We start from the raw sequence: 267,074 nt of genomic DNA on the forward strand, positions 1-267,074 counted from the left end.
AGGTCTGAAGTCCGACCTGAGATTTCCTTGGACGTGAGGTACTTGGCCCCCTCCTTATTATCCTGTAGCTATATGATGGTTGTTTGTTCTGCTCTGGGCCTGGAAGGGAGTTTAATTACATTATGGTTGCCAGTGTAATTCTCCCATAGCTCTGGGTTTTTTTATTCCTCTATTCATTTTTTCTAAAGCTGTGGGTGTGATACAATCCTTGACTGTTGTTGACTGTATCCTGCTTGGTGCAGACAAATCTTGTACTCGTAGGAAGAACACATCGGGGATTTTCTCCCCACTTATTTGTTCTCATGTTGATAATTACTTTTACGTGCTGCATCTGTTTTGCATTGATACCTATGGCTTTTCCCCTCCTTTTCCTTTGTTTTGATGTGATTACTGTAAAAACTTCAATAGAAATGCATCTATAAAAATAAACAGATCCTAGGGTGAACGGTGGTTAGCACTGCTGTCTTACAGCGCCAGAGACCCGGGTTCAATTTCGGCATTGGGGTAACTGTGTGGAGTTTGTACTTTCTCCCCAGGTTTCCTCCCATCGGCCAAAGAAGTGCAGATTATATATGCGGATTTTTATATTCCCGGCCAGCACGACTGGGATTGTGCCCTGCATTTTGTGATTCCTAAGTGCCCATTGGTGTATTCTTCCCAAGATCTCTGACCAATGTGAGACCAGAATCACCAGCCTCTTGATACACACCAGCAAATATTCCACTATGGTAAAGTGCTTCTTTTGCTCAAAGTAGGTTTTCATCACCGTACTAGTGGACACTGCTGCCGTCAGCCATGCACACAGATTTTGTCTTCCTGCACCTGTGCGTGACAAATTGTTGTAACTTTGAGATTGGCGGAAATTTTGCTGTGGCACACTGAGAATGAGTTAACCTCATTAATGAGGTCAATATCCTGTTGTATAGGTTGGTCAGTGGTGTTATATTTATGCTGTGTGCAATGTCCCTTTAAGAAGCAAGTCATGTGACATGCATGACTTCACAGGCTTTTAGGAAGTCTAGTGTCAAACCTTGTATGGGGAAGACCAATCAATAAGCCTCTATTAATCTTGCATCAAACAGACGTGCTTCTGCAATCCTATTTATTTTGTACTGTTGGTCTCAAGATACAATGGCTTATAAAATTAAAACGACGATGAGGTCTGGATCAGAAGAAAGAAGAATTTTTCAATACATTGTTGGAGTGGAGCAAATCAATCAATCAACTGATTAACAGATTAGAAATCACTGGCATTGGAACCAATAAGGTTTTGGGGCAAAAATTCAAAGGCAGCGCCCATACTGATGGGAGCTAGAAAAAGAAAATGTGTGGTCAGCAGTTTAGTGGGAATAGGATTCAGGAAGCAAGTAGGAGGTGGGTCTTTGGCAAAATGTGCTCAGAGGGCATGAAGGGAGCGAGGAAAGAAACTAGAGAAATATGCAAATTCATGGCTAATGACAAGGAGGAAACATTAGAGTAAATTTGGCTGTGATCTCAGGGAATGGAGGAAGGTGGTGGGGCAGCAGATTGGATGCTCTCAACCTTAGTCACAAATAAGTCAGTGAATTCCTTGCACATTATTGTGAGGGTGGAAGTGGAACAGAGGTTAGATAAGATGGATTTCAGTGGAGAAAATAAATTGGGATGATCTTGGAACAGAGAGCAGTTTTGGTAGATGAGAAGCAGGACCTGTTGTGCTTTTTGTGTTCCAGCCAGGTCTTGGAAAATAAACTAAAATAATTGTAAGGCAACGTTTCTCAGGTTTAATTGACTATCGCCCTTGCTTTGAAATTCTTCTTTGAGAAATAATCTGATCTAATAAAAATTAGAAAGTTTTTATTTCTCGATTTTAGAAGTGTATTCTTCAAATAATAGACAACAAATTAAACAAATGAAATAGAACATGATTAAGTTTGCTTCATTTCCAATGCTCAAATCAAACATTTAACAGTATGGTTTGTTACATGGAAGATTTACTGTTTCTAAGATTTGTACAAGCAATTGATCTTGGCTCATCCTAATTTGCAATGCTGCAATACAGGAGTATTTGTAATTCATCTGAATGCATGTTCATATTGGAAGAGCATTATATATAGGCTTCATAGACACTCGGGTACGATAATGGCTTATTCGTCTAAGTTACACAGTTATATATTTCTAGTTTTGAGTTTCCAAAATGGTTTTGGTGCAAAATGTGCATGAGATGCAGGAAATTTCAAGCAGCTGTTGTTCAGCTGCTATTTCTACAAGTGGGAAATCTACAAACGTACAGTGAATTTGCAAACTACAAGTGTCAGTACTTGGCAACCAAGTTTCAGACAAGAGAAATGACTGATGTACCTCATGAGCATTTTAAACTAATTTACTACAATATAGATACAGATTTTAATGGTCAATTCCTTACTATAGGTGAGGTCAATTACATAATTTGTCTTTCTTGTGCATAGCATTATTCCATTACGATGATATCCAGTTGTCAGCTGTGCCTGTTCTGTCAATTCTTTCTCTGCTTGCTGGTCTATCAAGAACAGGTTGTATGAAAACCACGGAGGCACTTTTTAAATAAATTCAGTCGCTGGATTAAATCCACTACAGGCTGGTAGATTTGGTTATATGTAAAGCCCTTTTTTCTGCATAATCACAAAGTCATTTCTTACCAAGGATTCTACCTAGTTTTAAAAAGACTTCAACAGAATTATTTGAAAATGTTAGTTCAAGTAATGAAATAAACTTCACGATCCCTTGAAATTCACTGTCAAGCTCACTAACTTGCACAGTAAGCTAAAGGGCCTTAGAGTGTACAATGGCCACAGGGAAGGTGGAACTTGAGTGTTAGACGAACATTATATGCACCTTTGAAACCATTGCTGCAATTTTGTTTTTTAACATAATCTTCTTACCAGCATGGAATCCAGCCTATTTGTAGACACAAGACATTTAAAAAAAACCTTTCCTCTCCGTTAGTACCAGTATACAGACACTATGATATTTTCTTTTGTCGTATTTCTAAACAATGTCACCAGGTAGTCTGACTCCGATCATATTTCTTTCAGGCTTTTAGTTGTAATTTTGACTTCTGGCAGGTCAAAAGTAGACTAATTCAGTGCAAGATGAAAACTCAACAGCTATTGTTGGGCTTTCAAGACTTCTTTGGTAATTTAAATTGGATATTCATGTACATATTACAGCTGGCTTATGGCTCTTGCATATTCATGTGTTTTCCTTCCTTTATCTGCTGCACTCCACTGTTTGGAACACATCTGTGCCACTAACATTGACAGGGTCGTAGACCTACAAACATTTGTAACTACAATATAATATTGGATTAAGAGAGCCTGATTCATGAATGTAATGCTGGGGGAGGAAACCATACTTCAATGCTTCCACTAATTCAGTTGCTGAATCATGGGGTTCCACATTGGAGCCTATATGACCAATACCTAGCCAGAAGTAAATGAGCAAGTGTGCTGCATGTAGCTTGCTCTCTGAGGCAAGAGAGAAATAACTAGTGATAGAAAAGTGCCTTTAGAAGATATTTCAAAGTGAGTATCCTTAACAGCTACACAGGCCTGTCCAAGTTCAGTTTTGTTAGAAAACAATGGGGAAAAAATGAATATTGACATTAATTCTGATCTGATCAAAACATGTTTTAAGAATTTAAGCAAATTGTTTTCCAGGTAATATGATTTCAAGGAAACAATAATGAAGACATTAACAAATAATACTGCTTCTGTTTTAAGTACATACAGACACACAATAGATTTATGAAATTACATACATTTTGTCTCAGCCATATTATTCCTGTCACAATTAGATGTTTCTGATGGATAAGGCAATACCATCAACAATAATCTTTGCTCTCTTAGAAATGCATACAAGAGCAAGGGATTAAAAAATTATCCCCAAACCAAATGAGGTCAGATACAGAGATTGCAGTGAAATGTTCTGGACCAGAATATTTGCAGTCTCATTGAGTCTTTGCAAGCATTAAAGTATTTCTGCTGTTTGTTTCCTTCTAATTTGACTTCAAGATTTTTTCATCTAAATGTTACATGGGCTGATAGTATGACTGGGTCACATTTAAAATCAAAGTGGTTACAGACCACACCATCACAGTTTCTGTTGAGATTGTCCTTTTTGCAACGCATAAGCATTCGCTATAGCATTTTACATGATTTCTACAGTGTGTAAACGTATCTGGTAACAATTACATCAAATTATTAAAAAGACATATGGCAGACCTGGTGGCCAGAATGTGTTATACTTTGGCCCCAGTCATTACTTATCACTATTTTGATAGTGGATGTTGTTGCATGGAGTGCGAAACACTCACAGTGCACCATTTCCCACATGCAACTGGCCTCGGTATTTTAAAAGGATCCATTACACTTGAACAGAGAAACCTAGGCGTTCAAGTCAAAGTATGTTCCCAACATGTTCTAAACCGTTCCAGAAGTGACAATACAATTGGGAACGTTAGTTACACAAACTACCACTGACCAAAGCAGCTTTCAAAATCCAGTAACTTACCAATGCTGAGGATCCCAGCATTGCTCCTCCCATCAGTGTACCAGCATGGATCACCAGTTTGTTTGGCAGTGACATTAAGGCTTTAAGTTCTTAGTTTGGACCACTAACGGGTTTGAAGGTTCAGACATGTCCATTCATTCTCCCAAATGATTACAATTACATTCCTCTATTTTGTCCATAATGTTGCGTTGTTAATAGCCCTATTGAACATGATCATTTTTTTTAAAAGGCAAAAAATTACAGTAAGGAAATTCCTGCACACACCAATGAAAATAAATGCAGTGGCCTTCCAGGCACCATCGTGTGCTAACAATCATTTTCCAGGTGCTACGTTCGGCTTCTTCTCTTGTCATTGAATAAATTTTTCAACATGTATACCTGCAGGCAGGACACTATGAGCATCACAGCCAGGTTCACTATCGACCAGAAATTTACCCGATCATAATTTCCTTCTTGCAGGTTCCGATCCCGTGCCTCGAAAGCTCGAAGCAGCCCCTGAATCTGGTTGCTTTTACTAAGTCTGCCTTTCACATTGTTTATAGATTCCTAAATAAAAACAAAAAAATGTCGCACATTTTAGAACGTAAGACATCGAGTTACAACAGAAAAGTTGCACAATTAATTATATAGGCGTAGCAGCCTGACGGAGCAATTTTGCTCCTATTGAGAAAAGCAATTTTTTTCTGAAAATATAATTCTAGGGTCAAAGCTAAATAATCTTTACATTTTCACAATGTCAAGGTTTAATTTAATTCCACTGAATCATAGCTCCTCACTCCCAAAAAAGCCAGGATGACCTAATTCTCCAGATGATGCTTCCACTTGGCTGATTATTGCCCTCAATATTGAAGACAGCCTCAGTTGTAACCATAGTGGTGTACTTGTTTTTTCCAATTGAACAATGTGAAATAAAACAAGAGACTCTGGATACGATCACAATTTCACCCCTATCTAAAAAGAAACATTAGAAATGTAAACAAGGTTCACACAAATTTGACCTTTTTCAGTTTTGTAAATACCGTTTTTAAAAATTAGTTTAAGTATAACAAATACTGATACACTATTTGCCCTTCAGTGCATTTTTTTTTAATAAACAATTTTTATTGAGGTAGTTTTTGGCTTTATAAACAGTTACAGACATCATCAGAAAGGAAGCAAAAAAGGCAAAAATGTGCAAACATCCACGTACTTTCAATACTTCCACCGTAACATATTGCACAAGCCCGCTCCCCTCCCACCGGTACTACCCGCCATATTTTCCCTCCTACTCTACTCTAACCCCCCCCCCCCCCCCCCCCCCCCCCTGCTGACGCTCACTCTCCCGCAAAGAAGTCAATAAATGGTTGCCACCTCCGGGTGAACCCCTGCACAGAACCCCTCAAGGCGAACTTGATTTTTTCCATCCCCAGGAAACTCGACATGTCCGCAAGCCACCACTCCGTCTTCGGGGGCTTTGAGTCCCTCCACGCCAATAATATTCGTCGCCGGGCTATCAGGGAAGCAAAACCAGCACATCGGCCTCTTTCTCCCCCTGGACGCCCGGGTCTTCCAAAACCCCAAAAATTGCCACCCCTGGGCTCATCACCACCCTTGTTTTTAGCACCTGGGACATGACCCCCGCAAATCCCTCCCAGTACCCCCTCAGCTCAGGGCATGCCCAAAACATGTGAACATGGTTCGCTGGTCCTCCCGCGCACCTAGCGCATTTGTCCTCTATCCCGAAAAATTTGCTCATCCGAGCCACCGTCATATGGGCCCGGTGAACGACCTTAAATTGGATCAGCCCGAGCCTAGCACATGTCGCGGTCGAGTTTACCCTACTCAGGGCCTCTGCCCACAGCCCATCCTCCATTTCCCCGCCTAGCTCCTCCTCCCATTTAAGTTTCAGTTCCTCTGTCTGGGACCCTTCCTCCCTCATGAGCACCTTATAAATACCCGAGACTCTACCCTCCCCTTCATCCCTCCCAGAGACTATTCTGTCTAGGATCCCCATTGGCGGGAGGCGCGGGAAAGATGGGACCTGTCTACGCAGTGCATTTTTAAAGTGTTTTTTCCCCCTCAGATTGCCTCCCACCACTGCAATGGGAAATAGAAGATTAATCTCCCATTACTATGTTAAAGATCTCAGTCACATAGCAACAGAGGGAATGTTGTTAACAAGCACATGACATGCATCCTTGAGTGGCTGACAGAACACTAAGGACAGGAGGTTGGGTGAATTTGCCGAGCTAAAATGACAGGGAATCTAAAAGAGGATCCATACTAGTTTCCACCCTGCCTTGGCTTAGCAGTTTTCTCCTTCCATACATTATTCCCAGACCAGAACTTGAAGGTGGGGCCATCAGGCAGGGTCTGTAGAGCTGAATCCCACATCAGTGTATTTACTAAAAGAGCAATTTCTTCAACAAGTAACGGGAAACGTATTCAAATACAGAAGTTTTGGAGATGTATACAGCTTGCACCTTACCGAGGCATAATGGATGCTACAGCCCATTACAATTATACAAGTTCAAATTGATTTTTTAAAAAACAATGTGCAGCTTTAGAATGCCCGAGGTTTAGGTTTATTTTGAGTCATTCTATTACTATATTGGAAGAATTAGTACTTAGAGATTTTGTACCGTAGATTATGTAGCACATCTCTTCATCAAATAGGTGTCAAAATAATCTATCTTTTTATATTAAGAAACTGTATTTTCCTGTTCATAACCTTGCTTTAAGGTTTATGACTTGTTATACATATTTATTGAGTTTGGCCACAGATATCCTGCATGGTTACAGATGTGCGATCAATATCACAGCAAAACTTCCATTACTTGCTATAAAAATTGTAGTTCTTTTGCTGAAAACACCTATTGCTTTACTATTTAACGTGACTGGAAAACTAGGAAAGGTTAGTTGCAAAACTGAAAAGACTGTGGTGGAGAAAGATTTATAAGAAAATTAAAGCTGCACAAACATCTCTGTACACCATGACTACTGGGGGCTGAAACCCACCAGAAAACATAATAGGTTTTGAAGAGCTCCTTTAATGGAAAGCAAAGACTTAACTTTTCACTTACAATTCTAGAAACACTTGCCTCCTTTATTAAATTCATATTATGCTGTTTCAAGTGGGGAAGAGGAAATGGCCAAACATGGACAACAGAGTAGCTTTACATAATTACACTCATTGAGTACTTTTTTAAATGATGACCATAAAAGATTTAGCTTCATTCATATTAAAGTGTTTGTTTTATTCTAAACTTTTATCCTTTCCCCAGTCATAATTCCTCTTAATTTATTTCAGTGCACACCCATATAGGATCTAAGGTGCGGTGGGAAAAACAATGGCAGAACACCTGCAAAACCTGGAGGAAGTCCTTCGGAGGTTTTCAGCAGCAGGCGTGCGCCTAAAGAGGGAGAAATGTGTTTTTCTGGCACCTCAAATAACTTATCTAGGGTACAAGGTTGACAAGTCAGGGCTACACCCTTTGGAGGGTTGGGTCAGGATGATTAAAGATGCCCTTGCCCCCACCACAATCCAGGAGTTAAGATCTTTTTTAGGACGTACTACGGAAAGTTCACACAGAACTTTCAGAACACAGGGGCAGCAGGGTAGCATGGTGGTTAGCATAAATGCTTCACAGCTCCAGGGTCCCAGGTTCGATTCCCGGCTGGGTCACTGTCTGTGTGAAGTCTGCACGTCCTCCCCCTGTGTGCGTGGGTTTCCTCCGGGTGCTCCGGTTTCCTCCCACAGTCCAAAGATGTGCGGGTTAGGTGGATTGGCCATGCTAAATTGCCCGTAGTGTCCTAATAAAAGTAAGGTTAAGGGGGGGGGGGGGGGGGGGGGGGGTGTTGTTGGGTTACGGGTATAGGGTGGATACGTGGGTTTGAGTAGGGTGATCATGGCTCGGCACAACATTGAGGGCTGAAGGGCCTGTTCTGTGCTGTACTGTTCTATGTTCTAGAACGGGCTTCTATCCTGGACCAATTACTAAAAAAGGGGCAAGCCTGGGACTGGTCTGCCCGCCAAGACAGGGTTTTCAAGAAGATCAAACAACAGTTCTCCTCAGAAAACGTCTTAGCACACTACGACCCTCACTTGCGACGCGTCTCCATATGATGTTGGTGCAGTTCTGGCACAGAGAGGGCAAAACGGACAGGAACGGCCTATAGCATTTGCTTCCAGCACATTAGCAGCAGCAGAATGAAAGTACGCACAAATTGAAAAGGAAGGACTGGCTGTGATCTTTGCGGTGAAGGAATTTTACCAGTCTTTGTTTGAACGGAAATTCACAATAATCACAGACCACAAGCCATTGCTGGGTTTGTTGAAAGACAACAAATCGGTGCCACCAATAGCTTTGGCCCATAGCCAACGCTGGGCCCTACTATGGCAGCATACCAATATCAACTGGAGCATCGACCGGGAACCCGGGTGGCAAGCGCCAATGCACTAAGCCGGCTGCCATTACCGGACACCCCACCATTGGTACCCAGAATAGAAGACCCGGTGATGACACTGCATTTCCTGGACACCCTTCCAGTGGCCACACAAAACATTCGTTTGTGGACACAAAGGGACCCGGTTTTAGCAAAAAATAAAACACATGGTGCTAACGGGGGAGATGGAAAGACTGGTCCAGGCGGAATTCCACCCCTACTGGAGCAGAAGAGAGCACATCACTGTGGAAGACAGGATACTACTATGGGGAGCTCGGGTAATAGTTCCAAGTCAAGGCCATCAAATCATTAAGGCTGAACTACATAATGGTCACCCTGGCGTCTCAAAATTGAAGATGCTGGCCAGAAGCTATGTCTGGTGGCCACACCTGGGCACAGACATAGCGGCATTGGTAGGTCAGTGCCAGGAATGCCAACAAGGGCAGAAGGTGCCACCGGCAGCCCGCTGCACCTATGGGAATGGCCAGGTAGATCATGGTCGCAACTTCATGTCAATTTTGCTGGCCCATTTATGGGTTCAATGTTTTTTGTGATGGTAGACGCCCGTTGTAAATGGCTGGATGTCTACAAAATGAACTTGACAAATAGAACAGCAACCATCGAAAAACTTTGCACCTCGTTTGTAACACATGGCATCCAGGAGGTGTTAGTTTCAGATAATGGATCGGTTTTCACCAGCTAGGACTTCACAATATTCATGAAGTCAAATGGCAGTCGGTGATGCGACCATCAATTCACACGAGACGGAGAGCTGAAGTGAACAATGGTTTTATCAGCTAGACCTGTGCCTGCCTGCGACTGCTCTGTACTGAGAGCCGCCTGCAGGCAGCAGATCTATATACCTCCCCGAGGGAGCGGAGCCCACAAGTGCACCAACATGATACAATGTAATACAATGGTCCATAGGTGGAGCCCACAATGGCATCAACGTAGTACAATGTAATGTAATACAGTGGTGAATGGTTGCCGTAATACATTCACCACATTCGGCACATAAGGACGGCACCATATCAACCGGCATCAAATGGGTTGGTGGAGAGAGCCGTCCAGGCCCTAAGAGTCGGGTTGAAAAAAACAGTACGCAGCATCATTAGACACTAAACTGCGCTGGACATTCGACGATAGGACAACCCCACACGCCACAACGGGAATAGCACCGGCATACACTCATGGGCAGACAACTCCGAACCAGGCTGAGTCTACTATTCCCAAATGTAGGCGGAAGAGTAGAACAACACGGCAGCACAGTAGCATGGTGGTTAGCATAAATGCTTCACAGCCCCAGGGTCCCAGGTTCGGTTCCCGGCTGGGTCACTGTCTGTGCGAAGTCGGCACGTCCTCCCCGTGTGTGCGTGGGTTTCCTCCAGGTGCTCCGGTTTCCTCCCACAGTCCAAAGATGTGCGGGTTAGGTGGATTGGCCATGCTGAATTGCCCGTAGTGTCCTAAAAAGTAAGGTTAAGGGGGGGGGTTGTTGGGTTACGGGTATAGGGTGGATACGTGGGTTTGAGTAGGGCGATCATTGCTCGGCACAACATCGAGGGCCGAAGGGCCTGTGCTGTACTGTTCTATGTTCTATCCTCAGGTTAAATCACCACCAGTCAGTTCTTATGGGCAGCACGGTAGCACAAGTGGATAGTACTGTGGCTTTACAGCGCCAGGGTCCCAGGTTCGAATCCCCGCAGGGTCACTGTCTGTGCGTTCTCCGCGTGTCTGCGTGAGGTTCCTTCAGGTGCTCCGTTTTCCACCCACAGTCCAAAGACGTGCAGGTTAGGTGGATTGGCCATGATAAATTGCCCTTCGTGACCAAAAAAGCTTAGGAGGGGTTATTGGGCTGCGGGGATAGGGTGGAAGTGAGGGCTTAAATGGGTCGGTGCAGACCCGATGGGCCGAATGGCCTCCTTCAGCACCTATGTTCTAAAGCCTGACGCCGCAGAACATGAAGGGCAGCAGGGCCAGGAGAACAACAATATCTACTATTTTTTTTCCATCATAAAGTACCATACAATTTTATCAAGCTTAACTAACTGATTATTATTTTCCAAATCCATGCTGGTGACAAAAAGGCACCACCCTACTAGTGAAAACTGAGAAAATGTATCTCCTATCTTTACATATTATTGCATTCGTCAGCTAACCCTGCGATTTGATATCGTGGGCTTCCATTATGGGAATCAAGCAATCTATCATACCACTTCTCTCATAGGGATACTTGTTAAATACACATTAACCTGTATCAGAGCAACAAAGAGGTGAGAGTAGCTAAAGGCAAAAAAGTCTGAAAGTTGATGGCTGAGGATAAAAAGATCTGAATTTTTTTGTGACAAGGAAATGCAAATGCTTCTTGACCAATATTAAACTTTAAGTGGGTTACTTTCCATTACTTTTCTTTTTGATTACTTTTATTACCATCAAGACGATAGACCAAACTATTTATATAAAATCACCAGTGACCGGAGCATTCAACGCAGTTCGTGCATATAATACAGAATGATGTTCACATAAACAACAGAACACATTATGTAAATGCAAAGCAAAGCAAAGGACTACAGCAGTGCCTCACAAACTATTTTCCAATCTGACTCCATTTTAATTCACCACCTCCTTCTCAGGGCAATAAATGCCGGCCTTGCCAGTGATGCCCACATTCCATGGATCAATATATTTTTTAAAAAATCTTAAAAATTAATATGATCCAGAAAACAAAACAGCAATAAAGCAGAGTAGTGACATATGGTATGTTATTAAAGTTTATTTTAATTTGGGACTTCCGGTGGCTGTGATGAAGTAGGAAGCCACACATTTGGGAGCTCCCGTTTTAAACGGTCTTTTCGGCTCTTTTTAGAGCACAAAACGGAAATTTTTCGACGTCTCCCGGTGGGGGAAGGTGTGCTGAACGACTTTCCCCGCAGTCCATGTCTCGAACTCGGAGTGGAAAGGGAGAAAAAGCAGCAGCAGCTCCCCAGAAAAAACGGGGGAAGGGTTCCAAGATGGCCGCCGGCAGAGCTCCAGAGGAGTGGAAGCAGTGGGCCCTGGAGCCAGGGCCGGCTCAAGGCACCGGCAACTCGGGCAGTCGCCCGGGGCGCCATGTGCTAGGGGGCGCCAGAGACTCGGGTCCGCGCATGCGCAGTTGGGCCGGTGCCAACCAGCGCATGCGCGGTGGCCGCCCTCCCCCAGGGCTGCCCCCCCGGTCCGCCCCCCCCCGCTCGGTCCGCTCCCCCCCCCCCCGCCCCCCTCGGTCCCCCCCGCCCCCCCCTCGGGTCCGCCCCCCCGCGGGTCCGCCCCCCCCCGCGGGTCCGCCCCCCCCCCAGGGCGCCGAAGTTCAGCTTGCCCGGGGCGCCAGCAACCCTAGGGCTGGCGCTGCCTGGAGCAACTAGCTGCTCTCCTGCGCTGCTTCACAGACTTCAAGGCTGAGGTACTGAGCTCTCTGCAGGAAACAAACAGAAGGCTATCGGAGATTCAGACCACCCAGGGTGCTGCCATCAAGGAGTTGCAGACGCAGGCCACTGAACGAGAGGAGGAGGCCGTGGTCCTCGTGAGTAAGGTGGAGGGGCACGAGGCACTCCACAAGAAGTGGCAGGAACGCTTCGAGGAGCTTGATCACCGCATGAGGCGGAAAAACCTGCGGATCTTGGGCCTTGCGGAAGGGCTGGAGGGGTCGGACCTGACAACCTATGTGGCTATAATGCTGAACTCGCTAGTGGGGGCCGGGTCTTTCCATCTGCCCTTGGAGCTGGAGGGAGCACACAGAGTACTGGCCAGGAGGCCCAAGGAGAATGAACCCCCGCGTGCGGTGCTGGTGAGGTTCCACCGGTTCAGTGATCGGGAGTGTGTGCTGCGCTGGGCCAAGAAGGTGAAGAGCAGCAAGTGGGAGAATGGGGTAGTACGGATCTACCAGGATTGGAGTGTGGAGGTGGCTAAGCGGTGATCCGGATTTAATCGGACGAAGGAGGTGCTTTACAGGCAAAAGATAAAGTTCGGAATGTTGCAGCCTGTGGGTAACTTATTCGGACCGGCATTATTATTTCGATTCCCCGGAGGAGGCGTGGGCCTTCGTGCGGACGGAGAAACTGGACTTGAACTAGGGGTTTGGGGTTGCGGGGTTGGTTGTAATATCTTAGCGCTGGATTCTGCTGTTGCTATGTTCTCTTTTTTTGTACTTTTGCAATTTTGATATGGTTATTTATGGGGGTGTTGTTCTGCTATGTTTTTTTTCTGCTGTGGGGCATTGGTTGAGTTGTGTATCTTGCGGGGAGGGTCGGGAGGGTTTGTTGTATTCTATGTCGGTTGGGGGTATGGAGTGGGGCTGTTATTTGGGAGCTGCGTCAGAAGGGTGTGGTGGGGCAGTGCGAAAGCGCGGGCTTTCCTCTGGTTTCCCGTGCTGCGGGGCTGGGGGACGGAGACGAGGGAGGCGGGGCCTTAACTGGTTCTTCCCCGCGCTGGAGCGGTGCCTGGAGGAGGGATAGATTGGGGGATGATCCCACTTTGGGAGGGGTCGGGTTATTGGCGGGAGTTTCCGGGGTCAGCAGAAGTTAACTGACCCACGGAAGTACAATGGAGGACGGTTCGCGGCTGGGAGGGTTCCTAGCCTGGGGGGGGAAGGGAGGGGGGGAAAGGGGAATACCGGGTTGCTGCTGGTAGGGTCAGGAAGGAGCTGGTGGGGGCTGGGGGGACAGAGGAGAGGTGTTGTCGCTGTTGGGACTGGGTCGGGCAGTCGACGGGCTATGGCTAGTCAACGGGGGAGGGGGGGCGGGACGCCCTCTGATCCGGTTGGTCACCTGGAATGCGAGAGGGTTGAATGGGCCGGTGAAGCGGTCGAGGGTACTGGCTCACCTGAAGGGGCTAAAGGCAGATGTGGCAATGCTTCAGGAGACCCACCTGAAGGTGGCGGACCAGGTACGCCTGAGGAAAGGATGGGTGGGGCAGGTTTTCCACTCTGGGTTGGATGTGAAGAACCGGGGAGTGGCGATTCTGGTGGGGAAAAATGTGTTGTTTGAGGCATCGGAGGTGTGGCGGATAAGGGGGGGTAGGTATGTTATGGTTAGGGGCAGGCTACAAGGAGAGAAGGTGGTACTGGCTAGTGTGTATGCCCATAATTGGGACGATGCGGGCTTTATGAGGTGTATGTTGGGACGGGTCCTGGATCTGGAGGCGGGAGGTCTGATCATGGGGGGGGGGACTTTAATACAGTGTTGGATCCTTCACTGGATCGGTCCAGCTCTAGGACGGGTAGGAGGCCGGCGGCGGCCAAGGTACTGAGAGGGTTTATGGATCAGATGGGTGGGGTGGATCCATGGAGGTTTGTGAGGCCGAGGGCACGCGAGTACTCTTTCTTCTCCCACGTACATAGGGTCTACTCTCGGATAGATTTCTTCGTGGTGAGTAGGGGACTGATACCGAGAGTGGAGGAGGCCGAGTATTCGGCCATTGCAATCTCCGACCACGCTCCGCATTGGATAGAGTTGGAGACGGGGGGGGGGGGGGGGGGGGGGGGGGTGCGGGACCAACGTCCGTTGTGGCGGTTGGATGTGGGGTTGTTGGCGGAGGAGGAGGTGTGTAGGAGGGTCCGGGCAAGTATTGAGGGGTACCTCGAGGTGAATGATACGGGGGAGGTTCAGGTGGGGATGGTCTGGGAAGCCCTGAAGGCAGTGATTTGTGGGGAGCTGATATCCATCCGGGCACACAGGGAGAGGAGCGAGAGGAGTGAGAGGGATAGACTGGTGGGAAAGATGCTTGAGGTGGACAGGAGGTATGCAGAGGCACCAGAGGAGGGACTGTTGGGGGAGGGGCGCAGCCTGCAGGCTGAATTTGATTTGCTGACCACTAAAAGGCGGAGGCACAGTGGAGGAAGGCACAAGGGGCAGTGTACGAACATGGTGAAAAGGCGAGTAGGATGTTGGCTCATCAGCACTGCAAGCGGGATGCGGCTAAGGAAATTGCTGGAGTGAGAGACAAGAGTGGGAATGTGGTGCGGAAGGGGGTAGAGGTGAATGAGGTCTTCAAGGACTTTTACGGGGAACTGTACCGGTCGGAGCCAACGGGGGAGAGGAGGGGAATGGAGAGGTTCCTTGACGGGCTTTCTTTCCCGAAGGTGCAGGAGGAGAAGGTGGAGGGGTTGGGTGCGCCGATTGAGATGGAGGAGCTAGTTAAGGGGATCGGGCAGATGCAGTCAGGGAAGGCACTGGGGTCGGATGGGTTCCCGGTGGAATTTTATAAAAAGTTTGTGGACCTAGTGGGCCCCTTGCTGGTGCGGACACTCAATGAAGCGTGGGAAGGGGGGACTTTGCCCCCGACGATGTCGCGGGCGCTGATCTCGTTAATTTTAAAGAGGGACAAGGACCCCCAGCAGTGTGGCATGCTCAGCACTGGAAGAATTCTGGAAGGGGGTGGCGGGGACGGTGTCGAGGGTGGTTGGATCCAGGGTCAAACCAGGGTGGGGACTCGCGATTTTTGGAGTTGCGGTAGAGTCGGGAGTGCAGGAGGCGAAAGAGGCCGGTGTCCTGGCCTTTGCGTCCCTAGTAGCCCGACGAAGGATTCTGCTACAGTGGAAGGATGCAAGGCCCCCAAGTGTGGAGACCTGGATCAGTGACATGGCGGGATTTATAAAATTGGAAAGGGTCAAATTTGCCCTGAGAGTTCCTTATTGTAGTGTTTATTCTGTAACTTTATATTGTGTTAATTTGCGTTGTTGTTAAAGTGCTGTGTTGTTCATGGAGGTGGGGCGAATGTTTATGATTGTTAATATTATTGTTATTTTTGGTATTTTACTATGGTGCGTTATTGTTGTATAAATTCAACATTTTTCAATAAAAATTATTTCAAAAAAAAAGTTTATTTTAATTTTTAAAAAAAAGTGTACCCAATTAATTTTATTTTCCCAATTAAGGGGCAATTTAGTGGGGTCAATCCACCTACCCTGCACATCTTTGCGTTGTGGGGGCAAAACCCACGCAAACACGGAATGTGCAAACTCCACAGGGACTTTGACCCAGGGCCGGGATCAAACCTGGGACCTCAGCGCCATGAGGCAGCAGTGCTAACTACTGCGCCACTGTGCTGCTGTTATTAAAGTTTATAGGAATACATTATATAAATATGAAAATCTGTTTTTTGAAAGTACTTTTATTATTTTATTTACTCATGTAGGTTTCAACCAAGGTCACCATATCCCATAGTGGCAGAAGACGGTGAAGCCCCTCTCCCCTACCCCAGCGCGTGCGCGCACACACACCCTATCCCAACCCATCTCTCCTCCTCACACTGACTCACTAAGCAGCCCCTCTTTCCAATCCCTCTCCTTAACACAGCTTGAAACCAAGGAGCACACCCTCATTAACAGGGCTTATAATTGAACAAGAAGATACAACTGCCCTGAGCCAGCGGCAGAGACTCTTGCAGTGGAGATGGCACTAGAAAAATGGCCCGGTGCAGGAAGGTGTCCTGGGGCTCCTGCATCACCCAATTACAGAGCACAATCAAAGAAAGCTCAGAATTTGAGAGACAGAGACTGAGTGGATGCTCCCCTGGGACAGGCAGAGGCCAAAAAAAGAATTATGAGGGCAGAATTCCAGGATCCAAACGTCAGAATTCCACCAAACAGTGGGAACTTTTCATCCCTGGAGTAAGACATAGATGGGGAACTTAATGTATATTGCGATCTCACCTAAGCTACATTTGTTTTTGCTCAATCCATTCATTACTTTTTTACATTTCAAACAAGAGTTCTAACATAATAAAATGACAGGGTAAACTGTCACCTACTAAAATATCTTCCAGTTTCATATCAAGCAATTCCCCTCCTTGTAGAACATCCTTCCAGCTGTTTGAGTCGCCCTCGGGTTCCATGTTGTCTAGAATAAGTTCAAAGAAGACTATCTTCTCTGAGATGGAACTAAATGAGTTGTCAAAGCAAAACATATAGTCTCCATTCTCAGTTTCAACGCTAAAAATGGAAGAGATGGTTTTATTTTAAGGATGAAAAAATATTCAAATATTTAAAGCTTGTACATCAAAATGTGAGTAATGCAAATGGCGAACGAGGTATAATTTTCTATCATATCCAATATCCCCAAAATACACTTTTTTCTGCAACTGTGCACTCGTACTCTATTTTATAAATTGAGTAATACAGGGAGAAGCCCTCTGTTGAAATGCAGTGAAATTTGCAGCAGAAATCGACAATTAAAGCCTGCACAATTCTTATTAATTAAGTTTAATAGTAAATACAGGCTACAGATTTCATTATTTTTGTAAGACGTTTCTAAGTGACTGAAAATAATTTGCACTTAAACCTTTGAACCTTCAATGAGCACAGCGTCACCAACCTGTGGTGTGCCATTAAACATTAAAAGTATTGCAATACATCGGGGGTTGACTAGCTTTGTGATCAAACGTTAGGTTCCGCTTATGTTGCCTGAAGTTTCTAATTCTCTAGCAGACTTTGTGTTGAAAGTTGACTGGATTTGTTTTGTAGATCTCATCTTTATTTCCCATGGCTCCACTCAAGCCTACTTCTGCAATTTTTGCCAGCCCTGTTTCTCAGCTCAAATCTAAGGCCTTCCATTTCCTTCCACCCCACCTACCCCATCATCAGTAGCAGAGTCCTCAGCCACCTCAGCTACAAAGACGCAGGATTAATTCATTCATCTTCCTGATTCGTCAAAAGACTTAAATAAACATAGAAAATGTTGGAAATACTTAGCAGTTCAGGCAGACCTGAAATGTTAATTCTTTGTTTTTCTCTCCACAGATGCCACCAGGCTGGCAGAGCTATTTCCAGAATTTTCTATTTTTATTTCAGACTTCCAGCATCTGCAGTCTTTTGCATTTAAATATTGATTTGCACTTCTTCAGAACTGTATGAAACCTTTACTTCCCCTCCAAACATGCAATATTTTCCTTCAAAAAGGTTTGAATTCAAATGTTTAAGTTACATTTAACAGTTTGCATGCAAATAAACTGACAAACAGAACCAATCCACTGTGATCATTTGGTGACAGTGCAGTCATATATCAATAGACCTGAAGGCATTTAGACAGTGCAGAACAAACACTTGAAGATCGCTCTCCCTGCTGCCAAAGTATTAGCGGAAGACGGCATTATAGGAGTGACACGTGGTTTTACATCCAACAATTCACACAGATAAATTCACACAGGCATGAATAGAGTGGATAGCCAGAGACTTTTCCCCAGGGTGGAAATGGCTGTCATGAGGGGACATCATTTTGAGGTGATTGGAGAAAGGTATAAGGGAGATATCAGAGGTAGGTTCTTTACACAGAGAGTGGTGGGTGTATGGAATGCACTGCCAGCTGAGGTGGTGGAGTCAGAGTCATTAGGGACATTTAAGCGACTCTTAGACAGGCACATAGACAGCAGTAAGTTGAAGGGGTGTAGGTTAGGTTGATCTTAGATTAGGATAAATGGTCGGCACAACATCGTGGGCTGAAGGGCCTGTACTGTGCTGTACTGTTCTATGTTCTAACGAAGAGACAGAGGACCGATCCACAGTGACCATCTGGTGTCAGTGTCAGTTGTATATTAATAGGTTTCAATGTGCTTTAGACAATGGAAAGGAACACTTGAAGGTCCTTCCTGCTGCCAAAGCTTTAGCTAAAGACTGTTAAGGGGGGGGGGGGGGGGGGGGGGGGGAAAGAAGAGGAGGTGGAGGAGGAAATATATGCAACTCACACTGCAGATTATGTGAACTGCTCTTGATTTACTGCATTGGAGTCTCAATTGTGTAATTGTCATCAGTGACATATAGTCCACCACACAATTTATTTCATCTAAATGACCTTGGCTCACTTGGCAATACCTCACCACTGGCCTAAAGTCGGCAGTGCATATCAAGATTTATTATCAATAAATGTTTATAGATACACTAACAATTCCCAAATAGAAAATACAAACATAAAAAGAACACAGGTCTGTATTATGATCCTGTTAATACTTCATATTTAAACATTAACACCTGACTGTACACATCTATTATGCCATAGAGGACAAAGGTTCTGTGACATGTAACAGGTAAAGTTAATGAGCTGATCAGTTTAATGTTTAACTTGAAGTGACCGACAAAACACATCTTAAGCTAGACACATTTGACAAAAAATAACTCCAAGCAGAACCCCTGTTGCTATCACTTACCTGTGTACCCCATCAGACTTCCGCTGATCGAAATACAGAATGTTTCCATTTGGTGATGAAATATAGAAATCCACATCTAATCCTGCCCCATCAATCACCTAAAAGGATAGATGAGACAAGTCAATGGATGCTACTATGTATACCTCTGATTTATATATATATTATCAAGAAATATTTAATTGTTTAAAGATGTTTTTATTTGTTCAACCTTTTCAAAGAAGGCAATTACAAAATTCAATTTCGGTCTATTGATCACACTAAAAGCAAGGAGCGTGGCTTACAGTTAGGGGTTGTTGCCCAATGTACCATTTCCTTCATGTAAATCAGCAGACAAATTGATATAATCATATGGATCAAAAGCAATAGTTTAAAGTAAAATCAGTTGCAAATTTGACAGATTACTTGAGCAATGGAATACAATTTGTAGGATTTGACATTTTCTGTTATACCTGTTAAAAGTGGTCAGATATGCTGTGCATTACAGTTGGCGATTTAGTTTTAAATCGTATTTTCCACAGCAGTTTTGGCACACATGTATATAAAGGCAAGTTGTTCTACGATACCCATGTTGTCTCTTCAATGGCAATTTGAAAGTTAAACTAAAGAAGAAAGATGTTCTGTGCAAAGTTCTTCCAGTGCTCAATTTATTTCTTTTGCACACATTAACAGTTAACTTAATTTTTAGTTGAAATGTTGCTCACTAATGATAGTAATAATCTTTGTCACAAGTAGGCTTACATGAACACTGCAATTAAGTTACTGTGAAAAGTCCCTAGTTGCCAGATTCTGGCACCTGTTCAGGTACACAGCACGTCTTTCAGGACTTGTAGGAGGAAACCGGAGCACCTGGAGGAAACCCATGCAGACACAGGGGGAATGTGCAGACTTTGCTCAGTGACCCAAGCCGGGAATTGAACCTGGGACCCTGGCGCTGCGAGCAAAAGTGCTAAGCACTGTGCTACCGTGCCGCCCATGGTATTTTACACCACACTACCAAGGTTTAGATCAGACACTTCACTGTACTAAACCTCCATTCAATCACATCAGCACCTTCCTTGATTCTAGATCATAGAACATTACAGCGCAGTACAGGTCCTTCGGCCCTCGATGTTGCGCCGACCTGTGAAACCCCTCTAAAGCCCATCTACACTATTCCCTTATCGTTCATATGCCTATCCAATGACCATTTGAATGCGTTTAGTGTCCACTATTGTTGTGGATCCTTATTCAGAACAACCTGCCTTTCAATAGGCTTGCCTCCATGGGGCAGGATTTGTCTCATTTTTTTTGTAAAAGCACTCACAGATTGTCCTATTTAAGTGACTACAAATGTAAAGTGCAAAATGGTGCACTGTCTGAACCACATTATGAAAAAGGATTATCCCATTATGGTTTTGAGATGTTTGAGTTACACTGGCAAAGAAAGATCCTAGTCAGTTATTTACTATGCTTTGGATAAAATTATTGGAGTTTTTAATGTACTTGTGTGGATTTTTCAACTTAACGGAAGTACCAAATCTTTTATTATTGTCACAAGTAGATTAACGCTGCAATGAAATTACTGTGAAAAGCCCCTAGTCGCCACATTCCGGCACCTCTTCGGGTACATAGAGGGAAAATTCAGAATGTCCAATTTACCTAACAGCACGTCTTTCAGGACTTGGGGGAAGAAACTGGAGCACCAGGAAGAAACCCACGCAGACTCCACACAGACAGTGACCCAAGCGGGTATCGAACCCAGGACCCTGGCGCTGTGAAGCAACAGTACTAATCACTGTGCTACCGTATTGCGGCATATTGCAGACAATTTCATTAATAGCTATGTCATCAAAGGCAATTGAATATTTAAAATATTTTTCTTTATATATATTTAAAACAAAGTCTTAAAGAGTGCAGTGAAACAAGTAGGCAGGACTTTGTACAAACAGATACAACTCATAATGCCTTGAGATTGTCAATGGATGAGAGATGATGTTAAATTACTGCCACATGGTCAATGTGCCCAATCAATGCAGCAATAATCAGTTAAAAAACTCTTCCAACCCCTCACCCAAAGTCTAGTCGTCAAATCATAACCTAAAAATAGGGATTATAAAAGAAATAGATGGAAACGCCAAGTTTTGGAAGGATAGCACAGTGACCGGCTTTGGATGTAAAATAGCAAGAACCAAGATGATTTTATTGTTTCAAATTCTGGCAGGAGAAACGATAACTACCATTCTCAAAAGGTTAACTTCAAATTTTGATAAATTTGACCACTGGCAACGACCATTTCGTCAATAAGGCAAGTTAAATTTGCAAAGTAAATGGGCAGGTAAAATTTGCAGTCAAATTATACAGAACATAAACTGGATTGATGGGTTATTTCACAATTCATCCAGGTTTGAAGCTCCTTACATTCTAAATTTACATTCTAAAATAATGCTAAATGGTTGCAGAGCATCAGGAATAGAAAGCCCCTTTCCCTGGGGAAATGATGGGAAGGAAAGAGAGAAGCAGCTGACTAGTAATAGCTTTGTTAAATAGTCTCAACTGAATTTTAGAGAATGAATAGGAATATAATTTAGAACTTCAGTTCAAATTCATGAAGCTACATTTAATAAACTAATCTTTGAAAAGCTCCAGGGCATTGTATGTAATATATCTAAATTAAACTTTGATGCATGTGTCACGGGGCATTTTGAAAATCTACCTGCCACATAGGCAGGTTTGTGGTCTGTGAGTCATTAGAAACTAAATCACAAAGTTCAGTGCTGGAAAACCTTTGAGCTGTTGGGCCACCCCAGTTAACTTTGTATCCGTGGTGCTAGGTCACACTGAACCAGTAAACTCTGAACACGACATCCTGAAGGAAAGGCATATTGCCAACAGACCAGTTTGGACGTGGCCCAGAGGGGTGGTCGTACTGATGGCTTTGTTTGCATTCGGATGACCCTGTACACTTGAGGCCTTTGCAAACTGATGGGTACCACAGGGACTGGAGTACACAACTGACACTAGCGATGACATTTGTTAAGTTTTGTTTCTTCTGTATGATTTGGGTGTTTTTTTAGCTGCACCTTTCTAAAAAGAGAGCATTTTTTGTTGGATTTTTCTTAGTTAGGACATTGGGACAAAGGAGTGCACGGGTTTACCAAGAATGGTAATACTGTCAATGATAGTCACAAGAATACACTTTACTCCCATAATTAAGGGTTCAGTTTTCCTGTAATGCTAATTTTGTAAACTTTCTGCAGAAGTACAATTTTTCCTTACATAAATGTATTCTCCAGACTCTAGGGTTCCTAGATTCATTGTACATGTGCAACGAACCTAGGAACCCTAGAGTCTGGAAAATACATCTGTAGTTTTGCAATACCACATGTCAAGCAAGACTTTTCTTTCGATGTTTTAATTACAGTACCCCACCAGGGGCTGTCACCCTTTAAATGTTAATTTTAATTTGTTCTTAAAGAGCATGTAAAGAGGCACTTACTGGCGCTGTGGTGTGGTTGAGTTGAGAGGTATATATTTGTAATGTTTCACTCTGTGAGTAAATCTAAACTGAGTCAAGGTTAACTCCAGTTTTGTCCTTCAACTGGCAATCAGGAGTATAAAGGTCTGTCAGGAGGAGCGGCCTCCCTTTTAAAAAAAATATTTTTATTCTCCTTTTTCACATTTTCTCCCAAATTTTCACCCACTAACAATAAACAATAAGCAGTAACGAATGTAATGTCAATCCCCATATCAACAACAATCCCATCCTCCCACCAACCCCCAAACAACTGCCCGCATGTTAACATAAACAAATAACAAAAAGGAATCAGGAATCACCCATAGTCACTATTAACACATAACCCTCTAATGTTTGATGTTATCCAATTCTTGAAAGTGCATAATGAATAACGCCCATGAATTGTAGAACCCCTCCATCCTTCCCCTCAGTTCAAACTTAACCTTCTCATGAGTCAAGAATTCCAACAGGTCCTCCTGCCATGCCAGGGTGGATTGGTTGCTCTCCATCCCAACAGGAAGGAGCGGCCTCACTTAAATATCAAAATACCTTCTTAAAGATGAGCTAAACATTGATCTTTGGACAAGCTCATTATGAAAACAGCGCAATGGTGCCTGAGGATTTGTTCTGCTGATGTAAGCTTCATAAAGATGGCAGATAGGTTACCCGGGGGTGCAGGTTGCCCGCGAGTGGGGGGGGGGGGGGGGGGGGGGGGGTGCTCCGCAGGTACAACATTTCTAGTTTGGTGGGGGGAGTGAAAGCTGATCTGGCGAGGTGGGATGGTCTCCCTCTGTCACTGGCGGGTCAGGTACAGGCGGTTAAAATGAATATGTTGCCGAGATTTCTGTTTATTTTCCAATGCCTGCTGATTTTCCTGCCAAAGGCATTTTTCAGAGAGATTGAAGGAATGATTACTTTGTTCATATGGGGAGGGAAGGTGGCCACAGTTAGAAAGGTGCTGCTACAGAGGGGAAGGCAGGCATGGGGTTTGGGTCTTCCGAACCTAATGTATTATTACTGGGCGGCGAACATGGAGAATGTGCGGAGCTGGGTCAGAGGGGTTGATTCCCAGCGGGTCAGAATGGAGGGGAGTTTGTGCAGGGGGTCGGGATTGAAAGCACTAGCAATAGCGCCGCTCCCGATGGCCCGGGGAAAATACTCAGGGAATCCGGTAATAATAGCTTCATTGAGAATTTGGAGGCAGTTTCGCCAACACTTTGGGTTGGGGGCAGGGTCAAGGGAAATGCCGCTTCGGGGGAACCACAGATTTGACCCAGGGAAGTGGGTTGGAAATTTTCAGAAATGGGAGAAGAAGGGGATTAAGACTCTAAAAGATTTGTTTCTTAGTGGTCAGTCTGCAGGATTGAAGGAGCTGGAAGCGAAGTATGGGCTGGAGCAGGGGGAAATGTTTAGATGCATGCAGGTTCGAGATTTTGCCAGAAAGGAGATACAGAGCTTCCCGGTGGAGCCGGCCTCCACATTGCTGGAGGAGGTGCTGACGACAGGGGGACTGGAGAAGGGGGTCGTGTCGGCGGTATACGAAGCTATTTTGGAAGAGGAGAAGGCAGCACTGAAAGGGATCAAAGCAAAGTGGGAGGAAGAGTTTGGAGAGGATATGGAGGAGGGATTCTGGTGTGAGGTGCTCCGGAGAGAAATACCTTCACCTCGTGCGCAAGGTTACAGCTGATACAGCTGAAGGTGGTGTACGGAGCACACCTCACGAGAGCGAGGATGAGCCGATTCTTTGAAGGAGTAGAAGATGTGCATGAACCCCGCTAAAAACGTTCAGATGTTTTGGTCCTGTCCAAAGCTGGAGGATTACTGGAAGGAGGTTTTTTGGGTAATCTCGAAAGTGGTGCATGTGAAACTGGACCCGGGCCCTCGGGAGGCCATATTCGGGGTGTCGGACCAGCCGGGGTTGGAAATGGGTGCAGAGGCAGATGTTGTAGCCTTCGCCTCGTTGATCGCCCGAAGGCGGATCCTGATGGGTTGGAGAGCAACCTCTCCACCCTGTGCCCTGGCGTGGCTGGGGAACCTGTTGGAATTCTTGACTCTTGATAAGGTTAAGTTTGAACTGAGGGGAAGGATGGAGGGGGTCTACAGTTCATGGGCATTATTAATTCTGCACTTTCAAGAACATCGAACATTAGTTGGGGGGGTGGTTGGTAGGGATGGTGGGAGGGGGACTGTGTGGGTTAATGGTGACTATGGGTAGTTCCTGATTCCTTTTTGTCATTTGTTTGTGTGAACATGTGGGCTAACGTTTGGGGGTTTGGTGGCAGATAGGTTCTTGATGGGCTTTTTTTGCATATTCCTTTGCCCATTTCAACATTTTCCTTTGTTATTTAATAATCCTTCGTTCAGGCATGTGTTTTATTCCCCCTCCCATCATCCGTACTTGACCTTCTTTCAGTTTGTTTGATGTTATATCTTGCACTGAGGTCCACAAAACGACGGACTCCTGCTTTTCAGCCAACTGATCAGCTAAGGCGTAACGAGTGACAAGTTTATCGTATAGCCAAGTCACTTTTTGACAACAACTTGTATCTACACAGAACCTTTATTGCAAGAAAGATTCTAAGGCACTTCACAGATAAGTGCAAAGAAATGGGTGGAAGGAGCATTTGGATGAGTTGAGCTAAAGCTTGATCAGAGATTGTTTTTAATGAAGAAAAGGTGGAGCACTTGCTGCTGGTGAATAGGGCCGAAGGTGAACAGAAGATCACAAATAATTGTTTGAAATGAAATGAAATGAAAATCGCTTATTGTCACAAGTAGGCTTCAAATGAAGTTACTGTGAAAAGCCCCTAGTCGCCACATTCCGGCGCCTGTTCGGGGAGGCTGGTATGGGAATTGAATCCACGCTGCTGGCCTTGCTCTGCTTTACAAGCCAGCTGTTTAGCCTACTGTGCTGTACTGTGTTTGAGGGTGAATATGGGACTGCAGGAGATTGCAGTAATATATGGCAGCATAAGGCCTGGCAGGGCTTATAGATATGGATACGGATTTTAAATGGCATGTGTTGGTGAGATTGGGGCAAGTGATGATGGGGCAAGTGAAGATAAGGAATGAAGAAGATAGTTGGAGCAATTTTGAAGAGTGGAGCCTGACAGGCCAGCACGACAATCATTTGAGTTTGAGGATGATTAAAATATTAAACCTCAAATCAAAAACTGCACCTATTCAGTGGTCAATGTGATCACAACAAATAACGTAACTGGCATTATAAAGATGAAATCAACTTTTCTATATATTAATCGACTAACCAAATCATTACGTTAATAAAAGCTTATGATTGAGACTACTTCACTTTAAAGTTTTGTTTTTCTTGTGACCTCTCGCAACATGCATCATTAATCAGATGTGAATGTGACAGCATCTTCGCGAGTTCCACTCTCCAAGCAGCTGCTGGGAACTATGTAAAAGTAATTCTCATTGATTTGAACTGTTATCTGCATTCAAGAAGTCCAAGCAAATATCACAAACTCACTGGGATATATTTTTACCAGAGAGAAATCCTCTCTGCTGCATTTGGCCCCTGACTTTGCAATCAGAGTCTGTACACCTTGTGGATCTTCATTCCTATCAGTGTGTCCTCCGATACTCTACCCTCAAGCAGCTCCTGGACTTCACTTATTTCACATGTCTCCAAGCTCAGGCAAGAGCTGGTTGATGCTGTATGCTGGTTCCACCTTTGCTATGTCGTTACTATTCTACCACAGGACCTTGGACTTTAATTCTGGACTCCTTTCTGTTCATCAGCATCTATTTTCCAATTGCTTGTTTACAATCATGTTTTTATGTATTCTAATTTCTATTAACTAGGCCTAAGTCACTTGCACTCTTCTTGCATCCACTGGCATTTTGGCTGTTGCACCAGACTCACGTCCATCACTCTATTTCCACCGTTGCTCTCTTTTAACTTCTTTTCTCTTCACCTGTCCTGGACTCTCTCCTATTATCATGCCTCCATTCACTTTTTAAAAAAATATAGAGCATCCAATTATTTTTTTCCAATTAAGGGGCAATTTAGCACAGCCAATTCACCTACCCTGCATATCTTTGGGTTGTGGGGAGAATGTGCAAATTCCACACAGACCGTGACCCCGGGCCGGGATAGAACCTGGATCCTCGGCGCCATGAGACTACAGTCCTAACCACTGTGCCACCCCTACCTCCTTTCACGTCTCACTCAGGTACTCTGCCTTCCCAATTCCTTAATACAAACCTTCAGCACTCCTCAACCTTCTTGCTCCCTTGCCACTGTGCCAGGCTTCGCTCTGTGTTAGATAAACCAACAGTGTCTGCCGGTCTTTCTTGACATCCTCTGACAGGTTCAGAGAGGCACTCTGCGCTGGCTCATTACGAGTAACCTCAATTGCCCCAGTCCACTTTTCTCATTGACCTTCCCGCCCACTGGGCACTAAGCTATCCACCTCACCCTTCCCACTGCTGACCTTGTGGACTCTGCTACAGGAGCACCTCTTACCACCTCTCTATAAATTCCCCTCCAGAATGCCCATTCACTTGTGAACAAGGTCCTTGCCATCCAGAAACCTATTGTTGACAATTGCATTAACATCATGCCCCAGGCGGCACAGTCGTTAACACTGCTGCCTCATAGTGCCAGGGACCCACGTCCAATTCCGGCCTTGGGTTACTGTTGGAGTTTGAACGCTCTCCCCGTGTCTGTGTGGATTTCCTCCCAACTCAACGGTGAGTTGCTTTGAGGGGAACTTCCAGGTGGTGGTGCTCCCATGTATCTGCTGCTTTGATCTTCTACATGGTAGTGGTCTTGATTTTGGACAGTGTTGTCTCAGGATCCTTGGCAAGTTTCTGCTGAGTCTGCGTTGGAAGCAGTGCAGAGAGGGTTTACCAGGCTAATATTTGGAATGGGTGGATTGTCTCATGTGTAAAGATTGGACAGTCTTGGCTTGTAGCCACTGGAGTTTAGAAGAGTAAGAGGCGAATTGATTGAAACGTACAAGATCCTGAGGGGTCTTGACAGGGTGAATGTGGAGAGGATGTTTCCTCTTGTGGGAGAATCTAGGACTGGTCACTGTTTAAAATAAGGGATCCACTTTAAAAACAAAGATGACGCAATTTTTTTTTCTAGGAGGGTCGTAGGTCTTTGGAACTCTCTTCCTGACCTGAAAAGGCAGGGGAAGCAGCGTCTTTGGATATTTTTAAGGCGTAGGTGGATAGATTCTTGGTAAGCAAGGTGGTGAAAGGTTATTGGGGTAGGTGGGATGCAGATTTGAAGTTACGATTAGATCAGCCATGATCTTATTAAATGGTGGGGCAAGCTCAAAGGGCTGAATAACCTACTCCTGCTCCTTGTTCGTACGATGCACACGGCTGCCACTGTGGGTGGTGGAGGGAGTGGATGCTGAAGGTGGTGTATGGAGTTCCGATCAAGCGGGCTGCTCCTGGTCTGGACAGTTTCAAGCTTGAGTGTTGTTGGAGCTGCACTCATCCAGGCAAGTGGAGAGTGTTCCATTACACTCCTGACGTGTGACTTGTAGATAGTGGATAGGCTTTGGGGTGTCAGGTGGTGAGTTACTCCCTGCAAAATTCCTAGCCTCTGACCTGCCCTTGCAGCCACAGTACTTATATGGCTAGTTCAGTGAGTTTTTGGTCAATGATATCCTCAGGATGTTGATTGTGCAGGTTTCAGTGATGGTTATGCCAGTGTCAAGGGGCGATGGTCAGATTATCTCTTGTTGGAGATGGTCATTGCTTGGCACATATGTGGCATGAATATTATTTTCCACTTGTCAGCCTAAGGCAGACTATTGTTCAGGGTCTTGCTGCATTTGGACAGGAACTGCTTACGTATCTGAGGAGTTGCAAATGGTGCTGAGCATCATGCAGTCATCGGTGAACATCTCCACTTCTGACCTTATGATGGAAGGAAGGTCTTAAATGAATCAACTAGTAATAATTGTTACTATTGTCACAAGTAGGCTTACATTAACACCGCAATGAAGTTACTCTGAAAATCCCCTAGTCGCCACACTTTGGCGCCTGTCGGGTACAGAGAGGGATAATTCAGAACGTCCAATTCACCTAACAACACATCTTTTGGGACTTGTGGGAGGAAACCGGAGCACCTGGAGGAAACCCACGCAGACACTGTGAGAATGTGCACACTCCACATAGACAGCGACCCAAACGGGAATCGAACCCGGGACCCTGGCGCTGTGAAGCAACAGTGCAAAACACTGTGCTACCATGACGCCTAAAGCTGTAAAGGACCCAACATCTGCCAGAAGCAAGATTCAAACCAGGAAACTGTACGGCTGCTAAGCCGAAGCATTAACCAGTACTCCAGGCCGGAGCTCAAAACAATTATGCATACGCTCCCCATCAGGGAATTGAACCCCAGCCTCCTGCGTGACAGGCGGGGATACAAACCATTTACTACCGAGGAAGTGAACTAAACATGTTTGGGCCTAGGACATTACCAATGCAAACAACTGCTGCAGTAATTTCCTGGAACTGAGATGATTGACCTCCAACAACCACAACTATCTTCTTTTGTGCTAGGTATGATTCCAACCAACCAGCAGAGGGTTTTCCCCCTCAATTCCCCTCGACTCCACATGGTTAGATGCTGTCTTGATGTCAAAGGCAGTCATTCTCACCTCTGGAGTTCAGCTCTTTTGTCCATGTTTGAACCAAGGCCATAATGAAGTCAGGAGCTGTGTGTTACCTAACACCGAGTATTATCTAACAATTAATTGACAGAATTGGTTGATCCAACAGCATATCCGACAGATACATTTTCTGATTGACTAATCAACAGGGAATAATAAAAAGGAAGCAGCACCCTAGCACATGCAGTGCAATCCCAGCTACCTTAGATGTTATTGCATGATCAATAAAATAAAAAGGAGAGACAGCTCCTGGTGGGGTACTGTAACTAAAATAAAACATCAAAGAAAACATAACTACCCAAACTAAAATATCATGACTGGGGGTGATGATGCACCATAGCCCCCGAAGCACCCATGAGTCGCAGACCTAAGTGTGCTGGTGGACATAGTGTGTTCCTTCTGCAGGGCCACCTGGCTGCGAATGTAGCCATTGTAGAGGGGCAGGCAGTGGGCTCGGACAACTCTCTCGACTGCCAGCTGCCTGGACCTTGGCCTGACCCAGAAGCTGGCTCACGAGGAGGTCCTCCCTCTCCCCATCACTTTCTCACCCCCCCCAAATCTCCCCTAAATGGCAATTCTAAATTCCCTGCAATTGCGATCTCGATATTTGCAATTCAACCAAGTTCTGTGATTGGAACATCAGACACCCCACCCTACCTTGCAATTTCAGGTATCTTATTTTACAATGCCAAGTACAGGAGCCAAATGTGCAACCCTATATATCTTGCAATTGCAATCTCAGGTACTGACATTTTCACTTACAATTGTGCCACAAATGCAATCATGTATATGCCACATTGTGCTAAAACATGACTTTTTTGTTATTCTTCCATGGAACATGGATGGATGTCACTGGCAAGGCCAGCATTTGTTTCCCATCCCTAACTATCCTTGAGAAGGTGGTGGTGAGCCCAAGGTGACTAACCATCCTGTATTTTATACGATCCTGCTGTAATTTTATGTTTTGGCCTGCCCCCATCATTCATTCTGTATTTCCTGGGGGTCTCATCTTTGGTTTCCGTGTTTACACGCTGTGTTACGCACAGGGGCTGCAGCCTGAGCCAGCCACAACTCAGGGACAGTTCTGGATTTGCTCTGAAAGCTAAGTTACCAAAGCTTACAGGGCTTGGCACGGGAGGGGGGAAAAGGGAAGATGGAGGAAAAGGGAAGATGGGGGGGGGGGGGGATTCCCGCAGGGAGCACTCATGCCAGGTGAGTTGCAATGAATCCTTTGGGGGAGGGGGGCAGCAGGGGAGAGAGGTGTTGAGGGGAGATGGGTTGATGAGGAGTGGGTGGAGACAAAGATTTGAAGGGGCAGGATCTAGAGTTGGAAAGAGGGGTGACTGAGATGGAGAGGAGTTTGGGAAGAGGGTCTGCTGAAGGAGTCTGTAGAGTGAGGGATGTTGTTTGGGGAGTGGTGTGCATGTGTGATAGGGAGCAACATGGAGCATCTGAGGAACAATGCGCAGTCAGTCGAAGAGGGCAGACTGTAAAGTATATGTGGAATGATGGGAGGGGCCTAGTTTTATAGCTGGGCAATTTCGCAAGACAGGGACTTCATACTCTTATTGAATTGATGATTATCAGGTTTGTTGCTCCTCACCCCCCTAAAAGAAAAATTCCACCCGCATCCCTAAATGTTCGTCACCCTGGAGTGTGCCACCTTCTCCAACCACTGAAGTCCACCTGGTCTAGGTAGACCCACGGCGCTAGGAAGGAGGGAATTCATTACGGAACAAATCAAAACCCCGGCGGATTCCTTTCCGAATATTTAAACAAAACTCAAGAGGAAGCTTGCCCGTGGCCGACCTGATACTCAATTTCCAAGCTGGCATCTTTCTTCATGGTTTGGTAGAAGCATTCCTTGCGCCCGGCTGGCAAAGTGAAAGTGAAATCGCTGTCAAAGGACTGGGGGAAACTGAGTGAAACTTGCGCCAAGTCAGCGAAGAGGCTGAGCAGCAGCGGGAACAGGAGGACGCAGGAGAGCAGGCCCATGGCTGAGCCCTTGCTGAGGGAGGCAGTGTGAGGGACGGGGTCAAAGGCGAACACCGGCCCCACGAAAACCTTTGACCCCCCTCCCGCGGGCGCGTGCGCGGCAGAAGCACGTGCACACCACCAGAAGCACGGCCAATCACACCACCAAATCCAGTCGCGTCAGACACCAACCGCCAGCCGGCCTTGCCATTCACAAAAAAAACCCTGCCTCTCTGAGTGACTGGAAACTGCGTTTCATTGATTGTCACTCAATTAAATACTGATACCATGTACATATAATAAAATTTAAAGTAGTTTTTTTTAAGCCCGTCGGTGTTGGCCTCCCACCAACCGGGCGAAGGGTTTATTGGTACTTGTAGTCCTGATCAGCTCCTCAGATTCTGGGTTTGGGCTCGCAAGGCAGAAAACTACAACTCTCAGAGTGCATTGCGACAGCCTCGGGAGAGGGGTGTGTGATGAAGTGACGTAACAACGGTTGAGTGGGCGTTTGTTGCGTCACGTCACGAGGAGGAGGAGGGCAGGGAGTTTTGCACCTCCCCATGCTTCGCTCCCTTTGTCCGTCACGTGGGGGGCTTGTGGGGCGTGGCTTCATGAGGTTCCAACTCGACAGCGCGAGCGGCCGGGATTCTCATGTGTGGAGGCGGCCTGGTGCGAGTGAGGGAGTGAGGGGGATGGGGAAAGGCTTCGGACTCTCCATGGGGCGCTCACTGCGCGGCTGGCAGCGCGTGTAAACCAACCTACCCGGCAGCCGGTTGGTGGGAAGAACCACGACGATGTCAATCACTGTGAAAAGATGAACCAGCGGCACGTTATATTTGTATGTTTGATTCTCTCGGTGTTGTATTGGTGAGTGTCCGTCCCGCTGCTCTTTTTTTTTACCGTCTCCTTATTACTTCCCACCCAGCCGCGAAGGCTCCGTCTTTGAGTTCCAGCAGAGGTAGGCCCGGCCGCATTTCTCTTTTTTTTGTAGTTGCTGGTTTGCATCTTTGAAATTTAGGTTTTTTTTTGTGGGTGGCCGTTTGAAGTTTCAGAACACGGAAGGTAACGTGGTTCAGGGGCAATGTCGCCTTTTTTAAAAAGCCGAAATATTGTCTTTTTGTCCTCTGCGCGGAAGTCGGCTCAAATTCTTGTATTTGGGTCACAGTTACATGCCTGTCGATTTCCTGAACCTACTATTTCGCTCAGTCGATATTTCTGTCCGTTGAATGGTGTTGAAGGTTTAATGCTCCGTGTATCCCCAGATATCGTCGCTTCTTTTCTATTTCGAATGTGCCATTATTGTTTTTTTACCATAGTTGAAAACTTGCTTTTATTGTGCGTTATTGGGATAATTTGTGATCTCCTGTCCCTTATGATTTAATTTCTAACCTACTGCTAAGTGTGGTTATATCAGTTGGCCAGGAAAAGGCAGTGAGTGAACTGGTCACCTGCCATGCAGGGCTTCCCAAAGTACACTTTCATTCACTTGAAGTTGCTTTCAAGTAGCCTGCATTTGTGTTTCATGCAAGAGATAACCAGAGAAGGTATGTTTCTGAGAAATGACAATAGAGGTGAATTGCCTATACCTGCTACTGTTCCATGTACTTGCAGGCACTGATAATGACCGAGGTGAGCTTAAGCATTAAAGTACTTGGAGACCTGGTAGGAATTGCTGTCGTGAGCTCAATGTTACCAATCAGGGTTAAGACAACTTTTTTGCCTCTAATTCCTTCCAGGCTGCCATAAGAGATCATCTGTAGTGTCGGCCAATTTGTTGCCCAAATCAAACCAGTGATAATTTCTGTGCAAGGCAGGGCTTTTGGATCTTTTTCTTGCTGAATAATTACTTAAATTCATTGTTCTGTCAAATTTCCCAAAGTACAGTGCCATTCGTCTTCAGGTCTATAACAGAAATGGTGTATATAGAGATTGCTAAGTGGCTAAAAGAGACACTTCCAAATTGAATTTTTGTGGTTGTCTGCCCTGTGTGAGCATAAGAGAAACAAATGAGGTGGTATTGGCCTTAATTTGATTTCTCCTTTCCTCCAGTGTGGTTATAGAGTAAGCATTTTCAAGATGGCATCAAAAGTTGGGGGTTTATTATTTCTTGGTTTTCTCCTTTGGTTTGTATCCATTCAGACATCTTTACTTTGTGATTCTTTTAATTAATCACCCATCATAATGTTCCAATCTTAATAGCAGCTTCAGTCAAGTGTGCACTAACCTCCCTGACAAAACACTACAGATCAAAAATGATTTTTCTCTTCATGCAAATGGAGCTCATTAAATTGGAAATTCTTGTCAGCTTTCATAATTTTGTCAAGTAAAGGCTAACAATATGGAATGACTACTGTACTCATGTTCAGGAATGCAAAATATTACATTAAAATGTGAGTGTAAAGTAATTTCTTCCCGTCTACTTCTGCTTTTTGCTAAAAGGGATTAATTGAATCGGGTAATATTGGAGCATCATTATTCCTCCCAAATCGATTGGCCCAGATTTTGTTGTCGAAGTAATAGTGAGGCTAAGGCAGGTGCACAATTAAACGGGGATAACCAACAGTGGTTCCTTTTAAATGCTTGGAATAGTTGAAAATACTGTATTTAATAGATATGATCTAAACACACCTCAAAGTTGCTACATAAGTGCTCTTTTAATGGCGTGGTTCAGTGTTACTTATGCGAAACAACCTCTGTGGTTTGAATATGAACTATTACAAGTCATAGAATCTCTACCGTGCAGAAGGAGGCCATTTGGCCCTTCAAGTCTGCACCAACCCTCGAAAGAGCATCGTATCTAGGATCATCCCCCTGCCCTATCCCCGTAATCTCTTTAACCCCAATTTTGACAAGGGTCTGATAATCTAAATCCCAGAATATTTAAGGAAGTGGCTCCAGAAATAGTGGGTGCATTGTTGGTCATCTTCCAGGTTTATATAGACTCTGGAACAGTTATTGCAGATAAGAGGGTAGCTAATGTAACTCCACTATTTTTTAAAAGGGTAGAGAGAAAACAGGGAATTATAGACCAATAAGCCTGTCGTTGGTTGTGGGCAAAATTCTAGAATCCTTTTTATAGCAGAACACTGAGAAAACAGTGGCAGTGGGCAGCACGGTAGCATTGTGGCTAGCGCAACTACTTCACAGCTCCAGGGTCCCTGGTTCGATTCCGACTTGGGTTACTGTCTGTGCAGAGTCTGCACATCCTCCCCGTGTGTGCGTGGGTTTCCTCCGGGTGCTCCGGTTTCCTCCCACAGTCCAAAGATGTGCAGGTTAGGTGGATTGGCTATGATAAATTGCCCTTAGTGTCCAAAAATTGCCCTTAGTGTTGGGTGGGGTTACTGGGTTATAGGGATAGGGTGGAGGTGTTGACCTTGGGTAGGCTGCTCGTTCCAAGAGCCGGTGCAGACTCGATGGGCCGAATGGCCTCCTGCACTGTAAATTCTATGATCGGACAGAGTGAAGGGAAAATTCTGCTTGATAAGTCTACTGGAATTCTTTGAGGATAACCGGTAGATTTGATGAGGGGGAGCCAGTGAATGCGGTATATTTGGACTTGGGGAAGGCTTTTGATTGAAGTCCCGCATAAGAGATTAGCATGTAAAATTAAAGCGTATGAGATTAGGGGTAATGTATTGAGATGGATAGAAAACTGGTTGGCAGACAGGAAACAAACAGTAGGTATTAACATGTTTCATTTAAATTGGCAGGTAGTGACTAGTGGGAACCGCAGGGATTGTTGCTAGGACCCAGCTATTCACAATATACGTTAATTAGATGAGGGAACAAAATGTAATATCTCCAGATTTGTAAATGACACCAAGTTGGGGTGGAGGGTGTTGTGAGGAGGATGCAGAGAATCCTTTAAGTGTGATTTGGACAAGTTGAGTGAGTGGGGGAAATGAGTGGCAGATGCAGTGTAATTTGGATAAATGCAAGGTTATCGACTTTGGTAGCAAAAATGGGAAGACAGACTATTATCTGACTGGCCATAAATTAGGAGAGAGGAATGTGCAAGGAGACCTGGGTGTCCTTGTACACCAGTAACTGAAGGTAAGCATGCTGGTACAGCAGGCAGTAAAGAAGGAAATGGTATGTTGGCCTTCATAGCAAGAGGATTCAAGCACAGGAGCAGGGATGACTTGCTGCAATTATACACGGCCTTGGTGAGGCCACACCTGGAATATTGTGTACAGTTTTGGTCTCCTTAACTGAGGAAGGATGTTCTTGCTCTTGAGAGAGTGCAGCGAAAGTTTACCAGACTGATTCCTGGGATAGCAGCACTGACGTATAAGGAGAGATTGAATTGGCTAGGGTTGCATTTGCTGGAATTTAGAAGAATGAATATCAAAAAAAATGGGGTGAAAGCAGAATTAGGCTATTGTATGATAAGCTATGATCATAGTGAATGACGGAGCAGGCTTGAAGGGCTGAATGGCCTGCTCCTATTTTCAATGCTTCTATGTAATGTGCAAACGCCACACAGACTGTTGCCCGAGGCCGGAATTGAACCTGGGTCCCTGGTGCTGTGAGGCAGCAGTGCTAACCAATGTGCCACTGTGCAGCACAATTTTTTAAAATAAAGTTTGTTTATAAAATAACCAAGCCCTGTTTCTTTTTCATATTATCACTCTTCAAACAAATAGATCTTTCCGCACAGTCTTATGGCTCTGTCCCAGTCTCTTGGCTCAGAGTTGACCGGGCATCCGTAACAGCTGTTTATGCTGTTTGGGCAAGTGTAGAGTCCTATTCCACAGGTTTTAATTTTTCGAGATTTTTAATATGGAATGTAACATTTTTGTTGCCTCGCTCCAATCTTCCCTTCCTACTTCTCAATATGCACCTGATTGATATTGAATTCACCCCCTCATAGTGTGTACGCTTTAATTTTACAATCCTTCAATTTGGTTAATTACTTGCCCGATTCACTTAAATCCCTGATACCCTGTGTACCTTAAGCTGTCATCTCTCACTATCAACAATTGCCAAACAAAACAATTAACCTAATTAAAGAAGTCCACTATATGATGTCCTTCTGTAGCAAATCATGGCCCAATATCTGGTTGTTAACTCATTGCTGTTTGTGGAACCTTGCTGTGGCTGCCATGTTTCCTGAAGTACAATAGTACCTATGTCATTGGCTGCAGGATGCTTTGGAATTGCCTGAGCTGGCTAGAGGCACAATATAGGTTTTTCTTTCTCTGGCAAGTGCTAAACATTGAGGGCACGAGGGAAGGTTCTTGTGTGTGTGTGTGTGTGTGTGTGTGTGTGTGTGTGTGTGTGTGTGTGTGAATACTGGAAGTATTCAGGAATATTCTGACTGCAGACTGTTGTAGCACTTGGCACTGCAATGCAGTCGATGTAACTGAAAGATGATAATTGGTGATTATTGAATATTCCAGATGGACCGAGTAAATAAGAAAGTGGGAGATGTATTTTTATACGGTGGGCATTGGGTTGGAAGTAGGAAGGGAAAAGTATCCAGTAAAATAATCAAGTAGGGGATTTTTAACACATGGAATGAAACATATCTGCAGACCACCAGCTTGGTTAAGGGGAGGAAAGTTTGTCCATGTACACGGGTCATAAAAAGTTAGTGCAGGTAATTACCAAGGCGTATGGAATTTTTGCCTTTATCTCCAGGGAACAGAGGGGGAAATTGTTTAATTTGTTGGTCCGACCCCATCTGCTTTGGGATCCTAATCTTTGGAAATTAATTACTTACATATTTATATATTACTTTTCATAATGCCAGGACTTCCCAAAGTGCTTTACAGCCAATAAAGTACTTCTGAAGTCTTGTCACGATTTTAAAATCAAGAAATGCACCAACCAGCTGGCATACACAAGGTTCCATACAGCAATTTGACAATGACCATTTAGTTTGTTTTTGTGAATAGTGGTTGAGGGATGCATATTGAGTAGGCCACTGGGGGAATCTCATCTTCTCTTCAGATAGTATTTTTTATCATTTGTGTACAGCTGAGATGGCAGATGGGGCTGGGTTTTGTCTGAAAGATCGCACCTCTGACAGGGCAGCATTTCCTCAGTACTGAAATTGAAGCCTGGTTTGTGTGCTCAAACCTCAGGACTGACTTCAATCTATGACTAACTCTGAGAATGCTACCACTGAACCAAGGCTTGTTGGGCCTGTGAGGAGTTGCAGAATGATGCCAGAACTTGGAGGGTTAAATAGCAAAGACAGGTTTCATAAACCCTGATTTGTATTCCCTGGAGGGAACAAAGAACATTACAGCTTACAGCACAGGAACCGGCCCTTCGGCCCACCAAATCCAGATTCCTTATTCAAACCTACCACTTGTTGCCCAAATGATCTGTATCCCTCCATTTCCCCACCCGTTCATGTGTATATCAAGATGCATCTTCAACATTGTTACCGTGCCTACCTCCACTACCTTCACTGGCAATATGTTCCAGACACCCACCATGCTCTGTGAACGATTTTCCCTGCACATCTCGCCATAACTTTCCCCCTCTCACCTTGAACCTGTGCCCCCTTGTGATTGAGGCTTCCACCCTGGGAAAAAGCCTCTGACTATTCACCCTGACTATACCTCTTGTAATTTTGTAGACCTCGATCAGGTCTCCCCTCAGTCTCCATCTTTCCAATGAAAGCAATCATAATTTATTCAACCTCTCCTCCTCGCTAACACCCTCCAGACCAGGCAACATCCTGGTAAACCTTCTTTGCACTCTCTCCAAAGCATTCATGTCCTTCTGGTAGTGTGGCGACCAGAACGTCACGCAATATTCCAAGTTTTATGCAACTGTAACATGACCTGACGTCTTGTACTCAATACCCTGCCCAATGAAGGTAGGCATGCCACCTGGCTTCTTGACCACTTTATCCACCTGCATTGCCACTTTCATGGGACTATGGACCTGAACACCCAGATCCCTCTATATGCCAATGCTCCTTGTGATTCTGCCATTTACTGTATAATTCACACCTGAATTTGATCTTCCAAAATGCATCACCTCTCCTTTGTCCGGATTCAACTCCATCTGCCATTTCTCTGCCAACTTTCCCATCTATCTATTCTGTTGTATTCTCTGACCATCCTCTTCACTATCTGCAATTCTTGAGTGTCGTCTGCAAATTTGCTAATCAGACCATCTACAGTTTCCTTCAGTGGATGACGAATGATTTGAAGAGATTCAGTCGGGTATTTACGTATCTATTTTTTCTGGTAGGGGACTCGAGAACAACAGATAAACTTAAAATTAGAATTAGACTATTTACTATTGATATTAGGAAGCACTGAAGTGGAATTCTCAAACTCTCTTCACACATTGGGGGCTGGGCGATTAGAACTTTTCATGATATTTTCAAATCGAGGTATATGGAGCTGAGGTTCAGAACTGCCATGATCTGACTGGATGAACTGGCTCGCAGGGATGAATGGCCTACTTGTATTCCTCTGAGTTTCTAAAATGGAATACTTCGCAAGAGGTGAAGCCAAATATTAAATTCAACATTAATTGGGATTCAAGACTGGAAAACATCATCCATCCAGATACATCGTTTTGAAAAATCAAACTGTAAAGGGACGTGCAAGGTGTTAACGCAGGTTAATTTTTGAGCCAATGCAAGGGAACATGAAATTAAGACGAAAATTGACAAGAAATATTGAGGGTAAAACTAGAGGGACAAAGAGTAACTAAGAAGAACTGCAGCTTTTCAACTTTTTCTGCTTTGTGGGTGTGGAATGTTAAACTGAAACAATGCTTTTTAGCTACTTTGGTTAATGCCAAGAGAATAGAACCTGGGAGGTTGTTAATGGGATAATCTGACTAGTCTGATAGATGGATATTTCTTGAAATAGTCTCAAGAAAACTGCGACCATGTCCCACTGACAGATAATCCGTGCAGACTTCAAGACTTCACTAGAGGCTCGAAATAGCTCAGAACAACAAATCATTGGGTAGTGACTCCTGGAGTGTAGCGAAGCTGGGAATGAAACTTGATGTACCATAGCCAGAAATTAGTGTTTCTGTGGAAGTGACATCTCAGATGGACAGTATGAAGTACGTTAATGTTTTGAAAACTCCTTCAATAAAGACTGCTGCTGAGGGCAAAGGACTGGAAAGTTAGGGCTACTCAGTTATTGAGGATGGTGATTGAAGGAACAAAAGGTAGTTTTAAAGGATTTGTATTGGTAAATATTACAAAGAAGGTACACTTTTAAGTGTGCTTGATTTAATGTTTCTGTGCTGGAAGGGTAAAATCTATAGTTGGATTCATGCTGGACGACCATTTTGGTGGGGGCTATGGGGTGAACAGTCACACGGCAGCTCCCGCCTGGGAGTGCTTTTTTGACCCTTTCTGCTGGTTAACGGGTGATTTCTGTAAGAAATTGGTGCAGCGTGATAGAGTAGGATCCTCTCTTGTGAGTGATGTGGATAAAACACAAGGCAGACATCGGGCAAGGGATCTTCGTCAGATTCAGAAGGTCCTTGAGCCTTCGAAAGGAAGAAAATGGCGGAGATCTCTGCAGCGCCGTTGTCCCCTCGGTGGATGACCAAGAAGTTGGTGGACATGGTAAATTTAAGAAGCAGCGCTAAGCGGTCGCTGAGGATTTGGACAAGGCAATTGAGGGGCTGTGGCACCTATTTGGCTGTCCTTGGACAAGATGGATAAGCATATAGAGGTACAGGGGGCCATGATCCGGAAGGTGCATGAGGTGCTCTCTGAGCATAGTGATCTGATTGTGCCTCTGAGGCAGAAATGGTGTTGCTGACAGAGTTGCAGGAGGCGTGAAGGGCAAGGTCGATGACCTGGAGAATCACTCCAAACATCGGAACTTAAGAATTGTTGGGCTGCCGGAGGGCCTGGAAAGTACACACGCTACTAATTACATCTCTAAGATGTTTAGAATGTTGGCGGATGGGTGAAATCTTGCCAACCCCTCTTGAGTTGGACCATGCCCATCGGTTGCTGAGTCAGAATCCCAGATAGGGGGAGCCTCCATAGACAATCCTGGTCAGGCTCTATAGGTACCTGGACAAGGAACGTGTTCTGAGATGGGCAAAGGACCACAGAGATTGTCGATGGGAGGGCCATGCCATCCGAATGTATCAGGATGTTGGGGCAGAGCAGGCAAGAACAGATTTAATAAGGCCATGGCTGAGCTGTACAAGAGCAATATGCGATTTGGCGTGGTGTACCCGGCCCATCTTTGCGATACTTTCAAGTCACAGACTCTTATTCCGATGTGCTGGAGGAAGCAAATGACTAAGAAACACCTGTGGTGGTATGGAGGAGTGGATGGGTGTGGCGGGGAGAGACTGAAATGCTTGTTGACTATGGATGTTGCTGTTTGTTCATTAAGTTCTTCTATGTTTGTATTTTTGTGGGGGAGGGTGCGGTGTTACAGGCCTTGTTGGTGGAGGTTGTATCTGCCGAAATTGGGGGTGTGTGTAAATTGTATTATTTTGTTGGAATGTTTTGGGGGGTCACCCTGCTAGCGTGGAAGCTAGTTAATGGGAATGGAGTGGGGAGATAGCTGCATAAGTTGTGGATTGCCTCATGAGGAGATATGGCTGCTCCTAGGAGGTTGGGGGGAGGGGATTGTCAGAGGCCCATGACCCAGTTGGTTACATGGAATGTTGCCGGGGTGAAAAGGTCCTGGGTGTTTGCCCACCTGAAAAGTTTGAAAGCTGATGTATCTTTTCCACAGGAGACCGATTTGAGAGTCCAAGACCAAACAAGGCTGCGGAAAGGATGGGTGGGCAAGTGTATCACTCGAGTCGGATTAACAAGAGATTGGCTTTTTCTGCAGTTAACATTATAGCAGACTCAGGAGGGTGGTACGCAATTCTTAGAGAGGTGTTAGCAAGCATGCTGGTGATTTTGGTCAACGTGTATCCACCAAATTGGGATGACACAGAATTCATTAAGCAGGTGCTGGCTTCTATTCCTGATCCCTACACATGTCAGTTAATTATGGGGGGTTGGGGGGAAGAACTTCAATTGTGTTCTGGATCCTAGGCTGGATAGTTTGAGTCCGAAGTCCTTGAGTACATCAGGGGTGGTAAAGGACGTATTGGTGTTCATGGAACAGGTGGGTGGGTGGGCAGACAGACCCGTGGAGATTTAGGTATCCGAGCAATAAGGAGTTTTCTTTTTTACTCCCAGATTGATTTCTTCATGGTGGGCAGGTCTCTACTCTCTGGGGTGAGGGGGGTGGGGTACTCAGTGATTGTCATATCTGTCTTGCCCATATTTTGTGGACCTGATGTTGGAGCCAGCCGTCCTCTGACTCCCGTGAAGATTGGACCCAGTGTTACTCGCTGATGGACTTTTCGAGCGTGTATCCTCCGCTGTTCGGGAGCATGTGGAATTTAACAAAACAAGGTTGTTTCGCCTTTCCCCCTCTGGGAATAACTGAAGGCAGTTAATGGGGGGGGGGGGGGGGGGGGGGGGGGGGGGGGGGGGGGGGGGGAAGAGAAATTCATAGAAAGTGTATAGAAATAAATCTGGCAAGATAGAGGGGCAGAGGCTGGTGGATTCCATCCTTGAGATGGACCACCAATACTCAATTGCCCTAACACCAGAGCTGTTGGCAGAGACAAAAACTGCAGATGAATTTTGAGTTGTCAACGGGTAAGGCGGTGACCCAGCTACATCACTGAGTGTGGCGAGAAGGCCAGCTGTCTGGCTCACCAGCTCAGGTGGCAGGCTACCTCCTGGGAGATTGTTCAGCTTAGGAACTTGGGTGACGCTTTGGTTTCAGCCCCAGTGACGGTCAGTGGGGTCTTTGAGGCCTTTTACCGTGGCTGCACAAGTCTGAGTCTCAGTTGGAGGATTCAATAATTTTGTAATTTTTGGATAGGTTGACCTTCCTGGAGATGGAACAGGAAAGAAGGCTGCTGCTGAGGCGCGGATTGGACAGGAGGAGATCATGAATTGTACTTGTTTAATGTAGATGGGCAAAGCACCGGGTCAGATGGATTCCCTAGCAAATTTTATAAACAGTTCGCTGGTTTGGTGGTTCCACTTCTGCTGGATATGTTCAATGATTCCCTGTCCCAGAGGGTGTTGCCTGCCACGTTGGTGCAGGGATCGATTTCCTTAATTCTGAAAAAGCGCATGGATCCCACCTGAGTGAGTGTTGTAATCACCTATTTGTTCATCGCTGACGCAACTCATTTGGAGCTGGGCCTGCAGGGGTGATTTTGGGGGAGCAGACAGGATTGGTTGTGGGCAGGCAGTTGTCAGCCAACATTAGGAGATTGTTCAATGGTGTCATCTTCCTCCATGACCGAACCAGGGGCGATTATTTTGATGGAAGCAGGAAAAAGCATTCAACGGGGTTCAGTGGGGGTACCTCTTGGGGATTCTGGGGTGGTTTGGTTTTGGGCAAAATTTTAATCTTGGGTTAGGGTTTTTAATACGTCTCCACGACTATCCATACAAATATACAAATGCCTTGAGCTCAGGGTACTTTCAACTGAACAGGTGTACAAGGCGATCATATTTGTTTGTCATGGTGATCGAGTCTCTAGCCATTTCTCAGGTTGTCTACCAGTTGCAGAGGGATAGACCGTGGAGGTATTGGAGGGGGTGGGGATCATACGGTGCCCTTCTATGCGGATGATTTGCTATTATGCATCACAGACCTCGGACCCACACTCCAATTTGGGGGAGATAATGGAGGTGCTCAGGAAGTTGGGCCCCTTTTCACGATATAAGCTAAGCCTTCTCCTTATAAACTCCAGCAATGATGAGCCCCAAACAGTTTATGCTTCTTTGTACGTCAACCCTTTCATCCCGGGAATCAATCTGGTGAACCTCCTCTGAGCTGCCTCCAATGCCACCACATTCTTCCTCAAATAAGGAGATCAAAACTGAATGCACTACTCCAGATGTGGTCTCACCAGCACCCTATACAATGGATGAATATTCTCCAAGTTCTCCAGTGTTCCAGTCTTTCAAAGGCTTTTTTTTGGTAGGGTCAATAAGTTAAGACTCATCTGGTTCGGAGGTCATTTCTGCAAAGGGATAGACAATCCCCGGGGTGGTGGTGGGGGGTGGGTGGGAGTGGAGAGAGTGATTGTGGGGGTGCCCATACAGACACTGGGAGAATGTGTGAACTCCACATGGACTGTGACCTGGGGCTGGGATTGAACCCGGTCCTCAGTGCCGTGAGGCAGCAGTCCTAACCACTACTCCATTGTGCCGCCTTGGATTTGGAATCAATTTAGGTAGCATTTTAAATTATGCTCTGTTGCTGTTGGCATCAATTTGCAGGAACCAGGGGTTTGTGCAGTTGGTTTAGATTCAAAGTTCAAGGCATGGGGGTGGGAGATGTTGGCGCGATGAGATGAGGGATATGTTTCTGGATGGTAGGTTTGTTTGTCTCGATGAGATTTTGGAGACGTTCCAGCTCCCGGGAGAGAATGTGTTGGGTATACTATTTAGGACATAAGCTTTCATTTCTCCCTGGTACCATTGCCTTCTCTTATGGATAGGGTCTTTTCCTTGGTTGAGCTAGGGGAGGGAAGGATCTCCGACAGTTATGGGCAAATGTTGACGATGGAGCAGGCATTGTTGGAAGAAATAAAGTGGGTGAGCTGGGTTTGGGGGGGGGGGGGGGGGGCTGCTGGCAAACCACGCATGTGGTTTGATCCTTCCTCAAGCTTGTTCATTTTTGAATCTCCATGTCGGGGTTTCTGGGTGTTAAGCTTGAGCTGTGCCCGTTGGTGGCCATTTTCGGAGTGTTGGACTCGCCGGTGCTGATGGCAGGGAGGAGGGCCGTCGCCTCTCAATAGCCCGGAGGAGAGTCTTGCTTGGATGGAGGCCTCCGGTGTTGCAGCCAGTTTAGGAGACCTGATGGAATTTCTGCACTTTGAGAAGATCAAATATGCCTTGAGGGGATGGGTGGTGGTAGGGATTTATTCAAATTGGCATCCGCTAGTTGCCTTTTTCAGCGAGCTGGTTATCATGCGCTGTGAGGGGGCAGTGTGGCATTCGTCAGTCTATTTGGGTCCTCTTTGTTTTGTGGGGGAGCGGTAGCTCATCCTTTGTATATGACTGAGGTAGGTTGTGTTGTATTGAGTTCTTTTTTGTAATGAGAAATTTTGTTCGAATAAAAATATATATATTTTTTAAATTCATGCTGGCCAAAGCATCTTTGAGGGTAGGTTCAGTTCGAACTGTGTATCTATTGTGCTTCTAAAAGGTTACGGCATGAAGAGTAAAAAGTAAGTCATTGCTTTGTAATTGGTCACTTTCCAGAGGGAAGGCTTTGTTAGTTTTTTTTTTTAACTGGAAGCCAGAGCATTCGAGACCGGACACTGGGAGTGAACAGCTCACCACTAATGATACAAGGGAGTTGCAGAGATGCAAGCTTCCGAAGGAACACAATACCATCCAGATAACCAGGGAATTAGGACAGAAAGAACCCACGACACTTGGAAGGTAAGAGGAAACCAAGGTATAGTTCAGAAAAGTTTCAAGAAAGAGTAAAGTGTTCCGAGTTACAGAGACAATGACAGTAATTAGATATAAAGTGGGACAGCAGACTTCAGAAGTCGATGAAACATTTAATGTAATTTTAATACAGTCTGGGAATTGAGCATTGAATCAATTGTGTGCAGCCGTCAAGACAAGGAAATCCTAAAAGGGACTGTGTAAAATTCTGAACTGGATTTGCTGTTAAAAATGGAGCAGAAGTTTGGAAAACTTGGGAGTTGATTTTAGAATGCAAATCGCTAAGGGAAAGCTTAAAACGAGTGAAAGATATGTTGAGGGCAGATAGGAAGAATAAAATATGTAAAAGCAGAATCAATACTCAAAATGGTCTGGCACTTAGGGCGGTCTTCAGATCGGCCATGATCTTATAGAATGGAAGAGCAGGCTCTAGGGGCCGAGTGGCCAAATCATTCATATGTAGATGCAAGCCCTTTAAATCATTTCACATTCCATTTGGTGAAATTGACTGGGATTTTGGGTGGTCATTGTCTCATGGATGAACAAAAATTTAGAGAATTTACTCCTCCACTTGCATGCTTATTTTAGTTTATGGTAGTCAACATCCTTACTTCGTAAATGTCTTTACTATCAGTACAAAGTTGGATCCTCTTTAATATGTGAATATCATCCAGTGAGTCCCTCATGATTAACTTAAATTTTCAATTTGTTAGGTGGCCGTAAACTGTTCGGAATTATTGGTCACAGTGCTGTTCAACTTTACTTTAAATTAGAATGCAACTTTCTTGGGTTTCTCCCTTTTAGTTGCCGTCTGCACTCCAAGATATGAATTTTTCCATCCTTAAGCCTGCCCCTAGGCACAAGTTGTCCTTTTTTTTGTTTTCTTTCTATAACTAAACCAACTGAAATGTAGATTAAATGCAGGCCATCCGGCCTGATGGATGCTTTGATGGAGAGAATGGATTAGTTGCTCCTTTTTGGTGAAACATTAACTTTCTGTGCAGATGCTGATTGACCTGTTTGAGTGTTCAGGCGTTTTGTTTCGTGTTCATTTTTCCAGAAGTTATTTCTGCTTCTAGTCTCTTTACCTTTTCTCAGTTCATCTATTTAGTCATATTTAGATGTATTTTTCACGATGGTGCGATAAATGCATGTTTATTCTATTTGAATATTGAAACTATCAAGGGAATTCAGTTTGTTTCATGTTTCTATCTAAATTTGGCACTGCTTTTAATATTGCAGAAATACTAATTAGGCCTTCACTGCCCCTCTGTGTTGAAGGTCCCATGAGGACGACACAGTATAGCTAATTTCTTCATGTTTTCTCGAACGGTCTTTAAACTTTGATTGAAAGTTCAAATACATGTAAATACAGAACAGTGAAGACATTTGGCCTTGATGATTTACTCCAGGCTTGCAGTTTTCAAACCACAGACATCCCTTTCTTGAGAATTCTCAAGCATCAAATAATTCCATAACCCATTAATGATTAATTGCAGTTAATTATCATGGTGTACAATATAGGTAACACTTCTGGATTAATAAAGTTGTGCTGCTATGCTTGTGCAATAAAGGTTTCAAAATGTTTATGTTGAGTGCTATTCCAGTCTTTAATTTGCTAGTGCATCTGGGAAGAAAACATTTGAAATATCTCAAAAAATGTAGGCGCAACTAAGATTATGGCATGCCAAAAGTCGGTCCTTGTTTGTAGTAGTATGTGTTCAGGGTTATTTAGTGTTCAAAGTTTTCTTCTAACAAGACTAAATTGAATTCTCGACAAATGGGGTCATTATTAAATGTTTAAACACGACTGCTGGAATGTTTAAGCACATCAGCAAACTGACTGCATTATAGCCTAAGGCATCTGTTTATAGCTTGAACTAGTTAGCTTGAATCTAGTTGTGTCTAGCGGGTGAATTTTTATTGTTTGTGTAAATATTAATGTAATGCTATCTTGCACTCAGACAACATTCAAAGCAACTGATTCTCTTGACTGTGATTGTTCAAAACCTTTTATTTCCCATCCTGCCATTTAGTTCTGTGGTTTTTCTTATTAATGGAAATGTAATCGTCCAAATATAAATCTGCCTGCTCGAAGAGATTATATTTACTAATATCTTAATGATTTGTAAGTTATTCTTGCTGAGTCTGCTTTCCAAAATGTGCACATTTGCTTAACGGACCAGATTTTACTGAGGTCACCCCCTGCAACCATCTGCTTACAAAATTGTGCTGCAAATTGCTGGAGTTAATAATGGGGTTCTGCGATCTTGTTTAAATTATGGTATCAACAGTCTGCTGTCTAGAATAGTGAGATTTAATGATTTGAGAAAGAAGTCGAGCTCATGCTGGAGGAAGATTGTGTCAAGTAAAGTCAAATTGGATAGATGAAGGGAAATAAATACTGGAATAAGAGGGGTGGGGGGGGAAGAGTGCAAAAGTAAATTAAAACATCTCTCCTAGCAATTTACCACCTGCTGGAGTGAGTCTCCAGAGTTTTAATTGTTCCCTTTTTGGGTCTCCAAGGATGGGTAGCATTGCTGGAATATAAATCTCCCCATTCAAGAGTACTTGTGCTGTGAAATACCAGCCCTAACTTTCTCAGCTGAGTTTAATTCCTATTTAAGGTGCATATCCAGCAATATCTTAAAACACACAGAAATGTATAACCGAATAGTGCAAATTCCTCTGCAATGTGGCCTTCTGTTGCAACATTTTGGGCTAGCGCACGGTCAGTTGCAGCCCCATGTGCCCTGGAGTTGTAACACAAGTGAATTAATCGCTAACTCTTATAAAAATACCTGAAGTCTTTGGCCCTTGGCTACCCAATAATCATAGTCACCAGGTTTGTAAATGTAAACGTGATTACTGTTTTTTGTAACCAAGAACTATCGTGAAATATACAGTAAGTACAACTGGTTAACAAGCTAATACCTATTACCACTAACTGACCACCATATATATATACACACACACACATAAGACAGACAAACATAGCAGGGAGGGGTTGAAAAGTAATAAGGATGAAAGTCAAAAGAGTCTTTGCTTCAGATAGTAGCTCTTTTAGCACACCACCTTCACAGCAGGTTTGCTTGCCGCTTAGTGACTTTGGTTTTCAGCCTGTAATAGTCGTCTTCATAGACTCAGGGTCCCAAAATGCAGTACTCGCAGATAGTAGGCCTTCTGGTCAGACACCTTATTGCTGTTCAACTTGTTTTCAGTTCAAAGCTTGCATTCTGGCCTCTATTATCCTGTAGAGAGAGTTGGTTGGTTCTGCTTTTGTCTTTCAGGAGAGGGAATGGTTGGTTCTGTACTCTGCTTGTGCATAGATTCATCCAAGCTCTCTGTCAATTCATAACACAATCTTTTGGGCTGAGAGGTTTTTGTCTCCTCCTTGCTGCCAGACTAAAAACTGAAACTCCTTGGGTCTTTGAAAGCCTTTCAGTGGAATAATATCCAATCACCACCTGTTACTGGGCAAAGCACAACCCTCTGCACCCATTCTTTGGCCACCAGCCAAATCAATAAATCAGAGTCCTTGCTGATGCCGGAGTCCTTGCTGATGCCGGAGTCCTTGCTGATGTCGGCCAATCGGCAACCGCCAGTTTAAACCAGCACAATGTTCAGGATTCTCTTTGCTTGAATTAAAGATGCAGTCTTCTTTACTTAGTGACATGTCCAATAATCATCCATGGATCCAAAATGCAGCAGCAAAGTAAAAGAAAGAGAATAAACAGGAAGGACCCATACAATACAAATTACATATCTATTCTTGCCGCAAATTGTGATGAACAAAGACTCACCGGATGACTCTAAGTGCTTTACAACCAATTAATTGCATTGTGGTTTTAAATAATCTCTCGCAATTTATAATCCTTTGCTTTCCTAGTGAATTCTGAGGTATCTTAAGTCCTCATGGGCAATGATGTAAGAATTAATACTAACTTTCAAGTGGCAATTTTTAGCTCTAATTTATGGTCCATGTGAGCCTCTCCCTTGCCTCATTGTACCGTGCCTTATTGCATCTAACATTATCAACAAATCCTTCTCTACCTCATGTATTTTCCTAACTTTACCTTTTAAAGATATCTGCTATTTGTCAATCTTGTATTTGCCTGTATATTTTTGGTTAGATTTTTTAGTTTGCAAATTTGTGGCTGTTTATCTTGATCTGCCTCCATTTCAAACTGCACAGACCCGAGCATTTTCTGAAGAGACTGGGAAATCAGATTAATATGATCTGTCACTGTGGAACACAACCTAAAGGGAACATGGTTGCATATTTATCAGTTAAGCCTGAACACTGTACAAACCCCCCCTCCTCATGTCCTTTTATATTTGATAAACATTGTACTGCCATGTATAGCAACCATCCTCCCAGGTTTCCGTGCACAAGCTCAACTCGGACACAAGACTGCGTAAAAGGGTAAGTGGTCTGATTACTCTGTGGATGACCTTTTCACTTGTGAATCATAATGGTCTTGAATAAACTTATTAAAAATATTTTTATTCCAAATTTTCTACATTTTACAACTGTAACAAACCCACCCAAAACATTAAAACCCCATACCTCCCCTACCCCATTTCTCTCAACAGTCAACGGTAATCAACTCTCCAACCCAGTGCACCACCTTCAGCTGTATCCGCCCAGCCTCGTATTTACCCTCTTGCAGCACCTCGCACCACAATCTCTGCTCCAGCGCTACCCCAAGCTCTTCCTCCCACTTAGCCGTAACCCCCTTCATTCACACTTTATCCTCCTCCAAAATCCTCCCTTAAATTGCCGAGATGAGCTGTCTCTCCAGCTCCCTGTGCCACCCCAAACTTCTCATTCAGCTCCTCCGAGCTTGCAAACCGCCCTCCCACAAACCGATCGTTCATCTGCCTAATCCCCTTCTCTCCCACTCTCAGAACCTCTCAACCATCCTCCCCAGTTCAAATCCATGATTTCCCCTAATCTGTACCCTCTTCCCAACCTAAAGTGCTGCCGAAACTGGCTCCAAATCTTCTCGACTCTCCGAATACATCTCTGGGGCCATCGGAGCAGTGCCATTGCCAGCCTGCAACCCTGATCCCCTACATGAGCCCGCTTCCATCCCTGAGCCCCTTATCGACTACAGCTCAGCCTTCAACACCATCATTCCTGCGAAACTCATCTCCAAACTCCGTGGCCTTTGGGCTCGGCTCCTCCCTCTGCGACTGGATCCTGAACTTTCTAACCCACATGTCACAATCAGTAAGGATAGGCAACAACACCTCCTCCACGATCATCCTCAACACCGGAGCCCCACAAGGCTGTGTCCTCGGCCCCCGACTATACTCGTTGTACACCTACGACTGTGTGGCCAAATTCCCCTCCAGCTCGATTTTCAAATTTGTTGATGACACTGCAGTAATGGGTTGGATTTCAAACAATGACGAGACAGAGTACAGGAATGAGATAGAGAATCTGGTGCACTGGTGCGACGACAATAATCTCTCCCTCTATGTCAACAAAATGAAGGAGATTGTCATAGACTGCAGGAAGTGTAGTGGAGAACATGACCCTGTCTACATCAATGGAAAAGAAGTAGAAAGGGTCGAGAGCTTCAAGTTTTTAGGTGTCCAGATCACCAACAACCTGTCCTGGTCCCCCTGTGCCGACACTATAGTTAAGAAGGCCCACCAACGACTACGTTCTCAGAAGACTAAGGAAATTTGGCATGTCACCTACGACTCTTTCCAACTTCTACAGATGCACCATAGAAAGAATTCTTTTTGGTTGTATCACAGCTTGGTATGGATCCTGCTCTGCCCAAGACCGCAGGAAATTACGAAATGTCGTGAATGTAGCCCAGTCCATCATGCAAACCAGCCTCCAATCATCGACTCTGTCTACAATTCCCGCTGCCTCAGAAAGACAGCCAGCATAATTAAGGACCCCACGCAGCCCGGACATACTCTCTTCCACCTTCTTCTGTCAGGAAAAAGATACCAAAGTTTGAGGTCACGTACCAACCGACTCAAAAACAGCTTCTTCCCTACTGCCATCAGACTTTTGAATGGACCTACCTCGTATTAAGTTGATCTTTCCTCTACACCTCGCTATAACTGTAACATTATATTCTGCAGTCTCTCCTTTGTACAGCATGCAAGAAACAATATTTTTCACTGTATACTAATATGTGACAATAATAAATCAAATAAAAAATGAAAGAACCTTCTCTGCATTCACCGCCCAGTACGAGTACATCTGTCTCGGGAGGGCCAAGTCCCCTGACTGCTGTACCCTCTGCAACGCCACCTTCCCGCCCATACAAATGAGTAGATAAGTCTGTCCATCCCCATGAAAAATGCCTTCAGCAAAAGGACCGGCAGGCACTGAAACAAAATTACGGTAAAATGTTCATCTGCAAATTGGGGGAGCCCTGTAGAAATTGGAGGGTGTTTTGTACGTAGATATAACACACTAGTTTGGTGGGGAGGGTGAAAGTGTATTGGCAAGATGGGATTGTCTTCCTCTATCGCTGGTAGGTCAGGTGCAGGCAATTAAGGTGAATGTATTGTTGCGGTTTTTGTTCATTTTTCAGTGCCTGCTGATCTTTTCATCAATGGCATTTTTTAAGGAAGTAGAAAGATGATTACCTTATTTATTTGGGGGCGGGGCAGTGGGGGAAGGTGGCCAGGATTAGGAAGGTGCGGTTGCAGAGAGGGCAGCAGTTGTGGGGGGGGGGGGGGGCTGGTGGGCTGGTGTTGGGGTCCCAAATGTACTGTATTATTACTGGCCGTTGAATGCTGGGGGGGGTGAGGGGTTGGGTTAGAAGGGAGGGGGGGTGAACTCCCAGTGGGTCAGAATGGAGGAGTGTCTATGCAGGGGTTCGGGGTTGAAGGCGTTGGTAATAGCGCTGCTCCCAATGGCCGCAGAGAAATACTTGGAGTCGTGGTAGTGGCAACGCTCAGGATCTGGAGGCAGTTGTGCCAGCACCCATAGATTTGAACCTTTTGAGGTGGGATGGGAATTTTTGGAGAGGGGAGTTAGGGTATTAAGGGATTTGTTTCTGGGAGGCCAGTTTGGGAAGTTTGAGGAGCTGAGGGAGAAATATGGGTTGGGGCAGAAGGAGATATTTAGATATATGCAGGTCCGAAATTTTGCCAGGAAGGTGGTATAGAGCTTTCTGATTACACCGACCCCCCAAATTCCCCACATTGTTGGAAGAGATATTGACAGCGGGGAGGATTGGAGGAAGTGGTGGCATCGGCCATTTATGGGGTTATTGTGGGACAAGATAAGGTATCACTGGATCGGTTTAAGGCAAAGTCGGAGGAAGAGTTGGGGAGAGGGCATGGAGGAGGGGTTGTGGTGTGAGGTGCTTCGGACGGTGAATGTCTCAACTTTGTGCGCGAGGTTGGGGCTGGTGCAGTTGAAGGTGGTGAACAGGGTGCACCTCGGGTGAGGATGAGCTGACTTTTTGAGGGGGTTGAGTATGTTTTGTGAACGGGGAGGGGGGGAAGAGAGGCGGGAGGCTCTGCAAATGATAATCATTTGTTTTGGTCCTGCCCAAAACTGGAGGGAGGTCTTTAGGATAATCTCAAGGGTGGTGCACGTGAGACTTGAATTAGGTCCCCAAGAAGCCATATTCAGGCTGTCTGATCGGCCGAGGTTGGAAGCGGGTGCGGAGGCAGATGTCTTGGCTTTCTTCTCGCTGAATGCCCAAAGGCGGATTCTGTTGCGGATTCGGTTGGTTCCTCCGCCCTGTGCCTCGGCGTGACGGGGGGGACCTGCTGGAGTTCCTAACGCTCGACAAAGTAAAGTTAGTTGAGGAGAGGGTGGAATGGTTCTACAACTCATGGGCCTTGTTCATCATGCTTTTCCCGAATTGGAGATATCGAACATTAAGTGGTGGGTGGGGGGGAAGGTGTTGGAAGACCTCCCCAGGCCACCTGCACACCCCAATACCTAAAGTGAGACTCTGCCAGATGGAATGGCAGCCTCCGTCCCTGGAGAGAAAACAATACTCCCCCAAATTCAGCTTGCACCCAGAGAACATCACAAATCTTTGAAGCAAACCCGTTATGTACCGCACCGAGGAACCTGGCTCCAAAATGTATAATAACAAGTCATCCGCATTCAAGGGCACCCTATCCACACCCATCCCCCCCCCCCCCCCCCCCCCCAAACAAACACTATATCCACACCTCGGGCTCAGTGCAATGGCCAAGGGCTCTATAGCCAATGCAAACAGAAGGGGGGGGGGGGGGGGGGGGGGGAGGATGGGACACCCCTGCCTCATTCCCCAGTGCAATGAAAAATACCCTGATTTCATATCATTCGTGCATACACTTGCCATCAGCTCATTACGCAACAACTGCAGCCATGCCACAGACTTCATCCCTATCCCAAATTTCTCCCAACACCGACATCAAATAACTCCACTCCACCTGATCAGACTGCTCTGCATCTAATGCCACCTCCTCCCCTCTGCTGGAGAAAACACCACATTTCAGCAGCCACCTCATTTGATGACAACTATCTGCCCTTAATGAACCCCATCTGATCCTGCCCAATCACCCTCTGAAGGCACACCTCCAACCTTAACACCAGCACTGTTCCCAATATCTTGGCATCCAGATTCAGCAGAGATATGGCCCTGTACGACCCACACTCCATTAGGTTCTTTTCCTCCTTAAGCAGCGGCGAGATGGAAACCTGCTCCATTGTTTTTGGCAAGACAACCCTGACCATCGTGGCCTCGACCCACTCATCCTCTGGCTCTGACTTGTACAAGTCCCAATAAAACTCCTCCAACACCTTGTTAATTCTCTCCAGAGCCCCCCCCCCCCCCCCCCCCCCCCCCCCCCCCCCCCCCGCGTCCTCACCCGAACTATCTCCCATGCCATGACCTGCCAATAGAAAACCTGCCGGATCTGGGGCCCCTGCATACCTCTCACACATCCACCTCCCAAATCTCTTCTATCAACTATTGGCATTCCACCCCCTCCTCCCTATCCACCTTGGCCTTAATTAAACTATATTTCCCCCCCTTCCACAGCCTTCAGGGTGTCACAAACCACTGATGGCAAGACCTCCACAGTGCAATTGAATCCCACATATTCCTCAATCACCTTCCCTATCTTAAAATACATTTAGTGTACTGAATTCTCTCTCTTTTTCCCATGAAGAGGCAATTTAGTGTGACCAATTCACCTACCCTGCACATATTTTTGGGTTGTGGGGACCTTCCCTGTCTTATCACAGTGTCACCCCCTTTGCCAGTACCACATCCATCATTGAGCATGATCCGAGATCATAATTGATTAATACTGTGCCCTCATAACTCCAGCTAACAGCATCTTCCCCACCATGAAAAAGTCAATCCTTGAACACCTTGTGTGCTGGGACAAAAAACTAATATCCGCGATCCCTCGGGTATGGGAAAAAAACAAAAATCTCCATGGGTCAACCCCCTACATCCCTACATGGGGTCAGCGAGTGAGGCTGGGACCTGTCCGCCCTCAGCTCCAGCACTATGGTCCAATCCTCCCCGCCCCCAAAAATCAACTCTTGTGTGTCCAAATCTGGGATTAAAGCCAACATTCTATTCTTGAATCCCGCATCATCCCAATTGGGGGCATGAACGCTTACCAGTGCCACCAATCTCCCCTCCAGCACAACAGTTACAATCCCGTACATGCCTCCTGTCCCTTCCCATACACTTCCTCTTGCAAACACCTCCCCCAGTATCGATCCCCTACGCCCACCATTTGCACCTCCCAAGTCCATCGAAACCTGATTGACCAGTCGCCAATGACCGTGGCCCCTTCCCCACTACACTACACTACACTAGCACAGTGGCCCCCCCTCTCCTACGCACCACATCCTCAGTAACCTGGCCTTTCATGCCCAAAAAACCTCCAACCCCCCCACGTTTCACCAATCACCACCTCCTAGAGTGGGGAGACCACATGCCCAAAACCAAAAAACCCATCCATAAAATAAGAACACATGTATACCCCCTCCCCGTTGAAAAATAAAAAAATCAGGAAAAAAACAATTCGGGGAAAAAAGCTCAAGAAAAAAACATTCACCGTCCACACCATTAAGTCCGGTTCACAACTCTGACCACTCCGAACCTCACTCTGCTGCTGTAACTTTGCAAACGTCTTGAATTAACATTTTTCTCGGTCATTATTCAGCATGTGTATATTTTAATTCCTTCATATAATTTTCCTGCAATGTATGCCACTCCCTGACTCAAGTCAGGAGGGACCCTTGCTCCCAGGTCTGTCTTTATGAATCATCTTGGATGTAAGCGAGCAAGGGCATCCACATGTTCCCCAAACATTATGACAGTGTCAGCTGTGGGTTCAGTTTGGAGCATTCACCTCCTCTTGAGTCACAGGAGCCTGGGTTCAAGTCCCACTCCAGTATAAAATCAAAGGCTGACACTCCAGTGTAGTACTGAGGGTGTGGGCTGACACTCCAGTGCAGTACTGAGGGTGTGTGCTGCACTATTTACGGAGCCACCCTTCAGAGGAAGCACTAAACACATCTGCCCCCTCTGGTAGATTTACAAGATCCTATGACACCCTTTTCAAAGTAGGGTAGGGGCAATATCTCCATTGTCGCTAACCGATATTTGTCCCTGAATCGATGTCACAGCTGATCATCTGGTCGTTATCACTGCTGTGCGTGAGAGCTTGCAGTGCTCAAATTGACTGTCGGTCTATGTTACAACAGTGACTACAATTCAAAAGTATTTAATTGGCAATAAAGCACCCTGGAATCTTGCATTGGTCCCAAACCCCCCTTGGAAGCTGGAATCCAATAGCTGCGCTGTCTTGGGGAAATGCCGTCTGTGCCCTTTTGCACTATGCGGAGAGATTTCTCGTGTGGGCGGCTGTTTCCTTAATTTCCTCCTGTCACCCGAAAAAAAACCGTGGCACACCTTGTTGCTGCCCAATGTGGACGTCCCTCTACAGAGGAGTTCTCCTCCTTAACATCAGGGACCTGGGGTGGAGAGTGTTGCACGCAGCAGTCAATTGCATTGGTTCATGGACTCCCAAGATGCCTGCCCTTTTTACGGGTGTCCCTGGAGAGGGGACACATGGAGTCCACCAATACTGTAAAGGCCTTCCATGCCAGATGGGCACCATGGGAACTGGGCTTATCAATCTCCTTAATCACATTTTGGTTTGGTATTTGAAGTTTCAATAATTTGTTTTTGTTTTAAGGTGGGATCCCTTTAATGGGCTGTCTCTGAGTTTGTTTGATGTAGTTTCCTTGGTTATTTGACTTGTACCAAATTCGTTGGGACATCTGGTTGTGAAAAGCTTTAAGCTATATAAATGCAGGTGATTTTGACTTTACTGGAATAGTCTTTGAAAATGGTTTGTTCTGTGAAAAGTTTGTTATTTTATTTTGGAGTTGCATATAAGCCTTTTCCATTTATGTTTTCTTGCACTGGCAGACCGACAGTCAATTTGAGCACTGGATCTTATGTCGTGTGATTAAGGATTTAGATGTGCACTTGCGATGCCAAGGCACACAAGGGTATGGGCCATGTGCTGGAAAATGGGATTAGAATAGTTGGGTTGTTTTTGCAGATGTGATGCGCCAAAGGACCTTTCCTGTGCTGTAGACCTCTGACTCTGGCTGTCTTCATAACATTCTTTTTTTAAAAATATTTTTATTGATGTTTTCCAGTTTCTATAGAGTAACAGCTCACAGGTTTGTGTCTTATTTCTAACAGTTTTTACATGAGGTTCTCTCCTCTTCTCGTTGGTAGTTTAGTTCCCCTCTTAGTGTTGCTGTCTGCCCTGGGTGCCCCGTATCGTGCTCTGCTTCTTTCTGATGGGGCTTTTAGTTATTTGGGGGAGGAACTGTGACCCCCTCCCCTTGCCTCCTGTGCTTTTTGTGCTTTGCTTGGGTTCCCCCCCACCATCTCTGGCCCTTTCTCCTGTGTGTGTATTCCCTTGTCATCCTCAGTTTTTTCTCTCTCTCCCTCCCCCTCTCTCTCTCTCTCTCTCTCTCTCTCTCCTTTCACCTCCTCCTGCCAACCCCCCCTGTTGGCCTCCAACAGGTCTTGCAAAACATTCTTCACCATGGGCATAGTATATTCATGGTTGCAATACCATGCAGCGTGCAAAGCTTTTGTTTCAAAAACAAACTTTGTCTAACAGCAGTGAGCAATACAAACTTCACTGCCTTTGGAGAAAGTTATCTTTATAAATTCTTATGACAGAAAACTGCAAGAAATTCAGCATCTAGTTCAATGAAAGCCTCATCTGGACTGAATATGTTGACTAGAAGGCTGCTCCGCCATTCAATCATGGCTGATATTTTTCTCATCCCCATTCTCCTGCCTTCTCCCCATAATCCCTGATCCCCTTATTGATCAAGAACCTATCTATCTCTTTTTTAAAAATATTTTATTGAGATATTTGTAGTTTTGCAACAATAACAGAAGAAACCGTGTACATACAAATATAAACATTGTGCAAAGGATCTATCTCTGTCTTAAAGACACTCAGTGATTTGGCCTCCACAGCCTTGTGCGGCAAAGAGTTCCACATATTCATCACCCTCTCTGGCTGAAGGAATTCCTCCTCATCTCTGTTTTAAAGGATCGTCCCTTTAGTCTGAGATGGTGTCCTCTGCTTCTAGTTTTTCCTACAAATGGAAACATCCTCTTCACGTCCGCTCTATCCAGGCCTCGTATTCTTTAAGTTTCAATAAGATCCCCCCTCTTATCCTTCTAAACTCCGAGTACAGACCCAGAGTCCTCAACCGTTCCTCGTACGACAAGCTCTTCATTCCAGGGATCATTCTTGTGAATCTCCTCTGGACGCCTTCCAAGGCCAGCACATCCTTCCTTAGATATGGGACCCCAAACTGCTCACAATACTCATGGCTAATGAGTTTGTTTCCTCCCCTCATGAATGTAGCACATTTGGTTGGGCAAGTCCCAGTTTATGGAACTTGCATTTTTTCCAGTAAATATCAAATCAACAATTGCTCATATGGGAGGAAAACGGCTGAGTACTCATGGACTATTTTGTCCATGTAAGCATGGCAGTTAAGCTTGGTGCTATCCTGATTACGTGTCTACCGATGTCTTCAGAGGTTACCATGTAAGAATTAGGAGTGGGACCTGGGTCCATCATCCCTCAATTTAACACAGCATTGGACCCAATAGTAATTTCCAGCTCTGATCAGTTAATTCTGTGCAACTATGGATCGAACCCTGGATCCTGTTGTGTTGTGTAGTTGCTAAATCCACAGCCGCTCTGTTGACCTTGGATCCCACTTCCGATGCAGCCCGTGCAGCATGTTCCATAATTTTATAGACCTTGGATCCTACGTCCGCTGCAGCATGTTCCATAATTTTATTATAATTATTTTTAACTTTGAAGAAATTGCAATTTAAATAGATACTATATAACCATTTAGTTTGGTCTCAACTTTTCTGATATTTTCACATTTACCAAAAAAGGGTATTGAATACAGACTTAGCATCAGGGCAGCAAATAACCAATAACTGGGTCCTAAATAAGCATTTTAAATGCTGTTATCTAGGCTGGGTTGTCTTGTTTTTGAATTTCTTCAATATTTCTTGTGGTAGCATACCTTTTAATTGTGAATTTCGCGTGGTAGATTTTGAATTCACCATCCAAACTTCTCGACAGCAATTCTAGTCACTTGGACTGAGTGGCTATTCAGCCTTGATGAATGAATAAAATCAACAGACACCATTCATAAAACTTGTATTAGCTAACTACCTTTTTGTTTTTATTTTGTCTTGTCTTGACCTGTTCCCTGGTAACAAAATCCATTTTTAAAAAAATTTCACCTCGGGCTTGGGTATTGAGCAGCAATGTCAGTAACGATTTGCTTGAGCGGTGATGAGTAATTTTAACACACTATCTCAGTCGCAGTGAACATAAATCCTGTTTAATTTTTACTTAGCTTTGAATTTTAGTGGCGACCCTGAGGGAAATTTTTTAAGTTTAGCTTTGTATTGGCAAAAATTGTCAACCAAAGCCATATGCTTTTTTCTATACGCTATTTCTCTGGTTTAACATGGAAATTGGTTTATATCAACAGATAGTTAAAGAATGAATTTGCAGAGCAGAATTTTTCTAAATTGCAGCTTTGTCTTGATGCATTCTAACTCAATGTGCCATCTAACAACCAGGAATCAAAATGATGAGTAACTGTGAACAGATGTACACTGTGCCAAAAACGGCAAGTATAATGTGAGTACATTTGGTGGAATTGCTCTGCACACAGTCTTTGACAACAAAAATGTTGGCTCCCTCAATTTGGTGGTGGTTTAAACTATGGAAGTATTGTGCAGCAATAAAGCCACAAGGGGCCAACTCTTCTGATGGTGCCACCCCCCACTTCCCCAAAATTCTTTTAGAACCTTTCAAATGATTATTTTAGTGACTTGAATTGCCTGTGGGAGATAATTTCTTCTTTGAACCCTAAAGATACTGGAGCTGCAAAGAACAGTGCAATGGTGTACATGAAATTAATTCATGGGAGTCTGGGTGTCAGCTTTATTTAGTTCTACCGTATGCTATTTAAGGGAGGGGTGGGGGGTGGGGTTAGATCCAGGAATTTGACCCAGTGACAGTGAAGGAGCGGTGATATAGTTCCAAGTCAGGATAGTGAGTGACTTGGAGAGAAACTTGTAGGTGGTGGTGTTGATATGTATCTGAAATGAAAATCGTTTATTGTCACAAGTAGGCTTCAAATGAAGTTACTGTGAAAAGCTCCTAGTCAGCACATTCTGGTGCCTGTTAGGGGAAGCTGGTATGGGAATTGAACCATGCTGCTGGCCTGCCATGGTCTGCTTTAAAAGCCAGCTATTTAGCAGAGTGTGCTAAATCAGCCCCTTCTGCAGCCCTTGTCCTTTTTAGACGATAGTGATTGTGGGTTAGGAAGATGCTGTGTAAGGAACCTTGATGAGTTCCCGCTGTGTATTTTGTGGATGATGCACACAACTGCCACTGTCAATGGGGGAATAGGGTGAAGGCATGGCTTAAGTAGGGTGCTCTTTCTAATGGCCGGTGCAGACTCGATGGGCTGAATGGCCTCCGACTGCACTGTAAATTCTATGATTGAATACTTGTGGAAGGAGTGCCAATCAAGTGGCTGGTTTGTCCTGGAAGGTGTCAAGCTGCTTGTGTTGTTTGAGTTGCACTCATCCAGGCAAGTGGAGAGTATTTTGTCACACTCCTGGCTTGTGGCTTATAGATGGTGAACAGGCTTTGGGGAGTCAGAAGATGATCTACTTGCCACAGGATTCCTAGTCTCTGACCTGCTCTTGTAGCATCATGGCTAGTCCAGTACAGTTTCTGGTCAATGGTAACCCCCAGGATTTTGATATCTGTGGAAACATATACTTTTATTACTACTTGGTAGATCTCCTGTGACAGTGCTTGCAATAAGTCAGACGTTTGATGTTTTATAATAACGAGCATTGTACTATGTAATTCACAAATATTCTGCCGCTTTGTTTATGATTTCCTCACGTTCATTGCTGTTTGTGAGGGGAAATATGCAGATTGGCATGTGCTTTTAAAATTGTCACTTCTGATCAGTAGAAAAGTAATGTTTTGCATGTGTGTTATTTTTATATAATACATTTGCAGCCAACCGCTTTTGTGCCTCTAGTGCTGGCTGCCAAAAGACGTGGCTTGGTAAGTTTGCTAGCTATAATAAAAACAGAAAATGTTGGTAATTCCCTCTGGCAATGGAAGAGAGAGAGATTAGTATTCAGAAGATTGTAGTGTCCATCCATGTTTTTAAACAGTTTGTAGCCGCGATACCATTTTATTTTGTCTTTCGACAGTTCAATGATACCATTTTCAAAGAACGATAATGCCTTTTTGAAGGGAAAGAACCTTTTAAAAACATCTCGCTGTTGGAAAAGATGCACAATTAATTAAGGAATATGAATCCAAAATGCAGTGCAGTCATGTGGTTTGAAATAGAAGAAACCTGTGTGTAGAACGTGCGACATCAGTGACTAGAACGCATGACATTTATGATGTGACCTTTTAAATACCTGATCAAACTTTTTTGCAATTTGGTGTTGCAATATTCTACGGGACAGTTTAACTGGACTGAACTAACCAAAAACTAATTTTAGTCCATATTGTCATTTGGTACTCTTGCATTACTTTGATCAGTGACCTCTTATTGACTCCAGTTTGTCCAGGCTATATGGCCTTCATTTGCCCCAAATTTTCCTAGCATGGAACATGCTAAGTTTTTTTTTGCAGGTTTCTTTATTGATAACTTTAACTTCAGCTGATGAGTTTCCTGTTATCACTGTGGTGGACTTTCTTTTATTTGACATTTTTGGCAGCATTTGTCATGGCCTAATGACTCCTACCAATTTTGTGTTATGACAGTTTGTCCATCCTATCAGCCAGAATGTACGTTATCCTAAATGCAATATTAAATGTATGGAATAAAGTCCTTACCAACAGCTGCTTTAAATCTGTGATGCAAAGGTCCATGGTAAGCCTCTGGTGAAACAGAAGGAATCTTTGTAGATGGATGAATATGTTTTATATTAACTTGTTCATAAGAAAGCTGAAAGAGCAGGTTAACTCATTCTTCCTGTTTTACAGGAGTCCCGTGTGTCTAATAGCGGCACACAATATTATCTTTGACACTTTCCCTTCGGGCTACTGTTAAAACTCCATTTGTGCTGCAGTGGTATTCTTCGACAGCATGTGAAAGCACTAATTAGAGACCAAAGGCATATTACCCACTTTTCTAGGTCCGCCTTCATTCTTTTGTGACTAAAGACATTACAATGGAATCCCTGCACACTCTAGTCCCATTGATTCATCCCCAGAGACCCTGTTGGAATCTAAATAATATATGGTTAACCAAATGTCAATTAGTTAGCTGTTGCAGCCTGTTAGTGCATGTGTGAAGTTTGCTTTATGTGGAGCTCCTGTGAATGCAGTCAACCTGTTCAGAGATTTCTTAGAACTGGCTATATTTCAAGTGTGGCGCCTGCCTTTTATAGAGAAAAGAAATGGCATTAAAATGCAGTTGGTACTAATATAGATGGCATTGACATTTTGTTTGCCAATTAAGAGTTCCCCAGAATACCTATGAGGTGCAGAGACTTGCCTAGCTTGTACTCATTTCAATATATCTGCTTAACATATTGCTGGAAGTAAAATACTTTGGATAATCTTAAAAACTCAAATTGTGTTCACATTGCAAATGATTTGAAATCACCATAAATGTACTTCAGTTTTTCATTTTGCAACATCTAACCTTGAAAAGCTAATGCATGCGAACAAGCTTTGTTAATGGAATAAGGTTTTGTTCACAACTAAACTGATGTAACAATTCGCATCATTTTCTCATTGTATTTGTTGCATCAGTTTTTTTTATTATAAATTTTAAAGTACCCAATTATTTTTTTCCACTTGAGGGGCAATTTAGCATGGCACCCTGCACAAAATCTTTGGGCTGTGGGGGTGATACCCTGCAAACATGGGGAGAATGTGCAAACTCCACATGGACAGTGACCCGGAACCGGGATCAAACCTGGGTCTTCGGTGCCGTGAGGCAGCAGTGTTAACCACTGCACCACTGTGCTACCCCTTGTTGCTTCAGTTCATATATGGGATGCTTGTCTTGCTTTGGAATTATCCAAATAAAAGTTTATTTTCAATATGGACAATTTTTTCCGAGGAAAGTTTACACTATTAATTTCTTTGTGGGTTTTCCTTCCTAATTGTAAGCAGAAACTGTATGCCACTTGTGTACATAGTTTTCTATTGAGTTTACTTCCAGGTTGCAACAGGGAATAGGGAGGTGCCTGTGGAAACTTATTCTAAAGTTAAGAAAATGCCTTGCAGCAACTTCTCGAGCTTTATATTTATTAAAATTAAATTTGATGCAATTTTTTAAAAAAAGTTTAAAGAAAGTTATGCCATATAAGCTGACTTGGGGTCACCTGGGCTAGTGCATGGTCAATTCCAACCCCATTTGTTCTGGAAGAAAAGCAGGTGAAGTAAGATTTTATTTAGTCATGTAATTGACCCAAGGGCATGTTACTCATTATGCGAACTTCAATCTTCAGATGGAGTGGTTTTCAAGCAAATGAATGACTGGATAAAGATGTGCAGATTATGTGGATTGGCCATGTTAAAATTGCCCCCGAGTGTCTAGGGATGGGGTCCAGCGATGTGCACATTAGTTGCGATTACCGGGATAGGGTCCAGGGATGTGCACGTTAGGTAAAGGAATGGGACTAGGAGGATGCTCTTTCAGAGGGTTGGTGCAGACTTGATTGATTGAATAGCCTTCTGCACAGTAGGGAGGCATCTGTTCTATTCTGTAAAAGCTGTTCCATGAAGACTGCTTTACTTGGTATTTCTTTGGACTACAGAGTTGGAAAGACGACAGAATTGGAAATTTGGGTAGCTTTGGTAGTGCAATTAAACTAGAAAGGCTACATAATGTTTTGTAGGAGGGCTTTCAAATGTTAAAGATGGCTGTTAATATGTTACTTTATGACAGCAAAGCTTATTGGTGTTTAGAACATTGGAGCAAGATGAGAATATCTGGCCCATTATCTTTTATGGCCTCTTCTCCCTTTCTAAGGAGTATCAAATTTATTTCCTGTACAAGCCTGAAAAAATGTTTACTTCTATTAAGCATTTTTTGGGGCTACAAGCTTGATGTTTTTATATTTTAAAATGCTAGACTGAGTATTTAATTGGAAATAATTGCAGTCGAGATTCATTTTTTGAATTCTCTTAGATAGGCATAACATTATTCCCTTTCATGTTCAGTGGCCCAGATTTTACAGTCAGTAGAGAATGAACAGTACTCGGCGTTCATTGCCCTTACAGCTGCCCACAGACTTTGTGATCCTTTCCATTGCAATGCACAATGTTATCAGGAGCCTGATAGTGCATGATGTACTCCTCAGGGTATCTGAAAACTGAACAAGGCAAACAACGGAGTCTAAACTAGGAAGTATAAGTTAGACTTTTTAATTCTTGTGTTGAATCATGCATAGAAAGCAAAATAAGAGGGGAATGAAAATGTGGTTCCAAGATAAGAGACAAAGGGGAAAAACTATTTAAGGTGGATTAGCCAAGATCAATGCGCGTGCGGGTTTATGGGGATGGGGAATGGTGGAGTGCTCTTTCGGAGTGTCGGTTTAGACTTGATGGGCCGAATGACCTTCTGCAATGAAGGGATTCTATGCAATTGCGGAAAAAATGAAGTCTCCAAAAATAATTAAACTCTGAAGGAATGGGAACTCCACTGGTTGCTGCTCTTAAATATATCCAGGAGTATTTGTAAAGCAAAATTATATATAAAAGATTATGTTCTAAAATGCTGCCCATTTGCACTGACGGGCTCAAGGCAGGTTTTACATTTGGTAATATGCAAATAAATTTGAGTGGAAAGTTGGCAACAGGGGAGGAATTCTCTAAACTAGGGGGGTGGTGTTGTAAGTGGTAATTCTGCCCTCTAATGTCAAAAGTGAAATAAGACTTGAGTTGTGCTGTCATCTGTCGTCGTTTGTGGAACAAAGTTGAATTCAGCAAATTACACTAATACCTTGCGATTACAGAAGCTGCTCGTCATGTTACAGTGCACTTTCAATTTGTTAGTTCATCACTTTGCATGTTGACTTGTGTTCTCGCAGCAATAATGCAGGAAATCACCAAATAATGGTGGGGAGAGGGAAGGTGTGGAGGGGGGGGAAGAGAGAGGGAGAGACTTGGAGGATTTCATGATAGAGCAGTCTTTCAAGGTGTTGTTGAATGAAACATGATTAATTGGTATGGTATGTGCTATAAATCATAACTGTAGCTACAGTGCACCTGGTGTTGGAGGGGGCTGGTATTGAGTCTTAATATCAGGGTCCCTTTATATAGTGTGAAACGTCTTGCATTGTCGCAGTTGTCCTTGCCCAAGAAAGCAGTATTTCATCACCTTCCTGATTTGCGAAATGTGGAACAGTTTCCAGAATTGAGCCGAGCTTTTCTTATTGTACCCAGCTTCCGTTCCAATCATTTAGCTGCTGGTGTAGTTGTTGTGGCTTGACTGGTTAAACTTCTGGTCATTGGTGTTGATAAAGATATTGATGCTGGGGGAGCCCTGTGATATTTGAAGAGCAGCGCTTGGTCATTTGCCCCGTGCCAATCTATACCCGGATGTTGTCTAGACACTGCTGTAGTTTGGGATAGACTGCTTTATCATTGCAGTTGTTAATGAACATCCAACACTTGGAATAATTAGCAAATACTTTCTGTTCATCAGGAACTTAAATAGCTGGCTGCTATTGTAATTGCTTTTGAAATTGCTGCAACAATGTCCTGAGGTTGTCATTGGCTGCTGGTTCTCACGACTTCAGCCACCTGAGGGTTTTCTACTTTTACTTAATTGACATGTTTCTCCAAGGCATTTGGTCAGTTGTTGCCTTAAAAGTCTTTTTGGATGACTGGTGCACCCATATATAATTTGAAATGGGTCCATTGTATTTATTCAAATAAAGGTCCTATATGTTTACATGGGATCACAATACTGTCAATGGAGAAATGTCTCCTTACTCCTGACAAATGTCTCTTGTGAAACCTGGGCAGGAAACAAGAGGCCCTGTAAGTTAAGTTTAAAACTTTGCCTTGAACTTTACCTTTTGGGACCAACAGGAGTATTCCTGATCCTTTGGGCTTCTGGGCCACTATCTTCTTCCTGTGGGAGGCTGAGAGGCAACAAAGAGCTATTTGATAATGTGAATGCGAGTCTAATTCACTTGTCTCTCAGTCCGGAAGAAACGATCTCGAACACGTCCGTACTTTAGAATATTCTTTATTGCGATCGGGGCCGCTCTCTAGGTATTCCAAAGAACCACCTTTCTGAGAGTGCCAAAGTCTTGCTCAAAGCACCTTTCTTTTATATGTTTTTTTAAGGGGTTGTCTCTTACATTCACTTGAGCTTGCCCCAATACAGATTACAGCTTGTTTTTACCAAATGTTTAGTACATGACATGATTAATTTGTTATTGTCATATTTTCAATACATAATCTTACAGACATTGAGGTAGACATTTTGCGGTTGTCTAGTGGCACAAAAGCGTATAGCATTTTTAGCAAAACACCAGGTGCCCAGCCATGATTTATCAATGGCTCTTACATTGGTTATTACAATAATTCCAATACATGATTTTACAAACCTTGAGGTTATCTATTGGCATATGATAATGTAGCAGCTTTAGCCTAATTAGTAGCTTAATTGGTAAATGGTAGTTATAATTGCAAGCGGCCTCCATATTTCATATCTCATCATCTGGCCATTCGCCTTGTTTCTCAAGGCTGTGTGGCTTATAGTCGCACTCCCTTACTTTGAACATCCTGCAATGGCTTCAATAACATATTCTTACATATTCGTTTAATTTGTGATGTTCCACCTGGCTCTTTCTGTTTCTGGCTATTAACCCTTGCTTCACATCCTCACTTCCCTGCTTCACATTCTCAATAATGTCTTTGTAATATCTGCACCTCTGAGACCTGCATAGTCAAATTATCTAGATTTCTGCCCTTTGCTGAAAGATTTGATAAAGCTCTTAAATTACCATGTTTATGTTAAAGAAAAATCTGATCAAAGAAATGATTTGCAAACAGGAAATGTGCACTGATATTGTAATAAAGTAAGAAGTCTTACAACACCAGGTGAGGAAGGAGCTGCGCTCCGAAAGCTCGTGTTTGAAACAAACCTGTGGACTTTAACCTGGTGTTGTAAGACTTCTTACTGTGCTCACCCCAGTCCAACGCCGGCATCTCCACATCATTGTAATAAAGGATATTGCGCAGCAAAGTCACAATGGAAACTATTCAAACTTATAACTTTCATAAGTATAGGACAGCACGGTGGCACAGTGGTTAGCGCTGCTGCTTCACGGCACTGAGGTCCCAGCTCTGGGTCACTCTCCGTGTGGAGTTTGCACATTTGCCCTGTATTTGCATGGGTTTCACCCTGACAACCCAAAGATGTGCAGGGTAGGTGGATTGGTCACACCAAATTGCCCCTTAATTGGAAAAAATGAATTGGGTACAATAAACATTTATATTTTTTTAAACTTTCATAGGTATAGATATTTTCTCCCAAAAAGTGAATGTCACTTTTAAATTCTATATTGGCATCTGTCTTACTATCACAGCAATAATTACATTTAGCAGCCTTGACCAGTCTTTCCAAAGCATCAAGTTTCAGTCAAATTTCCAAATCTTTTACAGTATTGGATAATTTTTGCCTGCTTCTCTAGGCTGCTACTAACAGAATCACGCAGCTGAAACAGAATACTGTACAGGGCATGTTCAGGATATCTAACATCTGGATATTCCAGGCTAATGATGTCCACAGTCTTCAAGGTGACTTCCACACAACTCTACTTCTGTCAGTGATAGAAACCTACTTTATTATAGGTAATGAAAGTTGAAGGGAAGAAATGGTTTCGTGACATTATACTATTAAAAATCATATATTAAGCCATGACAGCAGAGAATGCTGAGAGCATGGGAAAAGATCTGATCAGGAAGTCTGATCAGGAAGTCTGTATTCAAACTGACTATCCACATTGCAGAATAGACTCATTGTTTTCATTACTGGGCAAACATCCCAGTTCTGGAGAATATAGTGGGAAACACGTTCGTTCACACCATATTATAGATACATAGAGAAGTTTCCCCATAGCATATTAGCTCGTAAAACTTAATAGACAGACATTTTAGTCAATTAGATGAATAATAACTATTTTAACCCAATCACAGTCCGAAAGGGGACAGAACCTAAAAAAGATTGATTTCCTTATGAGACAGAGAGAGAACTTTTTTTGCGCTCTCCAAAATCATCTTTCTCTCTCTCTCTCTCTCTCGCTCTCTGAATTCATCTTTAACCTAATCTTTGAAACCTATTTCTACTTTGCTTTGCAAACAGCTATTTACTTTTGTTTCATTTTTGTATTGTGCATTTGTGAATAAATTATCCCGAACTAAATTGTATCTTGAATTCAACTCGACCATCTGTATTTGCGTTGGGAAAACCACTTTTAGATTCTGTATTCGTATAAAATTTGACTTGATGAATTGACTTTGAAACTGACATAAATAGAGCTTTACTTGACTTCACCCAAGAAACTCAGTCTCGAGTTCTGTAAAATTGATATATAATGTGGCGATACATAAATATATTAACAAAATATAGATCCATCAGTCAGTTTTTGGTCACCGTATAAGATCACCACTTTCTTGAAGCCTCTGATCAAAGATTGCTAATATTTTGACTGCATTGTACTAATAGCTATCACTCCTGCCACTCCTCCTACTTGGGCAATGGTTCCTTTATTCATTCATGAGTTACAAGCATCACTGACAATTATTGCCGACCCCTGGTTCCACTTGAAGATGGTGGTGGCCTTCCTGAATACAACAGAGTGGCTTGTTGAGCTGTTTTGGAGGGTTGTGGATCTGGCATTGCAGGTAGGCCAGACTTGATGAAGATGGCAGATTTTCTTCTCTAAAGAGTATCTGTGAATCATTTGGATGGATTTTTAAAACTGTCTAGTTTCATGGTCAGCCAGACCTGCTGAGTATATGCAGAGTTTTCTGTTTTTTCTCTTCCTTTTCTTCCATTCTTGAAGGTGATGATTTTGAATGATGTTTGAGCACACAACTAATGCTGTAAACCTTGTTTGTTTACACTGGTATTTGCAGCAATTCTAGTGTTTTTGCTGTGGAAAAGATCCATTTATACAAGGTACTTGAATTGATAAAATTATTTTATCATAATTTTGACAATCTTTACTGTACTCTGACTTTGTAATGGAAATACAAGAATTAGTTTTAAAAACTTTCTTCCTCCTTCCGTCTGTGTGTTGCAGTGGAACAGGAAATAGAAGTTTGTTTATTTTCTCAGAGGATATACAATAATCGTTATTAGTGTCACAAGTAGGCTTACGTTAACACTGCAATTAAGTTACTGTGAAAATCCCCTAGTTGCTACACTCGGTGCCTGTTCAGGTACACAGAGAGAGAATTCACAATGTCCAATTCACCTAACAAGCATGTCTTTCTGGACTTTTGGAAGGAAACTCCGCCGAGCATCCGGAGGAAAGCCACGTAGACATGGGAAGAACGTGCAAACTCCGCACCGACAGTGACCCAAGCTGGGAATCGGGCCTGGCGCTGTGAAGCAACAGTGCTAACCACTGTGCTACCATGCTGCCCAAGCTAATACTTGCTGCGGTTTTTAGCGTCAAAACATTTTGAGTTGGTAACTTTTAAATGAAACCTGTGCAATGACATTGAATTTGTTAGAAACCATATAACCGGGTACAGTTGAGTGGTGAACAATACCAAACCTACATACATATCAATGAAGTTGAGACATACTTTGATCTGGTTGAAAGGCAGGAAAGGCAGAACAGGCTAGAGGGACTGATCGGCCTACTTTTTCTTTGCAATGATGCCTCTATCTTGATTCTAGCATGCTACAGTACTGTTTGAAAAAAAAGTATGTTACGTTTGTTTATCAGATGATTAAAATTTAAAGCCTATTTATACAATTACATGGTGCTTTTCAAAAAAAAATGTAAGTACCCAATTATTTTCAATTGAGGGGCAATTCAATTTAGCGTGGCCAATCAACCTACCCTGCACATCTTTGGGTTGTGGGAGTGAAATCCACGCAGACATGAGAAGCATGTGCAAATTCCACACGGACAGTGGACCGGGGCCGGGATTGAACCCGGGTCCTTCACGCTGAGGCAGAAGTACTAACCACTGGGCCACCTTGTCGCCCCCTGTATGGTGCTTGAGTGTTGGCAGTACATTTTTGTTTCATTAAGAAAGTAAGATGTCAACTAAAAATAGGAGAGAACTTCTGTCCTACCCAGTCAGCTTTGTCTACTGACTATTTAGTGATAGTGTGTTGTTAAGAGTTTGTTAGAATTCTGATGACCTGTTCCTTCCCTCCAGCCCATGAAAATGAGAGTTACAGCTGTCTCAATGTTATCTAGATGGAAATATAGCATATACCATGCAACAGCCCAAGAACCTCTCTGTTCCTGTTTGGTTTAGTACAGTGTCAGAAGCCCTTGCTCATTAAACCAATGAATGACGGATCCATAACAGTGAGAGCCTTTTCCTCGGATGGTGATGGCTAGCACGAGGGGACATAGCTTTAAATGAGGGGTGATAGACATAGGGCAGATGTCAAAGGTAGGTTCTTTATTCAGAGTAGTAAGGGTGTGGAATGCCCTGCCTGCAACAGTAGTGGACTCGCCAACATTAAGGGCATTTAAATGGTCATTGGATAAACATATGGATGATAATGGAATAGTGTAGAACATAGAACATAGAACAGTACAGCACAGAACAGGCCCTTCGGCCCTCAATGTTGTGCCGAGCCATGATCACCCTACTCAAACCCACGTATCCACCCTATACCCGTAACCCAACAACCCCCCCTTAACCTTACTTTTATTAGGACACTACGGGCAATTTAGCATGGCCAATCCACCTAACCCGCACATCTTTGGACTGTGGGAGGAAACCGGAGCACCCGGAGGAAACCCACGCACACAGGGGGAGGACGTGCAGACTCCACACAGACAGTGACCCAGCCGGGAATCGAACCCATTGAGATGGCCTTTAGATTGGTTTCACAGGTCGGTGCGACATTGAGGGCCGAAGGGCCTGTACTGTGCTGTAATGTTCTATTCTATTCGTAAGTCTTCCTTCCATATTGGTGGAATCTTTTTTTCTTTAAGCAGGGAAGGAATTTGTTACCCTCGGCATGGTTGGCGGCATTCATACAACCTAAATCCTGAGTACGTTAATTAGAACCTGAAACCAGGAGCAGTGGGAAAACATAGAAAGTAATGGTTTTTAATCCATAGGATTTACAGGGAGCTTTATTAGAGTTTCTTGGGGGAGATGCATGTCCATTGGATTGGATTGAATTTGTTGATTGTCACGTGTACCGCGGTACCGTGAAAAGTATTTTTCTGCGAGCAGCTCAACAGATCATTAAGTGCATGGGAAGAAAAGGGAATGAAAGAAAATACATAATAGGCCAACACAACATATACAATGTAACTACATAAGCACTGGCATCAGGTGAAGCATACAGGGTGTAGTGTTAATGGGGTCAGTCCATAAGAGGGTAATTTAGGAGTCTGGTGACAGTGGGGAGGAAGCTGTTTTGAGTCTGTTCGTGAGTGTTCTCAGACTTCTGTATCTCCTGCCTGATGGAAGAAGTTGGAAGAGTGAGTAAGCCGGGTGGGAGGGATCTTTGATTATGCTGCCCGCATTCCCCAGGCAGCGGGAGGTGTAGATGGAGTCAATGGATGGGAGGCAGGTTCGTGTGATGGACTGGGCGGTGTTCACGACTCTCTGAAGTTTCTTGCGGTCCTGGGCTGAGCAGTTGCCATACTAGGCTGTGATGCAGCCCGATAGGATGCTTTCTATGGTGCATCTGTAGAAGTTGGTAAGGGTTAATGTGGACATGCCAAATTTCCTTAGTTTCCTGAGGAAGTATAGGCGCTGTTGTGCTTTCTTGGTGGTAGCGTAGATGTGGGTGGACCAGGACAGGTTTTTGGAGATGTGCACCCCTAGGAATTTGAAACTGCTAACCATCTCCACCTCGGCCCCGTTGATGCTGACAGGGGTGTGTACAGTACTTTGCTTCCTGAAGTCAATGACCAGCTCTTTAGTTTTGCTGGCATTGAGGGAGAGATTGTTGTTGCTACACCACTCCACTAGATTCTCTATCTCCCTCCTGTATTCCGACTCATCGTTATTCTAGATCCGACCCACTATGGTCGCATCGTCAGCAAACTTGTAGATGGAGTTGGAACCAAGTTTTGCCACGCAGTCGTGTGTGTACAGGGAGTAGAGTAGGGAGCTAAGTACGCAGCCTTGCGGAGCCCCGGTACTGAGGACTATTGTGGAGGAGGTGTTGTTGTTCATTCTTATTGTGGTCTGTTGGTCAGAAAAGCGAGGATCCAGTTGCAGAGTGGGAAGCCAAGTCCTAGGTTTTGGAGCTTTCATATGAGCTTGGCTGGGATTATGGTGTTGAAGGCGGAGCTGTAGTCAATAAATAGGAGTCTGATGTAGGAGTCCTTGTTTTGAGATGCTCTAGGGATGAATGTAGAGCCAGGGAAATGGCGTCTGATGTGGACCTGTTGCAACGGTATGCGAATTGCAGTGGATCAAGGCGTTCTGGGAGTATGGAGGTGATGCGCTTCATGATCAACCTCTCTAAGCACTTCATTACAACTGAAGTTAGAGCCACCGGATGGTAGTCATTGAGGCACGTTGCCTGGTTCTTCTTTGGTACCAGTATAATGGTGGTCTTCTTGAAGCAGGTGGGGACCTCGGAGTGGAGTAGGGACAGGTTAAAGATGTCCGCGAATACCTCTGCCAGCTGGTCCACGCAGGCTCTGAGTGCACGACCAGGGATCCCGTCTGGGCCCGCCGCTTCAGAGGGTTCACTTTCAGGAAGGCCGATCTGACTTCGGAAGCTGTGATGGTGGGTATGGGTGAATTATGGGCTGCTGGGGCACTCAACAGCGGATTGTTGGTTACCTGCTCGAACCGAGCATAGAATGCATTGAGTTCATCGGGGAGGGGTGCGCTGCTGTCAGAGATACTGTTTGGCTTCGCTTTGTAGCCCGTTACGTTGTTTAGTCCTTGCCACAACCGCCGAGAGTCTGTGACTCTAGCTTGGTTTGATATTCTCTCTTGGCATCTCGGATTTGTGAAATAAAGCTAAAACTATATTAAAGGTACCAGAGCTCCCTCACCGATTAACTTGCTTTCGTTTCTCTTCATTGTAGTGTAAACTTGCTTATGAAAGATTGTTTCAATGTGTATAAAGTAAAACATTTTATTAAAATGGGAATAAAGCATGTCATGCCTTTTTAAAAGTAAGCATTTAGCTTGCATTTGCCAAATGAAGGTGTTTGTATTAGTTTCTTTCTTTGATTTAGTATGCATTTGGCCTCCTGATCTCTTGTTGGCAGCAATGAGGGGAATGAGTAGTGTATATCTGGGAATGGTCCTTCTTCCAGGAGTTGGAATATATTTGCAGCAGGGTCTTTGTGCCGTAGCATCGCTGACTGCAAATGGTTTTAAATGGGAGATTGTGTTCTTTTTATTTTAATCTGTTAAGTTTACTGTATCTTTACCAAATTGTATATTAAAGCATTTTTATGACGGGCACTTGCTGCGTTGTGCTGTTCAAATATTTTATTTTCAGTGCTCCACTTTGTTGGGTTGTGCAGCTACTATATTGAATGAATGCAGAAACTGCTGTTCTGATGTGAAGCCCTGTTAAATATGTATTTGTGGTTGATACCACAACCGTTTAACTACAGTTCATTGAATTTTCAGCTTCAAAATTGTGTCTTTGTCAGGTGCTGTTAATAAAACCAAGTAACATAATCCTGAAGTTCATGTAGAATTATTTTTCTGTGATCTGGCTTCTATTATTAATGGAGAAGTATTAAAGAAAGTTAATATTGTCTCATCTATTAATGTACTAAAATGCTTAAAAGCTTGTGACTATGCCAATAACCTGAAATATATAATTGTATAATAAAAAGTGAAATCTCAGTACTTTATTAGTGGCTCAATCTTGGCATTTGTAGAAGACTTGATCTTATGTTTATGGGTTACAGGGGCAGCACGGCGGCGCAGTGGTTAGCATTGCTGCCTCATGGCACCGAGGTCCCAGGTTCGATCCTGGCTCTGGGTCACTGTCTGTGTGGAGTTTGCACATTCTCCCCGTGTTTGCGTGGGTTTTGCACCCACAACCCAAAAGATGTGCAGGTTAGGTGCATTAGAACATAGAACAGTACAGCACAGAACAGGCCCTTCGGCCCTCGATGTTGTGCCGAGCAATGATCACCCTACTCAAACCCACGTATCCACCCTATACCCGTAACCCAACAACCCCCCCTTAACCTTACATTTTAGGACACTACGGGCAATTTAGCATGGCCAATCCACCTAACCCGCACATCTTTGGACTGTGGGAGGAAACCGGAGCACCCGGAGGAAACCCACGCACACACGGGGAGGACGTGCAGACTCCGCACAGCCACGTGGCTTTAGCCACGCTAAATTGCCCCTTAATTGGAAAACATGAATTGGGTACTCTAAATTTATTTAAAAATAATAAGTTTATGGGTTACTTTAGATAATGTGACTGTCTTGCTTTTCGATCATAACTTTGTTAACAAGAGTAGTTCAGGTGATCAGATCAATTTGGTGTGAGTTTTCTTCTTTAAAAATGCTTTAGACTTCAAAAAGTTACTCACCAGTTGTGAATCTGTTTGCATTTTTTGAAGTAGAAAAATATTGGTTGCTTTCATTCCTTTATTCATGTTTATCAAAAATAATTGAAAATCATCTGTAAAGGGAGTTTAACGTTCTGAAATAATATCATGTAAAATTATCTCACGGTTTGCACTTTTTTTGTTCACCTTCTCGACCCAATTTTGCAGACCGTAGGTTAGTGTAGTGACTAGCACAATTAGGCTTGCTTCTTGCCATTCCAGCTAAGTGAAGGAACTCAATTAGAGAACAGATTCTGAAAATGTAAAAAGCATTTCAAGTAAATACAGTAATACTCTTGGAGATGCATGATAATGTAAATTGAAACTTAATTTTAAGACTGTCTTGGATTTCACAAGGGGATAGAAAACATAACCTGAAACAATTGAAGCTTGATTGAGTTTGTTGTTTTGAATCAGCTTCAAATCATGGAAGCAATTAAGTCTGGGAATTCTTCATCTAATTTTTACATAAAAATAGTATTCCATCTCCCAATTTTTTTCTCTGGGCAGTGGGGAAATGATAATTCCTTTATTTGCAAATATTAACACCGTTTCATGGGGAGGCGGTGGCATCATGGCATTTTCACTGGGCAAATAAACCAGAGACCCAGGCTAATCCTCTGGGGACCCAGGTTCAAATCCTGCCACTGCAGGTGGTGAAAATTTTGAACTAAAAGTCTAATGACCATGCAACCATTGTTGATTGTAAAAATCTATCTGGTTAACTAATGTCCTTTCGGGAAGGAAATCTGCCATCCTCGTCTGGCCTACATGTGACTCCAGATCCACAGCATTGTGGGTGATTTAGGGATGGACAATAAATGCTGGCCCAGCCTGCAATGCCCACGTCCCATGAACGAATAAGAAACAAAGAATTGATGAGGCCATTTGTGTAGTGTTAATCTATTTTTGTGTCATGTTTTTCTCCCTCTAGCATTCCAAATGCCATGCTTTCTGTATCTGTCATGTCTGCTGACTGCACTTGATCAAGATTTCCTAAAGATGCACATTGTCTGTGTTCTCTGCTTGGAAAGAAACCCATCTGTATTTGGATCTGCTGATTTAAACATCCTAAAATAAACTTTTGTAATATTTAGGAATTTAGAAAACATTCGCGTCAGCTTCAAAAGTGCCATGGGCTTTGTGTGTTAATCCTTATTTAACCCACCAGTCTCTGTTGACTGTCTGGAAACTTTCATCCCATTGTTACTGTATAATTAAAGCATTATTCAAAATAGCAGGATAGTTTATTCCCCAATTTGCTTTCCTGTAAAATCTACCATTGTCCATGTTTGTTAGCGTACGGCACAGATAATTCAAGATGGAATAGATTTCGCTATCCTAGATTGTAAAGAAATTGGCCTTTGGGCTCTGTGTGTGTCTCTCTCTCTCCTCTCTCCTCTCGCTCTCGCTCTCTCTCTCTCTCTCTCTCTCTCTCTCTCTCTCTCTCTCTCTCCTTTCTCTTTTCTCTTTCCTCTCTCTCCCTTTTCTTTCCCTCCCTTTTCTCTCTCTCTTTTCTCTCCTTTTCTCTCTTTCCCTCTCTCTTTCTCTCTCTCTCTCTCTCTCTCTCTCTCTCTCTCTCTCTCTCTCTCTCTCTCTCTCTCTCTCTCTCTCTTTCTCTCTTCCTCCTCCTCCTCCCACTTAATTGCATAGCTTCACGTGACATAATCTCAAACCTTTGTTATATTTAATGTTTTTTAAAAAATTTTTGCAGTGTGACTTCAGTCAACACTAAGTGCTGCTTGAGAAATGGGCATTTTTGTTTCCGAATCTTAATACTTCACCTTATGTAGGAAGAATAACAAAGCATAATAATGCCTAAATAGGAAGACATTTTAAAACTTTGTTCAGTGCAATTCCAGGATCCTAATACAAGGAACGAAGTTAGCTTATGGGTACAGCAAGCAACTGGGGACTGTGGTCTTTATTGAATGGGGACTGGAGTACTGTGCAGTTTTGGTCTCTTAATCTAAGGAAGGATGTACTTGGTACACTCCAGAGGGCTGGCTGTACTCCATGCTGGGATTTTTTGGGAGTGGGTGGGGGGGGGGGGGGGGGGAGAGAAGAAGAAAGAGAGACTGTCGACTTGGGTGAAATATGAATATCTTTAACCATATAAGGTCTAACCATATTAACTGAGAAGTTGACTTGTTCAGTGAATGTCTAAATTACTTTTTTTTTTGGTGTGCTTATCCATAAGCGTAAACATTTATTTTCCTATACAGGTGCCCTCATCGGCACGTAGGTTGTACTGTGCAGCAGGAAAGTTCCTCGACACTAACCAATTTTGCACAAGATGAGCACTTGGAAGAAAAGGTTAGAAATTGTATTTAAAATTACACTTTTAATAGGTTTGTAATTGCGTAGTGGCTTGTTATAACACTAGAATACTTTCATACTCGATGCTTCCTTGCTTTAAAGAAAAAATGCCCAAGATCTGCATTTTTGCTCTTTATAAACCCATCTCTGCTACATGTGCAGTTTCAAAAGTTATAGTAATTGGGTGGGATGAATTGTTGCAGACTTCTGACTTTTCACAGCAGTAAATTATGTAATTATGCAATCTACAATTTATTCGGGTTTCTCTAGCTGCACTCATTTGAGCCGCATTTATGTTTATTATATATGCTAATCTAGGCTCAGCAGGATGTGACCGGTGAATCAGGAGATGTGAAGACTTCCGACGCCAATGGTCATGGAGATTCATTGCCAGAATACAGCTTAAAAACAAGCCATCAGGTATGTTATAACCAGGTGAGGTGGAATTGGAGGTGATATCAAAGGTTTCCTCCTTGTTTAAGAGGTTATACTTACCAATTCAGTGTGTAATTAACTGGTTATATATGCTGTCGTCGGGCAGCACGGTGGCACAGTGGTTAGCATTGTTGCCTAAGGCGCGAGGACCCGGGTTCGAATCCCGGCTCTAGGTCACTGTCCGTGAGGAGTTTGCACATTCTCCCCGTGTCTGCATGGGTTTCACCCCCACAACCCAAAAGATGTGCAGAATAGGTGGATTGGCCACGCTAAATTGCCCCTTAATTGGAAAAAATAATTGGGTACTCTAAATTTATAAAAAAATATATATGTATATATGCTGTTGTAAAATGTTAGGGCGTTAGGGTATAAAACCCCCCTAATTAAAATTCCCTATGTTCGGAATTCTTAATTTCTCTCCATTTCTCATTATTCCAGAATCCCTTATTTAGCAATAGTCCAAATTCACATCTTCCATTGCCTTTAGGTGTAGGCCATCTGGTGTTGCTCTACCTTTGTAATTAGTCATGTACATTAAAGACAAATGTCCAACCCTTGACCTCTGGCCCCAGAATTTACATTTTATTGTGAACAAATGATAAACCTTCTTTAGGTACAGAGCAGTTACAAACTATCACATCTTCAAAATATTTTAACCAAAGCCCACATCCAAAGCTGAGATTTTATTGTGCACAAATGATAAACTTCCTTTAGATACAGAGCAGTTACAAACTATCACATCTTCAAAATATTTTAACCAAAGCCCACATCTAAAGCTATTAAGAACAAATGTTCATACTTCCTACTGTAACGTCAAAACAGAAAGAAATGTTTTCCTCTAATACAGACGTTAAACCTACAGATATGGTTATAAATCAATCCTTGGGTTTTGTTTCAAGATAGTGTCATCCTAAATTCAAGCTACCTTTTAGCTATTTCTGCAAAGCTGATTTTTAAAAAAGACTCTTAATTGCCCACAGTACAATTCATACTACATACAGCTGCTGAAACCAAGACTCTTGTCTAACTTAAATTCATAAATCCATTGTGTAATTTCTCACAAATGATTGCCGTCCTGTAAAGTATCCCAAATACCAGGAATTTAAACAGAACTAGTTAAAAAGTGATTGAAAGAAGATTCTTGGATGTTACTTCAGACCGACAATGAACCCTGAAAAGTAATAGTATCAAAATCTTACACTGTGATTGAAGAAGAACTAGTCAAAGATCTTTTCTTGAGTCTAACAAAGTTTTATTATTGTAAAAACCCACTTAAGTAAAATATAAAAATACGTCTGACTTCTGTAACACATACACAAGCTCATTCTCGTATTCTAAAATTACATGCACCAATACAGATTACAGAGTAGGGAAGAATAAATTTGGCTAAATTACAATTCATAAATAAGAAAAACAAATGTAAGTTTATAGCTTGTTGCCTTGTCTGGCTTACAGATGGGATCCAAGGGCTGAGGCAGTTTGAAATTATTGCTGGTATTTTCTTTTCTGGAGGCGCTGAGGGATTGAAGTCTGTCTTTAAAATCTTTGTCTACTGCAGCAATAAAGACTCAATTAAATTTGGGAGGAAAGGATCAGCCTTCTGATGGAAGGAAAAAAACCAGGAAGCACTCTTTCACTCCTCTGACGCCGATATTCTACCCCAAGCACGCGCTTCAAATGCACAAAAATTTTGGTCATGTGACTTCTTTCCGACTCCCGCATTTAAAAAATTCTAATTGCTCTCCAATAATCAAGTTATTTTAGAAACAAAATCAAAGTATTTTGCCAAGCAATTAACTTTTGAATGGTTCATTTTCTATTGTCAAACGTTGTGATTGTCTCCATATATAATATAATGTCATAAAAAGGGTTCTTTGCAAATTCCTGGGAAAGCCATCGTTTGTAATGTAATTTACAGATTTGTTATGTTTCTAGTGATGTGTAAATCTGACTGATATGTTTGGAAGAAAGGTTGTTTTGATTTGCCAGCAGCAGGAATGTATTTGAAGGTGAAGATCAGATAGATTTTAGAGCAACGATGTGTCAACTTATGAAACTTTAACTTAGAGATGTGAAAAATTTTTCTTTCCCACATCCTAACCTCTGCAAGTTCCATTCACCCATCATCCACTCTGTGTTCAATGACTTAAAGTGGCTCTTGGTTTGGCAAAACCTGAATTTTAAAATGATTGTCCTTATTTTCAGATCCCTCCAGGGCCTCGCCACTCCCTATTTCTAATATTGTCCAGCCCTATAATCCTCCAAGAACTGTGTTCTCCAATTCTGTTGTGCATTCCTGATTCCCTTTGGTGGCTGTGCCTTCAAATGTTGAGGCCTCAGACTCTGGAGTTACCTCTCTAAACCCCTCTCTGCCTTCTTTAAAACCTATTTCTTTGACCATGATTTTGATCACATGGCCTAATTTCCTAATAATGGAACACCTTTGAATGTTTATTACACAAGGGGTACTATATAAATGCATTGTTGTTGTTGTCCAGCTCTGACGTTCCTAACATTTGACTTCAATGAACAGATGGAAAACAGTTTGGAAAAATAGAAAATTAATTGCCAGGCTGCTATAAAACATACATATGTAAGGGTTCACAGTCTCAGGATATGGAAGGGTTCACAGTCTCAGGATATGGAAGGGTTCACAGTCTCAGGATATGGAAGGGTTCACAGTCTCAGGATATGGACAATTTAGGACTAAATTCGAGAAATTTCTTCACTTGGAGGATGGTGAACCTGTGAAATTCTCAATCACTGAAGACTGCAGGCCAAATTACTGAATATGTTTAAGAAATAAATGGATTTCTAGACACGAGGCTTCCAAGGGTATGGGGAGAGAGGGAGTATGGCGCTGAGATAGAGGATCAGCCACAATATTAAATGCTGGACAGGTTCAAGGGGCTGAATGGCCTGCTGCACCTATTTTCTATGTTTCTATATAAATGGATTCTTCCATCTTCCTGTAGATTTGAAATCACTTCCGTCTGTCTCAAAATCTTTTTTTTTTTTAAAAGTCCAACCAATATTTGGCAAAAGCACATCTTCTTATCAGGGAAGATTTTAGTCAAATGTGATTTGCTATCCTAACATTAATATCCTACAATTTTTAGCTTTTGTATGTTCATTGTGAATTATGCACTATTTTTAATTTTGCAATTCATTAGCTCTAAAGGCAAAGAATTGACTTCTTAGCCGGGCATTTGTAAGTTTTGAATCCCATCCTGCTATCATTTGAAAGCACCTGTTCCTAGCTTGTTTTTTGTGTGACAGGAGTAGATATGCCACCAGCCAAGTGAAATATCTCCACAAGCACCTGTTGCCTGAGGAATCTTGAGAAATAGGGGAGGGAATAAAAACATTTGATGACATTGATACAGTTCTAGAGTTAAACACCCTGTAAAAAGCAAATGCATTGTATTCTGAACACTCTGGCCAGATTTGGGAAGTAAATGATATCTGATTAAATTCCTGAAATATTTATAGGAGGAGCAGACAGATTGTTTTCATTAATGTTGTGAAAATATTTTGCCAGTGAAATATTAAATGGTGAGCACTACTGTTGCTACTTATAGATTGAAGAAAGTATGCTTAGTCACCACATTCCCTTGACAATGGATGACCTGGAATGAACTACCCGTCTCCTGGGATCAAACACTGAATCCAGCACACTGTCTGCTTGTGTTCCTTAGTTATAGTCCCTTGGGTTTAATAATTTGCTTTTTAATTTTATACCAATTGTTTTATGAAACTCTTTTGTGTTATGACATTTTATACTCCTCCTCCAGAAGGCACTCTTGTTTTGTATTCCATCGACATCTTGAATTATTCTCTTGTACCTTGTACAAAAGTCTATTATTCACACGAGCCTCGGCAGCTGATGGGAGGCGGTTTGGCTACTGTAGGAAATCTTGGTTGGCAGCAATCTGGTACTCATCCAGCAGGAGTTCTTCTATGAGAAGTTTGAGGATTCACTGTGCCATTGGGGAGCCAGTATAAGTAACTTAATAATTTTGATAAATGTTGTATGTACTAATTATGCAACTACAGATATTGTGACTGAACTGAAGGTTACTGAATGGCATGATAAATTTGAAATCTGTCCTTTAACCTGTGACACCAGTTGTAGCCAGCCACAGTCTTGTGTGGAATTAGATTGAGTATGGACTTCACAATCTCTATTTTGCTTCCCAGGAGAGGCAAGGTAAAAAAGATTGGCCATAACTTTGTGCGAGCACAACTGCAGTGGTGAGAATCAAATATTGCAAGTTTTTACTCTGCAATTGGCCATCCTATATACCGGAGCAAGGACTTAGATATTTTAGGGCTGCAAACAATTTAAATTAGTAAATGTTCACCCAAGACTAACACTTTGTTTTTAGAAAATGCCCCCAAGTGGTTACATGGTACAAAAGAAGAAAACAAAGACATAAAAATACTGGACACAGCAATAGGAGGAGGCAATTGGTGGGCAATCCAGCAGTTTTGTTTTGAGCTGGTTCTTAAAAGTGGAAAGGGAAGTAGAATGATGTAGGAGGAAACCCATAGCTTAATACTGCGATGGTAATGGGCTTTTCTATGAGTGGTGGAATGCAGGGTAGGAGGGAATGATATAGAGGCTGAAATATGAAGAGTAATGTTTTTTAAAGTGGTTTTAAAGCCTGAAAAGGTGAATACGGAGTCTTGCTGCAAAGAGGTGAGGACTGAGGTTAAATTTAAGTTTTGGAACATAGAGCCACTGTGGTCATTGAGAGATAATGATTTGATGCTTCTTCACATGGGACGTGGCATAAACAACTTGGTAAGCTTCCTTGTTTTCCTATTTCGATGATCTGAAACTTCTGCATAAAACCATCCACATTGCTTTCAAGTCATTGCTCCTGTTTGCTAATACTTGAGAAAGGTCATTCCATTTGAGAATCTGCTGCCCATATCCTAACTTTCACCAAGTCCCATTCACCCACTTTGTCCTGCATTGGCTCTCAATTGTAGCCTTTTTCTAGAATACCTATCCTTATTTTCCATTGCCTTAATTTTGATTTCATTATACTCCTGTGAAGCATGTTGAAATGCTTTACTATGTTAACATAGAATTGCTGTGGCAAAGTAGGCGTTTCAGTGCATTTTCAAAAATATAGATTTTTAAAAAAAGTAAAACCTAGAAGAATCAGATCAGATGAGAGCTGTGCAATGCTGTCATTTTGTTGATGGAAAAATAACATTTCAATATGTTTTGCTATTCCAAGAAGGGAGTATCTTTCAAAATGGAAAGCTTCAGATTTCATAGTTATAAATAATCCCCTGTCTGTACAAATGTTATCTTTAAGATATCAGGTGAACTGCCTTATTTTGCAAGCTTTGCAGTGTAATTGCCATTGTTGCTGAAATGCACATCCATGGAAGCAAATGTTTATTATAGCTTGAATTCTGCTGCTAGCCACAAAGGAGCACCATTCCCATTTTACCTGGTTTCTTCGACTTTTCATCTTTTCAAGCTTGACATCCTCTAAAGGGGAATGAAACAAGAAACCAATTGAGTCCGAACCAGGAAGCAGAGTGTGAAATATAAATTCCTATTTAAATGTACAGAAAGTGAAATACAGACAAAGAAATAAAGATTAAGTGAAGGGCGATAAGTGAGTGATGAAAAATGTAAATTTTCAACACTAAATTTCAGTTGAGGAATGCGATTCCACACTTAAAATTGATTTGTCAAAGCCTGGGAGATTGCTCCGTAATTGTCACCTTATTATGTACTTTAAAAAACAGTTTTTCCTGCCACTTTTGGTGCAGAACTAGGTGGGTGGGCACACACACCAATTCATACTGTTGAAGCTCTTTCAACGCTGCTTCTATCATTGAGGACTGCAAGCCTACCCTGTGGAGCAACAGTGTCGTTGACAGCTGCTTTGAGATTTCTGCATTTAACTGCTCCTATGAATAGAAATCAACCCCCCTCCCACTCCCAAACACCAATAGCAGTGAGGACTGCTGGTCTGACTGTTATTAATGCAAAAGCTGAGAGACAATTGTTGATCAGAATTTTAAGTAAAATGCTGGTACAACAAAGCAGCTATGTAGCAACAGCACTGAAGAAAGTGCCAGGTGTACACTTCATCCATATTGGACTCCTAATTAATTACTTACTTATTAAATAATACTTGACCTTTAACACAAACTTTTCTTTATATGCAGCATGTGAATACTGAACAGTCTGATTTTCCTGAACCTGGACCGGAGCCTTCTGTAGGACTGGAGGAACCTCCTAGTATAGCTGCTAGTACTGATAACATTTCCAGTTCGACTACCTCAGAGAACTCCTCATTCTTGCAGAATAGGCAAGTGTCCTACTCTAAATTACCATGTGTTCACTAAGAATGCAGGACTGGCTGCAGTGAGACTGTTAACAACTGCTAGACATGTAACATTAGATACTATAGTAGATATGACCTAGTCAGAACTGTTTAAATGTAACATAGATCGCAAATCAGCTCGCCATTTGGGAGTATAACCGGAGATTTGGATGTATAAATTTAAAAATAAAAAACATAAGCAGCTTTATGTAATTTATATTTCATATTTGTCAAATTTTAATCAATGACCTGGCTTGACTTCCATTTGATCACTTTTTCCTTTAAAAATTTGAATATCCAACTTAATGTGAAGTTTCCTCTAAATAGCCTAAATAATTGTCATGTGATCAGAGAGCTAACATTGTTGATGTTTCTTGGCAAAGTATGACTTGTGAAGTACGCCAGTATGATTTATGCTATGAGAAGCAATCAGAATGAAAGTGAAAATCTCTACCTCTTGTGATGCTATTTAAAAAAATATTTTGGTGTATTGGGTGTGTGATTAATCAAACTGGGGAGGTTAATAAAGGCAGCTTACCTGTGGGAACAAAGATAAAATGTAAAGGTGTTGAATTCATGCATTTGTAATGAGACGTTATGGTGAGCTTGGATTTAAAATTTGCATCATGAGATAAGTAAATGCATGGCTTTTCAGCTGTTAAATTTCCAATGTGCGTTTGAAAATGACCTGACCAGGAACTTTTACAACTTGCAATGGTTCCATAAGTAAACAAGGGGAAGGTATGTTGAATTTATTGACCCGCAAGTGGAGGCAATAGAAAAACATGGAAGATGCTCGTATTTGGAAAAGTTGAGTTCAGAGGGGTGTTTGAGGGCAATGGTATTTGAGATGAAAGGGGATAATGATATTTGAGGAAAAATGTTTGGTTGTGTTGAGGTCGGGATTGGGGGTGATGTGAATTTAACGCAGCCACCGAGTCAAGGTATTTGTTTTTAGAAAAGCAGCATGTTTCTGAACCTTTCTTTTGGATTTTCCCCATCACAAGTGGAAATGTTGGAGGAGTTATCTGGCATAACTTAAGTGACAGCAGTTCTTTGTCTTGGATGATATTACTAGATTTAATAGTGAAACATCTTTAAGGGAGTTGTGTGTTTTCACCAAGTGTTTTTTTTGGGGATTGCTCTGCAAGACTATTTGTGTAACTTTAATCTTATGTGCTTAACTTTTTTTGTTCTGTGAATAAATATTTTAATTTTTAAAATCCTAAAGGTGTTCCTGGAGGTTTCCTCCTTTTCCAAAGTATGAGGGTTAGAAAAGATTTATGATTAGATGCACGGATTTCCTTCTGGGATCTGACCTACTCGGGAAAACATCAGCTGTGGTTGTAGCAACCCCTCAATTTTTTAAAAACCGAGTTTGATTTACATAGCAATACTAGTTTCATTGTCTTTGGTATAGCTTTGTATTTGCATTATATATAGTTTGTTTTACGTTTCCAATTTAGAATAGTCGAGACAGGTTGGAGGAAAGCTCCTTTTGAGTGAAACAATATGTTAAACAGTATAATTATTTCTTTCTCCTAGTGCAATAGAAAATTCCAGTGATGATATTCCCATATTAAGCTATGAGCAGTCAAAAGCTGACTGTGATGCCGGAGGGGAAACTGAGGCTATTCCTCAAAGCAAGCCCCCCTCCTATGTTAGCATACCTGAAGGGTGAGTATCAAACGGACCTCTATTTTCTCTCCTGTGATGGATCTGCATTGCTTTCATGCTCTGATTCCTTCTCATTATTATTAGAAGCACAAGTTCACTGTTACAAAACAGAAAAATAATTTGGCTAAAATATTGTTTTGGCATGTAGTATGTTGCATTTAAAGAGCTTTCTTTTACTTTTAGTCCTCCAGAGAAACCTAGTGATGGTAGGAAAACCTCTTCGAATGGCCAAGGAAGCACACCTGAGCCTGAGATTTCTGAAATTCCAAAGACAATCGTGCCTGAAGCTGACGAACAGAAGCCAGCAATAGAGGAGAGAACTTTGAATGCATCACAGGACTTGCTGAACGAAGAACTGGCAGAGGCAAGTACTAGTGCAGTCTGACAAATTTGTGATTTTTTTTTGTTTTGTTTTATAACGCTTGCCCATTTCCCAGTCTTTGAGTCGACTTAAATGTTTCACCAAGTGTTCTTTGCTGTATTAATTGGAAAACATTGTTGTCTATTTTTACAATAGATGTGTTCGGTATCCTTGTTTTCTTTTTTATAAATATAATGTAGAGCAACTACAAAGTATTCAGGACTTTTAATGGCAACTTTCTTAGAAAACTGTACCCAGAGTTCAATGAATTTGCTTCAGGCAGCCTGTTATAGTTTGGTTGCACTGGAAAAGTGAGCAAAACAGTCAATGCTGGCAATTATGTCCTCACTTCAACAGTAAAGAAATTGCAAAAATAAATTAATGAAGCATGAGTAAAATTGGTTCTAAATTAAAATATTTGATTGAAGAAGAGAGTTGCTTGTGTTTTTTGACTTGGAGAGAGTCTGTGACATTGTCAACTTGGTTAATTAATCTGCGAGCAAACATTATCGAAAAATATGATTAGAGTTGTAAACTTTTAAGTGAGGATCGAGTTTCTGCTTTTGTAGTTCCAGTGTGAACACAGACAAACAATTTGACCTTTTTGAGAAGTGTTCACCTCTGGTCCATTCAACTTTTTTGCATGTCAGTGAATACACAATCTGCTGGGAGCCAGTACAATCAAGAATCATTTTAAAACCTCTTTCAAGAAACAGAATTGCTTTTTTAAAAAAAACCCTCGTTACTTGATAAAGTTTGGTTACACAGATGAAAATGGGTTTGTTGCACGTAGCATTTAAGTCAGTTTGACACCAGCAAGTAACTATTTTAAATGACTGAAAACGACATAAAGATCTACTAAACCTATTTTCTAGTCGGGTTGAGTGTAATAGTGAGTTTCTTGATAAATTTAAAATTATTTGAAACTTTCCTGTTTTGGAGGTTTTGCAAACAAGTGCAATGAGCAGAAACTCCCAGCAGTGATGATTCAACCCTGGTAGAGTGGCAAGTTTTGTTGATGGGACCTACTTCTGTCCAGTGTTATCGAAGCGAGCACATCATTTTGCAAAAACTTGAGTTGATCTAAGTAGAATTTGTGCTTGGCATTCCTTCCATGTTTGGCACTGGTTACACCAATGTCAATGGAATTATGCTGAATAGAAAAAATAATACAATCAGTCAGAATCTCCAGCTCCTGATGCTTTTGTTATATTTAGGACATAACATTCTGATTTTCAAGTCCAAATTCAATTCCACCCACACACACCAGTAAAAAGGAGTAAGTGACTGCAGGGAAACGATCCAATTCAAACTCGTGGAGTAATACTGTAAAACTAGCTGTTTGCCACTTCAACTTTTTTCCATAATTACTGTCTTTAATTATCACTACTTCATGCCATGTTCAAGTTAAGTAATTTTTTAATTGACAAGGGTGTAGTGATCCCTATGTGCATGTACGCAAGGGGTTAATGTGTAATCACTAGAGGGCTGGGCCAGCAGGGGTATAAAAGGCAACCACATTGAGTGTCTCTCTCTCCTTTTGGGTGCACTTTGACCAGGGCAATAGCAGACTAGTTCAGATGGCTAATGGAGTTGTGTATAGTTATTGTAGTTAGATCTTGTTAACCTTATCACTAGTATCAAAGTTAAAGTAAAGAACTCATGCAATTATATAGTTACTCAATAAACCTTTTGTTATTACTGGACGATTTTGAGTCGTCTTTGAAATTCAGAAGACCACACGGGGGAGGTCCGGGTGGGCATGGTCTGGGAGGCTAAGCAGTGATCCGGGGGGAGCTGATCTCCATCCGGGCCCACAGGGAAAGAAGGGAGAGGAAGGAGAGGGAGAGACTGGTGGGGGAGCTCCTGGATGTGGACAGGAGATACGCGGAGGCACCGGAGGAGGGGTTGCTGGGGGAACGGCGTAGTTTGCAGGCCAAATTTGACTTGTTGACCACCAGAAAGGCGGAGACACAGTGGAGGAGGGCGCAGGGCGTGGTATGGGGAGAAGGCGAGCAGGATGTTGGCGCATCAGCTCTGTAGGCGAGATACGGCTAGGGAAATTGGTGGAGTGACGGATAAGGGTGGGAATGTAGTGCAGAAGGGGACAGAAGTAAATGGGGTTTTTAGGGACTTCTACGAGGGACTGTACTAGTCGGAGGGGGGATGGAGAGCTTCATGAACAGGCTATGTTTCCCAAGGGTTCAAGAGGAGCTGGTAGAGGGGCTGGGGGCGCCGATAGAGCTGGAGGAGCTAGTCAGGGGGATTGGACAAATGCAGTCAGGTAAGGCACCGGGGCCGGATGGGTTCCCGGTGGAATTTTATAAAAAGTATGCGGATCTGGTGGGCCCCCTGTTGGTGCGAGCCTTCAATGAGGCATGGGAGGGGGGGGGCTTCGCCCCCGACGATGTCACGGGCACTTACCTCTCTGATCCTGAAGCGGGATAAGGACCTCTTGCAGTGTGGATCATACAGGCCTATCTCGCTCCTCAATGTAGACGCAAAGTTGCTGGCGAAGATCCTGGCCACCAGGATAGAGGACTGTGGCACGAAGATCAGACAGGATTTGTCAAGGGACGGCAGCTCAACACGAATGTGCGGAGACTGCTAAATGTTATCATGATGCTGGCAGTGGAGGGGGAGGCGGAGATAGTGGTGGCGCTGGATGCAGAGAAAGCGTTTGATAGAGTTGAGTGGGGGTACCTGTGGGAGGTGCTGGAGCGGTTCGGATTTGGGGAGGGATTCATCAAATGGGTGAGGCTGCTATACGTGGCTCCGATGGCGAGTGTAGTTACCAATGGAAGGAGATTGGAGTACTTTAGGCTCTACCGTGGTACCAGGCAGGGGTGCCCCCTGTCCCCCTTGCTCTTTGCACTGGCGATTGAACCTTTGGCTATGGTGTTGAGGGAGTCGGGGCGATGGAGGGGTCTGGTGCGGGGTGGGGAGGAACATCGGGTATCGCTGTATGCGGACGACCTGCTGTTGTATGTGGCGGACCCAGAGGGGGAATGCCGGGGGTGATGGAGCTATTAGCGGAATTTGGGGGCTTCTCGGGCTATAAGTTAAATTTAGGCAAGAGCGAGGTATTTGTAGTACACCCGGGTGATCAGGAGGAGGGAATTGCGAGGCTCCCGTTTAAGAGGGCAGTGAAGAGTTTCAGATACCTGGGGGTGCAGGTGGCCAGGAGTTGGGGGACTCTCCATAAGCTTAATTTTACCAGGCTGGTGGAGCAGATGGAGGAGGAATTTAAAAGGTGGGACATGGTGCCGCTATCGCTGGCGGGTAGAGTGCAGTCCGTCAAAATGACGGTTCTCCCGAGGTTCTTGTTCCTCTTCCAGTGTTTGCCCATCTTTATCCCTAGGGCCCTTTTTAAAAAGGGTGACCAGCAGCATCATGAGCTTTGTTTGGGCGCATGGGACCCCGAGGGTGAAGAGGGTCTTCTTGGAGCGGGGTAGAGATGGTGGGGGGCTGGCGTTACCCAATCTCTCTGGGTATTATTGGGCGGCCAATGTGTCGATGGTGCGCAAGTGGGTGATGGAGGGGGCAGCATGGAAACGGATGGAGAGGGCGTCCTGGGGAGATACAAGCCTGGGGGCCTTGGTAACGGCGCCGTGGCCGCTCCCTCCCACGAGGTATACCACGAGTCCGGTGGTGGCGGCTACCCTCAAGATTTGGGGGCAGTGGAGGCGACATAGGGGAGAAGTGGGGGGCTCGATGGAGGCTCAGTTAAGGGGGAAACCATAGGTTTGTCCCGGGGAACATTGATGGGGGATTTCAGGGTTGGCACAGAGCGGGCATCAGACAGCTGAGGGACCTGTTTATTGGTGGGAGGTTTGCGAGCCTGGGGGAGTTGGAGGAGAAATTTGGGCTCCCCCCGGGAAACATGTTCAGGTATCTGCAGGGAAAGGCATTTTCTCGACGGCAGGTGGAGGGATTCCCTTCGCTTCCCGCGAGGGGGGTGAGTGACAGGGTACTTTCGGGGGTTTGGGTCGGAGAGTGGAAGATATCTGATATCTACAAGGTAATGCAGGAGGTGGAGGAGGCGTCAGTAGAGGAGCTGAAAGCTAAGTGGGAGGGGGAACTGGGGGAACAGATCGAAGACGGGACATGGGCTGATGCCCTGGAGAGGGTTAATTCTTCCTCCACGTGTGCGCGGCTTAGCCTCATCCAATTCAAGGTGCTGCACCGGGCCCACATGACTGGGACAAGGATGAGTAGGTTCTTTGGGGGTGAAGACTGGTGTGTCAGGTGCTCGGGGAGTCTAGCGAACCATGCCCATATGTTCTGGGCATGCCCGGCACTGGAGGAGTTCTGGAAGGGGGTGGCGAGGATGGTGGGATCCAGGGTCAAGCCAGGATGGGGACTCGCGATTTTTGGGGTGGGGGCGGAGCCGGGAGTGCAGGAGGCGAAAGAGGCCGGTGTGCTGGCCTTTGTGTCCCTAGTAGCCCGGCAAAGGATCTTGCTACAATGGAAAGATGCGAGGCCCCCCAAGCGTGGAGACCTGGATCAATGACATGGAGGGTTTTATTAAGCTAGAGAAGGTCAAATTCGCCCTGAGGATCGATACAAGGGTTCTTTAGGCGGTGGCAACCTTTCCTTGACTTTCTGGCTCAACGATAGGGTACGGGGACCGTAGCAGCAGTAACCCAGGGGGGGGTAGGGGAAAGAGGGGGGTGAGGGGGAGGGGAGGGGGGGGAGGGAAAAGAGGAGGGGGGAGGGAAAAGAGGAGGGGGAGACGATGGCTGTTTGTTTATTTAATTTAAATTTATTTTTAACTTCTCTTGTTGTTTATTGGGGGTGGGGGGATGTGATACATGCGTTGATACGGTCTGGGGGGTGTTACAGTTATTTTGGGTTATTTTGTTGCATTTCATTGTTTGTCGTTATATTTTATATTTTCTGTAAAAAAAATTCCAATAAAAATTATTTAAAAAAAAAAAAAGAAATTCAATAGACCTCATCATTAACCAAGGATTGAGTAACACATGTTATCTACCACGCAGGTAACAAAGTAAAGGGGTATGGAGTTAAACTGCAATCTGATCACCCATGATCTTATTGAATGGTGCAGTAGACTCGAGGATTTCTAGCCCACTCCTAATTCTTGTGTTTTTTTGTTTGTTGGTGGGAGGCTGATCAATGTGTTGTAAATTGAGCGTATTTTGTTTTCACCAATTTAGGAATTTTTGACGCGACATTACCAAATGCTGCTTTGGCACATGAATTAAGATTTTGAGGCTGGAGTAAAGAATTGTAGGTAACCTTGTGAAAAAGTGGTGTTAAATGCCACTTAATCATCTTACATGGCCAACCGCGTTTAGCATTCTTGTCTTTGCAGTAGTAAATCATTTATCAATGCCAAGTGTTAACATTTTAAATTCAAGGCTGCATTAAGGTATCCAAGACCAGAGGCAGAGGTTCAAGGTGAGGAATAAGTGGTTTCGAGGGGATCTGAGGAAACATTTCTTTCACCCAGAGGGTGGTGGAAATACGGAACATGCTGCCTGAGGGTGGTGGAGGCAAATGCCCTCGCAACGTTTAAGAAGGATATGGACAAGCACTTGGCATAGTACGCTGTGGACCAAGTGCTGGTAGTCAAGATTGATATTTGATGCTCAGCTTAGACATGGTGGACCAGAAAGTCTGTTTCTGCTCTGTATGACTCTATGAATTAACTAAATAATTTTGTTTGGGTGATGTAGGATACTGAAGTTTCAAGAGCCGTAGATGCTGGCGACTCTTCTGTGATTCCTTCCAAGGATTCGGGCGATATTCCCTCATTCGACGAATGGAAAAAGAAAGTTATGGAAGAAGAGAAAGAGAAAAGTAAGCTTGGAAATGTGTTGGTCATTAAGAAAATTGTTTCTGAGATTACCTGAGGAAATAGAAACCTTATGCACAAGACAGTTTCTGAAGTTCCATCTGTCTAGTTCCATTGCTGAATCATTTGCCCAAATATCTACCTGATTGTTATTTTTCCCCCCCATATGTACAGTTGATCTCCCAATGCAATTGATTCTATGTTTCCACCACTCTTATGTAAAGTTTCTGTCCACCTCCTTATCCAACTCCCTTCTCCAGCTTGTTTAACATAGTTTCCCAAATGGTTTAAGTCTTGATTTGTTTGCAGATTTTAGAAAGCGTAAAGATAGGAAACCACTTTGAATTATTATTCTGTTCTCATCAATGGTATTTTAATGGTAGACTTAATTTGTTGAGTCACTGTCACTCCTTGTCAATTATGGAAATTAAAAGATCATTGAACTGGAACAAGCAAATAAAAAATTGAGAACTTGGGTTAGGACTAATCCACGCACAGTTTTTAGTAATGTAAATTACTTTCTTTCAGGCCAATCATTGCATACTTCTAGTGGTGCCCTCCATTCTACTAAAAAGCTCCAGAAAAACTTCAATAATTATGCCTCTGTCGAGTGTGGAGCCAAAATTCTGGCTGCAAATCCAGAAGCAAAGGTATTATATTTTCCTTCAAGAGTTGTTGCAGTTTTATTAAATGATGAACATGCTTGCTGTACATTTGTGTATTATATACTGCATTTGTTGTGTAAGATTAGTGTGTTTCTGATTCTGTGTCTAAGACTAAGTGTAGATCTCCATGCATGGCACTGCTCTGACAGGGGTAGTTCTTAACAGCTTAAATTTGTATAGTCATTTATAATTTGACAGACTCCTGAAGTATTTCCCATGTAAGAATAACTACATGTATTGAGTAATAAAAGAGACTTGAAAGGATAACCAGGGTGATGGTGGCACAGTAGTTAGCACTGTTGCTCTCAGTGCCAGGGATTCAGGTTCAATTCTGACTGTGGGTGACTGTAGTGTTTGCATATTCGCCCTATGTCTGCAAGGATTTCCTCTGGGTGCTCTGGTTTCCTTCCACAGTCCAAGGATGTAAAAGTTAGGTGGACTGGCCATGCTAAATTGCTCCTTCCAAAAGGTTAGGTGGGGTTACTGGTTTACAGATTAGGTTGGGTGCGTGGGCCTAGGTAGGGTGCTCTTAGTTGGTGCAAACTCGATGGACCGAATGGCCTCCTGCACTGTAGCGATTCTATGATGGGAAGGCAGAACTTGGCAAGCTTTTGGCTAGGTTAGAATTAACGGAGGAAGGGGGCAGGGTTTGGTTAGGTTGGAATTTACGGAGGAAGGGAGACTAGCAAGTAGATTTGCATTTATTGCCCCAGAACTCGCTATGAAGTGAGGCTAATGGCGCTGGTAGTTACTTCTGGGTAAATGGTGTGATAATTTTAGGCAAGGGGCAAATGCATGGGTTAAATGTGAATATCAGAAGAGTTGTTCCCTGGATTGCGCCATTAACCTGCTAAAACAGCAATTTGCCATCTTCCTTACCAATGACTTGCAATTGCACCTTGAACTTTGAAGGAGTAACATGCAATGTTGCAGTTCACTTTGGAGTAACATGCAACATTGCAGTTCACTTTTATTACCATAGGCGGATTGACAGAAATTAATGAATCACTAAATGGTATATAAGCCACTAATCACTCAGCCTGAAATATGTGTGGGGAATGTTGTTCACATCTGTTGCTTAAACAGAGCAACTTAGTGCCATGAACTGCAATGTTGCATGTTATTTCTTCAGGTTTTAAGTTTTTCAGATTTTTTTAATAATGTCAGAGTTTTAGAAATGTTATCTGCTTGTCCCCCACGCCTCCTTTCCAGCATCGCTGCCCTCTTCCATTCCCCACCTCAGGCAGCCCTTTCTCCAGTGGCCTGTAGCCACATCCCATAAACATAGAATTCAACCAGTTTAATTTGCCCTCTTGTGCAATCATTCCAACATTTATTCTTCAAATGTTGTTGGTGAAGGAGATCCTAGTGGATATCCAGTTTACAGTCTGTCTGGTACAAGCTGTTTTCGCATGATGGCCCACTCATTTGACTTGAATATAAGTATTCCATTTCCAAGTTAGTGAATTGAATTTTCCAATTTTTACACAGTAATATCCACGTCACGTTGATGGTATTCAGTAACATTATTCTAGAATTTACAGTGCAGAAGGAGGCCAATCGGCCCATCGAGTCTGCATCGGCCCTTGGAAAGCGCACCCCTCTTAAGCCCACACCTCCACCCTATCCCTGTAACCCCACCTAACCTTTGTAGACACCAAGAGCAATTTAGCATGACCAATCTACCTAACCTGCACATCTTTGGCCTGTGGGAGGAAACCGGAGCACCTGGAGGAAACCCATGCAGACGCAAGGAGAGCGTGCAGACTCTGCACAGACAGTGACCCAAACCGGGAATCGAACCTGGGACCCTGGAACTGTGAAGCAACAGTGCTAACCACTGTGCTGCCGTGCTGCCAGTAAATTATTGTCCTGTGTCCCGCGAGAGCACTATTATGAACTTTTCTGGGGGAAATTTTGGGTGAATGAGTAATAGGTGAAATGGGTTTGAATTAGCATTGACCCATTTTATCAGCAATGTTTGGTCTCCATACTTTCACTGAATAAGGCAATGAGGATAAAGGTGTAGGGAAATACAACTTCACATTTATGCAGGATAAGATTCCCTTTCAGGGTTGGCATTTTAAGTTGTAGATTGAGGCAATGTTATTTGCTCTACATTATGAGTACATTGGGATGTTTTACTACGTTAAACATTCAGGGGTGCTTGAGGTGCAAAACTTCAAACCTCTGCATTCTCTTGGTGCTTTTTATCATTTTTGTTATAAGAATATCACTTTATAAGAATATTACGTTAACAATAAGTTAATAACGAGCATTTGCACTTATAAAAATGTTAAGCGCTGATGGTGCTGTTAAATTTTGCGTGGCAGAGCAATTCGGCGATTCTAATGGAAAATATGGACCTGTACATGTTAAACCCATGCAGCGCCAAAATTTGGTAAGTTCCAATTCTTTACACAATAAAGGAAACAATGTAACTAATTTATGAAAATACTATGCACTTCCAAATTAAATAATGCTGGTTTTTACAAATGTATTGTTATAACTTTTGACACGGGTCATGCAGATGAACAAAAAAAACCCAAAGATTGGCTTAGTTTTATTTTCAAGTTTTTAATTGCACCTGAATATCACGTTCTCCTCCACAGGTTTGTAATAGAGTTGTGTGAACCAATCCAAGTCAGACAGCTTGACATTGCAAATTTTGAGTTATTTTCGTCTACACCAAAGGACTTTCTAGTTTCTATCAGTGACAGGTATGTTTTATTTTTAAGTTGGAAATAGTTGTGCACAAACTTTGAACTATGTAATGATCAGTGCAACACCGCTGTTGACCTCTAAGATAGCATATATCAGTTTAACTCCTGGATTCATACAATTTGACTTGTGTCCACTTGTTTACCAACTTATATGCAGCAGATCTGCGAATTATTATTTTACCTCCACAGAAATTACCGGTGCTATTTTCTTTTCAGCTATGGTTTAATACTTAATTTTAAATGTTTTTTTTGTACTTGCGACTATGTTTATGTGTAGGTATCCCACCAATAAATGGGTTAAACTAGGAACATTCCATGCTCTGGATGAGAGAACTGTGCAAAGCTTTCCTTTAGATGAGCAAATGTATGCCAAGTATGTCAAGGTAAGAACTGCATTTGTCAAAATGGAGGGGAAAATGTGAATTGCATTTCATTAGTGCTTGAAAGTCTACTCTGGCTTCAGTTGTTATAATGTTGTTTGGTCTTAAATATTTTGTTTCATGAATTTCTGGCAGTATTGTGACCTAGATATGTATCTGCCAGGTGTGCAAATGTGTCCATATTATTAAGTTTTGCTGTAATGTTCTCACTGTAGGATACTGTCTATAATCCTGAATGTTGCACATTATGGTTGTATTCGTAGCTATACCATGTGCAACCAGTTCCTGCACCCAAAAGGAACCCCAATAGAAGTATACCAGTGAATGGTTTTGACTAAGTCCAGGAATACTTGATTTAAAAAGAAGAATCTTAGCAGCTGGCCTTTGAGGAATCTGGCAAGTTTACGTTGCTGTTGAAACCTCTGTATTGGGAACTTGCAGTGCAAGCATTCCTCTGGAAAGGCAATGTAAAAAGCAGCTTGTATTTCATGTATTTCATTCTATTTTGCAGTACTGCTCAGTCTTTATTCTCTTCCTCAGTCATTTACATTAATGCCTAAAGGTTGATGTTTTCAAGTAATTTTAATGCAAAATTATCCAGAATTTACTGCTCGCTCTCCGTTCCTGACTCTGTTGGAGAGACTTGGGCGGCATGATAGCACAAGTGGATAGCACTGTGGCTTCACAGCGCCAGAGTCCCAGGTTCGATTCCCTGCTGGGTCACTGTCTGTGCGAGTTTGCACATTCTCCCTGTGTCTGCGTGGGTTTCCTCCGGTTTCCTCCCACAGTCCAAAGACGTGCAGGTGACGTGGATTGGGCATGCTAAATTGCCCTTGGTGTCCAAAAGGGTTAGGAGGGGTTATTGGGTTATGGGTATGGGGTGGAAGTGAGAGCTTAGTGGGTCGGTGTAGACTCGATGGGCCGAATGGCCTCCTTCTGCACTGTATGTTCTGTATCTCTTGGACACATCAGGCAAGTCACTGTTCTGAAAGTGGCCAGTGAAGATTGATTGCGATTATAGGTTACATCTAGCAAGCGCAATGCATGGAAATTTATAAATTGAACCTTTTCATTGGAGGCTGTTGAAACTCAAATTTCAAATGCTCAATGACCTATTTAAATGTCCATTTTGAGCTGCAATCCTACCACTAGAGGGAGCTCTGCAGCTACACATCACCGTAGGTTGTTCATTAAAAGTATTAGAATTCTCAGACAGCAATCGTATATCAATCAAAAAAACAGTAATTTTTCCCCAACATATTAAATTATTATTAGATTGTTTTTAAAGCTAACCAGAAAGTTTTAAATGGGGAAGTCAGGCTATAATTCATGGTTTGATTAAAGATTAGTATATCATGAAGGCTTCATCTGTTTTGTTGAAATATGGAATATCGTATATTTTTTAGAAGTCAAGCTCTGCTGTGATTGCATTTTTATAGCAGCAATCACAAATCAATTCATAATTTTTCATTGTTTTCTCTGAAGTGCACACTTCTCTGAGCATTTATGACGGTCTTTGCTTAACCAAAAGGCTTACCTTTGTAGGATTAGACTAGTATTTTACTTGCCCCCCCCCCCCCCCCCAACTCTGTGAATGAGGCACTCCAGTATCATACACTGGTTTCCTTGTCAACTCAGCAAGGCTCCTTTGGTGAAGGGACAGGAGCTTTGAGTGTTAGTTGATTTGGATTTGCGATCTGCTGGCTGGGAGTCTCTATTGCGGATGTATTGGCTAAAGAACTGTCTTCCAGCATAAAGACCTCTATTATAACTGAAAGCTAATACTTTCAGGGGCTATGCTGTTGCTTTGTAAATGACTGGAGATCTTTTGAAATTACTGAAACATGGTGCTGATTTAAGATCAATTGACAATTATTACAGTATATGCAAAGCTGGTGATATTTTGTGAAGCTTTAAAATTGAGGTTTTTTTCACAAATCTTTAAAATATTTTAAAGAACTGGTTCTAAATGTTTCAGTAATTTCACTGTGGATTAGGCTGTCTAGATTTCCAAGTATCGAGATGAGATTTTGCTGCATATTTTAACCTCTTTCGGGCCATTCTTTAGAGCACGATACTTGGAGGAAACATTGGGGGGGAAATTTGAGAATAATTGTACTGCGTGAGCTTGCAGCATGTAGTGATCTATCTAGACTGTTACTACTCTTACTGACATCTTTTTCTCCCTTTCTCTTGCTTCAGATGTTCATCAAATACATAAAGGTTAGCATTATTAGAAGTTAATCACCAGATTGGGAAATTCCTTTTTTGAGGCACTGCAAACATGCATGAAGTCCAGCATTGCATGTCTTTTATTAATAAGTAATGTGCATTGGCAAAACAAGCTTGCTCAAATAAATGTCTTTTTCAATATCAACTCAGCTGCAAGTGGGGGAGTTTAAATTTATGCGCTTGGTCACTGAATATTAATTTATTGTCTTAATACCCTCAGCACTTCATGAAGTTTGACGAAAATCTAATAAGTCTAATCTTTCAGTGAATTAGTTAACCTCCCAGTCAGATTGAAACCTGCAAGTTACCACTAATATTCCCCATGTGGTGACTGGAGCTGTAACACACAGCATTGTGTGCTTGGTGTGTGAAATACTGATTTGTGTTGAAACAGCTAATACGTTTCCAGCATTGCCAGATTGAAAATGAAATGAAATTAATGTGGAAGTTGATGCATTTTATTTCTAGGATTCCACTAAAACTTGTGTTGCCAATTCCAAAAACAAAAGATTTATGGCTTCACTTTAGTGTACAATTCAAGACTATGTTTTAAAAAAAAAACTGGTGGTCCCAGTTTCATCGTGTCAGGAGCTGCTGCCTGTCTCGATGACTGCCCCAACTTGCTGGCTTTGCAGTAAAAATGAATGATGAGTAGCTTCACCTCTACTTTGGAAATTTATCATCATGTGCATCAGTAAAAACCTGAATTGTCAGACAGCTGGTTCAATTTTAAGCCTTAAAAAAAAACAGTTTATTATTTTATTCATTGTTTCCACACCAAAACCAACCAATCTTATTAACTTGTGTTTAAAGTACCATGTGTAGCTGAATACTGGGGCATCATTTCAGCGCTTACTGGATTTTCATCAAACTTGAGTCTCTTGAGGTCATCAGCTTTTAAGTTCCTTTGAAAAATAAACATTCAGCGAGCCAGTTATATATCTGGTTACACTTTACTATTGTTCAAGAAAGTCATCTGCAACCATATAGCTTCAATTTTTCTATGCTCCTCTTGCTAAACTTTGCATCAGTAAGTTTCTTTTTAAAGGAACCATGTGAACAAATTGAATATGTTTAATTACATGAGCCCTTTGGTAAATGAACTCATCAGGCTGCATTCCCTTAAAGCAGTGTGGAATCTTACCATTTCTGAAATACCATGCAAAAGAAAAACTGAATTATGTGAAGCTTATGAATTGTTTCGAATTATGATCTGATTTCAAATATATACAAAACTTGCAGTGATTGTTAATTGGTTGAAAGTTATTTTACTGCTGTAAATCAATCCTATAGCTTTAATCTCACAATTGCATAATTTCTCATCATGGCTCATTAAATCCAAGTCTTACAGCTTCCAATGAATTGTTTTTGATTTATTTTGAATGTTTCTTGTGTTGAATTTACATGTAGCGGATGTTTGAGATCAGTAACTTGTGGCATAGACAGATATGAATTTCTAAACTTTTCTCCATTAATAAGCAGTTGTGGATTTCCTTGTTGCTTGCCTTCCTTGGTAAATATGCAAAGAAATATTACTGTCTTTTCTGAGTGAAAACCTTCAGCGTGATAAAATTACACTTGCCAGGGGATACTTTTTCATGATTAAATGAGAGAATCCCTTTACACATGCTTATATGATTGCAAGTTGTAAGACTGGTTCATTCCAAACGTTTACCTCCTGCAATTGTTTCCTACGTCTTGTTTTTCACAAGTTGCACTTGAAAGGCTACATGCTAACGTTTTCCTATTTTACAATATAATTCCATATATTTCTGTTCTTATTTCTTGTTTTTGTGAATAATTTTACCCACATTTTCCTCCTAACTCATAGTTGGTTTGTTGGCCTGTGTTAATTCAGTACTTGCCTTTTTGTAGGTGGAATTAGTATCGCACTTTGGGTCAGAACACTTTTGTCCCCTTAGCCTCATAAGGTAAGACTCTAGTTGAGATTCACTGACTGTATGTACCAGTGTTAAGGTTAAAAGAAAATGAGGGCAACAGGATGGTGCAGTGGGTAGCACTGCTTCCTCACGGCGGTGAGGATCGGGTTCGACCCCAGCCCCAGGTCACTGTCCTTGTGGAGTTTGCACATTCTCCCCGTGTCTGTGTGGGTCTCACTCTCACAACCCAAAAGATGTGCAGGGTAGCTTAATTGGCCACACTAAATTACCCCTTAATTGGAAAAATGTTCACTCTTCCACTTTTACTGTTGGTGGTTGCCAAATAGAAGGCAAGTTCTTTAAGAACTTTAAAACTTTATTAAAATGCAGTATTTTTGTTTGCGTGGGACTAGCTTGGTAATTTCTGTGTTTGAAAAAAAAATCTAGTTGCAATGCATAGTTTGTCTGCAGCAAAATCAAAGAAACAAAGCATGTTCCAGCCAAGAATGTTGAGAACTTTCCAAACAGTCTTGAAGGATGGCTCAAAGCCGCTTGATCAAATAATTGACAGTTAACTATGATTTCAAGAAAGCCAAGCTGACTTGAGTTGCAGTCGGGTGCCCTGCAGGTTATCTAAGGCATATTATTACCTCGGTCTCAAGATTACAATAGAATTGTTGGGGTATAAATTGCCCTTGAGAATCATAGAGGAGAAAAAAAAGTTATAAATGTAACAACCCACAGTTTAATTTTAAATTTTATTTGGGTTAATGTCTACTCACTTTATGGAAGTTGGGCTGACCCTGCTTTCTAGCAACTTGTTCTTGCTTCCTCCCCTTGAAAGTAAAGAGGAGAGAAAACAATATCTCCCAGCAGGCCAACTATTGAATCCCAATCCCACATGACTGATCAATGCACTTTAAAAGAAGGAAGGGTGGCTGATTATCGGATGTTCTGGAATCCTTTTTGCAATAGAAATAATGGCGGACAATTTTGTGCAGGGTGTTTGGCACCAGCATGGTGGAGGAATATGAAGAAATTGCTGAATCGCAGTACAATGCAGAGCGCCTAGAATTCCTTGATGAAGATTATGGTATGAGCTTTTTCATGGTTTTTATCTCCGTGGCGAATTTCTGTTGGTCACTTGAGTAAGGTGGTGTCAAGGGAAAGCTTTTCGCAGGCTGAAATTGCAATACATAGCTTTTTCCTCGTACTCTCCATAACCTGAAACAATCCCACTGTTGAGCTGCTTTACTTAAAGGTCTGGTTAAGGACCACTAAAACTTTTATCATTTCAATTTGCCTGCCATGTCTGCTAAGCACTGAGCTTGAGTAGACTGGCCAGTGGTAGTGTTGTACTGAGAATTTATAAGTTAGATGTGCATGAAATAGTTTGACCCTCTCTGTGAAATAAAACAGATGGCTATACTTGCCACTGTTTAATGTTGTATGTATTCTGAACTTGTAAATAGTTGAAGACACTCGATCAATTTCACATGGAGACATTTCATTCCGAAATTATTTATTTATTGTGGAAAATCTTCAGTTTGAGTAGGCGTGCAAGGATTACATAGAGATACATAGAACGCATACAGCACAGAAATGGTCTATATGGTCCAACTAATTTATGCTGGTGCACATACTCCACAAGTCTCTTCCCATTCTGTATCCCTGTTCACAGCTGTGTTTCTAATTTTAAAAGCATCTAAGCTATTTCTACCTTCTAAGGATTGGTGAATTCTCCACAGTTATGCATTGCTTTATATATGTCTCAGCAAAATGGTATTGAATTTTGAAGTCTTTTCTAACTGATGCATTCATTAAATGTTCTGTGTAAGTGAAACGATTTGGGTATTTGGTGGCTGATTTGAACACTTGCTGTTCCTATCAGGTCATGGGCTGCAATTCAAGTTTTGTAACTGTTAAAATCTTCAAATCCAGCAAAAGAAGTTGTCACCGTCTGAAGAAGTATGCTAAAATTATTGAAAATTTAACATTTTGGGGGGGAATTGGATGGGAACTGCAAGGAAAATGAACTTGATGAAAAATTGTTAGGCAGCAGCAGAGCAATACCCATTGTAATTAAAATAAGAATGTCTGATTTCCATTCCTAGCTTGCTATTTCCATTTAGATTTTCTTCATCCATTTCCCTCTGCCCCCTCCCCTCACCAAGATTTACCAACTTTTGGTTAGTGGGACACAGGAATAACTGAAGGCAGATATCTACTTGGAGAGGGTAAATTTGTGATTTGTTTTATTTTTGGTTCGACTTTGGCCACAGAGGTACAAATATCACATTATTTTCCTAAACTCTCAGCTCCATGTCAAGTGCATTAGGCAATTAAAGCAGGCAGCAAAATCTTGATGAGTATGCTAGAGTATCAGCATGCTGTTGGAATGAGTTAATGCAGTGCAGCTTGATCTAAAATCTGAGCGCTCAATTTCCGTGGTATAGGAAGTGCCAAGGGATACCTGCCTGCTTACTTATTATACCACCATCAAATAGGACACAACTGGAAGGAGGTTCATTTTTTTTTGCCTGTATTTTGTCGTTTGGTGAGTGCCAATTGACCGCGAGCCCATCATTCCTTGGTTGCATTTGATGTGTGCTGTGGAAGAAAATGAAGGGAAGTTTTCAGATTAATGAAAAATAGAAACAAAGAAAACATCTCATCCATTTAATTTGAAAATCCCACCTGATGCAAGATGCAGCTAAAATGTTTTGGTGGGGTTTTTACCCCACCGATGTTCCTTGCCATCAGATTGTATATAACTGTTGTTGGCTTTTTCCTCATCACTCCTTCAGCCATATAATAAAGAAGTTCAGTTGTCTATTTCATAGTCTCTATGTAGCCCCATTCCATCATAAATCTAAATTTGAATTAAATTAAAATAGAAAGTTTTGTGCCACTAATAGATATTAATAAGATGTTCGAGGTTTATTTATCTAGTAAATCTTATCAAACCTAAAACTTAATTCCCACCTTAAATGAACATTCACTCAATTCAAGCCTGACATAGTAGGACAATCCCACAATTCACGATTATAGACATTAAGCAGCTTGATTTCTATTGTATGATTTCAGCCAACAGTTGGGGAATGTTATATCATTTCAAGAAAGAATACATTTTTATTTACGTATGTTTTTATAACTTCAAGTCACTTCAAAGCACTTAACAGACAATTAAGTCACTGTTGAAATGTAGTGAAGCAACTGATTTGCACGGAACCAGGACCCGCAAATAGTAATGAGGTAATGGTTAGATTTTGGTTCACGGTTAAATATTGTCCAGAGCAGAGGGGTTTCGCATGATCTTCTGCATACATCTGAAAGCAACTGGAGTGTTGATTTACGGTCTTGTTTGAAAGACAACACCTGCAACAGTACAGTACTGATGAGTGCTGCATTGAAATGTCAGCCAAGACTTTCCCCATCTCTGGGGTGACTCCGAATTGAGAGTGCTACCAATGGCACAATTTAGTTGAGATGCTGACATGTGGCATTGAATTTTATTCTTCATTTACTGCCCTAAGAACCCATGTCGGTTTGACAGTCCCAAATAACCTTAAATTGTAATGTGTTGGTCACTTCATTGACAGAATTAAATAATTATTTGTTGATAGTAGCAAAGGAAAGAAATGTATGTTGTGTGCCAGACTGCAGTGATTTTCTGTAAGCACATGATGAGCTAAGTGGACAAATAGGTACAGAAAGTGAGCTTATTTGCTTTTAAGTTACAATTGAACTGTGAAGTCTCGCACCGTCTTTCAAATGAACTCGGGTGTATAAAGTTACAATGATACAAGCTTTCTTTTTTTAAAAAAACACTTAATCTGGACTGTTGATCTGCTTGAGTGCATTGTTTTAATTTTCAATAAAGCACCACACGCCCAATTTACTTTTTGTTTCGACTTTTGAAAATACATATTCCTAGAAATTTAACATTTTTTTCCCCTTGTGTCCATTCCTGTATCATTTCCTAAATAACACTCTCTGTATGGTAAGACACCATTGCCTAATAGTTGTCTTGCTCAGTAAAGGCACATTTTCAAACTTCTCTATTTAAACTACAAATCCAAGTATGCTGCAGGGAAAAGGGCCTTGCTCAGTGGAAATGTTCATGATTAATAAAGATGAAGTTAAATAGCTGGCTTTTAAAGCAGACCAAGGCAGGCCAGCAACATGGGTTCTGTCATAATATACATCTATGTATATAATGGAGTGCAGACTGGCAGTGATTGACAGACTGGGTGACCAGTAAGCACACAGCACAGAGCAGCCAATAACCAGACAGGACACTAACACTATAAAGCCTGAGGGCACTAGGTTTCCCGCTCTCTCTGGACCCAGCCACTGAGACAGTCTGAGTTTGTGAGCTAGCCAGTGTAAACTCCATGTGGTAGTCAGTAAGTCTGGTCAGGCTAGTGCTAGGTCTCCAGTCAAGTCCGTATAGTGTCAACCCACAGTTGAACATGTATAGTAGTTAAGACGTTAAATAAAATAGTGTTGCATCTTATCAAGTGTTGGACGTCTGTCTCTCGCTACATTGCATCAAGTGCAGTCCACGTCGACCCTGCCTGCCCAACACATCAGGTGCAATTCCCGTACCAGCCTCCCCGAACAGGCAGCGGAATGTGGCGACTAGGGGCTTTTCACAGTAACTTCATTTGAAGCCTACTAGCTCATATTGGCTCAATAAAGCAGTCTTTAATAGATCAAATGTGCGTGTGTAACATTTTCCTGCTGGTCATTATAGACATGTTTTGATGTTTAGCTCTATCGAAAAGAGAACCAAATATTTATTGATTCAAACTGTACTCGTATCTACTGTGCACTCGTATCTGTCAAATTGTTGACAAGGCTGTTCTTTGATTGTTGGCAAGGCTGTTCTTTATCCTTCCACACTGACTCCAAAGTGTAGGACAGTGGATTAAATCTTAAATTAGCATTGAGAAGGATGCAAACAATTGTTTTTTAATTGGATCCAGTCTATCATCTTTAAGTTTAGGGCTGGTTTAGCTCAGTTGGCTGGACAGCAGGTTTGTGATGCAGAGCGAGGCTAACAGCACGGGTTCAATTCCCATACCGGCTGAGGTTATTCATGAAGGCCCCGCCTTCTCATTCTTACCCCTTGCCTGAGGTGTGGTGATCTTCAGGTTAAATCGCCACCAGTCAGCTCTCCTTCTCAAAGGGAAAAGCAACCAATGGTTATCTAGGACTATGGCGACTTTCCTTTTACTTTTACAAAGGTTGTAGAGACGAGGCAATACCTTTACTACTCATTTAACTACAATAGGGATATATTAATTAAAACAAAACTAGAACTCAAATTAGTAATAGTCACATTTGCATTTGGTGACAGAGTTCTGATGACCTGGAATGTTAACCATTTCTCTCCGCAGGTGCTGAGTGTTTCCAACATTTTCTGCTTATTTCACATTTCCAGAACCTGCAGTATTTTGCTGCATGCAGTTGTGGCCGAGCAGTTAAGACGATGGACTAGAAATCCATTGGGGTTTCCCCGCGCAGGTTTGAATCCTGCTGACTACGTTTCTGGACTATGTTAGCCTGCACTGGCTTCACAGTGCCAGGGACCCAGGTTCGATTCCCCGCTGGGTCACTGTCTGTGTGGAGTCTGCACGTTCCCACCATGTCTGTGTGGGTTTCCTCCTGGGTGCTTCGGTTTCTTCCCACAGTCCAAAGACGTGCAGTTGGGTGGATTGGCCATGATAAATTGCCCTTAATGACCAAAAAGGTTAGGAGGGGTTATTGGGTTGCGGGGATAGGGTGGAAGTGAGGGCTTAATTGGGTCATTGCAGACTTGATGGGCCGAATGGCCTCCTTCTGCACTATGTTCTGTGATACACTGGGAAATTAGAGAAGGCAGTAGATTAAATAATGTGCTTTGCAAGTGGCCACTTACTGATGGGATTTTGGGACAGTAGGTAAATTAGTTTATTTGGACAGTAACTTGACCTTGATTCAAAAAGAACTGCATCTTTCATTTTGTTTCCTGTTTGTGCTTGGAGTTTGGCAGTGTGTGATTGCACTGTTTTTCAGAGGTCTGAATTGAGTCTAGGCTCGAGAAAAGCAAAACTACTTTAAGCGTTTGTTTCTGGAAGTGCAGAATGGCTTTATATGTGTACTGCATTGTTTCTATTGTATGGAGATCTTAATCAAAAATCCTGAAGCAGTTTTTGACAGCAGCTTTCCTCCACTTTAGCAGCTTATGCACTCAATGCTATCTGATGTTTGCATGTAGCTGTTGTGAAAATGTTTGTATTGTCATTGCTATCAAACAGATTTCCCACTGGATTATGGTACTCGAGAAGAAAAATCCTCAAAAAATCTTCTGGGTTCAGCCACAAGTGAGTTTTTGATACATTTTTAATTCCCCATTTTGACCTTTCAGACAGTAAAGGATGAATTTCAAAAATGTTAACTGCAAATCTATTGCCTTAAGTTCAGGCCTTGAAGATACTTTTTCTTTGCTCCTCCACCCAGCCTAAAATTACAAATTCCTTTCTCCATTTGTACTTGCTCTTTAGATGATCACTTTGCTCAGTCTTCCACCTTCATGTACGTTTACTGTGTTATATGATTGGAAACTGGGTGGTGAATGTAATGTCTGACCAGTGCAAAATTTGTTTTCGATTTCTCATTCCAGGACTTTGTAATTTTCTAGAGGAGTGTGTGGGAAAAATTGCATTTTTATAGAGAATAAAGGGGGAGAGAAGGGGCTGCTTCATCTGGGTTATCCATTACATCTAACTGGCCTTGCCATTTGGTTCAAAATTTGTGTGTGGCCAGTTTTGCATAATGGATCTAATTGAGAAATGCTTGAGTGCTCTCTGGAGTAATATTGGGCCATAAACTCTGGGGAAAAAAAAATGCTCTTTCTTGGGGCCAAGTAATTTTTGAGATCATCCTTGAGTAGGCATCATTATAAAGCGCAATGCTGCTCCTTATTCTAGGGTCAGGTATCAAATTATTAGCATCAAAACACAAGCCATGATTTTCAAATGCTTATTAATCTATTGCTCTTCTAGAAGGAAGGATTTATTTTAGGAAACCATTGCTATGTGTATATTTACCATATCAAACTTCACCACTAACCAGATATTGAATGACTTTAAATACTGTTAAATTGTCATAAACTAAATTCCTTATGAAAGTAAATGTTTGGAGCTATTTTAATTCTAATTGATGACACATTAAGTATTACATCAATATTGCAATATTGCCTTTTGGATTTTAATCAAACTTGACAAATAATCCTGTTGGGTTTAAATTTTGTTGCTGAGAGCATGTTTAAAGAATTTTTATTTGAACACTGAAAGGAAGGAGGGTGTATACATCAGTATTTTGTGTAGCAACCTCTACGAGCTTTGTTTTAATTAATTTATGAATCCAGAGCCAAAACAAACATTTTTTATGGTTCATGGATGTTACTACAATATTGGTCGAAGGCGCATCAAAAATCTATTCAATATCATGTTATTGTTTGTACTTCAAATAAGCGAAGCTGGAGTCCTGCTTTATATCTTTCATTTAAAAGTTTATATTTAAATTCACGTAACCATAGAATTGGCTTCTACTTGTTTTTGATCTTCAAAATTTCTACCAAAACTGTTAAGAAAAATATGATCCAACGTGGGTTGGTTTCATTAATGCCTGACAAACTGGCACTACCTAAAAGTGTTTGTGTTTTGTAACCTGTAAGAGTATTTATTTATTTTGTCCGAATTGAATTTCGTATATCACAGTTTGAAAATATCAATAAGATCACATCAATAATATCACCTTTGTTGAAAGTAATTTTTTTGGCTCAGCAAGTTTATCCATAAACAGCACACTGCAAAAATCAGTTTTAAGCTGGTTCTGCTGAGTTAGGTGATGCCAGTTGGGGCCATGGTGAGGATGTTGGAATTGCCCATAGCACCCCCTGATTTTAGAATTGGAAATTAACCATAGTTCTGACAGCTGATCACGACCACTATCATAAGTGTGGATCAGGTGAAAGTAGTATCTGACTTGCCTTTGACGTTCCCTGTGACCACAGCCCATTTGGTGTTTTTTGATTCTGAACCTGGGCGAGGTAGCAGCATGATCCATGCCTGTGGAACTGGATCCCAACAAACGTTCAACATCTGCGGTAGAGCAGAGGAGCAAATTAGTAAGAAAATGGGGGATGGGGTTGCAACGTTCTTCTAAACTAAACCATATAACTGATCCCTCGGGTAAAAAATATTTGCAGTACTATTACTTTGTTATCTGCTGCTTAACAGCATTGCTGGCATTACGGTTCAACTTGATAGTCTAATGTGAAGTATAAATGTCTCTGCTTCCATTTCCTTGAAGTCAGTAGGTTAGCTTTCTCCTGTCAAGGAAATCTCTTTTTGGTTTTTGCTATGTTGCATGGTTCACAGCTAAAACGGAGCATTTTGCTTGAGCAGTCATGAAAGATAATGAGTAATGACAGTAGCACTGACGTGACAGTGATGAGACCTGACAGAATTAATCAGTCAAAGTGCCTGCTTCATGTGGAATGCCCTGTGGAATGGTGGTCAGGGCATATGCAACACTAAATATGAAAATCCTCATTGTGTGACTAGTTCCGGAGAGAAATAAAGGCTTTTATTGTGTATTGAGCATGTGCATTTGGTAGACTGGTGCACATTTAACTATTTTCATAGTTTCTGTGAAATTAGGGTTTTTTAATGGTGAACCTTCCTATAGCATCAACACCCGCAAGCTTTAGCCAAATCAGAGTAACTGGGCTTTACTTCTGGATATCAAATTTATTTCTCAAGATGGCTGTCTATTTTCAGATCCTGCATGTAATTGCAAATTTGACCTTTTAAAATATTTTGCTGAAAACCAACGTCAAAAATGCCTTCATTACATGTGGGGAGAAAAACATAGTCTGAGAGAAGAATTATGTTAAAGCATGCTTGTATTTGCACAGAAGTTACACTTACAATTGCATCTGTTAAAGCTGTGGCACTTGCAAATTTTCTCCCTGCTCCAGGCATTTTGATGCTTCCCTCATTTTGCTATGAATGTATTTTATGGCAAGACCTTGTGCAGAAATGGATATATGGATAAAATAGCCTTGTTTCTCATTTAAAGCTGATAGATTGTGTGCTACAAGTTGTTTAACTGGGGGCTTTGGAACAACTTAGTTTAATTTTGTTAATGGGCTAGTTTTGTTTTTAAGTAATTTCTCAATTATGTTTTTAAGTCACTGATGTTAGATGTACTATTGGCAATGAGTGCACTTGTTGTAAACACAAGTGTGTATGTATTAACAGTTGCTTTTGGAGAAGATAGACCCAATGGTGAGTTTATTCCAGGAATCAATGCCCTTCATTCACTTTAGCTTTGTTTTATGATATTCATTGTAATCATTATCTCTTGATGTATTTGGTGTGTTTGATGCTATCTTTGGGGTACTCTAAAATAATTAAAAACTTCTTTGTGATTCATTTAAATTGTCTTTGCTTTAAAGGAAGTTGTGAAATACTACTTCTTACAACTAATTTCAAGGTTAAATCTAAATATAATGACTTTTTTTGGACGTTTCATTTCCAGTTCACTTTGCTTAGAAAATCCAACTAAAATCTTTAATTGTGCACCTCCGATATGTTTTATTAACCATAAACACATACCAAAGATATACGCTTTCAAATTACAAATATTGTAAAAAACCCATTCTTTCAATGCCCTCTGGTTATCCGGTTGTACATTCCATAGAAGCATTTCTTTCCCTGTTCTACTATATATGAAATCTGATCCTAAAGACTGAAATGTTAGCAAACCTCTGAGTGAACCTTTCTCAAACAGGCCTCCTTTCAATATAACTTTTCCTTTACAGATGCTATTCTGAATATGGTGAACATAGCTGCCAATATACTTGGGGCCAAGAATGAAGCTGAAGAAATGTCTCAAACGGAAGGTAACCTGGCTTTTCAATCTCACAAATATTTTCAAGAGAATTTTGTTTTAATTATGGTTGCTAATTGTAATATCCTGGTGTGGTTTGTACACTGCAAGAAATTAAATGTCAGCACTTCGTACTATACTTCAAACTTCATATTAGCCCATATTAGAGGCATTTATTTTCCCAAGATTTTTTAAAATTGGAAATTCAGAAAATACAATGGAGGTGAAAAGAATACCTTTTTAGGACAATCGCTTGGTGTTTTTAAGGTGTGAACAGGCTTCCCTTATAAGTAATCTATTGAAGGATACTTTGCTTGGAATCCTAATCAAATGAAACTTGCCTTTTATGGAGTAAAATTGGGCCTGTGTTAATTTGTAGTTGGCTCTTCTACTTTGTAAAATTGAAGTAATGGATCAAACTGCGAACAACTCGAACGTAAATCTAACGCACAAAAAACATTACAATCCATGCCCCTTTTCACTTCCTTTTCTAGCTAATGGTGCTAGATGGAAACTCCCGAGACCAATAGGATTTTATTTCTTCTATCTGCATGCTAACTGTTTCTCTAAAATTTTAGATTCAAAATAATTTAATTGCCAATTGCTAGATTTCAATCCTGATGTGAAATACCGTACCAGGTATCGAAGGAGTTTAAAGAAATTAGCAGCTTGTTAAAAGTGTTTTTATTTAGATTTTTCAAGTTTTATACATAAAGAATAAAATAATTAACAAACCGCTGTGTAACTGAAAATATCCCGAACTATCATTATTTGCACTGACACTGGCCGTAGGTGCCTTGTATAGCAACTGTACCCGCACTGCCAATTTGGGCTCTATCCCTTACCATTCCACCACCAAAAACAAATGACCCCCACCTTCTCGGCATCCAATGCAAGAATAACGTCATGCTCTCTACCCTCGGCCCGGAACAAAACTACGTCTAAAACCACCTCACATTCGATTACAACCGCCGGCCCTTCACAAGCCCCGTCTGATCGTCCCCTAAAATCTGAGGGAGACACTCCTCCAGTCTCCATGGTAAAATCTGGGCATCCGCATCGAGCGGTATGAATCACACTCCACCAGGTCCTTATCCTTCTTTAACAGAAGCGTGATGAACACCTGCAACGTTGTTTCTGAAGAGACCCCCACGCTAGTGAATCCTCAAACATTTCCACCAGTAATGGCACCAGCTGATCAGCAAGCGAGCCCATTCGGCCCCTGCGCCTTATCCATTTGCATGTGCCCAATCGCTGTCCAGATCCCCTCTGCCCCCAATGGCTCCTCCAACCCTTTCGCGGTACACTTTCTCTACCTTGGGACACTCCAGAAATTCCTGCATATCCAACCCGGTGGCACTGGCCTTTAGAGGTTCTTGTAAAACACTTCAAAAGCCCCATTGACATTTATCCGGCACCGACACAAGTCCCCTACGTGAAGTCTGAATCTGGACAATGTGCCTGCTGCCTCATCTGACTGGCTTGGAGGTAGCTGGCCGCCTTCCCATATTTATATTTTACCCTCCTTGAATGCTGCAACTCTTATCAGTTGAACAAATTGCATCTGCAACTTCTTTCTACTAGCCAAAAGTTTAGGAGTGATGTGTTAGGCAGGTTGGTTCGATGCGGACTGCACTCGATGCAGAGAAGTTAGAAACAGACATCTAACACTGAAGAAGATCCAACACGGTTTTATTCAGCGATAGAACTGATAAACGTATTCAGCTGTGGGTCGACACTACTGATCTGACTGGTGACCTTGTAGTAGCTTGACCAGACTTCCGAACTACCGCATGGTGTTTTCACTTGCTAGCTCGTGGACTCTGACTGTCTCAGTAGCTGGGTCCCGAGAGAGCGAAAAACCTAGTGCCCTCTGGCTTTATAGTGGTTGTGTCCTATCTGGTGATTGGCTGTACTGTGTATGTTTACTGGTCATCCTATTTGTCAATCACTGCCTGTCTGCATCTCATTTATATTATGACAGGGAGTACTTTCCGTTGACATCCAACATCTCTTCCACTAACCGTTGCCACTCTTCCCTTGCCTCCCTTTCTACCTGCGCCTTGTGCAAGATTATCTCCCCCCTCATTACTATCTTCAGGGCCTCCCACAGCACCGAGCACCTCCCAATTCTTGTTAAACTTCACATACTCATCAATCACTCTGGCCATCTTCATGCAAAATTCTAAATCTGCTGACCGCTTCACGCTGGCCGTTGGGCTGGCCCCACCACGACCATATCAACCAGGTGCAGTGCATGATCCAAACCTCCCAATCACTATTGCGAATATTCCGCTTTCCTCGGCAGCAGAGACGTCCCCATCACAAAGTTGATGCGTGAGTACACGGTGTGCACCGGAGAGTTAAAAAGAGAATTCCATGCCCCAAGGGTGCAAAAACTGTCACGGGTCTGCTTCACCCATCTCCTTCCTGATCGCTGCCAGTACCTTCGCTACCCCAAAACTTCAGCTTGGACCAATCCAATGTGGGGGTCAGAACGCAATCCAAATCGTGCCCCTCCCCCCCCCAAAAAAAATCAGCTGGTGTGTTTCCATGTATGGTATGGCTGCCAACATCCTCAAACTTTACAACGCCCCAGTTTGGAGCGTATGAGCTCGCCAAGACGGCCAACTTGCTTTCCTTCGTCCCTGTAACTATGGCATACCTGCCACTGTGGTACAGCTATTTCCACTGAGTGAATTTCCTCTCCATCCCTAAAACCAGAGCCCACCTAAGATAGCAGTCAGCCCCACCCTCCTGATTGGACAAAGAACAACTCCCAGTCACTACTTCCCCTCAACCCAACATCTCTCTCTCCCATTCTTCTTTCCCCCCCCCCCCCCCCCCCCCCCCCCTTGAGGCGAACTTTTAATTTTTTCCATACCCAGGAAACTCGACAAGTCCGCAAGCCACAACTCAGTCTTTGGGGGCTTTGAGTCCCTCCACGCCAATAGTATTCGTTGCCGGGCTATCAGGGAAGCAAAGGCTCTCCCCCTGGACTCCCGGGTCTTCCGAAACCCCAAAAATTGCCACCCCTGGACCCATCGCCACCCTTGTTTTTAGCACCCGGGACATGACGTCCGCAAATCCCTCCCAGTACCCCCTCAGCTTAGGGCATGCCCAAAACATGTGAACGTGGTTCGCTGGTCCTCCCGCGCACCTAGCGCATTTGTCCTCTATCCCAAAGAATTTGCTCATCCGAGCCACCGTCATGTGGGCCCGGTGAACGACCTTAAATTGAATCAGCCCGAGCCTGGCACATGTCGCGGTTGAATTTACCCTACTCAGGGCCTCTGCCCACAGCCCGTCCTCCATTTCCCCGCCTAGCTCCTCCTCCCATTTAAGTTTCAGTTCCTCCGTCTGGGGCCCTTCCTCCCTCATGAGCATCTTATAAATACCCGAGACTCTACCCTCCCCGTACCCACCATCCACTTCCTTATCATAGCGATGTTGGCCGCCCAGTAATAATTAATCAGACTCGGCAAAGCCAGCCCTCCCTCGCTGCGGTTCCTCTCCAACATCGCCTTCTTCACCCGCGGGGATTTTCCCGCCCAGACAAAGCTCATGATCATCCTGTTAACTCTTTTGAAGAAGGACTGTGGAACAAAGATCGGGATGCACTGAAAAACAAACAGAAATCTAGGGAGGATTGTCATCTTTACAGTCTGCACCCTCCCTGCCAGCGACAGCTGGAGTGCATCCCATCTCCGAAACTCTCCCTTCATTTGCTCCACCACCCTGGCCAAATTTCACACCACTCTTTAAAGAGCGCTGACTTTGCCTTATTAAAGGCTGCCTGCCTCCTTGCCAATTCTGCCACTACATTGTGGTATATTCGAATACTGCTGCTTCCCACCGAACCTCCCGATTCACCTTGGCCTTATTCAGAACCCTCTCCTTCATCTGATAGCAGTGAAAACATGCTATTGCTGCTCATGGTGGCTCTTTCGCCCTGAGTGACGGGTGGGCCTGATCAAGCTCGTGGGGAAACCTGATCCTTCTCCTCTCTTTCACCCCTCCTTTCTCTCCGACCCCCGTTCCCAAAATCAACTTCATAAATATTGCCTCAAAATCAGTCTGCCTCTGCGCCTCCACCCTCTCAAGCAACCCCACAATTTTGAGGTTCTGCCGTCTCTCCCTATTCTCCAGGTCCTTAACTGTCACTCTCAGGCCCTTGTTCCTGTCCTCCACCCACCGCAGCTTTGCATTCAGCGAGGCTAGCTGATCGCTACATCGTGACAGTGTCTCCTCCACCCCTTTTCCACCTTACAATGTTCCCGCACTGTCTTCTGAAGTCATCCCCAAAGCCTCCTTTATCAAATGCATCATCCACCAACTTTTTTTTTGTCTCCATCATTTTTCTTCCTTGCTTCTCCATGCTTGCCAAATTGTCTTCCAAATTCGGCACCTGTTACCTCTGTCAAAGTGTCCACTATAATAGGTGTGGCCCCACCCAATGTGCTTGTCTTCACCATCTTCAATCCAGCAGAATGCTGCCGCACCTTGCTCGGTTCCTCAGAAGGGCAACTGCTCACATCTTTCTATTTTTTTTGTTGCAACTTTTGACATCTTCACACAAAAGGTTTTCAAATGGGATGAATTTGTCCACCAATCACCCCAGGATGCAGGTGAAAAGAACCAAAAACCAAGCACTCTAGTAGGAATGACCTTGCGTGGGACCTCCTACATGTCGCCACCAGAAGTCCCGCCAGCTTACATTTATGAAGTGCTTTGTTTGTTAGCTTGATTTATATCAGTGAATTACTTTTGAAATGCAGCAGTGAGTGCTCACCCAAGTCCAAAAACCAATGAAGGAGGTAAATCACTAATCTGTTGTAGTGTTGCTGGAAAGAATCATCTTGGTTCAGACACTTTGTTTCCTCTTCAAAATCAGCTGAATGGGCAGACACGGTCACAGTTTAATCGCTCATCTAAAATATGGCACGGTGTATCCTGTAACTTTCCCACCATACTGCATTGAATCTTCAGCCTGTATTACATGTTCCAGTTCTGAAGTGGGATTTGAATTGCAATCTCTGCTGCCATTGAACCAAACTGATTTTTCTTGTCTGAATTTGTCCTTACACCAAACTTTGAAGGTTAAATGTATTGCCTAGGTTATAGTACTGAAAAATAATTCTCTGCATTTAAAAAAAAAAAGTTGGAATACTTATATTTTTCAGTCAATGGAAGTGCGAGACCGGAGAACGAAACTTCAAAATTGGACATTCCTGTGCTGGGTCCTAGTCCTACCTCCTCACTGCCAGAGTGAGTAGTTATGAGCATTTTGAACACTTAAAAGTTGCTCCAAATTAAAATTTTGCTGGTTTCGCACAGTGGGCTAAACAGCTGGCTTGTAATGCAGAACCAGGCCAGCAGCGCGGGTTCAATTCCCATACCGGCTTCCCCGAACAGGCGCTGGAATGTGGCGACTAGGGGTTTTTCACAGTAACTTCATTGAATCCTACTTGTGACAATAAGCTATTATTAAAATGTGGTGAAATTTAATTCTCATGTCAGTAGTTCTTTATTGCCTCAAGCATTTAGTTAACACTGCTATGTGATCCGGTAACTGGCAACAAATAGTTTTTAAGGTCTGAAATGGGTGTAAATTAAATACCAGTTTAAATTATAGCAATAATAATACTGGGTTTGACAACTTGAAGGGTGTCAAACCATCCAAACAGCCATGCTCATTAATCATAAGGGAAGTTAGTAGCTATTTTTTCAAATGAAAGTTTAATTTGCACAGCGTATCAAACACCTAGTAACAGTGAACAATAGGGGTTTTGAGAGCATGTGAAAAGAGTAATTTTGGAGAATTTTACTTGTGGCACAAATTCCAATGATGGAGAGAGGTGATTGTAAATGAGAAAGAAATAAAACCAAGATTGCTTGAAGGAAGATTGAATGTTCATGTGTACTGTATAAATATTTTGAATTAACCTAGATCAAATTGGCAGGAGCAGTGCAACCTTGTATGGATTAGGTCAAAATTGTCAAAAGAGAAAGAATGTGAAGAATTAAATTAGGACATGACAGCAGTATCCACATATTGCAGTACTGTTACAAACCTGATTAGAATAGAATGATACAGCATAGTAGGAGACCATTAGGCCATTGTGTCTATCCTGGCTCTTACTAGTCAATTAATCCCACACTCCTTCCCTATATCCCTGCACATTTTTGTTCATCCGTTTTGTTTCTACACTCCTTCTAGAAGTTAGTGAATCTGCTTCTGTTGCGGGAGCTTCACCGGTAGTTGTTCAACTACAGAGTTCTTCAGTCCCCAACTGACTAGACGGCACTTGGAGAGTTTCAGCTCATGAACCTCTTTATATTCAGGCTGTAGCAGGGACACTAAGCTATCAATGGGTGGCTTGCTAGCTGCCCGAGCACAGAAAATACAGGTCAATTATACTTGTCTCTTTTATCGCTAGTAATTAACATGCACTAATCAAAAGAATACATTAGAATTACGTAATGCATTAGAATTACGTAATTTATTAGATAGGAGTATAATCACCAATCATAATCAAGGCTGTCCCTAATATAATATCGCCAAGCACGTAGATATCTGTACTTGCCTATTAGATACTAGACATGCATAAGATTAGAATTATTAATTATCTGTGGGGTCCCTAGCTGCCATCCTATTGTCCTGTGATTGTACGGTGCATAGCTGCATGATCAATTGAATGTTGTGTGCAAGCTGTGTGACTATAATCCTTGCTGCAATTTTAAAAGGTCCTTGAGATTTATCTGTTGTGGCAACAGCCTTCTGATGCTTGCTTGTCCTGTCTGTGAGAATTCAAATTCGAATTAAGACCAGCAGAAGCCCATGTGAATGCTTAGGTTTTATTTTAAACCTGTATAGGTTTGTACATAAACTTGTATGATTTGATTTATTAATCCTTTCGGCTTCAACCACCCATTCAGGCTGTGCATTCCACATCAATGTAATCTGCTTTTTATTTCTCATGTTGATGCTGGTTCGTTTGCTATTTGACTTAAATCTGTGTTCTTTAATGACTGACCCTTCCACTGCAAACAGTTTCTCCTTCGTTACTCCCCTGCGAATGTGCAGAACGTACTTTAAAGCTATTGCTGAGGATGACGCAAGTAAAGTGAAACGTAAATCTTTTTTAAATAATTCATTTATGGGATGCAAGCTTCACCGGTTAGGCCAGCATTTATTGCCAATCCCTAATTGCTCTTGAGAAGCTGGTGGTGAGCTGTCTTTCTGAACTGCTGCCGTCTTGAGGTGTAGGTACACCACAGTGCTGTTCGGGAGAGAGTTTTGACCCAGCGATAGTAAAGGAACAGTAATATTTGAAGTCCGGATGGTGAGTGGCTTGGTGGGAAACTTCCTGGCAGTCATGTTCTCCTGTGTCCGCTGCTCTTATCCTTCTAGATGTGAGTCATTGTGGATTTGGAAGGTGCTGCTTAAGGAGCCTTGGTGAGTTCCTGCAGCCCATCTTGTAGATACACACTGCTACCACTGTTTGTCTGAATTTTTGTGTGGAAACGGTGCAACTCAAGTGGACTGCTTTGTCCTGGGTGATGTTGGGCTTCTTCAGTGTTGTTGGAGCTGCATTAATCCAGGCAAGTGGAGAGTATTCCATCACACCCTTGACTTGTGCTTTGTATAGGTAAGTAGAACTCTTTTAGAAGTAGGCATTATTAGAAGAGTGGATAGCACGGTAGGTTAGTGAATTGTTCTTTCATCTTAGACAGGTGAGACAAAAGTTACAGCTCTACTGACCACAATAATAATAATAATCACTTATTGTCACAAGTAGGCTTCAATGAAGTTACTGTGAAAAGCCCTAGTCGCCACATTCCGGCGCCTGTTCGGGGAGGCCGGTACAGGAATTGAACCCGCGCTGCTGGTCTTGTTCTGCATTACAAGCCAGCTGTTTTGCCCACTGTGCTAAACCAGCCCCTGCAAGGATTGCATAGATTGATTATCCTGAAGGGATGGACAGCCTGACATGTAGGTTTTGCACTACAGAGTGGGGCATCATATGGAGATTGGGGTTTAAGCCATTTTGTTGATACGATGTGGAGTTTTTACTTTGCACATGGACCACACAATACCTGAAGGTCCTTGATTGTTAAAATTATCAAATAATTGTTTGCTCGAACAATTAATGAATTGTGAAATTTAATTGATACTCTGCCTTCATCTTTAGGCCAGACTTGGTTGTTGAACGTTCCATAACTGGGGAAGGTGATGAACTGGAGCAAGACCCTTCTGATTCAAGCACTCACAAAGAGAACTTAATTGTGCAGCTCGTACAAGATGAAGATGAGGAATTAGTGAATCGGCAGTCCACTGTCACTCTTCTAAAACCTGGAGATGATGACGAAGATTATAATAGAGGCAGTTGGTTTGAAACTGAAACACAGATGTACTGCAGTGAGCTGCCCGCTATTTCTTGTATTTCTAATTTCCCGGAGTATATTTATAAACGCTGCTTCCTTATTGTGGCCCTCCTACGGCAGCGCAGCCTAACACTGCTAGGTAATGATAAAGTTCAACCAGTTCCTGACATCCACCAGCTTCTAAGTGGGCAGGAGGAAACTGTTTTGGTCAATGAGACTAAAGATGTGATCAAGAATGAATTGGACAGCCTGTCAGCTGAAATGGTGTCTAAAGTTATCAGTGAAAGTCAGTCCAGTACTGATTTGTCTGAGAATTTAACTAATCAGACAGACTCTATAGAGTTGGAACCCAGCCATCCTCCACCTGCTTCTCATTCTCCCGAAGTCAGTACATCTGATATAAAATATGACGTGAAATGTACTGCCATTCTTCAAAGTTCTGATGATGTTGTCACTGACACGTTGGCTGACCAGGTCCATCTTCAACCAGAGCTTACTGTACCCATTGTGGAACAAGGTACGGAAACTAAACTGGAGACCCCACAAAAGGAAACAACTGACGTTCCAGAGGAAACTTTGCTTATATTAGAAACTGAATCCGCTAATCAGACGAGTTTGGGTGTTTTACTAAATGGGTCTGTCAACGAAAACCAGGAAATTGCTCAAATACCAATAACGCCTACAGTGCCCATACAGACAGCTGATAGTATAGATGAGCAACCAGCAACTGAGATTCAGAATGAAACTACTGGCGGAAAAAGGACCTTGGTAGAAACGGAAGTAGCTTTACTGCCCTCGGGTTCAGATATGTCTGTCTCATCAGCAGTAGAGACAAAAGATGAAGATCAAACTGCAGAAGATATCCTCCTGTCTGTTCCATCCTCAAATGGGTTAAATAGAACAGTTACTGATTTCTATGCAGAATTGCACAATGTTACTGACTTGGGATATACTAATGGGAATCAAGTGCATGGATCCAACCAAAAGGAATCTGTATTTATGCGGCTCAACAATCGTATCAAGGCATTAGAAATGAACATGTCCCTGAGCAGCCGGTATCTAGAAGAACTAAGTCAACGGTGTGTACAATAACCTGGAGTACACCTTTTAAACATCTTTTCTTTTTGCTTGTGAAATGATGAGTCACGCAATTTATTTTAACCATTAATTTGTGCATATTTTAATGTTTTGTAGCGAAAAATCAAAATTACTTAACCGTGAAATCTGTACTTCATAATAGTGCTGGTTAGTCAGCAAAGTGCATCACAAGAGCTTTCAAAAGAGTTTCCTCAAGTGCAATTCTCCATATACTTAGCAGTGTGATGAAGCAGACTCTGTTGTAGTGGTTGGGATCTGCCAACCTCAAAATATGCCCTTACAGCTGTTACTGTGAAGATCATAATTGGATCCATTTCATATGTCTTTGCAACAATACCTTGATGAGATCCAATATTTTGGACAAACAGTTGAGAAAGGAGGAGGGCAACAACTTGGGAGGGGGTTGGGGGAGATGATAAAGCAAAGATTAGTAGGGCAACAGATGAAGAAAGAGGACAGGGCAGGAAGAGTGTGGTTGTGGGTGCAGCAAAACAAAATTGTTTGATTTCCTATGTCTTGATTTCTATCTGTTTCCACTCTTTGTTTTTGGTAATTCACAACTTTGGTGTCCATTTGGCTGGCACGGTTTTCATGTCTCACTCTTATCGTTGCAGTGGGAGAAGTTCTGGCCATGAAATCTTTTGGGGTGGGCAGTTTAAGCCATACCTGTTTTGAGGTGACTTGGGGAGGTTCAAAGAGAAATGGAGAGGTTACTGCATACTGGAGAAGAGAAGGTGTCTATAATAGTATATGTTCTTCTGTAGATGTCCTTGACATCCGTCCAGTGGGGCTTGGTCAGTCTGTCCAGAGATGGTTGTCCTTTTGGCTCAACTCTGTTGAGATGAAACATGTCTGCTGCATGGTGGTGGGGACTCTGATATTTCATTGCCTTTCAGGCATGCAACGCTGCTGCTTTTCTGGTGAGGTTGGAGAGAGTGGATCAGGCTTTCCGCTCGCTTGTGCAGGTGGGGAATGTGTGCAGAATGATGGTTTACTTCACGGGTCATGTTAGCTTGGTGACAAAGGAGGAATCATTGCCTGATCTTTCACTGAGACCAGGAAGGTATAGTCCAACTTCTGCATTGTTGGGGTTAGATTGTTTAAATATGTCCAATGTCGTTATAGTAAACAGAACTTAATTTCTGTTCTGGGTGGGAAAGATGGAATATTTGACTAACATCTGCTCTGAATGGGTGGTAGTTAGTAGTAATCAGACACCCCTGGTCAGTTGGTGAGGCTGATCCATTATTTGCATCTTATTTATGTTTTTGGTATTGCCCGATTTACCAAGAAATGCATAATTGGGCTGGAGGAGTATTGTGCCTCATCTCAAGGTCCGCATTTTTTAAATGAGTGGTGCTTGATTTGTGCTCAGTACATGGGTTAGATACTTTGCAGAGATTTTTCCTTCCACAAATTTGACCATTTTGCCATTGTTTTCAAATTGTTTTGTGTAATGACTGAATAGATTAGTGGCCACAGACATCTCAAGAAAGGAGTCTCTGGCCACTTGATGGGAATGCACTTTGTGAACCAGTAATAATCATTATAATAATAATAATAATCTATAATCTTTATTAGTGTCACAGTAGGCTTACATTAACACTGCAATAAGTTACGATGAAAAGCCCCTAGTTGCCATACTCCAGCGCCTGTTCGGGTATACAGAGGGAGAATTCGGAATGTCCAATTCACCTAACAAGCACTACTTTGGGGACTTGTGGGAGGAAACCGGAGCACCTGGAGGAAACTCACTTTTGTGACTAGTCTTTCAGCTGGATGTCACAGCATGTGTGCAAGGTGGAAGGTAAATTGCTATAGCTGTGTCCAGAATTGCATCTTTCTGATGTCTGCTATGTTGTGGATTTTTAGCCTGACATACAATTTCCCTTTTTGAACCTTGGGGACTGTCACAGCCATTTTCACAATGCAGTTGGGGGCCTGGTGTGTTTTACATTAATGCTCTTGTGTGTGAGACACTTTTTGATCAGTGGTTTATTATTAACAAAACTACGCAGAAGAGCATAATTGAAGCAGGAATAGACCATTTGGCCCTTCAGACTTGCAGTGCCATTTAATAAGATCATGGCTGATCTGATTGTGACCATAATCCACTTTCTTGCCAGCTGCCAGTTACTGCTCGACTTGCTTGCAGATCAAAAATCTGACTTGCGCTGGACGGACTAATTTACGTGCACTGAATAGGGAGAAGGGAGACCTTAATTTAGTGGTATCTGACAAAACATTTGGCTCTATTTTTAGTTACCTGTGTTTATTTGTGAGATTGAGAGCTTTTAAAGGTATTTAGAGTTCTGTTTCATAACCATTCAACTTCAGTTTCTATTTGTTGAGATTTATGAAGCTCTGTTTCGGTGCAATATTTATAGTTACTTTTACTTGCATTGAATACTGTTGTATTCAAGGAATGAATGATTTTGTATTAAGGGTTCAGTAGGGCACATTAGGTGTGGCACCATTGTATATATGCTTCAAAGTCCTTGTAATTCTTTCATGGGATGTGGGTGTTTCTGGCTAGGCCAGCATTTATTGTCTTTCTCAATTGCTCTTGAGAAGATGGATATGAGCTGACAGTCCATTAGGTGTAGGTATACCCACAGTGCTGTTGGGGAGGAAGTTCCAGAATTCTGACCCAGCGGCAGTGAAGGAGCAGTAGTATGTTTCTAGGCTTGGATGGGGAGTGGTTTGTAGAGGGGCCTCCAGATTGTGGTGTTCCCTTGTGTCTGTTGCCCTTGTCCGTCTAGATGGTAATGGTTATGGGTTTGTGAATTCCTCTGCCATGCATCTTTTTAGATGGCACACGTTACTATCACTGCACGTCAATGGTGGAGGGAGGTAATGAAGTGCACTGCTTTGTCCTGGATAGTGTTGAGCTTCTGGAGTGTTGTTGGAGAATACAACAGTACTCACTCCTGACTTGCACCTTGTAGATGATGGATAGGCTTTGGGGCATCAGGTGCGTTGCAAGCCACAGGATTCCTAGTCTCTGATCGGCTCTTGTAGCCACAGTACTTATATGGCTAGCGCAGTTCAGTTTCTGGTCAATGGTAACCCCCCTGGATGTCAGTAGGAGGGCAGCTCAGTGGCACAGTGGTTAGCACTGCTGCCTCAAAATGCTGAGGTCCCAGGTTCGATCCCGGCTCTGGGTCACTGAGCTTGTGAATTTTGCACATTCTCCCAGCGTTTGCATGGTTTTCGCCCCCACAACCTAAAGATGTGCAGAGTAGGTGGATTGGCCAAGCTAAAGTGCCCCTTAATTGGAAAAAATGAATTGGGTACTCTACATTTAAGGGAAAAAAAATGTAAAGAAGCGATGGTTAGATTTTCTCCTGTTGGAGAGTTCATTGCCTGGCATTTGTGTGGCATGCATGTTACTTAACTTGTCAAACCAACCTGAATATTGTCCAGGCTTCACTGTATTTGGACGTGGCCTGTTTCAGTACCTAAGGAATCGTGAATGGTACTGAACTTTGGGCACTCATCAGTGAACAATCTCCACTTCTGACCTTGTGATGGAGGTAAGGACATTGATGAAGCAACTGAAGATGGTTGGGCCTAAGAAATGACCCTGAGGAACTCTTGTAGTGATGTCGTGGAACTGAGATGATTGGCCTCCAATTACCAGACGATCTTCTGCTTGTGTCAGGTTGATTCCAACCAGCAGAGTTTCCCCCCTGATTCCCATTGACTCCAGTTTTACTAGACTTCCTTGATGTCACACTTGGTCAAGTGCTGCCTTGATGTCAAGGGCAGTGACTCTCCTGGCCTCTGGAGTGCAGTTTGAACCTAGGCTGCAATGAGATCTTAATGTAAGCAGGCATAGGCTGCTTCATTGTTGGAGCAATTGTAAATGAACCTGAAAGTCCCCCACTCCCTGACCTCCATTTAGGGAATGTAATTGATTAAGTAGATGAAAATGGTTGAGTTAGGGATGCTGCCTTGAATTCTTGCATGTGCCAGGCTGTGCTGATTTTCTTTGAAACTGTGACCATTTTCTTGCATTCCCTTGAGTTTGTTTTCAAGCTAAATTTAGACCATTAAATGAGGTGTTTAAACTAATAAAGGATTTCAATAGGGTCAATAGAAACTATTTCTCCTGGTGGGGGAAGCTAAAATAAGCAGACATAATCTTAAAACTAGAGCTCGCCCAATTTTGGTGTAATCAGGAAGTGTTTTTTCATAAAAGGTAGTAGAAATCTGGAGCAATCTCTCCCTGAAAGGTTGTCGATTCTGGGTACATTGAAGCTTTCAAGACCGAGGTTAATAGAGTTTTTGTTTGGGGTACCCAGGGATATGGCACAAACACCATTAAATGGAGTTGAGGTACAGATAGATTCCGAATAGTGCAACAGGTTCAAGCTGGCCTTGCGTTTGTTACTATGTTGGTATCAATTCAGCTTCTCAATGATTTTCCTCTTGCCCTCCATTAACTAGTTTTTCTAAGGCTCACTGTTGCTATATTCAGCCAAAGGTTGCCTCCACACGAGGCTGATCCTCTTCCTTCCTTGGCATTTGGTCCATGATTTCATGTTTGTCTTGGCCAAGGCTGTGGTCAGGCCTAGAGTGGAGTGATTCTACTGGAACCAGAAATAATCAATGGTGAGCAGGCTCTTGAAGTGTATAATCTATGTTTTTCTTTTTCCCCCAAAATCATTTAAGGGGTGTGGGTGTTATTGTCTAGACCAACATTCATTGCCCTTCCCTAATTGCCCTTGACAAATTGGGTGAGAGTTTCCTTCAGCTGCTGTTGTCCCTGTGGTTCGGGTACACCCACAGTGCTGTTGGAGAGGGAGTTGTGGGATTTTGATCTGCAACAATGAAGCAACTGTGACTATATATCTAAGTCAGGAGGATGGCGAGTGGCTTGAAGGGGAACTTCTGGGTGCTGATGTTCCCAGGTATCTGCTGCCTTTGTCTTTTTCGATGGTAGTGGTGGTTGGTTTGAAAGGCATTTCAGGAACCTTGGTGGGTTTCTGCAGCGCATCTTGACGGTGACACGCAGCTGCCACTGTTTTTCAGTGATAGTGCAATTGACCCCCTCTCTTTATCACTTGGCTGATTGGAGCATATCTGTTGAGCGTAGCAGTTGGCCAAGTTAGAGATGTGCTGTTACTTTGAGTGAGCCATAAACAAGGCAACGTCCACCTTGTCCACCTTGTGGGTGGCTGCCCCATAGCTGTGCTGATTGCTTGGCTGAATAGTGGCTAGTTCTGGTGTGCACTACAGCTATTTCCTCTGCCAATAGCCTTTTATATCCAGTGCAGTTGACCACTCTGTTATATGAAGTGAAACAAATTGGTTGGATGTTGGATTTTTTTGGTTTCAAACAATTGTGAACAGCATTGTATCTGAATTTGTGTGGGCTCATTTGTGGATAGACTGGAAAATATAGACAGTCCGGGCTTGTGTTTGCATATTCCAAAGTACCTGATAATCAATGAAGATTATTTTTGTATGTTGTCGCCATTGTAAAGAAGGGAAAGGCTTTGTGCAGCAAGGTCCCAGAAACACCAATTAAGTGAACCGGTCACCTGTCTGTGTTGGTTGATGGATGAATATGGATGAACTTGGAGAACTGATCTTCCTTGAATAGTGATATGCCATATTTTTGTATTCTGTCAGAGCAGATAGTATTTTAATTACTATCCAAAAGCTAGCATCTCAAGTGCAATATTCTCAGTACTGCACTGAAGAGCTGCCTTGGACTGTGCTTGAATCATTACAGTGAGCTTGAGCCCGCAGCCTGTGTCTTGGAACCAAGAAAGGTATCTGTTACTGAGCTGAGGTTGACGTAGGGCTGGATTCGTTAACTTTTCCTTCAAATTATTGCATGAGTGACCCACCGCCATTGTTTCTTTTTTAATTTTTTTATTAGGGTTTTTCAGATTTCATTGTCCACTTTACAGGGCCAGATACAGTCAAAACATTTATTTACAGTAGTTTATATACATTGCCGTTCAAGCAGTAATTTGGGATCAATCTTTCTCTTGAGGTCGTCTTTTCTTCCTATTCCGGTTTCTTATTGGGTGTATTCGTACCCCCTCCTCCTCATTCTGTGACTTGTTTTGTGCCTCTTCTCTCCTTCTCTTCCCCCCCCCCCCCTTTATTGGTTGCTGGCTACGAGCAGGTCTTGAAACAAGTTGGCAAACTTTATCTTCTCCAGCCGGAGAAATTCTGCCAGGTTGGACAGCCAGTCTGCAGCCTTGGGTGGTGCTGCCGATCGCCAGCCGAGCAGGATTCTCCAGCGGGCAATCGGGGAAGCAAAAGCTAGGGCGTCATCTCCCCTCCCAGTGTAGTGCTCTGGCTGCTCTGAAACCCCGAAGACCACCACTAGTGGGCAAGGCTCCACCCTCGCTCCCACAACCTTGGACGTGACCTCAAGGAAAGTCGTCCAGTACCAGAAGTCTGGGGTAAGTCCAGAACGTGTGGGTATGGTTGGCTGGGCCTCCCTGGCACTATCCACATTTGTTCTCCACCCGTCCGGGAAGAACCTGCTCATGCAAGTTCTAGTTAGGTGTGTCCTGTGCACCACCTTTAGTTGTGTTCGGCTCAGCCCTGCGCACATGGAGGTGAAGTTTGCCCTGTGCAGTACTTTGATCCAGAGTCGTTCTCTCCCTGCTGAGCTCTCCCTCCCACTTTTTCTTTGTCTCATCCAGGGGTGCGCATGCCTCTTCTAACAGTCGTCCGCACAGTTCCCCTCCCCTAGCTTGCCCATGTTCCATATTTTCTCCAGCAGTGAATGCCCTGAAATCTGGGGGTTCATTGTTGTTTCCTCGTGGAGGAAGTTTTTGACCTGTATGTACCTTCAGTTGCTCCCACTTGGGAGCCGGAACTTCTCCCTGTGTTCCCCAGGATCTCCCGTCTGTGTGCATGTCCATAACCGTCAGTGTCCCCCTCGTCCTGTCTCCACCTTCTGTAGAACATAGAACAGTATAGCACAGAACAGGCCCTTCGTCCCTAGATGTTGTGCCGAGCATTGTCCGAAACCAAGATCAAGCTATCCCACTCCGTCATTTTGGTGTGCTCCATGTGCCTATCCAATAGCAGCTTGAAAGTTCCGAAAGTGTCCGACTCCACTATCACAGCAGGCAGTCCATTCCACACCCTAACCGCTCTCTGAGTAAAGAACCTACCTCGGACATCCCTTCTATATCTCCCACCCTGAACCTTATAGTTATGCCCCTTTGCAACAGCTACATCCACCCGAGGAAATAGTCTCTGAACTAACATTGTCTGCTTGGAGAGGAATGTTGGTGTTACAGCTGCTGAGCAGCAACACACACATACCCAAACACAGTGATCCAAACACACTTCCTCTCTCCCTCTCTTACACGTACACACAGGCACACAAACAGTGGAGGCGTCCTTTGTTGCAGGGGTGAACCTGTGATTATTGCAGATGGGGGGCCATGATGACATTTCAGTTAGTCCGAAGTGCTTCTCATTTGATTGCATGTTCTGGCATGGCTGCTACCACTGGGCTTTCAGAATATGTGGCCGGAGGGGGTGGATAGGAGTGGGGTTGTGACTCGTGCTCGGAGTGATGTTCCTGAATAGGAACTTTCCTCCGTCCATACCCACTCCGCTTCTGGTTCTTTGACCCATCCCCGTATTCTTTCTGCGGTTGGCCTCCCAGTGGTAGAACTGGAAGTTTGGGAGGGCTAGGCCTCCCATATTCCTCCACTTTTGTAGGACCATCTTAATTTAATAATCTTTATTATTGTCACAAGTAGGCTTAGATTAACACTGCAGTGACGTTACTGAGAAAAGCTCCAAGTTGCCACACTCTACTGCCTGTTCGTGTACACAGAGGGAGAATTCAGAATGCCCAATTCACTAACAAGCACATCTTTCAGGACTTGTCGGAGGAAACCAGTGCCCCAGGAGGAAACCCATACAGACAAGAGGGAGAACGTGCAGACTCCGCACAGACAGTGACCCAAGCGGGAATCGAACCCGGGACCAAGGCGCTGTGAAGCAACACTGCTAACCACTGTGCTACAGTGCTGCCCCAGGCTCTCTCCAGATTCTCAGGTTTTCTCTCCTTTCGCATGCGCCCCCCCCCCAAAAAACAACAAATGCCATGATTAGCTTATCTACTGTGTTGAAAAAGGCCTTGGAGATGTAGATCAGGAGGAATCTGAAAACGATGAGGAATCTAGGCAGCATGTTCATTTTGATTGCACTCTTCCCCCGCCAAAGAGTGGGAGTGAGCCCCACCTCTGAAGGTCCTCAGTTAAACTTGGCAGGTTCCACTTGTGGCTCCATGTCCAGTTGTGAGCTGTTTGGATCCCTCAGGTAACGGAATTTGGTCTGGGCCAGTTGTTTCTCTTCCCCTGCCCCCCGTCGCTTTGTCCAGTTGTCCATTATTCGTGTGGAACTGGCAAAGCATTTACCTGAAGGATATCTTGCATCCAATTCAAATTGTAGAATCCATGGCCTAATCAAGTACCTGCATAATGGTGAGCAAATCTGTATGGTGGGCTGTTAAGCGCAGCCCCATTTTGACGTGCTTTGAGGTTAATTACAGCACCTATGGCACCACCATGGCTGAGGGTAGCTGATTTCAAATTTGGGATCAAACCTGGATCCATCCTGAATTATGCTGCTACTCGCTGGGTACTCTTGAGATCCATTGACTGAGCACTGTCAAAATTCTTTACAATTAGTGGGACTATTTTGAAGGGTGGGGGGTGTGAAATTTCTTCTGGCACTTGCTAGTGATTCCAATCACCAGTTAACCATTTCTTTAATTCAGTCCCATTTCATACACATGCGCTTCACTTTCTGCCTTTTCAATGTCTAATTCTCTGCTCCTCGTCCTTCTGCTGAACCTAAGAATGTTTTTTGGTGGCATCCGATGATTTTAGCATTCGATTCGGATCTTTTCTGAAAGGAAACTTCAGTATCTATTCCTCAGGTGCAGTCTTTCTTGCACTAAAGTGATACTGAAGCTATTAATAACTAATTATTAGTTATTGGTGAACTGTAATAAGAATTAACTATTCAAATTAGTCCCTTTTCATTCATTTACAATTTTATTTTGGTTATTTGCACGACTGACTTTGTGATTCTGTAAGCATTGTTAATTCAACAATCATACTGATCTACACATTACAAGTGAGTAAGTCAAGGTCATTGTGTCACTGAGGATGCATACAATAAAGCAACCTTTACACGTAGGAACAGGCATAGGCCATTCATCTATTCGAGCCTGTTCCACCATTCAATATTATAATAGCTGGCTGATCCTCTATCACAACACCATAAACCATGCTAGTCTAAAAATCTGATCCATAAATATATTCAGTGGCTTGACCTCCACAGCCTTCTGTGGTGGAGAATTCCACAGGTTCACCATCCCCTGAGTGAAGACGTTTTTCCTCATCTCAGTCCTAAATGGCCTATCCTGAGACTGTGATCCCTTGTTCTGGAACCGCCAGCCAGAGGAAACAACACCCCTGTATCCAGTCTGTCCAGGCCTGTCAGCATTTTATATTTCAATTGGATCCCATTTCATTCCCCTCCATTTTAGTGAATACAGACCCCAGTTGATGCCATCTCTCATCGTACGACAATCCTGCAAACCCATGGATGAGTCTAACGAAGCGGACAACTTCACATTTATCCACACTATACTGCATCTACCATGTATTTGCCTATCCACTCAACTTGTCTATATCACCTTGAAGCCTCTTAACATCCTTCTCACCACTCATTCCTACCACCTTTTGTGGTGTTAACAAATTTGGAAATCTCATTCTGCCATTGTATTCTTGAGAAATATAATGTTTTACTTTCCAGGTATCGCAAACAAATGGAAGAAATGCAGAAGGCATTTAACAAGACCATTATAAAACTACAGAATACTTCAAGAATAGCGGAGGAGAAGGTATTTTATAATACTTCTAAAGGAAGGTTCTGAAATCTCCTAATTTAGTATGTTAAGTACATTCAAATGTACTCCGCCTTATCATGAAGATTTAAGTTGACTGAGACCAGCAGTGTAACTGTTGGCCTTACTGTGTTAGTTCTTTCCCTCTTGTGTCATCTACTAATTTCTATTCACATGCCTCTTCACAGCTGTCCTTTCCCTCGTGTCCTCAAGTCTGTTTTTCTTGCTGTTACTTCTGCCGTTCTTTGTGCTACCCCAGCTCAACCTCCACCCCCCCCCCCCCCCCCCCCCCCCACACACACACACACACACACACACACACACACACACAACTGCATTTTGGTGTGGATGTGGCCATTGGCGAAGCAGTTGCACTTGCTGCTGACCTCCGAAATCCACCTGCAAAAATCCCATTTTCTGATAGAAGTTTAAATCTGGTGCCAAGTCAAAGGATTCACTTGACATGCAGCAGTAGTGATGCCATGCTCTGGTCAGCAACCAATCAGAGTGAGGTATTCTCACAGCATATCAGGAAGTTAAACGCTAAACACCTTCACTTTTAAATTTGCAGATAGCGAAATAAATGATCAATTGGATGTAGAACATAGAACAGTACAGCACAGAACAGGCCCTTCGGCCCTCGATGTTGTGCCGAGCAATGATCACCCTACTCAAACCCACGTATCCACCCTATACCCGTAACCCAACAACCCCCCCCCCTTAACCTTACTTTTTAGGACACTACGGGCAATTTAGCATGGCCAATCCACCTAACCCGCACATCTTTGGACTGTGGGAGGAAACCGGAGCACCCGGAGGAAACCCACGCACACATGGGGAGGACGTGCAGACTCCGCACAGACAGTGACCCAGCCGGGAATCGAACCTGGGACCCTGGAGCTGTGAAGCATTTATGCTAACCACCATGCTACCGTGCTGCCCACCATGTAGAAGCCAAAAATATGAATATAACCAACTTTGAAAAAAATATTTTAAGAATGTGAAATTCTCAATCATGCTAGAGAAATTTGACATTACACAAATATAAAATTAGCTTTCCAGTACGAGTGAGGGTGTTTAGCAATAATTATGAACTTTGTTCGCCATTTTGTATTAAAAAAAAACAATTGCACCCCAACCACCAACATGTAAGTTGGTTTTTCACAACAAGACTAACAGCATGAAAGGTGGACATTCTTCTCGATTTGTGAGCTTTTCCTCTTGATTACAGTATGGGAGAGTGTCTCAAAGCGTGTATCCTCTGGAGGGGCAGAGAATCACTTGCAGCAGTTTCTGAATTTTCAGGTTTTGTGTATGTGCTGCCTCCAGAAATTACTGTTAGTTTCACTTGCGTAATGATGGTGAATAATTGTTTCGCTGTCAATACCAGTGTGCACTTGCCCTCTGGTATAGGGTTGCCGTAAGCCATCCTAATTCCTTAGCAAATGCAGGCTTTTTTTAACCCATCCCCGGGTGTTTCCTGTTTTCCAGTGGTTTGGTGATTCAATGTAATGATCAAATGTTGCCTCTAGAAATTGCTGTTCGGTCGATTTCAGAGTAAAATGAAACCATTCCTACTGCCCAGTTGACTTGTACCCAGATGGATCCAATAACTTTTAATGGATGAAGTTGTATTATCAGTGTTTGAGAATCATCTGCACTTTTAAAATAAATTGTGGGTTTGAAGTAAGGGGTCTTGTCTTTCCTCATTCCCAGGGGAGAAACTGTTTAAAAACAATTACCCAGTTTAAAACCTACAAAGTTCAATTGTAGAATTCTATAGCTTTGAAAAGGACCAATTTTTTTATTATTAAAGGAAGAGTTACAGTTGGAGCTTTTATGTACCAGCGTTAATTTTATTGGCTTCCATTTCAGAAGTATTTTAATATTTTGGGCAACAGTTTGTTTGCTGATTGTTCAGACTTCTTTCAATACAGGATCAGCGGCAAACTGAAGCAATTGGTTTACTTCAGGGACAGCTTGCAAACATGACACAACTAGTGAGAAACCTATCTGAAACAATGAAAAAACTGGACCATGAGGTAAATAATTTGTAAACTATTTAGTAATTGCTATTGTGAAATTATATGGAAACTTTCACATCATGATTTGAATATGACTTTTGATAAAATTTCATTACTTAACTGGATTCCTCCCTTGCTTCACAATGTGGCTCGAACAATATTAGTGCATAATGCCCCTCATTCCTTTTACTAAATTATGAATCCTGCTTCGTATATGGTGTGCAGGGAGAAGCTGTCCCTTAAGATGTTAAATTACATTTATTTTGATATAACAAATTCAGGACAGCAAATGTTGCTGTTGCTTGAGCTAAATGAAGAAGCTTCTTTGTTTGGTAAATATTCATAGACCAATAGTAATTTCAGCTTTTAACACTTCAAATGTGTTTCCTCACAGGTTTCTGATCGTCAGAGCTACCTTGTGGTTTCCTTAGCTGTTTGTATCATTCTCGCTGTGCTGCTCTGTGTGCAACGTTGCTGGAACAACCCGATGTCACAAGATGGTCACTCGCCTACAGTTCCCAAAAGCAATCACTACCCAAGCCCAAAAAGGTAATTGGATGTTTTCCTTTCTGTATGCTTGTAGTTTCAGACTTGAGTTACACAAAATAACAGTTTTAAAAAGAGGTTGATCTTTTTACCTTCAGTACAAACCTACAACCACACTCGTACCTCAAATAAGATTTGTAGAAAATGCTCATACTTGGCCAAATATGACTAATTCATTTTAGGGTGCTGAACTATTAATTTTGCCAAGTACTCCTAATTAATTTTAGGGTGCTGACCCAATGATTTTAAGTGTTTCGTCTATGTGTTACATTTAGACATAGAATGCAAGATGAGCAGGGAATGCACCTTGCCACAACTTGGCTGATAGCTGCATATACAACAAATCTCACTTTTCTTTCAATTGCCAAAGATACTTGAAAACTGTTTTTACAGTCCTGTGTCTAACCCATGCTGAAGTCTGCCATGTGCAAACACATTGCACACCTGTGCAGTGTGTCAGCAAGAAACTGTTGTGCTAACATTGCTCATCAAGATAGTTATTTAAAGCAGGTTTTTGATTGTCACAAGTCCTAAAGCTATATCTTTTTAAAACAAAACATTTTGGTCTGAGAAGTTTGGAATAAAAAGGGATCAAGCCTGACTAACCTTTAGTAGTTCTATGCTGGTTTGCTTTAGTAAATCTTCCCCCCTCGTTCATGCAAACCAGGACTAGAATTTCTTTTGCGTGCAGTAATCACCAAGCCCGGCAAGAGGTTCTGCAGTGGCTAAATTGAGCTTTCTTTAATCTTTCAGAATCTTTATTGTCACAAGTAGGCTTACATTAACACTATAATGAAGTTACTGTGAAAAGCCCTTAGTTACCATATTCTGACACCTGTTTGGGTACACTGAAGGAGAGTTCAGAATGTCCAAATTACCTAACAGCACGTATTTCGGGACTTGAGAGGCACCCGGAGGAAGCCCACGCAGACACTGAGGATGTGCACACTCTGCACAGAAGTGACCCAAGCCAGGAACTGAACCTCGGACCCTGGCGCTGTGAAGCAACAGTGCTTTCTGAGGCCGCCATTGAATTATGTCAGGGGCCAGTCTTCAATGGTGGGAGTCATTGGGTGCACCACAGCTACACTTCGGGTTTCCCACTCAGCCCCACTTTTGCCAGTTTGCTGCATAATGGCTATGGCCAGTTCGGAAACGATTGAGTGCCCAATGTTGGTGTGGCAGATTGAAGGGGGTTGAAAAAGAAGTACGAGAATCGGAGCAAAGATCTAACTTAAACTCCAAAGCTAATTTTCCTGAGCCACACACCGGTTTTGACTGAGAGCAATTGCCCTGTCCCTATGCTTCTCAAATGCTACTGTGAATCAACCTTTTGGAAAGTAGGAGGGAGTGTCTTTTAGTTATTCTGGTTTTCCTTCTCCCTTCTTGGGAATGTCTGGCCTCTACTTGCCATATGTACAGCATGGGTTTGATTGTGAATTCAGCAGTGTGAAGGAAATGAAACCACTCTGTATAGTGCATTAATACTTCACCCAATCAAGAACTCAGCTCTTCATTAACCTCAAATTTGAGCAAGAGGAAGGAGTTGCAGGCGAGGTTCGAGCAGTTGTCCACAAGGAAAGTGGTGCGCCAGTTGAGAAGGGTGTGAGGGGGGCGGTCTGCGATCATGGGGAGAAGGCAAGATGTTTCCTGACCGGCCAGCTCTGGAGGGAGGCGGCGGCGAGGGAGATAGTTCGGTATGTAATAAGGTGGGGAAGCTGGTGGTGGCCTCAGAGCAGGTTAATAATCAAGTTTTATAGGGATCTATACAAGTTGGAGCCAGTGGGGGATAAGGGAGTTCCTGGACAGGTTGGAGTATCTGTGGCAGAGTGAGGAGAATAGAGCAGGGTTGGAGGGACCAGTAGGGGAGCTGGAGGTGAAGGAGGCGATTGGGAGGATGCAGGTGAGGAAGGTGGCGGCCCAATGGGTTCCCAGTTGAATTTTTATAAGAAATTAGGACAAGTTGGTGCGGTTGTTGGCAGCAATGTTTGAGGATATGATAGGTAGGGGTGTCTTAACGCAAACGATGGGGGCAAGCTTCGATTTTGTTGTGGCTAAAAAAGGATAAGGACCCGGTGGAGTGCAGGTCGTACAGGCCCATATCTCTATTGAATGTAGAAGCCAAGATATTGGCAAAGGTTTTGGTGTTAAGATTGGGGAGGATCAGATGGGTTCGTGAAGGGAAGGCAGTTGTTCTTGAACGTGAGGAGGTTGTTGAATATGGTCCTGTCTCTGGCGGAGGGAAAGGAGACACAGGTGGTGGTGGTGCTGGACGCAGAGAAGGTGTTCGATTTGCTAGAGTGGGATTACCGGTGGTATTGGAGAAAGCTGGAATGGGGCTGAGGATTGTGGCGTGGGTGCAGCTGTTGTATAAGGAGCTGATGGCTAGCGTTTGGGCTAACAGCATGAACATAGAACAGTACAGCACAGAACAGGCCCTTCGGCCCTCGATGTTGTGCCGAGCAATGATCACCCTACTTAAACCCACGTAACCCGTATACCCGTAACCCAACAATCCCCCCATTAACCTTACACTACGGGCAATTTAGCATGGCCAATCCACCTAACCCGCACATCTTTGGACTGTGGGAGGAAACCGGAGCACCCGGAGGAAACCCACGCGCACACACAGGGAGGAAGTGCAGACTCCACACAGACAGTGACCCAGCCGGGAATCGAACCTGGGACCCTGGAGCTGTGAAGCATTGATGCTAACCACCATGCTACCGTGAGGCCCCTAAACTCTGGGTATTTTGCACTGCACCGGGGTACGAGACGGGTGCCCTATGTCCCCCACCTCATGTTGTTTGCATTGGCTCTAGAGCCCTTGCGTTAAGGAGCTCGGAGCTGTGGGGGGGTGGAACATGGGGTATCTTTATACGCCGATGATCTGCTGTTGTATATCTCTGAACCGAGCACATCTGTGGGGAGTATAATGTAGCTGCTCCAGAGATTTGTGACATTAAGGGGTATAAATTGAATTTGGGCAAGAGCGAGTATTTTATGATCTCTCCGCCGTTTGGGGGGGGGGGGGCTTGAGTTACTGTCTGTGTGGGGACGCTGCACGTTGTCCCCGTGTCTGCATGGGGTTCCTCTGGGTGCTCTGGTTTCCTCCCACAGTCCAAAGATGTGCAGGTTAGGTGGATTGGCCATGCTAAATTGCCCGTAGTAACCAAAAGGGTTAGGTGGAGTTACGGGGATGGGGTGGAGGAGTGGGCTTAAGTGGGGTGCACTTGCCAAGAGCGGTGCAAACTCCATGGGCTGAATGGCCTCCTTCTGCACTGCAAATTCTGTGATTCTATGAAACAGCTGAAGGTAGTGGACAGGGCGCAGCGAACAAAATCTAGGATGAGCCGGCTGTTCGAGGGGGTGGAGCATGCCTGTGAACCATGTGGGAGGGACCCCATGAACCATGTCCACATGTTTTGGTCCTGCCTGAAGCTGGAAAGATTTTGGAGGACAGTATTTAGAACAATCTCGGGGTCTTGCATGTGCATGTGACGCCCGGTCCCCTGGAAGCCGCATTCGGAGTGTCAGACCGGCCCGAGTTGCAGGCGGGAGCGAGGGTACATGTTTTAGCCTTCGCCTCACTGATTGCTCGTAGGCTGGTCTTGTTGGGTTGGGGTGGAGGTCAGCTTCTGCACCTTGTGCCTCGGCATGGCGGGGCGACCTGCTGGAGCTTTTGCCCTTGAAGAAGGTGAGGTTGGAGCTGAGGGGGCGAAAGGGGGGGGTTCTACAAGTTTTGGTGTTTGCACTTGCAGGAGTTGGTTACTGTTGACTGTTTGGGCGGGTGGGGGAGGGAAAAGTGGTAGGGGGGGGAGAATTGCAGTGGGGAGGGAGAATTGGGGGGCCGGGAGGGGTTCCTGCGTTCGGGTGGGTTTTTTTTATGATGGGGCTGTTCGTTTTAGTATGTTGAATAAAAATTATTTTTTTAAAACCTTTAAGTTTGAGATCAGTGGCAGATCTTTATTCTACTTGGTATATTTTGTTTTGAGGCTTATGTGCTAATTTATTTTTGGATGTTCTTCAAAGGGATACCACATTAAAGGCTTTCTGTTCTGAATTTTGCACACCATCTCCTCAATTTGTACTGTTATAAAACTAAATATTTGGCTCTAGCTCGTTTAATCTAGCATGCTATTTAAAGTCAAACAGATTAACAGTAGCCACAGTTACAATTTGTAACTTTATGTTGAATGAAGGGTTAAATAGGACATTATCGGTATAAATTGCATTCCACATTTTTTTTCTTGAACCACATTTGTACCACTGGTTAGCACTACTGCATCACAGCTACTTAGTACATGTATAATTTGAATAGTATGTTTAAGATGTAAGAAAAAAAATTAGTGAAGGCAATCCTCATTTAACAGTTTTTCTATTGTATAGGTGTTTTTCTTCGTACGATGACATGAATATTCGCAGACGAACTTCATTCCCCTTCGTTCGTTCAAAGTCTTTTCAGTTACCTACAACAGAAGGTGGATATCTAAACCGTTACCATTTAAGATCATTTTAAAGTTGCTTATACAAGTCTACACTGAATTTGAAACCTGAGCAGTACCTATGAAATCTTCTGTTATAAAAATATTTGCACTGGCTTATTTCAATGTTTTTCTTCCCTCGTTATTTGTTAGCACTTGGTAATCAAAAAGAGAAGAGTTCATCACCAGAGGAAAGGTTCAGGGGCCAGCGCAATAAATCAGTCAGTGGAAGAGCTATATCATCGGAAGGCAGTGCAGTTCGAGGCAACTCAGTGCGAGCAGAATCTTTTCTTTAACTATGCTTGCTGAATAAAAGTTGTACTTCAGTGTTTTGACAACAGCAATATGTGAGAATTTTAGTACTAAGGACCATCATAAGCGTATGTGAGCTATTTTCCTGTTGCAGGTTTGAAGGCAATTTTTAAAATTCCTTTGCTTATAGTTAGTTGCACTTAGCTAAATTACCAAAATAATTTGGAATTCAGCATCCATTTTGGAATGAGTGAATATACAAGAGATCTCTGAATTACAAGCAAAACAGTCACAGGGTAGTACAATGATTGTTACGCGAACAGTAATCCAGAAGCCTAAACTAATCCAGAAAGTGACTGTTACGAGAACAGTAATCCAGAAAGTGATTCCAAATCCCATGACAGTTTTATTTCTGGCTATTTTTATTAAAAATAATAAAACCTAGTTGCTTCACTAAGTCCCTTGATGAAAAGAAACTTCCTACCCATACCTGATCACACCTGTATGTGACTCCAATTTGGTTGAATATTAATTTACCCACTGAAGTGACCTAGCAAACCACTCGGTTGCTTCAAACAACTGCAAAGAACATGGCCAATAGCAGTTCAATAATCAGCATGTCATCACCTCAGGAAAACGCCAGCCTTTTTAGTGACCCCGACATTGAGTGTAAATTATTTTTTTTACAGACTTGTTTATAATTAATTCTGTCTAACTCAAAGTATAATTCCCAAAGATTCTTGTGGTATTGGGTTACTCAGCAATTTAAAGTGCTCCGGTCTTAAATTTGTTTTACTTTTCGGCCATTTGGTTGTAAGCATTGGAACATCTTTGCTTCCCTTTCTGCTTCCAAGAGAGGTGCTCAATTTAAAGTCTGAATGCTTAAAATGATGAGGAAGGAGGAAAGTGTAGATGACTTTTTTTCTTTCCCCTGCATCATATCCCCAACCCTCCATTAATTCTATTGAAATAAAATACACTATTAATAGGCTTATTTAAATGTAACTGTACTCACCTAAAACAATGAGAAATTTCCTGGGGTTGTTCTGCCTTGTTGTGCATTTGGGTCCCATTTCTTTGAAGCAGGATGCAACTTTGTTTTACTCTAATATTTTCTATCCAGAAAGGTGGAGATGAAAACTGGTATTTGCGAAAGTAGGGATAAACAGAAGGGACTTGCTATAAGAGCAGCTGAATGCTTTTTCCCCTCGCTTTGTTTTGCAAGTCATTTGAATGAGTTTATTTTCCAGACAAGATCATATTTGTTGCATTATGTTCTCTTCAGGCAAGAGAAAACACAACTTTATTAGGCAGATTGCATATGTGCTATTTGCTCCCAAGTCTCTCCTTAGAAATGAGTTAGAAAATGTGAATCCTTGTTTTACCGTGTCACAGATTGCTAATATCACCAACTTCTATCTTTTTTTAGTGGGTCCAGATGACTTGTATATTGTAGAACCACTAAAGTTTTTACAAGACAATAAAAAGGTACAGTATTATTTACCTTAAAATATTTTTGTTGACTCAAATTTTAACTAGCCTAGTACTAACCAACCAATGCTTTAGCCAGACTAACAGAAGAAATAGTTACTAAGATGTTTTAATTTCTCTGAGCTTCCAAAATGTGTGATTTTTTTTTTAATAGAAAAAACGCTGCAGAACGAAAATCGAGAAGGTTCACGCTATAAAACCTATAGAGTCTGTAATCCCAATGGTTAATGGAGGGATAAAACCTTGCAAACCTCTTTCAAATCCAAGTGACTTTTCTAGCACGGGTGTTGTATACAGTTCTTCTCACAAAGGTCCTCCATCTGAAGGGGGTTCAGAGACCTCATCACAATCTGAAGAATCTTATTTTTGCGGCATTTCAGCATGCACAAGCCTCTGCAATGGACAACCGCAAAAGACTAAAACTGAAAAGCGATCTTTGAAAAGGAAGAAGTCGAAGGTTACAGATCAAGGGAAGTTCATTAGTAACTTGATACAGACTAAATCGGGATCAATGCCAAGTTTGCATGACATAATAAAAGGAAACAAGGATATTACTGTGGGAGCATTTGGTGTCACAACAGTTTCGGGCCACGTGTGACTGATTTGTCGATTTTGGATTAGAACTGCCTCTTCCTATTCTGCGTTTATGGTTCACAAGGTGCTTTCAGCCTTGCAACGCCTGAACTTCAAGCTACTAATCTACTGCTGCGAGGGTCTGTATTCAGGGTGGAGAGGGTTGCCCTTTTTTAGCTGTCCCTCATGGGAAGCAGAATTCTGCAAGTCAGTTTTGAAAGGGTACATCAGACAAATCTCCCAGATCTTTTGCACGGAAATACAGTGGAATTAACTGGATTAAGAATCCATATAATTAATTGGTTACAGATGGAACAGGGATTAATGCATAATTTCTGCATCGAGCTGTATTCCTCGTTCTTGCACCTTTCCATATTTGTGCCTTTGTATATTTATAACGTAGCTGAAAGATGGAGATATTCGATCTCCAACTTACCTTGTGTTCATCTTTCCTTTTTAATTATACAGAATTTGACAGTGTAACACTATAGTGCTGTAGAGATGGTCGGCACACAGTCAGATGGATATCAATTCCAAAAAGTTAAATGTTAATGGGAGAGGGTTTCAATGAAATAATTATTTTTCTGAAAATCAATTTCAAATTCGGTTCATTGTCGGTGAGCCGACTACTTCTAAATTGGCTACAGATTTATATGCATTTCACCTGGTACTTTCACATCCTGGTACAGTGTTTTTATTTCGGAGGCATATAGAAAGGTAATGTGTGAAAGTGAGGTTTTTTTTTGAATGTATATATTTGTGAACGAATGAGTTGAGTGTTCGAGGAGAGCATTCTTTAATGGCGAAGCATACATGATGTCAAATCGTTAACTTATAGTTCAATGTGCACTTTCACTTTTTTTTTTAATTCTAGTGTCTTTTGCTGACTTGAAGTTTGTCATATCCTGTAACGTAACTAATTTAATACTGGATTTCATGTGTTCCATGCCCTGCCCCACCTCTACCCCCATCAAGTTTGCCTCTGGTGGCAGTAATCTTACCTGGCTGATTTGTACATTAGCCACAACACTTGAGGACCGTTTGTTATGGGCCTTCACGAGCAGGTCTAAAGTTAAATAACGTTATTTATATATGGTTTTAAAACTTGTCGTTTTTGAGTGCTATGCACAACACTGTGGAACAGGAGCATAATGTGACTGCAGAGCTGTAGTACCATTAGAAAACTGTGAATTTCTAAATAAAACTGAACACTTTATTGTCTTTGCTCTGTTGAAATAAGTTGAATTTCCTTTTGCCCCTTTTTTTTATTAGATCCAGGAACTAATAAAGAGAATTAAACATTGGTATGCTTTTGTTATTATGCAATCAAACAAAAGGGTGGTTCATGTTTCACGGATGATGCGTTCATTCTTGTCGTTATTAATGTTGCAATTATAATCACTTGTGCTTTTGCCCAAGTGACTGGACTTGTTTCAATGTACTAGTGCAGGGTTTCTCCAATCTGGGTTCTGTAGAACCCTAAGGTTCCACGGGATGCTTTTGGGGCTTCCATGGCGGGCCAGGCTGATGTATAAAATTTGTAAAATACTGCGAAGCTGCTTACCAGCCAGAGACTGGCTTCTGCAGAATCCAGCCTCTGACTGTACAAGTTGGAAACAGCACAAGCAGGCATGGCAGGGTTGGGGTACAGGACAAACTGGAATCACCAGCAGGTGAGAGGGAGGGTTGGGGATTTGTGCGTGTGTCTGTGGCTTCCAGCAGCACTCCTCATTAAAAACGTATGCACATATGGAAACATTTTTAGGTTTTTGTACATTCCTCCTTGCTCTTTGTTTTGTTACTCTTCATTCCTTCCAATTCTCACCGATCTCTTTATCAAGTCTTCATGCCTGAGCACATGTTTATCTCTTTCTTTCCCTATTTTTTGAAGTCTTACACGGTCACCGTACTGTTCTCTTGCTTTCTCTCCCCACCTGATCTGCACCCGCTCCATTAGCGTGTCCCTGCACTTCCACCCTAACCGTCTACTTTCTGCTATTTTTGTCATTCCACCTGTTTTGTTTTTGTTACTGTTGGCCAACTTCAGTGTTGGCCAACAGTATAATGACCAGAAAGATTTTGAACTGAGTATTAGTTGCTATAGAAGCCTGGCAATGTTGCATTTGGTAAAACCACAAGAGAGACTCTTGTTTAAATAAATTCACTTTCAGTTGTGCTGATTTTCTAAAAAGAAAGACTACAGTGCGTGCGCAAGTGTTGGATTTTGACTAATTTCATCTGATTTTATGCCTCTGCTATTTGCACTCCTATTGCCCATCTCGGACATTGACCTTTAACAGCTGCTTGTAGGAAGAGCTCGATGCGTGGTGGTTTGAAGCTTTATCACATCTAAAGTACTTCTATTGATTCAAAGGGCTACCTGATTAATTCTCCAGCAGAGCTCTCTTGCACATTAATGTCTTTTAACCACATAGCTGTGGCATTTCATTCCAGAATGATACCAATTTTTTAAGTTGTTGAACCACACCATTTGCTAGTTTTAAATTCAGAGAGACCACAACGGTGGCAACCATTTCTGCGAATTTATCAGAACATTGCTAAAATAAAAACAGATTTACTGTGGGTGCTGAAATATGAAACAAAAACCAATACAGGACAATCTCTGGTCTGACAGCATCTGTGGAGAGAGAGAGAGAAGGGAGCTAAAGTTTCAGGTCTGGATGACTGTCAAAGCATTGTCAAGCAGATCATTGCTACCCATTTGCATCACTTTTTTGGTGACCCAATTTTAATCACGATTTAGCTCAAAAGTAACTGGATTATAATGCACAACGGTATTTTTAGTTGTTTCTTTTTGGAGCTATATTTTGATTCGTTTTTCCATTGCATTTGAGTGCCTTGACTGGTTTTGTATAGAATTTACAGTGTAGAAGGAGGCCATTTGGACTATTGAGTCAGCACCGGCCCTTGGAAAGTTTGCAGGGGGTCAAAGCACTCAAAACTAATCCCTCTAACTCACCTCCATCCACCCTCATGAAATTTGGATCTTTAAGCCACCCCTGGACCTTTTCCATGTTCTTAGCCCAATAACAAAATAACGTTAGGCAGTGCTCAGCATCCTTGCTGCCTCCTGCTCTGCAAAAACATCTCGGGTCTTACTCACGTAAATAAAGGAAGATAGCTTCTTATTAGCTTTAACAAAGAAAAATTGTTGAGACAAAAATAAAAACCTCTGGAGAGTATTTATTTTTACTGTCTGAACCCTGCCTGCCAATAACAAAGTGAGCCCACCTTTTTCAAGTCCGACTCCATTCCATTCACCAGGCTACCAAAATTCAGTCCGTAAAGTGAGGCCCAATCGTGTGCCACCTAGATTCCCGATAACGAAAGTTTGACCTGGCCAAGCACAAAGGCAACGTCCCCAAATCGGCTCCCCTCTCTGGGGCGTTTACTGGAAAGTATTCACTTTTGTCCTGAGTCAATTTGTACCCAGTGAAGGAGCTAAAACTCCCAAGTAGGTTCATTATCTCCTCCATATTGTTAGGATCTGTTAGGTAAAGCAGCTGATCTTCTGAATACAGAAACCCTATACTCTTTCTCCCTCCAGCCCATAGATGACCTCAATTTGAGGCCAGAGACTTGATTGCAAAGGCATACATTCAGCCTCGTCTGTATTCAGCTGAAAGTAGCCTGCGCTCCGGGTATTCGTATGAAAACATGCAGTCCCTTCCGAGAGGCAGCCTGTCACCTTAGCTGGTGCACTAACTGCTGACTGGCCCTTCTCCCCATATTCATCAAAAGTCCCCCTTGAGCTTCACAGCTGGTGCACCGCCTTGCCAGACGGGCAGCTCAAATTCCATCAGCAACTTCTTCCTACTCGCCAACAACTCGGGCGTGGGGGCAAGCGAGTGGTGGCAGTCCACCCCTCCAGGATGGAGTCCAACAATTGCTGACTCTACTCTTTCACTCTTCTCCTTCCATGCCTTGGGGGGGGGGGGGGGGGGGGGGGCTGAGAGGGGCCCAGCTCCAACATCAAATCCACCAAATGTGGAGCATGCTCTGAAATAACTTGCTGAATATCCCACCCTCTTTACTGCAATGTGGGGAGACCTAACCACTACACAAAATCAATCCTCCGTGTGTAGGAATCGGATTTGGGACTTGGGTCCTGATTGATCCAGTCGAAAACTTATACCATTTTATCAAACAAAACCACAGCCCCGCCCCCCGCAACTATGAAAGCCCAAATAGAATACCTGCACCACCCAACCCCTCCGTAACCGTGTCTGGTCCTTAATCCGCAAATAGGTCTCCGACAAAAACATTACATCAGCATTCAAACTCAAGGTGAGAAAACAACCTGGATCTCTTGGGCTGTTCAACCCCATTATATTCCAGTGATTAGCCAGGCAGGGGGGGTCATCTAATTCTCCACCCTCACTCCCCCAAATCTAAAGTCAGACATTCCCACCATGTGGGGTGACCCAGCAATTACCCAGAGTGCGCCGATACCTGGCCCACCCATGATAGCCGCCAAACCCCCCCCATCACAACAGAACAAAGAAAAAGTTGTAGCACCGTCAGGGAACTAACCCCCCCCCATCTGCCTCCCACCACTACCACACACAAATAAACCAGTGAATAGCAAGTTAAATAAATAACTATCACCAACCTGCCCCCCCCCCCCATATCCAACTTTAAAAGCCAAAGAAAACAAAACAATACCCATCCCATAAATGTACAGGGAAAAAACAAATACGAACTCCAATGCCCAGAAACTTCCAGCCCCCATCCTCCAACAGCAAATCCCAAAAGTCACATGCCCTCTCCCCGAAAACCCCCTCCGCAGAGATCTCACAATAAATACAATTTACAGTTCGCCTGACCCCAGCCCATGCTTCAGACACATCTACCTTCTCTGGTGTATCAAAGTAATAGACTTTCAAATCATAAGTCACGAGGAGGCATGCAGGGTATACCACACCAAATCAAACATTGTTCCGATACAACGCGGCCCTGGACTTGTTGAATGCAGTACGCTTCTCTTAGCCAGTTCCGCTCCCATATCCTGAGGCCCAATCCAGCACAGGAAGGGGATGTCATTCTACTCTCCCCACCATCTTCCCGAACATTTGCGGCATGTATTCCATGGGATTCAGGCAGCCCTACAGTTCTAAAGTTCTGACTTCTGGAGCGATTTCCCCAGAGTGTCCACCTTGGCCCCTCAATAACTTATTATCCCCGATTGTCCTTGCCATCTCTGCTTCCACGGTGGCGATCTGGTCACTCTGCCTTGAGAGGGCCACCTCCATATTCTATATCACCACGCCTTGCGCCTTTACCCTCTGTTCTGCTTTTGCCAAAACCGCATGAACGGTGGCCAGGACCCCTTTGATTGCTTTGTTGAAGTCCTCCGAGACAGCCGTATCATCTTGAGCTCCACCTACAACGTGCCTGTGACCATCTCGGCAGTCAGTGGAGTGGCCAAAGGCGAGCAGGGTACTCCGCCATTTTCTCACCAGACAAGGCTCGAGAGACTTTTGAGTCTGACCATGATTCTTTACTTGTCTGCTGCGTGGTTTTTGTATTTTATGGGCATTCCTTTTACGAGGGAACCTTATCCCATCGAACTAATAAATAAAATGGACGAAAGGCCCAAAATCAAAGTACTCTGGCGGTAGCCACCTCGTATGTGACTGCTCTCCACATGCAGCCATCGTAAGCCTCCGACTAAAGATAATTGACCTGAAACATGAACGGGGAGGGGGGGGGGCACAGTAACACAGTGGTTAGCACAGTTGCTTCATAGCTCCAAGGTCCCAGGTTCAATTCCCGGCTTGGGTCACTGTGCGGAGTTTGCACTTTCTCCCTGTGTCTGCGTGGGTTTCCTCTGGGTGTTGCGGTTTCCTCCCACAGTCCAAAGATGTGCAGGTTAGGTGGATTGGCCACACTAAATTGCCCTTGGTGTCCAAAAAGGTTAGGTGGGGTTACTATGATATGGTGGAGGTGTGGGCTTAGGTAGGGTGCTCTTTCCAAGGGCTTGACATCTAAGAGTACCTTTAAGAAATGGGTGTTTAAGAAATGTACCTTTAAGAAATGGTGTTTGTCAGTGATGTCAGAGTGTGGGTGGAGCTGGGTTGTCTGTCAGCTTTTTACTTTCGTTTTAGGCTGTTTGCTGCAGGGTGTGTTTTAGTTTTGTTTTCAGAGCTGGATAGCTGCAGTCACAGCCACAAGGGGTATTGGTCTTTCTGTATTTCAAAGACTGTAAATTGATCCTTTGGTGATTTAAAACTAATAACTTCTCTCAGTGGTGACTTTAATCGCTACCCATACCTTAATCTATTAAAAGGTGTGGGTTAGGTGAACTCCATGATACAATTTGGGGTTCTCTAAACCCTGGCCCATAACAGGCTGGTACAGACTCGATGGGCCAAATGGTCTATTTCTGCACTGTAAATTCTATGGCCCACAGATGCTGCTTGGCCTGCTAAGTATTTCAAGCATTTTGTTTTTATTTCTGTAAACACAAGGCGCACAGAGCATTTATAGGAGCTTTTTACGCTAGTGAAGTGAAAAAAGGTATCCGTGGTGGATAGTTTTACAAATATGCACTTCAGTAAATGGTGATTACAATAGTGAAGAGCAGAGCTTTAACCGCATCTGTTTGACGCTCTCGAACACAGGTATGGTAAGTACTGTAGCCTGTGTTCTCATACCCAGTCTATAAATATCAACTTCCAGCAGTTGTTACCAAGCCTTAGCTCGAACATCAATTCTATGTGTCGATGTAAAGTATGATATTGACAAAATATTTTGCAATGTGTCTCAGCATGATGTTTCAAATAACCAGCACCATGTATTATAACTACACATCATTAACATTTCAATCCAGGACTGTATAGCACAGTGGTGTATAGAGACAGACACTTTGTTCAAAAAATCAGCAGCAGCTAATCGGTGGAGACTGAGTCTTCCCGCCGTTCTAACCTGGTCTTACCAGGCGGGACATCGGTGTGGAAAGGTCGGGGGGTGGCCTGTGGGGGGTGGGGGGTGGGGGGTGGGGGGACCCACCGATCGGCGGGCCGGCCTCTTATGCTGGGGGCTCCTTTCTTCTGTGCTGGCCCCTGTAGCCCTTTGCCATGTTGCGTCGGGGTTGGCGGAGAGAAGGGAGCCACTGTGCATCCGCGCGTTGGCGCCGATGCCACTGCGCATGCGCGGACACCGCAGCGCCCAGTTGATGCCGGGATCGGCAGCTGGAGGGGCGAGGGCATGTTGACGCCATGGAGAAACGCAACGGCGTTTACTATGGCGTTAACACAGCCTTAGGATCAGAGAATCCCGCCCCCTTTGATCGCATGCCTTGGAGTTCTGAATTATGAAGCAAGTTATGTTGACACCTTTATTATATGCTTCACCCCTCTCATCACAAATACACCAACATACCAGTGCAACAAGCAGGTCAGACAGCCTTTGTATTCTCCAGTCAGTATTTTGAAATGAACACTCAAGCTGCGCAAAAACATATGCCTGAGTTTGAGTCACCCATTACCATGTCCACAGGAGTTAGATTATTGCTTGATGTCTCATGTAAAGATCTTCAGTCCACTCCACTAACGTCACGAATCATTTGTAAAAGAAGTGCCCCAGTTCTTCCAGAATCATCCAGGTACAAATACCCAGAGGCCATCTCTTGCATTGAACAGGATGACACAGACAACTCACTCCTCCTCCACAAAAAAAGACAGTTTCCACAATTGTTCACCTCTTCCATCTTGGAGGATATATATATTTGGAGTGAACAGGCTAAATAACCAAATAACTCACAGCTTCTGAATTCATGTGGGCTGTATGAGGAATTAGGTTTAAAATAAGACTTCAGTAATTAATGGTAACTGATGGTAACTTTTGGCTTCGGCCTTAATGCATTCGAACAAACAAACATTTTGAAATACTCATTACATGTAACATAAATATTTGAGTTCGAAGTTTAGAACTATTTTGTGTGTTCCATTCCCAAGTGGTACAAACTTAGTCATAAACAGTAAAATCTGTTTTAAACAAGACAAAGTAATGAAGGCCAACCATATTTAACACCTGAAGTTGTGACTGAGCTCTCAGCGATATTTGTGGACAAAATTATCTTTCTATTTCCCCCACCGTAAGTTGACTTGGATGAGACCCAAATATCGCTGAATAAAATTAAGTGCATAAAATTCATTGTAGAGTTCTGGACTGTCTTCTTATTCATGGTTTGTTTCATACTCATTTTTAGGATATTGGCACAATTGAGTGTGAGGTTAGTTAAACAGAAGTATTAGTACATTGTTCAACATCTACAGCAACTAATGCTCACGTGTAATTACTGAAGTTTGGTTATTTTTCTATTTTAAATGAATGTGTTTTTGGTTTCACTGTTACCAATGAACAAAGTTTCACATAGTCCAGTCCTTAGCCACAATCTGCAAAATATTAAAGAAGTTATATTCAATAAACACTTCCTTCTGATCCAGTTATAGATGTTATTTGCAATTAATACTATATCAGAATGAGACTTCAGTTGATTTGTGATTTGGGAATGTTTTCCTGCACTTATTGCCAAACTGCATCAGGTGTAGTTTTCCATCAAACAGTGAGTTAAAAGTGGAGTATGCCCATTTCCTTTTAATTTAAATAGTTATTTGTGTGCTTTATCTGGGAACAGAAAATGATGTGTTGAGGTAATGCTGCTCTGTTCCAACATAGGATGTCATAGAACATCAGATGCTTAGGCAATGAAGAATTGACCAGCAATAGAACAATGCATCATGGAAGTTCCGAGTTTGTTTCTGAGCTATCTTCCTCTGTTTAGTTATGTTGAAGTCAAATCTAGGATCTTTCTGAGCTGAGAGACTCATTAGTACATGGCTTAGTACCTCTTGTGAGCTACTGAGGCATTACTCAAATAAGTCAGTAGGTGGTGCCATTGCAATTGTGAATAAACAAATTGGAGGCTAATACAGTATTAATCACTTGCCCTGTGGTGTAGCAAGCAATTATCTCCTTGTAAACAAAATGAGGTGAAAGAATTGAGTTTAGATAAAATATTGAGGCTGCAGAATTCAGCTCCATAGCCCTCAATTTGTTTCACAGGGTGCAATTTTGTCTTCATACTGGTGTCTACAGTGCCCATGTATTTGCCATGCCAGATGCCATTTTGGTGGGTGTGAATGAGTCTCTGCTGGAGATAAGCTGTGTAGGCAGATTGTGATGTTGATCAACATACAACAATGATTTGAACCAATGGCCACAACTAATGCTGTCCCTCAATCATGTACAGTTGAATGTGCACTCGTCAGTCTGTTCGGGCTGTCGGCTACATATGAATTTCGAGCCTACTTTGCTCAATTAGTTCATGGCTGAGCTGGTTGTAACCTTGAATCCATATTTGCGCTTACCCCCAATAATCTTTCACTCCCGTGTTTAACAAGAACCTACCTCTGCCTTAAACATATTCAAAGACCACGCAACCCTCTCAAAAAGAAAATATAACCTTATCTCTGTCCGAAATGAGCAACCCCTTATTTTTAAATTGTGGCTCCTAGTACTAGATTTTGCCACAGGAGGAAACATCCTCTCCATGCCAACTTTGCCAATACCGCTCAGGACCTTGCGTGTTTCAATTACTCTTCTAAACTCCACATCAAGACACTGATGGAGTGGCAGTGGTGGGAGGGCAAATGCCATTATCCTGAGATGGGGTGGTCCATGCTCCATCTTCGGTAGGTGGTGCTTCAGCAATCCTAGCAACATGTTAGACATACTGGTATACACAGTCTAGGATTGCTGCTGGCTTGGTTTCTGTGTGTGCTGCAATGGTAGCTGAGATATGGCCAGGAAGCACTGCATCATAACTGAGTAAGCACCTGTTCTCAAGGAGTTGGCTATCACTTCAGGGCTGGGAAGGAGGAACATCAAGCTTTACATCGTGTCCTGTGCTGCACTCCTTCATGCCCCTTGATGATCACTTGCAGGCTTCCTGGCAGACCTGCCAATGCATAGATTTTTACATGTGCGCACAAATTATTTCCTCCCATCAACGTTCTCGGTTGGCTTTTCTGCCGTAGAGCTCATGTACGACCTCATCCTTTGATGAATTGGAACCTGCGTCACCCTTGTATCCTGCCCAGGCTGCAAACCACTCGTGGCTGGTGGCTCACCACATACAGATCCCATCTTTAACTACCCTCTGAAGTTTTGCAGCATCGGTATTCGAGGTGGTGACTGTGAGCGTGAGTGCCTATCATAATCACCATCTTCCTGCTCTTGCTACTCCTCCACGGCCTGGCCAGATTGCAGTTCTTGAGCATAGAAAGGAGAAAAATAGAAGGTTGGGAGGAAAGCAAGTGGCGTATATTTAATACCACTTGCAGCTTGTAAATCAAAGGTGGCATAAGATGGATGTGGGGTGGATTGAGCTTGATCATTGTCACAATTGTTTTTTTAACCTCGCTGCTGTCACCTCAGTCATAGCCAGTCTCAAGATGGCGAGCGCTGGTCCCTCTATGGTGGTAGGGGCATGCAGCAGAGCCTGCCTGTCACTGGTTTGGTGCTGCTGCCTGCAATTCTTCACCAAAGTGTTAAGAGTGTGATGCAATATAGTTGGCTGTCATGTTTGACTTAGCTGGCAGTATGCGCAAGCTGTGGGGTCAAGGTATGAGGTGCTAAGTATGTGAGAGTGAGATCAAATGCGAATATGACTAGATTTTTCTGGATATCAGCAAAGGCTGATTACAGGTGGGAAAAGTGGAGTTGAATCTGCCGACTGTAATGGCAGCTTTCTCCACTATCGCAGGTGGGACAGCCTCAGCTTCACCTTCCCTGCCAGCAACTTATACATCTGAGGATCATTGCTCTACGCACTACCCGGGAAGTGCTGAGGACAGTGCCCGAACACAGCCCTCTTCCTTCCTGAGCTTGGTACTCAACTGAGCTCCCCTGAGAGGTCTGCTTGCCAGGTGAGCAGTCGTGATTCTCTGTTCTGCCGGCATAGTGCTGTGGATAGATTTTCTGATTGCAGGGGGGGGGGCGGGGCGGTGTTGATTATTTATTTGTTATGAGATTTCCTGTTTGATCTCTTTTTGGTTGTGTTTGATGTGTGTGTGTGTATATATATATATATATATATATATATATACACACACACACACACACAAGTGCCTTAAGAAGTGCCTTCATAAAAACAATACAAAAAAAAGAAATGAGGAATTTCTTCTCGGAGCATGGTAAATCTGTGGAATTCTTTACTGCAGAGGGCTATAGAGGCTGGGTCTTTAAGCACGTTGAAGGATGAAATGGGCAGGGGAATTAAGAGTTATGGGGATAAGGTGGGAAAGTGGAGTTGAGGATTATATCAGATCAGCCATAATCTTATTGAATGGCAGTGCAGACTCAGGCCAAATGGTCTACTTGTGCTCCTATGTCTTGTGGTCTTTCAAATCAAAACTGAGAGATTAAATATTCTGGACTATTTTTCTGTATTCCTATATTAGTGTAAAGTGTTGCTTGCACCGAGTATAAAATCCTGCATATTTAAGTACACTTTATCAAGATCATTTGTACTGGAACTATATAAAACGATGGTTAGGCCACAGCTAGAGTATTGTGTGCAGTTCTGGAATCCACATTTTATGAGGATTGTGCAGTACTGGAAAGGGTGCAGAGGTATTTAGAAGGACTTCGATGTGGCCTTGCAATCCCAGGGCATATAAGGTTATGGACCAAGTGCTGGAAATTGGGATAAGAATGGTTAGGTGGTTGTTTTTGACCGGCGCAGACGTTATGGGCCGAAGGGTCTTTTCTGTTCTTGACTCCAATGAATTATCCATGGCTTGAATTTTAGATGTGATGTGGAGATGCTGGCGTTGGACTGGGGTGAGCACAGTAAGAAGTCTTACAACACCAGGTTAAAGTCCAACATGTTTGTTTCAAACACTAGCTTTCGGAGGACTGCTCCTTCCTCAGGCGAATGGAGCAGTGTTCCGAAAGCTAGTGTTTGAAACAAACATGTTGGACTTTAACCTGGTGTTGTAAGACTTCTTATTGAATTTTAGAGACTGTCATGCTAAGTTGTATTATGCAAACCCTTGTTCATAGTGGTGAGGCACCCAGGCAGCCCAGAAAAAGCTATGTCAGTATCATGTTGGGGAATTAAAGGTAAAATGTTGATATTGGTGCACACACACAGTTTCATTTCAATGTGCAATTTGTAACATCTAATGTATATATTGACATTAACAACATTATAATTTTGGTGAAACATGAGATGGGCAGCAGAGTTTTGGTTGTGTTGAGGTTCAGAATGTGTGGAGGATGCAAGGCTGGCCAGAGCAGTATTGGAATGAGGATTTGGGGTAGAGGTGTGAGAAGTTGCCACGGTGGAAATAGGCAATTTGCTAGTGAGGAAATGGTATTGGGGATGTTAAAGTTCACTTGAGATTAACTAGGACTTCAAGGTTGCAAACAGTCTGATTCAACCTGGTTGACTTGTGTTAACTCCTGGTCCCCAATGTTTCCACTTCAATTTTTTATTTAAATCCCATTCGGGCCTCCTCCCATATTGCTCTAATCCCCTCCAATTCCACAATCCTCTCAAAAATTATTCCACAAATTTTAGCCTCTTGTACATTTCTCTCCTTTGCCTCACCATTGGAGGTCATGTCATCAGCTGTCGAGATCCTACACCGAGAATTATTTTCTCACTTCACTACTTGACTTCCCATTAAGTCCACTTCTTTGACCAAGCTTTTGATCATCTTTCCGCTGTTTTTGCCTGATTACAATTCTGTGAAAAATCTCTGGACATTTTCGATGATGAACAGCTGTATAAAATCATGTTTGTTATATTACCATTTGTGGTAATATGTAATGTTCTTTGTCTTTTCTTCCAGAATATCTGATGTGTTGTTGACAAAGAATCCATCAATCAAAAGATTGAAACAAAACTAATTTATTATAAAACTATTAATTAAATGAAATTCACACACTCTACTGAGGTACAGTTAATAATTAAGTAATATTGAATCTGTGTAGCCGTACTCAATAATCTAAATAGCCACTAACTACACTATGATCTTCCCATGTGTTAACTCTCTCTAATCTAATCTTTTCCTAATGCTGTCACCATGCTTTCTCCTTGCACTACACCCAAATTCCCTCAGGGTCTGACTTAAATACAGAGAAGCGGTGATGTCCTCTGGTGTTTGATTTGCACAGAGATGTAATAATGAACCCTTCACTAACCTGATGACATACATATCATTACACCCCCCCCTTTTTTTTTAGACATTTATTTCCTTTTTACAAAGGAAAAAATGTATAATATTGGTACAATACATGATATTTATATGAATTTAACATGTAGTGAAAAATCGATAATGAAATAGTTCAACAGGTTCGATTCACAAATTGAGTCTGTCCGGCTTCCTTCTATTTCTGGTTGACCTTCTTTAACCATGAAGAGGAGACTCAGAAGTTTTTAATGCCTTTTGTGAATCTTCACTAACTTTGAAAGATGTCACCGTATCGTTGAAAATACTTTCACGAAGTTGTAGATCTGGAAAGATCCTGTGAGACTGCTTGAAAAGTGCTTGTCGATTATGCTGAACAATTGATCCTTCATTTGTTTGAATGGCATAGGAACGTGGTGCTGCTTGATGAATATCTTTTGCAGGGGGAGACCATCCTCCATCAGGTATTTTGATCCTGACTTGATCTCCTGGAATCAGTGTTTCCAGTGTAGTTGCATGTTGATTGTAGTATTGTTGTTGTTTTTTTTTGTTGATGTTGCATATTTTTTATTACAGGTAGATGACCTGGATCAGATAATCAAATGGACGGTAGAGTAGTCCTTAACTCCCTGTTCATCAACAATTGTGCTGGTGATAAACCCGTGGCAAGCGGAGTTGCTCTATGGTTTGTTCCTGAAAATACAGAAAAATGTGTCATTTGAAACATGGAAGTCTGGCAATATCTGGTTTGAGAGGATACAGGGAAAGATCCCACAAAAGTTTAATAGCAGCTGCAAAGAGTAGGATTATAAAATGCAGATTCTTTCTCACAAGCAGGTTTAGCAAACACATAGGTTTCATATGGTAAGCTAAAACAATGGCTCACACCTTCATGGAATGTAACTATCTCAGGAAGCATCTGGAAAAGCATGGATGAGAGTTTCAATTGCATTAAGTGACGAATGTTTAAAACAGGCAAGTCTTTCAAGTCATAACCAAGTTAAATTTTAGCATACAGCTAAAAGCAAAGTTTCACACCTTCACTGAAATTAACTCTCTTAGTAAACAGCTGGAAAGGATGGATATGCTCAGTCGAATTTGGTGTCAATTCTAAAGTGTAAAATTCTATGAACATCAAGTCAATTAAAAGAAAATCGGAGACGACCTGTCTACGAGAAACATAATTTAAGTCAAAATCAAAGGCAAAGTTATGAGCTGGGGACAATTGGAAAATTAAACGATTCGAAATCACAGAAATAAAAGTTAACTATTGAAACAAAAGCATTTTTTAATCAGATCTGAGAGGAGACGTTATGCCCAAAATGAATAATTAGTGGTATTAAAATGTTTACATCAAAGATACTTTTTAACTATCAAAGTGAAACAAGCTCATTTACAATAAAGTCGTTAAAACTTAATAACTCTTCAAAAGAGAATATAAACCACTGGAAGAAAGGGTACAGCCAGCAGTGCCAGAGCCAGCTCTCACAGCTCGGTGCATGGGAAGGACAGGACACAGCAACCGAGTTCACCAGCGAATACAACTCAAGAAGACCAGATTTTAAGAAAATTGATTGTCAAGGTGGGCCTGAAGGTCTCTACAACCAACCAGCAGCAGCCAGAAGCAAGATCTTTTTTCCTTTCTGTAAAGAAAGTGTTTGCAGCTTTTAAAAGAAAAAATATAATAATAAAATAACTTAACCTGAAAAAGTGGTTATTAGCCTACTTTACTTCCTTAACAACGCAGGACCCAGGACATCGATGCTACTAAGGGGTAAGTAGGTAAAATTCTTCGGTGAAGGTATGGGTTATACTGGGGGATAACTTGAAAATATAGTTTGACCTAAATAGCACCCACCGAAGCCTGCATCGGAGTCAGGGAGTGAGAATCCCTGTTCACCATTTAGAATATCGACCCTTTTTTGGTATAGGGGGAATTCTAAGAATAGTGGTGAGTTTTAACTTCAGGTTGAATAATGCAAGATGCATATCAGCATGAGAATCAAAGGATTTGTAAACAAGTTGCTTCATGATGTGGACCCCTTTCTCATCTTCCCATTTGATTGAGGATAATGGGGACTTGATGTGATGCGAGCAAAATTATATTCTCTGGTGAATTCAGCCCATTCATGACTATCAAAGCACAGTCCATTGTCAGACATAACAGTGTTTGGAATACCATGTCTGGCAAAGATTTCTTTTGTAGCTTTTATAACAGATCTGTAAGTTAAATCAGACAACTTGACGACTTCAGGATAATTCAAAAAGTTGTCTATGATTAACACATAATCACGACCATTGTAATGAAACAAATCAATTTCTACTTTCGACCATGGAGGTTTCTCCAATGCATGCGGTTGAAGTTTTTCCTTGTATGAAATGAAATGAAATGAAATGAAAATCGCTTAGTGTCACAAGTAGGCTTCAAATGAAGTTACCGTGAAAAACCCCTAGTCGCCACATTCCGGCGCCTGTTCGGGGAGGCTGGTAATTGAACTATGCTGCTGGCCTGCCTTGGTCTGCTTTCAAAGCCAGCGATTTAGCCCTGTGCTAAACCAGCCCCTAGATTGTGCAGGTTGGAATTTCTGACACGTTTCACATTCGAGTGTCAAATCAGTGATGTCTCGGTTGATACCTGGCTAACACACAGCTTGTCTTGCTCTTTTCTTGCATTTTTCAATGCCAAGGTGACCTTCATATATTTGGTTCAGAATCATGGGTTGGAGAGATAAAGGTAATACTATCCGGCCAAGTCAAATTAACAATCCATCCACAACTGTTCGTTCAGCTTGTATATTCCTAAACTTGGACCCATGTCTTTTTGGCCAACCGTTGTTTAGATGGTCTATGACTCTTTGTAATGTTGAATCCTTCTTGGTTTCTTCACGAATGAGGTTCAGTTTGACATCTGATGCAGGCAAAGCTTCAGCTCGAAGCTGCACTTGAGCTTCTATGTGCTGTATAAATTCAGGTGGTTGCTCTTCTGAATTAACAGAACGTGATAACACGTCAGCAATTATCAATTCCTTGCCTGGAGTATATATAAGTCGAAAGTCATATCTACGAAGCTTCATCAAGATTTGCTGTAACCTTGGTGCCATATCATTTAAATTCTTATGAATGATATGGACAAGTGGTCTGTGGTCAGTTTTGACTGTAAAAGTGGGAACACCATGAACATAATCATGAAACTTTAGAAAACCCGTCGGCAAACCCAAGTATTCTTTCTCTATTTGTGCATACCATGTTCAGTCGGCATCATTGCTCTGGAAGCAGAGGCAACTGGTAACCATAACAAATTGTCATCTTTCTGTAACAGAACGGCTCCAATTCCACTGTGACTTGCATCCGCTGAGATGAGGTGCAGTAGTCAGTTAAGACTTTAAATTGAGCCATTCCTTTTGATGAGCAGCACGGTAGCATAGTGGTTAGCACTGTGGCTTCAGAGCGCCAGGGTCCCAGGTTTGATTCCCTGCTGGGTCACTGTCTGTGTGGTGTCTGCACATTCTCCTCGTGTTTGTGTGGGTTTCCTCTGGGCGCTCCGGTTTCCTCCCACAGTCCAAACACATGCAGGTTTGGTGGATTGGTCATGTTAAATTGCCCTTAGTGACCAAAAATGTTAGGAGGGGTTATTGGGTTAAGGGGATAGGGTGGAAGTGAGGGTTTAAATAGGTAGGTGCAGACTTAATGAGCCGAATGGCCTCTTTCTGCACTGTGTGTTCTATGAGTGTCAGTCCATTCAAACGTGGTAAACTTTATGATGAGATTTCTGAGAGGAGTAGTTCTGGACGAGAGGTTGGGAATTAACTTTCCTTGAAAATTCATACCACCTAAAAATCTTAAAATGGCCTTTTTGTCCTCTGGGACTTTCATTCGTTGAATGGCAGCAATCTTGTCATTGTCAGGTCGCACACCATGTTCTGAAATCTGGTTTCCAAGGAACTTCAGAGTCGAGATACCAAAACTACATTTGGTTCTGTTCAGTTTCAAACCAAATTTATGTACTCTTTGAAATACTTGTAACAATCTTGAATTGTGTTCTTCTCCTGTAAGTGACCACACAATTATATAATTCCCATACACTTGTACAACTTAGGGGCTGGTTTAGCTCGTTGGCTTTTAAAGCAGACCAAGCAGGCCAGCAGCAGGATGAGGGGCGACTTGATAGAGGTTTATAAGATGATCAGGGGAATACATAGAGTAGACAGTATTCATCTAACTGTATTTGCCAAAATCCTCTGGAGGCATCCAGTTTGGAACTCCTCTTAGCATTAGCCATCTAGAACATAGAACTTAGAAAAAAAGAGCACAGAACAGGCCCTTCAGCCCACGATGTTGTGTCGTACCTTTGTCCTAGATTAATCATAGATTATCATAGAATTTACAGTGCAGAAGGAGGCCATTCGGCCTATCGAGTCTGCACCGGCTCTTGGAAAGAGCACCCTACCCGAGGTCAACACCTCCACCCTATCCCCATAACCCAGTAACCCTACCCAACACTAAGGGCAATTTTGGACACTAAGGACAATTTAGCATAGCCAATCCACCTAACCTGCACATCTTTAGACTGTGGGAGGAAACCGGAGCACCCGGAGGAAACCCATGCACACATGGGGAGGATTTGCAGACTCCGCACAGACAGTGACCGAAGCCCGAATCGAACCTGGGACCCTGGAGCTGTGAAGCAATTGTGCTATCCACAATGCTACCATGCTGCCCTTAAGAACAAATTAATCTACACTCCATCATTCCACCATAATCCATGTACCTATTCAATAGCCGCTTGAAGGTCCCTAATGTTTCCGACTCAACTACTTCCACAGGCAGTGCATTCCATGCCCCCACTACTCTCTGGGTAAAGAACCTACCTCTGACATCCCCCCTATATCTTCTACCATTCACCTTAAATTTATGTCCCCTTGTAATGGTTTGTTCCATCTGGGGAAAATGTCTCTGACTGTCTACTCTATGTATTCCCGTGATCATCTTATAAACCTCTATCAAGTCGCCCCTCATCCTTCTCTGTTCTAATGAGAAAAGGCCGAGCACCCTCGACCTTTCCTCGTAAGACCTACTCTCCATTCCAGGCAACATCCTGGTAAATCTCCTTTGCACCTTTTCCAAGGCTTCCACATCCTTCCTAAAATGAGGTGACCAGAACTGCACACAGTACTCCAAATGTGGCCTTACCAAGGTTTTGTACAGCTGCATCATCACCTCACGGCTCTTACATTCAATCCCTTTGCTAATGAACGCTAGCACACCATAGGCCTTCTTCACAGCTCTATCCACTTGAGTGGCAACTTTTAAAGATCTATGAATATAGACCCCAAGACTTCTCTGCTCCTCCACATTGCCAAGAACCCTACCGTTAACCCTGTATTCCACATTCATATTTGTCCTTCCAAAATGGACAACGTCACACTTTTCAGGGTTAAACTCCATCTGCCACTTCTCAGCCCAGCTCTGCATCCTATCTATGTCTTTTTGCAGCTGACAACAGCCCTCCTCACTATCCACAACTCCACCAATCTTCGTATAATCTGCAAATTTACTGACCCACCCTTCAACTCCCTCATCCAAGTCATTAATGAAAACCACAAACAGCAGAGGACCCAGAACCGATCCCTGCGGTATGCCACTGGTAACTGGGCTCCAGGCTGAATATTTGCCATCCACCACCACTCTGTCTTCTATCGGTTAGCCAGTTCAATATCCAACTGGCCAAATTTCCCATTATCCCATGCCTCCTTATTTTCTGCATAAGCCTACCATGGGGAACCTTATCAAATGCCTTACTAAAATCCATGTACACTACATCTACTGTTTTACCTTCATCCACATGCTTGGTCACCTCCTCAAAGAATTCAATAAGACTTGTAAGGCAGGACCTACACCTCACAAATCCGTGCTGACTATCCCTAATCAAGCAGTGTCTTTCCAGATGCTCAGAACTCCTATCCCTCGGTACCCTTTCCATTACTTTGCCTACCACAGAAGTAAGACTAACTGACCTGTAATTCCCAGGGTTATCCCTATTCCCTTTTTTCAATCGGGGCACATCATTCGCCACTCTCCAATCCCCTGGTACCACCCCTGTTGACAGTGAGGACGAAAATATCATTGCCAACGGCTCTGCAATTTCATTTCTTGCTTCCCATAGAATCCTTGGATATATCCCGTCAGGCCCAGGGGAAGTGTCTATCCTCAAGTTTTTCAAAATACCCAACACATCTTCCTTCCTAACAAGTATCTCCTCGAGCTTACCAATCTCACTGGTGATTTATTCTCTCTTGGGTATAGGATGGTGCTCTTGCTTAATATTTTTATTAAGATCTTTAGGATCGATACATATCCTTAATTCCCCGGAAGGTTTTTTTACACATACCATGGAACTGACCCAGTCAGTCAGTTCTGTAATTCTAGATATTATGCCTAGATTTTGCATCCTAGCAAGTTCAAGTTTCAATCTCTCCCGCAGTGGTGCAGGAACTCTTCTTGCCAGGTGTACCATAGGTTTGGCATCTGGCTGTAATTGAATTTTCTATCAGTAGTGAAGAGTACCCATGCCTTCGAAGACTTGTGGAAAATGATCCAGAATTGCTTGTATGTTGTCTTGAATAGATGTCTGAGATGAACCCACACTATAGATCCTCTGAATTAGGTAAGGATCTTTGCAGGCTCGCGCACCAAAGACTGAAGATTTGTTTGAATCAACAATCTCAAATCTTAGAGATATAGCTGTGTCGTGATTAGTAACGAACAAATAACAAGATCCGATTGAGGTGATGGCATTGCCATTGTTGTTGCGCAATTGCCACATTGTGAGCAAATCTTTCCTTGTGTTGGCCATTTATTCTGAGGGTGGGTCTGTCCACACCAACCACACGCCATGACGTTGACTGCTTCACGTGCACACCTTCTTCGCGCATGTGCAGATCGGTCTTCTTACGTCTCGCATCTTTTTGGGAAGTGCGCATGTGTAGGCTTAGAAAGTGTGTGCGCAGATTGGCTGCCATCCAAAACACGTGTCTTTCTGAGCTATGGTACAGTCCTAAAGCATTCTACCTCGAGGTTTCTTTTTGCGCCCTTTTCTCACAGGAGTATTTCATTATACTGACTTTTGGATAATTGATGCATACTGCACATTTCAATTGCATTTTCAAGTTGGAGATCTTTCTGTCTCAGCAAACATTCCCTGATCTTATTGTTGATAATTCCAAATACAATTTGATCCATAATCATTGAATCAGTTAAAACAAAGAAATTACAAGTTTGAGCTAATAGTTTGAAATCAGTCACAAAGCAGTTAATTGATTCCCCAATATTTTGTATTCTGATTTTGAAGACAATACGCTCAAAAGTTTCATTAATCTGGACCTTGCAGTGAAGATCGAACTTTTCTATAACTCCATCTTATCTTGATCCGCAGCAAATTTAAATGAGTTATATAGTTCTATGGTTTGAGGACCAGCCATTGTTAGAAACCGAGCTAATTTACAAACATAACTCACGTCATTTAAATCAGAAACTGACAGATATAATTGAAAGCGCTGCTTGACGACTCGCCAGTTAACATCAATTTTACCGGTGATCTGAGTTGTCGAGGAGCGTGAGCTTTCTCCATGAGTCCTGGATTCTTTGATGTCCCGCAGTAACAGATCTGTTCTTCAAAATTTGAGTTTGTGTTAGTTTTTCTGACTAAACCCTTACAAAACTACCCAACTACCTTCAACAGTCACCTGGTACCATGTTATATAACCATTCATGGTAATATGTTGTGTTCTTTGTCTTTTCTTCCAGAATGATCTGATGTGTTGTTGACAAAGAATCCACCAATCAAAATATTGAGACAAAACTAATTGATTATACAACTATTAACTGAGTGGCCTGACTGCTCATTAGTTAATAATTAAGTAATATTGTTTCTGTCTAGCAGTACTCAATAATCTAAATAGTCACTAACTAAACATGATCTAACCTTGTGTTAACTCTCTCTAATCTAATCGTCTCCTCATGCTGTCACCATGCTTTCTCCTTGCACTACACCCAGAATTCCCTCAGGGTCTGACTTAAATACAGAGAAGCGGTGACGTCCTCTGGTGTTTGATTTACATAGAGATGTAATAATTAACCCTGCATTAACCTGACTATATACATATCATTACAATGTTATTTCTCATACAATTGCCTTTAGGGTCACTGCTGGATTTGATTTATGTACTATGTACTTGCTGATGCACTCCACTTTCCAAAAGTATATTGCAAAAAACAATACATTATTAAATGATGGTTAAACCTGTACAGGAGCAGAATTCCCTTAAATTTGGATGGGCTAATTGTGAGGAACCACCTGATTCCACTACCTTACTCACGCAGAGTGCTGTGGTGGTTATGAGAACATGTTTTCATATTCAGAGTTTGATGCATATCATAAACTTGCAAGTTGTTGCTGTTGCACCTTGGACTAATGTTACAGTAATTCATTTGTGTATGATGTGTACCCCTACTATGGTGAGGAGGATTGCGGCAAAGTATCGAGCATCTTATGATGAGTTGCGCTGTTCGCCACGCTGCTGTAAAAAACTCAAATCCTTGTTGGGCCTTAAATCTGAGCTCATCATTTATTCTAGCCATCTCCTGGGGTCACTTTGCGAACCAAGGGGCCTGGTGGTGAAAGTTTGAAACATCTGTGGCTAGCTTCAACCAGGCAAATCTGCAGAAAGGTGTTGGCTGAGCAGCTAATCTGCTGCACAGTAGAATCTGGTGAGGTAATCTTGTCACTTGGAGCTGAGAGACTTTCCCGATGGCATTGTGCAGCCTTGTAGCAACAAACTCCAGGAGTGATGGGAAGCTTCCTCTGGCTTTGTAACAGCGAGCTACACCAGTGTAGTTTATTAAAATCCAGCAGTATCTTCACACACAGTTGGGAACCACCTACGCCTTGGCTCTGCCAATCTAGATATTGGGACAGTGGAAAACTCCTATGAGGAAAGTCTATTTTGGGTCAAGACAAATCCTCGCACTCTGTTTTGGACAAAAATCGCTATTTGATTCTGTACATGTGGGCAGGTGATAGCAGAGTGATATTGTAACTGGACTAGTATCTAGACCCAGGCCACCACACTTTTGGCACAGGTTCAAATCACACAACGGCAGCTGGTGCAATTTGAATTCCATTAATTAATAAATGCAATTAATTAAAAGTCTGGAATTGAAAGCTGGTCTCATTTTTGGTGAGCATGAAGCTATCATCGAATGTCTGAAAAAACACCTGATTCATTAATGTTCTTTTTGGGCAGGAAATCTGCCATCCTTCCCTGATCTGGCCTACCTGCAACTCCAGACCAACATGAAAAAGAAATGGTAGTCTTACCAACAGCAGCACACATCCCATGAAACAATTAAAAAGAAATTTGACCACTTCCCTCCAACACCGCACCAATTTATTTTTGGCATTTTATCATCATGTATTAAATTGATAAAAGGGTTGCTCTTTGTCTTCAAATTATAGAAATGGTTAGCAAGATGAAGATCTCGCATGACTAGACCAGCAGCCTCCCTCCTAATCTGGAAAGATCAATCTATAACCATCTTTTGTGCAGTGCTCCAGAGATGAGACTGTTACATTCAACTGTGAAAAACGGCATGTAATAACAATAATATTTATCAGTGTCACAAGTAGGTATACATTAACAGTGCAATGAAGCTACTGTGAAAATCCCCTAGTCGCCACATTCCGGTGACTGTACGGGTACACAGGAAGAATTCAGAATATTCAATTCGCCTAACAACTCGTCTTTCGGGACTTGTGGGAGGAAACCCGGAGGAAGCCCACACAGACGCAGGGAGAATGTGCAGACTCCGCACCGACAGTGATACAAGCCGGGAATCGAACCTGGGACCACTGTGCTACCGCATGTGGCGTTAATGCCGCATGTTCAATTTTGTGCTATCCCTAGGATTTTTGAGCATTTAAAAAAATATTCAAGTGTCTTAGCGCAGCTAGAGAAATGAATGCCCTCTAGTTTGCCTTGTTCCACCGAGCATATAATCTATGCACGAGACCTGCTACAGAACCTTAGCCACAGCATTACTTCCTGTTTACATCTGAGTCAAGAAGAAATGGAACAGACCTCTTGTGCTATTTATATATATTATCAAAAAATGTGCAAGAGCAAATGCTAGTGAACACATTGCACAGACTTGGTTAAGTGCCTGTGAGCATCAGTGTGGTCTAGCTTGTTGAAAGAAAATATTTCATATTAATCTATGCCAGTGAATCAAATTATTTCCATTTTAATTGATAACGTTTGCAAGTTGTTGAGATGGAGTTTTTGTGAAATAATGCATTTTCTGTCATTGCTTGAGATTTCTATCAATGTCCTGAGCTTGGCATTTCCCCTGTTCCACAACAACAAATGGGTGCAGTTGAAATGTGGCTCCTGTTGTGTTCTGCTACTTAAGACTACTTGATGCAGTCTTAACTAAAGGATGCTCCAGACTCTGAAATGAGTTCAATGTGTTTATTGAACTACTAACACAGTTCTCAAATGAGTTTGACTCTCTGCTAATCTAACTGCAGTAACTCAGTCTAACTGTATCAGCTTGCTCTAAGCCACGTGCTGGGGTGTGATGCTGCTGATCAACCCTGTCTAACTCTCTAGATGCCTGTCTGTGGAAAGAGGCAGGGTGTGAGTGCCTCATCCTTTTTATAATGTTTATGTCATGCCCCCTTGTCGTGATGCCACCTCTGAGTGGCCTGACTGCTCATTGGTTGTGTCCTATTCTGAGTGTTCATTGGCTGCATGTTTGCATATCATGACAGCTCCCTTCTCACCATTGTGACTGCGCTGTTGCTGCATCTGCAGGAGTATTGCAATGGTGCTACTGTGGTCTGCATAACTTTTTTCAGCACTTTCGGTATAAGTCTGCCATCTAATCATCTGTTCTGATCTGCACATATTTTTTTTATGAGTGATAAATTCAGAGCAATTTCTCACGTGCATTGGCTCCAGTAACAATTCGAGGATTAACAGCAGACCTTTATTTAACTTTGCAATGTTTGTATCGTGGTGATTGACTCGTATTCCCGACTAGCTCCCTTTGCAAAAAAGGAAAAGAGATGTGAAACATCGGTGAATGATTTACTCAATGATTGCACACTGGGTAAGTATTGGGAACGGACCAATGTGGTGTCAGTGTTCAAAAAGATTGACAAAGCCCCAAACCTTGAACAAATCTAAAAATATAGGTCGGAGGAGGTAATGATCAAACTATATATGTGATTTATTTAGACTACACCTTAATTACCAAAACTGGATTCAGTATTTAAGACACAAGACATTTGAATGCTGCAAGCAGTACATAGAGCAACAAGTCTAATGCCTGATGTAACTTGGAGGAAAAAAGACTTGAGCTTTTTGATCTGGAATGGAAACATCTGAGGTGATCTTGGAGGTACATTTCGGATTAAGGTTATAGGAAACGATACTACTTCAAACTACAGGAATAGAAAAGCGACCAGAAGATTCAAGCTAGATGGTTACTATTAGCATAGGTATTAGAATATCCATGAAGTAATTGACATGTGTAATAACTTACATTGAGTTGGTTACATTGTTACATTGAACAATTTCCTGACATCGATCACAGAAGAATTATTATAGATTCATAGACTTTGTCCTGGATGGAGCCAGAGGAATTATGGACAGTATGTCTCTGCCACTGACCACAATCCATCGCAACCTCTTTTGCTTCAGCCCAGGCGCTGTCCAACACTTCAAGCTCCTCCAATGTACTTTGCCAGGTCACCTTTGGCTAGCCCTGTCATCTTCCTCATCTGGTGGTGCCCATTATACTGCCCCTCTGGTGGGGCTTATGTCCAGGTGATGACAAACATGTTCTATCAGCCTCACGCATCTTTCCATTGTGATGTCCCTCTGACCAGTCCTATGTAGTACTTTGTTGGTAATGCAATGCGTCTCGAGTGTGAAGATTTTACATCGACAGTGCTGGTGAAAGATGCCTGTGACACTTTAGCTGTTTTCTTTAATGAATCACTGGCATAGATTGTGGTTGGTACTATTGTGGACATATAGAACTAAACTTAATGGCCGTGTTGCAAAATAAAAATAGGGAATTACTTTGGGTCACTGTACTTGTTCAATACAAGTTCTCTGTGACATCTGTTGGGTTTAAATGTCATGGCCTGCACTAGAGTACCATGACATTTATCAAACTTTCTGTTGCTGCAAAGCGTTGTTACCATCACCCTTTCAGGCAGTGCATACTGCCTGCATGTTAATGAAGAAGTGAGCTCCAGTGTTTTCTATGAAGTTCTCATACCAGGTTCATCCTAATTAAAATATTGATGATTAATGTTTATAAATGGTAAAATGAATGGGAACCGGAAATGCATTTGAAATAGTCGAATATTTCCATCCAAAATCAAATGAGAAGTTTCTGTAGTTGGCTGCAAAGAGAAAGGGCAGATGTATTTCCTGATATCTAATACTCCGTTCATGCTGAAAGCACCATTAGAACAGGATGTATTGCTCGGAGACATTGTTTATTTTTTTCCTCAACCAGCCACATCATAGAAACATTTATAAATATAGTTCATGTAGTAACCCACCAACTACTGGAAGTGGCATTGTTCTGTTTTAAACACTGTAGCCTTAATGGAGTGTTAAACTAAAATGCAACCACAGACATCGTAGAATGATACAGTTCAGAAGGAAGCAATTCAGCTCATTTTGCTTTGCCAGTTCTTTGAAAGAGCTATGCATCTAGTCCCATTCTCCTGCTCTTTCTCCATACCTCTGCAAAGACGCCCAATTCCCTTCTGAAAGCTGCCATTAAATCTTCTTCCATCACCCTTTCCGGCAGTGTATTCCCGATCACAGCAACCTGCTGGATATAATAAACTTCTTTTTGCCAGTGCTTTAAAGCTATGTCCTCTGGCAAGGGTTCCTCTTAACAGTGGATATAATTTCTCCTTTCTCTGCCAAATCCTTTCAAAAATTTGAACTCATCTTCCCTTAACCTGCTTCCACAATCTTTCACCATAACTAAGACTCTCATTTGTGGTGTTATTCCATGAACTCCCTTTGCACTTTTTCCAAGGCCTTGATATCCTCCCTAAAGTATGGTGCCCAGAATTGGATGCAGTACTTCCAAGTGATCCGAACCATTGATTTAGTATAACATCCTTGCTTTTGTACCCTATACCTCTATTTATAAAACCTAGAATCCCATATGTTTTCTAAAATGTCTTTCTTGATGTGTTCTGCTATGTGTATTTCCCCTCCACCGTCTTTCTTCCTTTCTACTATCTTTCTTCCAAAATGCATCACAGCATCTTCTCTGCGTTAAATTTCTCCATTCTGTCTGTGGCCTCTGATACCCTTCTCCTCACTGTTTACTACATTTGAGTAATGTTTCATCCACCAAATTTTGAAAGAATGCCCTCTATACCAGAGTCCAGGTCAAGAATATAGATCAAAAACAGCAAGGCTGGATTCTCCGCACCCTGATGCTGAAATCACGGGCAACGCTGGGGCGAGGAATCCACTTCCGCGCACGAAATTGGGACCGCCGCCGGTTCCCCAATTCTACGGGCTCCGAAAAGCACAATACGTCGCTCTGCGTATCCCCTACCTGGAGGCCCACCCTGCCATTCTCCGCCCCCAACCGACCGAAGTCCTGGCAGCATGGATCTAATGTGGTCCTGCTGGTCGCGCTACTAGCGTGGCAACTGCGGACTCAGTCCGCGGCCGCCATGGTCGGTGGCGGGCCGATTGGAGGGCAAGGGGGGCCTTATACTGCACCGGGCTAATTTTAGGCGGGCAGTCAGGGTCGGGCGGGCGATCAGGGTCAGGCGAGCGGCCAATCGGTGGCACTATTTGGAAGGTCCAGCTCCGCGGTCCGAGTCCGCCACGGAGCTTGCGTGGCCTCTGACACGGAGGTGCGGGGCCCATATCTGCAGCAAAAGCTGCGAGCTTCCCGACGGTTCACTGCTGGCCCCCTGCAGGGGAATGAATATGTGGCCCTTCCACGCCAGTTTTTCTGTTATGAAAGGCCACAGTTTTTACAATGGTGTTAGGACATAGTCCCAAAAACAGAGAATCCAGCCCCACCAATGCTAACACTGACCATGGAGGACACCACTGTATGCTTTCCTACAGTTTGAAAAAACAACCATTCATCACTACTTTCTGCTTTTTGCCTCGTTGCCAATTCTGTATTTGTGCTACCACAGTCTATTCAATCCCATTGGCTTTAGTTTTGCTCAGGCACCTGTTACATAGAGCTTCATAAAATACTTTTGGAAACTCCTTGTGTACAATATCAACTTCACTGTCCTCACCTGTTAATTACTTCATCAAAGAGCTTGTTCAATTCTGTCGCGCACAAATTGCCTTTACCAAGGGTTTTTTTTAACCCCCTATTTTTCCAAGCGACAGATTTTGTCTTAGATTGTGGTAGCTTAAAGTTTTCCCACCTGCTTGACTGGCGCCTAGTTAATAGTTTTATCTGTCTCCTGCTTTTAATCAGGGGCGCAAGGTTTACAACTCTCCAGAGCACTGGCATCACTGCCATAGCCAAGGAGTATGGGAAGCAAAAACAGAAAATGCTGGATGCATTGTCTGGCAGCATCTGTAGAGTGAGAAAACAGAGTTAATGTTTCGAGTCCATGTAACTTTTCAGAGGATGGGAAGGTTGTGGTCAGAGCCGCTGTTATCTTTACCCTTACATCCTCAGTAACCTCGGATACATCCCAGCAGATTTGTGAACATTTTTAGCCTTTTATGGATCCTGCTTGTATATTCAATTTCTCCACACACCCCTTTTTTAAAAAAAAATGTTTATTCCAAACTTATATAAAAGGTTGCAAAACATAAACAATTCTGCAACAAACTCTCCAACACATAACTATATGGTTTGCACAAATTTTTCCCTTATTCACTGCCCCCCCACCACACCCCTCCGGCCCCCACGACAAACAGTACCTCAAACACTGTAATGAACACCCCCCACCTTGCCACAAAGCCCTCCGCTGAACCCCTTAATTCGTACTTGACCTTTTCCAGCTGAAGAAAGTAATTCAGTCCCCCAGCCAGGCCACCACCCCTGGCAGGGTTGCTGACCGACATTCCAGCAGAATTCTTCATTGGACAGTCAGAGGGGTGAAGGCCACAACGTCGGCCCTCCGGCCCTCCATCAGCTCCGGCTTCTCCGATATCCGGAATATCGCCACCAAAGGGTCCGGCTCAACCTCCTCCCCCACTATCCTCGTTAGCGCTGCGCACACTCCCGTCCAGAATCTCTCCAGCTTTTCACAGCCCCAGAACATATGGGCATGATTCGCTGGTCCCCGCCCACACTTCTCACACTCGTCTGCCACTTCCTGGAAGAACCCACTCATTCTTGCCCGAGTCATATGTACCCTGTGTACCACCTTGAACTGTATCAGGCTCATCCTTGCACACAAAGAGGTTGCATTTACCCTTCGTAGCGCCTCACTCCATACTCCCCAGTTTATCTCCCCTCCCACTTCTCCTTAATCTTCACCACCTGCTCACCTCCCTGCTCTCCCAGCCACTCGTATATGTCCCCGAACCTGCCCTCCCCTTCCACTCCAGCAGTCACTCCAACAGGGTGTACCTCGGCAACCTGGGGAACTCTTTCCAAACCTTCCTTGCAAAGTGTCTTACCTGCAGGTACCTAAACTCACTTCCTCTCGGGAGCTCAACCCTCTCCTTAAGTTCCTGTATACTGGAAAACCGCTTTTCCAGGTACAGATCCCTCACCTTAATCTTGAAACAGCGGTGCCAGAACCGATATCCCTTCTATCCTGAAATGCCTCCTCAGCTGGCTCCAGACATTTACTGTGGACTGCACCACCGGGCTCTTCGCGTATTTACTTGGTGCTATTGGCAATGCCGCTGTCACCATGACCCTCAAGCTGGACCTCTTACAGGATTCTTCCTCCATCCTAATCCACTCGGCCCCCTCTCCTACCCACCACCTCCTCACCTTCTCCACGTTTGCATTCCAGTAATAGTGCAGCAGGTTTGGCAATTCCAACTCTCCCTTCTGCCTCTGTCTCTGTAACAGAGTCCTCTTAACCCTGGGCACCTTCCCTGCCCACACAAAGTCTGAGATAATCATATCAAGTTTTTAAAAGAAGGCCTTTGGTACAAAGAGCGGAAGTTTCTGGAAGATGAATAGGAACCTCAGCAGAATGTTCATCTTCACCACTTGGACCCTCCCTGCCAGAGTCAGGTGCAATGTGTCCCACCTCTTCAGATCCTCCCTAACCTCCTCCACCAGCTTTGTTAGGTTCCATTTATGTAGCATCGCCCATTCCCTCGCCTCCTGTATCCCCGGGTATCTAAACCTGTCTCTGGCCACCTTCAATGGCAACCGCCCTAGGTTGGCTCGCCGGCCCAACTTGTTCACCGGGATAACTTCACCTTTCCCTACATTTGGCTTATATCCCGAGAATGCACCAAACTTTCCCAACAGGCCCAAGGTCCTCTCCTTGCTCTCCAGCAGGTCCGAAACATACAATGCCAGTGCCAGGGGTCTATCACCAGCGCAAAAAACAGCGGCGACAGCGGGTTCCCCTGTGCAGTTCAAAGTTTTGTGAGCCCATGTCGTTGGTCCGCACACTCGCATTCGGTGTCACATATAACAGGTGCACCCATGCCACAAACTTCGGCCTAAACACATACCTTCCCAGGACCTCTGCATCCATGGGCACCACTCCTTCCGGTACCTGAGCTCTCGACAGGGGCAGGACCACATTTAACAGCCGCTTTATATAATTAGAAAGCTGCCTGCCCTTTACAAAACCTGTCTGTTCTCCGCAGCCAACCCCGGACACATCCTTCCATCCTTCATGCCACCAACTTAGCCAGCACTTTCACATCCGCATTTTACAGCGATATGGGCGTTTACGACCCACATTCCAATGGGTCCGTCCCCTTTTTGGTATTAATGTTATCGTTGCTGCGTCATTGTCTCTGGCAGCTCCACCTTCTCTAACGCCTCATTAAACGCCCCCAAGAGATGTGGTGCCAACTCCTTCTAGAATTCCGTCGTTCCCCGACTTGATACCCCTTATACTGTCCAATACCTCCCTCAGCCCCAAGGGCTCCTTTTAGCACCTGCCATTTCTCTTTCTCCAATTGTGGAAACTGCAGTTCATCTGAGAACCGCCCCATGTCCCCCTCTTCATCCCCTGGGTCCTCCCTGTACAGCTCCTTATAATAATCCCTAAACACCTCATTTATCTTACCCGGATCCGACACCACATTCCCTGCCCCAGTCCGTATCTTCAATATTACTCTGGATTGGGCGGCACGGTGGCACAGTGGGTTAGCCCTGCAGCCTCACGGCACCGAGGTCCCAGGTTCGATCCCGGCTCTGGGTCACTCTCCGTGTGGAGTTTGCACATTCTCCCCGTGTTTGCGTGGGTTTCACCCCCACAACCCAAAGATGTGCTGGTTAGGTGGATTGGCCACGCTAAATTGCCCCTTAATTGGAAAAAATGAATTGGGTAGACTAAATTTATTTTTAAAAAATTACTCTGGATGTGGCCTTCCTTCGTAGCTGATGCTCTAACATTCGACTCGCCTTCTCTCCGCATTTGCACTGCACCCCTTACCCTACACAGCTGTCCTACCGCCCTCCCCATCATCAACCTATCGAATTGCACCTGCAATTTTTTCCTCCTCGCCAATCCAACTGTGGTGAGCACCCTCGCATACTCCTATCTACCTCAACTATCTCGTTCATTAACCGTTCATATTCCTCCCTCCTTTCCCTATCCGCATGTGCCTTGAATGAGATCGTCCCCCCCCCCCCCCCCCCCCCCCCCCCCCCCCGGACCATCGCTTTTAGTGCTTCCCAAAATGTGGCCGCCGACACTTCTGTTTTGCTTCAATTCCACATAATCTTTTTTTTTTAATTTTTTTTATTGAAGTATTTGTAAATTTTTATAACAAAAACAGAAAAGGAACAATAGGTGCTCCCCGGAAAGCTGCTACTGCCGACATTTGAACTTAAACTTCCCCAAGAAAGTCGACGAATGGCTGCCACCTCCAGGAGAACCCTAACACTGATCCTCTTAAGGCAAACTTTATTTTCTCAAGACTGAGAAACCCAGCCATGTCGCTAACCCAGGTCTCTACACTTGGGGGCTTCGAGTCCCTCCACAATAACAGGATCTGTCTCCGGGCTACCAGGGAGGCAAAGGCCAGAACGCGGCCTCTTTCACTCCCTGAGCTCCTGGATCTTCTGACACTCCAAAGATCGCTACCTCTCGAATCGGCACCACCCGCGTACCTAGCACCTTGGACATTGCCCTGGCAAACCCCGCCAGAACTCCTCAAGCTTCAGGCATGCCCAAAACATATGGACATGGTTTGCTGGGCTCCCCGCACACCTCACACATCTGTCTTCTACCCCGAAAAACTTGCTCATCCTCGTCACTGTCATGTGTGCCCGGTGAACCACTTTAAACTGTATGAGACTGAGCCTGGCACATAATGAGGAGGAATTGACCCGACTTAGGGCTTCCGCCCACAGTCCCAGCTCTAACTCCCTCCTAACTCCTCCTCCCACTTGCCTTTAAGCTCCTCCATCAGGGTTTCCTCCGCCTCCACAGCTCCTTGTAGATAGCCGACACCTTCCCCTCTCTGACCCAGGTACCGGACACTACTCTGTCTTGTATCCCCCCGTGGTGGCAGCAGTGGGAAGACCACCACCTGCTTCCTCAGGAAGGCCCGCACTTGCAAATATCTAAAGCCGTTCCCTGGTGGCAATTTAAACTTGTCCTCCAGCGCCTGCAGGCTGGGAATGCCCCTATCTATAAACAGGTCACCCATCCTCCTAATACCCGCCCTCTGCCAGCTCTGGAACCCATCGTCCATCCTACCCGGCAGGAACCTGTGGTTATGACATATTTGGGTCCAGACCGAACATCCCTTCACCCTCTTGTGTCTCCTCCACTGCCCCCAGATCTTCAGAATTGCCACCACCACCGGGCTTGTGGAGTAACGGGCCGGCGAGAATGGCAGAGGTGCCGTTACCAGCGGTCCCAAACTGGTGCCTTTGCATGACGCCGCCTCCAACTGCTCCCATGCCAACCCCTCCCCCAATACCCACTTCTTGATCATGGCAATGTTGGCCGCCCAGTAGTAGTTGCAAATGTTCAGCAGCGCCAACCCACCCTCCCCCCGACTGCATTCCAGCAACACTCTCTTTACTCGCAGGGTCTTATTCGCCCACACAAATCCCGAGATGATCTTATTAACCTGCTTGAAAAGGGCTCTCGGGATGAAGATGGGAAGGTACTGGAATACAAATAAGAACCTGGGGAGGACCGTCATTTTCACAGTCTGGACCCTCCCCGCCAGTGACAGCGGGAGCATGTCCCATCTTTTAAAGTCCCCTTCCATTTGTTCCACCAGCTGGGTCAAATTAAGCTTATGCAACAAATCCCACTTCCGAGCTACCTGTATACCCAGGTAGCGAAAGTTCTTCTCTACCCTCCCAAGCGGCAGCTCACGCAGTCTCTTCAGCCTGGAACACAAACAGCTCGCTCTTCCCCACGTTCAATTTATACCCTGAGAAACTGCCAAATTCCCTTAAGATCCGCATGACCTCCCCCATCCCCTACAATAGGTCCGAAATATACAGGACGAGATCATCCGCCTAGAGCGAGACCCGATGCTCCACCCAACCACCCCCCCCCCCCCCCCCCCCCCCGCCCCGGACCAGCCCCTGCCAGTTCCTTGAAGCTCTCAATGCGATGGCCAGTGGTTCAATGCTGAGAGCAAATAATAGCAGGGAAAGGGGAAATATACTCCAACCTAAGCCAGTTTGTGCGCACGCTTGCCACAGGTGCCTGGTACAGCAATTGCACCCACCGGATAAAGCCCTCCCCAAACCTAAACCTACCCAGCGCCTCCAGATACTCCCACTCAACCCGATCGAAAACTTTCTCTGCATCCATTGCTGCCACAACCTCTGGTTCCCCTCCTTCCGAGGGCATCGTAACAATATTGAAAAGCCTCCGCGCATTAGCATTAAGTTGCCTGCCCTTAACGAATCCTGTCTGGTCTTCCCCTATCACCCCCGTGACATAATCTTCTATCCTCGTGGCCAAGATCTTAGCCAATAGCTTGGCATCGACATTTAGCAACGAGATTGGGCTGTAAGACCCACACTGTTCAGGATCCTTATCCCGTTTCAGAATGAGAGAGATCGAGGCCTGTGATTATTGTAGGGGGGAGGATTCCCTTCTCTCTAGCCTCATTAAAGATCCTCATCAATAGTGGGCTCAACACCTCTGAAATTTAAAAATAAAAATTCCACCGGGAGGCCATCCGGCCCCGGAGCTTTGCCCGACTGCATGCCCTCCAGCCCCTTAATAATTTCTTCTATCTCGATTGGTGCCCCCAGCCCCTCCACCAGCCCCTCCTCCATTATGTATTATGGCACTGCCCGTATAGTAGAGGTACATGGGTAAATCCCTGCCTGCTGGCTCCGCCCAGTTGGCGGTGTATAAATGTTTGTGCTTGCTGGTGCTGCAGCCATTCTGGTAGCAGCTACAGGAGGCACAACATCTTTGCTCAATAAAGCCGCGATTGTTCCACTACTCTCGTCTTTGTGGTAATTGATAGCGCATCAATTTATTGCGCAAAGATTTTTTTAAAATGTTAGATCTCCGCATCAAGCCTGATCACCTGCAGCTGAGCCCTCACGCAGCCAACGCTACGTCCACCTTTGACCACTGGCTAGCCTGCTTCGAAAGCTACCTCAGAACATCCGCTGAAAAACCCTCCGACTCGCAGAAGCTCCAAGTCCTTTATTCATGGGTGAGCCCTGAAATTCTTCCTCTCATCCGGGATGCGCCCACTTACTCTGAAGCGATGGAGATCCTGAAGGGACATTACGTTCGATCAGTCAATCAAGTATACGCCAGGCACCTCCTCGCCACGAGACAACAACTCCCCGGTGAGTCTCTGGATGATTTTTGGCGTGCCCTGCACATCCTAGGTAGGAACTGTGACTGCTAGGCAGTTTCGGCAGTCCAGCACACCAATCTTTTAATAATTAAAAAAAAAAAAATTTAGAATACCCAATTAATTTTTTCCAATTAAGGGTCATTTTAGTGTGGCCAATCTACCTACCCTGCACATTTTTGGGTTGTGGGGGTGAAACCCACGCAAACACGGGGAGAATGTGCAAACTCCACACGGACAGTGACCCAGAGCCGGGATTGAACCTGGGACCGGGGCGCCATGAGACCGCAGGGATAACCCACTGCTCCACTGTGCTGCCCTCCAATCTTTTAATTTGAGACGCTTACGTTGCGGGCATGAAGTCTGCGTACGTCCACCAGCGGCTACTGGCAGGGGGTATGCTTGATCTTGCGGGAACTAGGCAGCTCGCTAATTCGTTACACGTGGCCTCCCGTAACGTCCAGTCCTATGCCCCCGACCGCACAGCACCCTCGTGGGCATCATGGGCCCCACCAGCTGCGGACCCCAGCTCACCACAAGCCTGCGCTGCACAGCAGCCAGCCATCTCTGGGGGGCTCAAGTGCTATTTTTGTGGGCAAAACAAACAACCCAGGCAGCGCTGCCCGGCGCGGAGCGCGACCTGCAACGGCTGTGGGAAGAAGGGACACTTTGTTTCTGTTTGCCAGGCCTGGGTCGGTCGCCGCGCTGTTTCCAGGCCCGGCGTTCCAACATGGGGCAGCACGGTAGCATAAGTGGTTAGCACTGTGGCAACACAGCGCCAGGGTCCCAGGTTTGATTCCCGGCTGGGTCACTATCTGTGCGGAGTCTGCATGTTCTCCCCGTGTCTGCGTGGGTTTCCTCCGGGTGCTCCGGTTTCTTCCCACAGTCCAAAGACGTGCAGGTTAGGTGGATTGGCCATGCTAAATTGCCCGTAGTGTCCCAAATTGCCCTTAGTGACCAAAAAGGTTAAGAGGGGTTATTGGGTTACGGGGATAGGGTTGAAGTGAGGACTTAAGTGGGTCGGTGCAGACTCGATGGTCCGAATGGCCTCCTTCTGCACTGTATGTTCCACATTCTACACCCGCCATGTGCGACCCACGGGCACGGCCATTTTCCCCCTCGCAAGCCACATGCGGTCCATGGGTGCTGCCATCTTTGATGTCGCGCGCCATGTGCGCCCTGTGGGCGCCGCCATCTTCGGCGCCATTTTGAATGTCGTCTCAGGACACCTGCTCATCTGGCCGTTCATCGCCTGCCGCTACCTCCACCAACGCTGACCAGCACGGAACCTCCCTGCATCTGCCGCAGCTCGCCTCGATCACCCTGGATCAGTCCCGGCTCTGCAACCTCGCGACCGCGACGACGACGGTGAAGATCAATGGGCACGAGCCGACCTTTCTTTTAGACTCCGGAAGCACAGGGAGCTTCATCCACCCCACTACGGTAAGGCGCTGCTCCCTCCTGGTACACCCCGTCACCCAGAAAATCTCCCTGGCCTCCGGATCCCATTCCGTGGAAATCCGGGGGTTCTGCATCGCGATCCTCACCGTCCAAGGCGTAGAGTTTAGCAACTTCCGGCTCTACGTCCTCCCCCACCTCTGCGCTGCCCTGTTACTCGGCCTGGACTTTCAGTGCCACCTCCAAAGCCTAACCTTAAAATTGACAGACCCCTAACCCCCCTCACCATATGCGGCCTCACGACCCTTAAGGTCGATCCACCTTCCCTGTTTGCGAACCTCACCCCGGATTGCAAAACCGTCGCCACTAGGAGCAGACGGTACAGTGCCCAGGACAGGACCTTAATCAGGTCGGAGGTCGAACGGCTTCTGCAGGAAGGGGTCACTGAGGCCAGCAACAGCCCCTGGCGAGCTCAAGTGGGAGTAGTAAAGACTGGGGAGAAGCACAGGATAGTGATTAACTAGTCAGACCATCAATTGGTACACGCAGCTCGACGCGTACCCCCTCCCACGCATATCTGACATGGTCAATCAGATTACACATTATCGAGTCTTTTCCACAGTGGACTTGAAGTCCGCCTACCACCAGCTCCCCATCCGCCTGGAGGACTGCCAATACACTGCGTTCGAAGCAGATGGCCGCGTCTATCACTTCCTTAGGGTTCCCTTCGTCGTCACTAATGGGATCTCGGTCTTCCAGCGAGAGATGGACCGAATAGTTGACCAGTACGGACTGCGGGCCACCTTCCCATACCTAGATAACGTCACCATCCACAGCCATGATCAGCAGGACCACAATGCAAATCTCCAACAATTCCTCCAGACTGCCAAACTCCTTAATCTCACATACAATAGGGAGAAATGCGTGTCCCGCACCAACCACTTAGCCATCCTTAGCTATGTGGTGGAAAATGGAGTCCTAGGGCCCGACTCCGACCGCATGCACCCCCTCATGGAACTCCCACTTCCCCACTGCCCCAAGGCCCTGAAATGATGCCTGTGGTTTTTCTCCTACTATGCCCAGTGGGTCCCTAATTATGCGGACAAGGCCCACCCACTCATTCAGTCCACAGTTTTTCCCCTGATGGTTGAAGCCCGCCAGGCCTTCAACTGTATCAAGGCAGACATCGCCAAGGCCATGACGCACGCGGTCGACGAGTCCCTCCCCTTCCAGGTGGAGAGCGATGCATCGGACGTAGCTCTGGCCGCAATCCTCAACTAGGCGGGCAGGCCTTCTGCACCCTATTCCTGCACCCTCCATGCCTCCAAAATTCGGCACTCCTCTGTCGAAAAGGAAGCCCAAGCCATTGTGGAAGCTGTGCGACATTGGAGGCATTACCTGGCCTGCAGGAGATTCACTCTCCTCATTGACAAACGGTCGGTTGCCTTTATGTTTAATAATACACAGTGTGGCAAAATCAAAAATGACAAGATCTTGAGGTGGAGGATTGAGCTCTCCACCTATACCTTTGAGATCTTGTATCGCCCGGGGAAGCTCAACGAGCCCCCTGATGCCCTATCCCGAGGTACATGTGCCAGTGCACAAGTGGACCGACTCGGGGCTCTCCACTATGACCTCTGCCACCCGGGGGTCACCCGGTTCTTCCATTTCATCAAGGCCCGCAACCTGCCCTACTCCATTGAGGAGGTCAGGGCTGATACCAGAGAATGCCAGGTCTGCGCAGAGTGCAAGCCGCACTTCTACCGGCCAGATCGAGCGCATCTGGCGAAGGCCTCCCGCCACTTTGAGCGCCTCAGCATGGACTTCAAAGGGCCCCTCCCCTCCACCGACTGCAACATGTACTTTCTGGATGTGGTCGATGAGTACTCCCGGTTCCCTTTCGCCATCCCATGCCCAGATATGACTTCTGCCACAGTAATTAAAGCCCTCCACAACATCTTCACACTGTTCGGTTTCCCCACCTACATCTACAGCGATTGGGGATCCTCTTTTATGAGCGATGAGCTGCGTCAGTTCCTGCTCAGCAAGGGCATTGCCTCGAGCAGGACGACCAGCTACAAGTCCCAGGGAAATGGGCAGGTGGAGAGGGAGAACGGGATGGTCTGGAAGGCCATCCTGCTGGCCCTGTGGTCTAAACACCTCCCGGTCTCCCGCTGGCAGGAGATTCTCCCCGACGCACTCCACCCCATCCGATCGCTCCTCTGCACCGCGACTAACGAGACCCCTCACGAACGTGTGTTTGCCTTCCCCCGGAGTCTCGCTCCCAACATGGCTGACAGTTCCTGGACCTGTCCTCCTTCGGAAGCATGTGCGGACCCATGCATTTAAGGAGCAGTCAGACAAACAAATGTGGCAGCAGGGAGTAGATAGTTATTGTGGTGGCTCAAGCCATACACTGGTGACTTCCAGTAATAAACAAAGGCGTTTCTTGAGGAAAGGCAAAGGCAGTTAGATAACAGGCCTTTTCACTGGTCCACACTGCCTGAGGTCCTGCTCCCAGGTGTGATGATAGGTAGACTATCATCTGTATATACTATGTGTAGATCATCATCATCGGTATGTGTATTACCTGTACTGTATAAGTTATATGTTTTACTGTTGTAGTTCTAGCATCTGACCAGAAGGTGGTGCGAGTATGCAGGCATCTGACCTGGATGCACCATAGGCTGGATTCTCTGCCGTCAGGATGCTCCATTTTGCTGGCAGCCCAGGGGTTTATCGACGGCGTTGGGCTGCCCGACAATGGGAAGCCCCATGACCGACCGGCAAAACGGAGCATCCCGCCGGCATGCTCCTGCGCGATTGGCCCTAAGCCGGTCATGTGGTCCGTGGAGCCTGCTTCCTTAAAGAGGCCACGCTACCACAGTTATGTTGGCAGATTTAGATGATAAAAGATGGGCGACACGTTGGCACAGTAATTAGCACTGCTGCCTCACAGCTCCAGAGACCCAGATTCAATTACGACCTTGGGTGACTGTCTGTGTGGAGTTTGCACTCCCTCACTGTTTCTGCGCGGGTTTCCTCCGTGTGCTCCGGTTTCCTCCCACAGTCTAAAGATGTGCAGGTTAGGTAGATTGGCCAAGCTAAATTTACTGTCCAAAAGGTTACGTGGGGTAAGAGGATAGGTTGGAAGCTTAAATAGGGTGCTCTTTCCAAGGGTGGTGCAGACTCGATGAGCTGAAAGGCCTCCTTCTGCGTTATAAATTCTATGAAATATGAAATTCTATGAAAGAGACTCGGGTGAACTTTAAACAATGCATAGTCTGGTTGGGCTGCTTGTGTCTGTGACTGTGCCGCATATCCAACAAATGTAATTCTGTAACATCTTTCACAATAATCTGCAGGAACTAGGTAGCTCCTCATATTAGGCTTGTAAGCGGGGACACCGTTCTGCTCGGTTCCTTATGATGCATTTAGATGTTGGGTTGATAGGTGCGTTATCTTAATTTTGTGGTTTATGAAGAGGCTGCAAGAAAAAGTAGAAAAGACGTGAATGATGTGAAGATCTGATGGCTGATAGATTGGTGCCTGCCACTGACAACCTATCTGCTGGTGACATTTGAACATTCTAAACAGCCTAATCACACAGACGGGGAAAGGTGTGAACTTGACAAATGTAAGATTTGTTAAGCATAATGTCAGTGTAATTGGTAAAAGTTTGCAAAAGTTAAGCTGAATGTAATTTTCGTTTTGTGAATGCAAATATTTCTCTCATTCCTTGGGTGGCTGAAAAACAAGTAATGGTAGGTTGATACTTTGACATATTATGTTTCTTGTTCAACAAGTCATGCAAATGAAGCTTCATCTGTTCAACACTGACCTGCCACTATGCTTGTCGAATAAAACAGTTGTGTGAAATAACAGTTATTTACATAATGCTTTAACTAAGAAATGCATGTGTGTGTTGGGTTGGCAAAGGAGGGGACTTGGGCCCAGGTTTTTGCCAGAACTACACTATCACCCTTCATCACGAGTTACACTAGTGTTACCTGATTTGATTTTTCAGCTAATGTTTCCCTCTTGTTCTATGGGGGAAAATCCCTAATTATCGCTTGATACCTCCTCTTGATGGATTCGCTGCAAATTTGAACTCTTTGTGTGCTCCATCAGAGTAGCAGTCACCATATTCACTGTGGGTACACAATTTTCTTATAGCGACCTGGCAGGAAGGAGAAAAGACAACATGTGCTTGTGTAGCACATTATGGATGTCTCAAAGTACTACTTGAAATGTAGCCACGGTTGTAATGTTGGCAACATGGCAGCCAATTTGCACACAGGAAACTCCCACTACAGCATTGCGATTGAGATCAGACAATCTGTTATTTTGTGATGTTGTGTGAGGGATAAATATTAGCCAGGGCTAATGAAGACAAACCGTTTGCTATTCTTTAAAATAGTGCCACAGGAGCTTCTGCATTCACCTGTGACACTCAGATGGGGCCTCAGTTTAACATCCCATCTGAAAAGTAGGAAAAGTTGGGAGGGGGGCAGTGAGGGATTTGGGAGGGGCGGAGGGAGTTGGGAGGGGGGGAATGGAGGTGTGAGGGGGAGAAAGTGGAGGTGGGAGGGAGTGGAGGTGGGAGGGGGGAGGGAGGGTATGGAGGTGGAAGGGGGCAGGGAGTGGAGGTGGGAGGGGGGAGGGAGTTGGGAGGGAGGGAGTGGATGGGGTCGTCCATCCGCGGGTGCCACATATCAGCCGCCCTGCCATGGCAGGAGGGTGACGAGGACACGTCGCAGGTTGTCGTGTGGCTGATGGGCAGAAGCAACTGGCGCACCGGTGAGGAGGATGGTGTTAACTGACCATTGGACGCAGATAGTGACCAGGGGTTAGGCTGGCTGCGTGTCTGCAGTGTGACCAGGCCACCGGGGCACACAGGTATCCCATGGCACCCGGCTGCCAAGGTGTCGAAGAACCTCCGTGTGATATGTTTTTTCTCTGCCCCCCACCTGCTCCTGCAGGTCACCATGTATGCCAACCAGACAGCGATGTTCACCGCAGGGTTGGAGCCGCTGTACTGCAGTTGGCCATCCAGCAACGTCGACTGCGACGGCCCAGAGTGGATGCAGATGCAGCAGCTGCTGCAGAGTGGATGGCCGCGGAGTGCCCTGTCGTCACTGCGCAGGCCGCAGGCGCTCATGGCCGGAGTGTCCAGGGGGATGGCAAGGGGAACATTGACCCCCAAACGGTGAGGAAGTGCATGGGGGGGGAGGAGGAGCCACTGATGGTGGTGCCAGGGTGCCACAGGCGGCCAGCAAGGAACAGGGTGTACCGTGACCGAATGATGTTCGAGGCCCTACCGGACATCACATGCAGGAGGAGACTATGGTTCAGCAGGGAGACGGTCGCACATGGTGGCACACCTCGCACCACGTGGAATGGGAGGAGGACACGCTATACTGGTGTCCGTCAAGGTGATGGTGGCCCTCAATCTCTACGCTACCGGTTCCTTCCAGGCGCCGAGCGGGGACCTATCTGGGATTCACAGGCATCGGTCCACAGGTGCATCCGGGCCGTGACCGACGCCTTGTACGCCATCGCGGACAGGTACATTAAATTCCCCGAGGACCGAGCACAGCAGGAAGCACGGGCACGTGGATTCACCAAGGTGGCCGGGATACCGATGGTCCAGGGTGTAATCGATGGTGTGCACGTCCCCATGCACCCACCTGCAGACAACAGGGAAGTGCTCATGCACAGGAAGGGCGTATACTCCATGAACATGCAGGTGGTCTGCGACCTCCACATGAGGATCATGCACGTGTGCGCAAGGTACCCCGGGAGTGTGCATGACACCTACATTCTGGCACAGTCGTTCATCCCCGCAATGTTCGAGGGATGTCCCCCCCCCCACCGGCTGAGGGGCTGGTTGCTGGGTGACAGGGGTTATCCGTTGAGGTCATAGCTGATGACGCCAATACGGAGGCCTCAGACCAACGCGGAGAGCCTATACAAAGAGGCCAATGCAGCAACCAGTGGTGTGGTGGAGCCGTGCTTCGGCTTGCTAAAGATGCGGTTCAGATGCCTGGACCGCTCCGGAGGGGCCCTGCAGTACCGGCCCGATAGGATCGGTCGCATAGTTGTGGTCTGCTGTGCGCTGCACAACATTGCCATGCAGAGGGGAGATGCCCTGGTGGGGGAGTCGGAGGGAGAACTCGATGGCAACGGAGCTAACGCAAACGATGAGGAGGAGGAGGCTGGTGTGCATCAGGGTGGGGGATGGGTGCCGGACACAGACACGACCCGGGTGCTGGTTATGTCCAGGAGGCTGCACGACGGCACCGTCGAGGACAGCGGGCACGCGACGCGTTGGTGGCTGCAAGGTTCACGCACCGTGTGGGAGGGATTCGCTGAACACTGCCACTTGCACCGCCAGTCGTGCACACGGGCACCACCACCCACAGCACCCACCACCCCTCCGCACCGCGTACACGGCACCAATTTCACATCACCTTACCACTGCGGCATTACAGGATTGCACTACATTGATGATTGTGTAAGCGGGTGTGATCAGCGCCGTGTTGAATGATGACAGCCTGCTCTGCGATGAGCTGTGAGCTCAGATTCATCAGCCGAGGTCTGACTCATGGCAATAGCTGAACCATCCACCTCAGTGGTCACAGCGTTCGGCACGGACACTCAATCACGTGCCCGTGTGGAGTGCTGAGGACTACGGTGTCTGACTTTGGGGTGGGGGACAGCACACCCGGCACCGACGTTGAACTGCTCGTCAACCCCAGCGACACTGGGTCACCCTCAGGAGCCCTGTGGCACCGGACATGGAACAGAGTCTTACAAGGGGCTGGTTTAGCTCACCAGGCTAAATCGCTGGCTTTTAAAGCAGACCAAGCAGGCCAGCAGCACGGTTCAATTCCCGTACCAGCCTCCCCGGACAGGCGCCGGAATGTGGCGACTAGGGGCTTTTCACAGTAACTTCATTGAAGCCTACTCGTGACAATAAGCGATTTTCATTTCATTTCATTTCAAGTTAGGTGCAACAGTGAGTTTAATTGTAAAATTCACATACGGATGCCCTAGCCCCAACAACTAAACTGTGCCAGCCCAGTTGCCCTGCAACCGTGCCAACTTACTATGTGTCTAACTTCTTTGCCTTACGGGCCCCACCACTACGTCTAGGGGTCTCCCCAGATGGTACAGCAGGAGTGGAGGCGGACTGCTGAGAAACACGCCCTGCGACGTGGCTCCCCGTCGGCACGCGTTTCCTGGGGCGGCCCGGCTTCGATGGGCCAGGCTGCTCGGCGGGCGTGCTGGATGATGTGGTGCTACTCTGCTCTGCCCGCTGCCCACCAGATGCACCAGGGACGGAACGAGGGGAGGCCGAGTGTTCAGGGATGCCCCGTGCTGGAGTTACTGGGACTGGCCCCAGAACTTCCTCCTCCCTCGGGAGCCCGGTGGCCCCCGGGCCTCACTGTGGGGCGGAGGTGCAATTGGAGACATGTCCCGTCGCACCACTGACACCTGGCGCTGCCAGTCCTAGAGGCCTGCAGCGGTATCGACCATGGTCCAAATGTTCACAGAGACGGAGCCCAGGGAGTGCGACATTCCTGCCAGGGATTGTGCTACCTGAACCTGTGCGTGCGCTACGCCATCCAGCACGTGCGCCAGGCGGTCGATGCTCTCCGCGACTGACTGCTGGGATTGTGCCATGGCCTGCTGGGACCGGGCAATGGCTTGTTGGGACTGTGCCATGGCCTGCTGGGACCGGGCAATGGCCTGATGAGACTTGGCCAGGGCCCGGAGCACGGCGGCAATGTCGTGTTGGCTCTGGCGCATGGCTGCCTGTAAGAGGGCAGCCCTCTCCTGGGCCATGGATGACGAGTGCACGTGAAGCCCAACGCCTTGCAGAACCTGACCAATGGCCGAAACCGTTTTACCCATTGGCTCCACTGCGGACGCCACCCTTGCGGTTTCGGCCTGGGTGGCTGCGATGAGCGGCACCACTCCCTGCTCCTGGACGCGGATGGACTCCTCCAACGTTATTGAGTCCCTGGGTGTCCACATGCATCAGGTGTCCGGGTGGGTCAAGTACATCCAGGAACCTGGGAACCGTCTGGGCGGCAGCTGGATGCTGGGCCTGGGCTGTCCTCCGACCGTCCAGCCCCTCGGCTGCTCCAAACTCCACCTGCTGTACCGGCTCGGCTGTGTGGTGCACACCAGACCGTGACCCGGGAGTCTCATCACTTATTTGCCCAACCGAGGTGAGTGTCACGCTGGGTGTATGGTGGTGGTGGGGGCAGAGTATGAGGGGGGGGGGGGGGGTAGGATGGGGTTTACAGTGGCCAGAGTGAAATGAAAATGAAATGAAATGAAAATCGCTTATAGTGACGAGTAGGCTTCAATGAAGTTACTGTGAAAAGCCCCTAGTTGCCACATTCCGCGCCTGTTCGGGGTGGCACAGTGGTTAGCATTGCTGCCTCACGGTGCCGAGACCTGGGTTCAATCCCGGCCCAGGGTCACTGTCCGTGTAGAGTGTGCACTTTCTCCCCGTGTCTGCGTAGGTCTCACCCCCACAACCTAAAGATGTGCAGAGTAGGTGGATTGGCCACGCTAAATTTTCCCTTAATTGGAAAAAAGCATTGGGCACTTTAATTTTTTTTTAGGAAAAACAAAATTGTTGAAGGAGTAATTGTAAGCGATTTTTCTTGTGTGATGTTGAAGATAATTTGACAATGTTAGTAATGAAGTTTGTTTTGCATGAAATCACTCATGGAGTGAGGTATCCTTTCCTCACAGCATTACAAACCATTGGGGTCTGGTCCAGGATCGTAATAAAATTGGGGGCTTTTCCGGGACCTAAAAGTATAATTCCTTGTTTCACTTGGCATTATTGAATTTAAAGACAGTGAGTGTGTGGAATGGTTGCTTTATTTCACGTTTTGAAATTTGAATAGGGAGTGACTGAAGATGGCTCTTTCCATTGTAAAACGTTTCCTGGGTGTTGAAGAGGTCACTCAGGCTGGTTTACAAAGGGTGATAACACTTTTGGGTTTGGCAGACAACCTTTAGTTGACTTTATCTGAAGGAGTGAGCAAGGTTGAGATTATACAAGCAAAATCTCAGCATTTAGATTTGCCAGAGACACAGCCTAAATCATTAGAATTAACTAGAATTCAATTAGCCATAGAACATACAGTGCAGAAGGAGGCCATTCGGCCCATCGAGTCTGCACCAACCCACTTAAGCCATCACTTCCACCCTATCCCCGTAACCCAATAACCCCTCCTAACCTTTTTGGACACTAAGGGTAATTTAGTATGGCCAATCCACCTAACCTTACAAATGAAACAATAAAAAATGCAGGAAATAGATAAACAGAAAGAAATAGAACTGAAGAAATTGGAAATGAAAGAAAAGGAGAGAGTGCAGTTCAGTTAAATATATGACTGTGGACAGATTAGCAGTTTATTTGCTAGCAGTTCAGAATTGTGTGGCTGGACGTTGAGCTGAAACAAGCTGAGAAACAGCTTCTGAAGCAATACAACCTGTGTTTCTGCATTGTTCTGTCAAGATTATTGATTAGCAGAGGTGCAATTAAAGCATCATAAATGTTGGGCCAATGGATCTTCCATCCACCTGAAGTTAGCAGTTCAGGACTATTGTGTCACTATATTGATTAGCAGTGTTTAAGGGGTAATTATAAGCTATGTTCTTGTGTGATGTTGAAGATATTTTAAAACTGTGTGAGTAATAAAGTTTATTTTAATATACCATATCCCGATTTTGCATGAAATCACTCCTGAAGTGAGGTCTTCTTTCCTCTTAGTCTTGCAAAATTAAAATAAAATATTGGGGTTTCTGTCCAGTATCCTCGCAACTGTTGGGGTCTGGAACCTGATCATAATACTAGTGTGATTAACTGAATTACTCTTTTCCCATCCAGCCATATCCTCAGAATATATAGCCTGCATTTCAAGGGGTAACAGGAGGAAAATGCACCCTTGCCTTCCACACACAAACAGATCCATGGACGTACTTCAGAGCAGGCTACTTTTCTGCAAAGTGCTTATTCTCTTCCAATAAGCATCCAATAGACATCATTGAGGTTTGGCAACTCCAGAATTCCAGTGTCACAGGGACAAACTCACTCCAGTTCAAAGAAATTGCACTTTGGAAGTACTGTTCCTGGGGGAGACTTTACTGTTAACAGTTGTTCGAGAATTTATTTAAAACACAAATTAGGAACAGGGATTGATTTTTGGACCAATGCCACTCCTATTATTAAGGTCAAATCTTAAGAATCATCGAAAAGTTATGGCACAGTAAGAGGCCATTTGGCTCATCCTATCTGTGCTGGCCAAACAAAGAGCCACCCTGCCCAATCCCGCTTGGCAGTATTTGCTCCATAGCTCTGCACTTTACAGTGCTTGCCATGCTACCCAGTCGCCTTTTAAATGAGTTGAGGGTTTCTGCATCTACTACCGTTTCAGGTAGTGATTTCCAGACCTCCACAACTCTCCGGGTGGAAATAAATGTCCTTATCTCCCACTCTAACCTTTCTACCAATCTCTTTAAATCTATTCTCTCTCGTCGTTGACCTCTCCGCTAAAATAAATAGATCCTTCCCATCCACTGGGGTGGCACAGTGGCACAGTGTTTAGCACTGCTGCCTCACAATGCCAGGGACCCAGGTTCAATTCCGGCCTTGGGTGACTGTGTGGCGTTTGCACTTTCTCCCATGCCTATGTGAGTTTCCTCCGGGTGCTCCGGTTTTCTCCCACAGTCCAAACATGTGCCGCTCGGGTGGATTGACTGTGCTAAATTGCCCTTTAGTGCCCAAGGCTATGCAGGTTAGGTGGAAATTGCCCCTTAGTGTCTAAAGGTGTGTCGGTTAGGTTAGAGGTATATTGGGATAGGGTGGGGGAGTGGACTTGGGTGGAGTGCTCTTTCAGAGGGTTGGTGCAGACTCGATGGGCTTAATGGCCTCCTTCTGCACTGTAGGGATTCTATGAATCTATGATTCACTCTATCCAGGCCCCTCACAATTTTGTGCATCTGAATCAAATCTCTCGTCACCCTCCTCTGTTCCAGTGAGAGCTACCCCAGCCAATCCAATCTTTCCTCATAGCTGCAATTTTCCAGTCCTGGCAAAACTCCTCTGTACTCTCTCTCGTGCAATTATGTCCTTTCTGTCCTTTTTGGGGCCTCACGGTAGCATGGTGGTTAGCATCAATGCTTCACAGCTCCAGGGTCCCAGGTTCGATTCCCGGCTGGGTCACTGTCTGTGTGGAGTCTGCACGTCCTCCCCGTGTGTGCGTGGGTTTCCTCCGGGTGCTCCGGTTTCCTCCCACAGTCCAAAGATGTGCGGGTTAGGTGGATTGGCCATGCTAAAATTGCCCATAGTGTAAGGTTAATGGGGGGATTGTTGGATTACGGGTATACGGGTTACGTGGGTTTAAGTAGGGTGATCATTGCTCGGCACAACATCGAGGGCCGAAGGGCCTGTTCTGTGCTGTACTGTTCTATGTTCTGTGTTGAGGTAACCGGAACTGCGCACAGTACTCAAGTTGTGGCCTTACCTAAAAAGGTTTTTAACATAGTTCCTGCATAACCTCCCTACTCTTATAGTCTATGTTCTGCTAATAAAGGAAGGTATTCTATGTGCCTTCTTAACCACCTTATTAATCTGTCCTGCCACCTTCAGGGATCTGTGAACATTCACTCCAGGGTCCTTTTTTCCTGCCCACCTGACCAGTCCACTGATATCTTCCTGCTGTCTACAACAATCCACCTCGCTGCCAATCACAAGGCCAATATTTGTGTCGTCTGGAAACTTATTAATGATCTACCTACATTTACATCCTACTTATTAATGTATACCACAAAAAGCAGGGGACATTGGGCCTTGTGGAACGCCACTGGAAACAGTCTTCAAGTCACAAAAACATCCAACAACAATTACACTTTGTTTTCCACCAGTGAGCCAATTTTGTATCCAGCGTGCTACATTCGTGCTACATGATCCCATGGGCTTTTATTTTGTGAACTAATCTGCCGTGTAAGAACTTGCCAAAGGCCTTGCTAAAATCCATGTAGACCACTGCACTAACCTCCTTGTTACTTCCTCAAAAAATTCAATTAAGTTAGTCAGACATGACGTTCCCTTCACAAATCCATGCTGAGTGTCCTTGAGTAATCCATGTCTTTCTAAGTGGTAGTTTAGCCCAGTCGTTTTCAAATTCCGCGACCGTTTTTTTTACAACTGCTGGCCAGCTTTCAAGAATGCTGCCCATCAGCATGCCCCCCCCCCCCCCCCCCCCCCCCCGGCCCCTTAGCTGGGTCTAGCAGTGCCCCGAGCCTCCTTGACTTATTTTACCCACAGTGGTTAGCACTGCTGCCTCACAGCACCAGGAACCCGGGTTAGATTCCGACCATGGGTGACTGTGTGGAGTTTGCACATTCTCCTCGTGTCTGCATGGGTTTCCTCCGGGTGCTCCGATTTCTTCCCACAGCCCAAAAATGTGCAGGTTTGGTGGATTGACCATGCTAAACTGCCCCTTGGGTGTTAGGGTGGGGTTTCAGGAATAGGATGACGGATTGGGCCTAGGTAGGGTCAGTGCAGACTCGATGGGCCGAATGGCCTCCTTCTGCACTATAGGGATTCCATGAAGCTACTTCTATAAAACCCTGTAAGTGCCTTGATAGCCAGGGGACTTTAGATTTGGCCATCCCACCCATTTGCTTTGTGGGAACATCTTTAGCCTGAACCCCTTGAATCTCCTCTTTTGAATGCCTCCCATTGCTCTGAAACTCCATTAATTCCATTTTCCCTACACCTCTGACCATTGTTGATTAGATACCTGTCCCATTCTAAATGACTGGAGACTGAGGATTCTGACCCAAGTCAGGAGTGTGATTGTATGTCCACACTTGCCTGGATGAGTGCAGTGCCAATAACACTCAAGAATGTTTACATTCAGGGCGGCATGTGGCGCAGTGGTTAGCTCTGGGACTGCGGCGCTGAGGACCTGAGTTCGAATCCTGGCCCTGGGTCGCTGTCCGCATGGAGTTTGCACATTCTCACCATGTCTGTGTGGGTTTCACACCCACAACCCAAAGATGTGCAGGGTAGGTGGATTGGCCACGCTAAATTGCCCCTTAATTGGGAAAAAGAAATAATTGGGTACTCAAAATTTATTTTTAAAATAACAAAAAAAAAGAATGTTTGCGTTCACTGCACTGTGTTCCATAGCTTCAAACTTCCAAATGTGAATTAATGATTCCTCAATCCATGCACACTTTTGGGAAATTGTTTTAATTTGTATTCCTTTATTTCCCAATTTAACTCAACTCCACTGTTAGACTAACTCCCCTATTTTCCCATTGTGGTTCAAATGTATTTTCTGGCAGCACAATAAACAAAATTAGACATTCTTTTATGATGTCTGCCTTAGAGTTGTACTAAAGATTTATTGTAACTTCAATGATTTTACCGTTCTGTTTGCCTTCCAGCCTGTTTATAGACCAAAATCCCCATCAACTGTTGCCTTCTGATGATAGCATATCCTTTTTTTTAAAATAATTTTTATTGAGAAATTTTGATTTTATACAACAATAACGCACCTTAGTAAAATACCGAAAATAACAATAATATTAACAATCATATACATTCGCCCCATCCCCATGAACAACCCAGCATTTTAACAACAACGCAAATTAACACACTATAAAGTTACAGAATAAACACTACAATAATTCACCCCCCCCCCCCCCCCCCCCCCCCGGGTTGCTGCTGCTATTGACCCAGTTACCTATCTCTGAGCCAGGAAGTCCAGAAAAGGCTGCCATCGTTTATAGAACCCTTGTATTGATCCTCTCAGGGCAAATTTGACCTTTTCCAATTTTATAAATCCCGCCATGTCACTGATCCAGGTCTCCACGCTTGGGGGCCTTGCATCCTTCCATTGTAACAGAATCCTTCGACGGGCTACTAGGGACGCAAAGGCCAGGACACCGGCCTCTTTCGCCTCCTGCACTCCCGGCTCTACCGCAACTCCAAAAATCGCGAGTCCCCACCCTGGTTTGACCCTGGATCCAACCACCCTCGACACTGTCCCCGCCACCCCCTTCCAGAATTCTTCCAGTGCTGGGCATGCCCAGAACATATGGGCGTGGTTCGCAGGACTCCCCGAACATCTGGTGCACCTGTCCTCACCCCCGAAGAACCTACTCATCCTAGTCCTGGACATATGGGCCCGGTGCAGCACCTTAAATTGGATGAGACTAAGCCTCGCACATGAGGAGGAGTTGACTCTCTCCAAGGCCTCCGCCCAAGTCCCATCCTCTATCTGCTCCCCGAGTTCCTCCTCCCATTTAGCCTTCAGCTCCTCCACTGACGACTCCTCCACCTCCTGCATTACCTTATAGATGTCAGACACCTTCCCCTCTCCTACCCACACCCCCGAAAGCACTCTGTCCATCGTCCCCTGCGAGGGCAGCAAAGGGAATCCCTCTACCTGTCGCCTAGCAAACGCCTTTACCTGCAGGTATCTGAAGATGTTCCCCTGGGGAAGGCCAAATTTATCTTCCAGTTCCCCCAGGCCCGCAAACCTCCCGCCAATAAACAGGTCCCTCAATTTGCTGATGCCCGCCCTTTGCCATCCCCTGAATCCCCCATCCGTGTTCCCCGGGATGAACCGATGGTTGCCACCCAGTGGAGCCTCCATCGAGCCCCCTGTTTCCCCCCGATGCCGTCTCCACTGTCCCCAGATTCTTAGGGTCGCCGCCACCACCGGGCTCGTGGTAACCCTCTTGGGGGAGAGCGGCAACGGTGCCGTTACCATGGCACCCAGGCTTGTACCTCTACATGACGCCATCTCCATTCTTTTCCACGCCGCCCCTCCCCCCTCCATCACCCATTTACGCACCATTGACACATTGGCTGCCCAATAGTACCCCAGAAGGTTGGGCAGCGCCAGCCCGCCTCTATCCCTTCCTCGCTCCAGGAATACCCTCCTCACTCTCGGAGTCCCATGTGCCCACACAAAGCTCAGAATACTGCCGGTCACTCTCCTAAAGAAGGCCCTGGGGATAAATATGGGCAGGCACTGAAAAAGGAACAAGAACCTCGGAAGCACTGTCATTTTGACGGACTGCACCCTCCCCGCCAACGACAATGGCAGCATGTCCCACCTCCTGAACTTCTCCTCCATCTGATCTACCAGTCTGGTAAAGTTATGCTTGTGGAGAGTCCCCCAGTCCCTGGCCACTTGCACCCCCAGGTACCTAAAGCTCTCCCCTGCCCGCCTAAGCGGGAGCCTACCAATTCCTTCCTCCTGGTCTCCAGGGTGCACCACAAACACCTCGCTCTTGCCTAAGTTTAATTTATAACCTGAGAAGGTCCCAAACTCGGCTAGTAACTCCATCACTCCCGGCATCCCTCCCACCGGATCATGATGATAGCATATCCAACTACAGCTCGCTGTTTTTTGTCCCCTTCATTGTATTCACAAGATTGCAAAGTAATTACTTGTTTGGAAGATCATTCATCCCCTAACTAAAACAGTAGTAGACTCACCAACTTTAAGGGCATTTAAGTGGTCACTGGATAGACATATGGATGAAAATGGAATAGTGTAGGTCAGATAGGCTTCAGATGGTTTCACAGGTCGGCGCAACATCGAGGGCCGAAGGGCCCGTACTGCGCTGTAGTGTTCTATGTTCTATGTTCTAACTGAGTCATCAATCCAGAAGGAACCTATAGTGTTCCAATTGCATTAATTGGACCAGATCATGCTGTAAAAGTAATGGCAAGTTCACAACATCTGTTATTAATGCAAAAAGTGGCCAGCAAATTCAGGAGAAGAGACTCGACATGAGATTTGAATCCCCATAACTTGCTGCTTGACTTACACCGCTCCGTCATTTGTTTCATTCAATGGCATCTCTTCCTCAACTCTCCTGTTATTTGCTTTTAGAAAAAAGCTGATTTATTATACAGTCAAACTTACAACAGGAGTAACTATTCCCTCCCTTTCACATTCTTCATCACTTCAATGGCCAGTTTACGGACTTCTCTGTGCCTTGTTTGTGCTGGTGTTTTTCACTAAAGAGTGACACCTACTCCCCCGCTCACCCAGGTTTATGAACAGCACAACACCTATCATCTTCATCAATTACTGTAGTTATTTTTAAGAACTTGCTGGATTTGTACATTTATTCCCCGTTAAACTAGTTGCAGTAAGTAGGACTTATCACCAAAAGGCAACTTAAGGGGTTAAATATTTGATTATGTTGATAGTGCTCACAGGCGTACGAGGCAGGGATGTCCGCTGTCGCCGTTGCTGTTTGCGCTGGCCATAGAGCCGTTGGCGATGGCTCTCAGGGGGTCAGCGGAGTGGCAGGGGATTATGAGGAGACAGAGGGAGCATCAGGTGTCGCTCTTTGCCGATGACCTCTTACTGTATGTTTCGGATCCGTTGGAGAGTAGTGGGAAGGATTATGAGCCTGCTGGGGAGGTTTGGAGGGTTAGGGTTAGGGGTACAAACTGAATGTAGGAAAAAGTGAGGTTTTCCCAGTGAATGAGCTGGGACAGTGGGCAAATTTTGGGGGGATGCCATTTCCGGTAGCGAAGGATAGGTTTAGGTATTTGGCGATTGAGGTTAGCGAGGGAATGGACGGGGTTCCATATGTGGAACTTAAAGCTGGTGGAGGAGGCCAGGGAGGATCTTAAGAGGTAGGATACACTGCACTTAATGTTGGCGGGGAGGGTCCAAGTGGTGAAAATTAATATTCTACCGAGGTTCTTGTTTATTTTTCAGGCTCTCCCAATTTTTATACCAAAGGCCTTTTTTTGGAAAATGGACACGATCATTTTGGACTTTAAGTGGGCGGGGAAGTTGCCGAGGGTGAGGAGGCAGCAGGGGGGGTTTGGTGTTGCCGAACTTGCTTCATTATCATTGGACAGCGAATGTGGACAAGGTACGGCAGTGGTGGGAAGGAGAAGGGGTAGAGTGGGTTTGGATGGAGGAGGAATCTTGTAATGGTCTAGTTTGAGGGTAATGGTGACGGCAGCATTGCCAATGGCTCCGAGTAGGTATTCAGGGAACCCGGTGGTGCAGTCAAGGTGAAGATATGGAATGAGTTGAGGAGGCATTTTAGGGTGGAAGGGATGTCGGTGCTAATGCCACTGTGCGAGAATCATGGGTTTGAGACAGGAGGGATGGATAGTGTATACAGAAGGTGGAGGAAGTGCGGGCTGGCCAAGGTGAGGGATCTGTATTTGGAGGAAGGGTTTGCCAGGCTGGAGGAACTAAGGGAGAGGGTAGAGCTGCCGAGGGGGAGTGAGTCCAGGTATCTGCAGGTTAGGAACTTTGCACAAAAGGTCTGGAAGGGCTTCTCTAGGTTGCCAGGAAACACCCTGCTGGAGCGACTCCTTCTGGATGTGGAAGGGGAGGGAAGAATTGGGGATATCTACAAGTGACTAGGGGGAGCAGGGAGGCGAGCGGGAGGTGAAGATCAAGGAGAATTGGGAAGTGGAGTTGGGAGGGGAGATCAATTGGGAAGTATGGAGTGAGGCACTGTGAAGGGTAAATGGGACCTCCTCTTGTGCAAGGATGAGCCTGATACAGTTTAAGGTGGTGCACAGGGTGCATATGACTCAGGCGAGAATGAGTGGGTTCTTTCAGAGGGTAGCAGATGAGTGGGAGAGGTGTGGACGGGAGCCAGCGAATCACGCGCACATGTTTCAGGGTTGCCAAATATTGGGAAGATTCTGGGCGGGAGTGTTCGCGGTCTTAGCCAGGATAGTGGAGGAGGAGGTGAACCCGGACCCTTTGACAGCCTCTCTGATTGCACGGCCAAGAATTTTGCTGGAGTGGCGGTCGGCATCGCCACCGGCTGCAGCAGCTTCGTTGGGTGACTTGTACGACTTCCTGCGGTTAGAGAAGATAAAGTATGAGTTAAGGGGCTCTGCAGGGGGGTTTGAGAAAAGGTGGGGGATGTTTGTGACCGTGTTTGAGGAGCTGTTCATCACGGGAAGGGGGGGGGGGGGGGGGAATGTGAGATCTGTACAGACTGTAATGTTGATTGCTGGGAAATATGCTTCCCAAGTTGTGTATTTGCTGTAACCTGTATTGATACATGTTTGTAATAAAATATATATTTTTTAAATGTTGATGCAATGCTAATAAGTCTCTCTGGCCCAGAAAGAGAACAATTTACACTTTTTAGTCTCAAGTATAACATTTTTCTTAGATATTTAAAAGTAAGGGCAGCACGGTGGCACAGTGGTTAGCATTGCTGCCTATGGCGCTGAGGACCCGGGTTCGAATCCCGGCCCTGGGTCACTGTCCATGAGGAGTTTGCACATTCTCCCCGTGTCTGCGTGGGTTTCACCCCCACAACCCAAAAGATGTGCAGGATAGGTGGATTGGCCATGTTAAATTGCCCCTTAATTGGAAAAAATAATTGGGTACTCTAAATTTATAAAAAAAAAAAAAGATATTTAAAAGTAAAACATTTTATGGGTGGATTCTCTACCGGTGGGATTCCCTGTTGTGTCGGCAGCGCACCAAAGCCTGCTGGTTTCCCGGCGGCGTGCGATGGCCACAATGAGTGTTGCTCGTTCTGGGTGAGTGTGCTTAACACTCGATTTGGCTCTGTTTCGTTACTTAGCTCTGGAGTCGCCAGGTATCGTTAAGATACCGCCACAAGTTTCAAGGTCAAGTTCAAAGCAATAAAACCATACACCAATTAGTAAGTTCAAACAAATGAGTTTATTATAATACAATTATAATCTACTCATGCACACGCTAAGATGACTAAACTATTCCTACCACTAAATAAACCAATAGGGAACTGCCGGATCAGGGGACAAGGCCTCTTGCTCTGCACTGGTCCGCAGACTTCAGGTTGGTACGGGTTAAAAAGGGGTCAGGAGTGTCTATCTCTGGTAGCGATCGTTGCGAGACACTTACTTGCTGGCAGCTGCTGTCCCAAACCTCTCCTTTCTCTTGGTCAGGGTCTTCTTTGGTAAAGGCTGGTCGAGAGGGCTGGTCAAGAGAGGAGGGCTGGTCAAGAAGAACAAACTAAGTTTGGGACCTGTCTTTTATAGGTCCCAGGGCTTCGTGCCCTTTTGGGCGGACCCTCTACCTGCTGGGAATCGATTGGGTCACTTCCCAATTGATTTGTTTGAATCCCCCCAATACTGAGGCTGTTCCTCGGCTACTGGGCGGGCATTCAGGTGCTTTGTTTTCGAACCCCGCTGGTGCCGGGGTGTCTGGTTTCCCATACACTGTTGCAATCACTTCCCTATTTGTGTCCATTGTCCCTGGGATCGTTCCATTGCTATGTTAACTATCCTGGAGATTGCCTCATTAGTATGCGGAATGTTCGTTTCGGTGCTGTCTGCTCTCTTAGCAGATAAAATACACATTGGCTTGGTGCAGCCTGCTTGTGCTGCAAACTTTGTCCATTTTAACCTACAAGCTTTGCATTCCTCCATTTTGTATTGTGGGAATGGCCAACTTCGGTGGATACATGTGAAATCCCATTTGGAGGTGGCGGGAACAGCGAATCCCGCTGCCGGCGAGAGCGTCCCGACAGGCTGGCGGACTGGAGGATATCGCCCTAAATGTTTGTTCGTACTTTCCCTATTTGTCTCTCTCAGGCAATGTCAAACTCGGGGTCGGACCCGCGGGTGGGTCGTGGGTGGGTGTCGGGAGGGTCGCGGAACCGTCCATCGCGGCGCTCCTGATCGTACAAATCTGTGCGCAACAGCTGGCTGTTAATAACGTTGGCTGCAAGCGGCCTTCAAAATGGCTGTGAACATGTAAAAAAATTGCGGCCACACTGCGCATGCGTACCAGATCATTGGCGCACATGCTCAAAACTATGCGCAGCCGTGCCGATGATCGGGCACGCATGCACAGTGTGGCTGTTTTTTTTAAAGGTCGCAACCTTTTGTTTTACAAGTTCGGGGGGAGTTTATTCATTTTATTCATTTATTTTATTCATTTAATTTTTATTTTTTTCCTTTATTTTATTCATTTTATTTTTTTTTTACAAGTTGGGGGGGTTTTATTTGATAAAATTTTACAGGAAAAAAATACAGAACTTTGGACAGATGGAGACTCCATACTTTCCGACACCGGAAGGCTTCACCTTCATCCAACAGGTTCCATTGGAGGAGCGTGTACGAGGGCCAAAGGGACCCAAAACCATTTCCTCCATTTTTGTCAGCAGCAAACAAGGTAAGAGAAAATGGTGGGTCGCACAGGTCGGCCAGCGTGGGTCGCGAAGATCGGCTGGGTTAGGTCCCGAAGGTTGGCCGGTTGGTAAAAATGGGTGTCCGGAAAAATAGTTTGAAGAACACTGGTCTCTCTTATTTCATTCTTGATCCAATCTTCATTTCCCTCAAAATTTCTCTCTCTTGAATCTGATTTTTTTTAAAATTTAAAGTACCCAATTCATTTTTTCCAATTAAGGGGCAATTTAGTGTGGCCAATCTTTGGGTTATGGGGGCGAAACCCACGCAAACACGGGGAAAATGTGCAAACTCAACATGGATAGTGACCCAGAGTGGCGCATCACCTCCATACTCCTGGAACGCCTTGACCCACTTCAATTCGCATACCGTCGCAACCGGTCCACATCAGACGCCATTTCCCTGGCCCTACACTCATCCCTAGAGCATCTTGAAAACAAGGACTCCTACATCAGACTCCTATTTATTGACTACAGCTCCGCCTTCAACACCATAATCCCAGCCAAGCTCATATCAAAGCTCCAAAACCTAGGACTTGGCTCTCCACTCTGCAACTGGATCCTTGACTTTTTGACCAACAGACCACAATCAGTAAGAATGAACACCAACACCTCCTCCACAATAGTCCTCAATACCGGTGCCCCGCAAGGCTGCGTACTTAGCCCCCTACTCTACTCCCTGTACACACACGACTGCATGGCAAAACTTGGTTCCAACTCCATCTACAAGTTTGCTGACGATGCGACCATAGTGGGTCGGATCTACAATAACGACGAGTCCGAATACAGGAGGGAGATAGAGAACCTAGCGGAGTGGTGTAATGACAACAATCTCTCCCTCAATGCCAGCAAAACTAAAGAGCTGGTCATCGACTTCAGGAAGCAAAGTATTGTACACACCCCTGTCAGCATCAATGGAGCCGAGGTAGAGATGGTGAGCAGTTTCAAATTCCTAGGGGTGCAAATCACCAAAAATCTATCCTGGTCCACTCACGTCGACGCTATCACCAAGAAAGCACAACAGCGCCTATACTTCCTCAGGAAACTAAGGAAATTCGGCATGTCCACATTAACCCTTACCAACTTTTACAGATGCACTATAGAGAGCATCCTATCGGGCTGCATCACAGCCTGGTATGGCAACTGCTCGGCCCAGGACCGCAAGGAACTTCAGAGAGTCGTGAATACCGCCCAGTCCATCCATTGATTCCATCTACACCTCCCGCTGCCGGGGGAAAGCGGGCAGCATAATCAAGGATCCCTCCCACCCGGCTTTCTCACTTTTCCAACTTCTTCCATCGGGCAGGAGACTCAGAAGTCTGAGAACACGCACGAACAGACTCATAAACAGCTTCTTCCCCACTGTCACCAGACTCCTAAATGACCCTCTTATGGACTGACCTCATTAACACTACACCCATGTATACTTCATCCGATGTCAATGCTTATGTAGTTACATTGTATATATTGTGTTGCCCTATTATGTATTCTCATGTATTTTCTTGAATTCTGTTTAATTCCCTTTTCTTCCCATGTACTGAATGATCTGTTGAGCTGCTTGCAGAAAAATACTTTTCACTGTACCTCGGTACACGTGACAATAAACAAATCCAACAATCCAACAAATCCAACAGCTGGGATCGAACCTGGGACCTCGGTGCCATGAGGCAGCAGTGCTAACCACTGCGCCGCTGTCCTGCCCTTTGAATCTGATTTGACTATAATTAATCTTCCTTCCCCGGTATTGCCCTGTTCTTTCCCATCCTTAAATCTCATTGATTGGGTGGCACTATTTCGTTTGGCAGCTTATTCCACTGTGGGATTGTCCTTGGGGAAAAAAGATTATCGACGCACTGTCTTGGAAACAAGTCTTTGCAGTTTGGCTACCTCAGATTTTGTCATTGCTGGAGGGCACCAGGTTTCTGTGAATTCCCACCAGTCCATTCCACATTTTGTAGAACCTGGTCAGTCTATTTTTCTCACTACTTTGCTGGAGTGATTGGTGATTCCCATTCCAACTCTTTGATCAAGGATGTGACACTGATATATTACCCATACTGATCTGTACTGAATCAGGCAGATCGCCTTTGGATCTCATCAACCTTACTGAAACCTCTCGCCATAAAAGGATCCCACACACAACTTGCTTACTCCATAATCGGATTAACAAATGTTTGGTGAGCCATAGCTCTGATATTTTTGCTGCAATACAGTACCAAATATTCATCCTCAGAATGTCTTCCTTTCCCTCTTTTTTTGTAAATGTTCATGGAGTTTCTGTCAACTTTCAGCCATCAATACTGTTCTTTAAACATTTGCAGCTTTCAGCAATTATTGCTATTCAGCAAAATGGGAGTTTTTACACCACACAGGCTGCAGTGGTTCTAGAGGGCGGCTCACCACCACCTACATTCTCAAGGCTGACTCGGGATGGGAAATAGTTACTGGCTTAGATAGCAGCGCCCACATCCCATCAAGAAATAAATTAAAAATGAGCTCCTTCAAACATCTCTGAGCCGTAATGAATGAGTGAAAAGGTTCTCTTCAGATTCAGTTGCTGGAGTATATCAGTTATGTCGCTTGGTCTTTGCTTTTGAATAGGAAAAGTGCCAATTTTAAAATGCTCTGTGATTTATCTGATTTGGATTATACTCGCAGTAAATCAGTCTGGAGCACTTTGCGTTGCCATACTGCCACCGTTTGTCTTGAGAGGGGAAATCCCTTTGTGAGACCAAACACAACGTCAGTAAAATTCTCAGAATACCATGAAGTATTTATATTTTTATTAATTCCTAAAATTCTTCATGCTGATTTCTCACTTCTTAGTTTAAGTGTTGAACTATTTAATTGTGAGAGAGCACTAATTTAGTGTCTAATGTTACAATGTGCATAACAAAGCCTCACACTTCCTCTCATACTTATATCAGCACTGATCACTAGCAAAGGCCTGTCAGAGATACCTCTGCCTCTACTAATAAGTGACAAATGACATTTACACCACATAATTGTTACACAATGACTATATCCAATCAAATAAATTCTAATCAGATCTCATTGACATTCAATGGAATTCCTATTGTCGAATCCACCCACCATCGATATCCTGGGGTCATCATTCATAGAATCATAGAATTTACAGTGCTGAAGGAGGCCATTCGGCCCATCGAGTCTGCACCGGTCCTTGGAAAGAGCACCCTACCCTAGCCCACACCTCCACCCTATCCCCGTAACCCCACCTTTTTGGATACTAAGGGAAATTTAGCAAGGCCAATCCACCTAACCCACACATCTTTCGACTGTGGGAGGAAACCGGAGCACCCGGAGGAAACCCACGCAGACACGGGGAGAACGTGCTGACTCCGCACAGACAGTGATCCAAGCCGAAATCGAACCTGGGACCCTGGAGCTGTAAAGCAACTGTGATAACCACTATGCTACCATGCTGCCTGTGCTAATCATTGATCAGAAACTTAACTGGACCAGCTACATAAATACAAAAGCAGTTTGGAGAGAGATTCTGTAGTGAGCGACTCACCTCCTGATTCTTCAAAGCTTTTCTACAATCTAAATGGCACAAGTCAGGAATCTGACTGCGGGTTCGTCACTTGCCAGAATGAAAGCAGCTCCAACAAACCTCAAGAAACTTGATGCCATCCAGGACAATGCAGTCTGTGTGATCTCCACCATTGTAAACAGCTAGTCCTCCACCATGGTTCACCCATGGCTGCATTGTATGCCATCTACACGATGTACCACAGGTCCTTCAAAACCCACAACCTCTGCCACCTAGACGAACAAGGGCAGCAGATGCATGGCATCATCACCACCTTCACGTTCCTCGCCCAGACACCTTGAATTTGAAATATATCACGTTCCTTCACCATCACTGGGTCAAAATCTTCCTGCTGTGCTGCACACACAAGAATTAGGAGCAGGGGTAGTCCATGACTCTGACTCTCCCGAACAGTACCTGTGGGAGTACCTTCACCACAAGCACTGCAGTGGTTCAAGAAGGTGGCTCGCCTTTACCTTATCAAGGGTAATTAAGGCTGGGCAACAAATGAGTGTTGTAACAACGACACCCACATCCTGAAAATAAATGAGTGAACTATTGAAAAATAATTTATATCCCATTATGTTCGCTGTTGGCACCACTTGCCTTTAGAATTTTGCTTTATCTCATTTTATCCATTATCTAGAATATAATCTTTATATGTATAGAACAGTACAGCACAGAACAGGCCCTTCGGCCCTCGATGTTGTGCCGAGCAATGATCACCCCACTCAAACCCACGCACCCACCCTATACCCGTAACCCGACAACCCCCCCTTAACCTTACTTCTTGCTTTATTATATCTAATCCATAACCTCTCTTTGTTGGGGTGAACCACTGGAAAGGCCAGCCTTTCCTTTGCACTATAGAATGGTTTCCAGATGTTTGGAGACTTTTTTAGAGTGCGTGTTCTACATTTGGGACAGTAGCCAGGTGTTTTGGACAGATCCAGCTCTACCACTGCACCATCTGTCAGTCCCTCCATTACCCTTGTACAGTGAGGCTGCGTGTCTCATATCCACCAAGTTAAATCACTGGCTTTTAAAGCAGGCCAGCAGCACGGTTCAATTCCCGTACCAGCCTCCCCGGACAGGCGCTGGAATGTGGCGAATAGGGGCTTTTCACAGTAACTTCATTGAAGCCTACTCGTGACAATAAGTGATTTTCATTTCATATCTGTAGAAGTTACTGAAGCAACAAGGTGGTCTTGTGGTGCAGTTGGAGCCTCCCTACTTTTGGGCCAGAAACTTCGGCCTCAAGCCCCCTGCCTCCTGAGTTTTGCACCTCACACTTTGCTTGTTCAGTGAATACAGATTCACTCCGAGCATACTAAAGATTATTCAGTGAGCTGCTTGGTGACTTAATTATGTCTGCATGAAAGGTGGATGTGCCTCGTGGTCACTGTGATCTCCTGAAACTTTGATATAATTGTCTTTGGGAATCAGACTGGCATTTCCTAGCATCGCTTTTGCTGAAAATCTAAATCTAAGTTGTGTCTTTAAAAATATAATTTACAAGATCCTGTGGCACAATTGATTGAGGAGAAAGAGTCCTAGTGTTCTGGTCAAATTTATTCCTTAACCAAACATTACTGAAACAGGATGACTGGATGACCTTGCTGTAAGTGGGTCTATCTTTGTTTAAACACCCACAGTGTTTCCTGCAGTGGCACTTGATTGGCTGCAATGTTCTTTGCTAAGTCTTGAGATCAAGAGAGATGCTGGATGGATGGGCAATAAATGCTGGCCTAGCCAGCGACGCCCACATCCCATAAATGAATAATAAAAAAAATGAAATTTATTTCTTAACCTTTAGACAAAGAAGTGATTCATGTATTCTGATACGTTAATTAACAATTAGATTAAATCTTTTTATTCAGTCTGTCCGGCTGTCACCTGCTCACCACATCCTGGAGACATCATGGTCATCAGACGCACAGACTAATTTCCACAGTCCATATGCGAGCCGAGTGGTTGCTTTACCTGAGAGTATCTAAATTTGCCAAGATGTTAAGCAGGCTTGTCCAACCTTTTCACCCAGCCGGCCATTTTGTTCTTACTCAAGAGGCTGACGGGCAAATTTTGGAAAGATAAGGTTTGGCATGTCATTAAACATGAAGAAAAGAACCAATAAAGATGAACATTAGCATGTGAGAGGGTCAGAGTGTGTCTATCCGCCTCTCTCCAATTCTCAGGGTGCTCACTCACTCACCGTCACCCATTATGAATGAAATGAAATGAAAATTGCTTATTGTCACAAGTAGGCTTCAAATTAAGTTACTGTGAAAAGCCCCGAGTCGCCACATTCCGGTGCCTGTTCGGGGAGGCTGGTGCGGGAATTGAATCCAAGCTGCTGCCCTTGGTCTGCTTTACAGGTCAGCTATTTAGCCCACTGTGCTAAACCAGCCCCTTGAGTGAATGAGCGTGAATGTGTGTGGGTGTGAGGGTGAGTGAGAACTCTGCTACTGGGAGTGAACTAGATGCAAACTATAGCCCTTTCTCACACACACTCTCCCTCACACACTTTCTCTCACTCTCCCTCACGCTCCCCCTCTCTCTTGTGCACACACAAACATACACTCTCTCTCTCACATGCTCTGTCTCACACATTTACTGGTGGTGAGCTCCCCCAGCCAGGGAACAGCCAACCTGTTCCCTCCTGGACCCTGCAGCTAGCATCTCTCTCTCTCTCTCTCTCCCCTCTCTTAATACTTCTCTTTTTTCCCCACCACACACACACCTCCACTGCTGTTTGTTGCTTCTCCAATCACAGAATCCTTCTCTCCCACATTTTCTGCTGATAGGCTCGCTAGTGAACCTATCAGCAGTGAATACAGGAAAATACCGGTCTACAATTGGAGGAACAGCTCACTGCACAATCTTTCACTGCATATCCCCATTTTCCCAGCATTTTTGAACAGTGGTTCCAGGGGGCCATGATAGAAGGGTTTTGTGGGCCGCACATTGTCTGCATGCCATGGTCTTGACAAGCCCGATGTACAGAAACAGATTATTGCAATGAGACAACTTGGAAGAGAAAAGCTGGACAGGAGAAGCTAGAGTGCAACATGAGGTCAGAGATGAGAGTTTTCTGGAGTGGAAAGAACACTATTTGAGAATGCAACATTTCGATGGAAACTTCCCTTTTCATGAACATGTAAGAGCCAAACGATTCAGATTTTGTGATCAGTGCTGAACAAACAGCATCAGTTGTTCATGAAACTTGCATATCCTCACAAACTTCTGTGAGATTTATGGCTGAGACTTTTGGTGATTAGAAATGACCCTTTGCAGGAGATCTCAAACCTTTGCAGATAGGGTCAGGAACTGTGTATCTCTGTAATCAGTCAGATTGAAAAATTCTTAATGAGCAGAGCAGAGTCTGAAGCAAGGAGTGTAAGTTAATATAAATACGATTGGTGGAGATATGATGGCACACCGGTTGTGTTGCTTCTGATCTTGGTATGAATTCAAAAGTCACCATGGCAACTGGGGAGTTTGAAGCTAATGAATTAAATGAATCTGGCTTAAAAACATATCTGCTTTATTAGCCTCTTTTAAATGAAGACAACTTTTGCCCTTACCTAAATTGGTCTCTTTTGTGACTCCAGATACCAGCAATGTGGTTAACAGCCCTCTCAAATGGCCTAAAAAGCATTCCATTGCATTCCAGAAGCTTGCTGCCATCTTAAAACTTAGAAAGGATTGGATTTGTTTTATTGTCACGTGTACCGAGGTACAGTGAAAAGTATTGTTCTGTGTACAGTCCAGATAGATCATTCTATCCATGAAAAAAAATGGGACATACATAAATACACAAATACACATAGGCACAGGCAACGGGTGAAGGACACGGAGTATAGTGCGACTCAATAGAGAAGATGTGTGAAGAGATCAGTTTAGTCCATAAAAGAGTCATTCAGGAGTATGGTAACAACGGAGAAGAAGCTGTCTTTGAACCTGTTGGTGCGTGTTCTCAGACTTTTGTATCTCCTGCCCGATGGAAGAGGTTGGAAGAGAGAATAACCGGGGTGGGAGGGGTCTTTGATTATGCTGCCCACTTTCAAAAGGCAGCGGGAGGTGTAAACAGAATTAATGGATGGGAGGCAGGTTTGCGTGATGGACTGGGCTGTGTTCATGTCTCTCTGTAGTTTCTTACGGTCTTGGGCCGAGTAGTTTCCATGCTAGGCTGTGATTCAGCCAGATGGGATGCTTTCTATGGTGCATCTGTAAAATTTGGTAAGAGCCAATGCAGAGATGCCGAATTTCCTTAGTTTCCTGAGGAAGTACAAGCACTGTTCTGCTTTCTTGGATGTAGTGTCAATGTGGGTGGACCAGGACAGATGGTTGGTGATGTGCACACCTAGGAATTTGAAGCTGTCAACCATCTCCACCTCGGCACCATTGATGCAAATAGGGGTGCGTACGATACTTCACTTCCTGAAGTCAATGATCAGCTCCTTAGTTTTGCTGACATTGAGGGAGCGATTGTTGTCGTTACACCACTCCACTCGGTTCTCCATCTCCCTCCTGTAGTCTTACTCTTCGTTGTTCGAGATCCAACCCACTACGGTCGTGTCATCAGCAAACGTGGAGATGGAGTTGGTGCCAAATTTTGCCAGACAGTCGTGTGTTTACAGGGAGTATAGTAGGGGGCTAAGTAAGCAGCCTTGCGGGGCCCTGGTATTAAGGACTATAGATGAGGAGGTGTTGTTTATCCTTACTGATTGTGGTCTGTGGGTCAGCAAGTCGAGGATTCAGTTGCAGAATGAGGAGTCAAGAACTAGGTTTTGGAGCTTTGATATGAGCTTGGCTGCGATTATAGTGTTGAAGGCAGAGCTGTAGTCAATGAATAGAGTCTGACGTGGGAGTCCTTGTTGTCGCGATGCTCCAGGGGTGAGAGTAGGGACAGAGAGATAGCGTCTGCTGTGGACCGGTTGTGGCGGTATGCGAATTGCAATGATCAAGGCATTCTGGGAGTATGGAGGTGATGTGTCCCCTGACCAACCTCTCGAAGCACTTAATAATGATCAATGTCAAGGCCACCGGATGGTAGACATTGAGGCACGTTGCCTGGTTCTTCTTTGGCACCGGTATGATGGTGTCTTCTTGAAGCAGGTGGGATCCTCGGAACGGAATGGGGACAGGTTGAAGATATCCGTGAACACAACTGCCAGTTGGTCCATGCAGGATCTGAGTGCACGATAAGGGACCCCTTCAGGACTAGTTGCTTTCCAAGGGTTCACTTTCAAGAAGTCCAAACTGACTTCGGAAGCTATGATGGTAGGTATGGGTGTGTCCGAGGCTGCTGGGGCAGTTAGCAATGGTTTGGTTTCCAGCTCGAACCTAGCATAGAATGCATTGAGGTATTGGGTTACTGGGTTACGGGGATAGGGTGGAGATGTGGGATGGGTCGGTTGCTCTTTCCAAGGGCTGGTGCAGACTCGATGGGTCGAATGGCTTCCTTCTGCACTGTAAATTCTATGAGTTCATCAGGGATGGGTGCGCTGCTGCCGGAGGTTCTACTCGACTTTGCTTTGCAGCCCGTTATGTTGTTTAAGCCTTGCCACAACCGACGAGAGGCGTGGTGTTGGTCTGTGACTCTAGCTTGCTCTGGTATTGTTTCTTGGAATCCCTGATGGCCAGTATAGGTCAGGGTCGCCTGTCTTGAATGCCTCAGACCTGGCCTTCAGTAGGGAATGAATCTCCTTATTAAACCATGGTTTCCAGTTGGGGAACGTACACACTACCTTCTTTGGCATGCAGTCTTCTACACACTTACTGATTAAATCTGTGATGGTGGTGGCATACCCGTTTAGGTTGGCCGCCGAGTTCTTGAATATGGATCAGTCCACTGACTCCGAACAGTTGCGTAGGAGCTCTTCCATTGCCTCGGACCAGCATTGTGCGACCTTCTTAACCAAATTCACCCGCTAACGTTTCTGCTTGTACGCCGGGAGCAGGAGCACCGTGTTATGGCCCGATTGCTTTTCACCTTGGCGATAGAGCTGTTGGCAATGGCGCTTAGGGGGTTGAGGGATTGAGCTGAACATAAGGTCTTGCTATATATGGACAACCGTTGTTATGTATCTCGGACCCGCTGCACAGCATTGGGGGTATTAGGGAGATTTTGAGGGAATTTGGACTGTTTTCAGGATATAAGTTGAACATGGGAAAGAATGAGGTGTTCCCGATTAATGCCAGAGGGCAGGACAGGAGTCTAGGGGAGTTGTCATTAAGTGTAGTGGGGACAAGCTTCAAGTATCTGGGTATCCAGGTGGCACGGAGCTGGGCCCAGCTACATAGAATGAACTTGGCTCGATTGGTGGAGGGGATGAATGCAGAATTTAGAGGTGGGACGTGTTGCTGCTGTCACTTGCTGGACGGATGCAGACAGTGAAAATGACGGTACTGTCTACGTTTCTGTTTGTGTTTCAGAACCTCCCTATCTTTGTCTCCAAGTCATTCTTTAGGAAAGTCAATGGGCCGATCTCTGGGTTTGTGAGTATGGGGAAAGCCCGGGGGTGGGGGAGCTGGTGTTGCCAAATATGATAAATTATTATTGAGCAGCAAATATTGCAATGGTGCGTAAGTGGGCTGTGGAAGAGGGGCCGGTTTGGGGTGGGTGGAGGCGGAGTCGTGACGGGAAGCGAGTTTGAGGGCTTTGTTGGCGCCTTTACCGTTCTCACCAACCAGGGTACTCCGCAAGCACAGTGGTGATGTCAGCCTTAAAGGTGTGGGGGCAGTGTAGGCAGCATTTGGGGCTCAAGGGTTCGCCGGTGTGGGTGCCGATCTGCAACAACCATAGGGTTGCGCCAGCGAGGCTGGATACTCGGTGATTGTAATGTCGGACCACGCTCCACAATATGTGGATATGCGATTGAAGACAGACCAAGCCCAATGCTCCCCCCCCCCCCCCCCCCCTCCCCATGGAGCTAGGACACATCACTCCCTCCTGGCAGATAAGGGTGGATTTCCCAGTGGTGGAAAGGGTGAAGAGGCAGGGGCTGGAGGCACCGTTGGGGTTGGAGGAAGTTCCAGTTGCAATCGGGAAAACACCGGGACCAGATGTTTTTCCAGAGGAATTTTACAAACAGTTCATGGCCTTGTTGGCACCGCACCGAATGGGAATGTTCAATGACTCTCTGCTAAGGGGGAGGGGGAGGGGGGGGGGGGGGGGTGTTTCTGGCCACACTGGCACAGGCCTCGATTTCTCTAATCCTAAAAAAGGACAAAGATCCCCTTGAGTGTGGGTCTTATAAGCCTATTTCACTATTAAGTACTGAGGCGAAAATATTAGCTAAGATTCTGGTGAAATGCCTGGAGGGGTGCTTGCCATAAGTGATCTCTGACGACCAGGCAGGCTATGTCAGGGGCTGACAGTTGTCATCTAACACCAGGAGGCTCTTGAATGTGGTCATGACATTCTCAGTGGAGCAGGTGCCCCAGGTAATCATCTTCATGGATGTGGAGAAAGTCTTTGACTGGGTGGTGTGGAGAAACCTCTTCGAGGTCTTGGGCGACTTTGGTTTGGTCCAACATTTAATTTCTGGGTGAAACTGCTAAATTATGCCCCTACGGCTAGTGTCTGGACCAATGCTGTGAGCAAGGGATATTTCCACCTATACAGGGGCATGAGACAGGGATGCCCGCTGCCCCCACTATTGTTCACACGAGCGATTGGACAGTTGGCCATTGCGGTTAGATCTTTGGGGAATGGAAACGTATTGAGGGAGGGGTGAGGAACTTAAGAGTGTCCCTTTACATGGATGATTTGTCGTTGTACTTCTCTGTACAACAACAGATCTGTACAATCTCTGGTGGCACGGTAACACAATGGTTAGCACTGTAGCTTCATAGCGCCAGGGACCGGGTTTGATTCCTGGCTTGGTCACTGTGTGTGGGGATTATGCATGTTCTCCCTGTGTCTGTGTGGGTTTCCTCCGGGTGCTCTGGTTTCCTCCCACAAGTCCCCGAAGACGTGCTGTTAGGTGAATTGGACATTCTGAATTCTCCCTCCATGTACCCGAACAGGCGCTGGAGTGTGGCGACTAGGGACATTTCACAGTAACTTCATTGCAGTGTTAATGTAAACCTACTTGTGACACTGGTAAAGATTATTATTATACTTCTTAGCAAATTGAGTAGGCCTTTTCATGCTTCTGGGCTTGTTGCAACAACGACTTGGATTATATTGTGTCTTTAAAGCAACAAAATATGTTATCAGACAGGATTTGCTATCATGCCACTTAAGGAACTTATTCGGATAGGGGACCTAAAGCTTTATCAAAGAGATAGGTTGGAAGGAGCTACTTAAAGGAGGTGAGAAGCGGTAAAGTTTCGAATGAAATGTCCGGGATCTGGGGCCCAGATAACTAAAGGCATAGCTGTCAATGGGGGAATGTTGAAAATCAGGGATGCGCAGGAGGTTAGAATAGGAAGAGCAGAGAGATCTCAGAGAGTTGGTGCACTGGAGGAAGTTACAGAGAGAAGCAAGGCCATGGAGGAATTTAAAAACCAGAATGAGAATTTTTAAATTGAGGATGTTGCTCTGTAAACTGGGGTAATGAGTGAATACGACCCCATGAGAGTTAGGATAAGGGCAGCAGAGATTTACAATGTATTCCAATGTAGCCTTTCAAACAGTATGTGCAGCTCATTCATGTGAGCATTCTATTCAGTCATCAGTACAAAGTTGAAAAGATCTTCAATGCCTATCAAGACATTGAATTTGACTTCAAGTTAAAGTCAAGCTTGCAAGAATCCTGGCGACACAATCCTGCAAAGAAATGTTTCCAAATCCTATGAGAGTAAAACAAAACTATATTTTGCATCAATTAATTTACAGACAAAATATCTCAAGATATGAAGCCCAAGTACTGAAGGAAGTTGCTGTAATTCAAGATAAAATGATATTACTGTGAGTTTACAATATACAAGAGGTGGATGAGAAACTTAATGCTGGTAAGCAGTGACAGCCAGAAAACTCTCAGGAATACCAGATACCCTCTGTACTTTCATGTCTCATTCTCTGACACCCAATGCAATTCCTGCATTTGATCACATTGCAAATTCTTGCTGAAAAAACCTTGAGGAGACGATGCCCGTGTCAAAGAGAATATCATGTTTCGCACTGTTTGTACTGAAATCTGTGGTGGGACCAATTCTACAGTTGCCGAGTCTCATGTGGCAAAAGAAAAGTTTTGACGTACTCTCAATCTGAAGATCATTATAAAATTCCATAAACAAAAAGTATTTTTAAGTTACTAATACCTTGTGACCTGACTCGCTCCCGCCACCTCAACCGGTTGCACTTTTTCATTTTTCATTTTTTCCTTAAAACTTTCCACTCTTACCTCAGTACCCCTTCAAAGAAAAATCAAATCGATGTAAATATTTTTAAAGAATTGTTTTTGACTCTTATTGAGTAATGTTATGCAGGGGGCTGGCTGAGAATGAGTTAAAATTAATAGATGCAATCTTTAAGCCAGGGTGCCAAAGTGATCTCATAATTCCAACCATATGTTAATTAAATTGTCTGAAGAGGTTCGACGAGGTCACCCCTCCCCCAAACAAGTTTCCAAGGTGACTTACTTGGGACTCAATGTGGAAACATTTTTTTAAAAAGAGAAAAACAGAATAATGTTGAAATGAATCACCATTACTTTCATATTTCGGAAGTTGACATTTTTTGCTCAGATACAATTTTCATACAATTCTCCATTTTTAAATAGCGCAGTATATTGAGCATTGGCTTAGGGTGGTCAAATGGCCTAATTGAGTATGGAGTGCATCAATGTGTTGTATGTGTTCCTTCAGTTTTTAGGTTCTCCATGGGATATGCATATTGTGGTGGTATGATTAGCATAGCTGCCTGCCATTGGTGCAGAACACCGGCTTACCATTGGCCCTGGTCGGTCATGTGCCTCTCGACCGGTTGGTTGAGACCAGTCATGTGACGGCTCCCCGATTGGTCGGGAGACTGAGTTAACCCCGCCTCCAGGGCGGGGTATAAATACCAGTACTCCCGGCGGTCGCCCTTCTACTGTAATCGACCGCAGGGCTAACATCTAGTAGATTAAAGCCATACTTTTGTACAGCAACTCGTCTCGCGTTCAATTGATGGTACATAAGATATTGCGCACTCTCACAACCACAGGACACAGAATGCCTGATGGACACCAAATAGAGGAGGTACGTTTATTGGTCGGGGCAGGCTTTGGGACCTTACGAAGGAAGCAATTTTCTAGTTGTAACTGAAGCCTGTGCATAGCTTTGTCAGTTGACATAATTTCCTGAGGAAAGAGCCACTCTGAATCACAGTTGAGAATGTCGCTTCTTACAATGAGAATTACACCCAGCCTGGTGCACCAACATTCACGTGGAAGACTCATTAGCTGTGAACTTGAGTTAAAGGGTAGGGTGAAATGAATAATGAAAATCGCTTATTGTCACAAGTAGGCTTCAAATGAAGTTACTGTGAAAAGCCCCGAGTCGCCTCATTCCAGCGCCTGGTCGGGGAGGCTGGTACGGGAATTGAACCCGCGTTGCTGGCCTGCCTTGGTCTGCTTTAAAAGCCAGCAATTTAGCCCTGTGCTAAACCGTGGGAGAAGAGAGGATACATGCCCCAGAAGCAACAAGAAATGGAAGCATGCTGGTGAATCATAATGTGCTCTGCGGATGTAGTTCCTTCAGCAAAAGGATGAAATTGGCGGGGTACGATTTAACTAAAACATTTCTAAGTGTCATTTTGGGCGAGTTTAGTGGGGTGTTTCCCGCTGGATCTTTGAATGAGATCTAGACCTGGATTCACACACACTTTAAAAAAAAATCTTTTTTCTCAACAAAAATATAAACATTTAAAATGTCAAAAGAACCACCAAAGCATCAGAAGATCATCACATCAACCCATCAAACAGCCCCAACCCTCCATCCCCCCTGACACTGACCCCCATCCACATCCTGCCTTCCCCATTTTAACCCCGTTACACGCCCCGCCGAAAGCCCACCTCCCCTTGCTGACCCCTCAATGCTCCTTGAAGAAATCAACGAACGGTTTCCACCCCCGAGTGAACCCTTCTACTGCATTCACACGTCCAGAAAAGACGCAAACCGGAAAAATACCGTTCTGCGCATGCGCAAGAAGCTGTGCATGCGCAGTTGAAAAGAGAGCGCACCCTGGAAGAAGATCCATTCGCGCAGACGCAATCAAAGATTACGCATGACATCACAAATGTCATGACATCAGAACACTCTGGATACGTCCACTTAAAGGGAAACTTCCCGAAAATTGAGATAAACTGTTTTAAAGGCACAAAACACAAGTCTTTTACCTCGCAACGCAGAACATTGCCTGAATTTCAACAAACCGTTGAAGAAAACCTTTACAGCACCACGGAACAAAATGTTTTCAGCACTCAACATGAAGAAAATAATAACAAATCCAAAACTAAAGAAGACGATTTGTAGATTGAAGAATACTACTCACATGGTAGAGATATTTGGATATGATGCACATAATATTAGCAACACGGTTGAAAAGCGAAATACCACTCTACTAATGGCAGCTGAATCCAACACCTTGATGGAATGGCAGATTGTTAGTACAATGGATGACAGTAACCTGTCAAATGAACAAGAAGAGAAAGACTTCACACAGAGAGCACTGAACGACTCCTCAGAGGGAGCACTGATCGACTACACAGAGAGAACACTGCATGACTCCACAGAGAGAGCGATGAAAGTCTCCACAGAGAGTGCAATGGAAGCCTCCACAGAGAGAGCACTGACAGACTCCAGAACAGAAGCAATTAAAGCCTCCAGAGCAACAACCATGCAAGATGAAGATTATGAATGTCAACTCACTGTATTTGCGAATAGCGACAAAGTGATCACAATTAGCATTCAAGATGAGCAAGACAACAGCGAGACTGACAGATCTCAGCTCGACTGAATAGAAGAACAGGACATTGTTCAGACAAAACAAAGGTCATGCCAACGAATTTCATGAATTCATATTGGCTCCAAGACAAAAAAGCAAACCAGTTTTTAAGGCAAATGGCATACAAAATTGATACCACAAGCACAGAAAAAAAAACAGGGGTCAGACGACAAAAGTGGTTCAACCATTCGAACATCTGTTGATGACTTGTTGGTACTTCAACACACCAAACAGTTTCCAGACTTACAACTTAATGGGACAATCTTTCATGATACCTTAACCAACACTCAAAGTTGAGATGACACACAAAGAAATGTAAAAGCCTCAATGTCACTCCTCGTGCATTAAGAAGATCAATGGGAAAAAGAAGAAAACCTAAACTGAATTTCTAAAGAACTTAGTGTGAAGTGTGCGATTGTTACTCATTTTGCTATGTCCAAAGATGGTCCTCCTCCACTGACTTCCCCATAGACACGAACCCAAACTCCGTCTGGAGCCTCTGTCTCTCCTTCAACAACCTCTCCTTTGACACCACTGAGTACCTCCTAACCGCCCTTAAGATCTGATCAACCAGCTCAGCCCTCTCCCCACGCTCCACCCTCTCCCAATACGCCCAAATCAAATGGAAAAAACTCCCCTCTGACTACAGTCTTAAGTGCTTCCCAAAACAAGGTGGCTGTGACCTCCCCGCATCAGTCACCTCCACATAACCCGAATGGCAGCCCTCACCCGCTCACAAACCCCTCACCTGCCACCAGCCCCACATCTAACCGCCACTGCGGTCATTGGGCCTCCCCTCTGACCCACCAATTACTTCTCATGCCCCTTCCTAGCTCTCCTAAGCCCCATTTTTAGCTCATTCCTTGCTACCTTGTAACCCTCAAGCGACCCAACTGAACCTTGTTTTCTCATCCTTACATACTCTTCCTGTTTCCTCTTGAGAAGACATTCAACCTCTTTTGTGAACCATGTTTCCCTCACACGGCCATTTCCTCCCTGCCTGACAGGGACATACCGATCAAGGACACGCAGTATTTGTTCCTTGAAGGACACGCAGTATTTGGAAAGTTAAAGTCACCCATGACAACTACCCTGAGACCTCTACACCTATCCATAATCTGTTTTGCAATTTCTTCCTCCACATCTCTATTACTATTTGGGAGTCTATAGAAAACTCCTAACAACATGACTGCTCCTTTCCTATTTCTAACTTCAGCCCAAATTATCTCAGTAGGCAGATCCCCTTCGAACTGCCTTTCTGCAGCCGTTAAACTATCCTTGATTAATAATGCTACTCCTCCATCTCTTTTACCACCTTTCCTACTCTTACTGAAACATCTATACCCGGAACGTCCAACAACCATTCCTGACCCTGTTCTAACCATGTCTCTGTAATGGCCACAACATCGTAGTCCCAAGTACCAATCCATGCTCCAAGTTCACCTACCTTATTCCGGATGCTCCTTGCTTTGAAATAGACACACTTCAACCCACCTTCCTGTCTGCCGGTACATTCCTGCAACGTTGATACCCTCCTCAGTACCTCACTACTCTCAACACTGGCTTCTGGACTACAGCTCGTTTTCCCATCCCCCGACAAATTAGTTTAAACCCGCCCCAAAGAGCCGTAGCAAATTTCCCTCCCAGGATATTGGTGCTCCTGTGTTTCAAGTGCAGACTGTCCTGTCTGTACAGGTCCCGCCTTCCCCAGAATGTGCTCCGATTATCCACGTAACTGAAACCCTCCCTCCTACACCATCTCTGCAGACACGTTTTTATCTGGACTCTCTCCCTGTTCCTCAACTCGCTAGCACATAGCACCGGCAACAAACCAAAGATGACAATATGGTTTGTCCTGGCTCTCAGCTTCCACCCTAGCTCCCTAAATTCCTGTTTTAAATCCCCGTTCCTTCTCAGACCTATGTCGTTGGTACCGATGTGTACCATGACTTATGACTGTTCCCCCAGCGCTTGGCCCTGGATGTTATGGCAGTGCAAGTGAATATCTAAACACTTCTTCAATATTCATTCAGCTGAGTTCGCTTTGTGCCTTTGACCTTGGTCCCTCTTGTTTTCCGATGTGTGGTTGTTCTGAGAGTTGACCTGCGTAATTCCATGTTTTAATCATAGTTACGATTTGGTTGCCCTAACTGTTGTACGTATTTTGTGGCCAAAGAGATTAACGTGGTGCAGTTTTCTAGGATGTTTTTTTGATAAAGCAAAGTGTCTGGATAACTTTGTGCTGCATTGGTACTGTACTTTGAACGGAGTTCAACCGCATTTTAGTCTCACTAAAAAGACTATCCATGAATAATTATTTGCTAAGTCAGTCTGATACAAGAGCCTGGTCTGAGTGAAATTAATTGTCCTTAGATTGCATACTGATATGAATCAGAAATTCTTTGTATTAATTCAATGATATTGAGTGGAATTTGAATGGAACATGCAGCCAGTCTGTGGGCAGGATGGGGGTGGAGGCTGGGGATATGGGGGTAGTGACAGGGGGGTGGGTGGAAGAGGCGAGAGGCAGTAAGTTGCAAAATGCTCATCGCAGTGAGCATTTCTGTCACTGTTTAACTTAACCATAACATTATTCTGCTTCCAGGTTTCCCGATCAATCAGCGAGTGTGGCCGTGATGAAGAATAGAAGCCTTTCTATTTAAAGGGACCCTGGAAATGGCTGCTTCCTGAATTGACTCTGAATGTTTCAGCGATCTAACAAGATGTGGGAAGTCTGCCTCCTAAACTCCTCGCAGGAAGTGATGTTGAAGGCAGTGAGAGTTGCAGAGAAGTGCTGTTTCTGTGGGTTGGAGGAAGGGGAGTTGGGGAGGGGGGGAGAGGAGGGGGGAGAGGAGAGGGGGGGAGAGAGGGGGGAGAGGAGGGGGAGAGAGGGGGGAGAGGAGAGGGGGGAGAGGAGGGGGTGGGAGAGGGGGTGGGAGAGGGGGTGTGAGAGGGGGGGAGATGGGGGGAGAGGAGAGGGGGGAGAGGGGGAGGAGAGGGGGGGAGAGGGGGGAGAGGGGGGAGAGGAGAGGGGGGAGAGAGGGGATGGGAGGGGGGAGAGAGGGGGGAGGGGGCAGAGAGGGGGGAGGGGGGAGGGGGGAGAGGAGAGAGAGGGGAATAGAGGGGGGGAGGGGGGAGTGGGGGAGAGGAGAGGGGGAAGAGAGGGGGAAGAGAGGGGGGGGGAAGAGAGGGGGGAAGAGAGGGGGAAGAGAGGGGGGAGAGGAGAGGGGGTGGGAGGGGGGAGAGGAGAGGGGGGAGGGGGGGAGAGGAGAGGGGGGAGGGGAGAGGGGGGAGAGGAGAGGGGGGAGAGGAGAGGGGGGAGAGGAGAGGGGGAGAGGAGAGGGGGGAAGAGAGGGGGGAAGAGAGGGGGGAGAGAGGGGGAGAGGGGGAGAGGAGAGGGGGGAGAGGTGGGGGGAGAGGAGAGGGGGAGAGGTGGGGGGGGGTAGGGGTGGGGGGGTAGGGGTGGGTGGGGGTAGGGGTAGTGGCAGGGCCGGCTCAAGGTACCGGCAACTCGGGCAGTCGCCCAGGCGCCATGTGCTAGGGGGCGCCATCAAGGAGTGCGGGTCCCGCGCATGCGCAGTTGGGCCGGTGTCAACCAGCGCATGCGCGGTGGCCGCCCTCCCTCAGGCCGCCGCGCACAAACATGGCGGATGGATCCAGGCTCGCCGGTTGTCACTCCGCCCCCCCCTCCGGCCTCTCCCCCCGGCCCCGCCCCACCCCCCCCCCCGAAGGGCGCCGAAGTTCAACTTGCCCGGGGCGCCAGCAACCCTAGAGCCGGCGCTGGGTAGGGGGATGGGGTAGGGGGCAGCGGCGTGCAGGGGGGGGGGGCGACGGTGCGTTGGCCCCGGGCATCCATTGGATGGGGGCATCAGCAGATCTTCCTCAAGGCTCCCCTTCCTCCCAGCTGCCTTGTCTTTGTTTGAGAGAGAGAGAGAGAGAGAGAGGGAGATTGTGGGGACAGAGAGAGAGACAGAGAGAGGGAGTCCAGTCCGTCCTCTGGCTGAGAGCAGGGCTTTGGTGAGTATATTGCAATCTGCCTAAACCCAGGAATATTGCCTGGTTAGAATGCAGAGGGAAATGCTGGGATCCCGGGGTGGGAAATGTGTCTGGATTTGTCTATTTCAGCTTCAGCCTCTGCGATTTCAGGTCAGTTTCACACAACAACAGGAAAAACACACGGAGCGAGAGGGAAAAACTTTTGGCAGAGTTTCTGGGTTCTGCCTTTATAATTCACAGCGCAGAAAGGGTTCTGCGCTGTGAATTATCAAGGCACCTTTTCTAATCCTGGGGAGAAACAACCTTTTGAAGAGTCTGAGGAAATAAGCAGGAATTTGGATTAATTCTGCCTCCCCGCCCCCTGGGCCTCTTTCTCCTCCCTCCTCCTTTCTCCTCCCTCTCCCTTTCTCCTCCCTCCCCCTTTCTCCTCCCTCCCCCTTTCTCCTCCCTCCCCCTTTCTCCTCTCTCTCTCTCACATTCTCTTCATCCTGCCCTTTGTTCCAGAGCTATTTGATCCCCCTGTGCACTGGCACAGATTTACAGTGCGGTTTAGGTTCTGCGTTTACCCCAGGTGTGGGGGCGGGGAAAAGAGGGAGGGTTCGGCATTCCTCAGGTGAACTGCATTGAACCACCCCCACCCCCCTCCCAAATCATCCTCCATCTAACCTCATCCATCCCAGCATTTCCCTCTGCATTCTAACCAAACGCCGGTACTCTCTCCCCCCCCACCACCACCATCCCACAAACGCCGGTACTCTCTCCCCCCCCCACAAACGCCGGTACTCTCTCCCCCCCCCCACCACCCCACAAACGGCGGTACTCTCTCCCCCCCCCCCACCACCCCACAAACGCCGGTACTCTCTCCCCCCCACCACCCCACAAACGCCGGTACTCTCTCCTCCCCCCCCCCCCCAAATTCCGGTACTCTCCTCCTCCCCCCCCCCCCCCCCCGCACTCGCCCTAGGTCACTGTACGGCGTCAACCATCATCAATGGTTGACGCCGTTTTAAAGCTACTGTGTTTTTCGCCGACGTGACCCATGGCCACGTCGGCGGGACTTCGGCCCATCCGGCACGGAGAATTTCTGACTGTGAAAATCAATGACTTCCCGCTGGCGCCAGCTGTTCTCAGAGGCTGCCGGCGGGATTTGCACAACGCCGGTTTTTGGCCGCTCGGAAAATTCAAAACCAGGCGGGAGCGGGAATAACGCCGCCGCCGGCTGATTCTCCGACCCTGCGTGGGGTCGGAGAATTTCGCCCCTGGTTACAGAATTAGATATCACAATATCACTCAGCACACACCAGTTACTGGTGTTGACTTTGTTGTGGACAGAACTTCTGGCCAGAATTTTACACTCCCCCCAGTGGGTTCTGAGGTGCAGTGTGGAGGTGTAAAATAGCTAGGACAGGATTCCCTCCAGGATCCTGCCTGCCCCATCCATTTTTAATTTCACAGTAGGCGGTCCGGGCCTTGGATGGGAATGGCCACTTAAGAGCCTTTTCCCATCCAACTACAATTTCTAGGCTGCTGTGAACTGGTTGGAGCATGGGTAACTGAAAAAGTTATAAATCCCCACTTTGGGTGGGAAGGGGGAGGGGTGGGGTGCCTTAATCTGAAGGCACCCCTCCTGCTCCCTCCCCCCAGAGTATCCCCTACCCTCCCACCCCCGGAACCCCAGGTACTTATCTGAAGTGTGGCCCCAGGACTTAGGTTCAGGCATAGCGTTGCAGTAACTCTTCTGGCCACTGCAGCACTGTGCCTGGAGGGGCTGGGGAACTGTCAGCTAAAATGATTGGCTGGCAGCCCTACAAGGTGGGACTGCAAGGAGATTCCACATGATACCAATCACTACTCACTTTAGCGTGAAATGGCAGCAGGTTGGCAGAGGTGGGTTACGTGGCAAGCACTCACCATCCTAAAAATTCAGGCCTATGTGTTTTCTTACTGTGCTGTGTGTGCATTTTACTACCCTCTATGTGATTGTTCCCAATTGAACTTCAGCTGCAAGCTTTTTTGTGAGTTTAAAAATAAAGAACGCCCTGGGGATTTAAAAATGCAACTCACACTCGACTCACACATACTATCATTCACAGAAAAATGAGATACTAATGAAGAAAATAGACTTGGGATTCTTTCAGTCTCTTTCATGGCAGGCCTGTAGTTTAGTAGATGAGTTGTTGCTTTTGTTGGAGTGATCTCTTGAAAAGCAGAGAATTCTCAGTAAGTTGCAAGGCTTCTTATAGTTGAATTGCCAGGAAGTTGATTCTCAGGTGAACCTCGAGTTGGAACAGGCTGGAGAGAACCTTTTTCATATTTTCAAGGCATTGCGGTGTATAATATTGGCTGCTTAGTTGACTGTAGCTGGTTCAATGGCTGCTCTCTCTGTCTCAGAACAGCTTATGTTGTTATATTAAAAGCAGACAACAATCATGGCTGTCTTACCTAAGTGACCAGTTACAAATTAAAAGTCCTTTTCCAAAAAAGGTGGTGTGTTAGGCCAATAAACATCCTGTGTTGTGGCTTAGAGACTTGAGACAGCCAAGGCCTTTGCATTTGGATGAATGGCCATCACAATATGATGAAAGGCAATGGATCGATTCCACATTCATCTAACTCCCATTGAGTTTCGATATCCTTGGCGAAGCATGGAGATGAGTTGGCCGCAGGTATGGTCCAACCTTAAATAATGAGATGTTTGAATTTCACAAGCGGCTGTGAGATTCCTTCACCCAGGTCCATATTTAGTCAGATATTGGCCACACATTCTCCTGTCTACAGTTCAAATGCCAAACGTCACATGGTATGCCACAGCCATCGGAACAGTTTTTGTGTTCAGTTTTTAAAATATAGCTTTAAAATATGTAATGCTTTCAAGACTGAACCGGGCATGACAACTTGTTTTCACCACAAATGAAAATGTGCAGATCTGCACAATTTAGATTTTGAATACTTTCCCTATATGACTAATTCATGCCTTTTATCTCCCACAGATCCTTCAAGCGTGATGGAGGAGCTGGAGTGGGAGGAGATGAAGGAGTCCCTCTGAGGAGGGCATGCACTCTGAGGAAGCAACATCACATGATTTATGCACACCTTCCACAACACAGAAAAACAAACCTCCGTGAGGGCTACAGAGACAGCTAGCTTATCAATCTGATATTTTAGTAACAGTGGAGGACTCACATGAGGTAACGCATTGTTCGTGTTTTTGAATGATGTCATGGGGGTGCAGCACGAGATGAGAAATAGGAGGGCGCCAAGGTTAGATCTTTGGAGGACACTAAAGGAAACCATGCAGGAGTGGGAAGAGAGGTTATTGTTGTTGATTCTCTGGCTACGATTAAATAGATATGCATGGAAACAGATAAGAGCAGTCTCACCCAGCTTGACAACAGGTGGAGAAGGGTAGTGTGGTCAAGCATGCCAGAGCAGTCATTTTCAAATTCAGGGTGGCGACCCGTGGGTGGGTCGCGGGTGGGTATCGGGAGGGTCGTGGAATGATTGGTCACGCGTTCCTGATTGTGGGAAAAAGTGCCCAACTGCTGAGACCAGCTTTTAAAAATGCCGGCCGTCCCGTGCATGTGTGCTCCCTCAGCCGGATGTAAAGTGCGCAGGCCCGGAATCCAGCGGGCAGACCACCTCCTCCATACATCAGCGCGCTGTTCCAGGAGCAGATTTTAAAAAAAATTGATTAGTCTTCCTGCCAGAAGCGGCGGCAGAGAACAGGTCACGCGCCCGGTACACTAAAGTCACGTACTCTGGGCGCGAATTTACTGAGGAGAGCTTCCTCCATTTTGTAGCTGCCAGCAAGCAAGCAACAGGGCTATGTGAAGAACTGAAGATGGATCATTTTGGACTAAGGAAGAGAGGACCAGATACACAAACAGGCCAGCACGTCACAACTGAATCTGCTGGTGAGAGCTTCGCAGGAGAGTACACGCCAGGCCAAAGCAGTGGTGCTGTGAGCTTCAAGAACTCTGATGAACAACCCATACAGAAATGTATCGTTGAATGACAAATCAAGTGAGATGGTGAGGACCAAGCATTAAAGGTAAGTGAAAACAGTGGTTTGTGATGGGTTGGCCGGAATGGTTGCAAAGGTTGGCCGGTGTAGGTTGCGAAGGTCAGCTGGAATGGGTCCTCAAGATCAGTCGGCTGGCAAAAATGGACCCCGGAAAGAAAGTTTGAAAAACGCTGTGCAGACAGGAGAAACAAGGTGAGGTGGGTCGTTTGTCTTTGTTACAATAGCACAAAATGCCATTTGTGACTTTGATAAGTGTCATTTTAGAATAGTGGCAGGGGCAGAAGGCAAGGGCTGAATTCTTCGCTTCACATTGGCAGAAACGTGAATCGCGACCAGGTGGAGAATTGCAGGTAATTCAGAAATCGAGGTTTGCACCTAGCACTGATTCGGAAGCCATGTTTCTGTCCCTCGCTGGTGGCGATATCGATATTTGTGCCCCATGCCGGCAGACCATGCAAATCTGTCATTTGCATGGATTTCAATATCATTATTGGCTTGGACACTGTATACTCCAACCTTTTACAATGCTCCACCTCTCTTAGGCAGAGGACTTGTGCGTGCAAGTTGTTACAAGTATTGATAATCGTGGCCTGGGTGCCATGGCTGTGGAGGGGGAATGGGAGGCTAAAAAAACACTGAAAAGCCCCTAAGATTGTGTGGCTTGCTTTGGGGCTGGCTGCCTGGGCCAGTGGCAGAAGTGGTGAACAACTTGGTGCCAAGTCCGTATGTGGGATTGGGGTGGCCTGGCTCAGACAGCCATTGCTGCAGTTTGTCCTTTAAATGCACCCCTTTGGCGCTCCTTAAAGGCCCCTGACTGTTCACTCTGCTGAGTGCTGCCTGTGTCCTTTGACTGCTCAGGGTGCCTCAGGTCATCTGGGAGCCAACCCAGGCCATCCCTCTGGATATCCTCATATCCCAACTATTTCATCAAGGTGATAGGCATGGACAAGCTCAATCACGGGTCTACCAGGTGTTGGCACTCCTTAGAAACGTTGCCCCACTACAGAGGAAGCAAGGAATCAACAGACCTCAACCAGAGGACACCTGCACCATGGTCTTTGTAGCTCTCCCTGGTTGTCTGTCCCTTTCAGGGCAGAGGTCTCACCAGTGACCCCTACCCTTCTGGATCACCAGATGTCTCTGCCTGGTGAGGCTGGCACCACTAACTGCCTCTACCACCACCTCCCAGGCTGTGTAGCGGAAGGCAGGCTTGAGACTGTGGCCGACCCTGGGAAGAGGATGTCCCTCCTTTCCTCAATTGCATGGAGCAGTGGGTCCACTTCGGACTCCTGGACTCAGGGGGCAAGTCTTCTCTGAGGTATCTCCGTGGCTGCAGTGAGTGTGTCGTAAGTGAAGTGCTTAAAAACGACTCCGTCTGCCAGGTTCTTCAGTTCTAACTCTGGCCACAGTGGATAGAACATGCATTGAGGTGGGAATTGCTCTGAATTTGCGGCGACAGAGTTCTGGCTCATTGGCATGTCCTGACTCGCTTTCTGAATCGCGCCCCCAATAGGAACGCAAATCACACGCTTTTCAGTCTCACTGGGAACATTTTGGGCCTGATTCAGCGATCCTGTTGCACCCAGTACGGATCCGGTGAGTCATCCCATTCACTCCGCCCGGCGCGATCTGGATCATGTCATGGTAGCACAGTGGTTATCACTGTGGCTTCACAGTGCCAGGGGCCCAGGATCGATTCCCCACTGGGTCACTGTCTGTGCGGAGTCTGCACGTTCTACCCGTGTCTGCGTGGGTTTCCTCCGGGCGCTTTGGTTTTCTCCCACAGTCCAAAGACGTGCCGGTTAAGTGGATTGGGCATGCTAAATTGCCCTTAGTTTACAGAAAAGGATAGGAGGGGTCATTAGGTTACGGGGATAGGGTGGAAGTGAAGGCTTAAGTGGGTCGGTGCAGACTCAATGGGCCGAATGGCCTCCTTCTGCACTGTATGTTCTATGTTCTATCTCCTCACTGGGTGTGATCCAGTTCTGAATACCCAGATGGCCGATTCACAAACACGGACCAGTCGTAACGGCATCGGGGGTGGAGGAGTCCTACCAGGCTATTGGGAGACTGCCGGGAGGTCGGGGACAGGCAGAGTAGCACTCTTGCACTCCCCCTGGCACCTGGGCACCTTGGCACTGCCATCTTACAGCCTGGAAGTACCACCCCAGCACCCTGGCAGTGCCACACAAGCACTGGGTGACAGGGGCAGTGTTAGGGTGCCTGAGTGCCAGTTTGGCACTGCCAGGGATCGAGCCCGGAGGACCTCCTCAAGGTTGGGGGTATCGAAAGAGCGGGGGTGGGGTGGGGGGGGGGGGGGGGGGGGGGTGCCTGAAAGGTGGAGGGGAAAGATCGGGACAGCCAGACAAAATAGCGCCTCTGTCTGCGAGGAGCCTTTCCTGGCGAGAGATCCTAAGTGCGACCTTAGCGGGGAATAACTCGTCGAGGCCAAAGAAATGGCAAACAACCTTTAGATTGCGGGATGTGTCGCAACGCTGCAGCCGCTGATAAACACCCCGCTAAATATGCCTTTCGTTGGAAATTAACTTGAGTTTGCTGAACCACGCCTTCGTCTCTAAAAGGAGAATATTGCCTCAGATTTGAGGGACTCAAACATGGAATTCTGAGAAAGATGAGCATGGCTTTGTGAGTCAACAACTTGTTCCAGGCCTTTGGTGAGGTTAGGTGTTGGATTTGGGAAGGGGGAGGAATCAGGTGTGGGCCTTTTGAGGTGAGCCTTGCCCTAGTTAAATCACACAGGGCAAACCATCTTCCATTTATTAATACATTCAATCCTTCACACTTCACCTATGGATTAGATGCCAGTTGAAAGACTGTAGCTGTGCAATTGAAGTGTGAATGGAACAATATAAACTGAAGCGTGAGAGAGATAATTACATTATGGGTTTTATTCTTAAGCCTTGTTGTTGTATGAGCTGCTGTAGATGCTATCAGTGTGGTTTCATTATACATAAGTTGCCTTTCGCATGTAAATATTCAAGAAGCCCACACAGCGATGAGACATTTACCACCCTGTGATCCTGGAACACATGTGAATCATCAATCTGTTGGAGCTGTCAAACTGTTGCAGCCCAAGTCACCGTAGAGGTGTTTTGCAAGGAACAGGAAGGATGAAAGTCAGGAGACAATCAGCCAGTGAAAGATGCAAAAGTTCTTCTGCTTGCTGCAGGGTAGCCTTGGCAAAAAAAAAACACCCATGGCAAGCATGCTTTCCCCTCTCAAGGGGGACTGAAAGTGTGAAGGAGGTTATTTAAATGTGGGGGCTGGAATGGGGTGGGGGGAAAGAGAAAGAGACTGTAGGTAAATATCTTTTTGTTTAGCAACAAGGGTTCTATTGTATCTGATATGTTTACCTTCCCATATTTGGTTGTCTGCTGGTGTGCTTTGTGATGGTGGGGGGGGCGGTGGCTAGAGATTATTGACTTTAACCATTTGTATCCATTTGATGCAAATGAGGGGCAGATTGCTCATAATTTGGTACTGGCTCCTAGTTTTCTTAGATATAATGAGAAACAATGTTTGACTATTCCCAGGTTACCTCTCACAACTTAATCTTTCCAATTAAGGTCATCAATCTGAAACAACGAGCAGAAATTTTCTGAACTTTATTAGTTGGTCAGGGCAGCACGGTAGCATTGTGGATAGCACAATCACTTCACAGCTCCAGGGTCCCAGGTTCGATTCCGGCTTGGGTCATTGTCTGTGCGGAGTCTGCACATCCTCCCCGTGTGCGCGTGGGTTTCCTCCGGGTGCTCCGGTTTCCTCCCACAGTCCAAAGATGTGCAGGTTAGGTGGATTGACCATGATAAATTGCCCGTGGTGTCCAAAATTGCCCTTAGTGTTGGGTGGGGTTACTGGGTTATGGGGTTACTGGGTTATGGGGATAGGGTGGAGGTGTTAACCTTGGGTAGGGTGCTCTTTCCAGGAGCCGGTGCAGACTCGATGGGCTGAATGGCCTCCTTCTGCACGGTAAATTCTGTGTATCTATGTATGAATCCATTTATAGTTTCAATAGGTTTTGCCCTGGCTCTTTCATTGAACTATGTTGTTATAGCATCCTATCTCCAGATTATCCGGCTCAGCAGGGAGGGTATGTGGATGATGCGCTGAATCTGTTGAAGAATTTAGGATTAAAGGGATCAGGCTGCTGAGTTTTGATGCTGTAGTGACCACAGGAATGGAGAGGAGAGGTGGGAAGACTGCTCCTCGTGTCTCTCACTCTGACCCGAGGTAATGCTGCTTGATCTCAGGAACATGAGGTGAGGTGAGATCTCCCAAGAATGGGAGGAAGAGGACATTTCTCAAACCAAGCAGGAATGGGTGGAAGTGACTGAGGAAGTGAGTAGCAGAAGTGTGCTCCTTCCACCCTGGAAGAAGTGCACCAAGAGGATTCAGGCCCTCAGAAGGATGGGAACGATGAGTGCCATAATGGTTTCAAGTGCCAAACCCCACAGTCTGACTTTCCAAGGATTCTCCTGCACAGCTTTCCTCTGGTCAACACACCTTGTAGCTCCAGTCGTTTATAAGAACACAAGAAATAGGCGAAGGGGTAGACAATATTGGGCAGATTCTCCGGCCTCCCGGCCACATGCTTTTCGTCAGTGGGTGGCAATGTGTTGTCACTGGCGGCAGGATTCTCTGCTTCCGCCTCTGTCAATGGGAATGCCCATTGAAGCTACCCATGCCGCTGGGAAACCCGTGGCCGCTGCTGGCGGGACCAGAGAAGCCTGCCGCCAGTGAACGGCTGGAGAATTCCGGCCATGGCCTTTCGAGCTTGCTCCACCGTTCAATGACTGATCTTGGGATTGAACTCCATTTATCCTTAACTCCGTGAGAGACCAAAAATTTGTCCTTTGTATGTATATCTGTTCCCATGTGCCTAGACTCAATAAATGAACCCACAACAAGTTTACCCAATCCCTTACGAGTGATTGGCATCTTTATACTATTATAAAAGTCTGATAGCTTCCTTCTGTGCAGAAAATTTTTAAGACTTTGCAATTCCATAGACTACCATTTTGCTGGTTGGTAATTGAAACATCAGTACATTTAAAACAAAACTATGTGATTAAATTAGAGGAAAATAGATTTAAAAATCATAAACAACAAATCTAAAGAGAATAAAAAGAATGATTTTGGCTGCTTGAGGAAAATAACAAATTTCTGGATTTCAGCACTTACTCTTGCCTCCAATGGTGTATTGCTTCACCAACCTGGAAGTCACTGACGCACAGTCTTTGGCTTATTTTGTACAATGTCAAAGCAATATAGCCACAGGTGACCTCGATATACATGGCCAAATCCCTTGGATCTTCACAGAAATGGGGTGGGATTCTCCCCTACCCGGCATGACGGAGGGTGCCGGCGTAGGGGAGTAGCGCCAACCACTCAGGGGTCGGGCCTCCCCAAAGGTGGGGAATTCTCCCCACCTTTGGGGGCCAGCCCCGCTTCGGAACGGTTTGCACCAGAAGACTGGCGCAAAAAACCGGCGCCCCCGGCAGCGGGGCTGGCCGAAAGGCTTTCGCCGGTCGGCGCATGCGCCGGCAGTGACATCAGCGGCAGCTGACCGCTGGCCGCTGACGTCACTGCCGGCGCATGTGCGATGTGGGGTTCCATGGCGAAGGCCGTGGCGGCCGCGGAGGAGAAATAGTGCACCCAGGGCACTGGCCCGGAGTCTGAGCGGGGGCCCCGATCGTGGGCCAGGCCACCGTGGGGGCACCCCCCGGGGTTCGATCGCCCCCGCCCCCCCCAGGACCCCGGGGCCCGCTCACGCTGCTGATCCCACCGTTCCAGAGGTGGTTCAAACCTCGGCGGCAGGAGAGGCCTCCCAGCGGCAGGATTTCGGCCCACCTGGGCCGGAGAATCACCGCAGGGGTCTCTCCGATTGGAGTGACGAGATTCCCGCCACCGCCATTTCCCGGGTGGCGGAGAATCTCTGCCACGGTGGGGGCAGGATTTTTGGCGGCCCCAGGCGATTCTCCGACCTTGCTGGGGGTCGGAGAATTTCGCCCATGATATCCAAAGCATTGTGATTTTTTAATAAATCACTATTTGGACAACCGAGTGGTAACTCGATCTTATGTGCTACTTTGGGCAGGGAATTGTCCACTGCGTATGTCACTCCCACCAACTCACCCATTGTATTGCTTTTACTCCTCTCAGAAATATCTTGCAATAGGAATATTGAAAACACTGCATTTTGGAATAACAATAAAATTGAATTCTGTCAGTCTGACCAAGTTGTTAGGGTACTGTTTTGTTATGCTCTTAACGTAGCATAAGCTGCTTCCTTGATGTGCACTCTGACAAAGGAAGTTTCAGACTTGGAGATAGCTTTAACACATTTATTACTGTTAATGATTCTCCTACTTGGATTCGACTCTACTGTTAATCCTGCCATAGCTACTCAGACTGACGAACCAGTCTGCTACAATCCACGTGGTGGGTGTGATGTTCAATCAACCCTGTGTTCTCAAGTGTCTCCACTGGAAAGAGACTGAGCATGTGTGCTGTGTCCTTATATATGGGTTGGTCTAATGCTCTCCTGTTGTAGTGCCACCTCCTTGTGTGTCGTGAATGCCCATTTGTCGTGTCCTACCTTACTGACCTATTGGTTGAATGTCTGTGTGTCATGTCTCTGGTGCTTCCTCTAGTGTCTAGCTAGTCTACGTGTATTTACATTAACCCCTTGTGTACTTACCGTGATGCATATCACCATAGGTACATCTTAACTTCTCATTTCTTTATAAAGTGAGAAACCAAGGTGCACTTCCATAGCACAAGACACCCAAGGAACAGGAGGAGGCAAAACAGGAAACAGTGATGATGGTGAGCTGACACCCAACTTGGATTTGAAGACAGCAGTAATAATAGGAGATGGTCTTCTGGTGCAATGGTTAGTGTCCCTGTCTCGGAGCCAAAAGCCCTGGGTCCCACTTTGAGCCCCACCCCAGGGCTTTGTGGTAACCTGACAGGGCCTAGTTTTGAGCCTGATTTAATTAAATTAAAGAAGTGAACATTTTAAATTAAACTACAATTCAAACTTGAGAGACTCAAGAATCAGACCCACGGTTCAACCAAGCTATCCTTCAAGATAGTATAACTGAATCTTGGGTGTTTCTTGTATTTTATGTGGGTTAATTTAAGGGATAATATTGTTGTTTAATTAAGTTGATTGAATTTATACTTGTGTTTATCCTTTGCTCTCCTCGCTATTAAAGACACTTGGGTGAAACCTCTGGATAAATAAACTGGTCAAAGTATCTGAATTGGGCAGATACAACAGCTTGACGGCCGAGGCAGGTGCATTCATGCTGCGGTCAAGCAGGTTGAGTATCAATCTGCAAATTCTTTCAAGACATGCCATTGGTAAGCAATAAGAGGGGAAAGGTATTTCATGTCATCCATGTAATGGAGAGAATTTTGGAGACTATCATCCATAGCTCCCAGATAGCAACATTCATGTAAAAGTGCATGTTGCCACAGCAATGTAGACTTCCTGAAATGAACGGCAACACACACACCACCAAGGAGACTGAGGTGATAAATTACCCCTTAGTGTCCAAAGGTTAGGTGGGGTTACGGGGACTGGACCTGGCCTCCTTCTGCACTGTAAATTCTATGAAAATTCTATTTATCCAATTCCCTTTTGAATTGAATATATATGCATCAGGCAGCGCAATCTGAATCCTAACCAGTCATTGGGTAAAAATGTTTTTCCTCATATTGCTGGTGGTTCTTTTGCCAATCACTTTAAATCTATGCCCCCTGGTAATCAAACCATTGGAAACGGTTATCTTTCATTTACTGTATCTAAACAGTTAATGATTTTAAACAAATGATTTCAAATCCCAAACCTCTCTGCTCGAAGGAGAACATCACCAGCTTCTCCAGTCAATCCATGAGACTGAAATTTCTTATCCCTGGAGCCATTCTAGTGAATCTCAACTGCATCTTCTTCAAGTACTTTATATGTGTGAAGTGTGGTGGCCAGATTGGACACAAGACACCAGTTGAGGCTGAACCAGTGTTGAATTTAGCATAACTTCCAGGTTTTTGTAAAGCCAAAAATCCAATATGCCCTTGTAACTGCTTTGTTAACCTGTCTTGCCAGCTCCATGGAGTTGGATGCAGAATGTCCCAGGTCTGTGTAATGATTATCTTGTCCCCAATCTTGGTGTTTGCATCCTAAAATGGGCCTCACAGAATGATGCTCACAGTTGACTGTTGGTCAAGATTGGGGCCGATGATTTGGGGAAGAAATGAGCAGTTATACAAACTGTGATATCCAGTGACAGTATGACTACATTTTCCAACTCTTTCAAATCGGATTACAATAGAAGCTCAATGACATTAATGCACTGTCGACATTATTAGAGCACAATACTACACTGCATATCTCTCTTTGCCAAGTATCATCATTTAAAAACTCCAGTACAACAGTACATACAATACATTGAAATAATGCCTGCTCTGTCAGCAATGTCTTACAAGGTAAATTCTTGCATAATGTCGGGAAAGTTACAGTCTGTTACATTCTCCCCGTGTCTGCGTGGGTTTCACCCCCACAACCCAAAAGGTGTGCAGGTTAGGTGGATTGGCCACGCTAAATTGCCACTTAATTGGAAAAAAATAATTGGGTACACTAAATTTAAAAAAAAAAGGAAAAAAAAGAAAGTTACAGTCTGTTTAAGCATAGAATCACAGAATCCCTACAGTGCAGAAGGAGGCCATTCAGCCCATCGAGTCTGCGCCAACCCTCCAAAAGAGCACCGTACCTAGGTGCACTCCCACGCCCCATCCCCGTAACCCCACCAAACGTTTTGGATACTAAGGGGCTATTTAACGTGGTCAATCCACCTCACTTACACATCTCTGGACTGTGGTAAGGAACTAGAGCACCCGGACGAAATTCACAAAGACACAGGGAGAACGCACACACTTCACACTGACAGTCACCCGAGGTCGGAATTGAACCTTGGTCCTTGGAGCTGTGAGGTGGCAGTGCTAACCACTGTGCCACCCACCTACTTTAAAGAAAGGAAGACTTGTAATTATATAATGCCTTTCACAATGTCAGGGCATGCCAGATTATTTTTTGCAGCTAATGGAATACTTTTGAAGTGTTGTAACATCCTTGGTCCAGAGGCGATTGATATTTGTAGCTCTGACATGGTTTACTCCACTTCATTTATTGAGGAACAAGGTGCATGAATTTGTGATGTCCATTGATCAAACATTTTGCACCTAAATTTCATCTTGAAATTTGGCGTTTAATTTTCAGAATTGTAATTGTCTTAGTGCAGAGATGGCAGCCTTTGTACATAGGAACTCACAAGTCTTTTTATGAGCCTGTCAAATAAATGCATCATTGTACTGGTATATCCCTTGTTATTGAAGATCAAAGTGACGGAAAGTGAACACCAGAAAATCAGTAACACCCACATAAGCCATGATGAGAAATTATTTGGGGTGTTCACTCTTTTATTTTTGTGCTATTGCGAATCAGTGGTGTTTTCACCTTTTGAACTGAGCGAGAATCGAACATGTCACCAAAACCTTATTAATATGAGAGAATATTGATACATGAGATGAAGACCTGAAGTACAACACTGCACAGTGTGGGCATGTTAAACATTCAGGCGCGAAAGCCTTTCTGCTTCAAAATGTTCAGAAATTTCCAGTTTGGAAGACTAATAACTGAATGTTGTGCTGTTCTATCAACAAGCAATGAACAACAGAGCTGCTGTTTTGTGAATTCTTGGCTGGAATTCTCTGATCATTACAATTCAATTTTCCCGCCGGCAGCACACCCTTGTCAGTGGGATTCGCAGCTGTGGTTGCAATGGGAAATCCCACTGACAAACAGGAAGATAGAATCCCGCTGCCAGTGAATAGCGCGCGGCTGAGAAACACCTGGCTTGCTGACCAGGGAATCCCACCCCTTGTCTCACATTCTTTCATCCACTGCCTTCATCCTCCACCCTCCCCACCCTAGACTCTGATCACAAACCATGGACGCGGTTAATGAAGTAAAATAACATTTTAAAATATAATATCAAAGAGAAAAGATAATATCAAAGGGAAAAAACTATTGTTGCAAAAAATACTCTGTAGGAGTTACTTTCCTCAACGTTAAATAAAATACGTAGTGGCAACAAGGTTTAAATATGCATGATTTAAATCTAGTAGTTTTCATCTCTCTCCTCCCACCTGCCCCAGGTTTGAACGAGACAGGTATGCTGGTTTGTGTATAATACTTTTACACAATTGGACATTTATTATTGCCATAAAGTCAAGAGAACCTGCAGCCCTCCCCAATGGGTAATGTAAATGTTTGGTATATCACATAATGGAGGAAATTCTGCCCCATTGCAATGCGGGACGAATACTGTTAAACAATACAGGCCGGTGATGGGCACCCTAGGCTTGTGAGTGCACTAGAAGATTGAAATTGGGCTTGTTTACAAACCATGACCCGATGAATAAGGTTAAACACATTTAATACACGTTGAATATTCCATAACAAGTTATGGAAAATGCTTAATTGTTTATATATTAATAGAACGGTGATTAGCTTAAATTGGTAAAAACAAAAAAAAATTTACACTTTGGACTCAGAGGGAATGCAAGTCTCTTACAGTCAATCTCACTTCATGTCCCTTTGCTTTATGTGTGTATCACTTCAGTCATACCGGTAGGAAATGAACTACATGTACGGAAGCCAGTGGAATGTGACATCTCTGCGTCTGGCAATGGCCAACAAAATGTTTCTTGGGCAGAATTCAGATGGGCCGCAAGTTACTCACCACTGAGATAGGCAGTGCTTGATTTGACATGGATATTTTTTCCTTCTGGTTCAGTATCAAAATTCCCAGCATATGCAAAGAAAAACTTTATTTTGCCAATATAAAACTTCTAGATGTTTCTCGTAAAGACTTTTGGCACCCTGACTCCTGTTGGCCTCTTGGAACATATGCTTAATTCGAGCAAAGGTTGATGGGTCTGTACATTCTTATTCCTATTCTTTTACTGATTTTGCCTGTATATAGAACATAGAACTGTACAGCACAGAACAGGCCCTTCGGCCCTCAATGTTGTGCCGAGCCATGATCACCCTACTCAAACCCACATATCCACCCTATACCCGTAACCCAACAACCCCCCCTTAACCTTACTTTAATTAGGAGACTACGGGCAATTTAGCATGGCCAATCCACCTAACCCGCACATCTTTGGACTGTGGGAGGAAACCGGAGCACCCGGAGGAAACCCACGCACACAGAGGGAGGACGTGCAGACTCCACACAGACAGTGACCCAGCCGGGAATCGAACCTGGGACCCTGGAGCTGTGAAGCATTTATGCTAACCACCATGCTACCCTGCTATCATCTATCCCTTTCCCCCTGCCTGACCACCACCTCTTTTCTCTGGAACCCTCAAACCATTATTGGAGTGGCAAAAGAAACAGACATTGTGGCAAAAATATCTTTCACCCAAAGGCTACCTGGTACACCTTACAAAGGAGGTGACGGGGGGGGGGGGGGGGGGGGGGGGGGGGGCGTTGTGGAAAGGAGATTAGCTCCAATCCTAAACTCATTGAATCTATTACTTGTACTAGAAACAATAAACCAACAATGTACAACTCCGACTGGAATTTGTGGCAATGGTGGTAAGTAATAAACCAAACTTAGTCATTGAGCTAATGATAAGGATACACCTTGTGAACATTGATCAGAGGTATTTGGTAGAATACCAGACCTGTACATATCTCCCTGAAGAGCAAGATCTCAAATTGTGCAATTCAACAACCTTGACCAAAAAAAGAAATGAGAGATAGTATGAAACTAAAAGGGCGAACATCAACAATGTGAGGAATAGTGGTGATCCTGCAAACCAGAAGAGATATAAAGAACATCAAAGGGACATCAACAAAATAAGGAGAGTGTCAGAAAAGAGATGAGAAAACCCTTAAAGTGGATATCAAGGATAATACTGAAATGTATTATCAATATGCTGAGGAAAAGAAGGTGACTAAGGTAGAGGTAGCCTCTTAAAGACAGACATGAGTGAATTGTCAGGGGCTCCAGTGGGAAGGACATAAACACTATTAAGTCTCTACGTATCCTGCGAGTTCTCAGGCCTCTTAAGACTGTCAAGCGCCTTCCCAAACTGAAGGTATGGACTTTTACTGTATTAACAAGAGGCAGCACGGTTTTGTGAAAGGGAGGTTGTGTTTCACTAACTTGATAAGAGTTTTTCAAGGAGGTCACAAAGATGATTGATGCAGGTAGGACAGTAGATGTTGTCTATATGGACTTCAGTAAGACCTTTGACAAGGTCCCTCATGGCAGACTGGTACAAAAGGTAAAGTCACACGGGATCAGGGGTGAGCTGCCAAGCTGGATACAGAACTGGCTAGGTCATAGAAGGCAGAGAGTAGCAATGGAAGGGTGCTTTTCTGATTGGAGGGCTGTGATGAATGGTGTTCCGTAGGGATCAGTGCTGGGACCTTTGCTGTTCGTAGTATAGATAAATGGTTTGGAGGAAATTGTAACTGGTCTGATTAGTAAGTTTGCAGACGACACAAAGGTTGGTGGAATTGCGGATAGTGATGAGGACTGTCAGAGGATACAGCAGGATTTGGATCATTTGGAGACTTGGGCGGAGAGATGGTAGATGGAGTTTAATCCGGGCAAATGTGACGTAATGCATTTTGGAAGGTCTAATACAGGTTTGGAATATACAGTGAATGATAGAACCCTCAAGAGTATTGACAGTCAGAGAAATCTAGGTCAGGTAATTGAAAGGGGCAACACAGGTGGAGAAGGTAGTCAAAAAGGCATATGGCATGCTTGCCTTCATTGGCCGGGGCATTGAGTATAAAAATTGGCAAGTCATGATGCAGCTGTATAGAACCTTAGTTAGGCCACACCTGGAGTATAGTGTTCAATTCTGGTCGCCACACTACCAGAAGGATGTGGAGGCTTTAGAGAGGGTACAGAAGAGATTTACCAGGATGTTGCCTGGTATGGAGGGCATTAGATATGAGGAGAGGTTGAATAAACTCGGTGTGTTCTCACTGGAACGACAGAGGTTGAGTGGCGACCTGATAGAGGTCTACAAAATGATGAGGGGCAAAGACAGGGTGGATAGTCAGAGGCTTTTTCCCAGGGTAGAGGGGTCAATTACCAGGGGGCATAGGTTTAAGGTGCGAGGGGCAAGGTTTAGAGGAGATGTACGAGGCAGGTTTTTTTACACAGAGGGTAGTGGGTGGCTGGAACCCATTGCCAGAGAAGATGGTGGAAGCAGGGACGATAGTGACGTTTAAGGGACATCTTGACAAATACATGAATAGGATGGGAATAGATGGATAGGGACCTCAGAAGTGTAGAAGATTTTAGTTTAGACAGGCAGCATGGTCAGCACAGGCTTGGAGGGCCAAAGGGCCTGTTGCTGTGCTGTACTTTTCTTTGTTCTTTGTTCTTTGTTCTTTGACACTATGATTGAAATGAAGGAAATGACAGGTTGCTAAATGAAATAAAAATCACTTATTGTCACAAGTAAGCTTCAATGAAGTTACTGTGAAAAGCCCCTAGTCGCCACATTCCGGCACCTGTTCGGGGAGGCAGGTACGGGCATTGAACCGTGCTGCTGGCCTGCCTTGGTCTGCTTTCAAAGCCAGCGATTTAGCCCTGTGTGAAACAGCCCCTTTTGTAAATGATTATTTTGTTCACCATACTACGAGAGGTACAAGGATATCAAAAGTAAATCCAAGGGAGGAACTTATAGATATCAAAGAAATATAAAATACGAATGAAAAAACAAAACTACTAATAAGAAAATCGCCAGAGCATGATATTCCCAACCCCAGGATTTAAAATAAGCAGATGAATGAATTGTAGATGCACTAATTAGTATCTTTCCTAATTTCTTGGGCGGGATTCCTCCGCCCACCACCATCTTTTCTGGTGGTGGAGACGTTTCGCCATTGGCCGCCGGTGAGAACGTCTGGTTGCGCCGATGTCTTCGGCATTTCAACCATACCGCCGTCGGTAGACCGCCATGTGGCAGTTGTCTTCGGTGGGACTAGAAGATCTCACCAGCTGGAAGGGCCAGAAAATCCTGACCTTGATTCGACAATTGTACCTTGGACTGGAAAATTGCCAATGCCATCCTATCATTTAAGATTTGTGGGAGGAATAACCCAGGAAATTATAGACCCATTGGTCCAATTTCTGTTGTGGGAAGGTTATTGGAATGTGTTATTAAAGATAGAGGGCCTGGTCAGTAAGAATCAGCATGGACTTGTAAAGAATAAGCATTGTATAACTGACTTAGTTGTACTTTTTGAGGAGTCACTAACTTGTAGATATGGGTGTATTTGTGAATGGTCTTTGTATTGCTTTCAGAAGGCATTCAATAAAGTTCCACACAAGAGACTGTTGTGAGATCTAGAAATCTGGGCGACCGGGCGGAGAATCCGAATTCCCAACCAAATCGGGGGCGGTGCCACTTTCTAGGAGTATGTCGCACCATGTATTGACAACCTCAGGACATTACCTGAGGCCTGCCCCCCAATGCTCTGCTTCCGACCGGCCGAGTTCCTGACGGCGTGGGTCTCTCATGGTTTCAATCCTTTGGGAACTCGGCGCGGCGGCTGCGGACTGAGTCCAGCGCTGCCACAGTTGGAGAAGGGCCGATCCACGGGCAGGGAGGACTTCATTAGGGACTGGGGGCACTGAGAGCGGTGGTAAGGGGCGTGCAAGCCAGCTAAAGGGAGGGCACTATTTAGTGTGCCGGGTCTGCAAGCGGCCACCGCCATGTGGCACGGCGCGGTTGCTGCAGGCCACCGACGTGCACATGCATGGCCACGAACCCGGCAATTCTCCAGGGAATCGGCAGCTAGAGCCAGGTTCTCTACATTGCCTTGCTGCTGCTAGTCCCCAGCAAAACAGGGAATCAGTGGCTGCTTTGCGCCATTTTGTCTGGCCTAAAATGGCACCGTTCCCACGCCAGCGTGGGGACATAGCCCCAGAATCGGAGAATCCAGCCCATGGAATCAGATATGAACATTCAACGTAGATAGGGAATTGATAAGGTAGTTGGAGACATAGTGTAGGGATAATGGATATGTTCTCCAGTTGGCAGGATGTGACTAATGGTGTACACCAGGTAACATATACTGGGGCCTCCGCTTTTCACTGTAATTATAAATGACTCAGATGAAGGAATAGACAGCCATATATCAAAGTTTGTTGTGACTCTAATTTAAGTGGCATGGCAAGTAATGTAGATGATAGTTGCAAAGAGACATTGCTAGTGAATGGGAAAGACTCGGAAAGATGGAGTTCAACAAGCGGAAGTGTGATGTCACCCATTTTAAACCTAAAGATGATGGATCAGAGTATTTTCTCAATGGTGAAAAGCCAGAAACAGTTGAGGAACAGAGGTGTTTAGTAATCATCACTAGAATAGTGGACAGGTGCAAAATATATTTAAAAGGCTAATGGAATGATAGCATTCATCTCAAATGGGATTGAATACAAAAGGTTAAATGTTGTATCATTGTTGTATAAACCTCTGATTATACTACATTTGGAATACTTCATTCAGTTCTAGGCACTGTACCTCAGATATAGTTTTATATGATAGGATCATAGAACTTACAGTGCAGAAAGAGGCCATTCGGCAACCATCTTAAACCCCATCTCCATAACTGAGTAACACCACCTAACCTTTTTGGACACTAAGGGCAATTTATCATGTCCAATCCACCTAACCTGCACATCTTTGGACTGCGGGAGGAAACCGGAGCACCCGGAGGAAACCCATGCAGACACGGGGTGAACGTGCAGACTCTGCACAGACAGTGACCCAAGCCGGAATCGCACCTGGAACCCTGGAGCTGTGAAGCAACTGTGCTAACCACTGTGCTACCGTGCTGCCCTAAGTAGCCTTGAATTCGTGCAGTGCAGAATTATCAGAATGGTACGGAGGTTAAAAGGATTAAGTTATGAGACAAGCCTATTACGTGAAATAGAGTCACGAGAAATGGAGTCATTGTACATAAATGGAGTAGAGGTCTATACCCAACATGATCTAATTGAGTGTTTTTCAAACTATTTTCCGGGGACCCATTTTTACCAACTGGCCAACCTTCGGGAACCATACCGGCCGAGCTTTGGGATCCACTCCGGTCGACCTTCGGGACCCACACCGGCTGACCTTCGCGACCCATGCTGGCTGACCTTCCTGACCCATGCCTACCGACATTCGCGACCCATGCCGGCTGACCTTTGTGACCCATGCCGGCCGACCTTCGTGACCCACGCCGGCCGACCTTCGCGACCCACGCCAGCCGACCTTCGCGACCCACCATTTTCTCTTACCTTGTTTGCTGCTGAGAAAATAGAGGACTCGCAATCGCGCCCAAAGCACGTGATGGCGACGTTCAGGGGCCGTGGCCTGCTCTCTGCCTCTCTCAGGCACGAAGATCACATAGAATTTTAAAACAATCTTCTGTGTCTCCGATTGAGCAAATTTGCGGTCTTCAGCCGCAGCAGCCGGCTTTTATATTCAATTTCTATTTGTTTTTTGTAAATTGTAACAATGTTGTTGCATGGCACGTTTAATCAAAGAGACCAAAGCCCATGTCATTGTCAGATTCTACAGATTCTTCCCGTTTCTTCTCTTCCATTAAAAGCCGGCTGCTGCGGCTGTTGCGCGCAGATTTGCGCGATCGGGAGCGCCGCGACGGATGGCTCCGCGACCCTCCCGACACCCGCCCGCGACCCACCCTTGGGCGCGCCCCCGACTTTGACAATGCCTGATCTAATTGACTGGTGGTACAGGCGCGAGGAAACAACTTATTTCGAAAAATTGTCATGAACGTCATTCTAACTAAAATGGCTTTTGTGATATTGGGACACGACCTGTGAGAATCAAAACCTCTGCAGTTTGCAGTTTCATCCTGTGCTGAGAAAGATAGTCTATCCAGTTTCCACTTTAGATTGTTTTTAATTCAACTTTGGAGACTGACACTGATTTACCACTGGCTCCATTCAGCAATCTTTCCACCACAAGAACTCCCACGTCCTCCCCACATCCACGCACAGGATCCTTGACAGAAAAGTCATTTGGAAACTTAAACTGTTGCCTTCAATGCCTTTACAGTAGTTGATGCAGGTATATAAGAGCAGATAGTTTGCAAAGGAAGGCTTAAAAAATGTAAATGACATAGTAAGATGATCTTGATTTTTCCAGACTTCTGAAAACAATAAAATTAGCTATTTGAAGTTCTGATTAAAAAAGATTTAGATTTAGAAATTGATGTGGAGAACTTAATCAGTTCTAGGCACTGTACCTCAAGATGTAGTAGCCTTTTGTATGTGCATCACATAATTACCAGAATGGTACTGACGGTAAAAGGATTAAGTTATGAGAGAAGTCTATTATGGGAAATTGAGTCATTGTGTGTTTTCTTTAAAAAACATACTTCCGCAGATCAAGCTATCAATTAAATGCCTTTCAATGTAATTTATCTCTCATTTACTTCATCCATTCTGCTTCTCAATAATCCAATAGAAATGAGGTAGGATTAGCAGAGAACGGCTCTATTCTTTATTTGTTCATCAGATGTGAGCGTTGCTGGCTATTGCTGAATCATATGAATCGACAATGGTTTCATTAAAATCAACGCAAGTTTTATTCCATATTTTTAGTGAATTCCAATTCCATAAATTGCCACAGTGGGATTTGAAGCCGGGTCCCTGGAACACTTGTCCAGTGAAAATACCACTGTGCCACCACCTTGTGCAGATGACTAAGATCAGGAACATGTAGTGTTTCATCACTACAGTTATTTTGGAAATTTGCTGACATTGATGTGTATCTTATGAAGGTAAGTACCGCCTCTGAGCGAGGGGAAAGTAAACCTCCATGGTATGCTGTTCTGTTTAAAAGGGTTTGTTTAGCCACGCATTTGCTGAAGTTCTTTCATTTACTTTCTATCATGAGATGCCTTTCTTCACATGATCGTAAACATGGTTACCACACCGAGGCAAGTTGTTTCGTAATGTCGTTCTGGGCTGAAAAGCACAAAATATGGTTGGGTTCTAAACTTGCCATTTCCTCTTGTCCTTCCTGTGGGATGATAGTACAGCAGACAGTAGACTTACTGCAAGATACTCAAGACTTTGTGGTAGAGATTTGTCTCCGGCATTTCAAAAGGGCAATATCAGCTGCCCATAGCAGACAGTCAGTGGTATTTAGTTATATTGCACTCAATGGAGTGCAATATATCCTTTCTATTCTATAAAGTGAAATTTCACATTGCCTTGGAAATGTCACCTATATAAAGCAGAAACTCTTATTTTTTACCTTTTTTAAAAATTGGGAAAGCTGATAAAGAAATAGCAGCTTATAAAAGTCAACTCTTGGCTCTGCTAGTTTGAATAACTATTGACAATTAAATGGGGTAGTGCTATCCAACTGCACAGTTCGAAGAGTTATGAATCACATTTGGCGGGTTGAAATTAGCATGGCAACAGTGGAAACCTCTGACTGAATTCTGACAAATGGCCATATGGAGCTGAGATATTATGCCAAATTTGGTTATCTGTGATCTTTTAACTCACAATAGTTTGAAAAATGAAACCACGCAAAGCCTTGTGCAGACAGAAATCAACTCCAGTGGTCAACAACAACTTGCATTTATATAGCTCCTTTAAAATAGTCAGTGGACAGGAAAGGTATCATGACAGTGACGCACATTTGATATTATTACATCAGGTGATCCAAAGCTGTAGGGTGGGATTTTCTGGCACTTCCCAAAAGTGGGATCTTTCGGCAGCGGATTCAGTGGTGGGACAGGCAAGCCACGCAAAACGGCATAGACATCTATGGGACTGACATGTCCTACTGGAGGTCAATGGTGAGCCATCTTTGCCACTGGAAAACACACCATGGTGGTGGTGGTTGAGGCGCGGGGGAGGGCGGGGAGAGCAGGGGCTCTGGGCTGGAAAATCCTACGTAGGTTTTAAGGAGCATCAGAGAGGGAGAGAAAGGTGGAAAGGCAGGAGATTTGGGGACGGAATTCCAGAATTTAGAGCCTAAGGCAGCTGAAGACACAGTCGGCAAAGGTGGAGCAAAGATAATTGGGGACGTGCAAGAAGACAGAAATGGAGAAGTGCAGAGAGGGAGTGACTATACAACTTGTCCCCGTGTGCCCATACGTTAACTCAATGATCTCTTAGAATAAAAACAGAATGTGATGGATAGACTCAGCAGGTTTGGTAGCGTCTTTGGAGAGAGAAACAGAGCTAATGTTTGAGTTGATCGGATTCTTCCTTGGCACTTCCGAAGAAGTCATATTTGACTTGAAATAGTAACTGTGTTACTCTCTCCATTGATGCCACCAGATCTGCTGAGTTTTACCATCATATTCTGTTTTTATTAGACCATATTGCGTAGGAATAGAAGTAGGCCATCCGCCATTCAATAAGATTATGGCTGATCTGATATAATCCTCAACTCCACTTTCCCGCCTTATCCCGTACCCTGATTCCCTTGATGACGAATCTGTCTATCTCAGCCTTAAACATACTGAACGATTTAAGATTTCTAGCATCCAAGAATATTGCTTTTATTTTATTCTCTAAACTGAAGTTATTCCGAAGGGTTGGCAATGCTTTGGGCAAGTTGATGATATTCAAACAAAATGGAAACTCAAAATACTGAAATAACGAAAGCAATTTTCTGTTTTGTTTTAAAGTTCATACTTCAAAGAGAATGTTTTACCAGTCTTTTGTTTGAAGATTATGTATAATTCGGGCTACTTTTTAGGCATACAGGAGGAGTTAGTGACAATGTTTCACACCTGTATTGTTGTTTCTTGTGAAATTACAATGTGTCACGTCTGTAAATGCAGCTGGACAACATCATAAACGTTATCCCATCTTGCTGGCTCAGTCCAACAGCCTTAACAGTGCATGTAGAATATCATTGCATGATCACAGAGGTTTTTTTTTAAAATTTAGAGTACCCAATTATTTTTTCCAATTAAGGGGCAATTTAGCATGGTCAATCTACCTACCCTGCACATCTTTGGGTTGTGCGGGTGGAACCCACACAGACACGGGGAGAATGTGCAAACTCCACACGGACAGTGACCCAGGGCCGGGATTCGACCCCGGGTCCTCAGCGCCGTAGGCAGTGTTGCACGTTTTACTATGGGTGTAATACGCGTTTATTGGAGTGTATTAACACGCCTCCGTTTAAAGGCCGTGTGCTTAACACTGCTAGGCTCTATATGTGTATTTTCAGCTCAGGAGTCGCCAGATGCCGTATAGACACCTCATAAATATTCCAAGGTCAGGTTCAAAGTAATAAAACGATACACCGATTAGTAAGTTCCAAACGATCAATATTTATTATACAAATATAATAAATACGCATGCACACGCTAAGGGACTAAGCTATAACTAAACTAAGCGATCAGAATACTTAACTAAACAGGAACAGGCAAGGTCAGGGAGCGAGGCCTTCGTTCCGATCTTGGTCTGCAACCTTCAGAGAGCGTGCTGGTCGCTGGGGGTCTAGTGGGCCTGGTTCGCGTAGCGAGCGTTGTATGGTCACTTACGGTTCGGCGGCTGGTGCTCAACGGCTGGAGTCAGGATACAAGTTGAAGTTCTGGGTCGAGGTCAAAGCCAGAGCAACAGTAGAGCCGGAGCAAGTAAACAGAACAGACCATGTGTGGGGGTCTATCTTTTATAGGGGTCCCCAATGTCCGTGCCTTTTCGGGGCGGGCTCTACCTTCAGGTATCGATTGGATCAACTCCCAATCGATATCTTTCGAACCCCCCAATGAGGGTCTCTCCTCGATGGAGGGGGCGGTCTCTATGGTCTTTTGAGATAGATACTTTTGGTGCCGCTCTGTCTGGACATCCACTTAAAGTATCTATTCAAACCTAGATGTTGCCATTGTGTGTGCCTAGATCTGAATTGCATCATTAGTATGCAAAGCGTTTTGCCATTAACACCTTTGGTTTGAGATCTTCCACCTGGCCAGAAACTAGTTTTGCTGCTTGCAAAATGCTAATTAGTCTTTGCAGACTGCTGCCTTGGCTAAACTGCTTTTCCCTGCAGTCTTAGCAGTTCTCCATTTTGTTAGTCCAGTGTCCATTTTAGGTGGCTACAGCAGCAATGCTAACCACTGTGCCACCGTGCTGCCATGATCACACAGAGTTAACATGATTTTATGAAAGAGAAATTGTGCTTGAGAAATTTAGTAGAGTTTTTCAAGAAACCAATAGGGTAGATAAAGGAGAGTCAGTCAGTGGCGTGCAGAGAGAGGGGGGGGGGGGGGGGGGGGCGACGGTGCATTGGCCCCGGGCATCCAATCAGAGAAGGAAATAATTTTTTTTATTTTAAAAAGAAATTTTTTTTAAATTTAGATTACCCAATTATTTTTTTCAATTAAGGGGCAATTTAGCGTGGCCAATCCACCTACTCTGCACATTTTTTGGGTTGTGGGGGCGAAACCCACGCAGACACTGGGAGAATGTGCAAACTCCACACGGACAGTGACCCAGAGCCGGGATCGAACCTGGGACCTCAGTTCCGTGAGGCGGTTGTGCTAACCACTAGGCCACCGTGCTGCCCCAGAGAAGGAAATAAGATAGTAATTTTAAAATTTCAGCGGTGATAAATCAATTTTTGGAGGCTCACCACACTGCAGAGGCAGTTGTTAGCCCTTTGTTCCTTTAACATGGTGTACCCTTTCTGTCTAGAGAAAATGGTGCTTCTCCCCATCCCCCACACGCATGCGCATGATGTACGTGGTGCAACCATCAAAAGCAACAAGCAGACGTGGCTGTTCATTCCTGCGTTTCCTCGAGTCATAACTCGTCTTTTCTTCAGCATTTTGTGCATCTAGATTAGTTCTTTTACCTACTCAGGTCAGTGAATAGCTTTAGAACGGGTGCAACTACGTTTTTTATAGGTTTTTTGGTGATATTTAATGAAATATTTACGCGGGATGTAGTAAGAGTGAAGCCTGGATGATCAGAGGACTGCTATGGCATTTAATCTCGGAATAGGAGACATTTATTCCTTAACATGCTAATATTCGAATACAGATACCACTAATTTGCAAGTCTATGATATAAATTGCACCAAATTATCAGTGGAGAATCAGTGTGAAATAATTTGATACGAAGGAACAAAGAAATGAAATATGGTTTATCCGTCTGCAACTGACCGATTGTTTACCATTTTCTTCCCATTTCCGCATGCATCTTACGGTTTTTGAGATAGAAAATGAAATGTTACGAGTATTTCGTGTACAACCGAGTGGAGCACAGAACAGGAAAAAAAAGAGGGCCAGAGTCAAAGAAGAGTCCCATCAAAGAGGGGCATTAGACACATGGATAAAAAGAAGTAAAGAAGAAGTAGGAGAACCTGGAGAAGTAAAAGATGATGTGGGTGCAGAGAAGGATTTTTCTGATACGGATTCAGCTCGGTCAGAACATAATACTCTCTCTCCTCAGTCTCGTTGTCAGGATGATGATCCATGTGAAGAAAATAAAGAAGATTTTAGCATATTTTTGCAAAGAAGCGATTTTGGCTGTTTGAAGAAACTGATTCCAGATCATTTGAAGATGACAATATTACAACATGGCCCTGAAAGATATCAGAATAAAAGTGGTCCATTTGTTCAGAAGGATGGGAGATCATTTTCCAAACAGTGGTTTGATAAAGTTTCCACAAACGGAGAAATTGTGGAGAGAAAATGGTTGTTATACTCTCCATATCGGAAAGCATGCTACTGTTTTGTTTGCTTTTTGTTTTCAAAGCAGCATTTGTCGTCTGTGTCAAACTTTGGAAAGGAAGACGGTTTCTCCACTTGGAGAAAATTAAATCCAACAATACCTGACCATGAGAAAAGCCCTTCTCATAGAGCTCACATGAGGGAATACCTGAACCTCGTAGTTCGACTCCATCATTCAACTACGATAGATGCTGAACTTCAACAGCAAATGTCTGCTGAAAAGAAAAGATGGAAAGCTATAACTGAACGGATTGTCGAGGTTATATCCTTTCTGGCAAAACAGAATCTGGCCTATCGTGGACATCGAGGAGAAGGAATATCTGGGTTATCAGAGCCAGGGGAGACAGTCAGTGAAAATACAGGAAACTTTCTAGCAACAATCAGACTTTTGGCCAAATATGATGACATCTTAGCAAAACACTTGCAGAGAGGGAAAGAGAAACCAAAAAGTGTCACCTACTTGTCCAACAGAATTCAAAACGAAATAATCAATCTTCTTGATGAAACTGTCAAGAAAAATATAATTTCCGAAATTAAGGACGCAAAATATTTTAGCATAATGCTGGATTCAACTCCAGATATTGCCCATGCAGATCAGATTTCTGAAATTCTGCGTTACGTTCATATTGATGAAAACAGAAAAGTAGAAATAAAGGAGACATTTCTGGGATTTTTTCAAGTCAACAATAAAGATGCAGTCAGCCTGGTAAATAAAATTCAGGAAAAATTGGAAGACAAAATTTCCATGAATGACTGTCGTGGTCAAGCATATGATAATGCAGCAGTTATGGCTGGAGTGAGAGGAGGTGTTCAACAAAAAATTCTTGAAGTTAACCCAAAAGCTGTGTTTGTGAACTGCAAGAACCACAGCCTCAATTTGGCCTGTGTCCATGCAAGTGAGGTGCAACCTGTTGTTACATTTTTTGGCATTCTAGAAAAACTCTTTACTTTTTTTTCTTCATCTACTTCTCGTTGGGAAGTGTTAAAATCATTTGTCACTTGGACTGTGAAAAGACAGTGTGACACAAGATGGAGTTCCAGCCATGATGCTGTGCAAGTAATCCACGAAGAGTGTGACAACGTTATTGCAAGCCTTCAACACTTGCTGGAAGGAGAATTTTCAAGGGAAACTAAATCTGATGCAGGATCGCTACTGAACTCTATTCAACAGTTCCCGTTTATAGCTTTATTAAATTTTTGGTACTCAGTTTTATCATCAGTGGAGAAAGTCTCAAAACGTTTGCAGGATCCGAAAATGGGGTTCCATGAAGCTTCTTGTGATCTGAGAGGACTTATTCATATCTTGAATTTGAAGAATGACGAAATTATCCACAATGCAATAGATTTAGCCAATGAATATTGTGAAAATTGGGGAATACCAATTGCACGAACAAGGAGAAGAAGAATAATGCCTGGAGAGTCAGCAAGAGATAGTGGACTGACGGCACAAGAAGAAATGAATAGAGTAATGGTAGAGATTGTGAACAGATTAAAAACTGAAATTGAAGACCGCAGTGTCTGTCTTCAAAGACTCAGTGACCGATTTTCTTTTCTTCTGAACTTGAATTCAGTAGTGATTGAAGATGAACAAGAAAGAGAGAAATTAAAAAAGGAATGTTCAGACTTTGCAAATTATTATGACAATGATGTGGTTGCAATTCAGTTATATGACAAAATTATTGATTTTGTGATGCTCCTTCGAGCTGGAGGGAATAGAGTTCCCCCGATCCTAAAGATGCTCTGGAGTCTTTACTGCAGTATGGGAGGGATGTCTTTCCGACGCTGTGTGTTTCATACAGATTACTGCTTACAATCGCATTTTCAGTCGCAAGCTGTGAAAGGTCATTTTCAAAACTGAAATTAATAAAAACATGTCTGAGGTCTTCTATGTCACAGGAGCGACTGACCAACCTGGCTTTAATAAGCATTGAAAAAGAATTTCTCACAGCTGATGTAAAAAGTGAAGTAGTTCAGGTGTTTTGTGACAGGAGGTATCATTTGGGGAAAATAACTTAATAAATTTGATTGATTTATATTAAAATCGAATAAAGCGTTTATTTCATGTTTCATCTGTGTTTATATATTCAAAATGTTTTCCTTTCTCATAATATTTCTCAGTATATTAGGCCTTATACTTGAGTCTTTGGGGCATACAATCAAGATTTGCCCCGGGCATCACCAGACCTCTGCACGCCACTGGAGTCAGTAGACATGGTATACATGTTTTTTCAAAAGGCATCATATAAGGTGCCACATAACAGGCTAATATGCCTGTGAAGTGAAGAGGTCAGTGCACCCCAACCTCAAAGTAAAGAGGTCACTGCACCCCAACCTCAAAGTGAAGAGGTCAGTGTGCCCCAAACCTCAAAGTGAAGAGGTCACTGCACCCCAACCTCAAAGTGAAGAGGTCAGTGTGCCCCAAACCTCAAAGTGAAGAGGTCGGTGCACCCCAACCTCAAAGTGAAGAGGACAGCAAACTCCAAACTCAAAGTAAAGAGATCAGTGCACGACAACCTCAAAGTGAAGAGGTCAGAATATCCTAACCTCAAAGTGAAGAGGTAAGTGCACTCTACCTCAAAGTGAAGAGGTGATGGCATCCCAACCTCAAAGTGAAAAGGTCAGTGCATCGAAACCTCAAAGCGAAGAGGTCAGAACATCCTAACCTCAAAGTGAAGATGTAAGTTCATTCTACCTCAAAGTGAAGAGGTGAGCGCATCGCAACCTCAAAGAGAAGAGGTCAGTGAATCCCAACCTCAAAGTGAAGAGGTCAGAACATCCCAATCTGAGAGTGAAGAGGTCAGGGCACCCCACCCTCAAAGTGAAGAGATCAGTGCACCCCAACCTCAAAGCAAAGAGGTCATTGCACCCCAACCTCAAAGTGAAGAGGTCAGGGCATCCTAACCTCAAAGTGAAGAGGTCATTGCACCCCAACCTCAAAGCGAAGAGGCCAAAACATCCCAACCTCAAAGTGAAGAGGTCAGTGCATCGCAACCTCAAAGCGTAGAGGTCAGTGCACCCCAACCTCAAAGCGGAGAGGTCAGTGCATCGCAACCTCAAAGTGAAGAGGTCAGTGCATCCCAATTTCGAAGTGAAGAGGTCACAACATTCCTACCTCAAAATAAAGAGGTCAGAACATCCCAACCTCAAAGTGATGAGTAAGTGCATGCCAACCTCAAAGAGAAGAAGTCAGTGCATCCTAAACTCAAAGTGAAGAGGTCAGTGTGTCCCAACCTCAAAGTGAAGAGGCCAATGCACCCCAACCTCAAAGCGAAGAGGTCAGAACATCCTAACCTCAAAATGAAGAGGTCAGTGCACCCCAACCTCAAAGTGAAGAGGTCAGAATATCCCAACCTCAAAGAGAAGAAGTCGGTGCATGCTAACCTCAAAGTGAAGACGTAAGTGCATTCTACCACAAAGTGAAGAGGTGAGCGCATCGCAACCTCAAAGTGAAGAGGTCATTGAATTCCAACCTCAAAGTGAAGAGGTCAGAACATCCCAATCTGAGAGTGAAGAGGTTAGGACACCCCAACCTCAAAGTGAAGAGGTCAGGGCTCCCCAACCTCAAAGCGAAGAGGTCAGAGCATCACAACCTCAAAGCGAAGAGGCCAAAACATCCCAATCTCAAAGTGAAGAGGTCAGAACATCCCAACCAAAAGCGAAGAGCTCAGAACATCCCAACCTCAAAGCGAAGAGCTCAGACAATCCCAACCTCAAAGCGAAGAGCTCAGAACATCCCAACCTCAAAGCGAAAAGGTAAGTGCACTCTACCTCAAAGTGAAGAGGTGAGCGCATTGCAACCTCAAAGTGAAATGTCAGTGCATCGAAACCTCAAAGCGAAGAGGTCAGAACATCCTAACCTCAAAGTGAAGATGTAAATGCATTCTACCTCAAAATGAAGAGATGAGCGCATCGCAACCTCAAAGTGAAGAGGTCAGTGAATCCCAACCTCAAAGTGAAGAGGTCAGAACATCCCAATCTGAGAGTGAAGAGGTCAGGGCACCCCAACCTCAAAGTGAAGAGGTCAGTGAATCCCAACCTCAAAGTGAAGAGGTCAGAACATCCCAATCTGAGAGTGAAGAGGTCAGGGCACCCCAACCTCAAAGTGAAGAGGTCATCGCACCCCAACCTCAAAGCAAAGAGATCATTGCACCCCAACCTCAAAGCAAAGAGGTCAGTGCATCGCAACCTCAAAGTGAAGAGGTCAGTGAATCCCAACCTCAAAGCTAAGAGGTCAGGGCACCCCAACCTCAAAGTGAAGAGGTCAGAACATCCCAACCTCAAAGCGAAGAGGTCAGTGCATCGAAACCTCTAAGCGAAGAGGTCAGAACATCCTAACCTCAAAGTGAAGATGTAAGTGCATTCTACCTCAAAGTGAAGAGGTGAGCGCATCCCAACCTCAAAGTGAAGAGGTCAGTGAATCCCAACCTGAAAGCGAAGAGGTCAGAACATCCTAACCTCAAAGTGAAGTGGTAAGTGCATTCTACCTCAAAGTGAAGAGGTGAGCGCATCGCAACCTCAAAGTGAAGAGGTTAATGAATCCCAACCTCAAAGTGAAGAGGTCAGAACATCCCAATCTGAGAGTGAAGAGGTCAGGGCACCCCAACCTCAAAGTGAAGAGGTCATTGCACCCCAACCTCAAAGCGAAGAGGTCAGAGCACCCCAACCTCAAAGCGAAGAGGCCAGGGCATCCCAAACTCAAAGTGAAGAGGCCATTGCACCCCAACCTCAAAGTGAAGAGGCCATTGCACCCCAACCTCAAAGCGAAGAGGCCAGGACATCCCAACCTCAAAGTGGAGAGGTCAGTGCATCGCAACCTCAAAGTGAAGAGGTCAGTGCATCCCAATTTCGAAGTGAAGAGGTCAGAACATCCCAACCTCAAAGTGATGAGTAAGTGCATGCCAACCTCAAAGAGAAGAAGTCAGTGCATCCTAAACTCAAAGTGAAGAGGTCAGTGCGTCCCAACCGCAAAGTGAAGAGGTCAGTGAATCCCAACCTCAAAGTGAAGAGGTCAGAACATCCCAATCTGAGAGTGAAGAGGTCAGGGCACCCCAACCTTAAAGTGAAGAGGTCAGTGCATCACAACCTCAAAGCGAAAAGGTCAGTGCGTCCCAACCGCAAAGTGAAGAGGTCAGGGCTCCCCAACCCCAAAGTGAAGAGGTCAGTGAATCCCAACCTCAAAGTGAAGAGGTCAGAAAATCCCAATCTGAGAGTGAAGAGGTCAGGGCACCCCAACCTTAAAGTGAAGAGGTCAGTGCATCACAATCTCAAAGCGAAGAGGTCAGGGCACCTCAACCTCAAAGTGAAGAGGTCAGGGCACCCCAACCTTAAAGTGAAGAGGTCAGTGCATCACAATCTCAAAGCGAAGAGGTCAGGGCACCCCAACCTCAAAGTGAAGAGGTCAGGGCTCCCCAACCTCAAAGCGAAGAGGTCAGAGCATCACAACCTCAAAGCGAAGAGGCCAAAACATCCCAATCTCAAAGTGAAGAGGTCAGAACATCCCAACCTCAAAGCGAAGAGCTCAGAACATCCAAACCTCAAAGCGAAGAGCTCAGAACATCCCAACCTCAAAGCGAAGAGCTCAGAACATCCCAACCTCAAAGCGAAAAGGTCAGTGCATTGAAACCTCAAAGCGAAGAGCTCAGAACATCCCAACCTCAAAGCGAAAAGGTCAGTGCATTGAAACCTCAAAGCGAAGAGGTCAGAACATCCTAACCTCAAAGTGAAGTGGTAAGTGCATTCTACCTCAAAGTGAAGAGGTGAGCGCATCGCAACCTCAAAGTGAAGAGGTTAGTGAATCCCAACCTCAAAGTGAAGAGGTCAGATCATCCCAATCTGAGAGTGAAGAGGTCAGGGCACCCCAACCTCAAAGTGAAGAGGCCATTGCACCCCAACCTCAAAGCGAAGAGGCCAGGACATCCCAACCTCAAAGCGGAGAGGTCAGTGCATCGCAACCTCAAAGTGAAGAGGTCAGTGCATCCCAATTTCGAAGTGAAGAGGTCAGAACATCCCAACCTCAAAGTGATGAGTAAGTGCATGCCAACCTCAAAGAGAAGAAGTCAGTGCATCCTAAACTCAAAGTGAAGAGGTCAGTGCGTCCCAACCGCAAAGTGAAGAGGTCAGTGAATCCCAACCTCAAAGTGAAGAGGTCAGAACATCCCAATCTGAGAGTGAAGAGGTCAGGGCACCCCAACCTCAAAGTGAAGAGGTCAGTGCATCGCAACCTCAAAGCTAAGAGGTCAGTGCATCGCAACCTCAAAGCGAAGAGGTCAGAACATCCCAACCTCAAAGTGAAGAGGTCAGGGCTCCCCAACCTCAAAGTGAAGAGGTCAGTGCATCGCAACCTCAAAGCTAAGAGGTCAGTGCATCGCAACCTCAAAGCGAAGAGGCCAAAACATCCCAACCTCAAAGCGAAGAGGTCAGTGCATCGCAACCACAAAGCGAAGAGGTCAGTGCATCCCAATTTCGAAGTGAAGAGGTCACAACATTCCAACCTCAAAATAAAGAGGTCAGAACATCCCAACCTCAAAGTGATGAGTAAGTGCATGCCAACCTCAAAGAGAAGATGTCAGTGCATCCTAAACTCAAAGTGAAGAGGTCAGTGCATCCCAACCTCAAAGTGAAGAGGTCAGAACATCCTAACCCCAAAGTGAAGAGGTCAGTGCACCCCAACCTCAAAGTGAAGAGGCCAATGCACCTCAACCTAAAAGTGAAGAGGTCAGAATATCCCAATCTCAAAGTAAAGAGGTCATTGCATCGCTACCTCAAGTGACATCCCAACCTGAGAGTGAAGAAGTCAGTGCATTCCAACTTCAAAGTGAAGAGGCCAATGCACCCCAACCTCAAAGCGAAGAGGTCAGAACATCCCAATCTCAAAGTGAAGAGGTCAGTGCACCCCAACCTCAAAGTGAAGAGGTCAGAATATCCCAATCTCAAAGTAAAGAGGTCATTGCATCGCTACCTCAAGTGAAGAGGCCAGAACATCCCAACCTGAGAGTGAAGAAGTCAGTGCATTCCAACTTCAAAGTGAAGAGGTCAATGCACCCCAACCTTCGAGTGAAGAGGTCAGTGGATCCCAACTGTCATGGGAGTGTTCCTTTAAGAAATGTTTTTGTCTGATCACATGGCTTCAGTGGTGTAATTGTGTGGGTGGAGCTGGGCTGTGGCTCTGAGTTTTACTTTCACTTTGAGTTTGACCTAGTTTTGTATTGCACGGCTGGAAAGAAGTGTCCCTCTATCTGCAGTTTAAAAGCTGTTTCCAGATTACTTGATAACTTAAAAGTGATAACTGTTTTCTGGAAGGGATTCAAACCTGCTGTTTTGGAAAGGAAACAAGTGCATCCATAGCAAGTCTTAAACATAGTAAGAGTGCTGCGTGCTAGGCCACACCTTTGAAAAGGGGTTTCTGGTTTATAGGATCTTGTTATTAAATTGGAACAGTTAATGAAATGAAATGAAATGAAAGATAAAGGGGGGAATTTATTACGGGTGATACATAAATTACTGTAGCTATATGGGGATTTACGTTGCTAGTTGATAAAAATGCTTACTGTGTGTGTTTATAAATCTGTTAACTAAATTTGTAGAATAAAGCTTGTTTTTGATTTAAAATGCTCAAGGCCTCTGTTGAATAACACCTGAAAGGCAGGCCCTTATGTTCATTATAATCAAAATCGATAAACAGTTGTAGGTCAGGTGAACCCTGGCCCATAAAACAACCTCAAGGTGAAGTTGTCAGTGCACCCCAACCTCAAAATGAAGAGGTCAGTACATCCCAACCCCAAAGTGTCTGGGCCGGCAGCCCGCAGTCACCCCACGCCATTTTCTACCGCCTCTCTCTCGCTCAGCAGCCACAATGCCAGGTGCACGACTTTTGAGAGCACAAGTGAACCACACCGTCGGGAACACGGCCCGTCGGGCCCCCGGAGAATAGTGTGTCAGGCCCGCTAATTATACTTTCACCCCGCCCGATGAGCCACGCATTACCCCTTTTTTGGTGTGCCAAAGCATCCCGATTTGGCATCAAACCAGTGCCTACCGCGATTTTGGAGTCAGAAGCTATTCTGCGCTCAATTGAGTTTCACGATTTCGGCGTCGGCAAACTGATAACCCCACCCTTAGTCTCTGAAATGGAGAATCCCATCCTATTTCTCCCAATTCGTTGTGAATCTGTGAAATTAGTTTGTAAACATTGAAAGAGAAATAACTGCAGTGAAACCACATGCTTGAGCAAAGAGAGATTGTTTCATTCATTCCCCTTTACACTTGGTGTTGGGGGAGAACACAGGAATGAGGAGGGGCATGGCCATGGAGAGATTTGGAAGCAAAAATTAGAATTTGAAAATCAAGACATTACTTCACTGCGAATCATTGCAGGTCAATGTACACCAGGGTGAGAGGTGAACAGGGTGTGCTGTGAGTTAAGACATGGGAAACAGAGCCCGGGATGATCTCCACTTTATGAAGGTGGAATGTGGGAGGCTGCTTAGTTTGGTAACCATCGTTTTGATTTTGTTTCCCTGAAGCAGATTGGGATATTGTCACATTTTCAAGACACTATTGCTGACTGTTATTGAAGAAGAGTTGATGATTTTATGATCATAAAGGTAATGTACTTCACCAGACAGCCTGATTACACTTCTCGTCAGATCAAGCAAGCCCATTGATACTAGGTATGAAAGCACTGTTGTCTGTTGCCAATTAAAAGGAAATAATATATATTAGGTTATGAAAATGGTTGCAGCAGTGATGCTTATCAGCCTTGGCTTGTCTCAATAGTGACAACAACCAGTGAGATGATACGCGGTGTACAATAGTGTGCAGCTCAATTAGACTCATTGTCTGGTTTGCAGCACTGTTTCAACATGCAGTAAATTCCCCTTTTTTGGTTCCGCTGGGGTTTATGACAGTGTTCCTCTAGGCAGTGGAGGGAACTGAAAGCAGCAATGGTTAGCGGTCCCCTGAAGTTGTATTAAGCTAGAAATGAAACCCCTCACTTTTTTTTTTAACTGGGGACTGTTTCATGGCCTTTGATGATTCCAAGATGTAATGGGATGGGATGGGTGGGGTGCTGGGAGGGGTGAAGATTGCGAAGAGCTGTAGTGAAGCAAGGGAGGTCTTCTTTAGCTATTACCCATCTGTGCTGATTGAGGTCCACTGTAACATGAATGAATGGGCATCATGTGTTTCTGTTCCTGTCCAAGTTGCAACCCCCCCCCCCAACACTTTTACTGTTACATTACTGAAAGCGGCTGGAGCTGAGAACCATCTAGTTCTGCTCAATACAACTGAAATCTCACTGTCCACAACTCGAAAAACCAACAACATTTCAAACGGCACCGTTAATTCTTCTGACAGTGTGGGTGGGGTATGTGTGAAACTGTGAAACAAGGAGCATCACAAAGGTAGTGAGATTACTGTAAAAAAGCACAGTTTTATTCATGGTAATGCGACTATGTCTGATGTAAAAGTAGGGGGTTGCATGGCTACCAGAGGCAGCTGTACTTTATTTCTACTGCCATCTCTTCAAATCATTAAACGGCGCATTGCAAAATGTATTTTAAGAGTGCAGTCCTTTAAAAAGAATTTAGCAGGACTTGAAAGAGGTGCGACTTGAGCTTTAAGGGGCAGCACGGTAACACAGTGGTTAGCACAGTTACTTCACAGCTCCAGGGTCCCAGGTTCGATTCCCCGCTGGGTCACTGTCTATGCGGAGTCTGCACGTCCTCCCCATGTGTGCGCGGGTTTCCTCCGGGTGCTCTGGTTTCCTCCCACAGTCCAAAGATGTGCAGGTTAGGTGGATTGGCCAGGCTAAATTGCCCTTCGTGTCCAAAAAGGTTATGTTGGGTTATGGGGATAGGGTGGAAGTGTAGGCTTGGGTAGGGTGCTCTTTCCAAGGGCCGATGCAGACCCGATGGGCTGAATGGCCGCCTTCTGTACTGTAACTTCTATGATTAATCTGACTTCAAACACCGTGAGCAATGTGCACATAGCTGTGACAGTAAGGAGGGAGGTTCAGGGGGGATTTGAGGAAAAACCTTTTCATCCAGAGGTTGGGGACGGTCTGGAATGCACTACCTGGGAGGGTGGTAGAGGCAGGTTGCCTAGCATCTTCTTTTAAAAAGTACTTGGATGAGCACTTGGCACGTCTTAACATTCGAACATTCGAGGTCAAGTGCTGGAAAATGGTATTAGGATTGGCAGATCAGTTGCCTTTCATACGGCGGTGCAGACTCGATGGGCCAAAGAGCTTCTTCTGCACTGTATTTTTCTTTGATTCTGTACTTCTGAGTTGGGCTCACCATCAAAAGCAGAATTATGGATATAATTACAGAACTTCCAAGTGGCATTACTGAACAGCTCAATATCCTCCGACTTCGGCTTAGTGGTAATCAATTAGCCATAATCATCAAAGCCGTGTCTCCCACACTCCATTCTACTAGTGAAATCAAAAGGTTCTTTTTATGCAGATATGGATTCTATACTGGCAGCTATACCTAAACAAGACAAACACATTTTACTGGGAGATTTTAATGCCAGAATTTGACCCAGCTCCACTATCTGGAAGGGCACTGTGGGGAAATCAATTGGCAATGGTCCCCTCCTCCTCCTCACTAAATATGCTGAACATGGTTTGCCATTAACAAACGCACTCTTTCATCAGAAAGATAAATACAAAACAACCTGAAAACATCCCTGAGCCAAGTATTGGCACCTCCTGGGTTCGGGAGAATGGATATACCAGCCACACTGTCCGAGGTGCGAATGATGTTGGACACACCTCACCATGAATGTATGCTGCACACACCACCATGAATGTATGCTGCGCATCCAAATACCAAGGTTCCTCAAATAAATCCAGGAGAAAATTTAACAGCTACTGTCTCCAGGATATACAAACCAGAGCACAATTCCTAGGTTCAACTTTCTTCTGTTCTTGCTCTCAGAGGATCCAATGATGCCGGTTGTTAACTGTATCCGTGCTAGTTAGTGGAGTTAAAACTAAGACACAGCTGCTTTATTTGCTGGACACGGTAAGACGTCTTACAACACCAGGTTAAAGTCCAACAGGTTTGTTTTGAATCACTAGAATCACTAGAGCGCAGCTCCTGCATCAGGTGAATGAAGAGGTGGGTTCCAGAAACACATATATAGACAAATTCAATGATGCAAGATGATACTTTGAATGCGAGTCTTTGCAGGTAATTAAGTCTTTACAGGTCCAGATGGTGTTACTGGAGAGAGGGACAATCATAGGTTATCCGTGTGCATCTCCACATTTTTGCTGGAGAGTTTACTGACTTAGTTCACAGTCAACACTACTCCCAGCACACCCCTCCTGCCCTCCTGTCTAGTGTCCCAGCTATCCCCATTATTGTACTTTGGGTGAACCGAATAAACTAAATGAACAAAGTCAGGGACAAATTAAAAGGGCAGCCCCTTAAATGGCAACTGCAACAAACAAAAGATCAAATCTCAAAGGAAACTTACAAACTTCAAATTAAAATGTGATTAAAGGGGTCGATGACACACCAGCCCACTGATCATGGAAGTACCCCCATTTATAGGTATACAAATACCCATCACCTGTCTAACAATGCAATTGCCATTAAACCTTAACAATGTAATTCATAAGACATTGGCACAAGTGTGGAAAAGCTTTGGAGCAAGGTAAAGTCTGCGACTCAAGAAAGATGCATCCAAATCGTTGGGTTTTGATCCTGCAGACACCAAGACAGGCTTGACAAGAATGACAATGAAAATATGCAAAATTCTCGATTGGAAATGACAAGTCTTCGTTAACTGTCAAAATCACCCTCTATCACAGCAGAAACGAGAAGAATAATTACCACTCAAATCTGAAGCTCAGAAAATGAAGTGTCATCAAGGATGAGTGTTGGATAAAGAAGGCCAGTGCAACACAATACTACACAGACCTGCATGACAAATGCAACTTATTTCAGGACACCAAGTCCAGGAATGGATCAAAACCAAAAATCCTGTCTCTCTTTCAAGTCAATGCAGGCATCTGTGACTATTGGAAGGAGCACTATGGGAACATTCTCAATCGGTATTGGGCAAAACAATCAAAATAGTCCCTCAACAGCAGACACATTTTTATATCCCACCAACACTTACTGAGCTACACAAGGCTATCCAGCTGATGAAGAATGACAGGGTATGGGATCTGGACAACATTCCTGCAGAAACCTGAAGCTGCTCATCCTGAACTCTAGCTCAAACTCTCAGGCCTTTTTTTTTTCAAATATCTGTGAAGAAGAGATACTACCTCTTGATTTCCACAATGCCACCATTATTTCACTTTTCAAGAAGGGTGATCAAAGGGCGGCACGGTGGCGCAGTAGTTAGCACTGCAGCTAAGGTGCCAGGTTCGATCTCGGCCCCAGGTCACTGTCCGTGTGGAGTTTGCACATTCTCCCCGTGTCTGCCTGGGTCTCACTCCCACAACCCAAAGATGTACAGGTTAGGTGGATTGGCCACACTAAATTGCCCCTTAAGTGGAAAAGAATAATTGGGTACTCTAAATTGATTTAAAAAAAAGGATGATTGATCAATTTATGGGATCTATAGAGCCACATCCCTTCTGTCCACTGTGGGGAAGATTCTCACGCAAAACCTCCTAAACCGCCTCATGCCTGTCAATGACGGCATACTTGTGAAGACCTATTGTGGTTCCCACCTATTCCGGGGAACCACAGAGGTGTTCTTTGTCACTCGAAAATGCCAAGAAAGGTGTCTGGACAATGTAAAAAGCTCTCCATGGATCTGTCAAAGGTCTTTGGCTCCATCAACCACAAATCCTTTGCAATGGTTGGAGACTGATATCTGGATAAGCATCAAGCAAGGCTGTGTGACTGTGTCAACTCTCTTCACTATCTACATAACCCGCTCATGGAACTCATTCATGAACGACTTCCACACGGGCTCATAACTGAGTTTTGATTCGACAGAAAGCTTTTCAACTTCACCAGGCTGAGAGCCATGACCACATTGACCTTCCATCAAAATGATGACATGCAATATCCGACACAGCCCAGTTGCGGGCCACTCTACAAGTTAAATTCAGTTCATGCTCAATTTCCTTAACTCTCACCTATCAGCAGCCAAAATCCTTCCCCAGATACCCTCTGGACAAGCACCTCCATCTCCACCATTGAGATTGAATAGAATTAATTGAACACTTCTTCTATCTTGGAAGCTACCTTTCTCAAATGATCACCATCAAAGAAGAGGTCCAGCGCAGAAAGACGTTCGGCTCCAATGCCGTTATTATCATTACCCTTCTATACGGCAGTGAGACTTGGGTCACTTGTCAAAGGCACCTCCAGGGGCTGGCAAATTTCCACCAGCGGTGTCTCCCCCTGCACGATACTCAAATTGAAGTGGGAAGACAGGTGAACAAACTCCAGCATCCTCACTGAAGCCAATTCCTTCAGCATTGCAATGGTGATAATGCAAAATTAGTTCCGCTGGTCGAAACAGTGCTTCCACAGGCCAAATAATCGGCTTCCTAAACAGATCTTCTTTTATTTTTTTTTACAATTTAGAATACCCAATTATTTTTTTCCAATTAAGGGACAATTCAGCATGGCCAATCCAGTTATCCTGCACATCTTTGGGTTGTGGGGGCGAAACCCACGCAAACACACGGAGAATGTGCAAACTCCACACGGACAGTGATCCAGAGCTAGATTGAACCTGGGACCTCAGCGCCGTGACAGATTTTCTCAAGACGCTCAAAGAAAATGTTTTAAGGACACTCAGAAGTCTTCACTGAAAAGGGGAGAAATTGACACCGTCGCGTGGGAGGAACATGGCGCTAACTGTGCCATGTGACGGTGCTCACCCAACAAACTGTAACAGTCAAAAACTGAGTGCTGAGTTGCTGTAGCAAAATAATGAAATCAGAAAGTGAGATTGAGAGCAGCACCCTAGCTTGAGAGCACCCGCCCCTTCAGGGACAATATTGTCCTCTCTACCCAAAGGCGTATGGCTCCAGACCTAACCTGCTGAGGGACTTGACACACAAATCATTATGTTTCAAGGGCCCGATGATAATGATAAATAGAAATTGTTATTGTTGTTGCTGTCCTCTCTTCAATCTCCTGCTTTGTGAGCCGACATGGACACTCCATCCTTCTATCACTGGCCTTATATGCAATTCCACCTTTTTTAGTATTCATCAAATGATGTTCATCCCATTCAAACAACTTGGCCAGTTCTCTTGGCCTTGTCACTTCATTTCCTACTTTCAAAACAAAAATAAAACTTCCTCAAAGTGTGGACAGAAATGTCCCTCTCCCTCCTTTCCCTCTTTCCTTCTTGGTTGACATCCACCAATGCTTAATCTTCACCATTCAGTGTCTTGGGGCATCTTCCAGAATGTACTTCATTCTGGAATGATAGGCTATTCAAACGGCCACAGGGACAAGACTGGAGACGGAGACAGAGAGGTCTGCCATCACCTGCCAATGGGCAGTGTGCCAGTCTTCCACCTTGTTCCCGCCTCTGGGGCCATAACCTTCTGAAGAGGACCTGGTGGGCATGGGGTTGGGGTACCAATTGACCATTCACGTGCCAGGTTAGTTAAAGGGCTTATTAGATGATCCACTCTCTACAGACATTGAAATTGAGGCCAGAACATGGCTTCTTAATGACAAACTGGAAAAGAGAGGATGGCAGCACTTCAACCAGCAAGGGAACCCCCACTCCCATCTGCACTTATCATAGCTATAGTGTCACAGGTAGGGCCATTGGTTATCCCCTGGCTGCCCTTCCATTATGACGGTCTGGCATCTGGCACCTTTTTAACGATAAATATTTAGAAAATCTCTTCAGAGGGCACCTTCATCTCTCACTTACCTACATCAGCAGAGCCGACCTCAGACATTGTGGCTGCCGATCTGTCAGTGCTGAGGAGCCTTCTGTTGCACACCCCTCCCACCCCCAACCCAGTCTCAGAGGGCTGTCCACCATCCTGACTCGGACACAATGTGGAATTGGGCCCAAGAAATGCACCTGACTTTCACCGTTGAATCCGACCCAAGATAAACGCAGTTCCATCTGAATTTTTCCACTCCGCCCACGCATCTTTTTTGTTTGTTTTTCAGGACAGCAGCAATTTATGTCAATGTGTGTGCTGTGGTTTCTTATTCTCTAAGAACTTATTTCTAACTGCTCGGATTCATGTCAAATGGGGCTCCTCCGTAGGATTGTTACAACATGGTCTTTCTCTTCACATTCCTTTCTTCACTTTACTGCAAGCTGGAGGTTTGTGCCTGGCCTAACACTTGATCTGCATTACAACTTCGAGTGTGACCTGAATAGTTCACCCTGATCTAACAATGACACTTTACCTCAGTAAGACAGATCAGGCAAAATCAATCGGTTTCTACCCTCGTCCGTTCTGTTTCCAAATCTGTGTCCTCAATCCCCAAAAACAGCAAGAAGAGCACGTTAATGTCATGTATTATGAACCTTGCTGATTTTAAATGCGAAGGTATCCCAAAACACAGAAGGGTAACAGGGAAACACCGGTTCTTAGTGGAGTATATTTCGAATTTGGTATACTATGAGAAGAGATATTGTTGCACGTTTTACTATGGGCGTAAAACGCGTTTATTGGAGTGTATTAACACGCCTCCGAGTTCGACGTGTGCTTAACACTGCTAGGCTCTGTTCTATGTAATTATTTAAGCTCTGGAGTCGCCAGCTGCCGTATAGGCAACGTCACAAGTATTCCAAGGTCAAATTCAAAGTAATAAAGACGATACACCGATTAGTCAAGTTCAAACGATCAATATTTATTATACAGTTAATAATAAATACTCATGCACACACACTAAGAGACTAAGCTACAACTAAACATAAGCAAACAGAATACTTATCTAACAGGAACAGGCAAGGTCAGAGAACGAGGCCTTCGTCCTGGTTTTGTCTGCAGCCTTCAGCAAGCGTTCTGGCACTTGGGAGTCTAGCGGGCTTGGATCGCGTAGCGAGCGTTGAACTTACGGTTTCGGCGGCTGGTGCTCAACGGCTGGAGTCAGGATACCAGGTGTCAGTCGGGGCCGGAGCACAGGTTTAACAGACCGGACAACACGAGGTCCCTATCTTTTATAGGGGTTCCGTTGTCCTTCCCTCTTCTCGGGCGGGCTCTACCTATTGGATCAATTTCTTATCGATACTGGATTAATTCCCCAATGCGAGGGGGTCTCCGTGATGGAGGGGGCGTTTCTTATGTCCTTTTGTTTGGAGGTTTCTGGTGCCTCGATGTCTGGGTCTTGATTGGAATGTGTCCATTCAGAACCAAATGTATCTATTGTGTGGGTGTTCAAGTCTGATGGCCTCATTAGCATGCAAAGCGTTTTGCCATTTGCACCTAGCTAAGGTCTCTTCACCTGAGCCCAAACTGGTTTCTGCTGCTGCAGAATGCAAACTGCTCTTTGCAGACTGCTGTTCTGGCTGAACTGTCTGTTTCCCAGCAGCCTTCCATTTTAGTTTGGCTCAGTGTCCATTTTGCGTGGCCAGCATGGCTACATTCCCTCCTTGTGATCCTCACAATCATACTATTGTGAAGGATCACCTATGTACTTTGCCTCCTTGTGTTCTGACCTCTTGCCAGTTCCTGTTCTACTCTGTTCTAAACTATGGGAAGAAGAGAAAAAAAAAATTTAACTAACATTTCTACTTGGCCCTATGTCAAAGGGACATGCATTACTACAATTGGGAACCTCTACCTATCACTATTAACCTTAACCTTAACTTAAACATTTAATCACTCTAAACCTTAACCATTCACACCACAACATCACACTTCCCAACTCGGCAGTCGAGTATGGAACAATATAATACATGGCTGAATTTTATTTACAGAGTGTTGTAATCAGTGAGGGGTTGAGGGGTTTGGTGGAATCCGAAGATGGGGGATTGCACTCTATAGATGGGTGAGGTGCTGGAACGAGAGGCTCTCCTCTTCCATTTCCTCAACCTGAGGGTCTGCACTAGGATGGTGAGGATCGCAATCACCAACAGTGATTCGATTATGTAGGACATGGAGTACCACGTCATGAATTTAGTACACCAGGTCTGAACCTCGCTGATCAGAGCTGAGCACTGGGGGTTTGCTGTACTAACATTTACGGTGGGGGTTGTGGGGGAAACGTGTCTTGTTTCCACACATATACATATGACATTGAATAGTAATAAGTGGGCTTCCATCATTTTGCTGTTCTTCTTCTTTCTCTTCCTTCTTCCTCCGGTATTGACAATCCTGGCTTCGACCCCTGTCTCGTCCTTTGAAACCTTTGGGATCAAGCACAGTATCTGTCAATACACAGTTTAAGACCTTTACTTGTTAGTGCATCTGTCTTTCAAAACCCAATTGACCCTTTAAAATGACTGGCTAAGTCACACCCTGTGACTCCCCTCATTTTTTTTTCAAAAAGCGAATTTAAAGACCAGCATACACCTAACAATCCTTCCTTCTGCGAGCCGTCTCGCAGGCTTTGCTGATTTACCATCCGAATGTTCCCGGATGTAAATAGCATGTGGGATGGTGGCCGAAGGGCTACCTAACCTAAAATGAAAACAAACTTGGAAATAAACATCCGAATGAGTTGCGTATGGGCCGCTACGGGTATGAGTTGGATGGGATCCCCGGGTAGGGCGTGCTGTGCCATACCCGAGCTTGGCTGACCAAGGGTTGGTTCTCAGACAGGGCGGGTCCTCAGTGCCGTTTGTCCACTGCCTGAGTAACCTGGAGGAAACGGGTACGAATGTGTTTACCATGACTTGCAGCCTCTATTTCGCCGAATAGAGGGGCACCTAAAAAACCAAGGGAGCCAAGATGCTCCAACTGAGGACATCACTGAAGTTCTCAGAGATATCTGCAGATAAACTATTTGGCGTGTGGCCTTACAACTTTGGAAAAGATCTCCAATCAAACCGAAGTTCTCAAAAGTTTCGGCAGACAAGCTAACGTGTATGTGAGGTGGTCACAATCTTTTCAGCTGAAAAGAAGATGTCCATCCTCCAACTGAAACATTTACATTCCTGAGACAAACAAACATGAAACGAAGACAAACATACGTGCAGGTTCCATCAGAAAGGACATCGTTTCCCTCAAACGATTCCTATCTTACATCATCTGGACACCTCACTTTGATTCTGCCTCTGTGAACAGGGTCACAAAGGGGTTGCCGTGTCGGGAGTCAGACACCGCGTCGTCCTGCTCTCCCGGATCCCACACCCTTGTGTGGATCAGGCATGCTATTTTTGAATTGTGTGACCGGGGGTCACTCTCGTCATTGCGGACAAGTCTGTAGGAATTGTCCCTGTGCCATTGTGTAGTGTCGAGTGTGTTGTCGGGGTAGTCGGGGTCGGGTGGTGGGTCTGGATATTTGAGGTAGGTGACTTCCATGGGGTCACTGGAGTCGGGGTCGTAGTTGGTGCAATGTGGGCTGTATGGCTGTGTGGTGTCGCTGTCTTCAGAGTCAGTGTCAGTCCTGCTGTCTCTGCTGTGGCAGCTTGTGGGCGTGTCGGGGCGTGGTCTGTTGTGGTCTGTGGGCGGAGTCGTGGGCGAGTCCGTGGATGAACTGGTCTGTGAGGGGGATGGTGGAAAAGTGTCTCTGGTGGGCGGGGTGAAGTGTTCTGCTGCGTCTAGCAGGACATGGTGAGCATGGTTGGCCTGTGTTCCATATGCCTTTAACTGGTTTATATGGAACCACGCGGTCTTCCCATTAGGATATTTGATCCTGTGCACGGAGGGGCTAATTTTGTCCGAAATTGAGTAGGGACCGGAATATTTTGGAGCCAAAAAACTGCTGGGGTTATAAACAGATAACATTACCTGTTGCCCAACCTGGAATTCTGTGGTGTGTACGGTCTTATTGAAACAGGCAGTCCGTTGCTGTCGGCGTTTCCCTAGCTGGACTGCGGCTGCGAGCTGTGCAGACCTCACAGTCTCAACTAGATCTTTAACTGCCTTTTCGTGTGTGAGGGCCGTCACTTCGGGGCTTGTCATGTCCAGTCCTAAAAGGAATTCTGTACCTTTCATAGGGCGTCCGGTCATGAGTGTGTGTGGTGTGTATCCTGTCGATGTGGAGACAGTGTTCCTTATGAACATAAGTGCAAAGGGGAGCACTGAATCCCATGTGGAATTGTTCTCTTGAACCATTTTCCTAAGGGTAGTTTTTAGGGTCCGATTCATGCGCTCCACAATCCCGCTGGACTGTGGATGATACGCAATGTGGAAGTTCTGTTTGATTCCGAATATTGTCAGGACGTTCCTCATGACCCGTCCTGTAAAGTGAGATCCCTGGTCCGAATCGATACTTCGGGGTAAACCCCATCTCGTGAAGATGTGGTGGGTCAGGATCTTTGCAGCTGTCTTTGCTGTATTTGTTCGTGAGGGAAATGCCTCTACCCATTTGGTAAAGGTATCTATCACCACCAGAACGTATTTATAGCCATTCCGACAAGGGGGCAATGGACCTATAAAGTCGATCTGGAGGTTTGTCCAAGGGCCGTTAACTGGGCGAGTATGCCGAAGTTGTGCTTTCTTAGAATACCTCTCCGGGTTATTCTGAGCACAAATCAGGCAATTCTCTATGTAGTGCGTTACATCATTCCTGAGATTAGGCCACCAACAGAGTTGCCTGAGGTGCCTCGTTGTTGCATCAATTCCCTGATGCCCGTGTCCGTCATGGAACAAGGCAATCATCTGATTCCTGTCCTGCTGTGGGACCACATAAAGTCGGTCCTTAATGATCACACCCTCATGTGTGGTCAGTGCGTGTTTAAAGTGCTCGTAAGCAGGCACAAAGTTTCCCTTGAAAACCTCCCTGAGGTCTCCGTCCTGTTTTTGTGCTGCCACGAGATCTTTAATATCAGTCTGTGAGACTTGGACTGCGCTCACAGGGGCGCTAGCTGGTGCGCTAGCTGGGGGGGTCCATAAGTGTCCTCTCCTGGAACCTGCCTTAGCCAACGCGTCGGCCTTTACATTCCCAGGGGGTGATGACCTATGGTGGCTTCGAACTTTTATAATGCCGAAGGTCCTGTCCTTCGCTTTCGCTAAAATATGCTGGAGTAGAGGGGCTGATGGAAGGGGTTTCCCGTCTGCGGAGACAAAACCTCGTGTCCTCCACAGGGGCAGAAAATCGGTTAAACTGTTACAGACATATAAGCTGTCTGAATATATGTCTGCTGGGCTGGGGAAAGAATCGGGGTGGTCCACTATGTACGCTATGGCTGCTAGCTCTGCTGCCTGCGCGCCTAAGTGACCTGGTAACTTAAGAGCGATTTCTTCGAGAGCGCGCCCCTGCGCGTCCTCTACATAGATGCCGCATCCTGTGATACGCTCACCATTTAAAACTGTGGAGGAACCGTCTACATAAATCCTCAAGGGTCCACACGTGTCTGTGGGCTGGGGGCTTTGTTTCGGGTTCCCTATCTTCCTGGGGGGTGTCTTTGCTAAAAAGGGTCCTGTGTTATGCAGGGGAGCTACAATTTCACAGTCATGGGGCTGTCCGGGGTATTGGAGGTTGTCGGCTAAGTATGTGTGGGTGCGTGTCCGTTTCACTGTAATGTCCCGTCCTTGTAAAAGTAGGGTCCACCTAGCTGCCCTAATCTGGCTAACTGAACCGTCCTTCAGTCGACCGTCTAGTAGTAGCTGTGTGGGTGTATGTTCGGTTAGAATGGTGATGGGGTTGAGTCCGGTGATGTATGAGAAATACTGCACTGCCCAGAAGACAGCAAGGAGGTGCCTCTCACAGGCCGAAAATCCTTGTTCTACTGGGTCTAACAGTCGGGAGGCATAAGCCACTGGTCTTAGCTGCTCGTGCCGTTCCTGAAGCAACACGGCCGAGAGGGTCAGATCGGTGCTCGCTACCTCTATTGCGTACGGTGAAAGTTGGTCGGGGACTAGCAGCGCGGGTGCTGCACTAAGGGCTCGTTTCAACTCTTCCACAGCGCCTGTATGCTGCGGAAGCCATTCCCAGGGGGCTCCTTTCCTAAGGAGGTCTGAAAGTGGGGCGGCTTTTGTCGCGAATCCGTCGATGTGGTTCCGACAATAGCCAACCAGTCCTAAAAACGACCGGAGGGCTGATACATTCTGGGGAAGGGGTAATTTGACGATCGAATCAATTCTTTTGAATTCGATCTCGCGTTTGCCGTGCGTGATGACTGATCCCAAATACATCACTTTACTTTCCAATATTTGGGCCTTTTTCGGGTTAACTTTACAGCCAATTTCAGTTAAGAGTTCTAGGAGTTCGGCCAGAAGCGAAATGTGCTCTGCCTTTGTGTCTGTCTGCAGTAGTAGGTCGTCTACATACTGTACCAGACATTCGGGTCGGGAAAATTTTTCTAATCCACTTGCCAGCTGTCGGTGGAAAATGGAGGGTGAATTGTGGAATCCTTGTGGGAGGCATGTCCACGTGTACTGCTGTGTTTTAAAAGTGAATGCGAATTTGTATTGGCACGCTTTTGCCAATGGTATTGACCAGAATCCATTACTGATGTCCAATACCGTGAAGTACTTGGCGTTACACCTAGGGGGAGTTTAGCACAGCCAGTCCACCTAACCTGCACATATTTGGACTGTGGGAGGAAACCGGAGTACCCGAAGGAAACACACCCAGAAATGGGAAGAATGTGCAAATTCCACCTGAGGTTGGAACACACTGTGCCACCCTAAAGAGATGCCTAAAAGTTTGAACTGAATTTTTTACATTCCATTCACACCCCATTGACTTTTACAAGCCTCTGCGGCCTCACTCTTGCAGTATGCCAGCTTTTATCCCTTTGTACTTGCTTGTTTATATTCTATTTCATACCTCATTGACTGTTACAAGCCTCTTGATTGACAGCTGCAGGGTCTTTCAAAGGAGGGAGGCTTTGTTTGTTTTTTACAGCACTTAATGGTTCATTAACTCTGATGTGTTTCCTACAAAGAGCAGGTGCTCTGTTCGACCACAATCTTTTCATGGAAGGTTTTTGTCAAGTCTGAAGGGCTTCCTAGAAAGAACAGATGCTCTGGTTGACAGCCATTTTTTGAGACTGGGTCATTTTCAACCTCTTATGCCTGAACAGCATGCCTGTAATGAAGGAACCTTTTACCATAGAAGCTGCTGGCACCACTCAGACATTGAAGTGTAAGCGTTCCTCAATGAGGATCTTCTCTCAACCACTGTTGAAATTTCTGTATGAGCACCAGGGAGCTGCAGACAATCTCCCCGATGTTGCTGTCAATGGCCTGTGGGATCGGGATCAAAGACGGAGGCATTGCAGCTTTTGCTACATTACTTACTCCCTTACTAATGCTACCTGACTTCATCTATGCCCACTCTGTGCTCCTAGTACTTCTTAATCTTATGAGGCCTACTGCTATGTCTAGATGCAACCCCAGGATGCACATCAGTGGTGGAGGTGGCATTCTGTATTATGCTTCCTGTGGCCTGAGAATCCCTTGGCGGGTGTCCTCTGGAGGGCCTGGATCTGGAGGGTGTTGGCCAACATATGAGTGTCACTGGTGTCATCATCCACCCTGTTTTGGCCCCTGCCTCTGAGATGTGCTGATCTGAGGAGGAAGGGATTCAGAAGGACTGGATACTACCTGATTCTCCTTGGTGGAAGGCCCCGGGAGGGATGGGCTCCAGTTCTTCCACCTCCCTTGTGATGCTCCCGGGCCCCTTGGTTACTCCATGGGATGAAGGGGCAGCTGGAGTGAGCTCCAGAAGTCTTTGAGTTATCTGGCGCTGTGAGACCTGAAGGGCCACAATTACTGCACCATTCTGCCTAACTCCTCAGCCGTGGGGCTCTGTGAATGTGCCCAGCTCTCGAGTGCCTCAGTAATGTCCCTCTGTGTCTCAGATATGTCTCTTTGTGACTGGGCCATGCTGTTGAGCCCCCCCAGCCATGGTCCTCAGAGAGTGGGCCATGCCTTGGAGATCGCCATGCAATGGTAGGATGTCCTGCACAGGCTTTCCACCCTTGTGGTGTTGGCCTGGGTGCCATGCAAGGCCGGCACAACCTTCTGCGACTGAAGGCTTCTGGATTCCTCCAGCCGTTGCTGGAATGTAGCTGAAATCCCGAGGGGCTTTTCACAGTAACTTCATTTGAAGCCTAATGGTGACAATAAGCGATTTTCATTTCATTTTCATTTCAAATCCTCGCCTGGATTTCCCAGCTCTGCCTTTGCATCTCCAGCAGCACTAGGGAGAACCTATTCCAGAGGCTTGGCATCTGGCTGGGAGGCGGTGGGGGGCGGGGGTGGGGGGGGCAGCTGTGCCCTGGGATCCAACATATCTCTGACTGCCCACTCCCTTGGAAGTTCCTGCCTCTACCTGATGTGCATCAGCAGCTGTGTGGTGCTCACTCGGTAGTGGCCCAGAAGCCTGTCTGTTAATGTCCCCCACCGAGGTGCGTGTCTCTGTGCTGGTGGATGGTGCGTGTCGAAGCTGTGGCACATTATCGATGTCCTCCTCGGAGCTCCCTTCTGAGATGCTCTTTTGGGTTACAGGGGGAGGCAGTCACTTCAGATGGCCCTGTCTCATCCGATGGAGATCCTGCAACACAAGGGACCTGGGCTCAGTGAATGGGAAGGACAAGGGTCTGAGGAATAATTAACTCACTTGAGCCACGTCATCTGGATGAAGGCGCAGTGGATCCTCACTTCCCTGGCACAGGCCAACCTCGCTGTCAGTCAGTGCTGGCTCGCGCCAACCCCCCACGATCTCCATCCCCCTTTCCTCATAGTGGGTGAGGTGTCGTAACCCTGGCATTTTCCCCTGTCCGTCTTCTCCCTCTCCCTTTATTTATGGATTATTTTCTTCTGTGTGCCCACAAAGAGGACATTATGAGCCAGCCGCCTGGCGGGTCGGGGGTCTACAGTAAGTGGCATATGTGGGCACCACGCCTAGATAGGAAGGGGTTGTGATGAGGAGTGCAGAGTGTTCTGAGGAAAATGATGGGTCAGGTATTGGGAGACTGCGAGGTGTCAGTGAGCGGATTAATGGTGACGTTCCAGGGGTGACAGATGGGGCTGATGCCAAGGGGAGACAGGTGGGAACTCACCCTTGCAGCTCGTCAGAAGCCATTCATTTTCTTTTCACTTTGGATTCCAGTCCTTGTCACGCTGCTGGCACTGACTGCAGCTGCCACTGCATCCCAGGCGGGGTTAGTCACTTTGTGGGTCTCCTACCCTCACCGGGGTACAGGGTGCTCCACATCTCCTCCACGGCATTCTGAAGCCTGATCAAGTCTCCCTCCAGCAAACGAGGAGTAGGTCTCTGCACTGCCATTCTCTTGGCTTGGCTGGGAGTCCAGAGGGACTGTTTAAATGCTGCTCCCCCTTGGTTGCAGTGAACAGTTGAGCTCTGAGTCGGGTGATTTAGAGGCCTGGGGACTCAGGCTCGGCATGATTCACATGGGGGATCATTTATTCCACTAAGTGTGGATGGTTGTGATCTGAATTGCACCGACCAGCCTAACGGGAATCGCATTGCATTTCCCGTCGGAGAGCACATTCAAAATCTTTTGGTGGAATTGCGATCAATATTTTAAATTAATTTATTAAGTTTCCTTTTAAAGTTTTTTTGTTACAGTGCCCTTTTAAGGGGCTTATTTATGAATTAGTTTTAATGGTTTATCTCAATAGCATAAAAATAAGGGATGGTTGTCACACTGGGTTGAATAGGAGGAGAACTGTGAGACTGAATGGATCAATAAACTCAATAAAGAAAAGTCTTGGGGCGGGATTCTTCGACCCTCCGTGGTTTACATCTGGTACCACCCAGCGGGAGCTCGGACCCGCGGTTGTGATCCTGGTGGGGGGTGGGGGTGTATCTGACTCCGGGGGGAGCCTCAGCGGTGGCCAGGCACACGATAGGGGGCCACCGATCAGCGGGCCATCGCGATCAGTGGGGGACCTACCTTAATCCGCGCGGGCCCGCTGCCATGTCGGCGGTCCCCGCGCCGAGGTGGGCCGCCGCGTTTTCGGCTGTGCGGTCTGGACAGCAGGGCCCCGCTGGCAGCCAGAGCTGCGAGACGCACGCTGGGGCCCTGCTAACCCCCTGTAAAATGGAGAATCATCCCGGACTTTCAAGGAAAAAGTCCGGAGTGATTCCCGCCTGTTTTCCGGTGGGCGTGGGGACTTAGTCCCCAAAAGGGAGAATCCCGTCCTTGATTTTGGCTTCACCAACTGGCTTGTGTCCTGTTGGCGCATGGGAGCAGCGACCACCTGCGTCAGACACCTGACATGGAACCATATCGCCGCCATTCCTTCATTGTCATTCGGTCAAAATCCTGGATTTGTAGATTTACCCGAAGATATGAAGTAACTTTAAAATGTCAGTGCTCTTGCCAATTCACACGAATCAAAGGAAGTGTGGACCGTTACTTGTTTTGACTCAAATTCTGTCTTTGTTCCCCCTGCATGGCCTCAGTCTGTGTGTCCGTGTCGAGCTGCAAGATTTGAATCGAAAGTACGATGTTGATTATCAGAGGTGAAGATTGCTATCAATCTAATGTAGTTTGATGACTCAATCCTCTGGAGTAACTCTGGGCAGCTGTGGGAAGCAGAGACACCGCTGTGTTGACATTTAAGTGCTATTTCTCAGATAACCTGCAAGCTCACTGATTGCAATGTCAAGCAGAAGGATCAGCCTGCTGTACAAAAGGTTTTAACCAACCTAACAATCATGAATTTTCATAACACTTTGTCCTAATTTGGAAGAGAGCATTTAATCGAGCGTGAAATCCTGGGAATTTAATCGGAAATCACTGCCATTTCTACTAAGGGAAAAGATTAGCAAATATAAAGCAATTTAAGAGTTAAATAAATTATGGGGCAGGATTACCTGCCTCATGATGCCGGACACAATGAATCGCAATTGGGCGGAGAACCCTGTGTAATTGACAAAGCAAAGTTTGCGCCCGCCGCTGATTCCGTCGTGATGCTCCGGTTCCTCCCTGGCGGCGAAATCGAGATTTTCACCATGGGCCCATGTACAAATGTCATCTGCATGGATATAAATTTAATTAGTAGGTTGGACACAGTATGCTCCTCCCTTCCGTGATATTCCACCCCTCTTAAGCGGAAGTCACATGGGGGCAAATTGGTGCAAGTATTTATAATGGGACCTAGGCGCTATGGCTGCTGAAGGACAGCAAGGTGGTAAGAAATCTTTTTAAAAGTCTCCAAAATGCTCTGGCTTGCTGGCTGTCTCCAAGTCCCTCCAGCCCACCGTGTCCCTCAATTCCATCCATCCTACCCCAGCCAGGTTATCACAACTTGTGTGTCACACCCAGGACCCAAATCTGACTGCAGCCAAGCATTCAGCAGATGCACATTTCTCTCGTTCACCCCTATCTGTAGTACCTGCCCACACATGCACCCCGAAGCATGGCGGCGATTGGTGGCACACGGTGACCGTCTTCACCACACAATCAGGTGCCACTCTGCTGGCGGGACGACACACGGTCCACCCAATGAGAACACCCAGAGTAGACCCCACCGTAGGAGATAGGACAGGGACCACAGAGTCTATCGCTGACACGGGTTGTGGCAGCCACCAGTACCCCTGTTGACAGGGGTGGGTTGTGAGGATAGATACTTCCCACGTCACAGGCCCCGTGCCACTCTCTGATGGGGGCAGTGGTGCAGTGCAGGTGGCAACATATCAGGAAGATTAGCTGAAGGGGTGGGGTGGGGGTTCGGTGGAACATGCTGAGAGTAGCAACTCAGGGTCACCATGTAGCCTGTTGGATTTGGTGGGCAAGGGAATACTCATCATGCTAACCATGAATTATCTTTTCTTTCCCCTGGAGAGGATGAATTTTGAGTACAGCCAGGAATGCTTGCTATCTACCTGTCTGCAGCTGCCGTTGCAGAGGCACAGAGGGTGGAGGAGCCGGGCCTGCTCGGGGATGTAGCCACTGTAGCCACCTAAAATGGACACTGAACTAAACAAAATGGAGAATCGCTAAGACTGCAGGGAAAAAGCAGTTTAGCCAAGGCAAGCAGCCTGCAAACACTCATTAGCATTTTGCAAGCAGCAAAACCAGTTTCTGGCCAGGTGGAAGATCTCAAACCAAAGGTGATAATGGCAGAACGTTTTACATACT

The 267,074-nt window shown here is 44.8% G+C and overlaps 3 protein-coding genes and 1 non-coding gene across 5 annotated transcripts; 3 read left to right on the forward strand and 1 right to left on the reverse strand.

Annotated features, from left to right (window-relative positions):
* Positions 1 to 1,821: 1,821 nt before the first annotated feature.
* Positions 1,822 to 31,353, reverse strand: tmed5 (transmembrane p24 trafficking protein 5). Its single transcript, XM_038794967.1, has 4 exons — positions 31,084 to 31,353; positions 19,123 to 19,220; positions 16,735 to 16,915; positions 1,822 to 5,076 (listed from the first exon to the last, which is right to left on the reverse strand). Exons 1-4 carry the CDS (start codon positions 31,267 to 31,269, stop codon positions 4,858 to 4,860), a joined length of 684 nt encoding a protein of 227 aa, XP_038650895.1. The 5' UTR covers positions 31,270 to 31,353; the 3' UTR covers positions 1,822 to 4,857.
* Positions 31,354 to 31,792: 439 nt separating this feature from the next.
* Positions 31,793 to 137,682, forward strand: suco (SUN domain containing ossification factor). Of its 2 annotated transcripts, none has more exons than XM_038794969.1 (24): positions 31,793 to 32,115; positions 76,314 to 76,404; positions 76,726 to 76,842; positions 83,044 to 83,186; positions 84,747 to 84,878; positions 85,062 to 85,242; positions 90,942 to 91,065; positions 91,589 to 91,710; positions 94,059 to 94,126; positions 94,338 to 94,445; positions 94,726 to 94,831; positions 97,031 to 97,051; positions 98,936 to 98,991; positions 99,942 to 100,033; positions 105,246 to 105,311; positions 108,821 to 108,901; positions 114,072 to 114,156; positions 117,084 to 118,355; positions 128,197 to 128,284; positions 130,225 to 130,329; positions 130,706 to 130,860; positions 135,247 to 135,338; positions 137,023 to 137,081; positions 137,239 to 137,682. In XM_038794969.1, exons 1-24 carry the CDS (start codon positions 32,063 to 32,065, stop codon positions 137,680 to 137,682), a joined length of 3,861 nt encoding a protein of 1,286 aa, XP_038650897.1. In that variant the 5' UTR covers positions 31,793 to 32,062. The 2 variants fall into 2 exon arrangements, with proteins under 2 accessions (XP_038650897.1, XP_038650898.1); XM_038794970.1 differs by having other exon boundaries at positions 31,795 to 32,115; positions 76,726 to 76,827.
* trnas-aga lies at positions 104,412 to 104,493 on the forward strand. Its single transcript has one exon. It is a non-coding gene; the product is annotated as a tRNA-Ser (tRNA).
* Positions 137,683 to 244,465: 106,783 nt separating the features above from the next.
* On the forward strand, positions 244,466 to 246,523 carry LOC119964229 (adhesive plaque matrix protein-like). The gene is made up of 4 exons (XM_038793513.1): positions 244,466 to 244,820; positions 244,904 to 245,540; positions 245,683 to 245,891; positions 245,982 to 246,523. The coding sequence occupies exons 1-4, from the start codon at positions 244,466 to 244,468 to the stop codon at positions 246,521 to 246,523; spliced, it is 1,743 nt and encodes a 580-aa protein (XP_038649441.1).
* The last annotated feature ends 20,551 nt before the right edge of the window (positions 246,524 to 267,074 follow it).

This window comes from Scyliorhinus canicula, chromosome 4, assembly GCF_902713615.1.
Source record: "Scyliorhinus canicula chromosome 4, sScyCan1.1, whole genome shotgun sequence".
Classification (NCBI taxonomy): Eukaryota; Metazoa; Chordata; class Chondrichthyes; order Carcharhiniformes; family Scyliorhinidae; genus Scyliorhinus; species Scyliorhinus canicula.

Coding starts and splice junctions, on each gene's coding strand:
- tmed5 (XM_038794967.1), bottom strand. CDS start 31,269: ATGGGCCTGCTCTCCTGCGTCCTCCTGTTCCCGCTGCTGCTCAGCCTC. Junction 19,221..31,083: donor GCTTGGAAATTGAGTATCAG/GTCGGCCACGGG, acceptor CTATCCTTTTAG/GTGATTGATGGGGCAGGATT. Junction 16,916..19,122: donor AAGTCTGATGGGGTACACAG/GTAAGTGATAGC, acceptor TTCCATTTTTAG/CGTTGAAACTGAGAATGGAG.
- suco (XM_038794969.1), top strand. CDS start 32,063: ATGAACCAGCGGCACGTTATATTTGTATGTTTGATTCTCTCGGTGTTG. Junction 130,861..135,246: donor CACTACCCAAGCCCAAAAAG/GTAATTGGATGT, acceptor TCTATTGTATAG/GTGTTTTTCTTCGTACGATG. Junction 137,082..137,238: donor TTTTACAAGACAATAAAAAG/GTACAGTATTAT, acceptor TTTTTTTAATAG/AAAAAACGCTGCAGAACGAA.
- LOC119964229 (XM_038793513.1), top strand. CDS start 244,466: ATGAATCCCAACCTCAAAGTGAAGAGGTCAGAACATCCCAATCTGAGA. Junction 244,821..244,903: donor TCCCAACCTCAAAGTGATGA/GTAAGTGCATGC, acceptor CCAACCGCAAAG/TGAAGAGGTCAGTGAATCCC. Junction 245,541..245,682: donor CCCAACCTCAAAGCGAAAAG/GTCAGTGCATTG, acceptor TCTACCTCAAAG/TGAAGAGGTGAGCGCATCGC.